The sequence below is a fragment of the Rhinatrema bivittatum genome, chromosome 14 (assembly GCF_901001135.1).
Source record: "Rhinatrema bivittatum chromosome 14, aRhiBiv1.1, whole genome shotgun sequence".
Taxonomy (NCBI): Eukaryota; Metazoa; Chordata; class Amphibia; order Gymnophiona; family Rhinatrematidae; genus Rhinatrema; species Rhinatrema bivittatum.
In genome coordinates, this window is record NC_042628.1 from 48,345,436 (window position 1) to 48,587,169 (window position 241,734).

At 44.5% G+C, this 241,734-nt stretch overlaps 3 protein-coding genes across 4 annotated transcripts; 2 read left to right on the top strand and 1 right to left on the bottom strand.

Annotated features, from left to right (window-relative positions):
• Nucleotides 1-732: 732 nt before the first annotated feature.
• ARHGDIG (Rho GDP dissociation inhibitor gamma) lies at nucleotides 733-78,403 on the top strand. 2 transcript variants are annotated; one of them, XM_029576177.1, is made up of 6 exons: nucleotides 733-1,029; nucleotides 54,296-54,475; nucleotides 54,799-54,882; nucleotides 70,815-70,891; nucleotides 72,166-72,229; nucleotides 75,929-78,403. In XM_029576177.1, the coding sequence occupies exons 2-6, from the start codon at nucleotides 54,301-54,303 to the stop codon at nucleotides 76,126-76,128; spliced, it is 600 nt and encodes a 199-aa protein (XP_029432037.1). In that variant the 5' UTR covers nucleotides 733-1,029; nucleotides 54,296-54,300; the 3' UTR covers nucleotides 76,129-78,403. The 2 variants fall into 2 exon arrangements, with proteins under 2 accessions (XP_029432037.1, XP_029432036.1); XM_029576176.1 differs by lacking the exon at nucleotides 733-1,029 and adding an exon at nucleotides 32,715-32,929.
• A 1,040-nt stretch (nucleotides 78,404-79,443) lies between these two features.
• Nucleotides 79,444-123,428, top strand: PDIA2 (protein disulfide isomerase family A member 2). The gene is made up of 11 exons (XM_029577237.1): nucleotides 79,444-79,876; nucleotides 90,510-90,716; nucleotides 94,279-94,412; nucleotides 103,638-103,775; nucleotides 105,106-105,222; nucleotides 108,440-108,565; nucleotides 111,788-111,982; nucleotides 116,442-116,562; nucleotides 120,154-120,335; nucleotides 121,506-121,598; nucleotides 122,322-123,428. Exons 1-11 carry the CDS (start codon nucleotides 79,618-79,620, stop codon nucleotides 122,367-122,369), a joined length of 1,620 nt encoding a protein of 539 aa, XP_029433097.1. The 5' UTR covers nucleotides 79,444-79,617; the 3' UTR covers nucleotides 122,370-123,428.
• A 23,354-nt stretch (nucleotides 123,429-146,782) lies between these two features.
• Nucleotides 146,783-235,844, bottom strand: AXIN1 (axin 1). The gene is given in 12 exon segments (XM_029576653.1): nucleotides 146,783-147,234; nucleotides 149,112-149,282; nucleotides 149,790-149,811; nucleotides 149,814-150,034; nucleotides 150,915-151,090; nucleotide 170,422; nucleotides 174,256-174,809; nucleotides 187,640-187,777; nucleotides 212,279-212,375; nucleotides 212,746-212,886; nucleotides 230,780-231,736; nucleotides 235,595-235,844. Coding segments are annotated over 11 exon segments (2,514 nt in total). The 5' UTR covers nucleotides 231,646-231,736; nucleotides 235,595-235,844; the 3' UTR covers nucleotides 146,783-147,107.
• Nucleotides 235,845-241,734: the final 5,890 nt, after the last annotated feature.

Below are 241,734 nucleotides of genomic sequence, written 5' to 3' on the forward strand. Positions count from 1 at the left end.
GGATATGATAGAGGTCTTTAAGATCATGAGAGGTCTTGATTGAGTAGATGTGAATCGGTTATTTACACTTTCGAATAATAGAAGGACTAGGGGGCATTCGATGAAGTTAGCAAGTAGCACATTTAAGACTAATCAGAGAATTTGTTGCCAGAGGTTGTGGTTAGTGCAGTTAGTGTAGCTGGGTTCAAAAAAGCTTTGGATAAGTTCTTGTAGAAGTCCATTAACTGCTATTAATCAAGTTTACTTAGGGAATAGCCACTGCTATTAATTGCATCAGTAGCATGGGATGTTCTTAGTGTTTGGGTACTTGCCAGGTTCTTGTGGCCTGGTGTGGCCTTTGTTGGGAACAGGATGCTGGGCTTGATGGACCCTTGGTCTGACCCAGCATGGCAATTCCTTATGTTCTTATGGAAGTGGCTGATAAACATTTGCTTCTCAGCAGCACAGGCTACACCCACATAATGGGTTTATTTGTAAATTTCACTGAATCCTGTCTTCACTCGAAAGGAGATCGTTATTTTCTCGCCTGCCATGTCCTTGCACTAGTCAGCTGTGTGCAGGGCTGGAGGGAGAGAAGGATCAGTATTTACAAGCACACTACGACTCCTGCGCCTAATAAAGTCACCCAGCACGAAGCTAAGAGTAGCAGCACTGAAAAAGAGCCCCGGCGTCCCCCTCCCTCGAGCCTAATAGCCGAGTGGTACTCGCGCCGCGCGCCTCCTCCAGACTCTTTTGAACGAGCCAATGAGCGCCGTCCTGGCTCGGAGCAGGGCAAAGCTGCGTTTGAGGAAGCGAGGAGACGCTCCGGCGGCGCTTTACTCTCTGCAGTTCCCGCTGGCCGGGCGAGCGCGCGCGCTTCCTCCTGCACGCAGAGGACCGAGCCGCCGGCTTTCTCCAGGCAGGGCAGGAGCGAGGAGACACAACCCCCCCCCCCCCCGCGCCGGGGCCGCGCACGGAAAGCGAAAGCGCAGAGCCGAAGTCGTAGTTTGGGCCGGCCGAGAAGTTGACTGCGTCCGCCTTGGGAGACAGGTAACGCGCGAGCCGGCCTCCCACGCCCTGGGAGGACTGCACGGTCCACCCCTGCCAGAGCAGAACCGAGTGTGAAAGGGCGCGCCCTCGGCACCCGTGCCCCGCGCACGTCCTTCCTACTTGCGGGAAGGCGTGAGGTGCTGGCGACCCTTCCTAGCATTTCCTGCTCCTGAAACTTCCCAAAGCAGCCGTCGCTCTGCTGCTTACACCTCCGCAAGGAGCAGAACTTGTATCCTTGCACGGTACTCATTGCTGGCCCGTGCTGCTTCCGTTGCACCAGGTATCCCCCTAAGAGGAAGAGAGGGAACACTTGCAAAAGCCGAGGGAAGTTAATCAGGATAGCCGAGGCGTAAACAGAGCAACAATAATAGCTAATGCTGTAAAAGCAGGGGATAAGGCGTTTGCAGGTACGTCAGGGAAAGGAGGAAGTACAAAAGTGGGACAGTATGACTAGAGGCGAAATGGAGGAATGTAAGGAGGGTGCCGAGCAGAGAGCAGGCATACTGAACAAGTACTTTTTGTTCAGTGTTTACCAAAGAAGGGATTGGAGAAGGACCACCAATAGATGGCAGGGCTCAGAGCTGAGCAGAGTAGAATATGAAGGCTTGGGGAGGAGGAGGGAATATCTCTTCCACTCCTATTAGCTTGAGTCTCTTCCTGCCCTCTCCCTCATTTCCCAGCTCTCCAGCAACATTCTTGAAATCCATTTTCTCCTCTTTCCCCTTACCCCCTGTGTGATGTCTTGTTAAGCATGCCTCCAATCTTCTGGCACTATCCCCTCTCAAATCCATCTCTTAAGTTTTGGGAAACATGCCTCGCCCCCATTAACACCCTACTCTCTAACCTCCACCTTGCTTTAAACTCCTCCAAAACTGAACTCCTCATCATTTCAAGTCACCCTGACCGGACGCCACCCTCTGCTTGTGACCTCACCCTCCCCTCAAATGCTCTTTCCTTCTTCGTGCGAGATCTGTCTCTCCCTAGACCACCAACTAAACTTCAAAAAATACATTAACACAATCATAAAGGGAGGATTTTTCAAGCTCCACATCCTCAAAAAACTTAAACCCCTGCTCCACTCGCAAGACTTCTGCACAGTCCTACAAGCGACAATGCTATAAAAAATGGATTACTGCAATTCCTTACTTCTAGGCCTCCCCTACTCTACTGTTAGACCCCCCTGCAAATGTTACAGAATGCTATGGCAAGAATCCTTATAAATACACGTAAAGCCGACTACATCACCCCTATTCTTAAGGAACTCCATTGGCTTCCCATCTCCTCCCGTATCAGATACAAAACCCTCACCATTTACAACTCCCTGCACAACCACAATCACTCCTGGCTTGAGGATGTTCTTCGATTCTGCTCCTCCAATCGTCCTACTAGAACCGTGCTCTCAGGGACCCTCTACACCCCTTCCCTTAAATGTGCTCACCACACCTCCACCAGAGAAAGAGCCCTATCCATTGCAGGCTCCTCCCTCTGGAACACTATGCCACTTGAGCTCTGACCGGAACCATGCATTCGGAAATTCAAAACAGGGGTTAAAACATGGCTCTTTAAAATGGCCTACTCTGATCCTACATAGTCCCCCTGCTCCCTCTACTCCTTCAGAGAAAGAGCCCTGTCATTACTGTACTTTTTGCCTTCCCCTTTATTCCTTTAATTGTACTCAGATTTGTCTCTCATATCTCTGCACCTCCTTATATACCCCCTTTATATACCCCTTTCCCCTGTCCTTTAATCCTTCCTTCCCATTAGCAACCCCTGCTAGACTATATATAGTTGCCTTTCTGAACGTATAATTTATGTCATTATATAGTGTCTTCTGTATGTACTAGTTAACAATAATGTATATTGTTGTATATAGTGCTTTTTGGAGGGTATAATCTATCATATAAATGGGCTTGGACCGAAGTGCCGCAAATGCGCAGTAGAGAGCACGTCGGTCAGAGGGGAGCCCAGCGGACGGCTGTCTTGGAAACGGCGAGGAGGAGCAGCAGCGGCAGCACAGGAGGTCTGCGGGGAGAAGCAGCGGCACAGACACAGAAATGGGAGGTCGCCGGGAGTCTCTCTCTCGCGCGCGCCTCATCACCGAGCGTCGGGCGGGCCAGCAACAAGCCCCGTGGAGAGGCGCGCGCGAGAGAGACACCTCCCATGGAGCAGCGGCGGCAGTATCTAAGTGTCAGGCGGGCCAGAGAGAAGAAGAGGGAGTGGAGGAGGGCTGAGGAGGTGGGAGGGGAAGGAAAGGGAAGATGAGAAGGGATGGAAGGAAGAGGATGTAAGTGGGAAGGGTAAAGTGGAGTAGAGAAAAAGAGGGCGTGGAGGAGGGCTGAGGGAGAGGGGAGAAGGGGGGAAGGTAAGGGAAGGTGAGAGGGGAAGGGAAAAGGGAAGAGGATATGACTGAACAAGTGGGAAGGGTAAGAAGTTCTGGAGAAGAGAAAAAAGAGTGGAGGAGGGCTGGGAGAGGGAAGGGTTTGTAGATGAGGTGAGAGAGGATGGAAGGAAAAGGGAAGTTGTGGAGAACAGAGCGGCTCTAACCGTGCCGGTCTGACCGATGGAATCTCACCCGTTTTAACGGGCTTAACTGCTAGTTTATATATAGTGTATAAGGTTATCCACATTGTATAAGGTTATATACAGTCCCTTTTTGAGAGTATAATTTGCAGTGTTACATATTATGATGTTCTTTGGTTGTTTTTCCATCAGGTACTGTTCCTATTCTCCTCTTCCTCTTCTCTCGCCCCTTCTCTCTTCCTAGCTGCTCCCCTCCCCCCACCCTGGTTTTTTGTATTTTCCTCCTTCAGTTATATTGTAAACCGGCATGATGTACCCACGAATGTCGATATGTAAAAGCTAATAAATAAATACATCTCTGCAGGATCAGGACCTTCCCCCCCCCCGTCAGACAGGAGAGCTGCAGTTTGTGCCATGTCTGCCTCCTGCGCCGACCATCTTCAATTTGAGGTTTGAGCTTGCAGGACCTTCAGGGTGATTCCCGCGATTCTGTGAGGCCCTCATGCGTTCAGATCTCCGCATGGAGCCATCCAGCGAAAGGAGGCAGATGTGAGGTGGAGCGCCATTCAGGCTCTCCTTCAGCCTGCTAGAGGGAAGGGGGAGGAGAGAATCACATTGGGGCTGTGTGTGACAGGACTGGGGATCACATAGGGAGAGAGGGCAGAATTGGGAGGGCAGGAGGCAATGCCCCCATGATGCTGAGGCTGACAGGTGCATATGGTAGAGAGAGAGAGATTGCTCCGTTTTACCGAAGAGAGGGTTAGCGTGGAAGTAGCAGAGCTGAAAGTACAGAAGGCAGTGGAGCCAGATGGTACACCCCAGGATATTAAGGGAGCTCAGAGGATCTGTCTGTTCCACTGACAGCGCTGTTCGATCACTCTTTGACGGGCGTGGAGAAGGGCTTTCCCTCCGCATTGGGAATGGTCCTGGAGAGCTTTAGACCAATTGGGTTTTCAGGATATCTCTAATGAATATGCACGAGAGAGATTTGCATACATTGCCTCCAATATATTCAGATCCCTCTTACCTGTTCATTGGCGATAGCTGAAGAGCCCGACTGGTGTGTGGCCCTCTAAGACGAGAGGTTCCCCATCCCTGCGCTCCATAAAAGTGGAAATAGAGATGAGATTAGAAACTACAGGCCAGTTAGTGTGGGGAAATTATGGGAGACCTTACTAAAAGTTAGTGGTGTGTCTTGAACCTAGTGGTTTAAAATATCCAAGTTACCTTGGTTTTGCTAGAGAGAGGTGACAAACAAATTTGATCAATTTCTATGATTGGGAACAAGCACTGAATGTGGTTTACTTGTATTCTAGCAATGCTTTTGACAGTGTCCCACATGAAAAGTTTATAAGTAAATGGAGTGTCCTGTGGATAGGCCCTAAGGTGCTTGACGGGGTTAGAAAATACTTGAGTGATGGACACCCTGGGACAATGGCAACCATTATTCTTGCTAACCTATCCAGGGCCCTATGCTCCAACCACTTTCTAACCGCCCAGTGTGGCTCTAGCTGTCTCATGCTTTGAATCACAAGGAGACCCATATTCTCTTAGGACCTGTGCGTGCAAAACCATACGATGGCTAGAGTTCCAGGCAGCCAGAAGAGGAACCCTGATGGTGACTGGAGTTCAAGCAGAGAGGTTATCGGTGAAGGGCCTCAGAGCCAGTTCTATTCAGTATTTTATCAAGCGATACGGAGGGGTTACTGGAAATCTTTTATCTTTTTGCAATTAAGATCAGGAATGGACATTTCCCATGGAGTATACAAAATGAATGATCTGAGAGAGTCTGAGGAGTGGTGAGTGCTTGGTAATTAAGGTTCACTGAAAGAAAATGTATAGAGTTCACTACTTTGGATGAGATACAGATGTGCATCAAATAAGGGAGATCTCAAGGTGGTTATATCTGATCATTGCAAGGGGTAGCAAAACAGTACAACATGGCATGGCCATAGCCAGAGAAGTCCTGGTTACGTTGGGAGAGGCATAACCCTAGAAAAAAGGTGATAATGCCCCCTAAGAGAAGGCAGATGTAGAATTCCAATATCTTTAAAAGGTATAAAAATTGCACAAGAAGCAAACACTTAGTAGAAATGAAGTACTAGGATGAGGTAATGAGATGAAGCTCAAAGAGAGAGGTTTACAGATGCATGGAATGCCATCCCAGTGAAGAGGGTAGAGGCAGAAACAGTAACAGAATTCAAGAGAGCCTGGGATAAGCACAAACGATCTTGGAGGGATGTAAAGGGAAGCTGGAGATAAATTGGGGGTCTATGGCACGATAACAGGAAGTGAATCGTGCTCGTGTAATGGGCCATGCAGCCCTTATCTGTCCTCATATTAGGATAGATAAGAGCAGAATAGATATCTGTCCTCATATTAGGACAGATATCTGCAGAATAGATAGAATGTAGGCAGCCGTGCAAGCTTCTTACTACAGAAACGGGTACAGGATGGGCAGCAGCAGTGCAAGCTTCCCTCATAAACCCTGCTCCTCCACAGGCAGTATCAGCATTCCTCACGTACACACCTCTGCTGTGTTTGTGCTCCTGCATCTGATCCACAGTTCTTCACCATCCTTTTGGCAGTACTGCACAAACATGTTTGTTTAGTATTTCTGCTTTTTCCTGGTTCACAGAAACACATTCTTCCTCTTTCTCTCGCTTAGGCCTTACCCCTGCACTTCCTCTTGTCACTCATTTAACCAAAGAATTTGCATTTCTTTGCTGTACTGCTTTTTTTCTTCTATATTGGCTTTCTTTTTCTCTGTCTGGCTTCCTTCTGAATTCTCTGGTATCTTTCCCTGCCCTCCCCTCCTCTGGGATCCATAATACCCAGAGGCCCCGGCATGGCCCACAAAATCCTGGAAATCAACAGGTCCACTAGCTGATGCCTCTTCTGCCCTCCTTGCTAGTCATGCAGCTGAAAGAACTGGGAATATCGTGGAATACTTTTTCTGTTTTAGTTCTTCATCCTTCCTCTCTTTATCTTCACTTTTAATAAATTTCCCTACTCTTTTTTTTCTTCTCTCCTGTTAACTTTCTTACCCTGCTCTTTTATGCAGCCTATAGCCCACGTGACTCTTCCTTTCACTGATCTCTCATAGTCTCGTTCTTCTCTCCCAATTCCTCTTCTTCCCTCCCTTCCATCAAGGAGTTCCCCCCCCCCCCCCCCCAGCCTCTTGTGAATATGTCTGCACTCAGTGTCTCTGCGTTTTCTGTCTGAACAGCATAGTGCCTGCCACAGCTCATCTTCTCGCAGCTCACTAGAAGGACATGGACTTATAGCTGAGATTTATTTCTTTAAATACATAGCAAATGCTGGAGATATGCTTATCTTTATATCTATAGCTGTATGTCTTTATCTGTTTACACACACACTTACCTACCTCCAACACTTGCATACCAGGCTTACGTTTATATAAAAGTGTTTGCAAAATGTTCGTTGAAACATCGACTTTGTTTTTTATTTGCTTTTTCACAATATCAAGACGGTAAAACGCTTGCCACGGAATCTGGCTACAATACAGAAAAAGGTATAAAAAAAAAAAAAAAAGAAAATTATCAAACAGAAAAGGTCCTTGACCCTAAGTACACAGAACTATGGGAGAATCAAGCAAAGTTATAGAGCACAATATACAACTAGGCAATGAAAAGAAGAAGAAAAAGGAAAGGGAGGATCGATTGTAATCTATTTAATTGTAACTACTTTAGCTAGCATTAACAGGAGAGGCGTGTGAGAATCCAAAAGAAGCAGCAATTGAGACGGTTCAAAGAAAACATAACGAACATTATTAAGATTCAAAACACATTTTCAGGGATATCTAATAATAACCTGGGCTCCTAGCTGTCGAGCCTGTTGACTCATAACCAGAAATTTCTTTCTATGTTGAGTTGCTCTAGATATGTCTGGGTAAATCCAAATCCTTTGACCATAATATAATTTGTTCTCTATTACGTAGAAAAAGTCTCAGTACTGAATCACGATCAGAATGAAAAACAAAACTGACAAGGAGAGTCCCCCAATATTCAACTTGACCCTCTACAGATGACTCCAAAAAGGCAGAAAGATTAGTAACTGGAGCATTCTCTAGTAATGTTCTAGAAGAGATGATATCTTTCTTTTCAGTAGACAAAAATAAATCGTGGAGACAGGTGGAATGGCATCAACTGGAAAATGTAGAACTTCTTGCAAATATTTCTTAAATTGGTCTCTTGGCGATTATTAATTTTAAACTAGGAAAGTTCAAAACTCTCAAATTTAAGTATCTACGAGAATTTTCCAGGTTCTCCAACCTCGTAGCATTAAGATTCACCAGTACCAATCCATTTTGAATAGATCAGAACTGTTCACCTTTTGATCCAATTCTTCAATCTTGGTAGTGTGAGCTGAAATAAATGGATCTATAGAATGAACATGTTGCTGGGTGTCAATCATTACTGAGGTTAAAGATGAAATAGAACACTCCAAGGATAAGGCATTCCAAACTGAGTCTAGGGTTATAACAGCCGGCTTGAACAGAGCACTTACCGCAGCATCTCTGCAAGTGTTGGAATCAGCCGCCTGAGACGCTGCCAAGCCACCTCTCCAAATAGGGGTGGAAGCTAAGGCACCAAGGGCACGATGTTCCAAAAACGATGATGCACAAATTGCAGCGCCGCTTGCTTCAGAGAACACAGGTCGGGCTAAGAAATCCACCCCAGCGGGTACAAACTCGACGGACGCCTTCCGTCCAGGCAGCAAACCCGGTACCAAAACCATGAGATGTGTAGGCGGAGAGGGAGTTGCGGGAACTCCGGGACTCAGATGTTTGCATATCCAGGAGTGTTGGTGTGCGCTCGTTACCGGCACTCACAACAGACCCAACGCACAGAGCAACTGAATTGATAAGTGAAGAAGCCCCCGATACTCAGCTGGATTAAGGAAGATAAGGGGGGAGCTGAGGAAACCTCCCTCACCCATCCTTCCCTCTTGGTATGCAGCATTAGACAAAGAGGCAAATGAAAAGATAGAAGAGGGATACAGAGCTTCAAACAGTGTCCTCCCCTAACAACGCCATCTTGATTCTGAAACATTGACTTTTGTGCATATCCTATACAATAATATGCAGTGTCATTTCGGAAAGCGCGAATATGCACATAATGTCAGACTTTTGCGCCTGTGTGTACTGCCAGCCAGCAGGGTTGTAGCATGGGAGTGGATAGGGTGAGTGTCTAATATGCAGATGGACTGATCCGGGGCCAGCAGCAGAGCTGAGCATAAGGAGCTTTAAGATTACATGGCAGTGGCAAGAAATGGGTGCTATGCCATCAGAAGCAGTGGTGAAGGCAAATGTACCTCTGTACACAGTCTGCCTGTGGTCCATGCACAGTAGGTTGGCCTGCGTGATTGTAATGACGTATTTGGTATTAAGACTGACTGAAGCCTGCATGGCCAACATTGGGAGCTACAGCAGAAAGTGAACCTCCTCCAGAGCTCTGACAGTCTTTATCGGCAGTGGGGCTTGATGCCCTGCTAATATTGCCAGCAGGGAAGGCTGTGATATTGGACACAGTTGGCTCCTTTGGCTAGAGATCCAGTGGGAAGATAGTAGGCATGCCGAAAAATGCACAGCTGCAAGGGTATATCTAATTGCTGCCAAATAGTTCATTATGAAAGAGGTGTACCTAAAGAGGCTGGATGAAGGTTGTGGATTGAGCAGGAAGTTGCCCAGGCGATGAGAGAGTCCAATGGTGACTCTAGCGGAACAGCCAAGGCTGGCAAAACCAGGCCTAGCTCAGAAGGCCTCTAGGCAAGCAACCGAGCCACCGAAGCAGGCTCAGAAAAAGGCTTAGAGCAGGAACATTGGTGCAAGGAACAAGCCTAGATAAACAGAGGTTTTGGAGGATGCATTCCAGAAGACATTTATTTTATTTAGATTTTATATTCCACTTTTTGGCACTTCAAAGTGGATTTACATTCAGGTACTGTAGGTATTTCCTTTTCACCAGAGGGCTTACAATCTTACCAGCAGAGATGTTTCTGTTGCTCCCCTTGTGCTCTGATTGGCATCAGTGTACGCCCTGTGCTGAACTAATGGGATGTTCTGAGGGCGTGTGTGTCTACCTAGCAACTGGAGGGTAAATATCCCATGACTTTTTGTTTTTTTTTGCCTCTTTATCTCTGCTAGCTCTTCTGCAGCTTCCCATTATCTGCTTTTAGGGTTCAAGCCCTATCACTGCCCCACCTCCTGCCCTGCCCCCTCCAAATGAGTGCCCTCTGCCACAGTACCACCAGAATTTAGGGCTAACGAACATAAATCACTGTCCATTACAGTCGTCAACATTTGTATCCCGTGATGGTGAATGCACTGCAATACCAAAAGATACATGATGGAAGACCAGATGCAGATGAGCACCTCTTAGGGCAATGTTTCCCATCCGTCTCCTGGAGGCACATCTGACCAGTTGGGTTTTCAGTGTTGCCACAATTTATATGCATGAGAGAGGTTTGCATGCCCTGGGTCTCTAATATATGCAACTCTGTCTCATGCATATTCATTCAGGATATCCTGAAAACACCACTGATTATGTGCGCCTCCAGGAGAGGGTTGGGAAGCACTGACTTAGGGCAGTGATCTTCACTATTTTTCAAGCAGGGGCTACTTTGGCCAAAAAAAAAAACAAAAAACCTTCAGTGTGAGTGCCAGGCCTGGCACGGAACAAATTGTCCCGAGCTTTGGACAGTATGGTTTCTCTCGTCATTGAGATGGCCAGCCCAGAGAAGGTGCCCCCTTCAATGATGTTGCCATCAAGCACACTCACTGTGACTTGTGTAACTAAAAGCAAAGTCTGTTTCCCCCCCCCCCCCCCACACACACACTCTCTCCTCTTCCTCAGTCCATTTCCCCCCCCCCCCCTCCCCATATTTCTTTTCCTTCAACATTCTTCCACTCCCAATGTGAGCTGTTTGATTATTTATTTCTAAGAGTATTGGGGGTTTAACATGTTAAACAAGTTACAGATTTTGAGAGACAATCTTTTGTAGGCAGCATTGGCAAAAGATGCCCAGGTGGAAAGTACATGGTAAGATTGTGGCCGAAGTAAGACATTTTTCTTGCATCATGCACAAACTGACTCTTGCACAGCCAGTCTCAACTCCACCTCTCCCACCAGTCAGACTGGCCCGACACTTAGCTCCTCCAAGCTGGCTTTCCCCTAGTTTGTTAATCCCCGTTCACCTTCTTTGGAGGCTTGCTGCTGGTGCTGCCTCCAGAATAGCTCTTCTGTTTTTGTGTGGCTTTGCGTGAGTTGAAGCTGCGCAGTGCCTGAACTCTTGTGCTCTTCTTACAGTCTTGTGAGAATAGCATGGGAGTTTGGGTACCACGTGACACAAACTCAGTGAGAGCCACATGATGCTGGAAGAAAACAAAACAGCTATTCTGGAGGCAGTGCAGGCAGCAAGTCTTTGGAGAACACACACAGGGTGGAGCCTGTTGGGGGGGGGGACCTGTGTGTGGAAGGGGAGGGGAGCCTATATTTGTGTGTGGGGAGGGAGCGCCTTTATGTATGTAGGAGGGAGTCTGTGGGTGGGTGTGACCGCATGGGGAGGGAGGTTGTATGTATGGGTGTGTATGCGGGTGGGAGCCTGTATGTGCAGGTGAGCTTGGGTGTGACTGTGTTAGGGAGCCTTTGTGTGTGTGTGTGTGCACACACATGGAGCCTGTGTGGGGGGGGGGGCGATCCTGTGTATATGGGGGGAGAATAGTCTGTGTGCTGAGTTCCAGGATTCCCTGTTAGTGTAGCAGGGAAGAAACGTTTCTCTTGAGTTTGGTTAAAACAGTCTTTTGAATACAGCAGTAATATTCAGTCTGGAAGCTGATAGTGGTTTCTACTTGTACTGACTGATGGTGAAATTGGCTATTTCCAAATCCTCATGCAGTCCAATCTGTTTACATGTTTGGTCTTCAATAAGTCTGTGACTTTTGTAATGTGAATACATTTGTTTGGGTATTCCTGATCTTTTCCAATGGTATTTATAGTTTTATAAGATCCTTCCCAAATTTTTGGATTCAGGTGAATGTAGCTCAGCTATGATGACATACTTGAAAGTCCCATGTCTCATACCTTTTATCCAAATGTTCAATATTTACTTCTTGGGTCTTATCCATTGTTCTCAGTCTCTCAATATCCAGATGCTATATAAGTGGTGCCACCGGATGTATGAGCTAATCTTGTTTAAAATCCAAATTCTCCTCCCAGGAATGAATGGAGATTTATTCCTTCAGTGACCTTTCAGAGGTCCATGGATCTCTCTGACTCTGAGACTCCAAACGTCTTCATGATGATAAACATAGAGTCCCTGGATCATGGGAACTCGGGAAGATGGTAAAAATAAAAAAAAAACAAACAATGAGGAGGAAGAGTGGATAAAACTTAATTTATCCAAACTGGAGACAAAACCTAGTATCATAAAATTTGGGGGGGAAGGCAACCTTACTCCTTGTCCATTTCTGTTTCCTTCCATGAGGCCTAAGAGTCCTTTCCCAAGAAATAAAAACACAACAAAACCAGGAGTAGGAACAGGAACTCCTAACTCCTAGATGGGCTAACCATCAATCCACATTGCACAATGGTGGCACTAGTTTTTATAGAATCAGGACTCTACCATTGCAGTCTCCCATGTGGAGGAGCTAAATCCACCCCAAAACTACTACTGTTCCCCCCCCCCTACAATTATGGTATATCCTTTTTTTTTTAAGTAGATACCCAGTGAGGCTAGCTACACTTACATCTGTTAAATAACCTGTTTTCAAAATGTTCTAGGGATCCAGTGCAAGAAAAACCATGACCTGACTCGAACTTTCATAAAATAAAGGAGGAAATTATTGCCAGCTTTTAGTTTGTTATTGATCAGGCATTTTTTTTCCCTTCTCCATCTGGGCTTCCAGCTCAATAGAAACCAAGGAATCTGGTGCCATACTCTTCCTCCTCTCCTGATTTAGCCAGTCTCTCTTCATACGTATTCTCCTGCTTATGTTCTGATACATTTGTAGGTTTCTCACTTTCAGCAAAATTTTTTTTTTTTGCTTGTTTCAAAGATTGTATTAAAATAAATCAGGATTCAGTAAATTCTACTACAAAATTGAAAGCATCAGTGATATACAACTTTACTTTCAAATAAAACGGTTATATTCAGTGCCTCTATCTGCCTTTGGTGATTTCTTCATTCACTGGTGGTTCGCCTGCTTCCATCCACCAAGCCTCTTTAGGAAGCTTGCATTCCTGCCAGCGTTAAATTTAAACTGTTTGCAGAGAACCTCTGATAAGTAAAGGCCATCTCTCCTGCATAGGCCTTACAGGCAGTCCTCGACTTACGGTGCTTTAGTGTTACAATGATTTGAAGTTACTTTTCTAAATTAATGGCCATTATCCAACTTCCAGTGTTTATTTTGACTTGAAGATGCCTGAACATCTACCGGCAGGAGTGAGTTGGTGCACTGACTGTGAAGCCTGGCAGGGTCTTACTCGCTTCGGAACAATGTTGGTGCAACATCCTATAAGCATATCTTGGCCCTTTCCTCTTCGGACTTAAAAACATTTAAAATGTCGGGGTGTGTTTTTTTACAGTGCTATATATTACTAAATACCGGATTATTTTAGTGAGCATAAGGTATCTGGCCTTGGTGCTGGAAACAATCCCCCATTTAAAGAATTGTTCTTAGGAGGCAATTGGTTTTGGCTTGCAGTGTTTAAAATGCAGTTTTCAGGAATCAATTTTGACTTCCTGAGGAGCCCACAGTCCCAGTGTTGAAAAGAACCAAATCTCAATTCCTTATGCTAATTCATAACCATGCCTTGAAGGTCCCCCTCTTTATTAATAATAAAAAAAAAAAAAAAGATTTAAATTTTGCATTTGAAGCTAAACAATAAAAGCTAAAATAAATACAAAACTACTCTAGCGCAAAGGTTTCCGGTTTTGTCCTGGAGGACCCCCAGCTAGTTGGATTTTCAGGATATCAACAATGAATATGCATGGAGTGTGCATACTGCTTTCAAAACCCAACCCTCTGTAAGTCACAGAATGGAGCCCACGTTGACTCATAGAAATCAGATTGTTCTTTAAGTGAGTAATTTTCAAATTCATTTATGTGCATAAAACTCAAATTCCATGCCCATAAATGGCTATACTGAAACAGCCAAAGCGAGCAGAGGTGTTCCAGGAAGGTGGATTCGGCCCTTACGCACATACTTCTTGAATTTAAAAGGTATGCAAAGAGGAATAGACGTATAAAGATTAGTTATGTACAGAACAATGTCATCTGCATATAAAGAAATTTCGTGAGATAAGAACTTCTGATGACGTGCTGGAGGTTCAATAGCAATGTCAAACTGGGAACATGGTAGACCTCCGCCACCTCCCCAAGTGGACATCACATGAGTGTCTAGTATAGAGTGCCTGGATCAAGTCACTAAAGTGAGCTGAAAAGTCCCTTTATCCAAAGAACCAAAAAGCTAATTATAAAAAGTTCTATCAAATGATTTGTCTGCGTTGATTGAAATAGCCCCCAGAATTCTGCACTTATTGGCTAAATATAGGATGTTGAAAAACCTCCTTATATTGTAGAAAGTTTTCTCTTTAATAAAGCCACTTTGATTAGGATAAATCAGTAATGGAATTAGATTTTCTATTGGAAAGTGCAGTTAGTACCTTTGCTGTCATGTTCACATCTGTCTTTAACTGTGATATAGGCCTGGATGAGGCAAAGCCAAGGCATCCTTAAATGTTTTATAAATTATAGTAATAGCTTCAGTTAAATTACCTGTAGTGGATTCAGGCTACCTGTTAGCCAGATCACAAAATATTGAAGCTATTGCACCTGAGAGAGATTCATAGAAATCAAGATGAAACCCATCCAATCCTGCACTCTTCCAAAGCAAAGGCCTTGGGAGCTGAAGGAAACATCTACCATTATAGGAGCCTCCAGTGATGATCAGCTTTTGTAGGGAAGTGTTGCCTAATTTAAAAAGGCCTCAGAATGCACAGGCAGAGAATAAGAAACAGAATAAAGCAACGAAAAGTAATCAAATAAAGCTAGATAATATCAGATGGCAAGTACTGGACCACTCCGCTGTAGTCACAGATCCTGCAGATCACAAGTCCTCACAAACCTGCCTTTGATAGCTCAAGCCAGAAAAGGCCCTAACTTTACCCCCAAGATCATAATGTTTGCTTGGTAAATTTCATAGGTTTCTCAGTTTTCGATTTCTGGAACATGTGTAGCTCATCCCATGCCCATTTCCAAGCTCTTAAGGTGACCATGTAACAGTCTTGTTTATGCTGCTTTTGGGATCAACCTCTGTAGCCAGCTTGGCTCTGTTAAAACGACTTGCAGAGAATATAATTCTGTCTCTCAGTGCTGCCTTTAATGCCTCCATCTAAACATAGGGTTATAACCGGAGGAGGCATTATGTGCGTTATTATTGGTAATGGGCTGCTTAATCAGTACAGTATATGGAAATCATTGTTCCCCGTTCAATTTGTTTGACCAAGCTAAACTCAAAGGAAATAGAAATGGGATAGTGATCCAAAATATGGCAAGAAAAAATGTCGAAGGAACTTGCCTCTGTAATCATGTGAGAGTTAAACAGAAAAATGTATTCTACTATAAGATCCATGCCTAGCAAGGGTGGAAATTCTAGAAAAGGGAGGGCCATGACCTTCGGGAGCTGAGGTCGGCCATCTGAGGATCTTCATTACATCGTCCTATGGGATTGGGGGTGGGGGGGGGGAATCATGGCTCGGGGTAAATATTGAGGTGCAGGAGATAGGGCATTGTGGTTTAGAGGAGGGGCGATTACTGGCTTAGGGCAAATTCTGGGCTGAGTCCTTCTGGAAATGCATGTGATATGATACAGCGTGATCAGTCTCTGTGCAATTTATACCTTTCACTAATAGGTTGTTACAGCAAATACACAGATACCTTATTTGTGTTATTGGTATACTCTAATATGCTTTATTTTATGAATTTTCATTGTACGTTTGTAACTTTAAAAAGCTTGGTGACTAGATCTTTTGAGTATCTCTTTATGGGGTGCCAAGCTGATGGTACAGAGGGGTTTCTGGGTAGGAGGGCTGCACAGTGGCTGGTTACCAGGAATAAGGAGATGAGAAGTTTGGGCTTGGTCGGAGAGGTAAGGCTTGCACGTCTGTGGCAGACTTGAGGATATCAGAAACGCATCACAGGAGTATGGCACGCTGGAGCTCTGCTAACACCAGCAAACTATTTTCAGCTTTTGCTGCCTGGACTTGCACAGAAGCCTCGCATGTAAGAACACAAAGAACAGAATTCCAAGAATTTCTGAAAGCTGCCTGGCGGCTTTCAGGTGCATACAAAAAGAGACAATGGATTACTTGCACCATTCAGGTACGCGCACAGCATTTGTATGTTAGTCAGTGGAACATGCGAAAACTAATACGGATGCACACCCCACGGTGCTTGTGTGTTTACAGGTGCTGGAACGTGTATGTGCACATAGTGTAATACATGCACACTGATTCAAGTACACCGACCGCCCCTGTGTCTCTCCAGAGGTGACCGAACTCTTCGGTTGACCATCCCGTATGATGCAGACTGTGTATGAGAGCAATAAGCATCCATTAGCTTGGCAATGAAAAGCAAGTCCAGCATTTCAAATTAAGCCTTTGCGATATTTTTGGCAAAAGAAACTACAGGACTGCTTGAAACTGTGCTGCTGATACACTGCCTCCCTATACGCAGGAAGTACCTGAATAAACTCTCCATTTTCATTTCCTTTTTATCTGTCACCACCTTCCCAGTTCTCTCTGCTATTAGCTTTCTTCAGATTTCTTTTCAAAGTGCACTTATAATGACATCTTTTGACCTTTATCATGTTTCCTTTCCTTAAGTTCCTCCTAAAGGAGAATCATTGCAAACCGATGCTCAGGAATTTGGGTAACAAGGCCTTTCCATCTTGACTGCACAGCTGTTAAAAGTCCTCAACACTGTTACCTCTTCTCAATACCTCTGTTCCAGGCCTGTAAGCTTTGTAATGAGCTGCCTGTATAAAGGTTCATGTTTTATTGAAATGCAGAAATGCACTCAGTGCTACAACCCAACAGAAGTTCATCAAATGCTGTGCTGATACCAAAGCAGTTTCTCAATGCTTCAGATGATGACTAAATGTGATATGCAACCTCTACAGTAGGATATTTATTAGAAACTGTGCATCCCAAAAATATAAATATATGTGGTATACATGTGGTACCCAAACTCCCATGCTATACATATACACAAACACACCACCTTGTGTGGACTGAATTTTGTTTTAAGTTTGATCCCCTGGCCTTACAGGTGAATCTTGTCCCCCAGAGGACAATTCCATGCATTTTACAGAGGCTGCACCAAGTGACAAAACAGCTCAGCAGTCTCTGAAGGTGACTCCCTTGTAACCCCGTCCTCTGTTTACATTGCTGGAATATTCTTCTGTGAAACATATAATGCAGCCCAGTCTAACCTACCTATATAAAAATATTGATACACTGGACGTGCGCTCCATCGGTGAAAACTTCAGGTACTGCATCACTGCCTGCACTTTGCCTGTTAAATGATTGCTAGAGAAGTTTAGTTTTACTACGGTAGTATTTTATCTTTAATCCAACTTGTTAACCTCTTGACAGTAGTAAAGCTAGTGCTGAATTATTTGCAAAACAAAGTTCTCCGATGCATTCTTCACGCAACTTAGAACTGGTGCATAATCTAGTCAAGTTAAATAACTTTACATTCTTTCTGGTACGAATGTAAACTCTTTTTAAATTTTTTGACATCACAGTAAAAACAAGCTAATAAAAGTGTAGGTACAAGCACAAAGCCTTGTCTTACTAAATGACATATCTTAAACAAGTTGGTTACATTTCTTTCCACAGATAGTTTACTAGTCATCCTATCATGTCTTACTTTGACAAATTGCTCTGGCAAACCTAAAGTTTAAACAGTCTCCATAATATTCCTCTATCTGCTGTATCTGTAAGAATCCTTGCTGGCTGCTCCTTTGGCCTACGGTTGGCTTGGACTGTCTGTCTAGTCTTCCCAGCTCTGTGCTTCACTTCCCCCTGGTGGCCATCTTGTTTCCTGTAAAGACTTGTATTCATACTGAGGCAGTCTCAGCAGTTAGTTGCCAGAGCTTGGTCCTACATTCTGATCCTTGTATTCTGGCTCCGCTCCTGTTTCCAGAAGACTGCATTATCTTCAGCTTCTACATTCAGTGCTCCTGTTTATTCTCCTTTCCAGTTTGTTCCTGCTCCTTACCTTGTTCCAGGCCTCTAGTTCTTTGTCCATGTTGGGGGCTACCTCCCATTCCTCATTGCTCGGCAGCCACCAGCACCAGAGGGCTCAACCCAAAGGCAAGGTGGCTGGCCTAGGCGGAAGTCCATCTATCGTCAGTGGCCTGGATTTGACTTTCCTGGGGTTAGGATAATTATTTCTGGGGCAACCCCAGACTACAACCATCACATTAAGCTCTACCTATTATGGACCCCACTGAGATTGCCATGCATTTTGCAGCCCAGGATAAGCTCCTGGAGATGGTGAACCAACACCTGCAGGAACAAGTTGTAGGCCTGCACAAACAATTTCATGCCCTAGCTCGAAATGTTCTCTTCAGATCACTGTTGCAGCAAGTACCAACCTCTGCTCCTATACATGCTGCAGCTATGGCGCGTACGCACAAGGAGCCTCGGTTGGGAATTTCTCCATGAGTTAGAGCGTGTGTGTAAGAGAGAGAGCACGTGTGTACGAGGGAGAGCATGTGTGATTGACAGCATCGTAAGAGAGAGAGAGAGAGCATATGTGTGAATAAAATCCCCTCCTTCTGCTAATTCATGACAATCTCGGGGTATCTGGAAATCCATTGGTGTCTCGATATTTTATGTGTTTTTTTAAATTTGTTGATGTTCTGTTCATCAACTGTTTGGGAATAATTTGTTCTTTTTATTAGTATGGTTTTACTACTCTGATTTTTATAGTCTTCTTTTTTTTTTTTTTTTTTAGGACTGGTGTTTCTGTTTTTCCATTATTTCACTGCATACAGCGTCTGGCTTGTTGTGGTTTCCAGTTCAATTTTTCTTTGCATGATTCTATTTATACTTTGATCTCTCTATTCTGTTTTAGTTGAGGGCCTGCCTGTGTTCTGAACTTATGACATAGGTGAGGTATTCTGCTAGAATGTAATTTTTGTGTGGGGATCTCTGGCAGCCTGGCCTGTTCTGTTTTCTTAATAGGAGATATATTGCTGTTTTAGGGCCTGGTATAATTGCAGTGTTGCCTTTTTGTAGGTATGGTTGTTTTGGGTGCAGGCAGTTAATGCTGTTCTGGTATGGGAATGTGAAGGGGTATACACAAAACCCCAGAATACCTTAAAGTACCAAATCCAGAGATCTAGCCCGGTCCACCTTAAGCCTCAAACAGAGAATCCTGGTCTGGGGCGGAGGGCATAGGGAAGGTGTATATCTAGCCAGACCCAGGCAGGGAAAGGCAGGACCATAGGAAAAGCCCAGACCGAGAGACTAAAATGTTATACTGCTTCTTTGTTTATAAGCTGCAAAGGTATGCAGAGCTGTTTTTCTGTTGTGTATTAATAAAAGTTCATAAATATCCAGACAGAGTCTGACCATTCTGACCATATACGGTGCCTCAGGGAGGTTTTTTGTGATTTTATTAGATTTATGTTCTGCCTAATTTCTGTTCAGAGAGAGTACTCTTAGCTTTGCCTTGTGTAATTCTTAATAAGTAATACTTGGGCTTTTTTTTTTTTATTTCCACTCTGGATTATGATGAGTAGTGCATCACACATGTGAGCATTGTCTGTCAGATGTGTCACATTTTAGTAGCCACCCTCTGGACCGACTCCATCCTGTTTATATCCTTTTGAAGTTGCGGTCTCCAGAATTGTACACAGTATTCCAAGTGAGGTCTCGCCAGGGATCTTATACAGGGGCAATATCACCTCCCTTTTTCTGCTGACCATTACTCCCTCTATGCAGTCAAGCATCTTTCTGGCTTTTACTATTGCTTGATCACCTTAAGATCATCAGATACAATTGCCCCCAGATCCCACTCTTCCTTAGTGCTTAGAAGAATTTCACCCCCATACTCCTCTTCTCCTTTGGGTTTTTACAGCCTAAATGTGTAACTCTGCATTTTTTTTTTTCAATAGCAAATTTTAGCTGCCATACCTAGACCAGTGGTTCTCAACCTTATTTTCTGTCATGACACACCTGATAGATGATGCTCATGCGTGTGACACATTGCACACTACATTTAACAGCTATACTAAAAAAAAAAAAGAAATCCTAGATATTTTATTGTTGAAAATGATGCAGGAGAAAGATAACATTCTTTAATTTCAATAACTGCTTATAAAATATTAAATATTTTTTCACAAAAACTTTAATCTTTGCTTACTGCATCAGTGAGAAATCTGGGACTGATATTCATATGCAGCATGCATTTTTTCGATACAGACAAACTCTCATGCATTTCACTGTAAACCTCAAAGTTTTGACCTCTTCTGGAGTTTATACAGAGCAGGGTTTGGAAATTTCCCCTTTCAACTCACCATACAAAAAAATTACTCAAATTCTGGTATCCCCTCAGTAATAGTACTTCAAAATCCCTTCCCTGCTAGCCACTATGTGAAAAAACATGTAAACCTGTAAAAAGACATTTAGAAATTATATAGCATACCAACCATACCATAAGAGTACTAACACCCAGGACTTGAAAGGCAGCAACCTTACCTATGAAAAAGCAAGACTGCAAATATAGAGCCCAGTACTCTTACTATTGGAAAAACAAAGCAAGCCAGACTGCGCTAGATTCCTACACAGAATCTACATCCTAGTTAGCCGAATCCCTCACCTCTGACAAACATGCAGAATGCAGACTGACCTTTATCTACTACAGAATAAGACCATAAATTATAAAAAGCATACAGAGAAAAATTGAAACTCCACGAAGTTGGGGGAGGGATGGCAGGCAGGATACAGCATACCTGCACCATTTCTGGCTTGGATTGGTGGTGGCAGTGATTGCCAGGCTTGAGGGAAATACAGCAGTAGGGAGCGGTGATGGGGGATTTTACGTACCAGCTCCTTACTCTGCACTCTCCTCAAGTAGCAAGCACGTGGTTGTTATAGAAAGCATAGACTTGCTATGTCAAAGTTTTGGTGATGCACCTTCCGCCCCTTGGTGACACACCAGTGTGTCCTGACACGCTGGTTGAGAACTACTGCCCTAGACCATTACTTAAGCTTCGCTAGATCCTCATGTTTTCACACATTTCTGTCTACTCCTGTTGCATATTTTGGTATCATCGTCAAAAAGACAAACCTTTCCCGACAATCCTTTTCACAAAAATGTTGAAAAGAACCAGTCCGAGGACCGATCTGAGGCATACTGCTAGTAAGGCCCCCTTCCTTGAAGTGAACTCCATTTACCACTACTCTTTATCACCTCCCATTCAACCAGTTTCTAACCCAGTCAGTCACTTTAGGTCCCATGCCAAGGGCGCTCAATTTATTTGTCACCTATGTGGAACCATGTCAAATGCCTTACTGTAGTGCTCTTCCCAGGACATGGAGAAAGCTCCTCAGGAGGGTACAGTCCCTAACTTTTCCACCCAAGAAGAACATGAACAGCTAGGTGGCCCTCCATTAGGTGCAGCTTTGGTAATAACCTTGGGGGAAGATTCCTGACTCAGAAGGGAGTCTCTCAAACAGGAGCCCCGCATGGGCTCCTGTTTGAGGGACTCCCTTCTGAGTCTTCCTCATTGAGGAAGCAGGATGTGAAAGCTCAGCCTGGCAGAGATGTTGGTCCTGCAGGACCCATAGGAGGCGTGCACCTCAGGGACTTTAGGAGCCTTTTCTCCAGAATTTATGCTCCTTATATATCAGGCCTTTCCCTACCCTACCTGGACCCTCTCATACTCCTGATGACAGAGGTCTACTCTTAAAGCGAGCAAGGTCAGCTGTCAGGAACTCAGATTGTTCCATCCAGATTTTTCGCAGAAGTCTAAGAAAGGGTCCATCAGAGAGGTAGACACCGACCGCTCTAGATCTTTAGATTCTCTTTAAGAAGGGGAATGTTCCTCCAAGGAAGAACAATCCTCAATGGTTTGATTTGTTTCATAAAGAATTATCTGACTTGTTTACTGATATAATGGCCGTTCTCAAGAGTTTGGACAAGGGAGATGATCCTGCAAGGCCATTCCCTTGAACCCTGCCTTATGGACTTGTGCTAACAGAATGGGATTCCCCTCAGGGGAGTAAAATCTTTCCCCTACCACTCGAAGATCAGGATGCTCATTTAAGGGTCCCTAGGGTAGATATCCTAGTTTCAGCAGTCATCTGCAAAACTACTATCTCAGTTGAAGGTGGGACTGCTTAATTCAAGTAGCACTATAGGAATATTAAGAAGTAATAGTAGTAACTTTAAGATATCTCCAGATAGGAAGATTGAGGCATTCTTAAACTAAGCTTTTCCACTAATGACATGGCCTTAGAAGTCACTATTTGCAGGGCTTCATAGTGCGGGCACTAGTACGTTGGGTTCAGCATCTTCTGAAAACAGAAGAGATGGCAAGGACAAAGCCTGGCATGGTCAACCAAGTTATATACCGTTCCCATTTCTTATTAAATTTTTCCAACTTATCATGTCTCAATGCTGTAAGATGACCTAGAAAATATACACCATGCAGTCTCTTACTAACTACCTCCAACAATGGACAAAAAGTTTGCTTCCAAAAAACTGCTAGAGAAGTTCTAGCTGCAAACACTATTTGAAGTATTAAACTTTGAAGTGAACTAGACACATCAGGAACTGAAATGCTCAACAAAAGATATCTGGGATTTTTGGGAATCTCTTGAGTAGTTGTCCTTCTGATAAAGCTTATTAATTTGTCCCAAATTGTTGCTACCTTGGAGCATTCCCACCAAATATGAAACATAGACACCTTAGTATATTTTTTATGAGGTTTCTCAGGGGTCAAATACCAACGTTATAAAACTTTATATCCATTTTCCACAAGAAGTGAAGAAATGGAAGTTTTACCTACTGATATAAAACAAAAATCCACAATTTCCTTTTCCAAAGTTACTCCTAGGCCAGTTTCCCAAGAAATCAGATGCTTCAGCTTATTCAGTATCTTTTCTATTAAGTTTTTATATATTTTAGACATAATCCCCTTAATTTTACCATTGCTATTACATAGCCCTTCTAATAGAGATTTGCCTTTGAAGTTAGCTGTTCAAACTTGCTTAGATTTCATATAATGACATACCTGTAAGTAAGGGTGTACGTCCCTATGATCAAGATTATATTTGTCCCTAAGAGCTTCAAAGCTGACAAGGGAATTATTAGCCCAGAAGTGTTCTGAGACTTCAAGCCTAAGGTATTCCATCTTTGAAAAACTTTTGAATTAAATCCAGCAGTAAAGTCTCTATTAAAACACAGAGGGGTCTCCATCTATCCCATATTTTCATTGTGAGCTGAGTATATGAGGAAATAAGTACCAGCGAGACCTTACATTTTCTGAGCAACCAAAACTGTGTTTTTTTAAATGGAATATCTCCCATGATTGCCTGCTCCAAATCCATCCAAGGTTTGAAAAGATTTTTTCAAGCGCCAATCCACTAAGGTCCTAATTTTGAACTGCCACATAAAATTTTTTTAAATTTGGGCACCCCGAGACTTCCTGCAACTTTTGGTAAATGTAAGAGCCTTTGTGCTGCTATTGTGCTGCTATTGGGGGTCGTCTTCTCCAAATGAAGCTAAAGACGTGTTTTTTGCAATTTTTTAAGAACACAGGCCGATACAGTACAGTGCGCTCCGGAGCGCACTGTTAACCCGCCACTGGACACACGTTTTCCCTTACCCCTTATTCGGTAAGGGGCCGAAAATGCGCGTCCAGTCCGCCAAACCTAATAGCACCCGCAACATGCAAATGCATGTTGATGGCCCTATTAGGTATTCCCGCGCGATAGAGAAAGTAAAATGTGCAGCCAAGCCGCACATTTTACTTTCAGAAATTAGCACCTACCCAAAGGTAGGCGCTAATTTCTTCGGGCACCGGGAAAGTGCACAGAAAAGCAGTAAAAACTGCTTTTCTGTGCACCCTCCGACTTAATATCATGGCGATATTAAGTCGGAGGTCCCGAAACTTTCCAAAAGTAAAAAACAAAATTAAAAAAAAATTTGAAGTCGGCCGGCGGCTGTCGGGTCAAAAACCGGACGCTCAATTTTGCCGGCGTTCGGTTTCCGAGCCCGTGGCTGTCAGCGGGCTCGAAAACAGACACCAGCAAAATTGAGCGTCGGCTGTCAAACCTGCTGACAGCCGCCACTCTGGTCCAAAAGGAGGCGCTAGGGACATGCTAGTGTCCCTAGCGCCTCCTTTTGCCCGTTTTTACCGCCGGCCTCATTTAAATACAGAATCGCGCGCACAGGAGAGTGGGCGTTCGCCCGCTCTCCCGCAGACTTTACTGAATCGGCCCGTTAGCGAGGGACCCAGTGGGTACCAAATATCATTCTAAGGGGAAGCGCACTGAATTTAATGGCCCCAGTCCCGCAGGCCATTATGGCCTCACCTTTTGCTTCTATGAGCAAAAAAGAGGCAGTAAAGGCCACTGTGGCAAGACTACAGGCACTTCAAGGTATCATCCTAATTCCAGTGGCAGAATGAGGAAAGGGGACATATTCAATTTATTTCATAGTTCCAAAGAAGAATGGCTTCTTCTGTCCTATTTTAGATCTCAGAGGGATCAACAGGTGTCTTCGGGTCCAGCGCTTCTAGATGGAGATATTCTGTCCATTGTCGTGTCAGTAAATAGGGGAGAATTCTTGGCCTCCCTCAATCTGGCAGAAGCATATTTTCATATCCCAGTATGAGACTCCCATCAAAATCTGCTTTGCTTCTGCATCCAGGTCAAGCATTTTCAGTTTTGGGCTTACCCTTTGGACTGGCGACCGCACCAATGACCTTCACCAAAAGTAATGGTGGTGGTAGTGGTAGCCACAGCATTCCGCAAGCATGTCATACCTCTACTAGACAACTGTCTTATCAGGGCCATGCCTTTTCAGGAGAACTAACTAGCCTCGAGCAGAGGTAGAGCTCTTGGACCAGCTAGGATGAGCAGCCTAGACCCTACTCAATCCCTAGTGTTCCCCAGAGTACACTTCAGTAGTGTAGAGGGCTGGTTACCCTTACTCCAAAGAAGATTAAAAATTGGTAATGCAAGTGCGGAGTTTCTAGGACCAGTTGTCCCTAGGATCTAGGACAGGGATGGCGAACTCCAGTCCTCTAGTACTACAAATAGGCTGGCTGTTACAGATCTGATAGTGGGACCAAGTTAGAGAACCGCCTTACCTTATTCTGTGAGATGATCAGGGTTGTCCAAGAGGCAGTCCGGTCTGGGCAGACAGCTGATAAGAGTACCAAGGCAAACAGATCCGCAGGCAGCAAGGCAAAGCAGGTCCAAGAGCAATCCGGGTGAAAACAGACAAGAATGCAAGCAGGAACCACTGAAGCTTCAGCACAAGCAAGCCTGTAGCTGAGGCGATGCTGTGCTGGAAAGCTCCCTTTAAATACAGTATTTTTCCCACGCTACCGCGGGAACTTCCAGCCGGGCTGCTGATGACAAGGGGGCAGAGTCACACCGCGAGGCATGCGGTGCTGTGCCGAGCCAAACGATGCCGTCGAACTGCATACTGCAGGAGCCTGCTGGAGCCTTGCTGAAGGGTAACAGTACCTCCCCCACAAGGCTCCCTTCTTTTCTTTTTAGGTCTGGGCTTAAGGAGAGAAGCGTTGATGGAATTCTTTGAGCAGACGGGGAGCCTGTATATTGCGGGCTGGCTCCCACGTGTTTTCCTCTGGCCCGTAGTCTTTCCAGGGGACCAGATATTGTAGAGTTCCTTTATTTTTTCTAGAATCCAAAATTTTCTCGACCTCGAATTGTATATCGCTTTCAACAATCGAGGTATTAGGTTTTTTCTTTCTAGAGGACCATAACAGAATTGCTGGTTTGAGAAGTGAAATGTGGAAAATGTCATGGATACGTAGAAATGATGTTAATTAAGTTTAAATGTGACTTTGTTGATTTGCTTGTCAATAGGAAAAGGACCAACAAATCTGGGTGCAAATTTCAAAGATGTATGCGCAAACGAAAATGTCGAGTGCTTAACCAAACCAGATCTCCAGATTGAAGTTGAGGAGTCTGTCTCCTCTTTTTATAGGCTTGAGTCTTCATTTTCAAAACAGTCTTTTGTAAGAGGCATCTTGTCTCCTCCCAAAGCTTAGCCATAGAATGGATGGTTTGATTAACTGCAGGACATGCTGATGGTGTAGTGATGGGTAGTGGAACTTGGGGGTGTCTGCCAAATACGACAAAAACGGGTGTCTTTCCAGTGGCCTTAGCCACATAATTGTTGTGACACATCTCTGCCCACATATACATAGTAATGAGGATGCTCAATTGTCTTGACGTTGATTAACATATGATCGAAGGAAGGTCTTAAGGGATTGAGTCGTCCTTTCGGTAAGACCATTGGATTGGGGGTGGTAAGCTGAAGAAAAGTCAAGTTCAATTTTTAATTTCTTAGTTTTCTCCAGAATCAGGCCGTGAATTGAACACCTCTATCAGAAACGATGCTTACCGGCAGTCCATGACAATGAAAGATATGTTGTAGGAATAGCTGGGCTAGTTCTGTGGCGGAAGGTAGTCCAGGGAGGGGAATAAAGTGGGCCACTCTGGAGAAATGGTCTACTACAACCCAAATGACCGTGTTCTTTTCTGAAGGCGGGAGATCAGTGATAAAATCAGTGGCTATGTGAGTCCATGGTTTTTTGGGAATAGGCAGAGGCTGTAATAACCCCGAAATCTGCTGACGGGGAGTTTTCAGAGCGGCACAGATGTGACGTGACTCCACGTATCTCTTAACATCCATTCTCCATTGGGGCCACCAATAATGTCATGAGACAAGATCTCTGGTTCGTGGTACTCCAGGGTGTCCAGCTAGATGGGAATCATGGGCCCAATGGAGAATCTTCTGCCTCAGACGTTTGGGTACCACCGTCTTACCTATGGGCATCGTGAAGGTGGCAGCAAGCATTATTTGAGCTGGGTCGATAATGTGTCGAGGTGGATCAGGAACATCAGGACTAAAGCTTCTAGAGAACATCTGCTCACAGATTTTTTGTGCGGGTCGGAAGTGGAGGTTGAAATTAAACCTGCTGAAAAACAGTGCCCAGCGAGCCTGCCGAGGGTTTAAATGTTGAGCCTGTGACAGGTAAGCTAAATTTTTATGGTCGGTGTAAATAGTAATCATGTCTGGCTCCTTCTAAAAGGTGTTGCCATTCTTCAAGAGCGGACTTTATTGCCAGGAGCTCCTGATCTCCAATAGTGTAGTTTTTTTCCCCTTGGGAAACTTTTTAGAAAAGAATGCACATGAGTAATTTTCCAAAATCCGATGGTTGTAGTAGAATGGCTCCTACTCCACAGCTGAAGCATCAACTTCCAGAATGAAGGGTTTGGTTTGGTTTGGTCGGGGTGTCATAAACAGGGTCTTTTATAAATTCCTCCTTTAGATGTTAGAAGGCATGGATGTTCTCGGATGGCCAATTGTGAATAGGAGCTCCCTTCTTGGTCAAGGCGGTTTGTGGAGTCACTAGGGTGGAAAATGCTGGAATGAATTGTCGATAATAATTGGAGAAGCCTAAAAATTGTTGTAAAGCGTTGAGGCCGTCCTAGGATAGCTCTGAGTTTCTCTGGGTCCATAGATAAGCCTCTTCTGGAGACAATGTATCCTAAGAATGGTAACTGTTCTTTATGGAATAAACATTTCTCTAGTTTGGCATATAATCTATTCTCTCGGAGATGTTGGAGTACTTGTCGTACATGATCCTGGTGGTGTTCCTCTGATCTTGAAAAAAATTAGTATATCCAGATAAACAAGTACATGGGAGTACAGGAGATCTCTGAAGATTTCGTTAATCATAGCTTGAAATACAGCTGGAGCGTTGCAAAGCCCGAATGGCATTACCCTATACTCATAATGTCCATCATGTATATTAAAAGCAGTTTTCCATTCATCATCTTCTTGTATTCGGATTAAGTTGTAGGCCTCTCTTAGATCAAGTTTAGTAAAAATCTGAGCCCCTTTGATTCGATCAAATAGTTCGGAAATAAGTGGAATCAGATATCTGTTCTTCTTGGTAATGTTATTCAACCCTCTGTAATCAATGCATGGGCGCAGAGATCTATCTTTTTTTTTTTTTTTTTTGACGAAAAAGAACCCGGCTCCAGCTGGAGAGGAGGATGGTCTGATGAATCCCAAGCCAGATTCTCCTGGATATACTGTCATTGCTTCAGACTCAGGCTCGGAGAGAGTGTAAACACTCCCTCTCGGGGGAGACTGACCGGGAAGTAAATCTATACCACAATCATAAGGCCGGTGCGGTGGTAATGTTTCTTCTTGTTTCTGCTTGCTTCTGACTAAAGATGTCCGCGAACTCCATGTACTGAGGTGGTATGCCTGAGCACTTGGTCATAGAACTGACTTGACAAGGTTTGACGTGAATTAAACAAATCTTATAACAATATAGACTCCAACTAGCTAACTGTAGGGATGCCCAAAGCAGATGGGATTGATGTATCCTTAGCCAAGGTAGGCCTAGGATCACTTGATTAACAGAGGAAGGAAGTACATAGAACTGAATGGACTCCTGGTGTAACACTCCAGAATTCATTTTAACTGGTTTAGTGATGTGGGAGATTCGAACTCCAAGGGTTGACCTGAAACTGAAGAAATAGAGAGTGGAGTCTTTAAAGGTTTGGTGGGAATGTGTTGAAGCTGGACTAGATTTTCCTCAATGAAATTGCCGGCCGCCCCTGAATCTATGAAGGCTTGGAGATGAACAAACTATTTTTCCAGGGAAATGGAAACAGGATTTAATATTTGTGGAGAGGGAATGATGGGATCCGGGGAACCTCTCCTACCCGGCCTAGGTCCGAGAGTTTCCCGACTTGTTAGGGCATTTGTTCACAAAATGTCCTGTTCCAGCGCAATATAGGCAGAGATTATTTAATCTTCTATGTCGTTGTTCCTCAAGGAACAGTCGACACCGGTCAATTTACATGGGTTCCTCAAGTGTGGGTTGAGGTTCCGCAGACCTGGGTATCTCAAGTGGTCGTTGAAACGTGGGTGCTAACTGAAAATGTCGTCAAGCAGATGCACGTTCTCGCACTCTTTCCTGGAATCGTAAATCCAAACAAATTGCCAGACGTATCAGCTTCTCCAGTGATTCAGGTGGCTCCCGGGCTGCTAACTCGTCCTTTATGGGTTCTGATAATCCCTGACGAAAGATAGTAGTAAGACTATCCTCTCCCCAGCAAAGTTCAGCCGCCATAGTCCGGAATTGTATGGCACAATCCCCCACAGAATGAGAACCCTGCCGGATCTAAAGGAGGTCGGTAGCTGCTGAAGTCAAGCGTCCCGGCTCATCAAAGATAAGGCGAAATTCTTTCAAAAATTGGTCCATGTTATTCAAAATGGAATCGTCTCTCTCCCATAATAGTGATGCCCAGGCTAAGGCTGGACCCTCCAATAAAGCCAAAATAAAGGTGACTTTAGTCTTGTCTGAGGGAAATAGGCTTGGAGTGAAAAGTGCATGCGACACTGGTTTATGAAGCCCCGAAACTGCAGAGGGGCTCCATTAAAACGAGGTGGAAGGTGTAAGGTGGCAGGTGAAGTCCCAGATGGAGCCAGTGCCAAGGCATCCATATGAGCAGCTAGCTGTTCCAGAACTCCTTTTACCTGATCAAGTACTCCTTGTTGCTGGATTCGGGAGGCTAATCCAGGTATGGCTTGTAAGACGGTCAGATCTATGGGTTCCATGGCCTCTGCTAACTGTTAAGGATTTGATAGTGGAACCAAGGGAGAGAACCGCCTTACCTTATTCTGTGAGATCAGGGTTGTTAGAGAGGTGGTCCGGTCGGACAGGCAGCTGACAAGAGTACCAAGATAAACAGATCCAAAGGCAGGCAGCAAGGCAAGGCAGGTCCAAGAGGCATTCCGGGTCAAAACAAACAGCAGACAAGAATGCAGGCAGGAACCACTGAAGCTTCAGCACAAGCAAGCCTGTAGCCAAGGCGACGCTGTGCTGGAAAGCTCCCTTTAAATACAGTATTTTTCCTGCGCTACCGCAGGAACTTCCGGCTGGGCTGCTGATGACAAAAAGGGGCGGAGTCTTGGTGCGCGGTGCTGCGCTGAGCCAAACAATGCCATCGAGCTGCATCCCGCAGGAGCCTGCTGGAGCCTTGCTGAACGGTAACACTGGCTTTTCAGGATATTTACAATGAATATGCATGAGAGAGATTTGCATGCACTGCCTCCATTGTATGCAAATCTATCTCGTGCATATTCATTGTGGATATCCTGAAAACCTGGCCTTTTTGTGGTACTCGAAGACTGGAGTTCACCATCCTTAATCTAGGACTACCTTTATCTCTTGGAGCTGATAATAGCCACACTAGACTTGTTCCCATGGGCCAGAGCTCACATACGCCTACTGCAGCACTCCCTCCTGTCCCGGTTATTTCCAGAATCAAGAGACTAGAAGGTATGACACCCCTGCCCTTAACAATAAGGGAGAGCCTGGGATGGTGGATGGATCCTGCCAGTTTGCTGAAGAGAGTGGACCTAAATCTCTGTCTTGGATCACCATAATTAAAATAGCAAAAAATCGATTAAAAAAATAAAGGCATATTAAAGCAAATAATAGCCAGATGGATTAAAGTGACAATTGTATCAGTCTACTTTCTCAAGAAGAAACAGGCACCAGCTCTTCTCCGGGCCCATTCCACTAGAGTACAAGCAGCATCATGGGTGGAGGGTATCCTCTGTGTCACCAGAGGACATCTGTAGGGAGGCCACTTGGTCTTCCCTGCATTCCTTTACTAAGCATTACAGACTGGACGTATGGGCTAAGATGGATGCAGTCTTCAGGCAGCACTCTTGTCTTCTGTCCAAAGGATTAGTAGCTTTGGTATTTCCCATGAGTAAGGACTGGTCTAGCAGGAAGATAAGGAAGGTGAAATTTTAATCTTTCCTGATAATTTCCTTTCCTTGAGTCCTGCTAGACCAGTTTGAGGCCCAACCAGAATTAGGTGCTGCCAGGTTCTAGCGCAGAAGCTGCACTCTGTCCCTTCTGCCTCAATCTGTTCATATTCTGCCCCTTCCCTTGGGAGGGGATTGAATGGGAAAAAACTGATCAAGCAAACAAGGACAGCAAATCAGAGGATCTCTCTCCATTGCAATTCTTGTTTCTTTTTTTGTTACTGTTGTCACTTATTTTGTTAGAGTAGGATAGTTTGTTCCTTTCTGGCTTTGATAGAATGTTACTGGCAACTGCCTAAGGCCACACTTCCCTTCTAGCTGGATGTGACATCTCACAAGGGAAGTAAAAGAAGGTGTGTCCTGTCTCGCAAAGCTGTGGCAAGGGAAATCCCATGAGTAAGATCAGGTCTAGCAGGACTCAAGGAAAAGAAATTATCAGGTAAGATTAAATTTCACCTTAGAAAACTGATCACTGAGAGGTGTGTAAAATTACAGTGTATATTTTTTATGCATAGGGGAGAGGTGTTCCGGGGGTGGATTCAGAGCAGACTTGGGATTTGCACACACACATTCTGTTTTTGGAAAGTATGCGTTTAATTCTCTTGGTAAAACTATGCTCACCGCATGAGTATAATTGTGTACGCATGGTTTGTACTGGGATAATTTTTCAAAGCAAATTTTACACACAAGTTTGCTTTTAAAATTGGTATAACTTGAGCGCATAACAGCCCACAAATTTATGGGGCCTGTTATTAAATTGCCCCCTTAGGGGATAATTTTCAAAAGGGTTTTACAGAGATGAACGTTTGTTTACCCACATATAAAGCTTGTCTGAAAATACACCCCTCTCCTCCCATTCGGCGGAGGTCAAAGAATGCACCCAGTTCGTACTATGTGTACTTTTAGCTGTAGGGTGGGTTAGGTCAGGGAGGGAAAATACATGCCAGAAATGTTTTTGAAAATTAGCCTGCAGGTCTGTGGATATAATGTACCCAAAGGTAGTCTAGAAATTACCCTAACTGTAAATCTGCTGAAGAGGAACACAAGAGTCTGGTTTATAGCCGGGTCCCTGGGGGCAGTAGGTTGCATGGAACATATTGAAACAACGGAACAATTAAATCATAAGGTCGGATTCATCAAGGTCTTTCCCCATAGGTACAGAATAGAAGAAAAATCCTTACGGAAATAGGCCCATCATTCCATAGTCGGCTAATCGCAGCATTTACTAATATGTGTAGTTCAGATCTGCTGCAGATGAATATGTAAAGTGCCATAAACAGAGCAATTCTGCAGGTGAAGAGGTTGTTCCCTCCAGGCTATTGGGCCAGCAGAAAGGCATTTTCCCTAATTGTGTTTCTCCAGGGATAGCTTACTTTTATTTCCATCAGCTGACCTCTGTTAGTAAACGCCCTGAGAAAATAGGGTATGTCTCTCTCTTTTTCCACACCCACCCACCCCATATCTTCCCCTGTATTTGTATCTAACGTGCAGAGCTACAGCTGTAATGCCTCACTGTCTCTCAGGCACACACACAGAGCTCCCACCTATCTCTTACCACACACAAAGCTCCGCCCTATCTTTCTCTCGCATTCTCGCAACCACACACAAACTCTGCTGCATTTCTTTTGCACCCACACGACACAGTTTGCCTGGTTTTTTGTTTTTTTTTTTCTCTCTCTCGCGCGCACACACAAGCTCCACTACATCTTTCTCGCAACACACACACAAGCTCTCCTATATTTCTCTTACACCCACACACACACAGAGGGCTCCATGCTCTGGGAGCGCTCTGGTGTTTGTATTCCGCTGTGTGCTGCAGGCACAAGCGATGAGCTCATTGCAGTCTGGCACATAATGAGTGATGGGGTTGGAGCTGCACTGCCCAGGGAGGGGAGGGGGGAGCACAGCCAGCAAATCGATCGCGTCTGCTGCTCCCAGAAGCTCCCTGTGATTACATCTTCTGGAGCAGGAGCAGCCCTTCCAGGGAGGGATGCAGAGAGCTGTCTTTTGAGGAGAGCTTCCCTCACATGGCACTGCAACAAAAAAGACCATTTCATTAGCAGTCCTCTGGCAGCAAAGGCTCCTGCCCTTGCCTAGGTTTGTGATTTTAGTTCCTGGACTGGTTCCGGAGGCAGCTTGCCATGTTGGGCTTGGATATCTGTGAGCTTGGTGGCCAGATGTTGGAACTCATGTGGCTGACAGTATGTTACAGAGGTGAGCTGTCAGCTTTAAATTCATTCTTTCATTTCTGAGCAGGGCACGGAGTCTGTGTCCAGTCCCTGTAGGACCCTGGCTCTTGTGCCTGTGGCAGGGGAGACAGGAGAGAGAATGCAAGGGGCCTGGAGCAGGGAGGGCAAGAGAAATCGTGGGGCCTGGGGCAAGAGGAATGGGTAGAGAATCCAGGGTCCCAGGGCAGAGGGGAACAGAACAGAGAATGCAGGGGGAGTGGGGCAGAGGGGAACAAGACAAGAGAATTCAGCGGGGTCTGTGGCTGCATAGCATCTCGCAGATCAGAAGAATTTACCCAGCAGGGTAGACAGTCATATTTTTTTCACTGTTTTGTGTTGTCGGCTCTGGAAAATGTGTGTGTTCTGATTGATTGTAAGAAAATTACAATCCTCACCCTCTCCCTCTTCTCTCTAATCTAGCCGGTAGAATTCCTGGATTTTGTAACTTGCACTTGTATGCATGCATTATGGGGACCCTAGGATCTTGATTTGAAAACTGATAGCCATTCTTTGCAATCTAATATAGTCTTAATAAAGTAATGCGGTTGCTGTATTAGTCCACTTAGATTATATAAAATACCATTTAGTCTGCTAGTATTCCTGCAATTTATCTTCTAGTCACAGAGAAACTGTGCCCTTGTTCTGTTTAATATCTTCAAAATCACGTGACTTGTAATTTCAGGCCCAATCCAAAATGATGAGATTTTCTTGGAGGGGGCTACTAATTCTTTGCTGTCCCTCTTTGACCCACTGTCCTCTTATATCAGTCCTGCTCCGAACCCTTCAACAGCTACATGAACTATTAATTCAAATACCTGTTCCCATCCTACCTGCCTGCTGATTGCTAGGACCTCAGTGTCTGTCTTAACTCTGAGCACAATCTCAGGCCTGGAACAAGTGCCCCATTTCCTTAATTGTTGGATATTAATTAGATGCCTGGTTCCATTGGGTCTTGGGTATAGAATGGGTGTTTGATTTCTTTCACTCTTGGGTATGGAACAGGTGGTTGGCTTCTTTTGGCCTTGAGCACCCTGTTTCCTTGCATATCGAGTATTGATTAGGTTCTGGTATAGAATGGCCGCATGGTTTTCTTTGTTTTCATGCATAGAATGGGCTCCTGCTTTGCTGTGTCTTGGGAATGGAATGGACGCCCGGTTTTCTTGAGTCTCGGGTGTGGAATGGGCGCCCGGTTTCCTCAAGTGGATAATTATCTAAGAACAATGTACAGCAGCAGTTTTAAATGTTCATAGAATGTTAGGAATTATTAAAAGACCTCCAAAGCAAAAACTATCATTAGGCCGTGATACAAATCTATAGTGCCACCCACACCTTGAGTACTGTGTGCATTTCTGGTTACCTCATCTCCAAAAAGATACAGTTCACCTAGAGAAGGTACAAAGAACAAGGATGATTTAGGGATATGGAAACATTTCATATGAAGACAGCCTCAAATAACTTTATTCTTCAGTGAGGAATAGAGGTGACTGAGGGGAAGTATGACGGACATATATAAAACCATTAAAGTTGTGAAGAAGGTAAATAAGGAGCTGCTGGCAAATAGCTATTGGGCAATGTTGGCTGAGTATCAAAAATGCTATCCTGAGTTTGGAAGGAAGCTCCTTGGAAGCCAAAATTCTGGTGAAAAATGTAAATGTGTTGTTGGTTTTTTTTTATTGATATGTTAGTCACCTAATTTTCATAAGAGCTGTAGGTGACATGCAAATGAAACATAATACAAACAAAACATTAAACTTAGAATGAAAGCATAAAAAACATAAATCTGCAGTAATAACAAATACAATCAAAAGGCCATTGTATAATGAAGTGTTTGGGGCAGAGCTTGGTCAGAGCTGCAGAATGCATTCTCAGCCTCCTCATTCCTGTTCAGACTTGCAAATTGTTCCAGTAATGTTGATCTCCTGTAGGGAAAGGCAATAATAATGCATTGGGCATGCTCAAGCCACACACTTCCTACAACTCTTACCTCATTTAAATATCCTCTCAAACATTTCCTTAGAGGAAATGATGGGGGACTACGCCAGCAACAAGACACCCATACAAGGCACCTTGTGCAAGGATTAATAAGGTTCAAATCAGTTTTGGATTTGTTGGAATACAACCTTTTCCAGGACTGTACCCTACTTTCTGCTTAATTGTTTAATTGCTTTTCTGTCCATAAAGCTGAAATATTGACTTCTCAGATGGCATCCTTCTCGTTCTCCAAAGGAGATGAACTCCAGCTTCCCAGTGCTAGATAGCTGGATAGGGCAGTACTTATCTGCACGTTTTAACTTGCGGAGGGAGGCCTTATCGCTGAAACAGACCAGGAGAAGCAAGTACTTATCCGGCAAGTGGCAGCGGCTTCCCATGGCCAGATAGCCGGATAAATCAGTACTTATCTGGCTGAGTGGGGGTGACTGCCACATAACCGGATAAGTATTTGCTCCTTCTGGTGTGTTTCAGAAATAACAACTCCCCCAAGTTAAAATGTCCGTTTGGCCTTTGCTAAATTCACATTTTACAGTCAACGCACTTTTTAAAACTCCCAATGCATTAATATAACATTAGCTTATTACATTGGGAAGTTAAAAGAAATAAATAAAATTTGTAAACTGTGTGCTGAAATCCCGCACGCAGATTACTGCATCTGCCTGAAAGATGTGAGAAATCTTTGTAGATTCTAGAGAAGCGGTAAGGAGTAAGGCACTACCTGTAAATTATCTTTTTAAGGTCTAATTTTGCAGTCGTCCACGCTAGTGCAAAGTCTTACCTATGGACTTTAATTTTCAAAGTGAAATTTTGCATGTCCTGTCACTTTGAAAATATCCTCACAAAAGTACCCACACATATACACACTTGCATCTGCTAATTTGCTTAGATGGCTTTTCCAGGAAAACGTAGGTGCGATTGCAAGCCCCGCCACCGCCTCCCTGAGAAACCTCCCCCTGCTGCAGTAGTGTCACTGCGTGCACAAGTTTACCCTCACATGGAGAAAATAATTTTCTGAAGGCTCATTTCTGTCGATAAAGCACTATTGTACCCATGGAAATGACTTTTAAAATGACCCTCTTTACCCTGCGTTACTGAAGATATGATGTCAGTATAATTTGATCTCAGGATACCAATTATATAATTTCTGATATAGAATAACTTATGTGGGTGTAGAAATTTCCAAACCTCAGTGCATGGGTAGATTTAGAGTGGGGAAGGTTGAATTCTAGTATCTAGAAATCCAAATCAGAAGGGATTGTGCCAGCTTATTTGAACATAATTGTATTCCCACTGTTTAAAACTAATTTAAACAAATGTGACGAGAGCTACTTTTTTCCGTTAACAAGTAGGGCTGAATTAGCCATGATATGTGGGTGGCATCATCCAGTGGTGATGAATAGACCCTTTTCTCCACTGCTCACGTATCAAGTCCTAGATGATGCTTTCAACTTGATATGTGAGCAGAAACGCTGCTATTTTTTTTTTTTAACATACTTCCTGATCTCTGAAGAAGGCGCACGAAATGCGAGTCATGTCGGGCTGTATTGTTCGTTTAATTGTGATGATCAGTGTTATTCAAACGAATTCCCAAGTCAAGATAAGTTATTTTGTATTTATCACATTGGATGTTCTGATTTACACTTGCATAAAAATAATTCTAAAACATTGAGGAGTGATTAGTTTGAGACCCATGATTAAACTTCCATAGCTGGTGAGCCCCAACAATGAATTTTCAAGCAAAAGATACAATGCCATTTTGGGTTGCTCAGCTGTGTCTATGAAGGTCTCGCAAACTTTCCCACTGTACTAGCAGTTGGTGATTATCTCTTGGGCTTTCTTCCCAAACACTACTACAGTGGAATCAATCAACAGATCAGCTGATGGAGTTGCTCAAGGCCTTCTTTACATTGCTAGCAACCAGTGACAAAGAACCCTACATCCAGTCTTGTTCCAGATAAACGGGTGCCTTCCCTCAAGGGGAGTGCCAGCTGCTTCCATCCCAGTATAATAGTTGCCAATTCTGGGGGTTAATACTCCAAAGGTCAGCTCTGTCAATAGCTTCGGAAGAAATTCACCAGCTATCGGAGGAGGAAGACAGAAGGTCTGGCTCCCAGATTCCATGGGAGCTCACAACCCCAGGAGCATCAAGATCCCTGCCTTGCTCGCCCTGATCTTCATCGGGATCTTGTGTGAGTGTCCCTTCCTTGAAAGATTTCAGAGGATTTGACAGGCATACCTTTTGATCTGACACCAGATCCACCAAACACTCCTCCCCACTAGACAATCTATCATATTTATCTATCCTATCATATCATATAGTTTCAAGTTATTTCTAAACCGATACGATGTGCAAACGGTTGTCTATATATAAAAAATTCTAAATATAAATAAATATAAATATATATTCTTTCGATAAGCTGAGAAGGACCATCAGTGTTCACATGTGGAAAGATAATCCTTGCAAGAACATGTTTGACATCCTCCACATGCTGGAGATTCTGTCTGAATCAGCTGCCTTGCTAGTTGATAACATTTTTCAAGACCTCCAGACCAAAATGTAGGAAAGTCCAGCTTCTTGTCCTCCAGTGGCAAGAAAACTGGATCTAAAGTACAGAAATCTTCTGTATTTGGGGTGGTCCAGCCTCCTTCACAATCAGTGGTAACAGAGTCTGCATTATAGATAGCAAAGAAAACAAAAATGTACTCCAATCTCCCACCAGGAAAGAAACCTGACATTGCTCAATTCATTTGGAAAGAAGTTCTTACAAAGTTCAATGCTCAGATAGCCATCACCAGCCTTTTATGATACAATATGAAGCTTGTCTGGCATTCCTGGATGCAGAGGAATGCGAGTGCTACCTCATTCTTTCAGTTTGAGGCCTTTGATTCAGCAGCTAGGTGTTCAGCCATTGCCATTTGAGCCTGAAGAATAGCATGACTATGGGCTAGCAAACTACAAGAGGATGTCCATGAAACCTCTTTGGAAACAAGGTCAAGAGACTGTCACAAACTAAAGAACAGCATGTAGTCATCCAGTCTTTTTCGACCACCATCGATCAACCATCTGCCCAAAGTCACCCATATTTTTCTTCCAAGAGTGTTTTTCCAGCATCATCTTTTTCACTTATGTTAGTGTTACCAGGCCCCTCAAGTGCAACCATAGCAACAGCTTCTGCCTAGAGGTCAGCTGTCTGAATGGCACCAGCCAAAGCGATCGCCTTGTCTCCTCTAGTGAGAGGGAAGATTCAGCTGTTCTCTAGGAGTGGAAGAAGATCACCAAGGACCACTATATACTCAAGATTGTAGAGTATAGTTACTGTTTGTTTTTCTTCCACATGCCAGTACAGCACTGATGTTTGACCTTTAATTCGGATCTGTCTCGCTCAGTCCAACTTCGTTCTGAGGTGGGCATACTGCTTCACCAATGGGCAATAGAGCTGGTTCCCCTTGAGGAGCATGACACAGGAATTTATACCAGATACTTCCATATCCCCAAGAAATCCTAGATTTACAACAGTTGAACATACACCTGAAAAGGAGACATTTCAAAATTAGCTCCCTCCACGCCATCCTTCCCTTCGTTCAAATAGATACCTGGATATGTGCTCTGGACCTGAAGGAGACTTATGCCCACATCTCTATTCACCTATATCATTGGCAATATCTGATTCCTTGGCCTGTTAGCAGCACCAATACTGGCAGTGATAACTGCCCATCTTTGTTGTCGAGGCATATCAGTTTTTCCTTATCTGGATGACTGTTTAGTGATAGGTCCCTCTAGGCAGGTGTCTTGGCATCACTAGGTCAAATGATATTGCTACTACAGTTTCTGGGGTTTATCATCAACTTCAGCAAGTTAAACATGGACCCAGCTCAGAGGATCCAGTTTATATAAAAGGAGTTCCTTCCAGAGTACAGGGCAGCCCGTCTCTATACCCTGGTGCAAAACTTAATATACCAGAATCAATCCACAGCTTGTTCAGTGCTTGCAATTCTCTGTCACATAGCAGCTATGGCCCTTGTAGTATGGTTTGCTCATCTTTACATGAGACCTCTCCAGTGGGTTCTTCGATCACAGTAGGACCAACTATGACAGCCCCTTATTGCATCCTATCAAAGTAATAGAATAGACATCTCTCTGATGGTTTGAGAACAGAGGCTGTCAGAATAGTCCTCCCCCACACCCCCCTGAGAATCCTCTTGCACCACCTTGGACTGAGAAGCCCACACATGTCCTTTCTGAACTCAAGGTACATGGCCTTTGACAGAGTGCCACTGTCGGATAATCTTCTTGGAACTCCAAGCAATTTGTTGCACACTGCGAATGTTTGCTCACCTTCTGCAAGGCAAACAAATCAAGTAGAAATATTTTATGCAAACTAGGAAGGTGAAACAGGTTCCTGAATTATCTGTCAGGAGGCCCAAAGAATTTGGGCATGGGCTTTCAGTCATGGGGGCCTACCTTTTAGGCAATGTATGTCCCAGGGATGTCCAACATTGCCTCAGCCGGATTTTCCAACCAAATGAGTAAGTTATTAGACCAGGGAATGGCAAACAGCCTGATCTCCCTTTGGGGTCAACTGACCATGGATCTGTTTGTGTCAGAGATAAATTGGAAAGTAGAGAGTTTCTGCTCCACTCTTCCAGGTGAGTTCAGATTCATGCTGGATGCTTTTCTGCTCAAATGAATGTCAGTCTTTCATACATTTTTCTGACACTTTTTAGTAGCCAGGACAATTTAGAACAGTGGTCCCCAACCCTGTCCTGGGGGCCCACCAGCCAGTCGGGTTTTCAGGATATCCACAATGAATATGTATGATAGAAAATTTGCATGTTGCATGCAAATTTTCTCTCATACAGAACAGGGTTGGGGACCACTGATTTAGAAGGTGATAGAAATTCAAGCAGGAATGGTTCTCTTTGCTATAGCCTGGCCCAGACAAGTGGTTTTCCACTCTTGGTGCATCCTCCAGTTTGGGACCTTGCCATCATTCCTCACCTAGGAGAGAAGGGCTGTTTACATTACCCAAACCTACCTCATCTCAGTCTGATGGCATGGAGCTTGAGTGCTCATTGATTTTCTTCATGGGCCATTACCCAAGGAAGTGGAGGATATCTTGGTCTCAGCAAGAATGCCATCACCTGATGCCAATCTTCTTTAGGAGCTTCTTAGATATCTGTTCTCACTACCTTCCATAGGTCTCTGTATGTCTTCTATGAAGGTGCACCCATGGGCTATTGCAGCTTATCATCCCTACGTAGACAGCCAATTTGTGTACTTGTTGGTCTGAAAAATTTATAAAAGGATTATATATACAGAATTCCCAGTCTCCAAGTCAGCAGTTCCATGAGACCTTAACGTTACATAAGAACATAACCATAAGGTATGCCATACTGGGTCAGACAAAGGATCCATCAAGCTCAGTATCCTGTTTCCAACAGTGGCCAATCCAAGTCTCAAGTACCTGGCAAGTACCTAAACATTAAACATTTTAGACCTATCACATCCCCCCTCAGTCATCTCTTCTCCAAACTTGAACAGTCCTAACTTCCTTAGCCTTTCCTCATAGGGCAGCTGTTCCATGCCCCTTATCATTTTTGGTCGCCCTTCTCTGCACTTTCTCTAGTGCAACTATATCTCTTTTGAGATGCGGTAACCAGAATTGCATATAATATTCAAGATGCAGTCTCACTATGGTATGATACAGAGGCATTATGACAGCCACCGTTTTATTTGCCATTCCCTTGCTAATAATTCCTAACATTCTGTTTGCTTTTTTGATCACCACAGAACACTGAGCCGACTATTTCAATGTATTATCCACTATGATGCCCAGATCTCTTTCCTGGGTGGTAACTCCTAATATGGAACCTAACATTGTGTAACTGCAGCATGGGTTATCTTTCCCTATATGCATCACCTTGCACTTGTCCACATTAAATTTCATCTGCCATTTGAATGCCCAATCTTCCAGCCTTGCAAGGTCCTCCAGCAATTTATCACAATCCACTGCATATGTAACTACTTTGAATAATTGTCATCCACAAATTTGATCACCTCACTCGTAGCCCTTTCCGGTAGGGATGTGAATCATTTTTTAACGATTTAAATTATCGTCCGATAATTTTAAAATCGTCATTAATCGGTAAGGGACTCGATACAATAGGAATTCCCTCGATTTATCGTGAAAAATCGTTAAATCGAGTACGGGAATTATTTGGGGGGAGGGCGGGAAAACCGGCACACCAAAACAACCCCTAAACCCACCCCAACCCTTTAAAACCAATCCTTTACCTTCCCCCACCCTCCCGAACCCCCCCAAAATGTTAAATTACCTGGTGGTCCAGTGGGGGGGGTCCCGGTGCGATCTCCCGCTCTCGGGCCATCGGCGCCATTTTGGCTACCACTGATAAAAATGGCGCCGATGGCCCGATAAAAAAAAAAAAAACCCACCCCGACCCTTTACAAATTACCCCTTTGCTTCTCCCACCCTCTTGACCCCCCCCCAAAAACCTTTTACATGTACCTGGTGGTCTAGCGGGGGGTCCGGGAGCCATCCCTTCAATCATACCCTTGGTGCCGGTGCTGGACTGGTTTCAAAATGGCGCCGATCGCCTTTGCCTTCACTGTCACAGGGAGCGGCGCCATTTTTATCAGTGGTAGCCAAAATGGCGCCGATGGACCGAGAGCGGGCGATCGCGCCCCCCCCACTGGACCACCAGGTAATTTAACATTTTGGGGGGGTTCTGGAGGGTGGGAGAGCAAAGGGGTCATTTGTAAAGGGTCGGGGTGGGGTTTTTTTTATCTGCTCAGGCCTCACTAAAAAATGAACGATGTGAATTGGAATCAGAACAGATTCCAATTCACATCTATGATCCGATTTTTTTTTCTCCCTCCATCCGAACCTGATCATTAAAACGATCGGGCACACGATTCACATCTCTACTTTCCGGTTCATTTATAAATATATTAAAAAGCACCAGTCCAAGCATAGATCCCTGTTTACCTTTTTCCACTGTGAAAACAGACCATTTAATCCTACTCTCTGTTTCCTGTCTTTTAACCAGTTTGTAATCCACGAAAGGACATCGCCTCCTGTCCCTTCTGCAGTTGATGAAACATCCATTTGAACTGCTGGAATCTGTTCTGCTAAGATTTCTCACTTTTGGAAAGTGGTATTTTTAGTGGTAGTCACTTCAGTGAGGAGAATGTAAATTTATTATTTACTTTATATTCTGCCTTTCAGTCACTTCAGAGCAGGTTACATTCAGGTAGAGCAGTGCTACGCACACATCCAAAGCTCTTCCTAAATGTTGTGTCCACTTTTCACATCAAGCAAGCCTTTGTCACGCCATAACCACGTACGCACAGGCGTGAGAAAGCCCTTCATGCATTGGACTGTAAGAGGACCTTAGAGCTTATTACCTACAAAGAACTCTGCTGTATCAGGGAGTCTTCCAACTTTTTATCTCCTAGAATGGGAAAGGCATTAGCTAAACATACTCTGTCTAATTGGCTGATGGACTGCATTGCACAGTGTTATGCCCTGTCTGGTCTATGCATGATATTTTCCATGAAAAAGCAGGAGCAAATGTCAGCAGACGTTGAAAATTGCCCCCATAAAGTTAAATATAGTACTTTATAGATCCCGTAACTTATTTTCTGGAATTCCTAGAAAGCGTTTGAAATGGGGAAAACAGACTAGGCAAAAAATGAATCATTTTATTTTATTTATTTATTTAAGGTTTTTATATACCGGCAATCATGAAAACATATCTTGCTGGTTTACATGGAACGGGAGTGCATTAAATACATCAATTCGAACTGTGGTGACCGAAGAAACAGTTACAAATAACAAGGGTAGCAGAACTTGGAGAAGAAGGAAGAGATAGGAAAGAATAAACGGTTAAACGGTATAAATAAATTAAATGCTATGTACAAAAGGCATGATTAGTGGTTGAGAGTTTTGTGGAGTCATAACAGTAACCACCCTTCTTAATCATAGAAACAGAACATGATGATTAGATAAAACCAAATGATCCATCCAGTCTGCTCACCCACATCTTTCTGCCTAGTTTTATAGTTCTTGCCTATCATTCGGAGATCCTCTGTGCTTGTCCCATGGTTTCTTGAATTCTGATGATGATCTCGTCTCCACAGGGGAGACTGTCCTGTGTAGCCACCTCTCTTTATGAAAAGAAATATTTCCTTAGACTACTGCTTAGTCTACCCCATTTCACCCTCCTCCCATGGAATCCTTGTTCCAGAGCCTCTCTGCATTTATTCCTTAGAGGTTTTCAAATCTCACCTTTCCTATAGGGTGGTCATGTTTAGATCTTTGTCCTAGATGCTTTATGATAGTCAGTTGACCATTTTAGTAGCTGCCATCTGGACTAACTCTATTTGGTTTATATCCTTTTTAAGGTGTGGCCTCCAGAGTTGAGGACTCACAAAAGATTTATACAGAGGCAGTATGACCACCTTTTTCCTGCTGGCTATTCCTCTCCCTATGCACCCAAGCATCCTTCTGGCTTTTGCTGTCTTCTTGTCTACCTGTTTGGCTACCTTAAGATTATCAGATAAGATAATCCCCCAATCCCGCTCTTGTTTTGTGCACAGAAGAACTTTACCCCTATGTTTTTGCAACTCAAATGCATAACCCTGTTTTTTGTGGGTTTGGTTTTTTTTGTTAGCAGTAAATTTTAGTTGCCGAGATTACTGCTATGGAGAAACTCACTTTAGAGCTTAAAGGTAAATCAGTTAATATCTACCGGATTTAGGGGCCCTATTGGAGCTGATGTAAAGACCAAGTAGGGCGCTAGGTAGTAGCATGGAGACTGTAACGATACTGGCTGCTAGATGACTTCTCTGCAACCAGGGGCCCTTAGTGGGCCGCATTCAATCTACTCTAGCCTCCCACCTTGAAGGTTGCATGACACAGCAAGGCCAGCCCTATAAAATCCTCCCTTTTAGCTCCTGGCCTTCTCATTGAGTCACCTTGGCTCTTTGCCTTGGCCTTGCTCTGGGTCTCCCAGCAGCCCTCGTCTCTGTATTCCTTTCTTTGCCTTTCTCCTGCCTAGGTCTCCTGGTTGCCTGGCCTGCTTTGTCCTTGCTCTGTTTGGGTCTCCTGGTGTCCTGTGTGTGTCGTGCCTTGTTCTCTGTTCTATCTAAGCATCCCAGTGGCCCTTTGGCCCTTCTTGTCTCTGCATTCCTTCTCTTGCTTTTCTCCTGACTAGATATACTGGTAGCCTAGTTTGCCTGTGTATCCCTTGTCTTATCTAGGCCTCCTAGTGGCCTGTCCTGCTAGGAATCCAGGTGACCTATCCCATCCACGTGCGCCCTGCATATTGTATCCCTGTCCTAGTTTTGCCCTTGTTTTATCTAGACTCGCTGATGGCCTTCCTGCCAGTGGGTTCCTAGCCTTGCTCATACTGCTTTTGCCTGCCTTGCCCTTCCTCTACTTTTGGTATGACTTTCTCCTGCCATAGACCCTTGCCTATTCTACGACTTTCAGCCCTGACCCCTGCCTGTTCTACAACTCTGCCTGAACCCTGCCTTGTCCCTACCAGAGAAGTCCTGCCAGCCACCAGAACCTGCTGGCCCAACCCAAGGGGGGGGGGGGGGGAGGTGGCTACACAGGCAGAAGATCCTCGACACCTATACCATTCGTGTTTGAGGATTACATATAACCAGCCTGCCCAGCCCTGACAGAGACCTGTATGTTGTATGTGTAATTTGCATTTCTATACATAATTAAAGTTCTTTATTTTATACTATGTGCCTTTTTCATATAAAATGTTTAAAAACCACATTTTTGTTGCCAAATTCTAGACTATTCCTCAAGCTTAATGATATCCCTCCTCATGTTTTCCACACCTTCCAAGGTGTCTGCTTGCAGATTTTGGTATAATCTGCAAAAAGGCAAACCTTTCTGATGACACTTCTGCACCATCATAGATGAAAATGTTGAAGACAATCAGATTGAGGGCGAATCCCTGTGGCACACCACTGGTAAAACTCCCTTTACTTGGCATGAACTGAACTTACCACTACCCTTTGTTGCTTCCCATTCAACCAGTTTCTAATCCAATCAGTCATTTTACAGTGCTCAGTTTGTTTCTAATTCTCCTATGCAGAACTATGTCAAAAGCCTTATTGAAATCCAAATATAATATAGATTCATCTGACAACACCTGCCTCTGGTGAAACCATGCTGTCTGGGATCATGCAATCCATCGGATTTATTTATTTATTTTTAACTTTTTTATGCCGACGTTCATGTAAAAACTACAAATCACACCGGTTTACAATGAAACTGAATGTCGCACGGGAGCGTTACAAGGAACAGAGGATACAAATAACTGGGGTACAGGAAACTAGATATCTTCAAATTAAATACAACCTGGGAGAATATATAGTTCTTCGATAACTACGTAAGACACAATATATAACTATCAGTACGAAAGAAGTAAAATGGGAGAGAGTTAACATCAAGTTACTATTGTACCTTAAACTAATGCCCAGAACAGAAAGAACTGAAAATAGTTGTGGGCAAGTGATCTTGAAGAATGGGTTCAGCTAAGCATTTAACTCTAGGTAGGATCAAGGATAAGATAAAAAACCCGGACATAATTATAGGAATGGACCTGAAATTCGTAACATGAGCGAGTGTCATATTTCGGGAAATGCTTGGCTGAAAAGCCATGTTTTGAGTTTTTGTTTAAATGACAATGGGCATGGTTCTTGGCGGAGGTCCAGGGGGAGTGCGTTCCATTGTGGGGGACCTGCTATAGATAAGGCACGATTCCTTAAAGATGTTTTAGCTGGAGGGGCGTACAATGTGCCTTTATACGCTCTTCTAACAGGTCTGGAGGATGTATGAGGACGCAGTTGGATGCTTAGATCTATGAGGGTGAGGTTATGTATGGCTTTGTGAATTATCCTGAGGACTTTAAAGAGGATGCTGAATTTGATGGGCAGCCAATGGAGGTTCTGAAGGATGGGAGTGATGTGATCTCTTTTGTTAGTGTTGGTTAGAATCCTAGCGGCGGAGTTCTGCAACTTCTGTAGAGGTTTGATGGTGTTAGCAGGGAGACCGAGAAGAAGAGAGTTACAATAGTCGATTTTTGAAAGGATGATGGATTGAAGCACCATGCGGAAGTCATGGAAGTGTAGGAGTGGTTTCAGCTTTTTTAGAACTTGCAATTTGAAAAAGCATCCTTTGTGGTGGTGTTTACAAATTTTTTTAGATTTAGCTGGTTGTCAAGAAGAACGCCTAGATCTCTCACATAAGGGGAGTGATTTAAATTAAAATTAGCGAATTGAGAAGAGATTGGTGAGTTGAGAAGAAAGTTGTCATCCTGGGAAATAAGAATCTCCATCTTGTTGGTGTTGAGGACTAGGTTGAAGCTGGTGAGAAGGAGGTTAATTAATTGAAGGCAGCTGTTCCAGAAACCACACTGTTCTCTGTTTGTTTTAGCAGAGATTCCATTAATTCACTCACCACGGAGGTCAGACGGACTGGCCTGTAATTCTCAGCCTCTTACACCGCAGCTGCTTTGCCTCCAGTCCTCCGAAACTACTCCATACTCTAAAGAAGCATTGAAAAGGTCAGACAGCAGAGCTGCCATAACTTCTCTAAGTTCTCTTAATACCCTTGAATACATCCAAACTGGCCCCATTGCTTTATCTACTTTTAGATTTGCTAGCTCCTCATTAACAGTCTTCTGAAAACTGAGAATCCATCTCCCTTCCATTCCCATTTGTAACTGTTTGCTGTCCTATTCTTTGCCCTTTTTCACTGAACAGAGATTTGTTAAGCAATTCCATGTTCTTCCCGTCAGTGTTTACATATTCTCTCCCTTCACCTTTGACTCCTAGAATCCCACTTTTGCACTTTCTCTCATCACTAATATATTTAAAAAGAGTCTTGTTGCCTTCTTTTACTGTATTGGCTACTTGTTTGCTTCCATTTGTGCCTTTGCTTTACTTTCCTAGCTTCTCTTAGTCTTGCCAGATATTTTTGCCTGTCTTCCTCCTGTGATCTTATAGTTTATGAATACCGCCGCCAGAATTATCACCAATCACAGAAAATCCTCCCACATCACACCCACTCTCAAAGACCTCCACTGGCTGCCCATCACACAAAGAATCCAGTATAAAACCCTCACCCTTCTTCACAAAAAAATAAACAACAACAGAATGGTCTGGCTAAACAACAACATCCAACCATATTTCACACAAAGAAATCTCAGATCCACCAACTCAGGTCTCCTCTCCATCCCAACTCTTAAAAATGCTCACCTCAATACAACACGCAAACGAGCCATTACAATAGCTGGCCCTACCCTCTGGAACTCCCTCCCCCCACAGCTCAGAAACGAACCCTCACCGCAAGTCTTTAAAAAACAGCTCAAAACATGGCTGTTCTTGAAAGCATTCCCTCCTGAACCCCAACATCCTATAATAAACGCTCTTGAAAGCCTTACCGCATAACTTCTACTCTGCATGAACGCATAACCCCTCCCCCCTTCTCTATCCTCCCTTTTCCCTGTCCCCCACCCTTCTCGTAACCTCCCTTTTCCCTGTCCCCCACCCTACTCATAACCAAGTCATATTGTACATATTGTATATAGGCTATATGCCATTTCTATATACCCACATCTAATATTTAATTTTAATTTTATTCATATGTTACAATGTTCCTTATATTTATTGTTTAATCAACTGTTCTCTTGTTACAATGTAAAATAGGGCAGTTCCGGCTCTATTCAACCTGTTTTCTGGAAACCGATGTGATATCTCGATCGAATGTCGGTATACAAAAGAAATAAATAAAATAAATAAATAAATGAATACCAACCTTTTCTCTCTTAGCTTTTCAGCCACTTCTTTAGAAAACGACAGTGACCTTTGTTTCCACTCACCTTTATTTACTTCCCTAATAAAAAGGCTTGCTGCCCTTACAATATCTCCTTTCAGTGTTGCCCAATGCTCTCCTATATAATATATTGTATTTTATCCAAAGAATTCAATCTTTTTATATTTAAATTTTTATTGGAATTTGTTGCCAGAGGATGTGGTTAGTGCAGTTAGTATAGCTGTGTTTAAAAAAGGATTGGATAAGTTCTTGGAGGAGAAGTCCATTACCTGCTATTAAGTTCACTTAGAGAATAGCCACTGCCATTAGCAATGGTTACATGGAATAGACTTAGTTTTTGGGTACTTGCCAGGTTCTTATGGCCTGGATTGGCCACTGTTGGAAACAGGATGCTGGGCTTGATGGACCCTTGGTCTGACCCAGTATGGCATTTTCTTATGTTCTTAATGTTCACAAACTGCATAGCACATAATTGTTCCTGTTACATGCCATGCCTAAAACAAGTTTTCGACGTACAATCTTTTATTTACATCTTTCTTTTCAATTTTTTCCATCGATAAGCAGGGCTGAATTAGCTATGATCTGTGGATGTCATCATCCAGCGGTACTGAACAGACCTGTCTCTCCAAGCTAATAGAGCTTTGATCTCTACTGAGCATGTGTGGGAGTTTCACCCGGGCATTGCCTCAGAGCCTCCTCACTCTTTTTGTCCATGCTTTGCATGGATGGTCTTTCTGTCTCTCTCCTCAGAATTTGTTTTCAAAATTTTCAAATTCTCTCTGTTTTCAGTGACCCACAACAGCATTTTTCAGTACTACGTGGCCATTTGGCTTAAAAAAAAAATTTATTTTTTTTGTTGAAGCTGCCTCGAGCCTTCTCAGACTTGGCTGCTAGGAAAGCCATTAGTGGCTTCAAATTTTGTGCCTGTGGACAAATCACATCCTTAACAGATGGTCATGACCCATCTCCAATCTCCAGATTCAATGTGTTCCATTCTTCCTCTGGCTTCAAATCCGCTACCAGTAGGAAAACAGGAACCAGTGCAGGTCATGGAAGAGGATGCACCTCTATTGATACCAGGCCAGAGATTGCAGCAGGCAATGGAACAGATCATTGACATTGTTTTCAATTTCCTCTCCTCCTTTGTTCTAGAACTGGTGAAGTCTCTCCAACCATCTATAAGAATTTACCCACCGGCTTATTCCATCTTGCTTTTCTCACCACAGAGAGTGATGCCTTGGTGCTCGATCACTTCATCTTTGGGCCGTGCACGGTCATCCTTCAATGAGCAACCTCCACCCATTTCGGCCCCTTCCAAATTGCAGAGCCCTCCAGTCTCGCCTTGTTCCTCTTAGTCAAGGGTCCCTTCTCCAGGGGAATCTCCAGGCAAGCTCCCCTGGTATTCCTTCTGACCTTGCTCCAGGCCCACTGGATCATGCTTTGCCACTGGAAGACCTAGCGGAGTAAGTTAGGTCTATATTAAACACCATGCCTATCTTCTCCACAAACTTGGAGTATGGACTTGGTGCATAAAGATCCAGATCCCAGAGTGGAAGAAATGGGCCTCCTAAAGATTTTGGACCTCCTGGCTATCAGCATTACCTACCCATGCGGTCTTGGACATGGTGTTGTTGAAAATATGAGAAACGCCATACTCTGGCATCACTGCTACCTGAAAGTTGGATTTTAAATTTTGTATGTAGAAGTCACCCGGTTGAGTGGTGCAAATTTCACACAACTCCGTGGCAAGAAATCCACTCTGTGAAATCAACATTTTGAACAAAGACACAGTTGGGGGGGGGGGGGGTGTCATCAAAAGAGGTACCATGGATAAAGAAACCTATTTTTTATTTGTATTTTTCTCATTTATGATTTTTGGAATCTTAGCCTGGATATTATTTTTTTAAGCTATAGTACACTTTTATGATTTGAACACCAGTCTTAGACTCTGAACCTTCATTTAGGTGTGCTCTTTTGAATCAACCAAACCCCCTTACTGTGAGTATAGAGCAAAGAGTGAGGGTGATTGTGCTTATCTGATTACCCCACTACAGCACCTAGGGTCCTGGAGACTCGAGCCTCCTCCCCGCCAGAGAACCCTGGCTCCCCTAGGGCTGAAGTTTAGTACATGAGTGTGTTAGAGGTCCGAGAGAGTAAAGACAGCCCTGAGACTTTGCTGTAGCCTGTACATCAGGGACCCTCCACCGGAGAGGGGGTTACACACCCGGAACTAAGCATGCTCAGTTCTCTGGCTTCCAAGAGGCCTGGCACATAGCAGTTGCTTGTTAGTGCGGTGGGAAGAAGTGGTAAACCATCTGCACTGCAGGTTAGGATGCCAAAGGAGAGCAGAGCGTTCCTAAAGAGTTAAAACTAGCCTAACACGCACACCTAGATAATCTGCCAAGGATGTAGAGGAGGAGGAAAGTGCAGCCTGCCAAACAGACCCGACTGCTTATTCTTTTGCTATCATGTCACTTTTTTTGCAGCCAAGGATTGTCTGTGTTTATCCCAAGTGTCAAAGAGGACATGGGATAAACACAGAGAATCCTCCTTAACTGAAAAAGTGGAGCGAGCGCAGAAGAACTAGCAGCTGGATCTGTCTGGCTATAGCTGCGCTTTCCTCTTACTCAGCTAGCATGACAGCCTATTTTGTGAGGGGCCTAGTCGCAAACCAGGGGGCCTGTCCTTCAAGAGGACCTACCCTCTGGGCTGGTGATTAGCCAGTGGGCCCTCTAGTCCTTCCCTCTATCTTCCCATTCAAAGTGAAAAGAGAGTATTCACAGGATACCAGCAACGCAGGGCAGACACAGAGGAGAATGATGGAGAAGTAAGTGACAGAGGGGAAACACATGCGCATTTAGAAAACGCATCTGCCTTTCTTTACACAGGGCAAATGTACTTGCAAGCAACAGGTTTCCAGAAGACAGGGTAATAGCCAAAGAGGTGTGCTAGTGGGCACTTAATATTAATTTATTCACTCCACTGTCGCGATTCGATGAAAAGACCAATCCCTTTCAGAAGGCTGGCCTTTCCCGATTGGCAGGGCTGTTCCCAGGTTGTGGGGGTGGGATTTGGAGGGATGATGTTCCAAGCCCCCAATTTGATTTTTTTAAGGGGAGAGGAAGGGGAGGGGGGGTGCTGGGATCTATCCAGAGCTGAACTGCCTGGATGGACCCAGACCCCTGGACCTGCCGGTGACTTCATTTTAAGGTGAAGCAGGGAAGAGGTGCACATGGTGGTTACTGTTTTGTAAGATGTACATGTATACTTTATTGCACTTATTCGGACACTTTTACACCTGCTAATTGATTCAGGCAAGTGAAATCGGACTTGTCTGCATGCAGGTTTGGGTGGGAGGTTTGGGTGAACTAGAGGGGGTTCAGAGTGAAGTGCTAGAGGGTCTAGGTGAACTGGCGGAAGTATCAGCAAATTGATCATTTCAAGTACACGTGCAAGTAAGAATTTTCTAAACAGTATATGGGAATATTATTGGCATCTGTAGCATGGGATCTATTTAATGTTTGGTACTTGCCAGGTACTTGTAAGTTGGATTGTCCATTATTGGAAACAGGATGCTGGTCTTGATGGACCCTCTTTCTGACCCAGTATGGCAACTTCTTATCTACTAGATAAGGGAGCCCTGACCGACGTGCCGCAAATGCGCAGTAGAGAGCAACTCTACCGCGCATGCGCGGGCAGCACGTCGGCCAGAGCGAAGCGTGCCCGAAAAAAAAATGGCACCTGCTTCTTAGGGGCAGGAGCGGCGGTGAGGAGCGGGAGGAGCAGTAGCCGCGGCGGCGACAACAACAAGCAGGAGCGGGAGGAGCAGCAGCGGCGATGCACGTGAGGGAGGGAGGAACAGTAGCGACGGCCGCGCGCAAGGGAGGGACACCCCCCTGTCTGCCGGGTGTGGATGAGCTGAAAGGGGAAGGGGATTGAGAGAGGGAGAGGGAGGAGAGAGTGAGGTGGGGGAGGGAGGAGAGAGGGAGGTGGGAGGGAGGGGAGGGGGAGGGAGACTAGAGGGGGGAGGAAGTGGGAAGGAAATGGACCGAAAAAAAAAATTTAAATGTAGCTCGTTGTTACGGGCTTAACGGCTAGTATTTTATAAACTACCTAGCTACATGTATAAATTGGGGTTATTAGACATGCATGTTATATTATTTTACGTGTCTAAAATGTATTCACACGTTTATAAAATAGGAAAAATATGTGGTTTCTTGCATTGGGAATATTCCCACATAAAACATATATACTTATACTTTTGGAGCAGAAATATGAGTATTTTATAATTGCATCTCCTGTCGCACAATTTATAAAATACGAGGATTAATCTCTGCGCTTCTACATAGGATCGTAAATGCTGCACCATAGATAGGTCTGAAAGTTAGTTTCTGTTTGCACCTGAGGCAATGGAGGGTGAAGTGACTTTGCCCAAGGTCACAAGAAAGCATCAGTGGGTGGAGTGGGATTTGAACTCTGGCTTCCCTGGTTTGCAGCCCCCTGTTACTGCTACTGTTGCATGCCACCTTGAAATGGTCCCTTTTTTTGAAATCTTTTTCATGTTCCATATGCAAGGAATATAATAGGGTAAAAAAGACAGGTGGTGGCAGGCCCCGGTTCCGGTGTTCCTCTATGAGAGGAAGAGAAGATAACGTTCACATTTTTTCCTCTCATTGCAAATAATGGCAGCTGTGCAGCAAGAAAGGGAGTCAGCAGGGCCAACACAGCGGCTGTGCTGCGCACCTGGGTTTGATTCCCAGCTCGGTCTTCCGTTTCCCCACGTTAGCCAGGGCTGGGTGAGTAGCCAAGCCAGCGTTCACAGCTCCCGCTGTGGCTGCATTTAGGGCCCATGATTTCCTGGAGGATGGGGCTAAACCAGTTGGGAGGCGATAAAAAATGGGGAAAAAAATCCCAAAGTAACTGTGACTAAAGGCTTTGAGGTTAGTTGTGAGGAGGAATTGCTGTGCCAAAAACATAGGGCGTCAACTTGGACCTATTCTTGTCCAAGACAGGAAGTAAATATTTTTGGGGTAGAAGCCACCTAAGTATGAGGTGAATAACCCCTTCTAGTCTGGTATGTGGGCAGAGCAGAGGGCTAGTAGACCACATACAGTGGCTCTGCCGCCTCCATACCCAGAATGTCTTTGTCTAATGTGCCAAATAGATGTTTCTGAATAAGCCTTGCTGTGACACCTGAATATCCGGGCATTATTTGCCAAAGGGAGGCAAATGGTGTTTGGGTACTTGCCAGGTACTTGTGGCCTGGTTTGGCCACTGTTGGAAACAGGATGCTGGGCTTGATGGATCCTTGGTCTGACCCAGTATGGCATGTTCTTATGGGTACAAAAAGATAAGCTCATGGAAAAGAAGTGAATCGCAGGGTATTTATTATAGTAGACAGGCTTGTCACCCCACGTTCAATGCAGTCCTAAACCATGACTGCTAGAAACTGGAAGGGTATGGCAAGGGATGGACCGCTCTGAACATGCCCTGTTTCTTACATGCTTCCTTTAATCACCTGCTGCTTTTCACTATTCAAGAGACCATACTAGGAAAGATGAACTTTTAGTCTAATCCAGTATTGCAATTATTTACTTAGGTTCTGGTTATTGAATAGATGACTGGGATGTTTTTGGGGGGGGAGGAGTTTCAGGGGGGGGGGGGTATCTATTTGGTGCCCTATTGCCTTAGCTGCCGATATTCAGAGATTCTTCTAGAGTGTATCTCAGGGTAAAGTCACATGCATAACTTTGCCCGGATATTCAACTGGACGTGGACACATAACTTTATCCAGGTATATTCAGTAGCAAATTTATGTGCAAAAACTTTGCCGAGATAACTTTTTAAGACTTTTTTTTTTTACTGACCAGATTTATGCTTGCAACTTCAGCCGGACAGTCCTTGATGAAGGACTGTCCGGCTGAAGTCAGCCCACGTGTACTTTACTTCTAATTTTCAAAGCAGACTTAAAGTGCGTAAGCCTGCTTTGAAACTTAGTGGGACTGCACGTGCTTTACACTGCCCTGGTGCACACATTTATGCCCGCTAGAGAGCAGATGTAAACGTCTAGGCAGGCATTTGCACGGATGCTTTTGAAAATCAAAACTCCATGCATGAATGATTTCACTGGCCCCGACTCTGCCCCCGGGTTTGCTACTGTGCTTCCTTCTATGCATACAAACCTGCCGTAATGTTTCAAAAAACCCATTTACTTGCATGTAAATGCTTTTAAAAATGACCTTTAATATGTGCACTTGCTGACTGAAGTTTAGCCCTGCTCCTTTTTATCTGAATAAATTGTGTTTGCATAGTAAATTGTGCGCACAAAATGTATTCGCTCGGGAGAGGAAATCTTGAAATCTTTGCTTTTGTCTTCAAATGTTGGCCAGACAAAGCCTACCTCTTAGATGTTAGGTATAGGTAACTGGTTTTCTTGTCTTTAGAGTGTCGATTACATTCCCTTTTGCTTTGGTTCTTAGGTATCATGGCTGATAAGGAAGGAATCAAGCAGAGTTGTGAGGAGGACCAAGATGAAGTGGACCTGAACTACAAAGCACCAGAGAAGAAGACACTGCAGGAAATTCAAGAACTGGATAAGGAAGATGAGAGCTTAAACAAATATAAAGAGGCACTCTTAGGCTCTGCAACACCAACTAAAGGTAAGAGGGAAGAAAAAAGCTGAGAAATATCAGCAGCGCAATGCCTTGAGGATTGTCAGGCATCAGCCAAGATGGACAAATGAGAGATGCCAGCTAGGCACTAGTGTGGTGTTCTGGAGAAACATCAGATTTCATCTGGGGGAGGGGAGTGATGTGTTTCATATCCTTAGCACCGATCTCTGAGCCATACTTGTGGCCTCTGACAATGAATATAGGCACGTTTGAGTGATGGTTTCTGAGATACACTCTAGGAGGTGTGCAATTCTTTGAACGTATTTGGTGTTGTGTTGCTTTACATACTCTTTCCTGCGTTTCTCTCTCAGATCCCAACGCCCCCAACGTTATGGTCACAAGACTTACCTTAGTGTGCAGCGAAGCCCCTGAACCCATCACAATGGACCTGAAAGGTAAGGTGACCATGATTGTAAGAGAGCCTCAGCCTTCTATCTGGAGCAGACAGAAGCCCATAGACAGTCCACCCAACTTGTCATTTTCTTTGACAAGAATAGATTGGGAGTTGCCCTTGCCAAACAGACACTATCCAATTGGCTAGCAGACTGCATCTCCTTCTGTCCAGGTGGGACTGCATCTTGGCGGGGGGGGGGTCAGTAAAAGGCTCATTCTGTCAGACATGGCAACGTTGGTGGCTCACTTGCAAGCAGTTCCTGTGGAGGAGATCTGCAGGGCTGCAACTTGGAGTTCTTTCTACACATTCGCATCTCACTACAGTCTGAAAAGGGATGGCCAACGTGACAGTATGTTTTGTCAGTCTGTCCTCCAGAATCTCCTTGAGGCGTATAACCCAGCTCTCTCTACCTAGGGCCCGTTGTTTGGGTGCAGGCTGTCTCTCCCTCTGTGTTGTAATATCCAGTTTGGATGCTTCTATTGGAGAGAGAACTTGCATATCGTCCTTAGCAGGAGGGCTTCTCTTGAAAGGTGGTGTATAGTATACCCTTGAAGTTAAGGGAAGAATCTGTTCGGGAACCTTAAGTATTTTCATTAGGTACCTTTTCCACGTCTTTGGGAAGGACATGTGGTAATTTAGGAAAATTAATACACTGAAGATTTCTTCCCCTTATTTGATTTTCCATATTTTCTAGTTTAGATTGAAGAACCTGGTTTTCCTTACTTAATGCTTGTTGTAAAGCTGAAGAGCTTTCAGGTCTAACTTTAAGAGATTCCAAGAGTTTCTTGTTCCCCCTGGATTCTTTCTCCACATTATTTAATCGATAGTCCAAATCCTCGAAGAGAGGATTCGTTTGAGCTATATTGTTTGAATTGCTTCCCAAATCACCTCCAGATTAAACACAACAGGCTGAAACTGTGGGACTTCAGTCCGGCTTCCTCGAGCCTGTTGCAGGGCAGCACAGCCGGCAGCCTCCCCATATTCATCGAAAATCTTCTGCGAGGCTGAGGCGCGCTTTCCTTTTTAAACGATGGTGCCGGCAGCTGCATCCCACCTTGGTTAAAGCGGCGTCCATCTTTTTAGAATAGCCTTCTCCTGCTCTGAAGTGTTGCCCGGTTCCTTACAAAACTGAATCCCTCTTCCCTGCACCATCGTCTCATCCATGCCTTGAGACTCCGGAGCTCTGCCTGCCTCTGGGGACCTGCGCGTGGAACAGGGAGCATTTCAGAGAATCCTGCTCTGGAGGTTCTGGATTTCAGCTTTCTACCTAACAGCCTAAATTTGGCTTCCAGAACCTCCCGCCCGTGTTTTCCTATGTGGTTGGTGTCCATGACAGCCGACTCCTCCCCAGCCCTGTCTAAAATCTCATCTAGGTGATGCGTGAGGTCCGCCACCAGGCAGGCAAATTACCAAGCAATCCTCATGCCCCTCAGCCACCCAGCTATCAATTTCCCTAATGATTGAATTGCCAACTACACTTAAACTGTCCCTACTCAGTAGAGCACACATTGTAACCAAGACAAAGATGCAAAAGAGACTTTGCAAATTTAGTTAAATTTATTAATAAAATGGCTAAAGCCAAGAAGGCTGCAAGTATGAAAAATCGGGGGTTAAGATTTAAAAGCAGCCTCAAAAGGGTGGGTTCCTGCTAGAAATGTGCGTTGGAATTCACTGTATGTGTTTGTGTTGGAATTTGCTGGCAGTGGTTGTGTGTGCGTCTGTTGGAGCTTGCTAGTACTAGATGTGTGCATATGTTTTAGAGCATACTGGCACTGTTTGCTCCTGTTGGATGTCTCTGGCACTGAATATGTGTGTTTGTGTTTGAAGCTATCTGGCACTGAATATGTCTTCACATGATCAAATTTGCTATATTGGGTGCATTTGTGGTTCAGAGCTTTGTATGTATGTTTTGTACCTTACTGGCAGTGGATGTGTGTATTTTTGCTTGGATTTGTTAGTAGTAAATGTATGCATATATGTTTGTATATTGAGCTCCCTGGTACGAGATGTGTGCGCTGTTTCAGCTCCTGCCGGCTCCTGTAACAGTGATGGCCCTTGGCCCCGCCCCCGATGACTCACCTGCTCGAGGGGGGGGGTGGTGGGGTGGGGGTGAAGAGGCAGCATGCGACACCTGACATGGACTTCCTGATCTCTCTCAAGCTGGCCGCCCCCCCCCGGCACATCGAGCCATTTACCACCCATGGGCTCCACCAGGAGAACAAGCCGTGCGCCCTTTCAGCTCCCTCCACCTCCTGCAACAACGATGGCCCTTGACCCTGCCCCCTAATAACGTCTCCTGCTCGGGAGAGGGGTAAAGAGCTGGCGTGTAATGCCAGAGGCCGCACGACAAAGGAGCTCCTTCGTGCACGCCAAGTGCTGCTGAGTGTCCTGTAACTGTGAGATATGGGGAACTGTCTTCATTACAAATTCATAAAAATTCTTCTTGCTTGTCCTGTTAGTTCAAGACCCCATTACAAAGCTGCTTTCTGTTAATGTTTCCCTTTGCCTAATTAATGTTCAATCCATTAAGAGCAAATGCCACGTTTTGACTTCATTCTTAGAGAACACCTTGCTTTTTACTGCTTCACTGAATTCTGGCTACTAAACTCTGACCATCTTGTTCTGCTCTCCTGGTTATTCTGTTATTTCACAACCCCGCCCCAAGAGACGTTTGGTTGGTGGGGGGGGGGGGTGTTACTCATTATTTTCAAAAGTAGTTGGTGTGTTAAATCTGAGCATCTTAATGGTAATTCAGGCCTGGACATGTTAATCATCTTGTCTAATCAGTTTTCTCTGTTTAGTTTATGCCCCTCCCAAACTTCTACTTTTGGATCTCTCTCCATTTTTTTGAGTAATTATTACTCTCAAAATTTGATTTAAACAGGATGGTCATTCTAGGAGATTTTAATTTTCATATTGATGCATCTCCTCTTTCGACTCAATGAACCCTTTTTTTTTTTAAAACACATTTTGCAGTCTCTTGGATGGTCTCAAATGATTCATGTTCCCACCCATAAACTAGGCCACACCCTAGATCTCATTTTTGTCAATGAGTCTTCTATTTCTCATTTGTCCAAGTTAAGTATTTCACCTGTCCCTTGGTCTGACCATTTCTGTATTAAACCTTTCTTGCACATCTCTAATTCCAATCAGGTCTAGTAGATCTCTACTTTTTGTTCTCGTGGTCTTGTTGACACCACCCAATTACATACTACTATTGCTCCCTTTCTCTCAAATTTGTCTTACAGCAGTTTTTCTGATGCTCTACATCAATGGAACTCGCTTTTACTTTCTGTGCTTGATCAAATAGCAACTTTCAAGCTTCATAAATCCAAATCCCACCCCCCCCCCCCCTCTTGGTTAAAGACTGCTTTTGTTAAAAATGCAAGACAATCTCTTAGGAGAGCTTGAGCGCCTTTGAAGGAAAGCACCCTCCTCTCAACGTTCTCAAACCTTTCGTACACTACTTAGAGTATCAAGCCCTCACCAGTCTTGCTATAAAGGAACATTTCTCTAAAAATATACCTGAAGTAGGTCATAATCCCAAAGTGTTGTTCCACATAGCCAAAAGGCTCACCAAGTCTGCTTCTTCTCAAAATTCACTTATCAACCCTCCTTCTGCAGAATCTTTTTCAGTTTAAAAGTTGAAAAAATGTGTGCATCTTTCTCTGCAGTACCAAACTGGCATACTCACCCATCTTCTTTAATTTAATCTCTCTGGGAAAGTTTTGAGTTCATTTCCTCTATAGATGTCAAATTTCATAGCCAAGTCCAATGACACTTTGTGCCCTCAATTTTTTTTCTCTTCTTTTTAAATCCTCTAGAAACATCTTAGCCCCAATTTTCTCCAAATGTATTAATCTCTCTCTCTCAGTGATCTATACCTTCTTCCCTGAAAAAGGCCATAGTATATATGCCCATTGTTTAAAAAAAAAAAAAATCTTGATCCCTCCTATCCAGGCAATTATAGACCGCTTTCTGCCTTGCCATTTTTCACTAAAATTCTGAAATCTGCTGTGCTAAGTCAACTGAACGATCATCTAGAAAAATTTGAGCTATTAGATCCCCATCTATTTGACACTTTAAGAAGAGATCTTGACTCTGGTCAACCGTTTCTTCCCATTTCATTAGTAATCTCTGCAGCCTTTGACACCATCGATCACAACATTCTTCTTTTTCGCTTTCAGGAATGCGGTCTCTCTGGCACTGTTCTCAATTGGTTTAACTCCTAACTCTCTGACCAAACCCAATCCATCAAATTAAAAAATGAATTCTCCGCTCTCTCTTCCATCAAGACCGGCATTCCCCAAGGATCTGCTTTTTCTTCCACATTGTTCAACATTTACCTTGCTCCTATCTGTAAAATTCTCTCCATGTTGACAGATTGACATCCAGTTTGTTCTCCATATTCGCCCTTCTTGGTATGACACACTTGAGCATCTCAATATGTTTCTCAGCTATTCAAAAGTGGTTAAAGTACCACAAACTTTCTTTAGAATATTTCCAATACAGAGTTTCTAGCTATACATAGTCCATACTGTTTTTTCAATTATGACACCATCACTCTTGAGAATCTTTCCTTTCCTATTCCGAATCACATCAGAAAGCTTGGATTTATGCTAGACAGTACCCTTTCTTTTTGCCCTCAAATAAAACACATTGGGCCAGATTTTATAACACGCGCGCAGGCGTAGATTTGTGCGTGCAACCCGGCGCGCACAAATCTGGGGTCGACGCGTGCAAGGGGGTGCACACTTGTGCACCTTGCGCACACTTGTGCACACTTAAGCCCTAGGGGAGCCCCGATGGCTTCCCCCATTTCCCCCCCCTACCTTTATTGTCCTTTTTACGCCTGCTGGCTAGCTGCCAGCACATGACCCCCCGGCTTGGCCCCTTCCCGCCCCTTTTTCAAAGCCCCGGGACATGCGTGGTCGTCGAGCCTATGCAAAATAGGCTCAGGGCGTGCACGGGCACTTTCTTGAAAATTTGCCCCATTATTTCTCAAGGATTCTACAGGCTTCGTGTCCTTGCTGGTCTCAAAAAGCTTCTTCACCTCCCTGAATTCCGTACAGTTCTACAAGCTTCGATTTTTTTTCCTGTTGTAGACTATTATAACAGTTTATACTTGGATTTATCAAATACTTCCTTACGACCATTACAGTTATTAAACATCGCATCCACGTTAATTGAACTATGCTGGCTTCTGATTCATGAAAGAATCAAATACGAGGTTGGCATGATCATTTTTAAATTGTTAAATGACCAATCATGTCACTGGGCCAATGCTATTCTGAAATTCTATCAACCTACAAGATCTTTGCGATTCTCCCAACATGGTCTCCTTGAGGTTCTGTCTCAGAGTCGCTCGACTTCATATTACTCGAGAGTGTGCATTTTCCATTGCTGGGCCCTCCCTCTGGAACTCTTTTCCTATTGACAACAGGCAATGTAACTCTATTAAGAGTTTCAGGAAGCAAGTCAAAACTTTTTTCTTTTTAACCTAGCCTATTTTTAGGTTTTTATTTCGTTTTTATTTTAGCTGCTGTTGACGTTTATTATATGTTTTTGTTTTATTGAGATTTGTTTATTATCTTTGTGTTTTATTTTACTGTATTATTTGTCTTTTGATTTTAATATTATGATTGTATTCATGTTCATCGCCTAGTCCTTTTAGTGTCTGCCAAAGTCACTTTCCAGAATTCCAGAAGAGGTGTAGATTTCCTATAATAAGCCATCATCAACCAACCCTCTGGGCTGATCCCATCTATTCAGTAAACACAAATCCATATTTTATAAAAGTGAAAAATACACGTGTATTGTCACTTTCATGCACATGTGTAAGTGTAAAAAAAAAAAAAAATGGCGGTCTAGGAGCATTCCCAGGCAGGGCAACACTGACATACATGCTATTTTAAGACAAACATGTACATTTACTAACTTATATATTTTCACACTTGCTAATTATCTGGGAAAAGTGATTTTAAACAGGTTTATGTAGTACTGACTGGGTGGGAAGTCTGAATGAACTGGAAGGAGTTCAGGCTGAAGTACCAGGAAGGTCTCGATGACCTGGAGAAGGATAAACTGGTTCATTTCATTTACACATGCATGTATTAAAATTGGCTGACTTTTAAATAGTATAAAATGTGCGTTTAATGCATTTACATACATGGCTTGAATGAATTGCATGTATTCCTTCATAAGCATAATACACACCTAATTTGTGGGGCAGAGAAATGAATAGGTATTTTATATCCTAAGCGCATGTTATGTGTTGACACTGACTTTCCCAGATCTTCCATGTTCTTCCCCTGCGAATCTAAAAGAGACCTAGTTTCAGAGAGAAGTAAACCATGCTGCTGAATTCTTTGAGACACGTTTTTGTTAAACTTAGCTATTAACCTCCACAAATCTGCGAGTGTTACATTAACAGATTCTGGAAATTCTTCATCTGCCATAATGGATTGATCAATCAATAACTGACTACTCACTGATTCAGATGTTAACATCACAGGTGCTGAAGAAGCTCTACAGCTTATCTCAGGGATCTTTACTTCACTAGGAGACATCTGCAATCCAGATGAGGTCTGGTCGAGGGGCACTGCACCAAGTGGTTGTGGAGGTGGTCTGCTTATGCATGGACTCAAACTCCAGAGGCGTTCACTGTGCATTCGTTCAATGGCATCTTGTCAGGTATTAATATATGGTCATCCATGGGACCATGAGTTGTATGGAGAGCAGGAGATGTTACAGACTTGGAGGTTTCTTTTCTTCCACATAAATTCAAACAAATCAAGAAAACAAAAACAAAGCCGTGCATCCCGCTAGCAGCGGCTGTGCACCGGTCTGCCTTGGATTTTGAAGGGGCAGCCGGGCCCTCAATGATGACATCAGCGCTGGGGTTGGGGGAGGGCAGCCCACTTCGACGTCCCAGTTGGCCTGGATCTCTCATTGCTGCTCTCCTCCACCAAGTTTCTCTCCAATTCACGCTGGTCTGCCTTGGGTTTTGAAGGCTATCAATACTAGAGATCAATTACCCAGATCTTAAATGTGCTCAACCCCAATTTCTTCCTGCTGCATATACCCTTTTATTCAAATGTTATTGCCATACTTTAAACTTCATTACACATTAATAAATTTGTTATGAGGTAGGGTGATGGTTTCATATATTTGTCTTTAGGCACTCTCCATGTTGCCTCACCTATTTAATCATTAACTCACCTCCCAACCTCTGTTTATTAATCAAAATGTTTCTTTCTTTTAAAAGTTTGGCAATAAGACTTGCTACATGTATCTTTCTTTCTTTTATGTGTATTTTTTTTTAAAAATGTTTTTTTAATATGTGCACATGCCTCCTAAAAATTATCTCAGTCAGTATAGCCTGTAAATAGCTGTTAGTTAATTTTGTTACTTAGCTTTTGCATTCAGGATGTTCAAAGCTCCTTTTAAAGGCAGTGACCATGTCCTCCTTGTGACATATTTCATTCTTTGATGTTCCTAATATTCCGACTTGTACAAGTTTCGGCAACCATGCCTTCTTCAGGAATTCTCTCTCTAATTCGTTCCTCCTCTCAAAGGGCTCAACGTGACCAAAAGCCGCTGCTGTTTTTTCAAAATTAATGCTTTTCCTTCGGTGTCCAAACACCTCCGCTCAACTCTGTGCTGACTGTTCACTGATGTTGACTCTGCCCAACAGGTTGGGTTTTGAAGGGGCAGCCGGGCCCTCAGTAATGACATCAGTGCCGGTGTCTGGGGTGGAGATCCATCTGGCTTGGATCTTTCGTTGCCGCTCTGCACCGGCACTCCTCCACCAAGGTACTCCCCCAGCTTCAACTTTTAATGTAATGATCTGCCCCCAAAGTTCCCCAGAAAGCTGGTGATTTTCTTACAGAAAGTTTGTATGACTGGACAAGTCCAAAAAACAAGAGTGTGCCTTGAGTGCCAGTACATTTAGAACACATGTCTGATGCAGTGAGCTTAGCCTTATAAGCTCTCACGGAGCAAAAAAGGCTCTACAAAGAAATTTATATTGGAGCTCTCTGAGTTGTATATTGCTCTTCAGTTACTTGAGTCTCTTAAAAATATCTGTATCTCTTGAGATGAAAGAGCACAGCCAAGCTCAGTTTGCTAGGAGCGACCCAGCTTAACGCATGTGTCGGACCTTCATACTTTCAGGAGTCTTTTATACAGTTTAGAAATAGTCGCCTTTTCCACCTCCACCACCAGAAAGAATTCTTCCTATTGAGATCAATTTTTGAGAAACGCAAAGGAGGGATCTAGGGAACAAATAAAGTATCTCAGCTGTATATATGTTATGTATTTGATCTCTCGTCTGGAGATCTTTGAAAAGAATGCAGGTGCCCATCCTCCACCACCACACGACAAATCTGTGCTGTCCCTTTATTGGCCCATGAGTGGATACTCTGTGACTGGTCTCCTACCCTAAAATCTGGGTTTCCTTGTAGATGGAGGAAAAGCAAGACCATAGCTTTACCCTTAAAAATCCCTGAGATTTGCCTCCATGCTTCCCCCCCCCCCCCCACCCGCTCCTGAAAGTCAGAGGACTGTAAACCTATCGTCCATTTCAAAATCGGACCCTGAAAAGGAACATTGTCATGTGAGCAGTGGGTCATCTATTTATTTTCACTCACATTTAGAAGACTGTGTCATCCCCGTCCCCCCCCAACAACAAGGGCTGTAAGCAAACACATGAGGTACATCGTTATTTATTTATTTTACTTATTTAGGTTCTTTTAATATACCGATGCTCAAGACCAAGTCTTATTGTACTGGTTTACAATGGAACAAGGGGAAACCATTTAACAACTGTATAGAAGATAAAGTTACATTAAACAGGGAGCAAAAAGCATGGGCTTGGAAGACAGGAAAGATATTAAGATATTATAACTGTAGAGTACTGAAAGTAGTCATCAATAAAAACAGTTCCCTGTACGTACCAGGATCAGTCCAGGACACCTGGGTTGTGACTCCGCACCAGTAGATGGAGACAGACTAAACTTGTGGGCAGAGCCATATATGCCCCTGTGCCAGTCACAGCCCCTCAGTCTTACTCTGTCTCCAGTAGATGGTGCAGGTGCGGTCACAGCTCCTGCCTGCCCTGGTTCTGGTACTCCGTCAGGGTTGGTTCTTTTTCTTGGTTTTAGGCCAGTTTTAGGCCATTTTTAGGCTACAGGTGTTTTCTTTTGGGAATTTGAGTTTTGCGTTCTAAATTGTCACTGACGTCCCGTCCGCCCTGCCTCCCAGGGGGGTTGAGAGGTCCTGAGGGGACTACCCTCCCCCGGTTGAGGCCGCTGCTAGGGTCGAGGACCCGGCTTTACCAGTAGCAGCGTCAGGGGTGACACCGGGGAGCCCGGTTCACTCACCCCTGCTGGATTAGGGCTCCAGGACGGTGGACAGTGACAGGGTTTTTTGTTTAAAAAAAAAAAAAAAAAAATTGAAAGTTGTTGATTTTGTTTCCGGCTCTGTTCCTTCGCGTTGCCGCTCCGGGGGGGGGGGCGCTGCTGGCAGGGGGGAGGTCGATCGCCTTAATTTTACCTTTGTTACTCGGCTCTCCGGTTCGCCGCATTTCGCCGGCATGCCTCGTGGCTTCTTCGGTCGGCCCGGCGGCTCGGTCGTTTGCTCCCAAGGGGTTACCAGGTCCTGAGGGGACCATCCCCCCTGTTAGAGCACTTGCTGGGCTACGGGTCGCGGATCCGGGGTTAGTTCCTGCCCAGCCGGGGTGATACCGGGGAGCCCGGTTCCCTCGCCCCGGCCAGACCGCCGGACCGCTGCGAGGGACAGCTCCAGGTAATTAAAAAAAAAACAAAAAACCGAGCAGTTTTCTTTTCAGTGCGCCTGTTTCTCTTCGGCAGCGGTCGCTTTCGGCGTTTCCTCTCTCCTCCTCCCCTTCTCTCTTTTTCATTTTGCGTTTTTTTCGTCCCTCTTCCGAGCAGGCCGCATGGGTCGGCCTGCTCGACTTGCGGCTCCGGCACCGCGCGCCTCTGGCGAGCTCGGCTCTCCTCAGGCGGCGAAACGCGGGGCACAGTATCGTTGGCCTTGCTTCGGGGGTGCTTGTTCGGCGGCGGCATTTCTCTCTGGCAGCGTCCTTGGTCGGTCGGGGTCCGTCCGGCGGCCTTCCCCGAGCAGTTTTCTGCCTGCCGCAGGCAAAGATTTAAAAAAAAAAAAAAAAAAATCTACACAGACCTCTCGCGCGAAATTGGCGGGGAAAGTCGGCCATCTTGGTGCGGCGTCGAGCGCGACACCAAGCGCGGCAGGCCCCAGGGGTTTTGCCCTCATTTCCGTTCCCCCCCCCCCCCCCCAGTCGCCGGCTCCGCGGTCTGTTTGCCATCGGAGGCGGTGGGGGGGGGGGAGGGCCGGGGGAGACACGCCACAAACTCTGAGGGACTCTTTGTACCTGGTTTTCTTTGGCCAGGCATAGGGCCTTTAAGGCTGCAGAGCCCACAAGCGACCTTCTGGCCAGGCGGGGAGCCTGAGAGGCCAATCATGTTAGGACCGGACGCGTACTCGGCCGCAGATCGCGGTGGGGCGATTCATAGCCAAACGCCCGTTGCGGGTCATACCGCCTGGTTTGCGCACGGTCCCTACCTCTGACTCATCGGATCCGGTAATTTCCTAGGTGTCCTCCCCTCCTCTGAGGGGGGCTGAGGGAGATGTCGACGTTTGAATCGTCTGGTCCGGAGATTTCCAAGGCGCCCTCCCCGCCTCCGAGGGGGGCTGAGGGGGATGGCACGCTGCCGCTGGGGGCGGCGGGCCAGACGAAGCCTTCGGAAGGGGATTACTCGAGCTTGGTCCGCCTCTTCATCAGGAAGGAGCTGGCCCCTGATTCCCGCCATCCTGGAGGGGTTGAGCATCGCCACCCTGCTGGGGGTAGTCTCGGCTGGGCTTCATTCCTTTTCACCTTTCTGTGTCAGCCCTGCTTTATCGAGAATAGGATACTCCGGCTTTGCACCTCTAGGTCACGAACGCTATGGGTAAGCTCTCTCCCTTGCCGGAGATCGAATGATTCCCGAGGCCCGAGGATAACTTCAAGGCGCGGTTTTCATTTTCGGCCAGGGCCCGCTTTCGTGCTCCAGGACGTCGCGTCCTCCAAAGTCTCCTGGTCAGTCGTATAGGGCTTCTTCCTCCCGGACCCCGCCATGGCAGCAGCAGCAGTCCTTTCGGGGGAAACAAGGGAGCCCTAGCGAGCGCAGGGGTCCTAAGCTTCGCAATGAAAGGTGGTCGGCCTCTCGCTCTCTCACCGCAGCCACAGCACGCCGTTCCCAACGTCGGGGCGCGGTTGATTTCAGTTGTAGATAGATGGGCCGGTGTAACGTCAGACCAGTGGGTCCTCCGCGTGCTCAGACTCGGCTGCCTCCTCTGTGCTGGTCAACCGCACAGCAGGGGCCGTTACTCCATTTACTTCGTTGTCCCCGAGACAGGCGGCACGGACAGATCTATTCTGGATCTTGGTGGGGTGAACCGATGCCTTCGTGTTTCTCACTTCAAAATGGAGTCGATTCGGTCGGTAATTGCTGTGGGGCGGCCCGGCGAATTTTCTGTCCTCCCTGGATTTCGCGGAGGCGTATCATCGCATAGGCATTCAGCCGTCGTTCCTGCACTTCTTCAGGTTCTGCGTTCTAGGACGGCACTGCCAGTTTCAAGCGCTCCCGGTTGGTCTCGCAACGGCCCCCGCACGTTCACGTAGGTGATGGTCGCGGTGGCGGCGCGGCTGCGCCAGTATGATCTCCTGGTCCATCCGTCCCTGGACGATTGATCCTCGGGCTTTGCCCGAGTCCACCAATGTCGGTTGTCAGTTGACCAGGGTCCTATACCTTGGCAGTCCCTAGGATGGATGGTCAACTTCAACAAGAGTCATCGGACACCCTCGTGGACCTTGGAATATCTGGGAGCCGTTCTCGACACGTCGTGAACGGTGATATGAGCTGCCAGCTCAAGTAAGGCGCTTCTTGTCTCTCCGCCGGCCGCGGGTCTGCGACTGCCTTACGGTCCTGGGCTCTATGGCTTCCACGCTTGCACTGGTTTCCTGGGCGTTCGCTCATCTGCGGTTTTTACCATCGTCCTTACTATCTTGCTGGGCGCCGGTTTCCGAGGAGTTCCACTTACCGCTTCCACTAGGGGGTCTCGCGAGGTCCAGCCTGTTCTGGTGCCTGGATTCCAGTCATCTGTCCTCTGGAGTGTCTCTTCTGGTGCCCAATTGGACGGTGGTGACCGCGGATGCCAGCCTCTCCGGTCCGGGAGCGGTCTGCCTAGGGAGCTCGGTCCAAGGCCTATGGTAAGTGTCGCTAGCCCAGTGGTCTATCAACAGACTAGAGACCAGAGCGGTCCGTCAGGCTCTGCAAGCCTTCCTACCGGTAGTGCGGGGAAAGGAGGTCCGAGTGTTGTCGGACGACGCGACCACCGTGGCCTACATCAACCGCCAAGGCGGGACAAGGAGCCCACAGGTGGCGGAGGAGGCTCAGCGCTTAATGATCTGGTCAGGGATACATCTCAGCAACATAGCAGCCTCTCACAGTGCAGGAGTCGACAACGTTCAGGCGGATATTCTCAGCCGGCATCGCCTGGCTCCCGGTGAGTGGGAGCTGGCGGACGAAGCGTTTCTTCTCATTTGCGAAACGTGGGGAGTGCCCCACGTGGGTCTGATGGACACCTGGCACGACGCGAAGGCTCCGCGATGTTTTCAGTCGAAGTCGGGAAAGGGAGGCAGAAGGCGTCGAGGCGTTGGCGCTTCCCGGGCCGACGGATGTTCTGATGTACGTGGTTTCCCCCGTGGCCGATCAGCAAGATTCTGCGGCGCATAGAGTTGCACCCAGCCAACGTGCTCCTGGTGGCACCGGAGTGGCCGCGCCGGCCGTGGTTCGCAGACCTTGTTCAGTTCACAGTGGCGGCACCCCTTCAGCTCCAGGGAATGGCGGGTCTTCTCCATCAGGGCCCCGTCTGTTTGGAGAATGCGGATCACTTCTGCCTCGCGGCATGGTTTTTGAGAGGAATCGGCTGAAGAGAAAAGGTTTCACAGATGCGGTGGTAGCCACGTTGCTACGTTCCAGGAAACAGGCGACGTCCCTGGCGTATGTCCGTGTCTGGGTGGATTTTGAGGAATGGTGCATGCAGCGTGGGGTGGTCCCTACTGCGGCTTCTATCTCCGACATTCTGGTGTTCCTCCAGGCAGGTCTTGCCAAAGGTCTGGCTTGCAGTTCCCTACGGGTCCAAGTGGCGGCGATTGGTTGTTTGCGAGGTAAGGTCCGTGGTATTTTTCCTGGCTCTTCACCCGGATATCTCCCGTTTCCTTCGGGGAGCTCAACACCTTCGTCCTCCATTGCGTCTCCCCTGTCCGGCTTGGAACCTCCATTCGGTTCTCTCCGCTTTATGCGCGGCGCTGTTTGAACCCTTGAAACGCTTATCTCTTCAGGATCTCACGTTGAAGACGGTGTTCTTGGTGGCGATTGCTTCGGCACGGCGTGTTTCTGAGTTACAGGCTTTGTCCTGTAGGGAACCCTTCTGGTGTATTTCTGATTCCGGAGTTTATTTGCGGACGGTTCCTTCCTTCCTGCCGAAAGGGGTGTCAGCCTTCCATGTTTTTTTTCTATCGGTTGAGCTGTCCGCTTTCGCGGTCCGGGAGCCCTCTGATCCAGAAGCGAGGGAATTCCGGAAGCTTGACGTGCGGCGATCTCTCCTTCGCTGTCTGGAGGTCACTTATCCATGTCGGGTCACAGCTCAGCTGTTTGTTTTGTTCTCTGGTCCAAAGTAAGGACTTGCAGCGTCCCGCACGACGATCGCCCGTTGACTCAAGGAGGCCATTGGTTCGGCGTACTTGGTGCGGGGAGTAAACCACTTCCTGTGGGTCTTCGGGCTCCCTCGACTCGCTCTCCAGCTGCGTCTTGGGCGGAAGCTTCTCAGGTGTAGCCTCAAGAGATTTGTAGGGCGGCCACCTGGAAGTCGTTGCATTCTTTTATCCGGCATTACCGGTTGGATGTCCGGGCTACCGATTCCGTGGGATTTGGAGAGAGGGTACTCCGAGCGGGACTCTCTGCTTCCCACCCTCGGTAAGTTGGCTCTGGTACATCCCAGGTGTCCTGGACTGATCCTGGTACGTACAGGGAAAGGAAAATTAGTTTCTTACCTGATAATTTTCGTTCCTGTAGTACCAAGGATCAGTCCAGGATCCCGCCCGCAGTGCTACGCTGAAGTAACGGAGAGTCCGCTCACGGTTCTGGGTTAATCTTGTCCGCTTGTTTAGCTCTCTCGGTGGAGAGCACGTTTCCAGAAGGGGTGTTTCTTTCCCCGTTCTATTGGCGGTTTATAGCTAGTTTTGGTTTTAGTTCTCTGGTTGTGTTTTCTACTTTGACATTACGTATGACTGAGGGGCTGTGACTGGCACAGGGGCATATATGGCTCCGCCCACAAGTTTTAGTCTGTCTCCATCTACTGGTGCGGAGTCACAACCCAGGTGTCCTGGACTGATCCTTGGTACTACAGGAACGAAAATTATCAGGTAAGAAACTAATTTTCCTTTAAGTAGCGAGGCAGATAAGTTAACAAGGGTTAAATAATTTGGCTGGTGATTTATCATAGGTACTTATTAGGAAAAATTTCCTGTGGAGGGGGGAACAGGGGAGGTAAGCGGGGGGGGGGGGGGGGAGGAGATAGGGAAATGGGTAGGAAGGTGAAAGAGACAATATTGGTTGATGGAGGCTCTATCAACCGTAAGCTTGGACGAACAGCCAGGTTTTCAGTTTCTTTCTGAAAGATAGATGGCATTGTTCCTGACGTATGTCTGGGGGGAGAGAATTCCAATGGAGCGGACCCGCTGTCGAAAGTGCTCGTTTATGGATGGAGTTGTGGACCAAGAGTTTGCTTGGGGGAGCCTGGAGAGAGCCTTTGTATGCGGATCTGATTGGCCTTGTGGAAGCATGAAGTTCGAGGGGGATGGAGAGTTGGAGCGAGGATTGCTGGTAGACAGATTTGTGAATGATAGTGAGAGTCTTGAAGAGTATTCTATAGTGGATAGGTAGCCAGTGTAGGATTTTTAGAATTGGTGTGATGTGGTCTTTACGGCGCGAGTTAGTAAGAATCCTGGCTGCTGCGTTTTGCAGCATCTGTAGAGGTTTAGTAGAAGAGGCGGGTAGACCGAGTAGTAGTGCGTTGCAGTAGTCTATCTTTGAAAACAGTATGGCTTGAAGAACTGAACGGAAATCATGGAAGTGAAGGAGTGGTCTTAGCTGTTTTAGGACCTGTAGTTTAAAGAAACATTCTTTTGTTATGACAAAAAGCTGGAAGAAGGGAGGTGAGGAAACAAGTCTCGTTAAGGGCAAGACAGGAAGATGGCTGGAGATTGCATAGGGTCTGTACGGAGAGTGGGCAAGGTAAAGTGGGTAGCATGGCTGCGAGGTCTTATCTTACTGCTTATACATTTGAGTTGGCACTTGCTGGCACAATGTATTTGTGTCTGTCTGTGCTGGAGTTTGCTGGCACCGGACACGTTTGTAGTTTAGAGCTTACTGAGGCTTCCGGTATGTGTCGTACTGGATATATGTGAATGGATATGCATTTGAGTGGAGAAGAGGGGAAGACATTTCTGGTGCTGGATGTGTGTGTGTGGAGAGGGGACCTCACCAGTACTGGATATGTGACAGTATATTTGTGGGGGCATGTGGGGAGGGAACATCACTGTTGTTGGATGTATGCAAATGTGGACAAGGGGGACTTCACTGGTACTGGATATGTTCGTGTGTGTTGGGGAGGGGGGGAACTCACTGGTATGGGATGTGTGTTTGTGTTGGGGGGGTAACCTCACTGGTATGGGATGTGTGTACTGGAAATCTGTTACCTGTATATGTCTTTACACATTAGAGTTCACTGCTACTAGACATTTTGTTTGTGTGTGTGATGTTTGATTCCTGTTTATTGGTTCTACAGGTGACCTGTTGGCTTTAAAGAATCAGAAGTTTGTGGTGAAGGAAGGAGTCGATTACAAAATCAAAATTAATTTCACGGTAAATTTAAATATAATGATGAGTGACTTTTTATTTATTTTTTTTTATCTGGTACAATTGGGAAGTTGTTTTGTGTCCAGGAAGATCCCCTCTTTTCGTGCCTGGTGATGTCAATGACACCCTGTGGCTGAATGACACTTTGGAGGCTGGATTACGATTATGCTGGTTCTCTGTGACTGGCTGCACTGGGAGGGTTTGTATTCCCTGCTGTCCCCAGAAATAGAAGCTCCTTGATGTCATTTGGATGCAGATCTACTCTGCCTCTGGTTTTTTTTTTCCCCTCCCCTACCAGTTGGTATAGTACTGAGATGATATGTATCAATCCTTCATTTACCAAAGTAATTTATTGTTGGAATGTAATCTTTAAAATTAGAGGTCCATATTCCTAATGTAACTCAAGTTATTTGGCTAAGTTAGCTAGATAAGTCTAAATATGGCTGCTTATCTGGCTAAGTAGCTCCTCCCAGTTACACACTAGCTATGTAACTGGATAAGTAGTAATCCTGCTAAGTGGCAGCCGCTGAACGTGGCCGGATAAGTCGTAGCTATTAGGCTCATGGTATTCAAGTGGCATTAACTGACCTATATCTCTATTCCTCATCCCAGAGAAAGAGACATCAGGAAAGAGAGACACCCTGCTTTCTGGCATGCCTAGAAAGCACTTTCATGCCTGGGGTAGGGAGAGAGATGAGGTGCTGGAGCTGCCCCACATTTTCAGGACACCTAGACCCAGTGCTCATTTTACCCGGTTGCATTTAGGGACTTGTGGCTCTGACTTCCTGAAGAAAAACAAAACCCCGCAAGTCTGTACGCTGTAAGTTGAAACCCGGATTGGATCGGCCTGCCCTGAAAAAGATGGAGCCAGCTGGGACGGTCTCAGGGACGCTCAAACTCGGGCCTGGAGGGCCACAAACGGGTCTGGTTGTCAGGATTTTCACAATGAGGTATATTTGGATGACTTGCTTCCATTGTATGCAGATACATCTCATGCATATTCATTGTGGAAATCCTGACCAGCAGTCTGGTATGTGGCCCTCAGGGGCAGGATTTGGGGACCTCTGTCTTATGAGGTACAGCGAGAGCATGACCAGTACACGCAGTCTGTTCCATACGGCACCTGGGTGATGGGGGCAATTCTGTCGTATGAGTTAATAAAAAATTTCCGTCGTGGGCTTCTGGTGATCAGATTGCTCATGTACAGAGCAAAGTAGGAGTTAATTGAAAAATAGATTTTGTTTTTACTTATTAAAAATAATTTTCTCTAAATCTTCCAGGTGTGCAGGGAAATTGTGTCTGGTCTGAAGTACTTGCACAGTACCTACAGGAAAGGCATAAAAGGTGAGTGTCCTGAAATACGAAAAATCAGTCAGTAAGAGAGAGAAGGCATCTCGGTAGTAAAGTTGGAGAATGATGCCAGCTGCGTGCAAAAAATCCAAAAGATCCCTCGGGAACAGAAAGCCTACCAAGATCAGCCACTGGCCAGAACAGAGATCAGATTCTTAGCATTCTAGGTGAAGAAGAAAAAAACTGAGTGTGTCATACTGCACTTTTTGGCACCGTTGACCGGCAAGAAGCAGAGGTTTAGGCACGGAACAGAGAGTCCATGGCATTCTCTGAGGTACCCACGCCTTCATGGTGAGGGGAGGAAGGGCTATGTCTTAAAAGAAGAGGAATTTAGGAATATTGGGGGCTGAGGCCATATCTGGAGCAATAGAGGGCCATATGGAGGTGGCCTATATTTGTCTGTGGGAAGGAAAAGGATACGGGGGGGGGGGGGGGGGGGGGGAAGAGAAATTCACTTGAAGGGGTGAGAGGTGGGAGTTAACTGATCAGGGCTGTCACCCCCTGAGGAACAAATAGAAGTAGTACAGAAAAACACAAAAACAAGGAAATGAGTGTACACTGTATCTTGCTATCTGTGCATTGCACAGATAGCATTGTTCAATTCCCAGTTTATATGTTCCACATGTTTATATGTTCCACATGTTTATATGTTCCACATGTTTATATGTTCCACATGTCTCCTTCAATTCCCAGTTTATATGTTCCACATGTCTCCTTCCCCCTTTGCTCCGACATACGTTACCGCAGTTCTCATCATTTTTTATAATCTGCCATCTTCGCTGGTGTGGTCCACAGGTGGAAGAATGAGTCAATGCATCTGAAAGCTGGGTATGGTGGTGGTGGGAGATTTTAACCTAGGGGGTGCGACTTGGGAGTATCTCATCTGTAGAACTGGTCAGAAGTGGAGAAATTCTGTCTTCAAACACATGGTAATGGAGCCCATGAGAAAAGGGGTGATTAGAAACGCTTTCCCCATTCGTAATGTCCAGCTAGGCTGAAGAGAGGCGTCCATACTGGCTTTGGTGAAACGGGGAATTGTTTTGAATGTGCTGGCAGGGTGAGAAGAGATAGATGAAGTAGAGCAGTGGGCTAAAATAAAAGGAGCTTATAGAAAAACCAGAGCAATGTTGGATGCCAAACTGGGAACAGATAAGCCTGCGTCATCTTTGCTCAGCAGAGAAAGTTTTCAACAGGCTTCTGGTGGGTGGGGATGATGAGGTGGAATTTTTATTTTATTTTTTTTCATAAATCGAGTGAATGGGGGAAGAGGGATTGATGGGGCTTGTTGGCCTTGCACTGTTTTTCTATCCAGGCAAGTAGAGGGAGAAGATTGATGGCCAGCCAGAATTAGGGCTGCTATTGCAGTGCATAGATGTGGCCAACCAAGTTGTGACTAGCACCGAAGGTCGGCACTAGCCACCTACATTCTTCTCTCGATCTAACTTTTATACCTAGGCCCATCTAGAATTTACCTGGTTAAAGTTTGCTGCCTAATGAAACTTCGGAGGCTAAATTTAGCTATTCAGCCCAGTAAATCTTTAAAGGTGTTCTAGCCATTTAAATTCTTATTTAGCTGGCTAGTTCCTTTTGAAATTGACCCCCTTACCTGCAGGATATAGATAGAATTCAGCCAGACCAGAGAAGGGCTACTAAAGGGAAAGGTCATCAGAAGCCCTCCGAGATGACTTAAAAATCTAAATGTGTATACCCTAGAGCGGTGCTTCCCAGTCCCTCTCCTGGAGGCACACCCAGCCAGTCAGTTTTTCAGGTTATCTCTTCAGTAAAGTCAGCAAAACTAACCCAAGTGAGAGAAAGGGCTTTATCATTGGCTGGGCCCATACTATGGAACACGATGCCCCCTGAACTCAGATTACAGAATAATCTTAAAACTTTTAAGAAAAATTTAAAAACATGGCTCTTTAAAAAAGCCTTCACTAAAGAGTGTGGAGGGTAGAGAATGAAAATACAGGGTAATGCAGATGAGAATGAATTTACTCAATCCTACATTTAAGAAGTAATATCTCAAAGCGATAGTAACTCAATAATATACCTGGACTTGACCAACATTACTCAAATAATGATTTTATTTATGAAATTGTAACCGAACTTTATTGGCACCTGTTAGAATGTACGATAACCTACATTACATACCTTAGTCTATGTGCCTATTTGTTAACTGTTGCGATGGTATATAACTTAGCAACGGTATAGAAATAAATAATGCGTGAGAGAGTTGCATGCATTGGAGCCCAGGCTATGCAAATCTGTCTCATGCTTATTCTCTGTGGCAATCCTGAAAACCCGATTGCTTAGGCGTGCCTTCAGGAGAGGGTGGAGAAACACTGCCCTAGAGGAGAGGCACGACAGGGGAAATATTATAGAGACCTTTGGGAAAATTCTGTTTATTCACTCACTGGGCATGCAGCGTCCAGACACTGTGACAGACACTGTGACAGATTTAACAGCGTACAAAGGCATATATTGTACCTCACAAACTGTCAAAGCTAAACGTCAAGTGTCTCGGGTATTATTAGTGCACAGGAAGCAAATCTGTTTCAAGGGAAAGCAAGTTCTAGAATAAGGGCAAACACTTTTTTCTCAGAAAGTGTGGTGGATACGTAGCACCTCCTCCCGAGATGGGTGGTAGTACTAAAACAGTAACTGAGTTTAAAAGGACATTGGATAAGCAGAAAGCATGACCTAGCAGCATGTGTTTAAGCCTTTAAAGCTCTGTAGTTGACTGATTCAACAGTGAGTTTTGGGGCCGCCAGAATGAATGTCAGCGTGGTTAATATGAAATGTTGGAAGTCCTGGCAGAAATGCAGGCAGTTATGTGGCTGGGTTTATCTGGCAGGCTACCATGGTAGAATCGACTAGCAGCAGTGTCTATCTGGCAAACTGCAACTGCTCTAATAAGTAAAAGCAATAAGTAGAAATGCATGCTCTCACTTAGCTGGGTTTGGTGGGCTATGCAGGGGACCTAGGAGACTCTGTTTGGGCAACAGTCTCACTAGTATTACTGGGTCTCTAGATTATTATGGAGCTGTGCAATTAGACATGGGAAAAATAACTGTGCTTGCGAGAACAAAGTTGGGATCTTCTACAAATGAGGAAGCCAAAAAGGGAGAGAGCTTGCAGGTGGTCACACTCTGTGACTGATGGGTTGCTTGCATCCTTGGCAGAGTGAACAGAATGTTTGGGCAAACTGGATGGGCCAGTTGACCTTTTTCTGCTGTCATCTACTGTGTTATTGTGCAACATGCTAAAGAGTGCATCCCCTAGATGAATAAAAAGATTACTCCTGGGCAGTGTTTATGGGAGATCTAGATGTCTCTCGTTGGCTGGGATGTTGAGCAGGCTATGTCAATAGCCCCTGCAGGGAGGGTCTTGGCCATCACACTACAGTGACACTTAGTGGCCAGACTCAGAGTGTACCTATAGTAGATCTGTGACCGAGGGCTGTCTCTGTGAAGGGGGAAGAGGATTAGGAATGAAGAAAAGTCCTGCAGAGGCTGGATCCAGTTGAGCTGGAAGCCCAAAAGAGCAAGATAAAACTGCTGGGTCAAAATTAAAAAAACAAAACAAAAAACCCCACTCCAGTTAATTTATTGACTATGCAGGGTTGGCGGTGGCCCTGTTCATAAGTTATGACCTAGTTTGACTGTTCTTTTCCTCTCTCTCTCCTGTCTACAGTCGATCGAGCCATGTACATGGTGGGGAGCTATGGCCCACGGGCTGAAGAGTACGAGTTCCTCACCCCCGTGGAGGAAGCTCCCAAGGGGTTGACGGCGAGAGGAAACTACCATATCAAATCCAAATTTACCGATGACGATAAGACCGACCATCTGTCCTGGGGGTGGAACCTCGTTATAAAGAAAGACTGGAAGGACTAGGGGGAAGGTCCAAACAAATCTCAGTAATTGAAATCTAGACCCTTTTAATCTCGATCTGAAATAGAGGTAAAATGTTAATAAAACTTCCCCTGGCATAATATGGCATAGGCATTGTTTTTGATCTTTTTTTTGTTGTTGTTGTTGTTGTTCCCTATCAGCTTTCAGTGATTTCTTAATTTATGAAATGAGAAATGTGTTGAGCCCATTCTGTTTCATGTGCCCCCTCCCCCCCCCCCCCCCAGGATTAGGGGCAAAGTTACAGAGAGACTTTCACTTTTCTGCACCCCTTCCTCCCGCCCTAGGCTCATCAGCTGGCTCTAGACTCTCCTCCCTCGTGTAATCCCCTGAGCTTTCTGGTTAGAGGGGCCAAAATCAACTTCCAAGTGTGTATTCTAGAATGGGTGTAAAAATTATTATTATTTTTTTTTTTTTAATTCATCATCTTCAAGAACTGGGCAGTTTTGACCTTCGTTTACTAGCCCTTTGTGTGAAAATGCAGAAAATAATTTACTGAATAGGAAAAAAAAACAACATAAAATCTACAACGGCAGCACCATTTTCCCTAAGAGAAAATACTGTGCTTACTTAATTTAAATAGGTCAGGACTTCCCTCTATTTGCTGCTGGCTTTCCTCTCTTCAGGGAGCAGCTGCTCCTGCACACAGTGGGCTCCATCCCAGCTTTGATGGATGGCAGAGTGATAGGTGCAGTACTGAGACTGGCCACCAGAGGTCCGTGAACATGTTTACCCCACTCTGCTAACCTTATCCTCCAACCCACTCTCCTCCTTCCTGTGGGATCCTGATGCTCAAAATAATAGCCAGCCATCTCCCATGGAGGCAGTGACCTCCAGCTGCAGTGACTAGAGCACATTTGCTAGTTTTCCCCTTGCCATTTTTGCTAAAAATCCCCAATTCATTTCTCTAGAAAATCTGTCCTCGAATCGCTTATTCTAATTCCTCTCTGCTTTCAAGCTTCAGAAAAATTGCTTGAATAGGGTTTGAGAGAGAACAGGGCAAAAAAATGAAAGGATCCCCCCCCCCCCAAAAACATCAAGAATTTTTCAGCGTTGTTTTACACTTGTTTACTTCAGCGCTGGTCATCAATTCAGAACCCACATTTGGCGCCCTGCTCAGTGTCGTCCCAGAACAGGCGCCTTTAGCTTTTTTTTTTTAAGTTTTATAAATGTTGCAGGTCTGTGAGAAAGTGAGGTGTAATATTCATGAGCTGTTCATGTGCAGTAGTAAAAATGTAAAAATAATCCGTGGTGCTCTGTCCTGTTAAAACGTTCTGCCCTAAACTCCCCAGCGGATTGGTATGGTGTCAGTATGGGGATATCTTGTACAGTAGGGATGTAGAGACACATGCTCTTATTTTGTCCCAACAGGGATCAGTACGGGATGGCACGGTATCAGTACAGCATTTGGCATACATTGATATAAACCTGTTCACATCAAGGGTGACTGATCGCTGTGGATATAGCCATTGATTCTTAGTGCTGACGTGCACAGTGCTGCAGCCTTCCCATCTTCCTCTTAGGCTCCAGTGGACTCGAGAGCAGGGCTGTGCACCTGGTACAGCCTTACAGGGTGCCATGGCTCTTTGGGGAGTTTGGTGGTGGGGACACCCTCCCTGCCCACACAGTGTACCACTGGGGATAAGGCTAGCCCTGCTCGAGAGATCACGAATAGTCACCCTTTGTGTGTGTTCTTCTCAGCCTGTGGTAGGTAGTGCCTTCTCTGGCTATAAAGAAGAGCCACATGCAAATGACAGCCACGCAGTGGACACAGATGGGGAAAGATGCTGATATTTTAGATGATATGATATTGGTGTAGAGATAAACAGTGGTGATGGTTATCCCCTTAGCCACGGAGCACTACAGCACGAGATGAAGGGTGGAAATGCGAGCCTTGGGTCTTCCAGCCAAAGTAGCAGAGAGTTGCTCTTTTTCCACCAACAGAAAATAGGGCTGCAGTGATACAACAGCACATTCACAGTCCCCTCCAGAATCAAGTATAAACTCTCAGAAACTGTGTTAGAACATTGTTATGGTTATACAAATGCACAAAAATGGCAGGAAATGGTAAATTATGGGCAGCCATTGGAGCTCTGCAATCCTTTGTACTGTCAGGCATCGCCAGTCTCTGTTGTGATATCCTGTAAGCTCTTATGTAAAGCAGGCGATTCTCTGTACTGTTAGCTCTGAGGAAGGAGGGTTTCTCTGAAACATCTGCTGGTTTCTTTTTCTCCAATAAATGTTGCAATTATTAAGAATATTGGTGTGTGCGGTCCAATTTATTTTGGCATCACTTGTGATATTTTTATGGCATTACAAATGAGAATTGTATGTAAAAGCAGAGGGAGCAAGGTATATGGAAGGAAAATTCATAAAATCTGATTTTTGATGAGGAGTGATATCCTACAAGTAGGGTGGCCAGCTAGCTTCAGATTTTTAGGACAGGCTGATCAGGGCCTAGTTTTACTCCACTGCATGCAGGGACTTGTGGTCTTGCTTTTCTAGGGAAGTCAGAAGTACAAGTCCCAGCATGCAGTGGGGATAAATCCAGGACTGAATCCAACCTGTCCTGAAAATCTTGAGCCAGTGGGCAGCCCTACTTTCAAGTGGTCAGGTTTCTACAACTGGCAGCTGGGCTATATCTTTAGCAGTGCGAAAGACTCTCCTTGGGCTAGTTGGCTTTTTGGACAAAAGACCCTCAGGTTTTGCATCTTTTTTTCCTCTGCTGGCCGTAATTCTTTTTCATTATGTGCTGGAAAACACAGATATGAAAATCCAGTCTACATATGTTATTTTCCCGCCTCGCCCAAAACACCCCCCAGATATGCCCCCTTCCCTCAAACTGGGTAAAAGGTTGGGTGCAGTAGAAGGCCCTGTATGCTTTTAGCTGGATTGAGTGTGGCCAATGTGCAGATAGGCCAGATTACCAGGATAAATCTGTGTTTACCCGGGTGCAAGGCTTTGAAACTGGCTTCCCCAAACTTAATAGCTGAAATGTATTCACTGAAAAAGGAGTGTTTAAACATTGTCTTCATAAGTACACCCAGATTAATACAAAATTCTAGACTCTTGTTTGCAATAAGTAGACATGAAAAATTGGTCCAATTTAGCTGGAACGCTAAATTTTTTCAAAAGAAAACTGCACAGGCATTTGGAAGTTTTTCCTTGGACTGAAACTCCTCATTGCAAAAAGTGCCGGTCACCATTCGCTGTGAATGAGGAGGCGGGTCTGGATATCTACACGAGGGTTAAACAAACTGATTATTTTCTCCGGCAGGGTTGTTATCGTGGTCAGAAACCAGTAGCAAAGCAACACGCTCTCCTAGGTGGCAGGGGAAGTCAGTTGGTTGGGGCTTTATCTTCTGCCCTAGGATTTCCCTCGCGTACCCCTCCCACTACAGGGTCAGTTGCTGCCTCCGCTGCCTGTCCCCGTGGCTTCTGCGAGAGCAGGCTTTCCATCTGAGGTCACTGGCCATGAGGGCCCTCCTGCTCTCCCTGGCACTGCTCCTGAGCACCGGGGCACAGGACCTCAGGCAGGGAGCAGGCGAAGCCTCCCCAGGAGTGCAGCAGGCAGCAGAGGAGATGCCCGCAGGAGGAGCGCAAGACAAGGAATCCGAGGGGCAGGAGAAGAGCATTTCAGATGAGCTTCTGGAAGAAGAAGGCGTCTTGGTTCTGAACCAGGACAACTTGGCCCGAGCTCTGCGTGAAACCAAGTTTCTGCTGGTGGAGTTCTGTAAGTAGAAGTAATGACCTTCTCCGTCCCGCAAGAGCATATCCGCAAATCCTTCAGGTCATGACTGGGCTCGGTGGGAAGGAATACCGTATGTATTAACCATTTGCTAGTTGGGGGCATTGGAACAGCTCAGAGGCTGCAGCAGGCTCTATACCCAGGTTCTTTTCGTGCCTTCAGCTGCTTCTGCTGCCGCAGAACTTGGGGGGGGGGGCCCATGTCAGATGAGCGTTGCTGATGTAGTGAGCCCCCCCCCCCATAGCTGCTGTGGGGAGAGAATAGCCTGCATCATAGTCACAGGAAGGTGCTGCAGTACAACACCAGTGTATAGGAGAGGGGACCCCCCACTGCCAGCTGGGTTTTCATTATATACACAATGCTTATGCAGCAGAGAAATTTCCACGTACTTGGTGTCCAATATCCATATAATTATCTCATGCATATTCATTCTGAGTGTCCTGAAAACCTGCGGGGTCACCAGGACAGGTCTGGGAAGTGCTGCTTCTATCTAAAGAATACAAAACGGCCAGTCTGAAGAAAGAGAGGGCATGCATGTTAATTCCCTGAAAGTCAAATTGGGAAAGAAGAGAGGCAGGAGAGGTTCTGCTTGATGGCTCCCTGCTGAGAGCTGGATGGGATGAGAAGGCAGAAAGTGCATGGTGACTTCCTGATGAGGGATAAAATACAAGCTGTTGATGGCTCCTTGATGAGAAGTGAAGGGGATGGTGCAACAAAGTATAGAGAGCCTAAAGAAAAACCTCCGGAGCATGTTTCATCCCTGCTATAGCGGGGGGGGGGGGCAACTCCGGTCTTTTGAGCGCCACAAACAGGGTCTGATTGTCAGGATGTCCACAATGAATATGCATGATGTATATTTGCATCCCCTGCCTCCATTGTATGCAAATCTGTCTCATACATATTCATTGTGGATGTTCTGAAAACCAGACCTGGTTGTGGCACTCCAGAATTGGAGTTGCCTACTCCTGGGCTATAGCTTAGTAACATTGAGCCAAATATATACAGCTGCCCCCACCACCACCATGGACTGAAAATGGGGAAAAATCTGTTGGCATATCTGGCCGTTATTAAGAATGGTAGGGTGAGCAACAGGCTCCATTTTTTTTTTTTTTAAGGACAGGTAAATTCAGTTCTGGTTTTACTCCATTACGGGCAGGGATGTCCCTTAGGAAAGCAAGACTACAAATCCCTGCATGCAGTGGAGTAAAATCTGGACTGGATCAGGCTCAACCCTAAGGAGAGTGGGGTTAGCACTTTTCTTTGTAGGGAAAGAAAGCTGGACTAGGGTGCAGTATGGTGGCCCTTTCTCAGCTGGGTGGAGAGGGGGATTCAGAGGCATGGAAAGTGCAAAGCTTGTCCTTGTGTATGTATCAGTTGCTGACCACTGCAATATCTGGGAACTTTCAAGCACATACTGTCTGGTATGTATAGTATACGTGTATATATGTGTGTGTGTATATATATATATATATAACATTTAACCAGTTAAATGTTAAGGTTTCAGGGCAAGACCAGATCGTGCTTTTAGATAATTAAAAAAAAACGAAGATTCATATAAAAAAATTTTCACAAAACAATATTTAGTACAAAAAATGTTTTGATGTATTTAATATTCTTCTCTAAGTGGAGTTTCCTATGCCAGTGGTGATTATAAGAGCTTGTGTACCCGATGGGCACATTAAGTGACAGCCTAACAAGCTGACTTGCTACTTTGGTGGTAAATTATGAACTAATGTTTTCCTACTGTAGTACTACTTTCTGGTTAGGATTACAGTTTTCTTATCACAAATCTATTTAAGTTTTTCTAGTAAGCTACTTTCTGTTAAAATAATTTTGCCATTTAATTTTTTGGCGATTCACAGCAATTTTTATTTTTTGGTATTTTACACATTACACTAGTCACATTTTTTAATTTGGTCGTTCTGCACCACTGGCATTCAGGCACTGGGCTGGCCCCTCTTTTATAAAAGATAAGAACATAAGAAATTGCCATGCTGGGTCAGACCAAGGGTCAATCAAGCCCAGCATCCTGTTTCCAACAGAGGCCAAACCAGGTCACAAGAACCTGGTAATTACCCAATCACCAAGAAGATCCCATGCTATTGATGCAATTAATAGCAGTGGCTATTCCCTAACTAAACTTGATTAATAGCCGTTAATGCACTTCTCCTCCAAAAACTTAGCCAAACCTTTTTTTGAACCCAGCTACACTAACTGCACTAACCACATCCTCTGGCAACAAATTCCAGAGCTTTATTGTGCATTGAGTGAAAAAGAATTTTCTCCGATTAGTCTTAAATGTGCTACTTGCTAACTTCATGGAATGCCCCCTAGTAAATAAACTTGTTGAGCACCCCCCCCCCCCCCCCCCCCAAAATCCCAATCTACCTCCAGCATCACTGTTTCAACCTCCTGTACCTGTGGTAGCTAAGCAGGCATGCGGGGGATAGATCTAATCTTAGGGTGCCAAGCATGCATTACACCCTGGCACCTATGGCTGGGATGGAGAAACAGGAAGGTGCACCCAAATCTAAATAAATGTTACTTTCCAGGCTTTGTACATCCGCAGTCTGTATGCGTGTGTGGACTCAAAAACAAAATCTTCCCTGCCCGAGTCCTCATATTTGATTCTGATGATGTACTCAGGGGGGAGTAACTGGGCAGGGCTGAAGGGATATTCTTTGTTTGTAGTGGATAAATTATTGTCATTCAGGTATCAGTGAGGAAGTGGTTTGTGTTTAATGTTTTATGACACAAGAAAAGGGGTTGAGTTAGCACATTGAAGCTTGTTTTTAAGGAGTGTGATCTGTTGATTATAGGTATTGTAATTAATGCTGCTAGTTCATAACTCGGTTTGAGCATTTTGTTTTGAAAAAATAAATGCCCCCACCCTGATCTGTCCTGAAAATTCTAGTGTAGATAGGACATACAGTACACACATACATTAAGGGGCGGATTTTAAGAGCCCTGCTCGCGTAAATCCGCCCGGATGTATGCGAGCAGGGCCTTGCGCGCCGGTGCGCCTATTTTACATAGGCCTGCCGGCCCCGGGACTCGCGTAAGTCCCGGGGTTTTCCGAGGGGGGCGTGTCGGGGGCGGGGCCGATTGGCGCGGCATTTTCAGGGCGGGACGTGGCATTTTGGGGGCAGGCCTGGAGGCGTGGTTTTGGCCAGGGGCGGTCCGGGGGCGTGGCCGCGCCCTCCGGAACCGCCCCCGGGTTGCGTCTAGGCGCGCCAGCGGCCCGCTGGCGTGTGGGGATTTACTTCTCCCTCCGGGAGGCGTAAATCCCCCAACAAAGGTAGGGGGGGGTTTAGACAGGGCGGGGGGGTGGGTTAGGTAGAGGAAGGGAGGGGAAGGTGAGGGGAGGGCGATAACGAATTCTCTCCAAGGCCGCTCCGATTTCGGAGCGGCCTCGGAGGGAACGGAGGTAGGCTGTGCGGCTCGGCGCGCGCCGGCTACACAAAATCGGTAGCCTTGCGCGCGCCGATCCAGGATTTTAGCAGATACTCGCGTATCTACTAAAATCCAGCGTACTTTTGTTTGCACCTGATGCGCCAACAAAAGTACGCGAAGGCGCGCTTTTTGAAAATCTACCCCTAAATGAGCAGTGGAACAGAGGGCTAAAGACATGAGCCCTTTGCAATAGTGAGGTAATTTTTAATTTCACGAATGAGTCCTATTAATATTGCATGCTGTATGGAGTAAGAACGAGGCAAGGTGCAGTAATGACCTTGCGTGAAGGGCAGCTGCTGTTTTTCCCAACATGCACCTCCCTCCCTGATAAGGGTTTATACAAGCAAACATCTTTATCACATCCTCTGTTAAATATCAACGCTATTACAATTTTTGTTCCTTTGCTTGTAAGCGCCTCTTTCTGATAAACGTGACAGGCCTGTGCTGGCCCTGTGGCTGCAGGCTTGAATTTGGCTTGCTTGGCCAGCAGCTGCCACTAGTGTGGGTAACCCCTGCTGGGTAAAGAAGCAGCACTGAGGGGTAAATCTCGAAGGAAGCTTCCTTTTCAGTTCTTTTCAGAGGTGGCACTGTTCAGTAACAGCTGGGCCTCCCTCTCTCCCAGGAGCTGTGAATGCTGCCTCCACGATGTTCCCAGTGTAGACTGGCCTGGGCATTGACCCAGACCCCTAGCCAACGACAGTTGCTGAAAAGTGAGGTGGGAGGCGATAGAACAACCTGGGGATTTTTTTTTCCTCTGTTTTAAGAATAAAGGCTTGTGGCGCCGGACCCCAGCACTGGTTTCAATTCAGCAGGAACCAGTTCCTCAGAGAATGAGTCCGGTCTTGGGAGGCTAGAGTGGCTGACCTAGAGGAGCTAAGGGAGACAGAGAGGTATAGAGAGGAGACCTTCAGGGACAGAGTGCAGCAGTCCCACCTCCAAGCCATTGTGCTGCCTTGAAGGAGAAAGGTCACCTTGGTGAGGCAGGAAGCAATTCTGTAGCTAGGACCTGCCCTCAAGATGATGTAATATTCTCTCGCACCAAGGATATGTCTTCAAGGGTACATGCCCAGGAGGGAAGGGTTAGGATGGCCGTTGGTGTGGGTGATTTGATTATTAGGATTGTAGATAGCTGGGAGACCAGTGGATGTGAGGATCGCTTGGTAACTTGCACATTGATAGGATTTTAGATAGTGCTGAGGAGGAGCCGGCTGTCTTGGTACAGGTGGGTACAAATAACATAGGAAAGCGCAGGAGGGAGGTTCTGGAAGCCAAATTTAGGTTGTTAGTAGAAAGTTGAAATCCAGAACCTCCAGGGTAGCATTAGAAATTATCCCCATTCTATGTGTAGGAGCTCAGAGGCAGACAGAGCTCCAGAGTCTCAACGCATGGGTAAGAGAGGGTTCAGGGAAGAGGATTTTAGGTTTTTTTAGGAACTGGGCATCATTTTGAGGAAGGGGGAGGGACTTTTCCAAAAGGATAGATTTCTCCTTAACCAGAGTGGAACCAGGCTGTTGGCACTAACCTTTAAAAAGGAGAAAGTGCAGCTTTTAAACTAAATGATAACCAAAAGCTCACAGTCTGTTAACATTTCACTATCTTTCACTTCATCCTGGGCAGGCAGAGAGCAGTATGCCCCCACCATTATACTCTTCCCATCATATATGGAATTTCTATCCGTACAGACTCCACAGTGCATTTTATCTTCTGCGAGGGGAATTGCTAGATATTTCAAAGATTTGGGGCACAGGCCCACAGGTCCTCCCCTCCACCCAGAGATACCAATTTTTCCACAGACTCATGAGGACCAGGAAAGGGGGGGGTGCCCCTGACCTCTCCTCATTTGCATACATTTGCCACCACTACCCTTAACCCTGCCTCCCGTTTCTCATCCCTCTGTTCTTTCTATTCTAGCTTCCCCAGAACAGTGGTAATGAACAGTCTACCAATGAATCAACAGGTCAGAGCCATCAATGATGAGTGATACACTCCTGAATCAGCTTGAAACACCATGGCACATAATCTGCATAGATACATGCATTCTATTAATTGTGGGTGCACATTGCTCATTTTTTCCAAATGTTATGGAAATAATATGAGTGCATCAATCATCTATAACCTTCATTGATCTCTTCTTAATGTGCTCTCACAGTTGGCTGAGAGACCCAGACATGGCACAGCACATAGCCACTTACATACAGCTTTTCAATCACAGTATTGTAGATATTTTAAAATAGTGTTGTTTTTAATTTGATAATGAAAACAAAATTAATCCTCTGAAAAAAAGTGAATTACAATTGCAATATAGTAAATCTCCCATACCAAAACAGCACTAACTGCCAGCATCAAACAGTAACAACCTACCTATGAAAAGGCAAAACTGCAAATATTACACCAAGCCCTAGATGCACCAAGCTACAATAGATCTTTACACAGAAACTACATGCTAATAGAATATCTCACCTCAAACAAACCCTTACCAAACACAGAATAAAGAGACCATAAGGCATAAACAGAAATGTACAGCCAAAACTGAATTGGAACAATGGAAGAACAAAAACATTGCCATTCCATATAAAATATCAAATCAAGAAATATAAAACATCATATTCATAAAACCATACTCTTATTTCAAAATATATGATAACAAGAATATCCAATAATTAAAATTTCATATAAAAACTTTTTTAAAAAAAACTAAATAGGTTTTTAAAAAATCCCTCGCTCTCCATACCTGTGAACTATTGATTTCCAATCACCCTGAGATTGTTGTGTTGGGGACAGGATGGTACAACCTTTCTTTTCTCTCTCTCATATGCATGCTCTTCTACATACACACACCCTTGCTTACTCACACATCATACACATGCTCTCTTCCTTTCTCTCACATACATACACACATGCTCTCTCTTTCACATACACATGCACGCACGCACGCACATGCTCTCTCACAAGCACACACTATTTCTCTCACACATATTCTCTTTCTCCAGAACATACAAATTACAACAGCCTCCTCCTTGGGCCTACACAGCATCTCTCACACACATATGAACATACATACTATTTGCTCCCATATACACTTGCTCTCATACATGCTTTCTTACATGCTCTCACACACACATGCTCTCTCACACAAATGCTCTCACATGCTGTCTCACACACATCAAACATATGCTCTCTCTCACATGTTCTCTCACTGATGCTCTCTCATGCACACATGCTTTTTCTCACATGCTCTCGCTCACACAAATACACATCCTCTCATGTACACACACACTTTCTCACACACGCTATCTCTCTCTTACACATACACATGCTCTCTCTCTCCCCCAAACATACAAACAGTAGACTTTTCCTTGGGCTCACCCACACACGCAGGCTCTCTTACAAGCTATTTTCTCACACACACATACATGCTCTCTCACATGGCTATGTGCTCTCAAACACACACATGATCACTCTCAAATGCATTCACACAACACACTCTCCACAATACATACAGGATGCAGACATCATCAGCCCTCCTATTTCAGCCACATGACTCCACCAATGCAACAGCCTCCTTGCTGCACAGCTCAGCGATACAACAGCCTGTTTCAGTCATGAAGCCTTACAGACACAAGAGTCTCCTGCGGGAGTGCAGCCCTACCAACAGCATCAACCTCTTGGGGTTTTTTGTTTTTTTTAGATGCTCAGCCTGGCTAACAGCAGCCTTCTATTTTTATCTACGCAGACCCGGGCAATTTAGCAACCTTTTCTCTTCAGCCACGCAGCCCGGTCAACAGCAGCAGCCTCCAGCGGCCCAGCTGACAACAGCCTTCTCTTTTCAGCCGCGCAGGCCCTGGCAATTCAGCAGCCTCTTTTCTTCTGCTGTACAGCTCGGCAGACATAGCAGCAACTTCTCTTTGGGGGAGGGACCCTGTGGAGAATAAGGCCTTGCTTGACTCCCCCAGGCCATCTCTAATCCAGAGTAATGCAGCAACAGTGAATGGTGCAGTTGCCTGCAGGTAGAAAAAAACTGGGAGATAAAAAAATTAGCGGGAGCTGCAGCTGAGACTCGGGCACCTGGCCCCGTGTGCCTGATGCTAATGATGCCCCTGACTCCTGCAGGACATTTTATCCTGTTTGATTTTATTCCATCCTTAACATAAAGTACCACTCCTCCACCAATCTGACCCAATGCATCACAGTGTCCCATTTGTTATCAGCCTTCCACCGGGTCTCTGAGATGTCAATTACGTCTATGTCTTCGTTCAGTGTCATACATTCCAATCTTATTTTTTAGACTTATTGCATTTGCATACAGATTATTCAAAGTGTGTTTTTAATTGCATTTAGAACCTGCCAGCACTTGAAATGGCCAGTTTAGACTTATTTATCTCTGTCTGCTCTTTATTTAAAAGCACCTGGGCTACTTCTGCCTCTAATACAACCTCTTTATTCAGATATTCTGGCTTCCTGTTATGCCAGTATTCTTTGAAGATACCTCGCTCCAAACCATGCACTTCTGAGCAACTGTCGGCTTTCCTTGTGATGAATTAATTTAAAAGCTGTGCTATCTCCTTTCTAAAGATTAGTGCCAGCAGCCTAATTCCATCCTGTTTAAGGTGGAGCCATCCTTTTGGAATTGGCTGCTCCTTCCCCAAAATGTTACTCAGTTCCGAACAAATCTAAAACCCTCTTCCTTGCACCATTTCCTCATCTATGCATTGAAGCTCCGGAGCTTTGCCTGCCTCTGGATCCTGTGCTTGGAACAAGGAACATTTCAGAGAACGCAATCCTGGAGATTCTGGATTTCAACTTTTCTACCTAAAATCTGGCTTCCAGAACCTCACTTTCGCAACTTCCTATTTCAGTGGTGGCCACATGTACCACAACCACTGACTCCTTCCCAGCACTGTCTAACATATTATCTAGGTAGTGATACGTGAGGTATCTTGCTCCAGGCAGGCAAGATGGGACACCTACCTGCAAACGCTTAACCTTCACCTTACAGGCGTTAACTTGGTGCTCAATACATCCAAGACGGAACTCCTTCTTATCACCCCAGAAGGCGGTGACCACCGACAACAATGGCATGCTAACATCCAAATCACTCAAGCAAGAAACCTAGGAGCCATTATCGATAGACACCTGAATTTAAAGAAGTTCATAAACCATACTACCAAAGACTGCTTCTATAAACTACAGGTGCTCAAACGACTTAAGCCTCTACTATATTATCATGATTTCAGGACTGTTTTTCAGGCTATCTTATTTTCCAAGGAGATTATTGTAACTCTATTCTTTTAGGTCTCCCAGCATCTACCTTAAAACCTCTCCAGATGCTCCAAAATGCGGCGGCGAGAATCCTGATGAACACTAATCGGAGAGATCACATCACGCCTATACTCAAGGACCTGCACTGGCTCCCAATTAACTTCAGAATCCTTCACAAATCTCTCACCATTATTCACAAAAGCATCCACCACCAGGCCCCCCTTGACCTGCAATTTCTGCTCAAACTACACATCACGGCTAGACCTATGAGGGAAGCTTATAAGGGATCCCTACACGTCCCCCCAACCAAAGTCGTGCACCGATCAACCATCAGAGAACGGGTATTCTCAACAGCTGGCCCTTCCATCTGGAATGCCATACCCCCCGACCTCCGACAGGAATCTTGTCTTCTGACTTTAAAAAAAAAACTCAAGACATGGTTGTTCGGTCAAGCCTTCCCCTGTTCCTAGACCAGCATTACTATAGCATAGCCATGACATAGTTCAGACGTAGGCCTCCCAAGCTCTCCCCACATACATAACTGTTTTTAGTTATAACTGTTTTAGTTACCGAACATAGCCCCCTCGACATTTCCAACTCCCAGTTGCTTTCCCTTGTTTTATTGTAACTTTTTACTTCCTCTAATTTTGGTTTAATATTTTTACTGTTATCGTTAAAGTCTTTGTTCCCTGTAAACAGAGTTGATTTGATTTGTATCAAGAAAGTCGGTATAAAAAAGCTTTAAATAAATAAGATACCAAGTGACCCTCGCCCAACCAGCTGTCTACTTTCCTAATATTTGAATCACCAACAAGAGCTGCTATCCTATTCCTTCCCTCCCTCCTGGCCACAAAAGATGCATTGTTTCAAAATTGTATAAGTGAAAGTCAGGCTTCAGCACTTTTTGCCTGAACCTTAAATCGATCCTCAGTATTGCCCTAGGCAATGGCTGTTTCCTGATCTTAGTATTCAGGACTGTAAGAAATTGCAAGAGGACCTTGCAAGCTTGGGAGACTGGACATCCAAATGGTAGATGGCATTTAAGGTGGACAAGTGCAAAGGGATGCACATAGGGAAGAGGAACCCAAATTAAAGCTACATGATGCAAGGTTTCACGTTGGCAGTCATCACCCAAGAAAAAGACCTAGACATCATAGAGGATTTCAACATATTATCCACAATCTAGTGTGCAGCAGTTGCCAAGAAAGCAAACAGAATTCTAGTAATTATTGGGAAAGTAATGGAGAATAAAACAGAGAATGTCATTAATGACTCTATTGTTCTATGGTGTGACCTCATCTTGAGTATTATGTGCAGTTCTGGTCACCACATCTCAAAAAAGATATAGTAGGATTAGAAAAGGTACAGAGAAGGATGACCAAAATGATAAAAGGGTTGGAACAATTCCCCTATGAAGAAAAGCTAAAGAGGTTAGGACTCTTCATCTTGGAGAAGAGAAGGCTGATTGAGGCCTATAAAATAATGGAGTGGAACAAGTAAACATTAATTGGTTGTTTACTCTTTCAAAACGTACAAAGATTAGGGGACACACAATGAACTTATTAGGTGATACATTTAAAACAAATAGGAGAAAGTACTTGGAATTCATTGCCAGAGGATGTGATAAAATCTGTTTGTGTAGCTAGGTTTAACAAAGGTTTGGACAAGTTCCTGGAAGAAAAGTCTATAAACCATTATTAAGGTGGACTTGGGGAAATCCATTGCTTCTCTCTGGGATAAGCAGCATGGAATCTCTCTACCTCTTGGGATCCTGCCAGGTACTTGTGACCTGGATTGGCTGGCCACTGTTGGAAACAAGATGCTGGGCTTGATGGACCTTTTGTCTGACCCAGTATGGCAAAACTTATATTCTTATGTGGTAAACCTTTAATTTTCTCTTTGGCAGATGCTCCCTGGTGCAGTCACTGCCAGGCTCTGGCACCAGAGTACGCTAAGGCTGCCCAGGTCTTAAGGGAGGAATCCACAGAGCTGCGACTCGCCAAAGTGAATGGGCAAGAGGAAAGAGACCTGCTGGAGGAGTTTGACATTAATGGCTATCCCACCCTAAAGTTTTTCAGAGATGGGAACAGAACAAACCCCATGGCTTACACAGGTACACATAGTCCTGCCTCTAATCATTTCCTAGCACAAGTATGGGTGAAGATTGTATGTAGATTTTCTGGGGAAAACCTCATATAGTGCCTTCATGGGGCTACATAAGCCTATCGGGCTACTTATGTTCCATCCTTACCATCATAAGTATTGGATGTATTATAATCATTGGTTACCCCAGAATTGTTGGTCAGGTGTGTGCTAATACACACTGCACTTGTTTTACCAAACTGAGCAGGTATGTGCTGGTATACAAAACTTGTTTTACCAGATTTGTTGAATAATGCTCACTGTTGTAACGCCAAGACCGTAGTTAGTAGAAACTTCGCACTGTTAGTGTGACCATCCCGACACTGCAATGTTTCGAAAATGAATTCTTCGTCGGGGAATCACTTCTTAGCACGTGACACTGCGATGTTTCGAAAATTAATTCTTCGTCAGGGAATCACTTCTTAGCATGTACTTCTCGGCACAATGGCAAAGTCATAAATACTCGATTTATGGTGGTCAATGGTACATCTGTGGTAAAGACTCTTTGTGCGGTGTACGATCTGGCTGATAAGACAGCCGGAGGTGCAGATCCAGATCGTACATTGCAGTGTCGGGATGGTCACACTAACAGTGCGAAGTTTCTACTAACTATGGTCTTGGCGTTACAACAGTGAGCATTATTCAACAAATCTGGTAAAACAAGTTTTGTATACCAGCACATACCTGCTCAGTTTGGTAAAACAAGTGCAGTGTGTATTAGCACACACCTGACCAACAATTCTGGGGTAACCAATGATTATAATACATCCAATACCTATGATGGTAAGGATGGAACATAAGTAGCCCCATGAAGGCACGATATGAGGTTTTCCCCAGAAAATCTACACACAATCTTCACCCATACTTGTGCTAGATTTTTTCATACACATTGATATTTTTTAAGTATCTAGCAATTTTGGACCATGTGTTGTGAGTATTTATAATCATTTCCTATCACTATGCTTTCCTCTGACTCCTGTACACCTCATTCTCTGCTATGCTGCCTGCCCCCCTACTTTTCTAACTAACTGAGCCCCTGATGCAGTTGCTATCTCCCCACAGGTCAACTGGACAGGCTAGTTCAGTCTTGGTTTTGCCCCATTGCATACATGGATTTATGGTTGTGATTTTCTTAGGAACAATTAAAATGTTATATTCTGCACATTCCCTCGATAGTTCATGGCGTATTAGATCATTGTAATGAGTTGAAGAGCACGCACACGCAGTGGAGGAGTTAGAGCAGAAGGCTACACACCAGGCAAACTAGGGTTCAGATTCCCACTGCCACTCTTTGTGACTGGCGGTAAATCCCTTTACTCTCGATTACTTCATGTATAAAACTTAGATTGTAAGCTCTCTTTGGAAAGAGAAAATCTCTAGTACCTGAATATAATCTGCTTTGAAGGGGTGGAAAATAAACAGATGCATACTTATCAGCTCATTACTAGTCAAAAAGATGTAAATCAGATGATGTGCCTTGAGAGCTTAAAGGAACATGACTTAAAAGGGCCAATCAACCAAATAATCCTCCACTGCAAGAGTGGTCTTTTTCAAAATCCCCCAACCTTACTGCAGTAGGCCTGGTAGTCTAATGGAGGACAAATATTGGCTGGTCAGCACCATTTTGGAATCGAATGCATGATGTCTGGGAGCCATAAAGGGTACTCTGAGCCTCCATTAGATTGCTAGGGATATTGAGTAAGGGGTGGGAGGGATTCGGGGGGGGGGGTGGAGTTTGGAAAAAGAGGAGAGGGACCTTCACCATTAAATATGTTCACTTTGGCTGCCTGAAGGGGTAGTGAGGGGGTGGCATGGGATGTCTTGAGAGACTCCCAGAGGTTTGGACACTCTTGGGAGGGTGGGTTATTCGGGCTGATCGGCCCTAAGTCATGGCAACTTAACAGACTGGGGCTGCCATCACGTGATATTTTAGGGGCTCCGCTAAGTGCAGTATTTTACCCAGTACCAAAGCTTAGTGACTACCACAGTATTATCCCCTATGGGAAGAGAACTGCTGCTTAGTATAGAGGCCCCTTAGATTGTACGCTCTCTTGGGACAGGGGAAATGCTTTCTCTGCCTGAATGTAACTCCCCTTGATCTACCAATTAAAAGAGTGAGCTAAATAATAAAGAAATAACATCTGTCTGCCTCCCTTTCTCTCTCCCTCCCATCCTGCCCTTCCTCTCATACCTTCTGCACCCCCGAATGATATTCCTTCATTCTTTTTCCCTCTTTGCTTTGACCCTGGCTCTCTTCCTTTCACACTCACCTTTCAGGCCAGTCCTAGCCAGCCTGCCCCCAGTACTATTTATGACCGAAGCTAATCACCTATAGGCCATGGGTCTTCCTTACACTCCTCCCTCTATAACCCAGCCCAGCCATCACAATGAAAGGTCTTTGGTGGCTGGAGGGAGGCCATGGCCCATGACTCCCTTCAGAAGCCAGTGCATGTGCGTCCTGATTTCCACCCCTCGGGTGACTCTGTTGCACAATGGTTGGGATTCCCCTCTCTCTGGGAATGTTACCTCTATAGCATTCCCAGAACTTGCCAAAATCTACTATTTTGTTGGGCTTTATCTATTTAAATGCGCTTTATCTATTCAAATATGTTGCCCAGGCAGCAGTAATATTTAATAACATTTCGATATAGTTCCCTACCCCTTAGTAGGGGTATCTTACTAACACCCTAGGGTCGGGTAATGCATTTTAAAATCCCAGTGCCATAAGATTTTAAACAGACCGACTTCTGTATAGCTCTCCTGCCTTGAAGCTCCTCTGCGCTGCTTCCCACACGCTGTGTGTGTGTATATAAGAACATAAGGACCATGCTGGGTCAGACTAAGGTCCTGCAAACTCAGCATCCTGTCTCAGGCAGTGGTGAGTTTGGGTCACAAGTACTTGGAAGATCCTAAAAAGTAGATCTATTTCTTGTTGCTCGTGCCCAGGGGTAGCGATGGCTTTCCAAAGTCTGCCTGGCTAATAATAGTCTATGGATTTTTCCTCCAGGAACTTGTCCAAACCTCTTTTAAACCCAACTATGCTTAGTTGCCTTGACTACGTCTTAAGGCAACAGATTCCTCCACGGCTTGATCGGGCACTGAGTAAAAGAGTACTGCCTACGATTTGTTTTAAATCTGCTGGTTGCTAGTTTCATGGCATGTCCCCCTTGTTCTAGTATTATTTGAAAGGGTAAATAACCATCTTTTACTCACCCATTCCACCCGACTCATGATTTTATAAACTTCTATCGTGTGTCTTCTCAATCTTCTTTTTTCCAAGCTGAAGCGTACTAACCTGTTCAGCCTTTCTTCATAAGGGAGCCATTCCATCCCCTTTATGTTTCCTTTCTCTGCACCTTTTCTGGTTCCGCTATGTCTTTTTTTCTGAATGCAGGTCTTTCCCAGTTTGCATTCTCTTCCTGCTTACCCTGCACAAGGATGCAGCTTCTCCTTATAAAGAGGCAGCACTCATACATTTCCTAAACAGGTAGAGGAATGATCTGGGCTCTGATTGTACCTAATCATTTCCATAGGACGGAGTGACGCAGGAGGAATTGTGAAGTGGATGCACAGACAGACAGGCCCGAGTGCAATTGTGCTTGAAGAGGAAGTGGGTGCTGAGAAGCTTATTAACTCTCAGGAACTAGTTGCCATCGGTTTCTTTAAGGTAGGTGGTTATGCAATCGCTGCAAAATCAATCAAGGGATGTTGGCATACGAGGTGCTTTTGTAAATACAGGTGATGTCCAAGAAGGTTAACAGTCATTTACATGCAAAGGCTCCTTGCTGGACATCTGGCTATACGAGGTGTTACTCCCAACTATGGGAGGGCCACATAAAGAACTCCACCATTTAGCTGTGTGATTTAGAATGGGCATGTATAACACACCCGCACAACTAAACATTATCCCAGGGATGCAGAAAAATAAAATAAAATTTAAAAACACAAATTATTATTTGTATAACACACCCGCACAACTAAACATTATCCCAGGGATGCTGGAGCAGAAAAATAAAATAAAATTTAAAAACACAAATTATTATTTGTTATAAATAATCTAAGTAAAACCAGTGCATGCGCATGTACATAATTCTTTTAGATTCTTATACTTTATAGGAGACAGAAGCACATGGCATTATAGTAAAAGAATAATTTATTAGCATTGTACAATTTAGAAAATTAGCCATCTGTAGTTTATAACAGAAAATTGCCAACTCCACCCTAAATCTCAGTTTTGAGTTCAAACAAATAAAAAAATTAATTCTCATCTAAATTCTGGCCATAATTTTAGCATTTTATTTCAATTCAACCTCATGTGATTGCTGAATAGTTTACATGAACTTCGCTACAGCTGCAGATTCTTGAGGAATCCATTATGATTTCCAGCGCTCTGCATGGATCTGTGATCAACTTGCCACACAGAAATCACAGCAAAACCTCATCAAAATAAAACACCTCTCTATTCTGAATAAAATTGTGACAAATCATCCAAAAATAGCCTCAAATCTAAAATTTCCTAACCCTAAATAGATGTAAGAACTTTGCTAATACTGTTAAGGTATCTTAAAAATAAATAGACCAAAGTTTATCTACAAACAAATCACCTTAATTTCTCTTGCTAGGAAAACATCAAAAGGCTATGCTGGTTTCAGCTGACTGAATGAGAGAGAGCCAAAAAGCAAATTCCCTCAAGCAAAAACAAAAATGCCTTTCTGTTTTGTTTTTTCACTCAGCCAAAAGGCTGAAATACAGGACTTTCTTCATTTTTCCCCTTTCGTTTCTCTTTATCTCTCTGTCTGCCTCTGCCACTCTTAACTCTTTTTTCAAAGAAGAAACAGTGATTGGGAATCAGTCTCATCAGCATTTCATCCCCCTGCCTCTCATTGGCTCCAGACAGATATTTCCCACCCAAACTCTGATGCAAAACTTTACAATTTATTTAAAATAATTAATCACTTGACTGATACAGTCTCACTAAGCAATGCAATTGATCAGTTTAGAATTAAAGCAGTGTCCCATAGGCTGACCAAGAAAAGTTACTTATAATAAATTCTAATATCCCCCTTTCTAGTAATGTCCACATGGTGTTGCTGTTGACCAGTGAATGGCTTCCAGTGCTCTAGTCTCCCCTACTTATTAGCTCCTCAAAGAGAATTACAACTCTCAAGTGCCAATGATAAACCAGAATTAATTATACTCTCTTTGTCTTTTAAAGGGATATCTGTACTGAGCTTCCTGACTTTAAAAGGATAGGCACAAACTGTTTTATGTTTTAATTTGTTACTGAATTACAACTTAGATGACCAATAATTTTGAATTAATAAATGCTTTTTAAAAGTAACTTTCTTACACAGGGTATCAGTTTGTAGATCACTGATAGAGATTTGGGTTTACAGGGTACCAGTAAGTAGACTTATTGCTGAAGGACTAGGTATAAAAAGTATCTTATCTCAAACTCACTGCTGGAGGTATGGATATGCAGAATATCTAGTACCACTGGATGTCTTGGTGTATAGGGTATCGGTTCGCAAAATCACTGTTGGAGGTCTAGGTATGCAATGTATCAGTATTTAGACTTACTGCTGGAAGTCTGGTTATACAGTGTATTAATACTTAGATTTACTGCTGGAGGTTCTGGCTTACAATGTATCAATACTTATATTAATTACTGGAGATTTGAAAATACAGTGTGTCAGTACTCAGGCTTTCTGCTGGAGCTCTAGGTATAAGGGTTATCTAGTATTTAGATTTGCTGCTCACTGATTTTTTTTCCATTTTTCCTCCTTTAGAATAAGATGACAGACTAAGATGTTGATGGTCTGAAGCATTCAATTTATTGCAGTAGAATCAAGCACTGATTGTTTTCTGATATTTTTTTTTACCATTAACTTGCAAATATTTTTGCTGAGCATTTCACAATTTATCTAATTATTTGACAATTACCTTTTACTTTCAGTCTGAGAAAAGTGCATACACATGCATTGGACATGGTAACACACATAGAAAAATAGTTAAATTAGTACAAGATTGAAACTGGTGAACAATAGTGATAATTGTCAAGGTTTCATCCTTAGCTGCTGTACCATTCATTTCTCTATCAGAAACATTCATAATTCATCCACTCGTCAGAAACATTTGTAGTCTCCATCCCATTCTGGTTCTGGGCTTGAGGGCACCCAGGAAGGGCCACGGATCTCGCAAGGCCCCCATGATCCCCTAGGGATCCTACATGGGGTAAGGGGAGGATTTCACTTTTCAAGGCCCTTAGGGCAGGGATAGCCAACTCCAGTCCTCAAGAGCCAGAAACAGGCCAGGTTTTCAAGATAACCACAATGAATATGCACGAGATAGATTTGCATGAACTGCCTCCAAAAATATGTAAATCTATCTCGTGCATATTCATTGTGGATATCCTGAAAACTTGGCCAGTTTTTTGTGGCTCTTGAAGACCAGAGTTGGCCACCCCTGCCTTAGGGTTTTGTATTCACAGAGGCTCTTCCTGCACATTAGTCAAGCACTCCATAAAGACCACATCCATGCCATCTCTGTTCAAAATAAAAATCTTTACTGACTGATGGCAGGGAAAATCAGTCATAAGAACATAAGAACATGCCATACTGGGTCAGACCAAAGGTCCATCAAGCCCAGAATCCTGTTTCCAACAGTGGCCAATCCAGGTCACAAGTACCTGGCAGGATTCCAAGGGGTAGAAAGATTCAGTGCTGTTTATCCCAGGAATAAGCAATGGATTTCTGCAACTCCACCACTTTTCCTATGAGAACTTGTCCAAACCTTTTTTTTAATGCAGTTACACTAACAGCTTTCACCACATCCTTTGGCTACTAATTCCAGAACTTAAATTATGTGTTGAGTAAAAAAAATATTTACTCTTATTAGTTTTAAAAGCATTGCCTAGTAGCTTCATTACATTTCTCCTAGTCCTTCATTTTTTTTAAAGAATAAACAACCGATTCACGTTTACTCCTTCTACTCCACTCATTATTTTATAGACCTTTATCGTTTTGGTTGCCCTTCTCTGTACCTTTTCTAATCCTGCTCTATCTTTCTTGAGATGTGGTGACCAGAATGGAATACAATACTTAAGATGCAGTCGCGCCATGGAGGGATACAGAGGCATTATGATATTCTCTGCTTTATTCTCCATTCCTTTCCTGTCAATCCCTAGCATTCTATTTGCTTCCTTGGCTGCTGCTGCTGCACACTGAGGTGAAGATTTCAATGGATTAACAACGATGATGCCTAGATCCTTTTCCTGAATGGTGATTCCTAATTTGGACCTTGCATTGTGTAGCTAAAATTTGGGTTACTCTTCCCTAAGTGCATCAATTTGCACTTGTCCACATTAAACTTCAGTTGCATTTGCATGTGGACAAATGCAATGTAGAGAGAGTCCTTGCTCCATGAGGCTTACAGTCTAGACCAGTATTTCCCAACCAGACCTGATCAGGTGTGACATGGAAAAGTCACCACTGCCTGATACTCGGATCCAGGCCAGCACATGGGCTCAGCTCTGAGCACCTTGCAGCATCAAGATACCAGCAATTGCTCTTAAATGTACAGAAGCTCCTTTCTGAGGACATGTGTAATCATGCAGGCCTCCTCTTCCTAGCTATAGCATGAACCCCCAAGTTTGGTAATTGAATGAGCAGCATACAGGGCTCTCCTTTGTGCATCAAAACATTGCGCATAGCACCTCCTCAGCTTCCCCATCCTGCACCTCCTCCTTTGAGTCCTTCCAGCCTCCGTCCTATCCCTGGCTAAGTGAGACGGGGAGAGTGTGCACCGAGCACTGGGTGTGACTTTTCTGAGTATTGGAAGCAGCAGCAGTGAAGAGGCTCTGGCAGCCACATGCGCAGCCAAGGTAACTATCTGAGCCGGCTGCTCACACCACCGCAATTTCTCCCTTCTCCTGCACTTGTACATAGAGGGAGCAGGTTCATCATGGCAGGTTCATGCGTGTCTCCATCCCTTCATTACCTTGATTTTAAAATTTGGAAGAAAGGCTGGTAGGGCTTTTAGTGCTTCACATCTCTTCCTTTCACCATGTGAGTCCTCTCCATGTCTGCACTGCCTTCTCCATGGAGGTTGATGTGCCACACAACATTTTTTCTTAATATAGGTGTGCCTTGGGCTTGAAAAGATACGGAAATGCTGCTCTGGTCAAGATATACAGCTAAGACAAGAAGTTTCAGGAAATAGATTTATTACAGCAAAATGATTAAAATTGAGACGAGGACAATCAAGGTTTTTAGGTGGGATTTGAGAAAGGGAGCACGGTGTTACCACCTCAGTGAAGCTGAGCTGTGCAGCAGGGAGTAATGCACAGACTTGGGAGATGGTGGTGGAGGAGAAAGGCACAGATAAGAGCAGCTTGCCCAATGAAGGTTGGAGGGGGAGTTTAAAAGAGGAGAGGTAATATGAGGCGTGAAGGCACTTGTAGGTTAAGTTGGAGAAACTGAAATATGAAACAGAAACGTGACAGCAGAAAAAGACCAAATGGCTGATCTAGTCTGCCCATCTTCCCAATTTATTTAGCTTTACAATTCCCATCACTCCCTCAGAGATCCTCTGTAATTATCCCATGCATTTTTTGAATTCAGATACTGTTTTTCCCATCTCCACTGGGAAGCTGTTCCATGCATCCTCTGTGTAAAAAAAAAAAAAAAAGTTTACTAAGATTACTCCTGAATCTACCCCCTTTCACACTCATTGCATGACCCCTCATTCTAGAGACTCCTTTCTGTTGAAAGAGGCTCATCTCCTGTGCATACCTTTGAGGTATTTAAATGGCTCTTTCATATCTCTCCAGTCTCGCCTTTCCTCTTGGGTATACAAGTTTAGATCTTTAAGTCTATCCCCATATGCTTTAGAATGAAGACCACTGACCATTTTAGTAGCCACCCTCTGGACCGACGCCATCCTGTTTATATCTTTTGAAGGTGTGGTTTCCAGAAATGTATACAGTATTCCAAGCGAGGTCTCACCAGGGATTTATACAAGGACAATATTACCTCCCTTTTACTGCTGACCATTCCTCTTTATGTAGCCAAGCATATTTCTTGCTTTTCCTGTCACTTTATCCACCTGTTTGGTCACCTTAAGATGATCAGATATAATCACCCCCAGATCTTTTGTGTTTAGAAGAATTTCAACCCCAGTCAGGTCTTAACTTGTGGGGCACAGCCTAGATCACAGTTCTGCCACTTCTTTTCAGACTTCAGAGGCAGAGCAGTTAGGGGTGTTCTGCCCTACCCCCCTCCCCTCGGCAAACCTAGAGGGAAGAAGAGCCTGGAACAGACCAAACAGAAAACAACCTATCTGCTATCTAATCCAGTCCTTCCCCTCCTATTCTACAGGGAAGAGTAGGATAGGTGGTGGTATCCTGAAGCAGAGAAAAGCTATTCTTCACCCAAATCCAGTCCTGTCCTGCCCTCCTTTGTGCAGGAACAGGAAGTGAGAGGAGGGTGTGATTCTGAAGCAGAGAACAACCACTCTATTCCCAAATCCAGCCCTGTCCTGCCCTCCTATTCTGCAGGAACAGGAAGTAAGAGGAAGGTGTGATCCTGAAACAGAGAACAGCCACCCTGCACCCAAATCCAGCTCTGATCTGCTCTCCTATTGTGCAGGAATAGGAAGTGACAGGAGGGTGTGATCCTGAAGCAGAGAGCAACCACTCTGTTCCCAAATCCAGTTCTGTCCTGCCCTCCTATTCTGCAGGAACAGGAACAAGAGGAGGGTGTGATCCTGAAACAGAGAACAGCCACCCTGCACCCAAATCCAGCTCTGATCTGCTCTCCTATTGTGCAGGAATAGGAAGTGAGAGGAGGGTGTGATCCTGAAGCAGACACCGCAGAGCAAAGCACAGACACAAAAAGGAGTCTGTTTGTGAAACTTGTGGGCAGCAGTGCCAATAATTAACAGGCTCATTTTAAGACGAGCATGTGGGTGCCCATACGCTGGAATTTTAAACCGTGCACGAATCGCATGCATATGATTTAAATTAAGAGGTGCTCTCCAATTTTAACAAAATTAGTTTTCCTGAAGTCTAGGACCCTCGCCTTTGAATGATCCTTCATCTCCTGCACTCTAACACTGAACCATACCATCCGGTAATCATTGGATTCCAGATAATTGTCCACTACAACATCAGAAATACTTGTCTCTGCTCGTAAGCACCAGGTCCAGTATCGCCCTCTCCTGTGTGGGTTCTATTAACAGTTGGCAGAACAGTTCTCCCTGCAGAAACTCCAGCATCTTCCTGCTTCTAGAAGACACCACAGCTGAATGTCCCAATCCCATCCAGTAGACTGAAATCCCCTAGCAATAGTACCACCCTTTTCATAGCAATTTTGTGAATATCCTGCATTAAATCCTTTCCTGCTCTGTGAGGTCTGTATACTACACCAATATAAATAAATGTTCCATTCCCTCTTTCCAGATTAACCCACAGTGCCTACTCCTTACTTTGTAAACACTGCAAATCTGTTGCTTTATTATTATTTTCTTATATATAGTGCCTTGCCTCCTCCCTGTCTTCCTACCTGGTCCTGCCTGAATAAAACTGTAGTCCAGTATAACTATATCCCAGTCATAGTTTTCCATGTATCAGGTCTCTGTGACAGCACTACATCCAAGTCGGCTTATTCCAAGACTGCCTCTAGATCTGGGACTTTATTTCCCATACTATGAGCATTAGTGTTCAGAGCTTTCCAGATATTACCCTTCCCCCCTTTCTATACAATGTTTTGCACTGAGGGTTTTGTTCACCCATACCAGACGATCCTAGTTTAAAGCCCTCCTCAGTAAGTTTTGCCAGTCTGTACAAGAAGAAGCTGTGCCCCTTCGTTGGCTGGTGGACCCCATCTCTGCTCAGCAGTCCTTGAAACGTCATCCCATGTTTAAAGGAATCCAAAATGCTCCCATCAACGCCATCTATGCATCCATTCATTCATCTCCAGAATACAAGCTGCCCGGCCTGGGCCTTTCTCCTTGCCTGGGAGGATGGAAGAGAATGCCACCTGTGCCCCTCTCTCCCAGAGCCATTAAGTCATTTTTTATATGATCGGTGTGGGTACCTTGCAGGATCAATCGTGCCAACGTGGATGAGCGCTATCGGATAGTGGTCAGTAGACTTGAGGAGGTTTGGCAATCTCTCTGTAATGTCTTGGATTTTGGCAGGACAACATGTCTGATTGGCCGATGGATGCCTCCATGCCCTTCAGAAGTGAATCGCCCTCCTCATCCTAGGTGCAGAATCAGAGGGGGAGAAAATATAATGACTTGAGGTTATGTGGTTGTGTAACGGAACTGGAGAAAGATAAGCTGTGTAATTGAATTTTTAATAGATTGTAGCAGGGATAGATTTATTTATTTACTAGCTTTTATATATCGACATTCGTGGGTACATCATGCCGGTTTACAACATAACTGAAGGAGGAAAATACAAAAAACCAGGGTGGGGGGAAGGGGAGCAGCTAGGAAGAGAGAAGGGGCAAGAGAAGAGGGGGAAAAAGAGGAAGAGGAGAAAAGGAAAAGTACCTGATGGAAAAACAACCAAAGAACATAATATGTAACACTGCAAATTATACACTCAAAAAGGGACTGTGGATAACCTTATACACTGTGGATAACCTTATACAATATATATATATAAATTATACATTCCAAAAATTATTATATACAATATCTTTAACTAGTACATACAGAAGACACTATATATGACATTACAAATTATACGTTCAGAAAGGTAACTATATATAGTCTAGCAGCGTTGCTATAGGGAAAGGTAGGGTTTAAGGACAGGGGAAGGGGGTATATAAAGGGGTATAAAAAAGGTTGCTAAAGGGAAGATAGGGTTTAAGGACAGGGGAAGGAAGACCTGGTTGCAGTAATCTAAGCAGGAAGTGCTGAGAGAGTGGATAATAAGAGTTTTAATGATATTCTCAGTCACGTGACAAGACCTAGCATGATTGCTATTGTGTGACTCTGAAATGTAGGAAGGGTCTTTTCCTTTATACCTATATACAACATCGTTATCTATGCAGGGACTTATACTTCTGATTGTCCCCTTGATTAACCTATGAAAATCAGAACTATGAATCCCTGCATGCAATAGGGTAAAATCAGGATCGGATTAGCCTGTTCCTTACGACATGAAGCCAGGTGGCAACCCTAAGCATCATGTATGCAAAATAATTGCAGTCTGAATTATATCTAAATGCTTTAAATTACTTTAAAACAATGTTTTTTTTTGACCAAGTTGGTGCTTATTTGAAGCATGAATGATCAGTAGTCATCTTGGATCTACTCAATTCTGTCTTTGCCCTGCCTTCTTCTATGAATGAAGAAATTACAACGTAAGTAACTCAGTTGCTCCATAAAGGCTCTTCCTCAATGCTGAGTGCTAGGCCTGTCTTAGGCTGGAGTGGGGCCTGGTGTGGCTGTTCCGAAGCCCTGTGCTCACTGACAACCTGTCAGCCCCATGCCCACTGCCCCAGCAGCTTTCCTCGCTTTAGGAGAGAGCTGGTGTAGGGAGGAGGTGGGGGTTAGCACATCCACCCCAGCTTCCCCTGATGCCAGCCTACACTACAGGGTCACCTTTAGGCCTGTACGGCACAATCGGCGCAGGGCCTGGTGCAGTTACATCATTCACACCTGGCCAAGGACAGCGCTCATCACCAAGGAACAGTATTGCAGATTAAAAAAACAACAACATGTAAGCAAAGCGTCTATTATGATATATCACATAGCAGTGGGGAAAATCTCTATCAGACGGATCAGGGAGGGACAGGTCAGGCTAAATCTGAAGCTTACCTCAGCTAGAGATGCCAATATCCCTCTAATGTGCAGTTATTCTTTTCCTTCTCTGCAGGATCTAACCGATCCAGATGTGAAGATATTTCATAAAATAGCGAGAAACACTGTGGACATCACCTTTGGTATCACAGACCAGGTGGCGCTCTTCCAGAAATATGGAGTCACCAAGGACACCATCGTGCTCTTCAAAAAGGTGCATTAGAGGATGAAGGGACCAGATGTAGGCTGTGAGTGTCCCAGACACACAACGACACAAGCAGCTTCTGCTCATGTGACCCAAAAATTATAGACCAAGGCAATATTAACTGGAAGGAGGCTCAGCAGCAATAATGCCTCTCAGCCATTGTAATCCAGTGTCCCACTTGTTGGTTGGAGTTTGTCAATCTTCCTCCTCCAAATTTATGGGCATGTATTTTTATTCTTAACTAAAGCTTTTCAAGTATGGTCTATGCGTTGTGACATGAGGGCTGCCTGGTGGTCATAATTCTGGTATAATTGTATGATTCTGGTATTCACTATTAATTATTGCGCCAAAGTTCAGACCCCAAGTAAAACAGAAAGCTAACTGTATCTTCACAGATCACACATTGCTACTATTCAACATATTGGACCTAGGAAGCTTGGGGAGCCAGGCAAGATGTAGGATGATGGTAGGGGGAGCACAGGTGAGAGTGTGAACAGGTGGATGGGTCAGGCATAGGGAGACAAAGCATTATGGGAGAGCACAGTGGAGATAGTGTGACAGTAAATAAATACACAGGGGAGACAGAGCATGAACATGGGGGGAGGCAATGTGTGATGGGGGAGCCTGGACAGAGCGTAGCATCTCTACAAAGTGCGCTAAGGCACCTGGTGGTGTGACAAAGGAAAGCTGAAAGCATGATCTGGGGTTACTGGGCTGCCTTGCACACTTTTAATTAAATTAAGTAAAACTGGTTATTTACTTTAATTGATCCAGTGGTTTCACTGATCGTTAAATGGACCCCAAATAAAAATTAAATGGTAACAAACCTTAGCAGTCACTTTTGTCCCATTCGTTGGTGGGTGCTGTCCCACCTATGGAGCCCTATTAAAAGACCCATCTGAGAAAACCCTCCTATACTGCCCTGATGCACTCCTTGTCTTCAGAACATAAGCTTGTCATACTGGGTCAGACTAAGGATCCATGAAGCCCAGTATCCTGGTTCCATCAATCCAGGTCATATGCACCTGGCAGGCAGGATCCCATTAGCTAGTAATTGGTCTGACATTCTCCTGTAAAGTCATTTTTGTACTTATTATGGATTATATCTAGTGACTCTCGTGCTAACATCATAACCCATAACTTCTTAAAAATAGAATAAAAGCAATATTGATTAAGTAGACATGTTTAATAGTCACAGGGTGAGTATCTCTGCTGATCTGGTGCAGCTTTATTCTAAGCCTCAGCTGGTGGAGTATATGGGCACCCCCTCCCCCCCACCCTTTGCTGACCAGGAACTCATGCAAAGCTTTACTTTTCATCTGCTCTCTGCTTTTTGCAGTTTGATGAGAAACGTGTGGACTTCCCTGTGGATGAAGACCTCGGACTGGATAACGTGGAACTGTCACAGTTTCTAATACTGAACAGTCTAGAACTAGTTACAGAATATAACCAACAGGTAACAGAGCAGTCTCTATAAAGCTTCAGTAACAGATGAGCCTTGCAACCTCTTAAACCTCTGTATGAGATTCAGGTAACAGTTGAGCCCCTCTAGCTCACTTCTCCACAACCAGGCTCTACATAAGGCTCCGTTCCGTTATCAGATCGTTCCTTTCAAATCCCTCCCTTTGTAGTGATACTAGCCCCATAGAATTGGTACAATGCCCCTCAGCAGTTGTCTGAGCAATTAAGACATTATTTCTGGTAACAGGCCTAAGCTCTATTGATCTGCAATATTGGTAACAGCAAGAAAGAGTAAAATAAGAGTGTGAGAGGGGCAAGAGAGTAAAATGATCCATTAATATTCCATCCTTTGTTCTTCCCATTCTGTTAGAAGTCTATCCCCTTTTCCTTCTCATCACATCAGGATTCCATTTGTGATGGGTCTTCCAAGAAGGAGCCCTTTTTCATCACTGAGAGGATTCCGGTTGGGAGAGACTAAACCTCTGCTTGGGTGCTAATGCTAAATTTGTGGTATGAAGGAGGTGTGGGTATTCTGTAGGAGAGCATTGACTGCTATTATGGGAAGTGTGGTATTCTGAAGAGCCATTAGATGGCATCATGTATGGTAAAAGTACGAGTCATAGGTGCTGAGGAAAATAGGAAAAAGCTGTTATTTGGATGCTTTTGGGGAGTATTCTTTTTAAGATGTGATGGGAGAGAGATCCTGTAGGAGGCAAGGTATTGAGACTATAAAAATCGGCCGTAGAGTTTGGTGGGAGGAGCCGGAGAGAGTGGGGTGGCCCAGGTTGCCTCTCCAAATGAAAGGGCTTTCTCCTTCAAGAGAAACAGCTTTTGAGGCCACACGGTGTTACCTCTCATGGGGAAATTCTGGTCACCGCATCGCAAAAAAAGATATAATTGTGATGGAGAAGGGCGACCAAAATGATAAGGGGAATGGAACAGCTCCCCTATGAGGAAAGACTAAAGAGGTTAGGACTTTTCAGCTTGGAGAAGAGACGGCTGAGGGGGGATATGATAGAGGTGTTTAAAATCATGAGAGGTCTAGAACGGGTAGATGTGATTCGGTTATTTACTCTTTCGGATAATAGAAAGACTAGGGGGCACTCCATGAAGTTAGCATGAGGCACATTTAAAACTAATCGGAGAAAGTTCTTTTTTACTCAGTGCACAATTAAACTCTGGAATTTGTTGCCAGAGGATGTGGTTAGTGCAGTTAGTGTAGCTGTGTTTAAAAAAGGATTGGATAAGTTCTTGGAGGAGAAGTCCATTACCTGCTATTAATTAAGTTGACTTAGAAAATAGCCACTGCTATTACTAGTAATGGTTACATGGAATAGACTTAGTTTTTGGGTACTTGCCAGGTTCTTATGGCCTGGATTGGCCACTGTTGGAAACAGGATGCTGGGCTTGATGGACCCTTGGTCTGACCCAGTATGGCATGTTCTTAAATAACCTAAGAGACTCATCCATAGTCCCAGCACAGGAGGAGTAGTCAAGGGTCTCATCAGTTATGAAAGACCTGGAGAGAAAGTGTTCCAGATGAGGTTTGGATTTGGGGGATCCAGGGAAACCCCTGCTGAGGCTATAAGGCAATACTTTTGGAGCTGACCTGAGAAGAAAAGAGACTCCAGGGTGGTATGAGGAGATTATCTGTGTGTTGGAAAAGTACTAAGGTACATCAACAATGGAAATTGTGATGTGGTTGTTGCTAAGAGATGGCCTAGAGTAATGGGAGAAGAGGTGCTGGTAATATCGTATGTAGAACTGGAAGGAAAAATTATATCATGCTATTGCATTTGAAGCTAATGCTGTTAAAACCTGGCTGTAGAAACCTGTGGGCCTTTGAGACCCCGTTGGATCTTCTAAGTTCATGTGTAACATCTAACAGCTGGTAACCCCAGAAAATAAAAGCTGTTTGGTTGACTCTCTTTGGAGTGAGTCCCTACTTTATCTGAGGGAACAGAAGGGGTTCGCCTGTCCAGCCAAGGCAAAAGGAAAGTCCTACCCATGCTTCTGGATCCAGGTAACTACACCATCTGCTTGAGCAAAATTGTGATTCAATCCTTCTGAAAAACTGGCACTTGGCTCACTCAGTTGTCAGACCCCCTACATTTTAAGTGCCCTTCCAGGGAGGGCTACACATTCATTTCCTCCCCATTCTGTTAACAGTAGAAGTACTAGGAAACCTTTTTTTTAAAATAATTCAGTCAGTTAAAACAAAATCATTAAAATCCTAGTGGTTCAGAGGCAGTACTGCACCCATCCGGAGGCCAGACCAGAGTTCAATTCCTGGCTCCGGTCTTCCATTTCCCTGTCCAGCAAGGGCTAGGCATGCTGCGGAGGCAGCGTTCACAGCCCCTGGAGGGGAGGGAGGCAGGCAGTCTTTATACAATGGTGACACCAGGTGGGCAGAGTTAGGGAGCAGGATGATAGGGCTCTGGCAGAAGCCCTGCTACATGACCCTTGGCTGAGGTCTGTCACTGCAAGGACGGAGCAATGTTAGTTGGCAGGAAATATGAACTAGGGGAAAAATTCCCAGGTAGTTGCAAATGAAGGCTCATCATGGTGCCAGATCCCAGCCCTGGTTCTGACTGAGCTGGAAGTACAAAGGAGCAGGAGGAAAAAAAATCCCTCTCTTAAAATTCTAACTTTCTTTAATTCCTGAGGAGATTAGCATTTAAAGCTTGGGCAGATTGCTTCCCTATTGCCACCAGCACCATTGTAAATCAGCGTTGCTTCACTGATCATTCCCAGAATCTTATGTAGGGTCACACTGACACATATAAAGCATGAATACAGCATGGCCAGCTAAAGGGAGCAGGGTGAGGGAAGACAACTTTATAAACAGGACATTATGGCTATAATAATTGTACAAGGAAAAATGCCAAGAGAAATAATGAGAGAAAGTATACATAGGAGTAAGACCAAAAGAGGAAATGACAGATCAAACAGGCAATCTAAGCAGTGCTGCAGCTTTAATATTGCAGCCTGGCTTCCTGTGCCTAGATAAGTTAACCCTTGGCCTTTTCATGTCTTTAGCATCTTAACCCTTGGCCTTTTCAGAAGCTAACCTATGACCCGCAAGCCTTTAGCATGTTAACCTTTGGCCTTTCCTTGTTTTTAGAAAGCTAATTTTGGCCTTCCCGTGTCTTTACTATGTTAACCTTTGATCTTACCATGCTACTAATATTCCATTATTGTTCCTTCTATAGAATGGTGACAGGATATTTGCGGCAAAAGTTGCCAACCACATCTTGCTCTTTATTAATAAGACTGTGGAAGCACATCTCTCATTACTGCACAACTTTAGGGAAGCAGCATCCAGCTTCAAAGGGAAGGTAATTATGAGATTAAAATTGTTTTATAATTATGCTTTTGAAGTTTCAAGCTTTATACATCGTGTAGTTTGTCACATTTCACAAATGATGGTATCCCTGAAGATCTGCTTGAGTGCAAACAAACGTCTTCCAGGACCTAGATTCTGATCCCAAAGATCATCCCAGCAGAACCATTATCCCAGCAATCACCAAGCACATACGGCCAGATTCTGAAGATCATCTGACCAATATGTACCTATTGGTATATAGTGAAAGGGAAGGGCAGTGGAAATACATTATTTGTAAGTAGAGTGCCTGCCATGCAACCGTCAGTCTCCATCACTGTGTTAAACAGCATTAAAGAGCCAGAGATAAGGACGCTCTTTCAACTCTTGGATTAAAACAAATCATTACTGGCCCAACCCACAAAGCTGGTCACACCCTAGACCTCATCTTTATTAATATAGCATCTGGTCGACATACCACACAAATATAACTAAAATCCCCTGGTCAGATCACTCTCTAATTCAAGCATACCTGACTTACAACTCCAAACTCACAACCAAAAAAAACTTACCTAAGGAGATTACATACCACCCCCCATTCAATATTGAGAAGCTCCAGGAAACTCTAAAATTGGAACTAACAAACATTGACCTATCTTACGCTAAAAAGGCCACAACCTCTTGGATCAACATTACTACAGCAATCGTGGATAAAATAAACCCCACCATCAAAAAAACCATAAAAAAACCAAAACATTGGAATCAATGGTACAATGAGAGTATCAGAACAGCAAAACGTGAACTCCAAAGAAAGGAAAAAGCCTGGCGTAACAAATCAACCACACTACTCACCGCCTACAGATCACACCTAGCATACTACAAAAAACATATTCTCAACGCAAAGAAAGAATTCTACTCAAACAAAATAAACAAATTCCAACATAACCCCAGAATGCTATTCAAAATCGTCCAAAACCTCAAACGACCAGAAAACACCACAGTCCAAGAAAAGACATGACGAACTTGCAGAATTCTTCAATGAGAAAATTAACAATCTCATCAAGAACAACCTCAATGATAACACACAAATCATCAAAATGCAAACTAAACAAACACAAAGCTGGTCAAACTTTAACACTGCCTCATCACTGGAAATCCAATCAATCATCAAAAAAATGAATCCAGCAATGCACCCCATCGACAGCATACCCATAACAACAATCAAAGCTATTGAACCAACATTAACAAAAATGATAACCGACATAGTCAACTTATCCGTCACAGAAGGAAATTACCCAGACGGCCTAAAATCAGCAATCATCAAACCCATCTTAAAAAACGAACAACCTAGACCCGGACAATCCACTAAACTACCGCCCTATATCTAACCTACCATTCATTGCCAAAATCATTGAAAAGATCATACACTCCCAACTCACCGACCACCTAGAAACGAACAACCTCCTTTCCCCCGCACAATTCGGCTTCAGGAAACACCTTAGCACAGAAACATTACTCCTCTCATTAAATGACACCGTGCTCAGAGGCTTTGACAATGGCCAAAGCTACCTATTAATCCTCCTAGACCTATCCGCTGCATTTGACATGGTCAATCACTCAATCCTTATTGACCATCTGACTGAAATAGGAGCAACCGGAAAAATACTACAATGGTTTTCGTCATATCTATTAAACTGAACCTACCAGGTCTCATTCAACAATACCCTCTCAAAGAAAATAAACCTAAACACCAGAGTTCCCCAAGGCTCAGCACTATCCTCGACACTCTTTAACATCTACCTTCTTCCGATATGTCACTTCCTTGATGACCTTGGGCTCACCCATTTCCTATATGCGGACAATATCCAAATTCTAATCCCAATGAATAACACAATAGAGGAAACCTACAAAAAAACAGTCACCTACATCACCGAAATAAAGAAAATACTAACAGACATGAAATTCATAATAAATATAGAAAAGACAGAAATAATCATCCTGGATAGAAAAAAGAAGCCATCACCCCCCTCCTCCTTTAAAAATGGAGAACCAAAAAACAGCAATTGCACCAGTCACTTATGCTCGCAACTTAGAAATCATCGTCGACAGTGAACTATCATTCAAGAATCACATCACTACTAAAATCAAGGAGGGATACCACAAACTACTAACACTAAGATGACTAAAACCGTTCCTAACCCCAGATGACTTCAGAACAGTCCTACAACTACTCATTTTCTCCAACCTGGACTACTGCAATTCATTATTATTCGGTCTACCACTCTCCACCATCCGCCCCACTACAAATCTTACAAAACTCAGCCGCAAGAATCCTCACTGGAACAAAAAAACATGAACATATTACCCCAATTCTGATATCACTACATTGGCACCCAATAAAATTCCGAAGAGAGTATAAAATACTGACCCTAATACACAAACTAATACATGAAGGGCAAACTGACTGGTTAAAAACAAAGATAAGACTCCACACACCGCAACAAAACCTCCGCTCAACCAATAAAGGCCTCCTGAAAATTCCACCTGTACACCCTAAACAACTAACCTCAACCCACGATAGAGCCATAACTCTCGGAAGCCCCAAACTCTGGAACACACTCCCAACAGAACTAAGAACATAACCGAACTTAAAAACCTTCAAGAACTAAAAACCTGGTTATTCACCAAAGCAACAAATGAAATCCCTCCTAAACCTTATGATCCGGTAAAACTCCTGCAACCACGTGAAAATATATAACCAACATTGTTTATGCATACCTCGAATAAGTACTATAATGCCTCTACATGCCCACTAACTCATTATACTACCACGCTTATGGACATTAATACCTACAACATGGAGATGTACCTTTAAGGCTTATATGCACTTATAATACCTATACATGCTCACAAATCTTGTATGTATTTTGTAACATCTATATGCACTATCTCTTAGATAGCAAATTAACTCTGTATAGCTTTACCAGTTGAACCATGTACACCGTTGTGATGGCGAAACCGAACAATGGTATATAAAATTCAACAACTAAATAAATAAATAAATAAATAGATACAAATAAATAAAAGGAGTAGGCCCATATGGGTGATGGTGGGGGCCTGTAGGGGATCAGGACCACTCACAGGAGGAGCAGAAACTCTCACCGGGGGTAGCCATCCTATCGGAGCAAAACTTTGCTATTCCTCACCCTATTGTTTTTGCACATTTGCTGTTTTTCAGATTCTCTTTGTTTTCATTGATGTAAATGGAGAGTCTGCCAATGTCATGGACTATTTCGGTTTGTCGAGTAAAGACGTTCCTACCATCCACTTTATCAATGTAGAAACATCGCAGAGATTCTTGTTCAGTGCTGGAGAGATTACAACAAACACAGTGACAACATTTTGCCAAGATGTTCTTAACAAGAAAATTAAGGTATAATAGTTTTGTGTTTTAAATCTCCAGAAGGGTTCTTGTGGGCTGCAGGATGTGGGAAGATCAGATTGAACTGGTACTATGCATATGTGATATCTTCTACAGGGACTCATGTGTAAATATTATTTGTAAAGCAGACACATATAGTCTGAGGACTGTCGATATGGTAGCAAGCAGGCAGCGAGCCACACCAAGGAAGAATTAGCATGAGGAAAGATATTCCTTATAACAAATATTCATAGAGCATTTTCAACAATTTTTTATTTTTATAAAGTTAGTAACTAAAATTGATATCAGTAAAATAACAAGGTGAGCTGCAAAAGTTAAGAGGCTATTAGGCCCCAGGGACAAAGATCAGCTGTTAGGTTAGGGTTGGGTGGATAGAGAATATGTGGGGCCAGGAAGTCGGTGAATGAAAACAGAGTGACGGGAGTACACACACACATACATATCAGACAGCAGAGACACATAAATAGAGAGAGAGAGAGACAATGAATGGGATATAAAGACAATATAGAGTCCTCTTAGGGACTGAAACTTGTGTAGGAAGAGTTAGAGAAAGAAGATGTGATTGAGCAGGACAAGGGGCAGATGGGCAACTAGTTTCAGATGAGACAGAGAGGTCAGAGAAAAGTGAGAGAACCCACAGTGACAGATGCTAACTATGCAGACCAGGAGTTCAGCAGTAGAGAATGGGGATACATTGTAGCAGCATGGAGTAATGGTAATGATGGGATGTAGTAGTCACATGGTAGGAGGTACATAAATATGGGTAGATGTTTACCAGTGTACATAGATAAGGGGGATCAGAGAAAGCAGGGACAATAGAATAGTTACCTGGTCTGACAGTAACGAAGTGTGGAAGAGAACAAGAAAGACCAGAACATATAGAACTTCAGTCTTATGGAAACCAAGCTAAAGTGTGGAGATGGCCAAGAAAAAGATGGAAATCCCACCCAGGATTACAGGGTGAAAACAGGATCCAAATACATCACCTCTTTACAGAAGGCACTCAAAATTGATAGCTGGAAATAAGAACGTTCAGGGTCATGATCTAGAAGACAGAGACAAAAGGGAACACAGCGCCGATTGTGGGAGCGCACAAAGGAGTGACCAGCATAGAAAGAACGGTTCAGAGCAACTGGGTGAGAGTTTAGCAAGAAACGAGGCATCAATGCTAAGAGAAACGAGGAAGATGAGATGGAAAAGAGCGAGAATCCAGGAGAGGCAGGTGTGCCTGAAAGAGGACAGATCGCCATGCCTGAGGATGGATGTAAGAGCTGAAAGATCACCCTATTCGAGGAGAAATGAAAAAGAATGAGACTGAGTGGCCTCACTTGAGTATCCAGAAAGCGAGCCTGAGAAGAGGTCATGCACTAGAGAGAGAAGGAAGGCGGTCATTCAATAAGCAGATGAGCAGACCATGCAGGAGCCTTAGCTAGAAAGCCCATGTGAGGGAGATGATACTGCTGAAGGTTAGGAAGACAAATTCTGCTTTACTCAATTTGGGAAAATCATTGTTTGTTTGAAGGAAGAGGGAAGGAAGCATAAATGGCTAACAACTTTTTAAAAGTAATTTGATCTCCCTTGAACTGAAGGGGATTCAATTGTAAATAGTTTGAAAATGACTGGGAAGGGGCAGAGCACTAATGACAAAGCACTAGTGCAGGGCAGCTCACACTCCCAGACTACTGAAGAAGGACCATGAGACTGAGATTTCCTGTGGTATTTAGGCCTCCTGGGTCGCGATCCACTCTCTCTGTTATTTCAGAGCAGTACAGGGGAGGGAAATAGGGTTTCAGGCTCTCAGAGCAAGAATGAGTTTGGGGGACTTGGAGGGAGACTGACAGATTTACAGTCTGTATCCTGAATTAGAGGGATGGCTCAATTAATCCAAAACAAATCCAAGATCATTTCTCTGGAGCTTTATGGATCACAGGTTTTGTATTGCACCATCTCTCTTAATAAGGAGGAGAGGATGGATGAGGGGGATTAGCAAATTCATATAGTGGATCATGAGAAAAAGATGAGCTTAGAAAGAGAATCTCAGCTGCAGAGTAGAAATGCAGAAACAGAGTGAGGTGGAAGAGGATTAGAAGCATAAGTGAAGAGGAGGAAACCACATTGATAATTAATCTTCAGTGTGAAAAGAAACCCGAGGAGTGAGTAGACCAGGAAGGAGAGGAGCAGGGGAGAGAAACATTCCTGAAGTAATTATGGGGAAACAAGCAGATTACTTATACAGACTGCTATCTGTGCTTCAAGGCAGCAAAGAACTGGAGAAGAGATTTAAAGGTTTGGAAATTGGCCAAGATGTCAGTTTCTTCCACTTGTTATTGAGGCTGCAAGGAGTGAAGCAGAGGTGGAGAGGATGCTGACACATGCCTCTGAGTAAGGAGGAGGAGCAGCGACTTGGGGCAGGGGACAGCCACAACCCGAGGCTAGAGAGGTCAACAGATGGGGATGTGGAAAGCAATGGCTCACACCCCGGGGGATGACAATCTCAAGTAAGCAAAGGTGTTAGCTCCGGGTAGGAGAGGGCAATGCTTTAGGGAAGAAGAGAGAAAAGACTTTGGGAAGGAGAGTGCAAGCAGAGTAAAAGAAGATAGAAATAGTAGAGAACAGAGTTTAGATCTGAGGATCCAAGTGATCAAGAGAATTAGACACTATGACAGCAAATACGAAGCATTAGGCCCATCTAGTCTGCCTAGTTTCTTTCATAGCGCACGCCATAGATCTCTGGATTTTCTTCACAACTAAGGCTCCTCTGTGCTTATCCCAGGCTTTACTGAATTCTGTTACTATTTTTGACTCCAGTGGAGCTGCCATCCTTTCCATGAAGAAATATTTTCTGATTTTGCTCCCTGGAGCTTCTATAAAAAAAACAAAACATTATAATAAGTGAAAAACCAAAAAGTAGAAACCTTATTAATATATTTTGTGCAAAAACTGAGGAAGGAGGATGATATGAAAGAGAATACAGACAGTGACTGATTGAATAAAGAAAGATGGAGGATGAACAGTTTCCGAGAGTGACTGGCATCTTGTGATAATATTGAAGAAAAATAGATTAGTAAAAAAGGGAGGAAGGATGAATTTCTTCAGGCATCTACAGTCAGCATAAATGGAATGGAACATCCAAGAGGAGCCAGATATATTGTAAGAAGGGGTGCTGAGGGTGCAGGCTCCTATTACACGTGGGTCACAAGCAGTGCTTCCAAATCCCCTGAGAAGAAGGTATTGCTCTCGCAGCAGTACGAAAGAAGTGAAACACAGGGGTTACAAAGCAATACCCCCACCGTACAAGAAAGCAGGATGGCCAGGGGAGCAGGGAGAATGAGAGAAGGTAAAGGCTGGGGGAAGAGCAGCCAGAGTGACTCCAAATTCTGCTTGAACTAGGTCTCACTACGCAGAGACAGAAAGTGGGTAGAAAATGGCACAGTCCAATGTAAAAGAAGTGTTACTGAGAAGGGCATGAGCTGGCATTTGTGCCAGTGGTCTCTTGGTCTTATTGCTATCATCCTGTATCTCTCCTTTACTGGTCCTCTGGGCTCAACATGCATAACTTTCTTTACCTCTCTTTCACTTCTCATGTCTCTCGGCTCTACGTACGGCTTAAAATGCAAGCCATGCACCATTTTGGAGGTCCCCTTTTGAACTGCTGCTACCTTATCAATGTCCTCTTGTAGAACTGGTCACCAGAACTGCACCCAGAACTCAAGCTGGGCTCTCAGCAGAGACTTGTCAAGGAATCTCTAAAATGTCTCCCTGCATGGAATGTGGTCCTTGCCCTGGCTCATACTGAGTTAGTTTGTCCTGTAAGTAACAACAAGGGCCATTTTCCCTCAAAACTCTACAAACCAAAGTAAACATTTTTTAAATGTTTTTTAAATGTTTCATCTTCCGTTAAACTAATATAGTCATTAACAACCTCCGCAAAGTTCTACCTCTCGTTAAACTTCTATCTTCCTCTTCTTTTACTCCCAGTTAGAATCATCCCTGTTTTATTGTAACTTCTTCTTCTGAGCACTTGTTATAATTTATTATAAGTTGTAATGTATACATTCAAGTTATAGTTTTGTATTGCTCACCCCTTGTTTTATGTAAACCGACATGATACGAACTCCGTGAATGCCGGTATAGAAAAATCACAAATAAATAAATAAATTAATTAATCTTACACTCTACTGGAAGCCACTGTAACTTAGAAAAAATTGGAGACATAAGACAATGTGCAGAGATTCCTAAAACCAACCTTGCTGCTACATTTTGCACCACTTATAGCCTATGTGCGAGTCTCATCGGGAAACCCAAAAATAGGCTATTACAATAGTCCAATTGCGGGTTCACCATCGCCTGCACCATCACCTTACTTAAATGCAAGACCTAAAAATGGATGCAATTTTCTAAACATTCTTAGCTCTTATACCTATGGTGATTTATTTTTCCTTATAAATAGCACATTATGATGAGTGAAGAGCTGCCTGAAGACTGGGACAAGCATCCTGTGAAAGTCCTTGTGGGCAAAAACTTTGAAGAGATTGCTTTGGATGAAACCAAGAATGTTTTTGTTCAATTCTGTAAGTACTCTCCCAATAAACTCAGGAGAACGAAGGTGAGGTGGGTGGTATTGGTCCGCAGGAATGCAATTGGCTGTTTTAGAGGGTATGACATAGGAGATTCTGAAGAAATAATAGGATAATGGTCATCCTCTCCTGGGTGTGACTTCTGTGGTACTAGAAACCTAAGTCATCCTGTAGGATGGGGCAGGTATCTCTGATCTTCAAAAGCCACAAGTAGGTTTGGTTTCCTTATCACTCAATAATGACCATTAATTGATTGTTCTTGCTGAAATTCAATCCAAGAACTCCGATAATTTGCATGTTTTGTTAAGTGCCATCAAATCAGTGACTGCTGGTGAACCAATGGACTAGCTATCTCCATGATGCAACTGCTCCTAGAGCTTGTTGCAGAGATATATTGACTTCCTTGATACCATCCACCTTATTTTCTGTAACTGTTTCATTCCATTTTACCAAACATGATTGCCTTCTCTATTCAGTTGTTTGCTCCATGTTTTAATGTAACCCCTGGGGTGAAGTTCTCTTTAAGAGTCCAAAGACCCACAGAAAACAGTGGAGCTTAAGCTATCTTTTCCCCTCACGGTTTATTAGCCCCAGATGGTCCAGGATTCCCTGTAGAGAAGGGCATTCTCCTAGACCCTAGGTGTTATTCTTGCACAGTCTCTATGGTAAAGAGTAATAATCATCCTAGACTCTGATCATAAGGTTCCAACATAATTTTATTACCAGGTGATTTTAAGGTTGAATATAGTTCTCTTTACAAATCCATTCGTCATACAGTGCATAAGGCAAACATTACTGGGGGTAAATCTGTGCCTCTGCAGTCTCTTACTCAATGCACATTCCCAGCCAGATTCCCTCCCAGGTTAGGGTAGTTTGAAGTTTCTTTCTTGGGGTGGCTACTCTAGCGGTGTGATGGATCAATTTCAATTTCCCATTTACAATATTTCTGATGAGACTTGAATATGCAGACATCTAATGTGGCTCTGGTTTCTTATTCCTTGTTGTACGTGGGGGGGGTACTCCTCTGTCTGCTATCTATTCCTCCTTTGATGCTGACTGTTTCCATGATTGACACTGTTTTACCCATGCGACTGCTATAACATCTTATTACATTTCTCTAATCATTTTCTGTACCTGTCAAAAGGAAAGGACTTCCTTCCTGCACCTTCAAATATTTTGTAAACCGATGTGATATGTAAATCGAACACCGGTATATAAAAACAAATAAATAAATAAAATAAACTCCTCCTCCAGATTATCTGGTGGATATTTGTAATGGATCTACACATGAGGGGTGCATTCTTCTCCTTTACACCTCAAGTCTTCTCTGTCTCCCAGGCCAGCTGGCTGGTTGTCCTATTATCCTCCAGAACCCTCAGAAAAAGCCGTGAAAGAAGGAAGAAGGTTGAAACTGTCTTCAAACAAACATTTAGAAAATAGGAAATAATATTCTTTAACAAAAGGAAGGAACAGCTTTTCCACTCCTCCTCAATCCAGACCTTTAGTCATAAGGTTTTCTTTCCCAAAATTAATGAAAAAAGGAAAAGAAACTGAAACTGAAACAAATGCACTCCTCCTTCTTCAAAAGCAAAACTAAAAATCCATGCACCCTAAGGGGGTGAATCTGAAAAGTCCAGTGCGCAGCCAAACCAGGAGATACGTGTGTCTGGCGTGTGCCAAGCGAATGTAAAAAGCTGCCCGCGTGTGATGGTATCTCCTGGTACACGCACAGATAAGAAGTTGAAAAAAAGGGGTGGGGCATGGGTGTGGTCTTGGCAGGATGTGGGCGTTGTAGCCCCGCCTTTATGCTTTTGCATGCTTCTCAGGTTTGCTGCTATATGTCTCAGCCATTTTTCAATCGCTCTTGCCTTTGAGCCATCTTCTATACTTTGTGCTTACAAGACTCTTTGATCAGGTTCATACTTTGCAATTTTTCAAGTTTATTTTGGATATTTTTACATTATTATCCCTCCCTAAATATCACATTGCTTTATTTTATCACTGATGTGTGTAATTTAAGCTTTTTGTTCATATGACTGTCCAATGAGGTATGTATATTTGTGTTTCACTTGTGCTATAGTCACTTTGCTGGTCTGTATATATATTCTTTGAGATTTTTCTTTTGATTTTCACGAAATTGTTCCTCCCGATGCAGCTTCGGTGAAACATAGTCCCGTGTTGGGAGGACAGAATCCCATTGTAAAATTTGATTTTGCCACTATTGGATTTATTGCACCATTATCGATTTGGAATTAAACTGTTTGCGTTTACACTAAGAACTGTGAACTTTTGGTCTTTAAGTTAGCAGACCACAAGATTATCACTTGCAACATACTTCTTTGGCTCCTTGATATTATGTGGTATGTTTTTGCGCTATTTCCACATCCCTGGTGGAAGGAATGAAATAATTCATAATAATAATAAGACATGTATTTCTTAATAACAAAATCATGTTTACCAAAGAATTTTCCTAGGAGTTTATTTTAATTTTTGAACAAATTAAAAAACAAAAATCAGAGTATCACAACACAGGTTTACATGAGGTTTTTTTTTCATTAAATACTGTATCCCAGACCCTAAGTGACCTCCAAACACACCTACTCATATACGTGCTTATAGTACTGGACCATGTAAAGATGAATGAAGCATCAGAGCTACATAAAGTTCATCCAGCAGTATTCTGTGGAATGAGAGGCTTGGTTGCATACCCTACAGTCCTTTTAGTATTTCAGGAATCAAAAAGAGTAGGTTCCTCTAGGCTGGTAAAGTGCATGTACGGAGGGTAGTTTTATAAAGCTGCATGGAGCTGTTCAGAGACTTTACTGGTAATTTTCAATGCAATCTTATGGCTTTGAAAACGCTGAGGTCAAATCCTCTCGTAGACACACAAGTCACACCTCCTTCTAGCAGTGCCTAAGTCCGGCGTGTACACTTATACAGAGACTTTTGAAAATGCTAAGGTTTACATGCAGGTCCCTCCCCCATCCCAAATCTGCCCCCCCCCCGAAACCCCTACTGCGAGTGCACATAAAAGTACGCATGCAGTCTGCTTACGTGCATATGTGTGCACACACATGCCCGCCGGGGCTGTTTGCAAAGAGCTTCCATGCATAAAGCTGGATTTTATATACGTTAAGTGGCTTTGAGAATTACTTTTGCATTGCCCACCTAATAAAGTCAGCACAAATGCACACAGATTATTATGATTTTCAAAACAGACACCCACACCAATCCACTTTGAAATGTATCCCAATTTGTCTGCACACAATTACACCTGCTATCATGTGTGGACATTTTTTGGAGAAAATGCCGAAGTATGAGGGTAAGTTCAAATCCCTTCCAGTCTCCAGCCCTGGGAGTGCCTCTGTTCAGTCCATGTAAACTTACCATGCAAACAGGACCTGCGTGTGCAAGTTTATCTACACAGGAGGCAGGTAAAACATTTTACCAGCGGACATGCTTTTGAAAATGAACTGCAACGTTATGTATCTGCTGTTCCCCTCACTGTTCTTTATAGCTGGTGGCTGCTGCTGTTCTCAGGGCTCTTGGGGTATGTTACTGACCTAGGTCCTTCTATCATGGCAGATGCCCCCTGGTGCACACATTGCAAGGAATTGGAGCCCATCTGGGAACAGCTTGGAGAGAAGTACAAGGATCATGAGAACATCATCATTGCCAAAATTGATGCAACAGCCAATGAAATTGATGGTCTACGTGTTCGTGGCTTTCCAAATCTGAAGTATTTCCCAGCGGGAGCAGACAGAAAGGTACTGGAGTACAGAGGGAGAGCACACGCTGTCTTGCATGCAGTGGTTGTGAGATTTTCAGGTTTCTTGCCTTGGAAATCTAACACAATTTTATGGATCATGGGAGACAAATTATTATTTCTTTGGTCACATACATGATGTGGGATGATGCTAAATATAGTAACTCATTAAATAACGGCAGATAAAGACCAACATGGTCGTGCCAGTCTCCCAGAAAAGATTCATCCAATTTAGCTATATGTACACGCAAACACTCCTATGTAACCCAAGAGTGGAGCCCTTCGGTATCTGGAGGGCTGAAGATTTCCCACTGGACAGCAACTGGAGGAAAAACACTTGCTGATAAATAATGCTCCACTCTAGGGTTTAGCATGCAGTCCATTCCTGGCCCCTTCCTGATTCCAACTATACAGTTGTTTCAGATACAATTGTCTGACTTAAATTGCTATAATCCGCCTTGAGGCCATTATTGATAAAAGGCAGCATATCAAATATCTATAAATAAATAGTGCAGCAGCCTCACTCCCTTGGCCAAGCACAGAGGAACACTTCTCTGTCTAGGATACAGTGAGGCATCTGTTTTTTAACCATGTCAGCGACCTGATTAGCTGAATGCACCCTGAAGCTTTAGTAAGTCCAACAAGCGCTGAGTGTTGATAATGATCTCGCAGTATTAACTGCTAACTGCGGTGCATGTCTTAGTGGGTTTGGAATAATAGTGCAGCACACTAATATTTGGCATTCCAGCAAGCAATGGTAAGCAGCCCGTGCCGGCTTGCACTATGCTAGGAAGGGCCTGGAACATCGGTGCAATAGCATTCTGTTCCTGTCAGCATGACTTCGGGCCTTCATTGCCCTCCCGGTGCCCCCAGTACTCTCTTGCAGACTCTGAAGCCGCTGGTCGGTGGAGCTTTGCAGTCAGACCCGCTTCCCTTTTCACGAGACAGGGAAACATCGCCTCTGCACAGAATTCCTTGGCCCCCCCCCCTGCTGGATCCCATTCTGTGGCGGGTGCTGAGCTGCTGAAAAAAGATGTCATTGGGGGCAATGGCTGGCTTGACTTTCTAGGTCATCTCTCTTTTCGGTTTTGTTCTCTGCCCGGTGGGAACATGGAATCTGCATTTTCTATACTTGAAGGTGGTCATGGACTTTTCACCTTTCCCCCTGCAGATGGTGGATTACACCCGGAACAGAACTCTGGAACTCTTCTCCCAGTTCCTCGACAGTGGCGGTGTGTTACCAGGGGAAGAGACAGAAATACAGGTTAGTTAGTGAAGCAGGCAGAGAACAATACAATGGGGTCCCAGCGGTGTGAAAGACAGAAGGTGGCAGGCCTTAGGCCCATCTGCTCGATCCACTGCAACAACTCATCTCCAGCTTCTGTCTCGCTTCCTACCGCTGATTCTCAGGGGTTTGTGTGTGTACTCATGTATGTTTAATGAATTTACAAGAAAATATTTTTATAACTTCCATCTATGTCCCATACTTTGACGTTTTTGCCTCCTCCTCCTTTTGTGGCATTCGATATGTTACGTTAGCCAAAACAGTTCACCTCACATTTAACCAAAATGAAGGGAATAGCAAACTTTGCCACAAGAGGTGGACAGGGCCTCATGTCCTCTCCTTGGTGCTGTGCCATGTTTCAGACCTGGAGGAAACCAATGTTCCAGAATTAAAATCCTAACAGTGGAAGAGGTAACTCTTTATAGCCCTCTCCCCCTTTCCTCGGGTCCATCAAGCCCAGCATCCTGTTTCTAACAGTGGCCAGTCCAGGTTACAAGTACCTGGCACGTACCCCGTGGCTTGGCTCTTACCAGCCACAGCTTCTGGACCGCCACCTCTGAAATGCCTTTTGAATAAATGTTATTAAAGAGAGAGAAGTATTTAACAAACCATAGTGTGGCCCTGCAGGCTGCCGCGCTCGGTCACACTATTCTGCTGGAGACAGCACGTTCTTGCTTACATTTTCATCTCTTTATTTCTCAGGATCCTGGGGCCCCAGAGGGTCAGAAGACAAGGAAAACTGAACTCTGAACACGCCAACACCCACAACAGACAGCAAGAGCCTGTGAGCCAGTCTTACTCTCTACTGCCCAGGCAGTCGCTCTGCAGGAAAATAAAACCATATACCAGCAGCTTTCAGGACTTCAAAGTTTCCTTCTGCGAGAAAACAAACACATTATTTCTTTCCTCCCCCAGCAGAAAGGAAAGGGATACATCAGTAAATGCCTCTTTACTTCAAACATCTTGGCATTAAAATTCTACACAAGAGGATAAATAGAGTGACGGTTATCATACGATAAGAGTTACAGAATTACACTCACAGGCATTTGTTAATCACACATTAAATTACAGAATCGGTTACTCAGTTGCACTAACAGTCGCAAAGCACAGAGCAACGCAGACAGGAAATCATCATTACTGCTACTCTGCATCAGCAATGAACTCAGCCACAAATTCTACTCCTGGGGCAATTCTGCGTGCCAACATTTAAAATTCTGCATACTTTATAATGGTTAAAATAACCATATACATTACAGTCTTTGTGTAATTAATTTAAAATGTAATACAGAAAAGTTATTACTCAAAGATGCAGTTTTAAATATTTTGAGCAGAAGTTCCCTAGAAGTAACACTGTAAGAGTGTCCCTTCCACCCTCTCTTCCTCCTGCCTGGCCAGACCTCTTTCATACTGCCCTCTCAGACCCCCAACTCCTCTGCTCTCCACTATCTCTCCCCTCCCCCTCCCCCTCCAGACTCCACCTCCCAGCCCTCCATTCCCAGTTTGTCCTCTCTCATATACAGCCCCTCACACAGGCTCCCTCTGTCCCTCTCATACAAACACCCACCCTCACACATACATACACCCCTCTTGCAGTCTCCCTCTCTCACTCACATACACAAAGACCCCATCACACAGGATCCTTCTTTTTCCTGCACATACATACCCCTCACTCAGGCTGCCTCTGCCATACACACACCCTCACACAGGCTCCCTCTCACATACAGACTTTCTGTCTTGCACACATATACACTCCCCCTCAAACAGGCTTCCTCTCTCTAGCACACAGACTCTCTCTCACACCACACACATACACCCATCCACTTGCACATAGGCTCCCTCTCTCACACATATAGGATCCCAGTCTCTCACTCACATACGCTCTCCCTCATCTCTAACACTCACACACATACACAGCACCCCACAGCACACTTCCTCTCTCTCACGCTGGGCCTGCCTATCTTCGTCGCGAGTGGGATGGGCTCTGCATGCAGCCCGCCAGCCATCCTGCTCTTAAGCCACAAGTGGGATGGACTCTGCGCGTGGCCCACTGGGCCTTCCCTCCAAATTTGGCATGGAAAATACAAATTCTGTACGGGAGGGGAATTATGTGCAAAATCCCCCCCCTGGAATAAAATTCCCTTAGTCCCAGAGCTCCAAACGTTCCTCCAAAACGTATCCCTAACAACTTTACAAACTTTCCCAAAAATGTTATCCTAAAGTGGGTTACACATCTTTCCTGAGCTGATGAAAGGAGTTTAATAGAACTTGTTTGTAGACCTTTATTTCCACAAAAAATAATGGAAAATTCAATTAAATGAATTCTGCTTGTATGCGGTAATAAAGGAAACGGATAGAGAGATGAGCTTAGTAAGGTGATAAAACTGACTTAAATCTACTAACATTAAATAAGTACTTTGAGTTGGTCATTAGAAAATAATGGAGATGACCTAAAAATGAACAATAAAAGCAAATTCAATAAGTCATAAACTAGTGATATCACCAGAGATACAGTAAGGAATCTTAATGAACTGACAATTTCTGCCCAAGTGTATTAAAGGCATGAAAGATGCACGACCCCTCGTTGGGACTTCCCGTAATCTTTCCGTTGGAGGTGCAGCGCCAGCCTTGCATCAGCTCTTTTACCGGGCCCTGCAGCAGGCTACTGGAGAGATAAAACAGGTCCCCATCTTACGGAACAGTTCAGTTCCCTTGATCTATTCTGCCTCGGAGAGGCTGGAGGAGGAGACTTACCTCTTATCCACTGCTGCTTGAGGACGCCTTCCAGACGAAGCATATCCCATAGCCATTGCTTCAAAGAGACTGGAGAACGAGACTTACGCCTTAGTCCTCTGCATCAGAAAGAGAAAAAGGAAGGAAGGATCAGGGCCTCAGCAGCACTGCTACTCTTTCTCTTTGACCTGCAGTACAGAGAGAGAGAGAGACATTGAAGAAGACTCTGCTCAGCTTGGCAACACAATGACAGCACTTCTCTGTCCATCAGCCCGAGTCCCTATACGGGGAACCAAACAGCATCCAGACAAAGGAGGAACTGAAGAGCATACAAACCAAACACAGACACCCAGAATAAGATGGCACATAAGGATCGTAAGGCTAATCTGCCCAATTTCCATCCGGTTCCAATACAAAAGGCCCCAGTTGATCTCCAGATTTATCTTCAAACTTTGTTAGTGTAGGCCAGGTTTTCTGAACTCAGTTCTCAATTGAGAAGCAGGGCTGAATTAGCCATGACATCATCTGGCAGCGCCGAACAGACCCCCACCCCCCTGTGAGCTCAGCAGGTCTTTGCTCCACTGAGCATATGCAGGAGGTCTGGCATGAGCACTGCCTTGTGAGCTCTTCAGTCATTTTCTGTCTGCACTACTATTTGGACATTCACTCTGTCTGAATATTGTTTTTCCTCAATCCTTTGGGGGTTTCCCCCCTTAGTTACAGCCCCTCAATTATACTTTTCAGTGCTACAAAAAAAAAAAAAAAGTATAATAGAAACAAAAAAAAGATGCCAGATTCCAAGAAGCCTAAGAACATAAGAAATTGCCATGCTGGGTCAGACCAAGGGTCCATCAAGCCCAGCATCCTGTTTCCAACAGAGGCCAAACCAGGCCACAAGAACCTGGCAAGTACCCAAACACCAAGAAGATCCCATGCTACTGATGCAATTAATAGCAGTGGCTATTCCCTAAGTAAACTTGATTAATAGCAGTTAATGGACTTCTCTTCCAAGAACTTATCCAAATCTTTTCTGAACCCAGCTACACTAACTGCACTAACCACATCCTCTGGCAACAAATTCCAGAGCTTAATTGTGTGTTGAGTGAAAAAGAATTTTCTCTGATTAGTCTTAAATGTGCTACTTGCTAACTTCATGGAATGCCCCCTACTCCTTATATTATTTGAAAGTATAAATAACCGATTCACATCTAGACCTCTCATGATCTTAAAGACCTCTCCAAGCTGAACAGCTCTAACTTCTTCAGTCTTTCCTCGTAGGGGAGCTGTTCCATTCCCCTTATCATTTTGGTCGCCCATCTCTGTATCTTCTCCATCGCAACTATATCTTTTTTGAGATGCGGCGACCAGAATTGTACACAGAATTCAAGGAGCAGTCTCACCATGGAGCGATACAGAGGCATTATGACATTTTCTGTTTTATTAACCATTCCCTTCCTAATAATTCTTAACATTGTTTTTTTGACTGCTGCAGCACACTAAGCTGACGATTTCAAAGTATTATCCACTATGATGCCTAGATCTTTTTCCTGGGTGGTAGCTCCTAATATGGAACCTAACATCGTGTAACTACAGCAAGGGTTATTTTTCCCTATATGCATCACCTTACACTTGTCCACATTAAATTTCATCTGCCATTTGGATGCCCAATCTTCCAGTCTTGCAAGGTCCTCCTGTAATGTATCACAGTCCGCTTGTGATTTAACTACTCTGAATAATTTGGTATCATCCGCAAATTTGATAACCTCACTCGTCTTATTCCTGTCCAGATCATTTATATATATATATATATATATATATATATATATATATATATATATATATATATATATCTATATTGAAAAGCACCGGTCCAAGTACAGATCCCTGAGGCACTCCACTGTTTACCCTTATCCACTGAGAAAATTGACCATTTAATCCTACTCTCTTTTTCCTGTCTTTTAACCCATTTGTAGTCCCTGAAAGGACATCGCCTCCTATCCCATGACTTTGTCAAATGCCTTCTGAAAATCCAAATACACCACATCTACCGGTTCACCTTTATCCACATGTTTATTAACCCCTTCAAAAAAATGAAGCAGATTTGTTAGGCGAGACTTCCTTTGGGTAAATCCATGTTGAGTGGGTTCCATTAAACCATGTCTTTTTATATGCCTACCATCTGCAGCTTCAAGAACTGCATTGTGGGCAAAAGATGCCCATTACAGATGGTCACAAACAAGTGCCTGAGGCCCTATTATGATTCTTCCAGTTATTATAATTGTGATCAGATATCCCCTAGGATGTAGAATAATTGGGCCTACGAGATGGCTGATATCCAGGGCTGCCAGAGCTCCTTATTTTCCATGAAATCCATGAGTGGTGAGTCAAGCAGGAGCACCTTACTTGAGGGCTCCCTGATTGCAGAAGCAATGTCAGGGCTGAGCAGCTCAAAGAAACATCTGGCTGTGGACTTCTTGGTTCCAAAGTGCCATTGAAGTCTAAGAACCCAGCATGGTCAGCACCTTGAACGCATCAGGGCTTGGCACAGTTGAAGTATGAGGATTCTGTGCAGTCGGCACAATAAATGCATAGTTCAGCATAATTGATGTGCTCAGCACCATCAGTGCTGTCAAGGCATCTGACTCCTGTGGAGCCATCGACAAACACCTGGCACTAGAGGAAAAGATTCTCTCAGCACAATCTGTTCAGGGGCCATCTGAGTCAATGCATGGATGAATCCATGATGATTCCCAAGAGTTGTCAACTTGGAGTGGACTGGGCAGAAATTCTTTATAACTTCCTTTTTGCCTAAGAAAATTCCCATGCCTCCTTCCCATCTTTTCTATCCCAATCCCAAGCCTACAGGAACTTCTTTGGTGGCATCAGGGAATGTCTCATAGCTCAGAATACTATTTATTTATTTATTTTATTTATTTTATTTTGTTTTATATACCGGCAACCGTTTGCACATCGTGCCGGTTTACAGATAACTTACAACCGAAAATATGTAGGCAAAGCCTTTACAAGGAACATTGTGTAACAAACAAAGTAACATAGTAAGTAACTAGAAAGGTAAAATAAATAACTAAGGGGAGAGAGGGGAGGGGGAGGGGAGGGGAGGGGGTAGACGAGACTAAGTAAGGGGAAGGGGGATGGAGTGGATACAAAAGGAGAAGCTATGTACAGGGGTACAAGGGACAATTGATGTGTACACAGGTTATATACAAAAAGGAGAAGCTATGTACAGGGGTACAAGGGACAATTGATGTGTACACAGGTTATATACAAGATTGTGTAGGCGCAGAACAACAATAATTGAGGTAAGAAAGTGTATGCGGTTGTGCTGAGTAACATTTTTAGGTTTGTAGTTCCTTAGAGGGGGTGGGTGTGGGTGTTGGGTGTAGGTCCTGTGGGGGAGTGTAGGTGAGAGAAGGATTTCGGGTAAGGGTGTTAGTAGGAGATGATGATGATTGGGGGTATGCTTGGAGGAAGAGCCAGGTTTTGAGTTTCTTTTTGAAAGTGGGTGTGGAGGTTTCTGTGCGTAGGTCAAGGGGCATGGAGTTCCAAAGGGAAGGGCCTGCGAGAGAGAGGGCCCTATTAGTGGTGGAGATGAGTCTTGTGGATTTTATGGAGGGGGGAATAAGGGTTGCACGGAGAGAGGAGCGGGTGGGTCTTGTGGAGGTACGAGGGAGGAAAGGTGGGTTTAGCCAGTTGTAATGTTCGTTAGTAATACTTTTGTGGATGAGGGTAAGGGTTTTGTAAATAATTCGTGAGTGGATAGGAAGCCAGTGGAGGTTGATGAGGGTGGGAGTGATGTGGTCTTTTTTATTGGCATTAGTAAGGATGCGTGCAGTAGCGTTTTGAAGGAGTTGTAGAGGTTTGATGTGGGTAGCAGGGAGACCAAGTAGGAGTGCATTACAGTAATCAATCTTTGAGAAAATTATAGATTGAAGTACTGTGCGGAAATCAGAGAAGTAGAGAAGGGGTTTGAGTTTTTTGAGAGTTTGTAGTTTGAAGTAGCAGCTGCTAAGGATAGATTTGATATATGGTTTGAGGGTTAGTTGGTTATCTAGAATAACCCCTAGGTTTCTTTTGTCAGAGAGAAAGTTAGGGGGGTGGAGGGTAGAGGGAAAGGGTATGGATGCATGTTTGGAGGAGATGAGGAGGAGTTCAGTTTTTTGCGGGTTAAGGGCAAGGTGCATGTCAGTGAGGAGTTGGTTTATGGAGGCGAGGATGGTGTTCCATTTTTGGAGAGCAGTGAGTAGAGAGTTAGTGAAGGGTATGAGGATTTGCACGTCATCTGCATAGATGAAGTGTGTAATACCAAGGTTGGAGAGGAGGTTTGTGAGGGGGAGCATATAAATGTTAAATAGGGTGGATGAAAGGGAGGATCCTTGGGGGACGCCACAGTCGAGATGAACAGGGGGGGATGTGAAGTTGTCGGTGAGAACTGTGTAAGTACGGTTTTGGAGAAAGGACTTTATCCAAGAAAGGGCGGTACCTGTGATCCCTATGCTAATGAGAGTGTTGATGAGGATGTTATGATTTACTGTATCGAATGCGGCGGAGATATCAAGCATGGCGATGAGGTAGGAGTTACCGGCATCCATGCCTTTGATGATAGTGTCTGTAAGGGAGAGGAGTAGGGATTCCGTACTGAGGTGTTTTCGGAAACCGTATTGTGTTGGTAGGAGTATGTTGGATTGTTCTAGGTGGTCAGAGAGGCGGGAGTTAACTAGTTTTTCAATGATTTTGGAGAGGAAAGGGAGATTGGAAATGGGGCGGAGGTTAGATAGGTTGGAGGGATCGAGGGAGGGTTTTTTTAGGATGGGTTTAACCACGGCTTGTTTCAGGGAAATAGGAACCAGGCCGTGTTCTAGGGAACAATTCACGATTTTGGAGAGTGAGGTGGCTATTGTTTTTGGAATAGCGAGTAGGAGTTTAGTAGGGATAGTTTCTGAGGGGTGGGACGAGGGTCTCATCTTTTTTAATATGTTTTCTATTTCTAGGGTAGAGGAGGGATCGAAAGAAGAGAGAAAGGTGGGAATGTGTGGGGTGGGAGGGGTTATACTATTGGAGTTGGGGGTATTATTAGAGTTAGTGTGAAACTTGGCAGTGATGTTGGATATTTTGTTCTTGAAGAAGAGGGCAATTTCATTGCATCGTGTTTGTGAGGAGGGGATTTGGAGTGGGGGTACATTGGGTTTGGTGAGATTAGAGACTAGGGTAAATAATGCCTTTGGATTGAATTGGAGGTGGTGAATTTTTTTGGCATAGTATTCTTTTTTAGTTTTTTGAATGGCGTTTCTATATGCATGCATGAGTTGGTAATAGATGGTTTTTGAGGCAGGAGTGGGATGTTTGCGCCAGTGTCTTTCTGCAGCTCTGAGCTGGGTTTTTTGGGTTTTCAGTGTCTGGGTGTACCATGGTTTTTTGGATGCTTTGGTTTGTGTGATAGTTTTTTGAATGACTGGGCATAACTTGTTAGTGATTTTTTGGGTAGTTTCTGTCCAAGAGGATATAGCACTATCAGCTGTCTCCAGGTCAATGTGATTTGGTATGTTGGAGCAAGCCGTAGCAAGTGTGTCTATGGGGCAGGCTTTACGAAATTGGAAGGATTTAGGCTGAGAGGGAGAGGATGTTCCATCTGCTTCATCTGCTTCATCCTACCATTGGTTGCCGCAGTAGGACAGGAGTTCCAGTCAGAGTGATGATTCTGTTCTCATTTTGGAAAATGATATATCTTCCCCCAACACCATCTGTGGAATCAGTCAGTGGACCAGATGATACCTTCTTCAAATCTTTAGCAGCCAGTGACAAATGGGGGATCTTACGGCCTGTCCCATCCCAAATGATGGGTGCCTTACTTCAAGGGGGTGTCCCAGCCACTTCTACCCTAGTGCAACGGCTACCAGTTTGTGGCGTTAGCCCTCAAATCTAGACTCCATTGGTAGTATCATAGGACATTTACTAGATATCAGAGGAAGAGGGCCAAAGAAGGTTCAGTTCCCATCATCCATGGAAGGTCCCTGCCCCAGTTGCCTTGATCTTCATCATGTTTTTGTGTGAGCATCCCACCTTTATCAGATTCAGAAAAGGGAGTTCACTGGCACCCCTTCTGACCTTTACCAGATCTACTGCAGCAGTTCCCTCCACCGGAAGTCCTGTCATATTCTACATTTCTGGATAATTTGGGAAAGGCTATCAATATCCATGTATGGAAATATAAAGACCCTCACAAAGATGTGTTTGACATTCTCTATATTCTGGACACTCTGTCTGAACCTGCAGTCCTTCCAGTTCACAAAATTCTCCAAGTCCTTCAAACCAGAATGTGGGAAAGTCCGACTTCTTGTCTATCAATTGTGTGAAAACTGGATTTTAATATAGAGTCCAGCAGTCTCCAGGTTTGTGGTGATCTAACTTCCCACATCAGTTGGTAGTAGTGGAGTCTGCTCTGAAGAAGGCGAAGAAAATGAAATGTACTCTAATGCCCTGTCCTGGAAAGACCAAAGGCTACTTTGATTTGTTCAGAAAGAACTATTTTCAAAGTATGATGTTTAACACTCTAATAGCCAATCATCAGCTTTACATCATGCAATATTTGCACAATTGTATAAACAAAATGAGAAGCACAAAGCCTATCATCAGGCATTTCTGGACACTGAGGAATGCAAGCACACCTTGTTTGCTAGGGTTTCAGCTGCCATCAAAGCCCATACAATGGCATGGTTTCAGGCTAGTGGCCAACGAGGGGATGTCCACAATAAGCTGGTACATATCCTGTATTTGGGGGACAATATCTTTGGAGATAAAGACAGAGAGACTGTGTCAAAGATTAAGGAATGACATGTAGACGCCAATCCTTATCGACTCTCTCTGATCAACCATCTACTCAGCCATATCCATATTTCTCATACAAACGAGCTTACTTCCAACATCACCCCTTCCATGTATATCAGTGCTACCAGGCTCTTCAAATGCACCACAACAGAAATAACTTCTGTCCAAAGGATGGCTGCGTGAATAGTGCCAGCAGAAAATGGCTCAATAATCTCAGGCAAAGGTGGAATCTGGTTTTTGATGGAATAGAACCTCGCTCAGTCTCTTCTGGTTGGGGTTGGGGAGGGGTGGAGGATTCAGCTGCCTCCCAGAATGGAAGAATACCATCAGGGACTGCTGGGTACTCAAATCATGGTGTGGGTACCACTTGCATTTTTCCCATCTGCCAGCACACCACCACTGTTTGGTCTTCAATTTAGACCATCTTGCTCGACCCCAACTCCATTCTGAAGTGGGTATTCTACTTCAACAAAGGGTAATAGAGCTAGTCCCTCCCTCGGAGCATAGCAATGGCTTTTACTTATGATATTTCCTTATCCTCAAATGAACGGGAGGGTATAAGATCCATTCTGGATTCACAGCATTTGAACATACAACTGAAGAAGGAAAAATTCAAGATGAGCTTGCGCCACATCATCCTTCCCTTCATCCAAGCAAATACCTAGCTGTGAGCTCTTATCCTGAAGGTTCACTCCTCAGATTCACACAAGAGAGACAGCACTATCAATATAAAGCTCTACCCTTCAGCCTGTGCTTGGCAGTGGTGGCAGCACACCTTTGTCATCAGAGCATATCTGTTTTTCCCTATCTGGACTGGTTAGTGACAGGGTCCCTTCTGTTCAGGAGTCTTGACCTCGCTAGGTCAAACGATACAGCTACTGCAGTCTCTGAAGTTTATTATCAATTTCTGAAAATTCAACTTAGTCCTAGTTCAGAAAATCCAGTTCACTGGAGTCTGGATAGATATGGTCAGGGAAAGGACATTCCTTCCAGAGGACAGGGCAGCCTGTCTTTGTGCCCTGGTGCAAAGGAATCGATCCTCTGCTCACTCAGCACTAGTCATCCTTGGTCACATGGCAAGCATGGTCCATGTGGCACAATTTTCTCATTTTCATATGAGACTTCCAGTGGGCCCTTCAGCAGCAATGGCATGAACTCCAGGAGCCCTTTTTGCATCATGTTGAGGTAAAAACGAGAATGAAAATGTCACTCTCATGGTAGTTAAAGCCCAGGGGCTCTCAAAATCGGCTCCCCTCTGCAAATCCTTCTGTATCTGGTGACACTGGTGACAGACACCTCCCACCAGGGGGTGGAGAGCACAAAAGGTGTCTATTGAATTCAAGGGATGTGGTCTCTAGCATAATGCCACAATCAGACAATCATCTTAGAACTCTGAGGAATTTGCTACACTTTACTGGCAATCACTCAACATCTGCAAGGAAAAGAATTCTAATTCAAAAATTTCAATTAAGTAGGACAGGTTCCAGGATTCTCTACCAGGAGGCCCAAAGAATTTGGGCCTCCTGGTAGAGATATTCTACCAGGAGAATATTGGATATTCCTGGTAGAGAATCCAAGCAACATCTCTCCAGGAATATCCAACACACTGCCGGATCGTCTCAGCAGAGCTTTTCAACCACATGAGTAGTCACTTGACCAGAGGGTGGAGAACAATCTGCTCTCTCTATGTGGTCAGTCATCCATGCATCTGTTTGCATCAGAAAACAATCAGGAATTGTGTTTCTGCTCTATTCTTCCGAGCGAGTCCAGATTTGTGCCAGATGCTTTTCTGCTCAAGTGTGATACAGAAATTGAGTAGAAATTATTCTCATTGCTCCAGCCTGGCACAGACAAGTGTGATTCAACTCTCAGTACATCCTCCAATTCAGTTGGGGACCTCGCTGACGCTTCAAGTGGTGGGGATGGCCACATCATCCCAGTCTTCCTCATCTTAACCTGACGGCATGGGGACTGAATATTCAGTCTCTCCATGGGCCACACCCGAGAAGGTGGAAGATTATAATTTCCAAAAGGAAGCCACCAAGCCAAAATTCACATGCTTTTAAGTGGAAGAGATTTCTCACCTGGTGCCAGTCAACATCTCTAAATCTATCTGCTTGCTACCTGTTTCAGGGTCAGACTGAGAGACTAGGATCCCCTGTTACTAGTAACTGGGCTCAGTACCTTCCAGTAACTCACTGGGCTCAGTACTACTTTCCAGTATCTCTAGCAGCTCACTGAAATTCACACCCACTGCAGCTATGGTGGCTCTAACACACACTCACACCCCACTGAGACACAATCCGGTTCCAGGCGATTGATGATAATAGGTTTATTATGCGTATTTACTGATTAGATAAAATACATGGCAAATAAGGAAATAATCACTGACTGGTTGATTGCACATATAAGAAATAATGATAATACAATATAATAGGCAAAATATACATTCCTTACTGAGCCCAAGGAATCGATTGCTCTGTACTTATGGAAGCACGTTGCTTGAAGAGTTCTGATCTCTTACAGCTTGCCTTACTTTTTATACTAATAAAACTAGCAACTGGATGAGGCTGGAATGTGCAGCTGCTCCAGGCAGGAGTGATGTCCCCTCCCTCCCAGAATTATCATCAATTCAGCCTTCTTGGCCTAGTACATCTATGGATCCTCCCTTGTACTCAGGCCCTTAAGCATAATAATAAACATCTACATGTTTTCTCAGAAGCAGCTGAAGCCAGAAGCAGAGAAATGATAAGAAGGTCTTATGATTTATGACTGCGGGGTCAGGGTCATGCCTCTACATATTGTCTGTGTGTGGCTCTGAGTTCATCAGTAGTCTGACTCAGGCTAAATAATCCCATCACACCACAATAAGGATCTTCTTTGATGCCTGTTCTCCCTGTCTTCTTTCAGGTCTTTGTACATCTTCTGTAAAGGTGCACTAAGTACTATTACTGCTCACCAACCCTACATAGACAGGAAATTGATTTCCATTCCTCTCAAAGTTCATGAGAGGATTACGTTTTATTTATTTACAGAAACTTACAGCTCCCCAATCATACATCATGCAAATCCCCAGTCTTGAAGCCTGTAATTCCATGGGACCTTAATAATGCCTTTGCACAGCTAATGAAACACCCTTCTGAACCAGCGGATCTATTTCCTTGAAGTTCCTCACTTGGAGAGTGGTATTTTTAGTGGCAATCACTTGAGCTACAACCCTTGGTCTCTTATTTGCCTTACCTGCAGTTTTTTCATAATAGAGTTTCTGCTGAAAGTTGTCTTTGCATTCCATATCAGTAAAGCTATCATCTTGCCACATCTGCACAGAGGTGAAAAAGCCTTTCATTCATTGGGCTGTAAAAGGACTATAGCCTACTAACGGCATCAGCAAACGTCCCAATTTATCTCCTATGATTCAAATGTCAAATTGGCTGGAGGACTGCTTTGCACATTGCTATACACTGGTTGGCCTCCAGATCACAGATTCAGTCAAAACCCATCAAGTGAGGGCCTTGGCAACTTCAGTTTCTGGCGTTTGAGCCATCTCTATTGAAGACATCTGTACAACCACAACTTGGTTATCTATACACACCTTGAAGTCCCTTTAGAGTCTGTATAGCGACTTAGGGCAGGCACTATTGCATAATATGTTCACCCATTAGTCTACTCTCCACAGTGGAGTAGAGTTCCTTTTTCAGTAAGTGCTCTCCTATGCAACTGTCAGCTTGGGAATCCACGTGTCTTGGCTAATTTAGTCTTGCCTGTCGACGGAGAAAACAAGTTTGCTTATCATAAATAAGGTTCTCTGTAGCCAGCAAGATGAATTAGCTATGCTTAATCTTAATCACCCACCTGCCTCCCTGAGGAATTGACTACTGAGCTAAAGCTAAGCTCTACAATTTACTGAGGGGCTCACAAGGCAGCACTCAGAGGGGAACTCCTGCACATGCTCCAGAGTGTTCAGTTTGGCGCTGTCAGATGACATCATCCCACGTGTCATGGTTATTTCATCCTGTTCTCTACAGAAAGTCCGGTTTACAATACACAAACTTGCTTTACACTGTTTTAGTCTCCATCACCTCCACTGGGAGGCTGTCCCACGTCTCCATAATCCTTTCTGTGGAGAAATGTCATAATTTTATTCCTATTTTGAGCCTAATATTTTGGTCTCCTGTGCTAGAACTTAATATGAACATGTATAAAGTGATGCATATGGAGAAGATTCTAACTATATGTACATAATGCTGGGTTCCATACGGGGAGTTACAACTCAGGAAAAGGGCCTCAGTTACTGTGAACAATGCACAGACATCCTCAGTTCACTGTGTGGCAGTGGCAATAAAGCAAACAAAATGTTAGGAATTACTGGAAAAGGAAAGAGAATAAAAGTGAAAATATCATAATGTGTTTGGGTACATATAAGAACATAAGTAGTTGCCATACTGGGTCAGAAATAGGATGCTGGGCTTGATGGACCCTTGGTCTGACCCAGTATGGCATGTTCTTGTGTTATGTTCTTATCAAGACCAGCATCCTGTTTCTAACAGTGGCCAATCCAGATTACAAGTACCTGGCAAGTACCCAAATATTAAGTAGATCCCATGCTACTGATGCTAGTAACAGCAGTGACTATTCCCTAAGTCAGCTTGATTAATGGCAGTTAATGGACTTCTCCAGGAACTTATCCAAATCTTTTTTTAAACACAGCTACACTAACTGCCCTAACTACATTCTTTGGCAACAAATTCCAGAGCTTAATTGGGTGTTGAACGAAAAAAAGAATTCTGATTTGTTTTAAATGTGCTACTTGCTAACTTCATAGGAGTGCCCCCTAGTCCTTCTATTATCCGAAAGAATAAATGACCGATTCACATTTACCCGTTCTAGTCCTCTCATGATTTTATAGACCTATCTTATCCCCCCCTCAGCCGTCTCTTCTCCAAGCTGAACAGCCCTAACCTCTTTGGCCTTTCTTCATAGGGTAGCCGTTCCATCCCCTTTATCATTTTGGTCACCCTTCTCTGTACCTTTTCTAGTGCACTATATCTTTTTTGAGATGCAGTGACCAGAACTACATATAGTACCCAAGATGCGGTCTCACCTTGGAGCGATAGAGGCATTATGACATTTTCTGTTTTATTCACTATTCCCTTCCTAATAATTCCTAACATTCTGTTTGGTTTTTTGATCGCCGCAGTACACTGAGCCGATGATTTCAATGTATTCTCTACTATGACTCCTAGATCTTATTCCTGGCTGGTAACTCCTAAAATGGAACATAACAGTGTGTAAATATAGATTGGGTTATTTTTCCTTATATGCATCAGCTTGCACTTGTCCACATTAAATTTAATCTGCTATTTGGATGCCCAATCTTCCAGTCTCACAAGGTCTTCCTGCAATGTATCACAATCCACTTGTGATTTAACTACTCTGAATAATTTTGTATCATCTGCAAATTTGATCTCCTTACTTGTCATATCTCTTTCCAGATCATTTATAAATATATTGAAAAGCACCGATCCAAGTACAGATCCCTGAGGCACTCCACTGTTTACCTTTTTACACTAAGAAAACTGACTATTTAATCCTACTCTGTTTTCCTGCCTTTTAACCACTTTGCAATTCACAAAAGAACATCGCCTCCTATCCCGTGTGACTATACCTTGTGACAATACTACTTAAAAATTATCACCACACAAAGTGAAAGCACGACTAAATCAAACAAAATCATGTTGTTAAACTAATGCCTGCAAAATAAATAATAAAGAAGTGGAATTATTCATAGCTAGCTATCATGGATATCAAACTATTGTAACCTTCAAGCTCTATTATAATTATCGTATTCCATTTTGATAATAAAGGAGTTATTACTTAGACTTTTGTTTGAAAAATTTAGATTGCACAGAAAACTTACCTGTCCACATAGGCGTATCTGTGTTGAAAACTTAACTTGCAGCTCACGGTAATAATCGATCCGATGTAGGCCATGTTTCGAAAATATTTTCTTTGGCAGGGAATGCTGTGCTGCTCAGATTGCCTCACACACAAGGATTTTCATTTTACAAGTCTCATCAAAGCAGACATCCATTTTAAAGCTTCCTCATCCTGCAAGAATAGCCAATGAAATCATCAGATGCTGACAACACCAATCACAGAGCTTACCTGACAACCAATAAAAGTATGGCATTCTGATGGCTGAGGCAAGGTGCAGCACAAATCTAGATGAGGGAATACTAATCCATGTCTTCATTTAAACCCTGGGGGGGGGGGGGTTTACCGTATTAAGACTGAATACCCAGGCAGGCAAAGGGGCCCGGAGTGGAGGAGGCCATGCCAAAACCCTGTACGTCTGAATGCCTGACTTTTGCTGTAGTACTGATGAGCTAAGCAGGCTTTTGCTGCTTTTTTCTGTTATTGCAATTAATAAAAGCATTTTATGTTGAACAGCTGGAGTTCAGGCCATTTTCTGTCCTCGGGCACCCCCCTCCCTGAAGCCAAGTGCCGTCCCCACGCTATCACAACTGAAATCATCGTGAAATCCTGTCAGGCGTGACAATTTTAGCTCTGTCTCCAGCTTCTTTAGTTCTTGTGATAGGTCAACACCTTACCTTTTGAACAATGGCTCTGTATCATAATGAAGTCACAGATTACATCAAAGAGCAAATAGGCCAAGTGACTACTGATCTTTGTGCTCTCATTTTTAATGCCCTCAACTAATGTGGCTGCTCTCCCTCCCCGGAAAATGTTCAGACGGGTACTGATATTGAAAATTAAGTTAAGCTGGTTAGTTACAGGTGTCTGCAAACTCTGCTGTTCCCTTCCTTGTCACTCAGTCTCTGGAGCAGGGCAGCTGCAGTTCCAAGCATGTGGCCTGCATCATGGGAAAAAACAGAATCTGTGAGAGCTGGTAGGTTTGCAAAACATTATCACCGCTACCATTATTCAAACTGATATAAAAACGCAAGAGAAAAGAAAATAGTTTCTGCAGTCAGAGTGCAACTCTTCTGAGCTGTCAGCAGATGGCAGCACTGAGAATAAGGCTTTGCGGAGCAGATCCTACTAAAAGGAGACATATTTGAATAATAAACTTCCATCTGCTTATTTTAATACTCTAGTTCCATCTGTCAGGCTTGGTCCCAAAAATCTCTAGATGGCACAGAGGGGCCATCCTTTGGTTGCTCGTCTCCCTGCAGGCCTTCACTGGTGGGGAGCTAGCGTTCTGCAGTTGGCCTGTGAACTTACTCCATAGATGTGCCGAAAGGGTGCTGGCAGTGATGACCAGGGAAGCTGCAGTTTGCACCCCTCAGCCATACCTGGGGGGTGAGGGGGAACTGTCTCAGTCCAGCTTGGAAATAGGAAAAGTAAACACACTGCACTAAGTGATGATGAATATTACAAAAGATTAGATTAGGCAGTAGCAGTACTTTACAATTTCATATTGTATTTAATATTATATATTAATGTTTGATGTTAGCTTGATTTATTTAAACAAGGAACAGACTCTGTTAGACCCATGCAAGAATCTTTAATGAAAAAGAATCAACTACGCTCTAAGAGTTTAAAATTTGGAGAATCTATTCATTAATTTTCCTAACATTCCTCTCACTTCTGCTAAGGATATGTTCAAAAGATACTTGTTAGAGATTTTGAAAATTCTGGAAGAAGCCATCCCTCCTGTTTCCAAAGCTTATTATTTAGCTCCCCTTTAAGAAAGGACGTGGCATAGGATAAGAGGTTCAGCCTTGGACTCCATGACATCCCGGCAACCTGGATATATCTCTGCTGCCCTTCAGTCCTCAGTCAGTGCATTGGCCAAACCTGCAACCATGCTGGGGTTTTTTGTTTTGGAGCTGGACAGAGACTGGAGACTCAAAATGTTCTTTAGGCATCAATTTGAGACTTTTCTTCAATTAAAAGGGTAGGGTTTCCCCAGACGTGGCGAGGCAAACTCAGAACTTCTAAGAGGAAAAGGTTTTTATTCGTGAGGCCTAGACTCTTGCAGTTGGGTGCATTTTTCCTATTGAAATATCCATGTAAGTTCTATATAAAGTGTAGAGATGAATCATATATATTTTTTCAAACCCTCTCAGTTGTCTCATTTTCTTAGGGACAAGACTCCTGTTAACGGCATCTCTCAGTTAGGCATAAAGTTTTCTATTAGCTAGGTATGGCCTTTCAAATGTGCTTTGTTTTCTTCTTTTAATTTAATTTGGTTCTTGAATTGTGACTTGGATCTCCGTGATTTGAGGACTTGGAATTTTGACATGTTGATTTTCTTTTTCTCCTGCTATGCTATATTATTACATGTCTACTGGTTTTCCTTTCAAGTGGATTCTTGAAATTATCATGTAAAATGCATTAAAATATATATATATATATATTATATGGAGACAATTTGTTTTGTTTGTTTTAATGACTTTGGCTTTGTTTCACCTAAAGGATTACTATCATGCAACAGGGGAAAAAAAAAAGGTTTGTTGACCAGCGAGAAAAAAGTATCAGCCTGGCACCACAATAAGCTTTAGACCGAAAATGAGAGATGCTGACTGGCTCCTTTTCTACTGATCAGGCTGATTCTGTGTTGACTTTATCCCATTCCACGCATAGTCTTGCAGTTCTGCTTTTAATGCCCACCCTTGACTTTACCTCTACCATAGAAATCCAAACCATTTTCAAAAAGCTCAAACCCTCTTACCACCCTGAAGACCTCATACCCTCCAAAGCACTTCTAACCATACCCAATGCAATAGCTAAAGCCGTAGCAGATATTATCAACTGCTCGATTGCACACGGATCTGTCCCAGATGCACTCAAACACGCAGTGGTCAAACCCCTCCTTAAGAAACCCTCGCTTGACCCCAAAGACCCTGCTAACTTCCGCCCAATATCCAACCTCCCTTTCATTGCCAAGCTATTGGAAAGAGTGGTTAACTTCCAACTCATGAACTATCTAGAACAGTGGTTCTCAACCTTTTTTCGGCTGGGACACAGCTGACAGGTGGTTCTCAAGTGCGTGACACACTGAACATGTGACCGTCACGGGACAAAATGTAAATATACATTCTGCATCCTCAGGATCCACATCGACCCCCAAAAATGGGTGCAGAGCAGAACTAGGGCATTACCCATACAGCTCACCATACAAAAAAAAATATTCTGGATCTGATGACATCTCAGTAAAAGCAAAACAAACTCTCTTTACTGCCAGGCACAATACCCCTCCTTATGAAAAGACAGTAATTTACCACTACAAATATTTAACCAGGCCCTAAAGACTAATACACCTCCTATTGGGAAAACAGAGCAAGCCAAGCTGCTATAGATAGATCCCCACTCAGAAATAATTGTAAAACTTTTCTAATAAATGTTACAAAACAGCTAATGAACAGAATAACATCCAACAATTAAAAACTCATAAAAATTAATAAAAATTGTCTAAATATCAAAATATTTCAAAACAGCAGACATCACATAATACCCAATAATTAAAATGGCAGTCAATCAAGAAAAATAAACTTAAAAAGCTGCCTTTACTTACCCTCTCCAGCAACTCTCCTACTCCTTTCCCTTGAAGATCAATAGCACTCACTAGAAGCAGCAGTGGCTGCTGAAGCTATGTCCTCACAGTCCTCTTCCTTAAGGCCCACAACCAGACTCTGTCTCACACAGACTAGTAACTTCTCTAACTAGTATCTCTTCCTCACACACACACACCAGTCACCTCCCTGACCAGTCTTTGTCTCACACACACACCAGTCACCTCCCTGACTAGTCTTTCTCAATCACACACATGCTCTGTCACTTACATACAATCTCACACATACTCTGTCACTTACAACCGCACACACTGCCACTCATGCACCCATTGTATCACACACACACACACACAAGCTATCACTCATGCACCCAGGCACCCATTCTACCACAGGCACACAAGCTCTCACTCATGCAACCAGGCATGCATTCCAACACACACACACACCCCCAACACACACAAAGCTGCCACTCACGCACCCAGGCATCCATTCTAACACACACACACACAACACACACACACACACACACACAAAGCTGCCACTCACGCACCCAGGCACCCATTCTAACACACACACACAGCTGCCAATTACGCACCCATTCTAACACACACAAAACTGCCACTCAAGCACCCATTCTAACACACACACACACACACCCAAAGCTGCCACTCATGCACCCAGGCACCCATTCTACCACAGGCACACAAGCTCTCACTCAGGCACCCATTCCACCACACACGCACACAAGCTCTCACTCACTCACTCATGCACCCATTCTACAACAGGCACACAAGCTCACATAGAGGCTCTTCTCATTGTTTGGCCCAATAAGCCTGGCCTCCACTTCTCAACCACCTCTGGCCTGACCTCCCGCCACCTCCCACGGTGCGTCTTCAGCCGCCGGCGTCGGCGCACAGGTCTCTCCGTTCTTCAGCCGCCGCCGTCGGTGGCGCGCAGATCTCTTCATTCTTCGGCCCCGCTGGCCTCGGTGCGCAGCTCTCTCCGCTCTTCAGCCGCCACCGGCGGCGCACAGGTCTCTCCGCTCTTCGGCCCCGCTGGCGTCGGCGCGCGCAGGTCTCTTCACTCTTCAGCCACCGCCGGCAGCGTGCAGCTCTCTTCATTCTTCAGCCCCGCTGGCCTCGGTGCGTAGCTCTCTTCGTTCTTCAGCCCCACTGGCCTCGGCGAGCAGCATCTCTTCATTTTCTGGCCCTGCTGGCGTCGGGGCGCAGGTCTCTCCGCTCTTCAGCCGCCGCTGGCGGCGCGCAGGTCTCTTCATTTTTCGGCCCCGCTGGCGTCGGGGCGCAGGTCTCTCCGCTCTTCAGCTGCCGGTAGCGGCACGCAGCATCTCTTCTTTCTTCGGCCCTGCCGGGCTGGGCTCCAGCGGTGGCATGCAGTGTTTCTCCATTCTTCAGCCCCGCCCCTGGGGAGAAGGGAAGCACAAGCGGGGCAGTGGAACACCGGGAGCCGCGACACACCTGCTGGTGCTTGGCGACACACTGGTGTGTCGCGACACACCGGTTGAGAACCACTGATCTAGAAGACCACCAGATCCTCCACCCAGCACAATTTGGTTTCAGGAAACACTTCAACACTGAATCCCTCCTGCTCTCCCTTTCAGACCACCTCCTCAGAGGCATGGGTCAAGGCCATAGCTACCTCCTTGCCCTCCTCGACATCTCATCAGCCTTCGACACTATCAGCCACCACCATCTAATAACTCGCCTGGAACTCATTGGCATCTCAGACCTAGCCCTCTCCTGGTTTAAATCCTTCCTCTCAAACAGAAAGTTCTCAGTTAAAATTGGGAACTCCACATCCACACCACAACCCCTCCAGCAGGGAGTCCCCCAAGGCTCATCTCTCTCGTCCACCCTCTTCAATATTTACATCACCCCCCTCTGCCAACTCCTCTCTGATCTCAATCTCAAGTTTTACCTCTACGCTGATGATGTTCAGATCATCATCCCCATCCAGAACTCCATCTCTGACGCACTAGAACATTGGGAGAAATGCCTTACAGCCATCAACTCCCTGCTCACTAACCTACACCTCGCCCTCAACACGAACAAAACTGAACTTCTACTCATCTCACCTCACTCTGCCCCCGCACCTCAGCCATCTGATAGTTCCAAACTCCACCTCCTCTCAACACAACCAGCTGTGAGGGACCTTGGAGTTCTCCTTGACCACCAACTAAGCATGAAGAACTACATAAATTCCATTCTCAAAGCCTGTTTTTTCAAACTTAACGTACTTAAAAAACTCAGACCCCTTCTTCACACCCAAGACTTCCGTACAGTCATACAGGCCACCATATCATCATCTAGACTCCCTTACTCTTCCATCAAACCACTACAAATGTTACAACATGCCACAGCGAGACTCATTGCAAACTCTCGTAAATATGACCACATCACCCCTATCCTTAGAGACCTACACTGGCTCCCCATAGCCTCCCGTATTATCTACAAAACACTCATCATAATGCATAAAGCAATTTACACCCACAACTCCAACTGGCTAGACCTCCCCTTCACAACCACCCAATCCAATCGTCCGACTAGAACGACCAATAAAGGCACCTTAGTTGTGCCCTCCCTTAAAACAGCCCATCTCACCTCTACACGTGACCGTGCTTTTTCCATAGCAGGTCCCACTCATTGGAACACACTGCCGCCTGATCTACGCCTTGAACCATGTATGAACAATTTCAAAAAGAAATTGAAAACATGGTTGTTCAAACATGCTTACCTAAAATAAAAAACTTACACCGCCACCAACAAAAATAGACCACATTGTGTCTACTCCATCTTCCTCATACTGAGGAACCACATGTTGTTATCCTCTCTCCTCGCTCACACCGAGGAACCATGTTAATGTTACTGTTATTTCTCGTCTATCCTTTTTTCTTGTTACCCTCCTCCCAGTTTCTAATTCCCTGTTAAAATGTAATTTCCAAACTTTACCAGTTTTTGATGTAAACCGGCATGATGTCCACAACTAATGCCGGTATATAAAAATGTTTAAATAAAAAAATAATAATTTTAAGGAAAGCATGCATGCAATAGAGGGAGGCATAAAACCAGGACGGGCTCAGACTGAGCAGGAGAAATGGAGTCACTTGGTAACCCTATTTAAACTTACATGGTTCTCCAGCAGCCATGTAAATTTAAACAGACTCCTGCTGCTGGCTTGTCACCTCCTCTCTTCCAACCCGTAGTGGGAAGAAGAAGTCAACACAATGGTTTGCAAAAGGTTAAGAGAAAAAAAACAGACCAAAATGGTTCTCCAAGCACTTGCGATACAGTATAGGGGGTGAAATTCTTCTAAGCACATAATGAGAGCTGGAGCTGGATATGGGGGGTGATACGGTGATGGCATCAACCAGAAAGATTCTTGGCTGCATAAGGAGAGGAATGATCTGCAGAAAAAGGGAATTGATACTGTCCCTGTACAAGTTGCTGGTGAGACCTCACTGTATACATTTTTGGAGCCTGCACCTTCAAAAGGATATAAACAGGATGGAGTTGATCCAGAAGGTGGCTACTAAAATGGTCCCTGTTCTTCATTCTAAAGCATATGGGGATAGACTTAAAGATCTAAACATGTGCACCCTAGAGGAAAAGTGAGATATGATAGAGACATTCAAATATCTCAAAGGTTTCCATGCACAGGAGGTGAGCCTTTTTCAATGGAAAGGAGGCTCTAGAACGAGGGGTCATGAAATGAGGTTGAAAGGGGGTAATCATAGGAATTTTTTTTTTTTTTTTTTACAGAGGGTGGTGGATGCATGGAACAGCCTCACCATGAAGGTAGTGGAGACAAAAACAGTATCTGAATTCAAGAAAACATGGGATAAACACAAACAAAGGATCTCTGAGGGAGTGGTAGGGATTGTAAAGCTGAATAATTGGTGTGGATGGGCAGACTAAATAAGGCTGTATGGTCTTTTTTCTGCCATCATGTTTTTAAGGATATGGCAGAAATTGATCAGAGAAAATACAAAAACAGGCAGGAAGAAAGTAGGCAGGCAAAATTATCAAAAATAAAACACAAACAAAAGTCATGGAATGCAGTCATAAAAACATCCTAATAAAAGTAGAAATAGCAGGATTTGATGAAGGATCCAAGGGTAGCATGTATGACATAAAAATAAGTTCACAGACAAGGGGGGTGACAATATGAAGCTGAAAGGAGGGAGCCTGAGAGGAAACGGGAGAAATACTTTGAGGGTAACAGATGCCTGAAATAGCCACTAGCAGATGACAGTAAACCAAAACCAGAACAGAATTCCAGCGAGCCTGGGATAGAGACAGACCGCAGTGGTGAGGGGGCAAGGGAGGAAAATGACTGAATATCGAAAAAGGTCTATGGTTAAAAAAAAAATAGGGCACGTCAATAAGTCCTTATTTGCCAATAAATGCTGTCAGAGTCAAAAAGAGCTTTCTCCTGGTGGGAGAGGATGGTTTCCCAAATACTGGCATTAAAATTGTTCTTTAAAGGGCATTTTCAGCCCTGGCATGATAGTAAAGAAATTCTAATGATATCTTTAGACTATCTGAATGACTACTTACATTCTTTTTTTGCTTTTCACCATTTTTCTTTTCCATTTTTATTATGGATGTAACCTTGAAGAAGGCAAGGCCACGCTGCAACAACTAACATCCACCACTCAGAGCTAGCGGAGCTCATTCAGACCAACCAGTCCTACTGATTTCATTTTCTCCAATACTACGAAGGCTGGTTCATGTAATAAGATGAGCCATTTTACAGTAAAAAGATGAAAAACAAACCCTTTGGATTAAACAATACAAATTCTATATCTGCACAAATTAAATTGCATTTCTATGCAAATCCCGTGAAAAAAGCAAAGAAGTTTTCACTCCTGCGCCCTCCAGGGTGAAGCTGCAAAGGCCTGCAGGGGACAACTGCAACTACTACAGCTAGAAACAAATGGAAATCAACCCCAATCCAGGCATCCTGGCAATCTTGACACGATCCTCTTAAAATGAGATGCTTGGAGTGGGGGAGGAATTACAGACCAAAATGGGTAGTCATATATAATGTCTGTACATTGGCACAGTCAGTTTTCAGAAATATGGGACTACAGTAAATGATTGCATGGGAAAAAAATTGTGCCTTCAAATGATAAAATCATGAGATATATGAATTCAGGAAAGCCTGGGATAGGCAGAGGATCCCGAGAAGTGAAGGGGAACACCAGGCTTGTCACCTGGTGACAAGATTAACTGGGGTCTGTAGCATAGGGGGCCTTATAAGAACATAAGAAAATGCCATACTGGGTCAGACCAAGGGTCCATCAAGCCCAGCATCCTGTTTCCAACAGTGGCCAATCCAGGCCATAAGAACCTGGCAAAATATCTGCCATCAGATTCTGTTTCAGTATTACCCACCCACATGGGTTGCATCTAAATATCTGTAGGCAAGGTTAATCTCTCAGATCACAAGGGCAGGTGTCTCAGATTGAATCCTAAATTTTCTTTTACTTGGCGCTACACATTCATACACCAAACTGCGCTAAAGACAGAAGTGGCCTGTATTTGAGGGTTTATCCTGCACCTGTATCTTGGGGGGTGGGCAGGGCCTATTATATCTTCAGCCTACATTTGAGGGAGATGAAGGATTATATTTTTCACCTATATTTTATGGGGGTTATGTCCTTGGTCTGTATTTTGAGGGGGAAGGCACTTTGTCATATTTTTAGGCAGGTTATATATCCTTGGCCTGATTTAGAAGAAGGAGGTTATATCTACAGTTTAATTAGAGGGGATATAACCTGGATCAGTAATTAGGGAGACATACATCCTAGGTCAGTAACTGGGGATGAGGGGTATATTCTGTCTGTAATTGCAGGTAGGGGAGCAGGCAGGCATACACTCATTCTGAAGTTGAAGGGTACAGTGTAAAACCTCAGCCAGTATTTAGATGTTTATATCTTCAACATGTGCTATTTTGGGGAAGGGGAGGAGCATTTTCATTTAGTACCTGAAGCCTTTTTGAAATGTATATAACATCACTATTACACAGGAAATATTTTTATTTTTTATTACAATATATCAAAAATATGCAGCTTTAATAAACAAGGTCATATTACAATATCTAACACAATTGTACACTGCTACATTCCGGGTACTCTGGAGATGGGGGTCCTTGCTGGCAGGTCCTTCCGTCCGTAAGGCTGTGTCAGGATGGGAGAAACACAACCCGCAGTCAGCAGAGAGAACCTCGCAGGCACCAGTGCAACCAGCAGTCACACCCAGAATCAACCCGTCCTCCCTTCTCCTCGCTCTTCTTTGCTTCCTTCCTTGATTTCACCAGGATCCTTACTCCAAACTCCTCATACTTCTAAACCAGCTTAATCAATTTTTTCTACTTTCCCAATGATCTTCTCTTCAAAAACAGGTAGGATGGTGTCATTGTCCCGCACCTCCTCAAACACCACTCCACAGTCAAACTCATCGCTCACCTTCTTGAAGTAATACCTGCAGAAGAAGGAAGGGGGGGGTAAGCCAGCTGCCACAAAAACCTGATCCCTGCCGCAAATCTGCTGAAGTGCTGAGCAGTAGTCAGGAACTTATAACTGCATCTGAAAACAGAGGGCAAGACATCCACCCCCCCCCCCCCCCCAGCAGCTTCAGCACAAGCTCTAGCCAAGAGCACATTATAAAGAGTCCATGTCTTCTACACAGATTGTAATTCTAGAGATGTTTGTAGGGAAGGTCTTTTCTCTATAAACTATATCCTACAGAGCGTTAAAAAGAGCAGGACCATTCACATAAACCATATCCAAGAGCATTTTATAGAAAGGGAAGCATGGGAGCAACCGATCTACACAGAATTAGTGGATCATACAATAGAAAACGCCCAGGCCAGGATTAGGAATATCACACGCCTCTAGAAATCCCCGCAGAGAGCCAGAGTGAGATGCATGTCAGGTCATTCACCCGAGTTGAATGTTCTATGCTGTCTATGAACACCTATGCCTCTTCATATAAGAGCAATTACAGTGCCAGCCCAATAGCTCACTGCAGTTTTGGGCATTGCCACATGGAAGGTCCCCAGTTCAATCCCCACATCAAGCCTTTCGCTCCCCCCCAGGTCCAGCTGGGGATGCTGCAGAGGGCAACCCTCACAGTCCCAGGCAGGGAGGGAGTCATGGTCATTATTCAAGGGTGACGCCGAGTGGCTGGATTCAGGGCCCATGACTGCAGGGTTCTGGATGGAGTCCTGGTGCATAGGCCCCGGCCCAGAAACTGTCACTGCAATGACCAGACCCAGGCATGCTGACGGTAAAAACTCGCCGGGAGGCTGTGGATGAGGGACCGGAATACAATAAATCGCTTTGAAAGGATTACATTCCGTCCTACCAGTTCTGTTCCAGGGAGCAAAGCGAACTCTGTATCCTGGAGAAATCACAGTCTCGTTTTCAGTGGTGGGGCCCTGATCTTTGGAAGTAATTGCCTCAGGTCCTTCATCAAGAGAAGGGATATCGTTATCCACCTCCAGACCAATTTTGGGAAAAGGCGGAATATGAAATGCTCATAAGTTACAAATATTTACCTCTTAGGAAAAGTATTAATGCTGCCTCTTTCCAGCAGGCATGAGAGTAAAGGTTGGTTTTTAGTTACGGATTCTGCCGGTTTTGTTGTTTCTATGCTATGTTTGTTTTTTGTGTCCCTAGATTTTGATTTTGCTGTTTTTACTGATGTTATTCTGTAACTCACCAGAGCAAGTACTTCAGATTGATGAGTCATAAACGTGTGTAATTAAATAAAAATAAGGCACAAGGCTCCAGATCCCTGCCCCACGTTCAAATGAGCTGGAGGCAGAGACAAAAAACAATTATAGCACAGCACCTTTTATTTGGAATGACTGGGATCCGGCTCATTCCGAATAATGACATTTTCTGGAAAATGGGAATCTTCTGATAAAAGAATTTCAGATAACGGGAGGTTTTCCGGATAACAGAACACAGGAAGGGAACTGATTTTGGAATAAAGGCCAGAGCCTTTGATTTCTTTGGCCAAAGGCACTTGGTATATCTCCTGCCTTTGCAGTCGTACAGGCTGTATCTGTCATTGTGGGGAAGCAGGGGTGCCCTGCACTTCACTGCTTTCATGCTTGCCAAGGCACAGGCTTCCTGTGGCTCGGCACGGACAGCAACCATCACAGAGTGCTTTATAAACTGCAGAGAGAATCACGGATTCTCACAGAAGTGTCTTCCAAAGCCCTTTATAGAAGCAGGACACTGCAACTTTCATACAAACTGCAATCCAACGAAGCTTCCTAGGACGAGAAAATGCATTGGAAACACATGACTTTTACATCACTGCCCTGGACTTCCATTCCTGTCTCGTACCTGTAATTGCCTTTCTTGGTCAGCAGTTCTTTAAACTGCCCTAGTGTGACCACTCGCCCCTTGACCAGCGTTCTGTAAGGGATGGGCTCCCCGCAGAAGTAATACGCTACTACAATGTTGTCACATGGCACTGATGCACTGCTGACCGGCGTCTTCTTTTGCGGCTTGAACCTGGAACAGAAAAAAAAACACATTTTCCGGGATCTGATGGACAAAGAATTCAGGAAGCTACAGAAAAAGAGAGGTTATAAAAAGGGGTTATAAATCAGCGGAGCCCATTTAGTGTAATTCTGCACTGGTGTCATTCCATCAGTAAGATTCTCAAGCAAAACTCAGATGCGGAATTACAGTGTCTGATCTTGAGGAATGCGCTTCCTAACAGTTACACTGACTAACATCTATTTATTTCGAGCTATACTAATAGGTTGTGAACAGAAACCAGCACCCTATTCACATTTTAACCCTGTGTATCTCCGATAAGGAAATTCTCTTCCCCATTCTCCCTGCAGTCTGTGCGTCATGGGTAAGGGAGCTCTCTCCCTCCTCTCTTTGCTGGTCTTCCCTAGTGGCTCTGTGTTACTGATAAGGAAGCCCTTCCCCCCCCCCCCCCTCTAGTCTTCACTGGTAACTTTGAGTTACTGATAAGGAAGATCCACCTTCTTTCCTTATGCAGGTTACCTCTGTTTGGGTGGCAGTTTGTAGCTTTCTTCTCCTCTTCCTCCAAGCGCCGCCGGGCCTCTTCCAGCTGGGTGAGAGGATTGGGTGCTGGGTTGGGTGGCATTGTGGGGTCTTGAATGAAGGGATGCGATGGCTGTGCTGTGTTACGAAGCTGCGCACTAACCCACGGGTGCACGGCACCAGGTCGCTCGATGGACAGAGGTCTGGACACATCATGTACCATCTGCTTCTTAACACCTGAGGAGCTATCAAGCGCAAGACAAGAAAGAAATACTAAATACAGAAGTGCAGTTCCACCAGATAAAATGAAGTTTCTTTCCAGACTGAGGCAGAGCTGGAAAAGGACATGCAATTATATGCACCATGCCAAAGCCTTAATTACGTTAACATTGGTTGGATGATCTTCCTTACAGGGTACTTCAATGGAGGGCATTTGGCTTTCTATGGCAGTTGACAGGCACTATAGCAGAGTGCCAATATCATCACAGAGTTATTATGGCTCTAGTTGATGAACTAGTGAATGCCGTACCCAGCTAGCTGAAGAAATTGAAGCTGTGCTCGTGTTTTGGAACATTATGTCTTCGATTCTTATGTCTGGTGATCTGCCTGGGGCATCACACAGTTCAGACTTCCTAAGGCGTGCTTTGAAGTGTCAGAGGCCAGCACAGATATGTTTTGGACACTGAACAGTCTTGAAAGGACCAGCTTTCCTGATATGTCATGGTCTGATATTACAAGAAGAGCTGATTTCACGCCATAAATATTTAACTAACCAACAGCAGTTGCTAAGAAAATGCCTTTGGACTTTTTGTCCCCATGGGAATGTGGCCTGCAACAAAATTTCATAAATCTTTGGCTTCCAACGCACAAAATAGCTGGCATGAAAGGAGGCAACGTGCTGCAGTGAGAAGGCTTGCGGCAGATGGGGAGAGAAATGCGCAGCAGGAAAGCAGCATTTAATAACGCCATCCCTGTGCGTGCTGCTGGCTCGCCACCTCTTGTCAGCCAGTGCCCCCTCGCACACTGCCCCTGGCCTGGCAATCACCCAATCAGTCATCAGTCTAAGTCTGCAAGGCCCCTCAGAGGCCACCGGCTGCCAGTGCCGGTGCTGCGCAGGCTCCTTACCCGTGGCTCGCTTTCTTGTGCCTGCTGATCTCTTTTTCTCCCTCCGTTATCCACTGTAGGGATTTTCTGGTTACGGTCTGAATCCTCGGAGGCACCGGCGTTTCGTGGCTGGTGCTTTCACTTTTGCCCAAATCCATCTTCTTTGCATTGCGCTTTGAGAGCAGACTGTTTTTCCACTGAAAGAAGCAAGCAGCATTGGGGTTATAAATCAGCAAACCCACGACCAGCACCAGGGCCATTAACACCTCTCCTCTGGCTACAAAACTACCCCAGTGCCTCTGCAGCCTAGCCAATGACGCTTCATGCAGAATGCCTCAAGAGCCTGCCATCGGATCACCCCAACGTTGCACAGCTCTTCCTGTGACTTACACATTAGCAAATGTAAACATCCTGTCTGTCTGACTCACACATTAACTTCCAAATATTGATATACATCTACCAAATCACCTCTCTGCCTCCTCCTTCCCAAAGTAAAGCTCACTTATCTGTCTTTTGATAAAAGCTAGTCTTCAAACTTGAGTACTCTAGTTTGCAGCGTTAATGTAGGGAGCCCCAACGTGTACCCATACTCCTGATGTGAACTCCCTGCACCTATATACATTAGTAAAATAACGGCCACATTTTTATGTAACCGAGTACACCGGATAACCAATGCACTAGGACATTGTTCTGGCATTTGTAACTAGTCTACAGTGTCATTCAGCAATCTGTCATGTCACAACGCTAATTTGCTTAAACAGCTGCCTTATGCACAGTGCATCTGCTCCCACTGCCAATGAGCGTTCACCAGTTTCTTTTTTTGCCCATCCGAGTCCACTTTACTCTACATCCATTCCACATCCTCACTTGTCACTTATTGCACGCCTTATTGTGTTTGAAAATGTAGCAAGATTTTCACTCTGCAGTCCTTCTTCACTTTCAAATATGGCAAGCGGCAAACGGAGCTAACACGGGCTCCTATGCCACATTACTTGTTTCACCTGACCCATTCACAGCTAAGGACCATCTGATCTATCTTCAGTCCACTTTTCTGTCTTTACATGTTTTCTCACATATGCCTGAGTATCTGATCTTTCTCAACAAACTGTATCAGCCTACAGTGCCTTGTAAACATTTTCATGCCTCCATACATTTCTTTACATTTTGCTGTCTAAAAAATACAAATCAAATGCATTAAAATAGGCTCCGCCCCCCGCTGATCGCCACAACGTATTCTACACTTTTAGTATGAAAAAACAATCAGAGACGTTATTTCGAAAGTAATTCAGAATATAAACACAAAAACCTTGACTGCACAAGTCTTCGCATTCCTAGACTCAGTACTTGACGGAAGCCCCTTTCGTGGCAGGAAAAGCCAGGAGTCATTGAGGGTAAGGGCCTACAGACTTTTAGGTGAATTTTATAAGCTCGCACGGGCCGGCGCGCGCCAAGAGGATTTTATAGCGGCCCGTGTGCGCACGTGTCTCCCGCTGTGCGCGCAAAATAAAAAACTTAACAAGAAGGGGAGGGGCGTGGGCACGTCAGGGCCTGGCCAGTGTAAATACTTAGACGCACTGGCGCGCGCCGGTGTCCCCTGCCGCGAAACTTCACTTCTGCTACAAAAAATATTTAGGCAAGTCAGCGGAGTTTTAAGGGACGGGGTTAATGGGTGGGGGTGGAAGAGAGGCTATTAAACTAGGGGGAGGGGTTTTGGAAGTCCCGTCCCTTAACTGGGAGGACGGCGAGCGTCATCCGCGTGCATCCCTTGTAAAGATTCCCCACTTACACAGCAGATACGGGATTTGTCGCACCTGCGCGCGTACTTCATAAGATGGCCGCATCTCTGGGCGCGGGCCGATGAATACTTGCGCCGCCGCGCCTGTTTAAAAAGTTGCCATCCCTGCATAGTGGGACGGTGCGGTTTTTGCCCGTTCATCTTGGCAGAGGTCAAGCTCTTTCCAGTTGGTGTGGGATCCAAGTCTACTGTATTCAGCTTTGGGCTTTTAACTGGTCCACGTGAGGACATTTACTTTCATCGTGCTTAGCCACTCCGTTGTTGCTTTTAGTCCCAGGTCTAGGGCAGACTGGGACAGGTTTTCCTCCAGGGTTTGCCTGTCCTTGCAGCACCCCATCTTTCCCTCACGCTTCACAGGCCTCCCTGCTGCTGCAAAGCATCCCCATGACATCAGGCGGCTTCCACCATGTAAGGATGACATCACGCGGCTTCACTGTAAGGATGGCGTTAGCATAAAAAACACAGCACATCCCTTAGTAGGGAGAACCAAGAAGTTCCACTTTGGTTTCATCAGAGGACAAAATCTTCTCTCATGCCTGCAGTATTCCCCCGAGTTTTGTTTTTTTTTGCAAACGCTATGCTGCACATTATATTGCTTTCTTCATCTTTTTCTAGCATCCTTTCTGCCACTCTCTGAAACAGGCCGTGTTTGTAGGAGTAACTGTGAAATTGTTAAACAATCAACATTTTCCCCGGTCTGAGACCTCTCTGGTTCTTTAAAGTAATCTTTGGCCTCACAGGTGACCTTCCGCAGCCCGTTTCCTTAACCCACAGCTACAGACTTTGGAAGGATGGCTGATCGGGGCAGTGTCTTGTTGGGGGTGCCCAAACTGTTTCCACTTTACAGTGATGGACGTGACAGTGCCCCCACGGGCGATTCAAACATTTTATACAGCTTCCCCTAATCTGTACCTTGAATAAGGTTATCCCTGAGTTCTTTCGGCAGCTCCTTGGTTGCCATGTTGTGACCTTTGCTTCAAATTCACTTCGTATAACAGGAACCGCTTGATTCAAATCAGGTCAACTACTGGGACTGGACACAGTTGGGCTCTATTTCACTTATTATCGGCCTTGTTAAGGCAATTTTTAATCAAAGCTACTTTGGGTTTGCTATAATAAAGGGTGTGAAGAATTATGCAATCAAGACAATTTTTTAAATTCATAATTACTTTTGGAATATTTCTAAAATTACTCTTTTACGGTGAATGTGTATAGTATGTTATGTTGATCAGGTGAAACAAGCTCTTATTTTAAAGCATTTGCATTCTTTAGACAGCAGAATGTGAAAAATGTACAGAGGGGTGAAGATTTTGCAAGGCATATCTTTGGCAAAGTCTAAGTATGCAAAGGCTTTCCTTGTCTAAGCCCTTTGTAGCTTTCCAAAAAAGTTCATACACATATTGAACGCTGGTAAGACAAAAGATAAAATAGGTGAATTTAGTGTTACTGCTCCCAAGAATCAAACATGCTAAGTCAACCATTTTTCTTCAGCATCTGCAAAGCAACTAGTTTGACAGGACTAATTTACTCTGGAAGCCATGCAGAATATGTGCAATTGTTTCTTTATACAACACTTCTTTCATTTATTAATGCTACAAAAGATTTTTCCTGAACCAGATAGTGGGGCTATGTAACAGTGTACCAGATACAAAATTAATGCCACTTTTAGAAGTATCTTCCAGCCTTGCCTGAAGAGGGGCATTTGCAGCTTAAAAGCATCTGTAAGGCCTACAAAGCTATCATCCTTGTTTGGATTTCTTTTAACTAATTTCAACAATTTCCTTGTTATAGGTGTCGAGCAGACAGCCCAAAAATTACCTGGCTCAGTCCTTTCAATCTTGTGAAAGAGAAGTGTGCCAGTCAGCAAAAAGAATTGGAGAAATTTACTTACCTGTAATTTTGTTTTCCTTAGTGTAGACAGATGGATACAGGACCAATGGGTATAGTGTACTCCTGATAGCAGTTGGAGACGGATCAGATTTCAATCTGACGTCAGCCCTAGTACATATACCCCTGCAGGAAGTGCAGCTCTTCAGTATTCTTCTCGAAAAGCAATTGTGGATATATGTATGACTGAATAATTTGAATAACTTGATTAACTTTATAACTTGGTTAATTTGCTTAATTTGAACTGCTTGAATTGGCTATAGCTGGAGACCGCCAGTGCCCTCAACCGAGAAACGTCGACACCCAGTAGGATGGATGTCCTAGTTGGAGGAAAGCATGGCTTACCCTTGAATCACTCGCTCCCGGGGATGTCCCCCGAGAATTCCATGAGTAACGGCAGCCGTGGGTGGGATGCTGAGTCCATCTGTCTACACTAAGAAAAAACGAAATTATCAGGTAAGTAATTTCTCCATTTCCTAGCGTGTGGCAGATGGACTCGGGAGCAATGGGATGTAAAAAAGCTACTCCCGAACCGGGTGGGAGGCTGCCCGTCACCCACTTAGTGCTGCCCTTGCAAATGCTGTGTCCTCTCGAGCCTGAACATCCAGGCGGTAAAATCTGGAGAAGGTGTGGATGGAGGACCATGTCGCCGCCCAACAGATCTCGGCGGGTGACAGCATCTTGGTTTCCGCCCAGGACACTGCCTGGGCTCTAGTGGAATGGGCCTTGACTTGTAAAGGCGGTGGCTTGCCTGCTTCTACGTAGGCCGCCTTGATGACTTCTTTGATCCAGCGGGCTATGGTTGCTCGTGAGGCCGCTTCCCCTTGCTTCTTCCTGCTGTGAATGACAAATAAATGGTCCATCTTTCGTATGGATTCCGACCTTTCCAGGTATCAGACTAGGAGTCTGCCGACGTTGAGATGGTGCAGACTGCGAGCCTCTTCCGAATTCTTATGCTCATCAGGTGATGGTAGCGAGATGGTTTGGTTGAGATGGAAGTGAGACAGCACTTTGGGGAGGAATGACGGAACTGTGTGTAACTGGATGGTTCCCAGGGTGAGTCTGAGTAGGCTGTTAATTACTGCCCCCGAGTATCCACTCTTCCTCAGGTGAGTCCTCTCAATGGCCAGCCCGTGAGAGAGAATCGAGCTGGATCCTCGTGGAGGATCGGTCTCTGTTGGAGCAGATCTCTGTGTGGAGGTAGCGGGAGGGGCTCCCTGTCAGCAGTCTTCGCATGTCTGCGTACCACGGTTTTTCTTGGCCAGTCCGGGGCCACTAGAAGTACTGGTCCCCTGTGGTGTTCTATCTTATGAATGATTGTGTCCAATAGGGGCCACGGCGGGAAGGCGTATAACAGAGTCTCCTGTGGCCAGGTCTGTACCAGGGTATCGATTCCCTAGGACTAGGGTTCCCGCCTGCGGCTGAAGAAGCTGGGCACTTGGGTGTTGGACCGGTTTCCCCACGAGGTCCATGGTTGGTGTTCCCCAACGGTTTACTATCAATTGGAATGCTGTGGTCGACAGCCTCCATTCTCCTGGGTCTAGACTTTCTCTGCTGAGGTAACCCGCAGTGACGTTGTCTTTCCCCATGATGTGGACGGCTGAGATTTCTTGAAGATTCGCTTCTGCCCATGACATTAAGGGGTCTTTTTTCAGAGACACCTGTTGGCTTCTGGTTCCTCCCTGACCATTGATGCAGGCCAATGTTGTGACGTTGTCCGCGATTACTCTGACCACTTTGTAGTTCTGGGACAGTGGATTCCATCATGATAGTAGTGAGCATTGTAGGGGTCTCATGTGAGCTCTTGCCCATGGCACTACTTCCAGTGTGGATGCCATGAGGCCGAGGACTTGGAGGTAGTCCCATGCCGTGGGGCGAAGTTCACTCAACAGGGTTCGTAACTGGGTCATCAGTTTTGATCTCCTTGTCGGTGTCAGGATGACCTTGTCTTGTTTGGTGTCGAACCGGACTCCCAAGTATTCTAGAGATTGGGAGGGCTACAGACAGCTCGTTTGTGCTGACCACCCACCCGAGGCTCTCCAGTAGAGTTTTGACTCTGTTGGTTGCCTGGTGGCTTTCCTCTGGGGATTTTGCCCTGATCAGCCAATTGACTAGATAAGGGTGTACGCGGATTCCTTCCTTCCTCAGTGTTGCTGCCACCACCACTATGATCTTGGTGAACGTCCGGGGTGCAGTGGCTAACCCAAATGGTAGTGCCCGGAATTGGTGGTGACGGTCCAGGACCGTGATGCGTCGAAAACGCTGATGCTCTTGTAGGTAGGCTTCAGACAGATGCAGGGATGTAAGGAACTCTCCCGGTTGTATCGTCCTTATTACTGAGCATAGGGTTTCCATGCGGAAGCGAGGAATCTTCAGGTGACGGTTGACCGCCTTGAGGTCCCAGGATGGGCCTGAACATTCCTTCTTCTTCTTGGAACGATAAAATAGATGGAATAATGTCCAGTATTTATTTGTTGTGGAGGCACCGGTGTTATAGCCTCTAAGGCTAGCAATCTGGTCAGTGTAGTTTCCACTGCCATCCTCTTGGAAGGGTCGTGGCAGGGAGATTCCACAAACTTGTCTGGAGGGAGTGGTGGAAATCCAGGTAATATCCCTCTCGAATGATGGATAGGACCCACTTGTCCGAAGTTATCTCAATCCATCTTTGGTAGAATAGGACAAGTCTGCCCCCTATGGCTTCTTCCTTTGGTTGTGCTTGTTCCGAAAGGACTGGCTTCGGCCTGTGGGGTGGACCGCTTGATATGTGCTTCTATATGGGTTGAAGCACTGTGATCCTCTGCCCCTGGAAGTTCGGGGGAAGGGTCGCTGGTTTCTCTTATTCCTGTCCTCCGGTAGCCGCAGCAGTGGGGACTCACCCCATTTGTTGGCTATTTTCTCTAGTTCGCTTCCGAACAGGAGGGTTCCCTTGAAGGGCATCCTTGTGAGTCTCGTTTTGGAAGATGCGTCGGCCGACCAGTTTCAGAGCCAGAGTTGTCTTCTGGCTGCCATGGCGGATGACACTCCTCTAGCTGCGGTGCGCATCAGATCAGAAGCGGCATCTGCGAGGAATGATACTGCTGGTTCCAGGGCCTCCCCAGGAATGTTGTTCCTGGTCTGTGATAAGCAGACGCGTGTCACCACGGCACAGCAGGCCGCGATCTGTAAAGACATAGCGGAGACGTCAAAGGACTGTTTGAGGATAGATTCCAGACTTCTGTCTTGAGCGTCCTTGAGTGCTGCTCCTCCCTCCACTAGGATAGTAGTACGCTTCGGGACCGCGCAGACCATGGCATCCATGGACATGCCAGGAGATTTTTGGCGACTGGGTCCAGAGGGTACATGGCTGCCAGAGCACGCCCCCCTTTGAACGTAGTTTCCGGGGCATCTGATTCCAGGTCAATTAGTTGCTGGATGGCTTATAATAGTGGGAAATGACGGGAGGTCTGATGGAGTCCCTCTAGTAGGGGGTTCGTCTTAGGTTCCCCTGAGACACTTGTTCCCGGGATAGCAAGTTCTTTTAAGCTGTGTGTGACCAGGTCTGGAAGGTCGTCCGTGGTGAAGAAGCGCCTCATGGTTCGATGGGGTTCTGTCCCCGGAGGGAGTTCCTCTTCCTCCAGGGGTTCTGACTCCTCATCTGAGATGACCGTATCCATGAAGGTGGGGCTTCTGGGCAGTGGGATCACTTCCCTGGGCATAGAGGGTCCCGGGACGTTGAGGTCTTCTGGTGGTGCTTGTGGCCATATTATAGGATGCCCCGGTTGCATGTGGACTAAGGTATGCAGACCTTTGAAGAATTCTACCCAGGAGATAGATGCTGGGTCTAGACTAAGGGGCGTCGTGTCCCTGGGGAGCCCCGTTTGAGGGGGGGTCCCGCTGTGCAATGCTAGGTCCAGCATACTGTTTGAGAGGCTGGAACCCGTTACCGGCTGGGGAGGGCCATGAGTTGGGTCCCCTAGGGCCTCTTCACACTGCATACACAGGGCCGTGGCCTCCTCATGCTGTGCAGCTCTAATGTGGCATGCTGGGCAAAGGCCCTGAGCCTTGAGTTTCTTTTCCGGTGGTGCCATGGCTTCTGCGCGTAAATACAGTTGTGCGCTCCGGTGTGTCGGAGTTGTGCGTGTAGATTTGTTGCGCGCTCAGGGAGATGTGCGTGCTGTTGTGCGCACACATTGAGTTGTGCGCCCGGCATAGTAAGCGCGTGGCTATGCACGTCGTCTGTGCGCATGGTACTTGTGCGCACGACGTTGTGTGCACAAGGTATCTGTGAGCACGGATCTGGGCGGCGAACAGATCAAAATGGTGACGGCGACCTCGCGGACAATATGGCGACCACCTTGGAGGGTCTCCATGTGGAAGGACCCTCGGATCTAACTGGGGTCTAGACCTGCTAGGGCAGATCAACCCGGTGGCACTGGTCCCGGCTGGTGACCTGTGCGACTCCCCGAGCTTCGGGGACCGTAGACTTTTAATTAGATTTCTAACTTACCTTGTCTCGGCGCTTCCCGGTCTCGTTCCGGGCGGTCTCTGGCTGCGGGGGGAGAGGGAAAATACCTTCACCGCCGCACTTGAGGTTGCACCCGCTGCCTCTCAGCCTCACCCGATGTCGGGGGCTAGGTCCCCGCCGAGGGTCGGCCGCCGGACCGAGGCTTACCTCCGAGGGATCGCGGAAATCACCTCGGAAATTCTCAACTGGGGGAGGGACCCAATGGGTGTCACCGCAGGAGAGCGGGGCTCATCTGTAGAGGTAAGATTTCAACTTATTCTTTTGGTTTTCTTTGGTGAAATTACTCTAACGCTGTGCGAGCGTGCATAGAGTCCCTAACTGCTATGGAGACGGAAAAACTTGGAGAGCTGCACTTCCTGCAGGGGTATACATACTAGGGCTGACGTCAGATTGAAATCTGATCCATCTCCAACTGCTATCAGGAGTACACTATACCCATTGGTCCTGAGTCTATCTGCTACATGCTAGGAAATTCAGTGTTTCAGAAGTATTTTCAGGGGATAAAAAGCAAGAGGATCTCAGCCTGCCTATCCTCCTCTGCCTAACCCCAACCCCACCCCCTTCCCGTTCCAAGACCCTTCTTCTGCAGTTCTCACACACACTCCTCTATTCCCAGACCTTTCTCCACAAATGCACCCTTACTCTCCATTCCTGTCCTCCCCACCTTCCATTTCCAGATCTTCCCCACAAGGCCTGACATTCTTAGCTCCTCCTCTCAAGTTCCAACACCATAACCCCCCCCCCCACACACACACACACACAGCTTTTCCAGCCCCTTACCGAGTCCTTTATTACCAGACTCTATCCCCAGTTCAATCCTCTGCTCGCTGTTTTTATGGTTACACTGTCATATCATAAGCCAGCCAGAGGATCCTGCTTCCTCAGAAACTTCTATAGCACAAGAGCAATCACATCTGTATTCAAGATGGATGTTTGGGGGTTTGTTTTTTTAATTTTCTCCAAGTTTCCTACCACATACATCCTTCCAAGGTTGCAGAGAAACATGGAAAGTTTCATCAAGCTGATGCATTTTTCCTATCTATTGAAATACTGTAGAGCCTTCTGCATCTCTGACTCCACCTGCCCTTGCTTCTTGCACCATTAAGGATCCTCAGTTGTTGTCTCAGACTTTCTTGAATTGTATTACTGTTTTGCATCCCTCTACCAGCCTCACCCTCTGCTTTTCCACTAGAGGGCTGTTACCTTTTCTCTGGAGGCCAGTTATCCCCCTCCCCACCACAGATCTAAGGGAAATATGAGGTCATAAAACGTACCCTAGCAGGGTCAACAAAAGGCAAAGCAACTCTCCATCCCTCCAGCATGACAGAAAGATCAGGCAATGCTCTCTCGTCAGGATAACCAATAAGTGAAGAACCACTGCAGATCAAGCACTCTAACCCTCCAGCATGACAGAAAGATCAGGCAATGCTCTCTCATCAGGATAACCAATAAGTGAAGAACCACTGCAGATCAAGCACTCTAACCCTCCAGCATGACAGAAAGATCAGGCAATGCTCTCTCATCAGGATAACCAATAAGTGAAGAACCACTGCAGATCAAGCACTCTAACCCTCCAGCATGACAGAAAGATCAGGCAATGCTCTCTCGTCAGGATAACCAATAAGTAAAGTGCCACTGCATATCAAGCACTATAACCCTCCAAGTACCAAGAGATCAGGCATATCCAATTCTTCCATGGTCGCCCTGAGGTCAGGCTTTCATGGCTCACAAAGAGATTGATTTTATGGACTTGGATACGTAGATAAATCATTAATTCATTATGTAAATTGACATTCTAGTTCACTTGATCCACTATATTTGCGCTCACGAGTTGCAATGCCTCCCTTTATCTATGCTGACAAACCGCCATACTTGTTGTTTCTGTACAACACATTTCAACAGCATCTAGTCCTTACTGTTATCCTAGAGTAGGCCTAGGATTTCCTCACTGTCAATGTCTATTAACTCTGACAACAGTCAGGAGCAAGGTGCTCTGCTTCTGAAACGAACCACATCAAGTCCATTAACAGGGCTCTCCTCCAAGATTTTCTCTCTCAGCCCTACTCCCTCCCCTTTCACAGGTCTTTTCTGCCACTACCAACAGGAGCAGCCCCTCAATTATCGAATGAAACCCATCTGGGCAGGGCACAACAGAGATTATCCACATTTTTATATTCTTTCCAATACTTAAAGGAAACATATTTACTTTCTTTCTTTTAGCTAAATAAACATTAAGTTGTAAAACCCTTTAGGTGAGGTATTGCAAGATTCATACGGAAACCAAAATTTTACAAAAATCAAAAATGCAAATGCATAACTTTTAAAACTGAAATAAAAATAGAGAAGGATGATATAGACTATCAGGTTTACTGTAAAATAAACTGACAGCAAGGAAAATTCCTATACCTTTGCACTCAACAACCAGTACCATAGGGACATTCTTCAGCCGTATCACAAAAGTAGGGTCTTCCATTTTTGGTTTAAACTGATTTTCACCCATAAATTCCTGGATTTTTTCCAAAGGTGCAATTTGGCATAAACGATTTTCACCCTAAATTTATGCCGATGCAGTGCTGCCAGAAGCCAGTGCAGGCAAAAGTTCGTGCTGCACTTCAGGTCTCTCGCTGGTGAAAGTGGTTGCCCTCCAGCCAAAATCAAATGCCTCTAAATCCAGCCCCCTCCCCTCCAGCCAAAGCGCCAGCTGTCCTGTCCAGTTCCACCGCTGCAATGAGGCAGAAGTGACCCTCCCTCCACCATGGAAGCACTTTCCGGCAGGCTCTCTGGTTCCACGCAGACGCAGGAGGGGGGCAGTGCTGCACTGCAGAGAGTGGGAGCCCCAACGTTAGCATTTCTACCGAGGGAAGAGGAGCCTGGAGCCACCACTGCAGGTAAATGCTGTCTGAGTGGGAAGGGGGGGAGGAAAGATGGAGAGGGGATAGGGTGATTCTTGAAGCGGAAAAAGAGGGAGGATTCTTGAGGGGAGAGCGGGGTAAGGAGAGATTTGGACATTGTAAAAGCAGGAGGAGACCCTAGACCCCTTAGGTTGGGTATGTGTTATTAAAATTTCGGTGAGGGAAACCAAGATGGCCACTGCCTAGCAGATGTGTTTCGGTGCACCTCCTGAAGCTTTCCTGCGGTTTCCTTTTAACTTTGCCTGTTTCTTCTGTCATTATGGGGAAACAGAAAGGACTTATTCAACAGTCTAAGGCGGTTGGATTGCCGGCTTCCCTGCATCAAACAGTGCCAGAACTCTTACCAGCCCATAATTTGGCGTCCTGTGCCAGCATGGCTGGACTTGGGGATGCCAGCCCGTCGGCAGCTGAAGTTTCTCTTAGCCCAGATAGCCGCTCCACTCCGTGCCCTTCTGTCGGAGCCGCCACTTCAGTTGATTTTTTTCTCCGAAGCAGTTAAATTTGTAAATAGCTCCCTTTCTTCGCAGAACTCTGCTTCTTCCATCTTATGGAAGCAGGATCGGCGTCAGTTGTCAAAGGGTGAGTCCAGGAGTCTCGGGACGCACAGAATGCTGTTATGGGAACTGTTACACAACTCTCATTGCCAGCTGACATACCTGTTGAGAATCGAGGGGACTCAATTTTGTCTACTATGACTCCTGTATTGGATCTGGACATTCCTGCTAAACCTCCAGTTATTACTTTGGATTCTCTTTGGATGGTAATGATGTCCATTAATAAATCTGTCACATCTTTAGTCTCGCTGACTATTGACGTGTAATAATTTTCAATCTCAAGAGTCTCGCCTCAGTTCTCTGAAGAAGAAGGTGCTTGAGGAAGAAGTGTCTATTGCTAAGGTTCAAGAAGTTCAGGTTAATATTATTAAAGACCTATCGTCTACTTCTCGTAGAACTGAAAACATCAATTCTCTTAGATCTCATGATTTGAGAATTGTGAACTTTCCACAGATTTCTCTTAATACACCTCCTGAGTTATTTTTAGCTTACTTAAAAGAAGTCTTAAAGATCCCAGAGACTGCATTGTCTCCTATGGAAAAAATCTTTTTTTCTTTCAGCTCCTAAAAGATCAATGGATAATGCTGTGATGGATGTACCTGTTAACACAATTCCTTGAAAATTCTGATGAAGGAAATGTGATTGGCCATGCTACCCTATTGGTGACTTTTTTTTTGCAAGATCGTGATAATGTTTTTCGTCTTTATTTTTGTAATAAGGATGTTTTGTTTAAAGGTCAGAAGATATGGATGTCTCGGGACATATCAAAAGCAACACAGGAACAAAGGAAGAAATTTTTAGCCATGAAAGACTGTTCTTTCCTTAGGAGCCACTTGCATTATTCACTATCCTTGTAAATGTATGATTCTTCCAAATTCATGTTTTTTGATCCTAGTCAGCTTAAAGAATTTTTAGATGCAAGATAGGGGGTTGTGATTTCTTCTTCCTCTCTTTAAGTGGAATTTTTTATGAATGGGCGGTTTTCTGCTATGTAGCTTCCATCCTTATTTGGTCCTATTTTGGTTTATATTATAGCCTTTCCCTATGGCTTTTTCCTACTCCCCCCCCCCCCCCCCATATTATTGGGGTCTAATTACATAGCTGTAATTTCCTATATTTTTTTTCTTTTGTTGTTTCATTACTATGTAAATTGTCTTTTTTTTCCTTTGTCAAATATTTTATATATTTGATTTAAAATCTAATAGAGTTAAAATAAAATTCGGCTGGAATGGATGTTTTCACATTAGTGTCCATTTACGTTCCCAATCAAGATCAAGAAGCATTTTTCTTTCTATTAAACATCTATTGGATTCTCATGGGGAAGGACTTTTAATAATGGGTGGGAATTTTAATTTTACTCTTCACCCTAGACTGGATAACTCATGCCCTCTAGCACCTCACTGAAAGGGCTGAGGAAAATAATGTCATCTCTCCTGAGTGACTGCTTGATGATGTCTGGAGGCACAGAAATCAGACCTCTCACACATACACTTTTTATTCTGCATTACATACTACTTATTCCCGTATAGATTATTTTCTAGTTGATGAAATCTTACTCGGGTATCTAATGTGGGGATTGGTCCTATCACTTGGTTGGATCATGCCCCAGTATGGTTAGACCTGTTTTTTCGGGATGCAGGTGGGGGGCGGCAGCATTTCTGGCACCTGAATGAATACTTATTTAAAGACAATCTATTTGTACAAACTTTGGGGGGTCATTTACCGGAATATTTTCAATCCAATTGTCATTCCTCTGTCTCTCCAGATATGGTGTGGGAATGTTCTAAGGCTGTGGTGAGATATCTAGAGCAGTTGCCTGCAAGAAGGCAAAGGAGAGGAGGAGGTTGCTTTTAATATCTAAACTAGAGCACCTTACTCATCAATATATGCAAAAGCAGTCTAAGCTTGTTTATCATCAGCTACTTGGTGTTAAAACTGAATTACAGCGGCTTGACGATGATCAGCTTGCGTACCGCCTAGATATAATTAAGCAGGCTTATTTTGAAGAAGATAATAAAGCTGGTAAGCTATTGGCTCGCCAATTAAAAGCAAAAGAGCCCAGAGGTCAATTACTAAAATTAAAGATGCACAGGGACGTATCTGTACTATGTCCTCTGAGATTCGGGACTGTTTAATGGAGGTTTACTCTTCCTTATATAGTAGAAATGCCACAATTAATGATTTAGATATTGATCACTATCTTCAGACTTTTTCCCTAACTTCTCGTTCCCAAGAACAGCAGCAATTTTTAAATAGACCTATTACGATGGTAGAAGTCCTTCAGGTTATAAAGCAACTTAAGGCTGGTAAATCTCCTGGATTAGATGGCTTTTCTAGTGGATATTATCGTTGTCTCTCTCACATTATACTAGCTCCCTTAACAGACATGTTTAATTTATAAGAGAAGATGGCTCCTTCCCACCACACTCTAATGTAGCAGAGATTTCTGTTCTAGCCAAGCCAGGGAGGGACCCTTCACTTTGTGGGTCCTATAGACCTATATTGTTGATTAACTTAAATCTGAAAATTTTGGCTAGAGTACTGGCTCTTCAGTTGAATACCTTCTTGCCAACACTTGTCCATTCGGACCAGGTAGGAATTATCCTGCAGTGAATAGCTGCAGATAACGTTCAAAAGATTAAGATCTAATGTGGTGGGTTGATCAGGAACATATTCTATCTGTTTTGTTATCCACTGATGCTGAAAAAGTATTTGATCTTTGAATTTTGGGTTCTTTTTTTCTTCAATGGATAACGAAATTAAATGAGGCATCTGCGGCAAGAGTAAACGTAAATGGAGGTTATGAGTGTAGCTTTAATATTGGCCGGGGCACTAGACAGGGCTGCCCGTTTTCTCCACTGTTATTCGCGTTATTTCTAGAACCCTTTGCTAATAGAGTTCAGGCATCTTCTGCCATTGAGGGGGGGGGTGTGTGTCAGTTTGGGTTTCTTCTTTTAAGTTATCTTTATTTGCTGACGATATTATGTTCACTCTGACTGATCCCTGTTTATCCTTGAAGGGCACAGAGTGTGAATTGGATTTGTTCAGTAAGGTTTCAGGCTTTAAAGTAAATTTCAATAAGTCCGAGCTTCTAAATATTAATTTAGCAGAAACTGATATGTTTACTATAAAGCAGTTATTCCCGTTTTGATAGGCTAAATCTTCACTTAAGTATTTGGATGTGCCTCTTGGTGCTCGGGTCTCGGAGCTATTTAAATTTAATTATACTCCTCTGCTAGGGCCATAGATAGAGATCTGGAGATGTGGAAGAGGGGTAGCTTCTCCTGGCTTAAGCGTATTGCTATAGTTAAAATGAACACCTTACCAAGAATATTATATTTGTTTATTACTCTTCCCATTTTCCTCTCCTACGCTCTTCTCCGCTCTTGGCAGAAGAAAATCTTTGTCTTTAATTGATGGCAGCAGCCCCCGAGGATATCCCGCCTAGTTCTTTCCAGAGAGGGGATCTTGGGGGTTCCCAACCTGTCGTGGTATCCCACCTAGTTCTTTTCCAGAGAGGGGATCTTGGGGTTCCCCAACCTGTCGTGGTACTACGCCACATCACAGGTTAGAGCACTTATTGATCTGCAGGTTTAAACATATAAAACAATGGGTAGTTACTGAGCAGATGATGTTGGGAGTGTTGCCCATTAAGGCTTTAACATGGCAGCCTCATTCCTCATGGCATCCACTGCAATGTTTCCCCTAACTCTTCGTACCACTCTGAGGGTTTGGCTGCAGTGGAAAACTAAATTGGTGGCTTCCTTTTCTTATTTTTTCCAGTCATTGCTTTTTCATAATATACATTTTCCAGCCGATTTCCAATCAGCTCTTTTTAATGCCTGGAAGGAGACAGGGATATTAATATAGGCATCTATTTGCCCAAATAGATGCTCTTAGGCAGATGCTCTTAGGCAGATGTATCATCTGGGCCTGTGGATTTCTCTGACATATGCTCAGGTCAAACACTTTCTTGAATGTCAACAAAAGCATAATGCAGTTGATAAGAGATATTCAGGTGGTGGATATGAAACAGTTCTTGTAATTTGAATGTTTTCTATGTAATTTTTGTTGTGAACCATTCTTTTGATATTCTGTGAATAAACAGTTAATTACAAAACAGAAGCATAATGTCCTGCGAGGGCGTAGATCCATGTTTGAAATGTTTGTGTTCAAACAGATACTATACATGGATTCGTGTCTAAAATATATATGCTTCTTAATGGCCTGTGCTAGACCCCGACTTGGGGGTCACCCCTTAGTAAAGATGATTGGGATATGGTTAACTCTAATGTTAGTAAATGTTCCATTTCGGCCCAATTGCAGGAGAACTGCTTTAAACTTGTGATCTGGTTGCGGTTTCGGAGGGCTTGTGGCTTTCAGTCACTGAGACCTCAAGGTCTACTGGACTCTCCTCATGTGGAAACATGCTATGGGAGTGACATGTACAGTTGACACCATGAGGCCAAACAGCCTCAACATGTCCCAAGCTGTCTGCTGATTCTTTTGTATCTCTTCTGTTGCAGATAGCCCTTTGTTGCAGAAAGAAGGCTTTTGCCCGAGTCGTGTCTAGCAAAGCTCTGACAAATTCCAATTGAGATGATGGGCTCAAATGAGACCTGGGGTAATTGACAATGAATCCTAGTAGCCTCCACCACCCAGAAAGTCATAAATATTCCTTGGCTCCTCCCTGAGATGTGCTCTTGACCATCCAGTCGTCCAAACAGGGATATAAGCGCACATCAGGCATTTTTGGGGCAGACACTAGCCAAAAACCAGAACTCGATACTGGAGGAGACTGTCTCTCACTACAAATCTGAGATCTTTCCTGTGACTGGGTAAAATCTCTATGTAAGTGTAAACATTCTTTAAATCGAGAAAGAGCAGCCAGACCTCTTTTTGAAGAAAGGGGATTAAGGTGCCTAGGAAACCCATCTTGAACTTTTCTCTTGTATTTTCCGCACGCTAACCCTTTGTCCACCAGTGACTGAAGGGCGTGTGCTGCTTTGATGGAAGCTGCTCGGCCAACCCCTGCACTTGTTTCAGAACATACCACATATACTGGCCCATGAAGAGCTGGTAGGAAGCTATATAAGAACTGAACATAGCACTCTGATAAGCATTCCTGCCAAGTGTGTCAAAAGTTCTAGATTCCTTCCCTGGGGGCACAAAGGAATAAGTAACATAATTAAGACTAATCGAAGAAAATTCTTTTCACTCAACGCACAATTAAGCTCTGGAATTTTTTGCCAGAGGATGTGGTTAGTGCAGTTATTGTAGCTGGGTCAAAAAAGGTTTGGATAAGTTCTTGGAGGAGAAGTCCATTAACAGCTATTAATCAAGTTTACTTAGGGAATAGCTGCTGCCATTAATCGCATGGGATCTTCTTCGTGTTTGGATAATTGCCAGGTTCTTGTGGCCTGGTTTGGCCTCTGTTGGAAACAGGATACAGGGCTTGATGGCTTGGTCTGACCCAGCATGGCAATTTCTTATGTTCTTATGTACTGGACCTCTTGGCCTTTTTGAAAGCAGATTCAACTATCACAGACTGCTGTGGCAACTGTTTCTTCTTGAATCCGGGAGCCTTTTGGACGAGATAGATCGTATCTGCTTTCTTGTTGACAGGAGCCCACATCTGTATCTCCTGAAGGACTTCTTGAACTGGAACTGCTTTGATTTCCTTAGGGGACTTCACAAACTGGAGGATGCTTCAGCCATTTTCCTAGCAAAACCTGTAAGGGAGAGGTCCTTCTCTCTGGAAGAGGAGAGGGATTGGAAGGAGCCTTGTCAACACCTCCTATCCAGAGGTATCCAGAGTCATAGCCATTTCTCCAAGAATACTCTGAATTCAACTTACACTGGTCTGCTGGTGGTGAGGACTCCCTTGGTGCTCAATCCTCAGCCAAAGTCTCAAGGACCGGAACAATTAACTGTTTTGGCTTGAATCCTGAAGAGCTTTAACAGTGCAGGGAAATGTCCTCTCCCAATGAGCTGGAGAAAAGCAATGTCGTGGTCATCAACCCCAATGCCTAACCAGGGCACTGTTATCAGATATGTCATCAGCACTGGTGCCTCACCACTGAGCATCCAAAGAGAATCAAGCAGAGCTCAAGGAATCAATGATGCCTGCCTCAGTGCCTTCAATGCCACGGCACCAAAGCCCTACTGGATCTTTTTATCCAACTCCTCCTCAAAGATTGCCATGCCAAACACAGACTGGCAAGTCAGCCCTGCAGGCCCTCTAGGTACTGCACAATTCTGTGGTGAGACTCATCTCTAGTCTGCCGAGAACTGCCCAATTACCTCTGTTCTTCAAGAGCTTCGTTGGCTGCCAATTCAAGAGCGAATTATATCAAGGCAGCCTTGTTGATCCATAAATTACAAAGGATTGATTCCCTGCCCTGGATCAACCAACAACTACACATTTACAATCCTACATAGGCACTCACTCACTCTTCCCAGAAAGACTTACTTGAGATATCTTACTTCTGGCAAGAGAGGCTTGTTGATATTTGAAAGACTGTTTTTTGTTGCTAAACCTACGTTGTGGAATTCATTGCCAATGGAGCTCCATTTGACTGAATGCACTGCAACGTTCAAGAAGATGCTCAAGGCATACCTTTTCTGACAGACCTATGATCTATAAACACTCTTTCAGGGAACAATGTATGACAACAGTGTACAGGAATCTAGGTACAGTCTTTTCACGACCTCATAGTAGAGGAGTTTTATATATGGCACATATCTTTGCTCTGTTTTAAGGTTTGTTTTATATTTTTAATCAATGTTTTTAAAGTGTGTTTTTATATTTTTATGAATGTAAACCTTTTTAAAAACAGCTTAGAGCCGTGAATAGGCAGTATATAAGTTGTCTAAATAAAAATTGGAGTTGCTAGTACAGGGAGAGGAAGAGTACTGAGAATCCATACTAGAATGTTTTCTTTTATGGTCTCCTGGCAGATTTACAGTAGTAACAAACTGCATAAATAGGAAGAGGTCCTCCTTAAGCCTTTGATTAAGACACATGAGCATGGCAGAATTAAGGGATAGAATCAGTGGAATTGAAGAGGGTGCAGAAACATCATTAAAAGCAATGCTTCACAGGGAAGTCCTGTCACAACAAGTAGATAGATGCCGTCCGTTTAGCCTTTCCCTCTTTAGGAGAGCCTGCGCCTGCCTATCAAGTCCAGCAAGCATTAACTGTGGAGGGCCCGGGAAATAAACATTGTAAGTAAATAAATAAAAGATGCAAGGGCAACATACCTAAAGCAGTCTTACACTGAGAAACGTAGTGAGCTGACCTGTCTTACAACCTGCAGGTTCTGACATCCTGAGTTTGAGCAGGAAGTGTTTCTCTGGAATTCTACCAAGGAGACTGGACTTGGAGCTCCTGACAGGAAAACTCAAAATGCTATCTATAGGGCCTCATCCTTCTGTGAACTGCCAGCAATATATAAAGCAAAAAAAAAAACCAAACCAACTAAACAAACCAGTAAATAGTTCCCCATTTTGGCCGTGCTAAGTTCAGAGAGGGTGCTAAAAACATTTTTTTTTAAATAGGACAGAACTGGAGGACAGCAATCCTTAATTCATCTTCATGCTGGTCCAGATGCAGGGGTGGGGCCCTGCACTCCTCTGGCTGTTTCTTTGTTTCCCAAAGAAAACTGGTTGTATGAGGGAGAAAGACTTAGAGTAGAGTGGCCTGACAGCGGCTGATCTATTACACTCCCTGAGCAGTTGTCCATCCACTATTCAATAACCATAACTGGGATAAAATGTTCCACAATTCTGAAGAACAAAGTGAATATACTTTTCAAGTTTCCAATGTACATGAACAAGCAGAACGGAATTATCAAAAAGGCTGGAATCACAACACACTCTGTTACCCTATCACCTCCACCCCAGACTAACAAAAACTGAATCTCACTACCACCAGAAATCAATAGACTGCAGCCAGTTCAGCCCACCATCCCTACACCCCAGGGAAACAAGTGCTTCCAATCCAGCCTATCACCCCTATCTCAGTGGTATCAGAGTGCAGCCACTCCAGCCTATCACCCCTATCCCAATGGTAACAGAGAGCTTCCAATCCAGTCTATCACCCCTATCCCAATGGTAACAGAGTGCCGCCACTCCAGCCTATCACCCCTACCTCAGATTAACAGAGTGCTTCCAATCCAGTCTATCACCCCTATCCCAATGGTAACACAGTGCTTCCAATCCAGCCTATCACCCCTATCCCAATGGTAACAGAGTGCAGCCACTCCAGCCTATCACCCCTATCCCAATGGTAACAGAGTGCCGCCAATCCAGCCGGTAACAGCCACTCCAGCCTATCCCCCATACCTCACATTAACAGTGTGCTTCCAATCCAGTCTATCACCCCTATCCCAATGGTAACAGAGTGCATCCACTCCAGCCTATCACCCCTTTCCCAATGGTAACAGAGTGCATCCACTCCAGCCTATCACCCCTATCCCAATGGTAACAGAGTGCATCCACTCCAGCCTATCACCCCTATCCCAATGGTAACAGAGTGCATCCACTCCAGCCTATCACCCCTATCCTAATGGTAACAGTGTTTCCAATCCAGTCTTTCACATCTATCCCAATGGTAACAGAGTGCAGCCAATCCAGCCTATCACCCCTACCTCAGATTAACAGAATGCTTCCACTTCAGCCTATCACCCCTACCTCAGATTAACAGAGTGCTTCCAATCCAGTCTATCACCCCTATCCCAATGGTAACAGAGTACCACCACTCCAGCCTATCACCCTACCTCAGATTAACAGAATGCTTCCACTCCAGCCTATCACCCCTATCCCAATGGTAACAGGGTGTTTCCAATCCAGTCTTTCACCCCTATCCCAATGGTAACAGAGTGCTGCCACTCCAGCCTATCACCCCTACCTCAGATTAACAGAATGCTTCCACTCCATCCTATCACCCCTAACTCAGATTAACAGAGTGCTTCCAATGCAGTCTATCACCCCTATCCCAATAGTATCAGAGTGCAGCCACTCCAGCCTATCACCCCTATCCCAATGGTAACAGCCACTCCAGCCTATCACCCCTACCTGACATTAAAGTGTGCTTCCAATCCAGTCTATCACCCCTATCCCAACAGTAACAGAGTGCAGCCACTCCAGCCTATCACCCCTACCTCAGATTAACAGAGTGCTTCCAATCCAGTCTATCACCCCTATCCCAATGGTAACAGAGTACAGCCACTCCAGCCTATCACCCCTATCCCAATGCTAACAGAGTGCTTCCAATCCAGTCTATCACCCCTATCCCAATGGTAACAGAGTGCAACCACTCCAGCCTATCACCCCTATCCCAATGGTAACAGAGTGCTTCCAATCCAGTCTATCACCCCTATCCCAATGGTAACAGAGTGCTTCCAATCCAGTCTATCACCCCTATCCCAATGGTAACAGAATGCTTCCACTCCAGCCTATCACCCCTATCCCAATGCTAACAGAGTGCTTCCAATCCAGTCTATCACCCCTATCCCAATGGTAACAGAGTGCAACCACTCCAGCCTATCACCCCTATCCCAATGGTAACAGAGTGCTTCCAATCCAGTCTATCACCCCTATCCCAATGGTAACAGAGTGCAACCACTCCAGCCTATCACCCCTATCCCAATGGTAACAGAGTGCTTCCAATCCAGTCTATCAGCCCTATCCCAATGATAACAGAGTGCCGCCACTCCAGCCTATCACCCCTACCTCAGATTAACAGAATGCTTCCACTCCAGCCTATCACCCCTATCCCAATGGTAACAGTGTTTCCAATCCAGTCTTTCACCCCTATCCCAATGGTAACAGAGTGCCGCCACTCCAGCCTATCACCCCTATCCCAATGGTAACAGAGTGCTTCCAATGCAGTCTATCACCCCTATCCCAATGGTATCAGAGTGCCGCCACTCCAGCCTATCACCCCTACCTCAGATTAACAGAATGCTTCCACTTCAGCCTATCACCCCTACCTCAGATTAACAGAGTGCAACCACTCAAACCTATCACCCCTATCCCAATGGTAACAGAGTGCCGCCACTCCAGCTATCACCCCTACCTCAAATTAACAGAGTGCTTCCAATCCAGTCTATCACCCCTACCTCAGATTAACAGAATGCTTCCACTCCAGCCTATCACCCCTACCTCAGATTGCATCCACTCCAGCCTATCACCCCTATCCCAATAGTAACAGAGTGCAGCCACTCCAGCCTATCACCCCTACCTCAGATTGCATCCACTCCAGCCTATCACCCCTATCCCAATAGTAACAGAGTGCAGCCACTCCAGCCTATCACCCCTACCTCAGATTGCATCCACTCCAGCCTATCACCCCTATCCCAATAGTAACAGAGTGCAGCCACTCCAGCCTATCACCCCTACCTCAGATTAACAGAGTGCTTCCACTCCAGCCTATCACCCCTATCCCAATGGTAACAGAGTGTTTCCAATCCAGTCTTTCACCCCTATCCCAATGGTAACAGAGTGCCGCCACCCCAGCCTATCACCCCTACCTCAGATTAACAGAATGCTTCCACTCCAGCCTATCACCCATACCTCAGATTGCTTCCAATCCAGCCTATCACCCTTATCCCAATGGTAACAGGGTGCTTCCAATCCAGTCTATCACCCCTATCCCAATGGTAACCGAGGGCTTCCAATCCAGTCTATCACCCCTATCCCAATGGTTACAGAGTGCTTCCAATCCAGTCTATCACCCCTATCCCAATGGTAACAGAGTGCAGTCACTCCAGCCTATCACCCCTACCTCAGATTAACAGAGTGCAGCCACTCCAGCCTATCACCCCTACCTCAGATTAACAGAATGCTTCCAATCCAGTCTATCACCCCTATCCCAATGGTAACAGAGTGCAGCCACTCCAGCCTATCACCCCTACCTCAGATTAACAGAGTGCTTCCAATCTGGTCTATCACCCCTATCCCAATGGTAACAGAGTGCTTCCAATCCAGTCTATCACCCCTATCCCAATGGTTACAGAGTGCTTCCAATCCAGTCTATCATCCCTATCCCAATGGTAACAGAGTGCAGCCACTCCAGCCTATCACCCCTACCTCAGATTGCTTCCACTCCAGCCTATCACCCCTATCCCAATGGTAACAGAGTGCAGTCTCTCCAGCGTATCACCCCTACCTCAGGTTAACAGAGTGCTTCCACTCCAGCCTATCACCCCTATCCCAATCTATCACCCCTACCCCAGTGGTAACAGAGTGCAGCCACTCCAGCCTATCACCCCTACCTCAGATTAACAGAGTGCTTCCAATCCAGTCTATCATCCCTATCCCAATGGTAACAGAGTGCTTCCAATCCAGTCTATCATCCCTATCCCAATGGTAACAGTGCAGCCGCTCCAGCCTATCACCACTACCTCAGATTAACAGAGTGCCTCCAATCCAGTCTATCACTTCCACCCCAAGATAGAGTGCAACCAATCCAGCCCATCACCCCCACACCAGGGAAACAGTGCTGCCAATGCAGTCTATCACTGTCACCCCAGGATATCAGACTGAAGCCAGTCCAGCCCATCACCTCCACTCCAGAGAGTAGCACAGCACAAAACTATTCCTGACTGACTCCTGCATTCAATGTGCTTTCTCAGCCCTGAACGCAGAGTGATTCTAACCTTTCCAGCTCTAATGCCAGGCCTGAAAACATAAATTTCACACTTACCTGTAGCCAAGAGACTCTATGGGATTTGGTGCCATACCCATGCTTTCTGCATAATTGCGTGACTTTGTTGCATAGTTATGCGAATCTACATTCCAAGGTGAGTTGGTCTGCACTCTCTGAGTGGCTTCTGCCTCTATTTGCTCCTTTGGCTTCAAGCCGCCACCATGGTGATGCACATGGTGGTAGACATGCTTATGGTGGTGTAAGTTCACTGGGTCCAGTTTCATTCCGGACTTGGAACTATGCTTGCCATGTCCTAGTGGGATGGTTCCCATGGTCCCTGGTAGTACCTTCCCCAGAGGCCCACTGTCCGGTGACCGTGGCTTTGGGGAATGTCGGCCAGGGCCCGGAGATTGACAGCCGGGAGTTTTCATGACCCGCTGCACATGCTCATCCAGGATAGTTTCTGGATTTTCCTCATGTGCGTCACGAAGTTGCATTCCCATGCAGCCCATTTCTGAGTAACGAGGGTTAAAGTGATGAAGAGCCTGCGATGAAGACAGTTTGTGGCTGACAGCACCAGAAGAGATATCGGCATCCTCACCTTCTTCCTCCTGTAGCAAACAACAAAATGAGAATAATTTTAAAATATGGCTACCAAATGCATCCTACTCATCAACTGCAAGTCAAGTAGAACACATATTGACAGGAAACCTACTGTTTCCATAATATAACTGATGGTACAGCAGTGTGGGAATAAGAACATATGAACATAAGATTTGGGTCAGACCAAAGGTCCATCAAGCCCAGTATCCTGTTTTCAACAATGGCCAATCCAGGTCACAAGTACCTGGCAGGACCCCAAAAGGTCAACAGATTCCATGCTGCTTATCCCAGAGACAAGCAGTGGATTTCACCAAGTCCACCTTAATAATAGTTTATGGACTTTACTTCCAGGATCTTGTCCAAGCCATTTTTAAACCCAGCTAACCTAACAGCTTTCACCACATCCTCCAGTAACAAATCCCAGAGTTTAATATGCATAGAGTAAAAATATATTTTCTATTTATCTTAAATATATCACCTAGTAATTTCATTGAATGTCCCCAGTCTTTGTACTTTTTGAAGGCGTAAACAACTGATTTGCGTTTATCCATTTCATTCCACTCCATTTATTTATTTATTTTTATAGGTCTCTATCATATCTCCACTCAGCCGGCTCTTCTCCAAACTGAAGAGCCCCAACTTCTTAAGCCTTTCCTCATAAAAGAATTGCTCCATCCCCTTTATCATTTTGGTCGCCCTTTTCTGTACCTTTTCTTATTCTGCTATGTCTTTTAAGAGATGCAGTGGCCAGAACTGCACACAAGACTCAAGATGAGGTCACACCATGGAGGGATACAGAGGCATTATGATATTCTCTGTTTTATTCTCAATTCCTTTCCTAATAATCCCTAGCATTCTATTTGCTTTCTTGGCCGCCACCGCACGCTGAGCAGAGGATTTCAACATATCCACAATTTCACCCATCCTTTTCCTGGGTGGTGACTCCCAATGTGGAACTTTGCATTGTGTGGCTATAATTTGGGTTGCTCTTCCCTAAGTACATCACTTGGCACTTGTCCATATTAAATTTCATCTGCCATTTGCATGCAGAATCTCCCAGTCTTGCAAGGTCCTCTTGCAATTTCTCACAATCCTGTGATTAACAACACTGAATAATTTTGTATCAGCAAATTTGATAATCTCACTTGTTCCGATAGATGCCTGGCATGCCCTTCCGAAGGAAGTGGTGAAGACTAAAACTGTGAAGGATTTCAAAGGGGCATGGGATAAACACTGTGGATCCCTAAAAGGCTAGAGCATGGGAATAAATAAAAAAGCTTGGGGGTAACCTGCACGGAGCGGCAGTTACTACCTTGGGAAGCTTGCTGGGCAGACTGGATGGACCATTTTGGTCTTTTTCTGCCGTCATTAGTATGTTACTATGTTCCCATCTCTATGTCATTTATGAATACAATAAAAAGCAGCTGTCCTAGTACAGATCATAACAACACAGAAATGATGGCAGAAAAGAACCAAATGATCCATCCAGTCTGCCTAGCAAGCTTCTCATGGCATACATGTCATTACAAACTCATGTACAGACCATCTGTCCTGTCCCCTCTCACAAAGCTCTACTGCAGTCTCCTCTACCTCCCTTCTCACAGAATTTTGCATTTCTACCTCATTCTTTTCCTCCCGGAGCTCTGCACTCATCTTCATGGAATTTTGTTCCTATCTTCCAATGCTTCTTCCTCACAGAGCTCTGTCCCATTGACCCCTCCTCACAGACCATCTCTTCTTCACAGGGCTCTGCACCCATCCACTCATTTCCTCCTCACAGTTATACCATCTTCCTCCTTAGATTATAAGCTCTACGAAGCAGAGACTTGTCTCTTATGTGTTCTTTTAACATCTGCTTGGTATTCATAGTTGGGTCTCTGCTTTGGAATGAACTACCCAACAGAGAGAACCAACAGGAACTGCTGAATTTATCTTGTTAGGTGAATCAGTACAATTTAAAACAAATGGGACCAAGTCACTTGGTGTATGTTTTTGAAGGTGACTAGTTACATCAGAGCTTTAAATATTTAGAATTGCTCAGGGGCGGATTCCCGCTGACGACCGGCCCGGGGATTCGCCAACCAGGCTGGCCCAGGAGATACCACGTGGTCTGCCGAGCTCGGCTCTGTCACAGCCGCGCTCAGCAGACCACGTGACTAAAGCAACCGGCCCACCGGGGGATGCCCAATCCGCCCCTGGAATTGCTTCAGATGTAAAAAGGGGATGGGAGTGGATTTTCATCCAAAAAAGCTATTCCATGTTTTTATTTCTACTTCATTTTCTAAGGAATTCTGGAACAGATTTTTCACTTAGCAGCTATTAGTAGGAAATGTGGATACATAGAACAATATTTTAATGAATTTTACTTCAAAACAAACAAGGCTTCAAGGCAAACAAAGGTGAACCTTTTGGAAGGCATTATAGACTTTTCTAAAACCACTGGATAGCACTACAGTGATGTAGGTACAGGAGTCTCAGTCCTGCAACAACATTAAAAGCACCACTACATTAAAAATATACAAAAGAATTTAAAATAGACTCCCTTCCCAAAATCACAGCTTTATATCTTGCAATGAGGGTATTCATTTGGTCTTAAAAAAATGATTTACTCAGCTGATGAAAGACTGCCAATAATCATCTACTGTTACAAGGTGCCCAGGTTGTTAACCATGTGAAGATCAGCTTCTAGCAGGACAAGAGGATTACTACAGATTCTGCTGCTTCTGCTGAGGTGAGGCATAGAGCCTGTCCTGTCCTCATTGAGCACCAGCCAGTGTGCAACTAATACCAAAGGAGCTCATATCTTGCATCAAGCATAATCCATTACCTAGAAGTAATGCACTCCTGATACACAGCATAACCAGTAATACCAGAATAACTCACCCTGGCGCATGCTGTGTCAAGAAATGAGAAAGTACTACTTACCTGATCATTTTCTTTTGTTTAAGGAGTGTCAGATGAATCCAGAACAAGTTGAGTTTTGCACCTCTACCAGCAGATGGAGACGGAACAAACTGACGCCACAGTACATACACCCCTGCAGTAGCATCAGCCTGCCAGTATTTTCTTCAAAAGTAAATTGTGGACAGACTAGCAAAAAACCTGATTAAAAACAGATAACTGTGTCAATAGCCAACTGGAAGCATTGAGCTCAGACAAGAAACGTATTAACACTAGTTTAGGGGCTGGACTAACACCAGTAATCCCTGTAACACATAGTCACACAATCGTACAATCATTCGGCAGCCAAGGGAGGGAAGATGGATTCATCTGCCTGTCCTAAAGAAAAGGAAATTATCAGGTAAGTAGTAATTTCTCATTTCTTAGCATCCAGTCAGCTGAATCCAGAACAAATGGGATATACCCAAGCTACTCCCAAATAGGGCAGGAGGATGCCCGCGGTCCAGTCAAAACCGCACATCAAAGGTTGCATCCTCCCGGGCCTGCATATCCTGACTTTAATACCTGGAAAGTGTAAGGAAGACCACGTCGGCAGCTTGGCAAATGTCGACGGGAGACAACGATTTCACTTACACCCATGGCACTGCCTGAGTCCTAGTGGAATGATCCTTGACCTGGCTAGGTAATGGCTTCCCAGCATCAATGTGTGCAGCCATGACTACCTCCTTAATCCAGCTAACTATAGGAGCCTGCGAGGCCGGTTCTCCCTGCCTAGTACCATTGTGAAGGACAAGCAGGTGGATCAGTCTTCATAAAGGCTTAGTAACCTCCAGATTCCTGACAATATGTCTCTTGAAAGCCAAGGGTTGCAACAGTTGATACTCCTCTACATCTCTTTCTCTGTCCAGAGATGGACTGATTCAAGTGAAACTCAGTGACCACCTTTGGAAAAAAGGAAGGAACAGTATGCAGCTGTCTCACCCCTGGAGTCACCCGGAGGAAGGGCTCCTGACAAGACAAGGCCTGCAGATCGGAAACTCTTCTCACAGAACAAATTGCCACAAGAAACACTGTTTTCAAGGTCAGCAACCGCAAGGACAGGTTACACATCGGTCTAAACATAGGAACCGCTAAGAAATCCAAGACCAAATTAAGACTCCATAAAGTTACTGGAAACCGCAAGGAAGGGCAGAGAAACATATAGAAACATAGAAATGAATGCAGAAAAGGACCAAATGCTCCATCTAGTCTGCCCATCAACCTTATGGTAGCACCAACCGTGCCATACAGGTCTCCCCATAAAGGTATCATCAGAGGGTGGCATCTGCCTTGCAAGTTACCCCCTTACTTATTTTCCCAAACTGTTAAAGGCAGGGCCCTTGTTGGTTTCTAAGTCCAATTCTCCTTTATCTCTTACTGCTGAAGCAGAGAGCAATGTTGGAGTTATACTTGTGATGTAAGACTTATTGGTTAAGGGTACTAACAGCTGCATCAGCAAGTCACCTCCATGCTTGTTTTCCCAGACCATAAAAGTCAGGGCCCTTGTTGATTGCTGTCTGAATCCAATTCCCCATTACTTCTTGCCCTTGAAGCAGACAGCAATGTTAGAGTTGCATCAAAAGTATCAGGCTTATTGGTTAAGGTTAGTAACAGCCACATCAGCAAGTTACCCCTATGCTTATTTGTTCTCCAAACCATAAGTCAGGGTCCTTGTTGGTTGCTATCTGAATCCAGTTCCCCTTTTCCTCTTTTCCCCCTGCCATTGAAGCAGAGAGCAATGATGGTTGCATCAACAGTAAGAAGGCTTATTGGTTAAGGATAGTAACCGCTACACCAGCCAAGTTACCACCATGCACTCTTTTCTTCATTTCCATCCTGCAGCCTTTAAGGATGCACAGTGTTTATCCCATGTCCCTTTGAAATCTTTCAACGTTTTTGTCTTCACCACCTCCTCCAGAAGGGGATTCCAGGCATCCACCACCCTCTATATAAAGAAATATTTCCTGACATTGGTTCCGAGTCTTCCTCCCTGGAGTTTCATTTCGTGACCCCTAGTTTTACTGATTTCTTTCCAATGGAGAAGGTTTGTCGAATGTGCATCATTAAAACCTTTCAGGTATCTGAAGGTCTGTATCATTTCTCCTCTGCATCTCCTCTCCTCCAGGGTATACATATTTAGGTTCTTCAACTTCTTCTCATAAGTCATTTGATGGAGACCTTCCATCATTTTTGAAACCCTTCTCTGGAGCGCCTTCATCCTCTGTCCCTTTTGAGATACACCCAGGAAACACAACGTAAGCCGATCCAATATTGCAGAGTAGCAACCAAAGAGAGTAGATCGGTAACAGGGATTTTTTATTAGTAGATATTACACAATTGCAGATAAAAAGCCCAGTGTAGCTAAAAGCCTGACTCTGGCCAAGTTTCGCTCATACAAGCTGCTTCAGGGGCTATAACAAATATAAACATGCATATGAAACATCTATATAAAACATTTAAATACATATATAGCAGCCACATATAAATAATTAAATTATAAAATCAAACACATATATAAAAAACAAAACTTAATTAAAATAAGACATGTATAATACAGACAAAGCACACATAAAAAAGGGGTTAGTTTTAAAACATTACCTGCAGCAGTATGACAACCTCATGCATAGATGTATATAGTATCACACACTGTGTCAATATTTCTTCTATTGTCTGATACAATCTTGCATTTAAGTATACAATGTTATTATGGTGAGAGCAAAAAGCAATATGACAGTCATTGTATGGACAAACATTAAATAAAAATCTAAACATTAAAAACTTTAATATTAGGAAAAGGGCAGCATTATACATTTTTAAAAAACTATATGTAATGGGTGTATCATGGAATAATTATGTCACGTGAATGTGTTTATTAAAAAAGCAACGGTGTGTTCAGGGATTCTAAAGGGCACTCAAAGAGTTTAAAAAGTGTTTGTAGAATTTTCTTTGACTTTCCCAACGCAGCGTTAGTGTGGGTGCTATTAATAACACCATGTCAAACACATTCTCACTACACTTACCAAAGCTCACTGATAATAATTTTATGCATATATGTTGGCTATATTAATAGTGTAATTCTTATGAGATACAGTCTCCAGAACTGAACACAATACTCCAAGTGAGGCCTCAGTGAAGACGAAGATGTTTCATGCCTTTCAGGAAACGGGCCACATAAGGATGAGCCAACAAGGAACCACCATTCACCTGGTCCCTGAAACAGGCAAGAGCTGCTACTTGCAGGATGGCTTGAATAAGGGCCAAACCCTTATTCAAGCCATCCTGCAAAAAATCCAAAATGAGTGGGATCTTAGCCTAATGAGGACGAATATCTCGATCCTCACACCAGGCCTCAAACACTCACCAAACTCGCACATAGGCCAACGAAATGGAGAATTTTCTAGCTCTAAGCAAAGTGTAAATCACTGCCACTGAGTATCCATGTTTCAGCAATCGAGCCCTCTCAAGAGCCATACTGTAAGACAAAACCAAGTCAGATCTTCGTAAAGAACTAGACCCTGACTTAGCAGGTTCCTGTGAGCCAGAAGTAGAAGGGGTGAGTCCCCTAAAAGCCACCGCAAATCCGCATACCACAGCCTCCTGGGCCAATCTGGAGCAACCAAGAGCACCATCACTAAGAGCACCATCACTCTGTGGTGCTTGATCCTTCGGATCAATCTGCTTAACATGGACCATAGAGAAAAGTCATACAGCAACTTGTCTTCCAGCCAATACTGCACTAGGGCATCGATCCCCAATGACTTCGGATCTCTCCTGCAACTGAAGAATCATGGAACTGCAAGAAGTTACCAGGAGGTTTATGAACAGGGTACCCCAGCGATCCAGAATCAGCTGAAACACCTTGTCTGACAAAGCCCATTCTCCTGGTCCAGATTCTCCCTGCTGAGAAAGTCTGCTCTTACTTTGTCTTTTCCTGCTATGTGTGAGGCGGAGATCATCTGGAGATGCACCTCTGCCTATTCCATAATCTATTTCCTGCGACAGTTGCTGGCTCTTGGTTCCTCCCTGCTGATTGATGTAAGCCACAGTCGTTGCATTGTCCGACATTATCTGGCTTGATCAACCTTGTAGCCTGTCGCTGAACTGTAAACATGCCAACCGGACCACCCTGGCTTCCAGTTGATTGATGTTCCAGAGAGACTCTTCTGCATTACAGCACCCCTGTGCTGTCAGCTCCTGACAGTGAGCTCCCCAGCCAAGGAGACTTGCATCTGTTGTCACTACTAGCCAGTCCAGTGGTTCCAGGGAAACTCCCTTCCTTAGATGATCCACCTGCAGCCACGACTGCAGTTGGGAGGAGACTTCCATCAGCAGGAGGAACCGAATCAATTAGTCCTGAGATTGTGTGTTCCACTGAGATAGCAGGGAGCACTGAAGAAGACACATATGCACCCTTGCCCACAGGACCATTTCCAAGGTTCCCGCCATTAAGTCAAGTACATGCAGGTAGGCACAGAGTGTTCAATAACATATGGAGCTGTGTCGTCAACTTCTGAATGCGAACTTCCAGCAGGAATACTTTGCACTACTTCATATCAAACTAAACCTAGAGGTTTTCCCAACAACTAAGCAGGCTGAAGACTGATCTTGGCCAGGCTCACCACCCAGCCGAACTCCTGCAACAGGGAGATCACCTTGCGGGTCACTCTGCCGCTCTCTTCCAGCAACTTGTTTCGAATCAGCCAGTTATCCAAATTTGGATGTACAAGGATCCCATCTTTTCTCAATTCTGTCACCACTACCACCATTACCTTTGAAAAGGTCCTTGGGCGGTGGCCAGACCAAAGAGCAGGGCCAGAAACTGATAATGGCATCCCAGAACTGCAAACCACAGAAAATGTTCATGCTCTAGTCAGATGGGAATATGAAGGTATGCCTTGGACAGATCCAAAAAGGTCAGAAATTCCCCCAACTGAAAAGCCATTATTACCAAGCACAATGTTTCCATGCAAAAATGCGTCACCCACAGATGATGGTTGACACCTTTGTAATCCAGGATGAGACGAAAGGAGCCCTCCTTCTTGGGCACAATGAAACAAGTGGAATTTTGATCCATATTTTCTTGAGACATGGGCACTGGAACCACAGCCCTCACACTGAAGGAGCCTTGCCAATGTAGTTTCCACTGCCTGCTTCTTCTGTGGTGAGTGGCAGGGAGACAACATGAACACGTCCCGAGGAACACTGAGAAACTCCAGCGCATATCCTTCTTGTATCACCTCCAGCACACATTGATCCAATGTGATCTCGACCCACCTCTGATAGAAGAGAGAGACGTCCCTTTATCTTGTGTTCCCGGGAATGGGTTGGCAAACCTTCATTGGGAAGGTTGGGAGGTTCAACTACCCGAACCCATGCCCTTTCTTGGCTGTCAGAGACAAAAGGACTGAGACCCACCAAAAGGTTGAGTTTTCTGAAGGGTTATTCCTCTACAGGGACGAAAACACCTGGATCCTCTAGTACAACCTTTCATGTTAAAAAGAGCATGGCGTCTTCTTTTTATCCTCTAGCAAATGAGGAACTGGAGATTCACCCCACTTGCTGGCCAGTTTTTCCAACTTGCTGCCAAATAATAGGAGCCTAAAGGGCAATTTGATAAGGTTAGCCTTGGAGGTCACATAGGCCGACCAATTTCTCAACCATAACTGATGCCTGGATGCTACTATGGAAGCCACTCCTCTGGCTGAAGAGCAGACCAAATCACAGCCCACATCTGCCAAAAAGGCAGCAGCTGGCTCCATAACTGCCCTGGAGTTCACCTCAGAGTCATCGACTTCCTAGGAAAGAAGCAAACAAGATCGAGCCACCAAGAAGTGATCTGCAAGGTCATTGCCACTGCATCAAATGCTTGCTTAAGGATAGTCTCAATCCTTCTATCATGAGCAAGGGCCCTTCTCATTCCAAGGGAATAGTGGTCTACTTGGAGACTGCATTCACAAGTGCATCTACCTTTGAAAATGTAAATGCTCTCTTGCCACTGGATCCAGAGGGTACAGGCCTTCCAAAACCTGACGCCCTTTGAAACAAGCCTCTGGGGCGCCCCACTCAAATTCAATTAATTCTTGAATGGCTTTCACATGGGGGAAAAAACATAAGGCCTTATACAAGGAAACCAAAATGGGATTTTTCTTCAACTCAGTCACAGCGTCTGCCCAGGAACTCCGAGCATTTTCAAAGTTTGGGAAATCAGAGCTAGCAGTTCAATCTTTATGAAGAACTATACAGTTCTAATCCTGGAGGGATTTCACCATCCTCAAGGGAGTTAGGATCGATATCATCATTTGAGCCATCTGGATATCCATTAGGAAGTCCTGCTGCTGTTCTAACAGTACGTCCCGGCAAGTTGCAACTCTGCTCTGGGAATATTAGAGAGGGCTGAAGATTGCACCTGGAGAAAGGATTGCAATCCCTGGAAAAACTCTACCCACAAATAAAAGTAGAAGCATCCAAATCCAGGATATACCCAAGGCATCTCACTGAGCTACCGTCCCCTGCTGAGGAACCAGTTTCATAACATAAGAATATAAGAATTGCCATACTGGGTCAGACCTAGGGTCCATCAAGCCCAGCATCCTATTTCCAACAGTGGCCAATCCAAGTCACAAGTACCTGGCAAGTACCCAAACATTAAATTCATTTTAAATTACTATTAATTAGTAGTAGTTCATGGATTTTTCCTCTAGGAACTTATCCAAACCTTTTTTAAACCCAGTTACACTAACTGCTGTAACCACATCCTCTAGCAATGAATTCCAGAGCTTAACTATGCGCTGAGTGAAAAAGAATTTTCTTCAGTTTGTTTTAATGAGCTACTTGCTAACTTCATGGAGGGCCCCCTAGTCCTTCTATTATTTGAGAGAATAAATGACCAATTTACATTAATTTTTTCAAGTCCTTTAATGATTTGGAGACCTCTTCATATCCCTCCTCAGTCATCTTCTTCAAACTGAAGAGCCCTAACTTCCTTAGCCTTACCTCATAGGGCAGCCATTCCATGCCACTTAATTTGGTCGCCCTTCTCTGCACTTTCTCCAGTACAACTATATCTTTTTTTTTGAGCTGCAGCGACCAGAATTGCACACAGTATTCAAGATGTGGTCTCTCTATCCAGCGATACAGAGGCATTATGACATCCATCATTTTATTTCTTAATAATTCCTAACATTCCAGCACCCCACCTGAGCCATCTGCACCCAGGCCTGTATCCGGCTGGGAAGAGCCAGGCTTACTGAAATCAGAGGAAGGCAATTTTCCCTGAGCCTCCAAACAGTGCTGACACAAGTTAGAGGGCACTCCTGGCTCAGATGCCCCAATATGAAAGGCAGTGCAAAGAGAATGGCGCTTAGGTTTCTTAGGCATGGCTGACAGTGCGCTTGAGCGATGGCTAGAAATGTGCGACTAGCCTTTATTTTGGTATGTCCAAAAATACTAGGCTTCCAACTTAGGCATCTAAAAATTAGGCGTCCCAAAAATAAGTGCTGTAAAACAATTCAAGTGCACAATAAAACTTGTGTGCACAGGTAAGCGTGCAGTCACTTAAGGCACTGCTTAACTTAGATGCACATAATACAAAGCCCAACTAGGTATCCAAAAACTGGACACAACCTGGACGCACAGCTACACGCACTCTCCGACCCAACAATCCTGTAGAGGGCAGCCTCAGAAAGTGCGCAAAATGCTGTTGCGGCCTACCGCGCAGCAAAAAATCCTCAGAGAGGGCCTAGCCTACAGAGGCTGCTCAACCCACCAGGCTGCCCATGTCTCTTGACATCCCACGGAGCGGGATGAATGTCGGAACGGCGCCTCAAGAACAGAGACCGGGAAATAGGAGGAATCCCTAGGCTACAAAAGCCTCTTTTTATGTCTCTATAAATATATATATATAATATATCTATATATCTATATATGTATATATTTGTTTTTTGTTTTGTTTTTTTTAAACTTACCTGAGCTCAGCCTTACCCGACTGAATACAGAGAAGATCTCCAGCTGCGGAGGGAGAGGGCATATGCCATCACCGCCGCGCTCAGCTTCCTGCACCTGCTGCCTTTCAGCTGCTTAAGTAGCTAAGCCCATGCTGGCTAAAAAACCAGCTACAGCTACTGGACTAAGGCACTCATCTGAGGGACTGAAGGAGTTCAATTTCGTGAACCTCTGAAGACTGAGCAACTGAAAAGCCTCTCGTCTAACCATGCCAGCAGTGAAACGCACAGCCATTTTTACTGTACTAATATTTGCAACGCAAACGGCACATAATGCGTAGTGACGCAGTTACGCACTAACATTTAGTGTAACGTGACTCCATTTTGGAATAATAATTTGTATTGTATTAATACGATTGCCGCTATAAAATGTCTAACACGTCAATTAAATGACGAAACAATAGTCTGATCATAAGCTACACCTACTAGAGGACCACGCTAGCTAATGCTTGTTCAGCAGTTTGCAAATTGTTTATTCAGCAAAACCAGAACGCATGTGTGAAAGATAAGAGTTGTAAAGTGCATAAAAGTTTGCTCCTGAGGGGGCGTGGTATGCAGTTGTACTGAGCCTTTGTCTTAGCTGCATCTTGCTGGCAATAAAAGTCTATCTTTACGGATCAGTTGTCTGGACCTCCTTACTGACTTTTAGAGACGGTTACAGGACCATGGAAATCACCTCAGGAATTCTCAACTGTGGGAGGGACTTTTTGGTATCACCACAGGAGAGCAGGGCGAATGAAATATCCTTAATTTTCCTTTTTCAAAATGAAGCAATCCCCAGTAGAGAGATGCGCATCCACCATCTGCTGGAACCGGAGAATACTGGCAGGCTATCACTACAGGAGTAAATATACTGTGACGTCAGTTTACTCCGTCTTCATCTGCCTGTAGAAGTGCGTAACCCACTCGTTCTGGATTCATCTGACTGGTCAGTAAGAAAGAGCAAATTAACTGTTCACGTATTCTGCAAAGAGTAATGCCAGAGTAGCACTCCTCTCCTACATCTTGTACTCAGTAATACCAGAGCAATACACCACTCGCCGGTGCACGCGATTCAGTATGCAAATTAGGTGGTGCGGTAGAAGCATGCAAAAGGAGGCGCTAGGGACACTAGCGCGTCCCTAGCGCCTCCTTTTAGCCCGGAGCGGCGGCTGTCAGCGGGTTTGACAGCCGATGCTCAATTTTGCCGGCATCGGTTCTCGAACCCGCTGACAGCCACAGGCTCGGAAACCGGACACCAGCAAAATTGAGCGCCTGGTTTTCAGCCCGACAACCGCCGGCCCATCTTAAATTTTTTTTTTTTTAAACTTTTTTTTACAATTCGGGACCTTCAACTTAATATCGCCATGATATTAAGTCGGAGGGTGCACAGAAAAGCAGTTTTTACTGCTTTTCTGTGCACTTTCCCAGTGCCGGCAAAAACTAGCACCTACCTTTGGGTAGGCGCTAATTTCTTAAAGTAAAATATGCGGCTTGGCTGCACATTTTACTTACTGTATCGCGCGGGCATACCTAATAAGGTCATCAACATGCATTTGCATGTTGAGGGCACTATTAGGTGCCGCGGGTTGGATGCACGTTTTCCTCCCCTTACTGAATAAGGGGTAAGGGAAAACGCGCGTCCAAGGGCAGGTTAACAGTGCGCTCCGTTGGAGCGCACTGTACTGTATCGGTCTGTGTGTGTGCAGCCAGTGATTCAGGAGAGGAATTCACCATTGACAATACTACTGGAATATCTTACTGATCACAGACACTACTAACAGATAATGGCCAAGTAACTCAACATCTTGCACGTGCTACAAGCAGCAGTGATGCAGCGTCACACTGCTTACATAAGGTACCACAAATAATGGGGAAATACCTTGCATATGAAACATGCTATTACCAAAGGAACTCACCATTCGCACACGCCTGAGACGCTCTTCTAGTTTCTCCTCCGCCTCCCGCTCCCTCAATACTCCTTCCAACCGACTGATGAGTTCCGCAGCAAACTTCTCAGGATCCACGTGGATGTCCTTTGGCACCCTGTCTGTACGCTACAGAAAACATGCCTGCTATTAGAACAGCAACAAAGCACTTAAACACTGCGTACAGGTGCAGAATGGGAACACGAAGATGAGTCAGTGAGAGCAAGGGAGAAGGGCATGGAGAACTATGAGGGAGAGACCAGAGGGGAAGAGGTTGGGAACAGAGAGCGTAGCTGTTCACACACATTAGGAAAGTGCTCCCTCTTGGGATGTGTATAAAAGCTGCTGCTCAGCAGAACAAGTTATCTAATTTGCCTCCGATTAACAGGAACTGTGCTCAGACTGAGGGAGGGACCCTTGGTAGCCATGTGAATTTTCTTGCACACTGCTGCCTACACCAACGGGTGCCTGTAATTCAATATTACTCTGGTTTCCAGCTGACACCAACTGTTTCACTAACAGCCTACTGGGCTCAACACGTAGATGCTGATAAAAAGATCCTTCATCTGAAGGAATAAAGTGGCAGGATTATTTCTGTGGTTTTCGACATCAAAAACAGGTAACTCTGCTGAAATGAATGGAGCTGCGCTGGACTGCAGTGCCATCGCTCCATCTCTCAGCAGCTTTTCCATACATATGAACCTGCCACAAATAAAAAGAATTGATTGGTTGTGAAAGCAGATAGCGAGGATTGAGTTGACAAAAGTTACAGGATGGCATTATGGCGGACTGGGCAATACAGATCCAGTGGCTTGGACATTTCTTTCAACATATCTACTCGTTGGTTGGTTGGTTAAATAAATAAATAAATAAATAAATAAATAAATAAATAAATGGGATTACAAAATGATAAAACCAAAATGTTTCTGCACATTCACGAGGGCATCACATTTATATGAAATCTTTCAACCGTTTTCAGCCAAGGTGACAAATTCTCACTAGCAGCTGGAAGTCTAGAACAAGCAGTAAAGACTGGATGTAATCATTAACCAAGGCCACTAAATGTCAGAACCCAGCCATTCTGTATCTGCCAAATGGCTCATCAGAAGGGAAGCAGTCACGATCAATGATCAAAATAAATGGTGACACAAGATATCAGGTTTTGGAGAACTGCTGGCCAATGGCTTCCCCTCCTGCAGGCGTCACCCCTGTGAATATGATTTGGTGATGATGATAGCTCAGTGAGCTTTCCTATCTGTCACACCCACACAGCTCAGCTGGACTGCAGCAGTGAAGCACCATGGAGCTGGACAAGAGAGAGGAGAGGAGAGGCTTAGGGTAATGAACCGAAAAGCACAGTAGAGAAGGAGGAAGCGAAGAAACACTAGATGAATGAAAGGGAAAAAAAAAAAGGTCAACGGGGAAGGGAGAGCAAGAAGGACAATGGGGGACAGGCAGGAAGAGGGACCATGGTCAGGGGAAAGACACAGGAGAGAACATAAGAATTGTTAAACTGGATCGGACCAAAATTCCATGTAGGCCAGCATCCTGCCTCTTGCAAGCAGCCGGTGCTTAGAGGAAATGTATAAGACACTGAGAATGTGTACAGTTGCCCTAACATTCATGGTTTAGGGATGCACTGAATTCAGGTGATATCCTGGTTATGATAAACAGCCTTTCAATGATAACTGTGTTTCCTAAATTTGTCTAGTTAACCCCAGATGTAGCATTTGTCTCCATAGTGTTCTGTGGCAGTGAGTTTTACAGGTTCATTCTGGATTTGTAAAGATGTGTTTGAAACCTGTCGGCCGATAGATTCATCAGGCGTCGCCTTGTTCTCTTATTATGAGACATAATAAATAGCTCTCGATTTATTTCCTCCAGACCTTTCATGATTTGATAGCACTCTGTCAGATTTCCCTCTGTCATTTCCTTCCCAAGTGAGCCGCATCTTCCTCTCATCTGGAAGTTGTTGCACACCCCTCAATCTCTCTGCTGCACTTCCCTGTATTTTCTCACTAGGTGTACCGTGACCTTTTTGAGCCAGCACCCAGTATACATGATGTGGACACAACATGGCTGTGAATGATGGCATCATGTGATTTGTGAGTGGCAAATTTTTCAAAATGTGAAGCTGACCCTCTTTTGCTCAAATTGCAACAGCAATGGTGGCTGCTGTTCGAGTGAAGCAAAGTGAATTACAGACGGTGATGGTAGCCCTTGAAGTAGGCTTCTCCAAGGTCATTTCCCTGCAATGTTTGATAGCTTTTGTTCTGACTAATTTGACTGGTTGTTTTAGATCATGTGCTAAAGGATAAAAAGTATCCTTTGGCAGGGAAGACCAGTTTGATCTTGCACATATATACCTAATGCTCCAGTAAGAGCTCTTATTTCTGAATTGTCTTTGTGTCCACAGGTATGTACCTTTAAGTCCTGCTGTTATCCCGGTCTTTTATCCTTACATAAAACTGATTTGTATTTGTTTCTTTTGTAGTTTTGAGCTATTACCTCTTTAGACCTTCGTCTAAAGAGCCTTCGGGTGAAACACAGGACCGTGTCAGGGGACTTACTGCTGATTAAAAATTTCACTGATCAAGTGTTGGATTAAGAGCTTTCCAGAATAAAAAAACTTCACACTGATTTATTTTGCATCTATTTCCCTTTATTGGAGGATAAAAACATAAGAAATTGCCATACTGGGTCAGACCAAGGGTTCATCAAGCCAAGCATCCTGTTTCCAACAGCGGCCAATCCAGGCCACAAGAACCTGGCAATTACTCAAACACTAAGAAGATCCCATGCTACTGATGCAATTAATAGCAGTGGCTATTCCCTAAGGGGTAGATTTTATAATTTGACGCGGGCACGTACTTTTGTTCGCGCACCAGGCGCGAACAAAAGTACGCTGGATTTTATACGCTACGCGCGTATCTTATAAAATCTGGGGTCGGCGCGCGCAAGGGGGTGCACATTTGTGCAACCTGCGTGCGCCGAGCTCGGAGGGAACTTTCTTTCCACCCCCCCCCCCCCACACCTTCCCCTCCCTAACCCACCCCCCCAGCCCTATCTAAACCCCCCCCTACCTTTTGTTGGCAGATTTACGCCTGCTGAAAGCAGACGTAAATCTGCGCGCGCCAGCGGGCTGCTGGCGTGCCATCACCCGACCCGGGGCTGGTCCGGAGGCCTCGACCAGCCCCCGGGCCGGCGCCACACCCCTGGACACGCCCCGCCCCTTTTATGAAGCCCTGGGACTTGCGCGCGCCGGCGGCCTATGCAAAATAGGTGCGCCGGCGCGCGAGGGCCCTGCGCGCGTAAATCCAGCCGGATTTACGCGCGCAGGGCATTTAAAATCTGGCCCACAGTGAACTTGATTAATAGCAGTTAATGGCCTTCTCCAAGAACTTCTCCAAACCTTCAGCTACACTCAACTGCACTAACCATATCCTCTGGCAACAAATTCCAGAGCTTAACTGTGCGTTGAGTGAAAAAGAATTTTCTCCGATTAGTTTTAAATGTGCTACTTGCTAACTTCATGGAGTCCCCCTAGTCCTATTATCCGAAAGAGTAAATAACTGATTCACATTTACCCGTTCTAGACCTCTCATGATTTTAAACACTTCTATTATATCCCCTCTCTCAGCCATCTCTTCGCCAAGCTGAACAGCCCTAACCTCTTTAGCCTTTCCTCATAGGGGAACTGTTCCATCCCCTTTATCATTTTGGTTGCCCTTCTCTGTACCTTCTCCAGTGCAACTATATCTTTTTTGAGATGTGGTGACCAGAATTGTACACAGTACTCGAGGTGCGGTCTCACCATGGAGCGATATAGAGGCATTATGACATTTTCTGTTTTATTCACTATTCCCTTCCTAATAATTCCTAGCATTGTTTGCTTTCTTGACTGCCGCAGCACACTGAGCCAACAATTTCAAAGTATTATCCACTATGATGCCTAGATCTTTTTCCTGGGTGGTAACTCCTAATATGGAACCTAACATTGTGTAACTACAGCAAGGGTTATTTTTCCCTATATGCAACACCTAGCACTTATCCACATTAAATTTCATCTGCCATTTGGATGCCCAATCTTCCAGTCTCACAAAGTCCTCCTGCAATTTATGACAATCTGCTTGTGATTTAACTACTCTGAATAATTTTATATCATCCGCAAATCTGATTACCTCACTTGTTGTATTCCTTTCCAGATCATTTATAAATATATTGAAAAGTACCAGTCCAAGTACAGATCCCTGAGGCACTCCACTGTTTACCCTTTTCCACTGAGAAAATTGACCATTTAATCCTACTCTGTTTCCTCTTTTAACCAATCTGTAATCCACGAAAGAACATTGCCTCCTATCCCATGACTTTATCAGGCTTCCCTTTCCTACCAAGCTGTAACGTGCACGTGTTGGGTTGTTCTGCTGGAGCTCCGGGGTTCTATAACCTGCACTAATGCCTTGGCTTTTTGATGCTTCCACTTTCCTTTTATTTATTTCTGCAACAGGGTATTTTATTAAACATTGCATACAGATACGAGTCAAGAGCTCACAATTTAAGGCAATGAGAGATAAAGTGAGTTTCCTTGGGTCACAAGGCATGACGGGGGAGAAGCAGGATCTGAACCCAGGTCTCCTGCTTTACAGCCCATTATTTTAACCATAAGGCCACTCCTGCCCTTCACAGACTAAGGTCAATAATTTCATTCTGAAGTGTTTGGGGGGTGTGTACATATACCTCTTGCCTCAGCTATACGAAGATCCTTTGTGTCTTTTCACTAAGCACTAGTTTAACACTTTTTAAAGTTTTTGTGAAATGACTTGCATTTTTTGCTGAAGGATTCTGCTTTTTTTTTTTTGCCATTAGTTTTTTCTGCTTCAGGTCTGTTCTCCTCTATTTTTTAAATGAAGTGTGAATTCATCAAGATATGTAGAAATAAAAAAGTCAACAAACAAAATGTAGGCAAGGCCTTTTTCCTGGACTTAGTACATTTTTGACCAGCTTTTGAGAGTTATGCATCCTTCATCAGGTCAGTGCAAAAACTTTTTTTTTTTTTTAATTGACACAAAGGACCTCCAGAGAGATCGGCAGATCAGCTGACAGTGAACTACAGAGAAATAAAACTGTTAAAGCAGAAGTAACAAAAAAAAATTTAACTAGTTATAAAAGTAACAACTAGAGAAGATGAAGAAAAAAAAAAAGGAATTAACAGGATAGATAAAATCTTCCCCTAGAGAATTAGTTCCCAATCTGGATTCCATGAAACCATGCCAGGGGGTCCGCCAGAAGGGATGCAAGAAAGTTAAGCTGGGCGAGTGAGAGATGGGGCCTTCTTTTGCCCTGGAAACTTCACCCCCACATTTACTGCAGGTCAGGAGGAGAAAGGATATAGAGTAGGGCCATTTCTATCCAGTAGGAGCCTTAAAGGAAAATTAGTATCCTTAACCTGATAATTTTCGTTCCTGTAGTACCACGGATCAGTCCAGACTCCTGGGTTTTGCCCCCACCCCCCCCCCCCCACCCCCACCCCTCTAGAAGATGGAGACAGAAGTTTAGCAACAAACTCCGCCTTATCTGGGCTGGTGCCACCTACAGTCTGGCAGTATTACTTAATGTCAAAGCAGAATGGATTATAAAAAACCCCAAACTATATACAATAACCGAATAACTGGAAAAAATTGGCTCATGTAACCCCCAAATGGGATCAGCACCCAAGAGCTGCAGCACAACGCAACCGGTCTGCAAAAGCAAGAACTAGACATGAATACAATAGCGTGGACTCTCCAAACTGGTAAGACCCTAAATAGGGCGGGGCTCTGGACTGATCCGTGCTACTACAGGAACGAAAATTATCAGGTAAGGATACTAATTTTCCTTTCCCTGTACGTACCCGGATCAGCCCAGACTCCTGGGATGTACCAGAGCTTCATTTACTTGGGATGGGATCCGGAGAGGCCCGCACGCAGTACCCCTGCTCCGAATGTCCCTGTCCCTGACGCCTGAACATCCAAACAGTAATGTCTAGCAAAGGTGAAGAGCGATTTCCACGTAGCTGCTCTACATATTTCCTCGGGTGACACTTGACGACTTTCCGCCCAGGAAGCCGCTTGAGATCGAGTAGAGTGAGCCCGAAGGCCCACAGGCAATGGCCGCCCGCTTAGCAAATAAGCAGAATTTATGGCCTCCTTTAACCAACAAGCTATCGTGGTTTTAGAAGCTATATTACCCCAACGAGGTCCACTCCAGAGCACAAAGAGATGATCTGACACCCTGAACTCAATGGTAAGTTCCAGGTAGCGGAGCAAAGCTCGGCAAATATCCAACATCCTCAATTCTTTATAATCAGGGTCCGACCAGTCTTGATCAGAGAAAGCTGGAAGCTCCACTAACTGATTCAAATGGAAAGAAGACACCACCTTGGGAAGGAAAGATGAAACCGTATGCAGGGAAATGCCCGAATCAGAAATCCTCAAAAAGGGTTCCCTACATGACAACGCTTGAAGCTCCGACAGTCGGCGAGCTGAGGCAATCGCCACCAAAAAGACTACCTTCAAGGTGAGATCTTTCAAAGTGGCCCTACACAAAGGTTCAAAGGGTGCCGAACACAAGGTTTTAAGAACCAAATTCAAATTCCAAGACGGACACTGTTCCCGTACAGGCGGTCTCAAATGCTTCACGCCTCGTAAAAACCAGGAGACATCCGGATGCGCTGCTAGGCTCAGCCCATGTATGGTACCATGCAAGGAACAGATCGCGGCCACCTGTACTCGTAAGGAACTCCAGGACAAGCCCTTTGATAAACCATCCTGAAGGAACTCAAGATGTCCAAGACTCCCGCACGGGTAGACACAACACCTGTGGCGAAATACCAAGCATCAGAAACCTTCCAGACCCTGACATAAGACAAGGAAGTGGAGACCTTACGGGACTGCAACATTGTAGATACCACCGCATCCGAATACCTCGGGACTTCAGATGTTTCCTCTCAAAAGCCATGCCGCTAGACACAAGCATTCGACCTGATCGAAATAAACTGGACCCTGATGGAGAAGGACCGGCAGATCCAGAAATCTCAGGGGACCGTCAATGGCCAGATTGGTCAGATCCGCGAACCATGGAGACCTCGGCCACTCGGGAGCGACGAGAATTACTTCCAACGGATGCACTTCTATTCTGCAAAGAGTTTGGCCAAGGAGGAAACACATACAGTAGGACATCCACCGGCCAGGGGAGAACCAGAGTGTCCACGCCCTCCACACACGGTTCCCTGCGGCGGACAAAGAAGCGTGGCGCCTTGGTGTTCCTGAACGTCGCATTAAATCTACTCAGGGTGTTCCCCAATGAGCACAAATGCGATGAAAGGCTTCGTCCATGAGCTCCCATTCTCCGGGTTCTATGCAATATCAACTGAGGAAGTCCTCTCAAACGTTGTCGACCCCAGCAATGTGGGAGGCCGCTATGCTGAACAAGTTCCGTTCCACCCAAGAGATCAGCAACCGAGCTTCCAACACTACTGGTTGACTCCTTGTTCCTCCCTGCTGGTTGATATAAGCCACTGTGGTCGCATTGTCGGAGAGGATGCGTACCGACTTGTCTCGGAGAATCGGAAGAAATGCCTGCAGAGCCAACCTCACCGCTCTGGTTTCTAGGTGACTGGTGGACCACCAAGCTTCCTGCGAGGACCACCTGCTCTGCACTGACATCCGCTGACAAACCGCTCCCCAGCCATAAAGACTGGCATCTGTGGTGACCATCGTCCAATCCTGAATTACCAAAGGCACTCCCCGCCTTAAGTTGTCCAGGTTGAGCCACCAGGCCAGACTGGAGCGAGCGTATCCCGTCAGGGGCAACGGAAGATGAAACTGTTCTGAAACTGGGTTCCAGCGGGACAGTAACGCGGATTGAACAGGCCTCGTGTGAGTGAAAGACCAAGGAACTAATTCCAAAGTCAATGTCATGGAACCCAGCACCTGTAAATAATCCCAAACTATTGGAGGAGACCTTGGCTAGCAAGGCCCGAACCTGACCTTGAAGTTTGATCACACGCTCTTCCGTGAGGGATACCGTGCCCTGACGAGTGTCGAACAAAGCTCCCAAAAACTCCAGGGACTGTGAGGGAGTCAGTCGACTTTTGGACAGGTTGACTACCCAACCAAGGTTTCGTAGCAACTGCAGCACCCGCTGGACAGCTTCCTGACAATGCACCTCCAACTTTGCTCGAATCAGCCAATCGTCCAAGTATGGGTGGTCCAGATATCCTTCCTTGCGGAGCTGTGCTGCCACCACTACCATAATCTTGGTGAAGATTCTGGGTGCCGTGGCCGGACCGAACGGAAGTGCCTGGAACTGATAGTGATGCCCCAGAATGGAGAAATTTAGAAAACGCTGATGATCTGCTCAGATGCCAATATGTAGATAGGCTTTGGTGAGATCCAGAGATGCCAGAAATTCCCCTCGTCTCACCGACGCAATGATGGATCTTAGCGTTTCCATCCAGAATCGAGGAATCCGCAACATCTGTTGACCCGCTTGAGATCTAGAATGGGTCGAAAAGTTGCTTCTTTCTTGGGGACCACGAAATAAATGGAGTACCGGCCCTTTCGAAGCTCCTCTGACAGCACTGGAATGATGGCTCCAAGTTCGCTGCAGAGTTTCTTAAACCACTCCGCACTTTGTGCCTGGGCGCAGGGAGAGACCAGGAACCGCTGGCGGGGCATATGTGCAAAATCTAACGCATAACCGTGTCTTATCACAGAGAGGACCCACTGATCCGACGTTATTTTGGCCCACTCCTCGTAGAACAGCGTTAGTCTGCTGCCCACTTCTGGGACCGAGAAATGAGCCGGCTGCCCATCATTGTGAGGTCTTTCCAACCGGCGCACCCTGGCCAGAGCCAGGTGTATCGAAACGCCGCCCCCGAAAGGACGGAGTGTAGGACTGCTGTCTACTGGCATTGTGACGAAAGGAAGAAACTGATCCTCTGGAAGTCCGGGTCCGTCGACCTCCGCGAAAACTGGAGAGAAAAGCTCCTCTCGACTTCGGCTTATCCTCCAGTAGGTGATGCCCCTTATTCTCACCTAAGGACTGGACTAGGTCCTCCAGCTCCTTGCCGAAAAGGAGCTTACCTTTAAATGGCAAGGAACCTAGCTGAGCCTTCGAAGACACGCCCGCAGTCCAGTTCCGGAGCCACAAAAGACGCCGAGCGGACACCGACAACACCATGGTCCTGGCAGATGTGCGAAGCAAATCATAAAAGGCATCCGCACTGTAGGCAATGGCAGCCTTCAGACGCCCTGCCTGTAGGGTTTCTTCCTGGGATAAGGATTCGCTGGCAAGGAGCTGCTGGACCCAACGGAGACCTGCTCACAACGAAAAATTACTACATATCGCTGCCCGAATCCCCAGGGCGGAGACTTCAAATATCTTTTTAAGCTGGACTTCCAGCTTACGATCCTGTAGGTCCTTCAGGGCTGTGCCCCCTGTAACCAGAATGGTGGTCTTCTTTGTGACTGCCGTCACAGCTGAATCTACCTTAGGAACCCTCAAATGTTCCAAGGCCTCCTCAGGTAAGGGATAAATCTTATCCATGGCCTTAGCCACCTTCAGTCCCAAGTCCGGAGTGTCCCACTCCTTAAAAAGTAAGTAGGGGGAACTGCAACAGAGAGGAGTGGGAAACCATTGCCCTACCGGGAGAGACTCTCGTTTGACACCGTTACCCTTGGAACAGCTGCAGGTCTCGGCGGCTGCCCCGACCCGGAAGGAGGTCCCTCGGTCACGTGAGCAGTTCGTGTCTGCTGCTATAAAATCAAGCGGCAGACACTGGAAGTTGGGAACTGCAACAGAGAGGAGTGGGAAACCATTGCCCTACCGGGAGAGACTCTCGTTTGACACCGTTACCCTTGGAACAGCTGCAGGTCTCGGCGGCTGCCCCGACCCGGAAGGAGGTCCCTCGGTCACGTGAGCAGTTCGTGTCTGCTGCTATAAAATCAAGCGGCAGACACTGGAAGTTGGGAACTGCAACAGAGAGGAGTGGGAAACCATTGCCCTACCGGGAGAGACTCTCGTTTGACACCGTTACCCTTGGAACAGCTGCAGGTCTCGGCGGCTGCCCCGACCCGGAAGGAGGTCCCTCGGTCACGTGAGCAGTTCGTGTCTGCTGCTATAAAATCAAGCGGCAGACACTGGAAGTTGGGAACTGCAACAGAGAGGAGTGGGAAACCATTGCCCTACCGGGAGAGACTCTCGTTTGACACCGTTACCCTTGGAACAGCTGCAGGTCTCGGCGGCTGCCCCGACCCGGAAGGAGGTCCCTCGGTCACGTGAGCAGTTCGTGTCTGCTGCTATAAAATCAAGCAGCAGACGGCGCACTGCCGCCGTCGGCGCACGCTGCCTAAGCCGCGCGCTCCGTAAGGGGCGCGCGGCTTGGTCCGGCTTAGGCCGGCGAAGGCGAAGAAGGCGCCAAGAACGTTACACCAGTGCAGTGGTTACCAGTCCTTACATCTGATTCCGATACTTGAGGATTAACAGAACTGTGAGTAGATCCCTAGCTCATTGAAAATATTACTTGAATACGATGCCTCATACGAAACGTAAGGGAAAGGTCAGGCAGGAGTCCTCAGTACCTGCCAGACCGAACCCCATACAAGCAATGATTACAGGGTTCTACTCACCGTCGGGAGTTATAACCCCGGAGAGGCCTATTATGGAGGTAGAAAAAGAGCTAATTTCTCCTTCATCGGGCGAAGTGACTCTTAGTCCCGGGGCACCAACAGTACCGATTCCCCCTCGGTCTACTGGCTATGCCACTGAACCAGACTTTTCAGACATACGGAAGTCGATGTTACTGGAAAGTCCTATTGAGGAGGCACAGGGTATAAAGCCAGTATGTGCGAGTGTGCTCGAAGGAGCAGCGGGTCCATCATCAGAGGGAGAATATATTGTCGGGGGAAATAAGAAACCCGACGGGAGAACAAAAATTGCCGGAGAACTTATTTCCTCTCCCGATAATGGGATCTTTGACAGACAAGGAACTATTGTTCAAAATGTTATTTCCTCAACCCCTACTTATGTTGTGTCTCCTCCCAAACAGGTTTCCCTAGAAATGCTATGGCAAGCAATAACGGCTTTACAGTCTAATATTACAAATTTAAATGTAAATATTAAGGAGATGCAAAATGTGATATTAAATATAAACCCACTGGTTACTAGTAACAGCTCAACATTAATAAGAGTAGAAGAAGAATTAAATTCGGTAAAAAATGTGCAGGCCAGTATTATCAAAGGCGAAAACATCATAGCTAAAAAAGTGGAGTCTTTGGAAAATGAAATTCGATATTTAAATCTTAGGATAATTAATTTCCCTAAGTGTAAATTAATTTCAGCAAGAGAACAACTAAAAAATTATTTTGTGAATATCCTCTCATTTTCATCTGAAGACTTACCTTCTATAGCTAAGGTTTATTTTATTGCACAGAATAGCCAAAATGCAAATATAAATCAGGACCAACAGGAGTTAACTTTAAATGTCACAGAATTAATTGAGACATCTCTTAGTGCCCAAGTGGAGAATAGGGGTACCCTTGTGGTAAAATTTTCTCGGTCCGAGGACAGAGATAAAATTCTTAAGGTTTATATGTCTAATAGGACCTCGCTCTACTTGGGCCAGAGAATCTGGATTTATCCAGACATAGCAAGGGACACCCAAGTCAGGCGGAAAAAATTCATTACCTTAGCAAATATAGCTAAAACTTATGGGATACGAACTGTAATAAGATTTCCCTGTAAATGTCTGATGTGGGTGAGGGGGAAAAAATATATATACTATGAACCTTCTGATTTGGAAAAATTTCTAGAAGGCCAAAGGGCCCGAGGTGATGAGGAAAGTAATGTTAGCCAGCAATAACTGTTTGGTTTAGTAAATTGGCCTGACCAGTTTCTGTTACTATATGTTTGTAATTATATCTTCTTTTTCTTTTAGAATTATGCTCATTAGCAATTCCCCTATATTGTTTGGTAAATGGGAAGAGGAGATTTGTTTTATGTAATGCTAATTTGAACTGTTTGGAAGTAATTAGAAATATGTTAATCCCCTTCCCTTGAAAATAATTTCATTGTATGGAATTATAATAGATGTTTTGATTTTTGTTTTATGAATTGAAATCAGAAATAAAGATTTAAAAAAAAAAAAAAAAAAAAAAAGTAAGTAGGTGGCTGAAAAATGGAAAGGAAAGGATGTAGGAGGCCCCCTGAGCCCTAACACCTCAGAGTCTGTAGCGCCAAGCCAAGACTCCTCTTGAGGAAGCTGAATGCCTAGCTCCCCCAGAATAGCAGGTATTAGAGATCCTAGCTCATCCCTGCAATAAAGCCACACCACCTATGGATCATCGTCGTCTGGACCATGGGCTCCATCTTCGTCTTCGGAATCGTCCTTATCCTCCGATTCCGAAGACGAATCGGAATCAGTCACCGGGGGTCTTAAGGGCTTCGGCCGCTGCTCTAGCAAGGAATTCGCTTCCTGCGGAGCCCGAGCCCGCTTAGGAGGCCGGGGCTGGGAGTCCGGAATGAGAGGCCTCTTTTTTCCCCATCTTGCGGGCCTTAAAGGCCTTATCCATGAGAAGAACAAATTCTGAGGAGAATAACGAATCCGAAGAAGTGTCCTCCGCCTCCCCTACAGCAGTATCTGCAGGCTGAAATCTGCTCTCTTCCGTAACCCTGTCCCCCCTCAGGGACTCTGTGCTGCGGGGACAAACTGGGAGGAAGATCCTCCTCTCCATGCGTAGCCTGTGCTGCTGAACCCATGGGTGCGAAGGAGGCAAAATGGCGCCCAACGACGGAGCCGCCGACCTCGGGGGACCCAAAATGGCATCCGGACCCGCGCTGCCGGGAAATGGAGGAGGAATTGTCCCCGGCAGCTCTCCAAATGCGCCCATCACCGTCTGGATCCGAAGCACTACCCCCTTCGGGGCTGCAGAGGCTCCCTTGTCCCCGGAGACACACACAGTGCTCAGGCTCTCTCTGGACAGCCGCGTGCCGCAGGCCCGACACACGGCCCGACGCGGCATGGAGACCAAATAAAAAGACTTCTCGCGCCCTGAAAACATGGCGAAATGGCGGATAACCACTCCCCCGCGATCAGGATAACCCCGGAGAACAGCCGTGCCAAAAACAACAAAGGACGGTAAAAAGTTGTTTTGTTTTTTTTTTCAAGTACCTGTCCGGCGCCTCTGGGTACTGAACCAACTGGGGGGAGTGAGCCAGGCTCACCCCCAGTAGTATGAGTGTTGTTTGAAGGGTCCTCAACCCACAACAGCTACAGCCTCTGGAACCAGGGGGGATGGTCCCCTCAGGACCTCACAACGCCCTGGGAGGCAGGAGACCTCGACCTGCAGGAACACACTGCGGTCTGTCTCCTTTCAAAGAAAAATCTGTCCCTGTTTTGTTTTGTTTTTTAAAGATTACTTTTGTCTAACCCTATCTAAACAGCTAAGCCCTAACTCAGACTGTAGGTTTGGCACCTCCTCCACCTGCTGGAGACAGAAGAATACTGCCAGACTGTAGGTGGCACCAGCTCAAATAAGGCGGAGTTTGTTGCTAAACTTCTGTCTCCATCTGCTAGAGGGGGGGGCAAAACCCAGGAGTCTGGACTGATCCGGGTGCGTACAGGGAAACCTCAGTGTCACATCTCCAGCAGATGTAGGGAAGAGAGAGACCGGATTGTAACTGTCGAGAGTCATAAACCTCACCGTCGCACTGTGAGGATGTAGGGAAGAGAGGAGGCAGAGTGAGGCTCTCAGAACCTTCGGCAGCCACTGTTGCACCCTGAGGAAAGCAGGAGAAAGCAGGGCGATAACAGCGATGAGGAGCATTTCCTGCTACTGACACATTCTCAACCACTGGCCCTTCAGAGAGAGAGAGAGAGAAAGGGGAGAGGAAAGTTGCACCAAAAAGGGAGTAGAATGAGTTCTAAAATGGAGTCATTTTTCAGGGAGGGGACGTTTCAAAACGTTTTATGTGGGTAAATACCTGTTTACCAATGTAAAAAGCCCTTTGGAAATTGCTATTTCCCCACCATTAAGGGTAAATGAGCCTGTGCTGCAAACACCACGTATATTTTTTACCTGCAGAGAAGAAAGTAGCCAGAGTGAGGGTGCGGGACAGAAAGTACGTGTAGTGGTTTCATTGTAAAATCCTCGTGCATATTTTCACCCATTTGCTTTGTACCTGCTTCAAAGCAGATGCAGAATACACGGCTGCAAAATTCTGGCTTCCCCCCACCGGCCTGAGTTTTCTGTGGGCAGTTTCCCTTTGAAGATCAGATTCTAGTGCTGATTTTCTGTCAACCGGGAACTTTTTTTTTGGAGCTTGCTTTTCCCCATTTGCAGCTGCAGTGGGAGGTGGAGGCCACTGCTGGCTTCGACCTTCAATTATGAGGGCAATTTTTATTTACTTATTTATTTGCTGATTTTATATACCGTCATTCGGTGAAGCCATCATAATGGTTTACAACAATTAAAACAAAATACGGAGAATGTGATAAATAAGAACATTATTACAATCCAAGATAAAATAATAACAAAAGAACATATGTAAAAAACAATTAGTAAAATAACTAGTAAAATAAAATAAACGAATAATAAAAAGATAATAATTCTTAAGAGAGCATTATAACAACAAAAGGTAGAGTAGTATAAAGTAAGAGGATGCGAAGGGAGAGTGCCTTATTTGGAATCGTTGTAAGCCTTCATAAATAGCCAGGGTCTTAACCTCCTTTTTAAATATTTTTAGATTCAATTGTAAACGTATTTCTGTGGGGAATGAATTCCATATCTTTCGGCTTGCAAATGAGATCGCACTTGTGAGAGCTGTGCAGATCGTACCGATGGAATAGATAAAAATCCTTTGTTAGCTGATCGCAAGTTTCATTGGGGTGTGTGAATTTAATTGCTGTATTAAGCCAGTCAGTCTGATCTTCATAAGAACATAAGAAATTGCCATGCTGGGTCAGACCAAGGGTCCATCAAGCCCAGCATCCTGTTTCCAACAGAGGCCAAAACCAGGCCACAAGAACCTTGCAATTGCCCAAACACTAAGAAGAACCCATGCTACTGATGAAATTAATAGCAGTGGCTATTCAAATATTTTATAAAGAATCGATAAAACCTTGTATTCTATTCTGAATTTTTTGGGCAGACAGTGAAGGATATTAAAACTGGAGTAATGTGATCATGTTTCTTGATATCAGTTAAAATGCTGGCTGCTGAATTCTGCAGAATTTGTAGTGGGCGAATTGTGGATAAAGGCAGTCCTAGTAAGAATGAATTACAACAGTCTATATTAGCAAAAATAAGAAGTTGCATTACTGCTCTGAATTCAGAGGGGTTTAGGAAAGGCTTTAGTTGCCTCAGGGTTAATAATTTATGACATCCCTCTTTAATTTTGGCAGAAATATGCAACTTAAGATTTAATTCGCTGTCTATGATAACTCCCAAATCACGTGCATGTGGTACTGGATGAATTTTGGATTGTTGATCTTCAGATTTCAGTGGTGGGAGGGGATTAAGGGTCATTTTTCTACCTAGCATTATAATTTCGGTTTTGGAAATGTTTAATATGAATCTCAGGTGAGTTAAAAGTTGCTTGATGATAGATAAATACATGGCTTTTTTTTATAGGTTGCATCGAGAGAGTTGTGTATTGGAATGAGTATCTGTCAATCATTGGCATATATGTAGTGTGTGAGACCGAGACCAACATGTAGATGACAAAGGGGAAGCATGTAGATGTTAAATAATGTAGTGGAAAGTGAAGAGCCTTGTGGAACACCAGTTTTAAGATGAATTTTTTCTGAGAGGGTGTTATTGATTTTCACTTGAAAATTACGATTAGAGTTAGGAGGAGAACCAATGAAGTGTGTTATTTGCAAGTCCAATTTCTGTTAGGCAGTCAAGAAGAATGGAATGATTTACTGTATCGAAGGCGGCAGAAAGATCTATTAAGACCAATAGATAGTTTTGCCCTTTGTCAAAACCTCTAAGGTTAGTGTCAGTTAATGAAAGAAGAAGGGTTTCAGTGCTGAAGTGTTTTCTGAAACCTAACTGAGAAGGGTATAGTATATTGTTTTTATCAAGGTGTTCTGTCAGTTGTTTTTGTATAACTTTCTCAAGATGTTTTGCTAGGAATGAAAGATTCGAGATAGGACGATAATTATTAAGAATGTTGGGGTCAAGGTTGTCTTTTTTTAAGATGCAGATTTTTTTAATCACTGCAGATTTCAAAATTTCAGAGAAATAGCCTTCAGATAAGTTAATTATTTGCACAATCGGGGTAATAATTCTTTAATTGATTTCAGCATCCGATTTCAGTTTAGATTAGTAAGCATTATTTAATGGTAAGTTTCGTATATTATGAATGAGGCGAATCTATTTCTTTTGTTATGGCAAACAAAAATTAAAGAGAAGCGCATGAGGGTCCACAAAAATATCTGAGGATGAAAAGGGGGTCCAACATTCCCTGAAAGGTTAGGAACCCCTGCCCTATAGTATTCTCTGACCAAAATGTACCACGAAGCAGTAGCTCATATAATGAAGCTGGAATCATTTTTATCCCAAACGACACAGCCAATGATGCCCACTGATGAAATCTGTAACATTTTGTGAATGTACGAAAATATTTATTAAGTATCTGCTTCACTGATTTCTCAACCTTTTCTGCAAACAAACCTACTTTTCTGGTGGAAAGTCTGAAACCTCTTTTTTTGTAACACAGCTCTTTATCCATCTCAAAAATAAAAGCATTGAAGCCAACAGCCCTTCTTATTTGTTCCAAATAAAACGAAGAGTCGGTTTGGTCTAAAGAAGTGCTCGTTTCTTTCCAAATAAAATGTTAATGTTCTCTTCACATCCATAGCGTGCAGCTTTTTTTTTTTCTTTCTTTTGATTTGTTGGCTTCACACATAAATTGAGGCGCCCACTCTTTTTGTCGGATGTGAAAACTGGAACATCCTTCGTGTGAAAAAAATGTTATGTATGGAAAAACTGAAAACACCACTTGTAATTCACTATTATTCTGTATTTATGATTATGAATGCTTTTAATTTTTGTACACTGCTTAGGCCTTATTTGTGTTAAATGATTAATAAATTTGACAAGTGAAATGAAAATGAGCATAATACTATGAGGAAAACTACTTTGATTAAAAAATTATGAAATCATGGCCACTGGCTTATAAGGTGGTTCCATAAGAATGCTTAATACCAAATTTAGACTCCGTCGTTCCATGTAAAGATCACAACAGTTTACAAAAGTAACGTTCCTAGCTATAAATCAACAAATAATGACGGGTTTGAGCGGCAGTATTCATAAACAGGCATTAACATCTATCAAATGAAATGTTCCAAAACATACTAACTAAAGAACTAGGACATTAAAATAATATAACAGATTTCACATATTAGTCAGTACGTGAGGTTGAGATTCTTACATTCTCTCAATGAATTGATTCCTCATGCTTCAATTAGTATCTTTTGTCCTTCTTGTTATTGTAGCTCTCTACATTCTGATGTTTTTAAGTTAGGTTACATGCCATATTTTCAGCTCACATATATTCTAACCAACATTTAAGCTTCTCATCCTACTTTCAAGTGCATCCATGGCCTTTTCAACCTGCTCATCTGTTCCTTCTCAACAGCTTGCTCTCTCCGCTCTCAGTCCTGCACTGATGATACTTGTTTCCCCACACAGGTCACCTCTTTGTGAGTATCCTTTCATTGGAATAAACTTCCTTTTAGTGTCCAAGGGGATGCCTCCTTTGATAATCTTTTACTCAAATCTTCTAAGTAGGTAAATCTTAGAATCTGATTTCCTCAGATTTTTGTCCTGGCTCCACTACTGTTTGCCCTCTAATGTATAGCTTTCATTTATTGTAGGTCACCATATAAAAATAAATAAACAAATTTCTTCCATACACAGAACGTTTTAATGACTTTAATGACCTCTCTTTTTCTTTCCTTTTCAAACTCTTAAGTTGGCAGATCTAGACCATTGGACATTTCTACTCAATTGTTCTTTTTTACTCAATTAAACTCTGGAATTTGTTGCCAGAGAATGTGGTTCGTGCAGTTAGTATAGCTGTGTTTAAAAAAGGATTGGATAAGTTCTTGGAGGAGAAGTCCATTACCTGCTATTAAGTTCACTTAGAGAATAGCCACTGCCATTAGCAATGGTTACATGGAATAGACTTAGTTTTTGGGTACTTGCCAGGTTCTTATGGCCTGGATTGGTCACTGTTGGAAACAGGATGCTGGGCTTGATGGACCCTTGGTCTGACCCAGTATGGCATTTTCTTATGTTCTTATGTTCTTATGTTCATCTTCCATGAGACATGAATGGTTAAACTGGCTAGAAACCATTCTGTCCAACATCAAACCTTGAAAGCTTCCAATAGTATATTCCGATTTTCATACTCCCGGCTTTAGGAAATTACTGTGACGAAACCGCTAATGTCATTCTGCCAGACATTCTTGTTTATGATCTTTCCTTTGAATACACGGCGGAGAAGCTGATGTGCAGAAGCTTCTCTAATTAGGGACCACCCATCTTGGGCTCAATCTGTTCAAAAGATTTGCATCTGTAGTCAAGTAGGTTCAATTTAAGAAAACTTTAGAGATTTTATTTTATTTAAGTTCTTTCTCTGAATCTATCAGAATACTGAATCCCTAGCTGGGGAAATGAGTTTGAGAGAAAGATCTATTTTTGGAACCGGCCAGCTCTAAATTAGAACATTTTGTACTATCATCATGTGTAACTTGGTCCATGGCACCATCCCTATCATGAATGCAATAATCCCTACTAGGTAAAGACACTTTTCTGAATACCAGCTATTGCTTCACTAAGATTATCGTTTCCTCCACACTAATACAATATATAATGGCAGATAACGACCAACTGGCCCACTTAATCTGCCCAGATATTCTGGTATACATCAATAAGGATACAATCCAGCTAGCTGCCATAGAAACTTGGTCATTTGTATCCTTACCCACATCAATTTTTGTTGGTCTCTTATTTGGTTCTCCACAAGTTCCACACCCAATACAACACCCAGCATGCCTCCTTCCTCCAAATGTCTTACCACCAAGCTTTGTAATAATCTAAACAGCTAGCAAAACTAGTGAAGCTGTTGTCCAAACCTCTGGCTACCTTGGTCCCATGACCTTTCTGGACAGTATTAGGCCACCCCCAAACTCTTGGCATTCAGCAAGTAGGTTTCAATTTGGCTATCCTTATTCCTCCTGCCTGTTTCCAAGCCGCTACCACACTGGGAAGCCCACAGTTTGAGGACTGCTTAGGGTGAAGACATTTTTATGGTAGCACCGCCTGAGGAAACCTACCCCGATTCTTGAGTCATATGGCAGCATACAGCAGAAAGGACAGAAATATACTTCTGTAGACTGTAATCTGGTTTCCACGAGCAGGACAGCGTTATCTCTGCCAGGAAGCTTTGCCCTTGTCATAAGTTTTGTTGTTCTTCCAGGAAGAAAAAGAAAGATATGCATATTTCCCCAACATCATGATGGACTTCCCAGCTAAATCCTTAGCAGATGAGTTGCATCATGATTTGACTGAGACAAGATTCTTACCCATAGGGGTGCCACAAAAGAGGAGACTCTTGGACTCCCTCAGAAGCATTTCACAAGAAGAACAGAAGCCGCCTGCCCTTGTAACTTGGATTCAGTCATCACGTTTAAGGCAAAATCCTTCTTAGAGGCTTCTGCCATAACAATCAAAAGACTCAAATGGCATTCATATGAGTGCAAGGAACTGATGGAATTAGAGGGACCTACTGAGAGGTTTGACCAGAAGGAAAGGGCTGACCTCACAGAGATGGGCAGATAAGAGATTTACTATCTCTGAGAAGAGGCTTTCCAATTCAAAAGGCAGCATCACGCATGGAGAATAGAAAGATCTTGCTTCTGTAGCTTGGAACGTTTCTCATTCACAGCAGCAATTTATTCTTAGATTATCCTGCTTGCTTCCTGCCATTTGTGTCCCAGGACACAAAAGCAATTCAGATGGCACAACAGGCTCTGAGAAGAGACTCTCTCTAGCTGAGGGGAATATCTGATAGGAGGGACAGAGTCTACCTGCTTCAGCAGACTGCAGCCTGTGGCCATGCTGCTTCCTGCCTAATAGGAATCCTCCTTGTGTACTTCTACTATCACATACAGAGACCTAAAAGAAGGAACAGTCTTACATGAATCCGGGAGAACGGGGGGAACGTGGGTGCTAGATCTACTCAGTGGCATCGCTGGATATTGGAAAGCTGCGCTTCCACAGAAGGAAGCCTTGGGCTCTGTCAAGTGATTGTATCATGAACCTCAAATATTAAAGCTGAGTCTCTGTGTGACAAGGTACAGTACTAAAGGGATCGATATGAAAAACAATCCTGAAACAGATTTCTCCTATTAACGCAGCCAGGGTACCTGCTACCGGTTTAAAGTTAGAAGGCTGCAGATTCAAATCCTGAGATTCCCTATTGGGGGGGGAAAACCCCAAAAACAAACAGATTGATACTGAGCCTTCATGCTCTGCAACTGCTATACGGAACTACAAATATTATTTAAGTCCAGTACAGGTACAAAACCTCATGACCTCCTTGTAACATGAACTAGTTTGACAAGGACAGAAGAAATTTTTTAATTGAAAACCTGAAAAACTGCCTCTGAAGTTGTTGCTGCACTATCCAAATCATGGCTGCAGTTCTTTCTGAGAGCCGTGTAGTATCCTCGAAATTAGAAAATATGGGAGGGCCTTGGAATCCTAGATATCCCAAACAAGTAATGCCCACAACCCATCCATCTTGAATTGTTTGAGTCTACGAAGTCAGAAAACACTGCAACCAGGTGACAAGGCTTAACCGGGACTGTGAAACCGTCACAGTTACTGCTGGTTTGTGGCTTTCCCGGACATGGGAGGTTTTGCTCTGCCATTTCTGTGTGTTAAGAGCTGTTAGGAAAAATGGAAATAAGGTCAGCTCTATTATCCTTCTAAACACTCTTTGGCAATGCCTGCCTGGCACTAGGTTTGCTTCTGCTTGCTCTTGAAGCAACAGAGCTTTTCTGCTCTCAGACAAATCTTTCACCTATTTTGTCAAATCTGTAACCAGAAATATGGGTCCTTCAAAAAGAAATAGCCTTCGGCGGATCTTGGGAAGAAAAGTCAGCCGATCACAAATTTAACCACAGACCCCGCCGTACTGCGTCACCTGTTGCCATCCATCTGGCTGCCAAGAAAACAGGATCATATTCTGCAATCACTATGAACCTTGAGCTACTCACAGACTGGAGCAGAGTGGGAATTCTTCTCCAATCCCTTCCCTTCTTAGATCTTTTACATTTACTTTCCAGTTGCTGCAGACACCATACCATGGTTGTGGTATAACACAGCAATAAGGCAAGCTGAACAAGAACACTGTTCTACTCATTTTTTTATTTTATTTTTTTTAAGGAATATGAATTGCTTTGACCTGATTTCTGAGGCAGCTAATCAGTGATTCAGATTTCTAGTGGTAAGCTACCGAACATGATTCTGTCTGCCTCAGCCGATTAGTCAGCTTTTTTCCCCTCCCACAGAGAGCGTGCCACCCTCCCACTGACCTAGTAATGCAATAGATGGGGTAAGCTCAAAATCACTCTGTTTTCTTCATACATTTGACTGCCACAATCATATACTTGGCTGCATTACTTTGAGAGTAGATGAGCCCTCAACAGAAACAGCAATATGTCTGATCAGCTTGCTGCCATGGAGTTTATATCGAGGCCTAATTTCAGATCGTCACCTTCTCTTTCGACAGCCGCATTAACTTGTAAATAATTTAATTGGTGTTAGGGTTCTATCAGCAGGTACTCTGCACGGGTTGCCCCACCCTTCATGTAAATCTTACTACTACACTTGGCCCAATGGCTCGGATATTCCCCTCTTTTGCCCAAATACTCATGGCTCCTCCCTTCTAGTTGTTACCCTCCCGCTTGCCCTTGCGTAGCAACACTACATCCGCGCTAATCCCTTGGAACTTCCTCCAGCTGAAGAAAGCGGCAACGGGCATGGCCAACATATTCTCGAGCTCTTTTAATATCTGGCAATGCATCCACCATGTCCCACACTGCCTTACCCAGTATAAGAACTTCAGGCACCTCCTCTTCTGCAATTTGGTTTACAGTCGTTTTCTATCCATCACTGCCATTTCCTGCCGTAAGGCCGCTGCCTTCCCTCTTTAGGAGCACCATCCTAGGTCAGATTAATGGCCCCACTGAGCCCAGCCATCCCGTTTCTGACAGGGGCTAATCCAAGTCGCTTGGGACATGGGCGTGTCCCGCTGATCCAGAGAGACCGATTACCTGCTGTTCACTACCAGAAGTAAGAGGAGGCTGTGCCTAAATCTACCTGGCTAATAACTGTTCATGGATCTACCCTCCGGAAACTTCTTTAAACCTTTTTTTTTTAAACTCAGCTTGTGGAATACCAGCCTTGACCATATTCTCTGGCACCAACGTATACATAGAAATGAAATGAAACAGAAATGATGGACAATCGGCCCATCTAGTCTGCCCAGCACGCTCCCACACTTATTTTCCCATACTTATCTGTTTCACCAACCACCAACTTCAGGGCTCTTGGTAACTGATTCAAATTTCCTGCCATCTCCTGTCATTGATGCAGAGAGTAATGTTGGAGTTGCATCAAAGATGAGCATAAGGCTTAATGGTTAAGAGTAGTAACCACCGCATCAAGCAAGCTACCCCAATGCTTGTTCACCCAGATTGCACAGATCGATGCCTTGTTGGATGATGTCTGAATGTAAATCCTGTTTTCCTCACTTCCCCCTACCGCTGAAGCAGACAGCAACGCTGTATATGCTTTCAAAGTGATGTATCAGGCTTAATTGGTTTAGGGTAGTAACCGCAGTAATAAGCAAGCTACCCCCAGCTTACTTGTGCACCGACTGAAAATATACTCTCCTAAATTTCTATTCTGCCAATACTGGCCCTTTTCACAAGTTCTACTCTCGCCCTTGGTCCTACCTATTTCCCCTTTGGTTTTTCACCTCTCCCTTATATATCTAAGGAAGGCTTTGCCTTCTCTATTTATAGATTGCATAAAAAATGTCTCCTCTGCTTGGGCTTTTGTTCTGACGACGACGTTCCTTGCCTCCCAGAATATTCTGCCTCTTCTTCCCTGTACTATTTGAATGCTGACTTATTAGTTCTCTTTCTGCTGCATCCTTAGTCTCTTTTTCCTTCTCCCTTTGTTAACCAGCCTTACACAGAGACTTCCATTTTCATTGTTCCCTTTTGCTGCCGAACCCAAAGTTTTTCTGTATGCTTCAGCTCTCCGATTTCTATTACTATCACCGAATCTATTTTCTTTTAATTTGCTTGTTGTATCATTATCCACTGATTATTTTGTTACTATTGTTATTTTTTTCCCTTGTCCAATTGTATTATTTCCTCTTGGTTTGTATTAGTTGTGTTATCATGTATTTATGCTTTAACCTTGTACCTCATTTTGAGCATAATCATAGGAGAGATAAAAAAAAAAAAGAATTAAAATAACTACTCATTTTCAAGACAGCCCTCTTGCAGTCTAAACACTTGTCTTAGTGTGATTCGATTCAGTTCATAGACTGATACATAGGTGATATGGTATAGTTACCCTAAATTTTCTCTTGCTATGAGATTAGTGGAATTGTCTCCATTTGTCAGTAGCAGATCCAGCATGGCCTCCCTTCCACTAGTTTCCTGAGGAATGCCCTGTGTAGGGTATTCAGGACTTCTCCACTCACTGAAATTCACCAAGCTCTACCACAATAGCGTGAGGATCCAGAGGAGCCTTCTCCTTGTTAGTAACCCACACCCAAGGGATGCACAGGACCTTATTATCAGCGTGCAATGGTGGTTCTTCACCCTTTATCATCCCAGCAGTGTGAGGTGCCCTGAAAGGCCTTACCACAACAGACAGTCACCCAGGCGCACCAAGAATCTCCTTGTTCACTGGCTCCTCTGTTACACAGAAGTTGCTTATGGAAAAGCATGCAAGCTGCCTGCCCATTCAGCAGCAATACACTGAGAGGGTCCATCAGTAGTGCAGAGGACCACAGTATACATTCACTTTCCAAATGCCACAGAGACGGTCTTCTTTGTGACTGAAAATGATCTGAAAAACACCTCAGGGAACCCTGGTGTGGCAAAAACGTGCATCACAACAGCTTGCAAAGGTGCATCCCAATGCTATTCACACCAATAATCTAAAGGAGAAAAATATCACATAATTCTGTAATTTCATTGTTGGTCTTGAATCCTGCAGCAAAAGATATTCTTATAAGATAGACTTGTGGGAGAATACAGAATTTCATTTACACTTTTACATTGTCACACCCGTTGTGCAGGCTGGCATAATTCACTGACCCCCCAATGTCCAGGAAAGAATATGGCACAAATTCAAACCCCTCTGAGCTTCTCAATATCATTAGAATGAAACATTGACAACACAGTGCAGGTAACCAGCACAAAGCAGGGTGACAGCCACAGAGGCTGCAGCTACTGACAGCACAAAACAAGAACTGGCTCCTACTTACAGGAATGTGAGGTAGTGGCACGTGTCCATTTGCTTTGGCACTTTCCTGCATCTCTCGGCGATGCTGCTTTCGAAGACGGTATGGAGGGATCCCATCCCTAATAAAAGCACAGCAAATGTGATTTCTCGGTAAAACAAGCAGACAGCTCTAGCCATAAAGTCACTATTAAAAGCATCCGATCCTGGCCCCAAGGTCAGAAATACAGATATGGAAACACTGGCCCTCTGGTCAGCACTATATTTGACATCCGTTCCAGCGGTGACTATGCATATGGGGAATCGTGGACAGAGAAGGTATACCCCCATAAGTGACTGTGGAATAGGGGAACCAGGGACAGAGGCAGCACATCCCACAAGTGATTATACATAAGAGGATCCAGGGACAGAGGCGGTATTTCATACGAGTGGCTGTATGTAACAGAAAGGTTACTGTCCTATCATTTCTTTTACATATAGAAAGTTCCTTACAAGCTGCTGTCTGTTAGTGACATGGTGTCTGCGTCGCTTGACATGCTCTGCTGCTCGCTGTCATTAGCACTGGTTGCTGGTGCGAGAGCATACCCCGTGTTAACGTAATAAGGGTTAGCAGGCTCCCTCCACGTTCCGTGCCTAGAGAAATAAGAGAAAAACAGATTAAACAATCATTTGTAGCCTTGTCCTATGACCAGGTGTGAAAGGTCACCTTCACTAAACCTGGTGATGGGGGCTCCTTTCCTCCTCCAAGTCAGAAGGTCGTGGTGGGCCCCTTGCTGAGCTCGGAGAAAATATGGCACTTTGTGGGCTATTTATAATGGGAGAATGCTCAGCAGTATTACAGTTGTTCAGGCAGCCGGTGTGAACCCCCATCTAGCAGCTCAGGATCAGGAGGAACACAGCTGTTCACAAGCAGCTTTCCATCGCTTGGATCACACCTCTGCGGCATCCCTTTATCTGGTGCCCTGCGATGGACTCGGCAGTGATATTTCATAGAATAACTGGCAGCTCGTTTAAAAGACATCTGTACACTTTTATGTGCTTTACAGCATATTTCAGAGGTACACCGGGCACACAGTAAGGGCAGCCCTATAGTGTTTTCATAATTTAGAGGGCTGTTATGACTGACATTCTTGAAACTCGTCCCCTGTGATCTCCCCCAACCTCTGGGAGCAGGTCACAGATTCCATCCCACTCACTGTATCCGATTGCTTCAAACTGGCCCAAATCACATTTATTAAAAATTGTTTATATTTCACTCTAATGAATATAATCATTCTTTGCAGATTAACAAGTCAAACATCTAACCATACTACTACAAGTTACAAAATTCATTCTGAACTACCCTATGTCCATAAAAGGCAAAAGGAACAAAACAGAAATCTTAGCTAAAGTTGTGAGCAAAATAAAATGCTTTGGTCTGTTTATGAACATCTTTAAAATCAGAAATGTCTCTGACTGACTGAGGGAGGTTACGCCATAAAGCAGGGCCACTCAGGCCCAGCGCAACCGGGTGTGCATACCGTGCATTTGCAAGGGGTGGCACAACCGGGGGGGGGGCAGCAGGCCGGAGGTAGCAGGAGAGGCCGCAGGGCCACCGGCAGAGCTCAACCTGCCGGTGGCTGAAGGAGAGGCCTGTGTTTTTATTTGTGTGCGCAAACACCTGCGCACAACTTCTGCTCCACCCCCCACCCCCCCAAGCAGGAAGGCCGTTGGCCCATGGTGTAGCTCATCCCACCATGGCCAAATGACAACAGGAGGCCCTGTATGTATATGTGTGAACTTGTGTTTGTGTCTGAGTGAGAGCCTATGTATGCTTGTGTCTGTGCGAGAGCCTATGTGCCTGTGACTGTGTCTGTGAGAGCCTGTGTGCTTGCCTGTGTGCACATACAGGCTCTCATGGGCACAAACACACACACATACATAATGTATCTGTAAGGCAGAAAGTCTGTGTATGTGTGTGAGAGAATGAATGTGTTATTGTGCATGTGTGTGTGAGAGGGAAGATTACATTTGTACGGCCCTATCTCTCTCAATCCACGATGATCTCAGGATGACTGGAAATCAAAACTTCCCAGGTATGGACAGCAGACTTTTAAATCCTTATTAGTTTTATTTATTGAGTGTAATTTCATATTTCTTTTCTTTTGAAATATTTAATTTTTTTTGGGGGGGGGAATAGAACATTTTTTAATTATTGGATTTTTTTATTCATCAGATGTTTTGAAATATTTTATTGGTGTCTGGGAAATTTTGGATTATTTATTTTATTTTATTTCGGATTTTTATATACCGGCATTCGAGACCGCAGTCACATCATGCTGGTTCACATAAAACAGGGGTGCATAGTAAAACATTAACTATAACAATGGTGCGGAAAAAGGCAGTTACATTTAACAGGGTGACTAGAACTTGGCGAAGAAGGAAGAGAAGAGACAGGTTATTAATTCAAAAAAGGCTAACGATAGTAGATGGAGTTGAGGGATTACGTTGAGGTGTTAAATCATTTGGAGTCCGGGAATGCTTGTAAGAATATCCAGGTCTTTAGTCTTTTTTTGAAGGTTGAGATGCATGGTTCCAGTCTGAGATTAGGGGGGATGGAGTTCCATAACGTTGGACTGGCTGTAGAGAACGCCCGATCTCTTAGCGTGCTGTGTCTGGTAGATTTGGACGGCGGTACCTGTAGCGATCCCTTGTATGCATCTCTTGTCGGTCTTGATGATTTATGTAGTCGGAGAGGGATCTGTAGGTCAATGGGAGCCAGTAGGTGGATGTTGGATACTCATATTCATTAACTGGTTTGAAATATTTATTCTTTTTACAAATATGATTTTACTATAATGATTGATCTTTTATCTTTCTTGATTGTATTATTTAATGTTTTATGAAGAGTGGAAATGTTCCTGTTTTTCCATTGTTCTGCTGGCTTGTTGTGGGTTCCAGTTCAGTTCTTCTCAGCACGTTTCTGTTGATACTTCCTGATCTCTTCATTCTGTATTTGGTGAGGGTCTATCTGTGTTCTGCATATGTGACAGAGGTGAGGGGGGAGGAGAGGCGTGTCGGTTCTTAAAAATATAGATTGAAGGAGGGAGCTGGACTTTATTTGATGGGCCCGGAACAAAGACTGAATGAATCGGTGGAGAGGGGAAGGGTGTTCACACAAGGCAGGAAAAAAACTAGCACCAGCCCTGGGGCCACTGATGGAAAAGATTTGCCTATGGGTCTCCTGTAGCCGAGCTAATCTGAAAGTGGGTATAACCAATACTGGGAGGCTGAATGCAGCAGACATGATGGTACTTATTTGTGTATCAGGTCATTCAAGTAACTCAGGGTTTCACCATTTAAAACTTTAAACTCCAGCATAGTGACCCTAAAACGTAATCTCTGTTCCACAAGAAGTGCACAGAGATGCCTTTTGTATGACCATATTTCTCCGCAACTCGTGACAAGGTATGCAGCCACATTCTGCAACAGCGCAATGCATGAATTGTTAAAGGGGAGCCCAAAACACAAGATATTACAGTAGTCAAGGGCCCTCAAAACCCAAGATTGGACTACCATATGAAAATCTTTCACATGATGACACAATTAGGGATATGCATTCAGGTGATGTAAATGGGAAATATGATTCAAATAAGTTGATTTTTGGTTCAAGTTTGAGTCTTCTGAAGCAAAAGGTCACAATCCCCTGAAAAATCCTTTTAGTCTCATTGAAGTCTATGGGGGAGGCAAAGCCAGACAGAGCAGACACAGCTGGGGATGGCACAAGGAAGGAGCAGGACCAATCATGTTTTAACACTTTTTCAACCAGCCAATCCCAGCTGGCAGCTGTATTGATTGACTTCTTCATTCTTTTTAAGATGAGAGTGAAACTATGAGCACCAGTGACCATTTTGCTCTCAGATATCCAGCTGTTGGATCTCAGAGAGAGAAAGCAAAACTTTTTAAGACTCCTTGCTTCAAATATCCAGAGTTAAAGAAAAGATTAGGAAAAAAGATTTAGAGGAGAAAACAAGGTATGCTCTTACAGTCACTGTTACAGAGTCCTAGGCTGTGCTGCTAGCAGAAGGAGAAACTATAATCTCTCAGTCAGAGAGTTAGGGCGGAACCGTATACCATCATCAGGATAAGACTGCACTTCTCTTTCACAGGAGGCAGGCAGCATGTACCAGTGTCTGTAAGGAACATACACGAGAAGGAGTGGCAGCTTGCCTTCTCTGCATAAAAAAAGAGTCAGTGTCACAATCAGGCCCATGCAATACTGGAGCGCGAAAAACAGGCACTCATGATTGAGCGCCCGCTTTCCTAACGCGCGCCCATCCACCTCACCCGGGCATGCAACGCCCGGGAGAGCCGCCGCGTTAACAAGGAGTCACTAGGGATGCTGTGCGTCCCTAGCGCCTCCTCGGCATCGTGCGCCCAGTAGATGTGGCTGTCAGTGAGGGTCAGAAAAAAAGGACGCTCAATATGAGTTTCCGTTTTCTCCCACTCCCAGCACAATATATTCACAGCCTAGACCGTGTATATTGTGCGTGTATATTGGGCTCCCAGAATTTCTTCCTCCCCGCCCCCCCCCCCCCCGCCCAAGACTTTTTATTTTTTTGCACAATGCCTCTTTCTGTGATTCTTCCTACTTTGTATTGCGACCATACCAATAGGAGGAACCACAGAAAGCAAGTTTTTTGTTTTTTTGGTTGAGCCCTTGAGCACGGCATGCCTTAACGCCAGCTCCCGGGCCGTCGTCAAATTTGCCGCATTACAATGGGCGCATTGGCCGCACAGGAAGTCTTGGAATTGCGGGGTAACAGCTCATAGCCTCGTCTACGTGGAATTTCCATGTGATGAGCGCTATTAGATACGTTCTGATTTGGATGCGCCAGCCCCAGTGTTGCATCGGATGTCTAGCATGTCCAAAACACGTGTCCAACCACGCATTTAGCTGTGCGCTGACCTGAGCGCCCGATATTGCATCGGCCCATGTATTCATTCTTCTGTGTATGACTCTTGCATGCCTTGGGGTGCTGATGCCACTGGACCTGCTGCCATACACTTGGTCCCCTGTGCTTTCTGCATTATACCTCACTCAGGCCCCGATATAACAAGGTGCACTCAAGCTGTATGCACGTTAGCATGCAGTGGTGCACACATTTTTCTGCATAAAATTTTACTCCCAATTCACTGGGCCTGGGACAACATTAGGTTAGCAGATCTCAAATTGTAGGCACCCATGCCACAGCAGCTTCCTTCAGGCGTGGGCCAGACATGAAGGTTCCTTCTTGACCTGGGCCTGCTACAGCACCTCCAGTACCTTTGGACCCAAGCCTTCCACAGTGGCTCCAGCCCCCTTGAGTCCCAGTCCAGCCACAGAAACGTCTTCTTTGCCCAGACCGGCTAAAGAGGCGGCAGGCTCCAAATTTTAGGTGGCCGAGTGCCCTGGCTCTTGGGAATGTTCCATCTCTGTTTATGGAACTAATAAAAGAACATGTGACAGGACATGAGCTTTCAGGAATATTATACAGGTCCCTTTCTTCCTCCCTGTGATCTCAAAAGATGGGGACACAGGATAATGCTAGAAATCAGTTATAATCTAATCCTCCTTACTTGCAGTTAAATGACACTTAAGAGGAGGGTGCCTTCTGGTTTCTTCATTTTTTCTTTTGGGTGATGCCTGCATGAACGGCACGTTTATGTCTGTATGGCAGTTTGCGGTACTATCATGTGTATCTGAATATCAATGTAAGCAAATCTTAAGAAATGGCCCAATACTTCCTGGGAATTTCCCAATTTTACATTTAGTAGTCTAGCAAGTGCTCATTTTTTTTTTTTTGCTGGATCAGCTGGAGCGGAAAGATCATGCCCTGCTCTGTACTTTTGTATCTAATGCATGAGGTGATGTCTTTCTTGCCAGTGACTTTGATAATAATGAAGGTTTCTAGAGGACAACAGGTCCAGCGTGTACAGCAGGAGTACAAGATTCCCTCCCACACCCTACCCCGACCCAGGAACAGGCAACAGCAGTGCAAGCTTCCCTCCAGTCCTCCAAACACATATACACACAGCCCCTGCACAGGCTCTAAATACAACCCTCTACCCCCACCCCCACCCATTCCGCTGCAATCCTGGGGTTCTGCAGAGGAGCCACCTCCAGACAGAATGGTGACGTCTGTCTGCTTGCTCCTTTCCTGTGGAGCTTACAAGCCAATGGCACCATTTTTTTTACATGTGCCCATTTAGGGACGGATCACAGCCACTGCAGCAACTGGCGCCCTGCATAAAAAGGAAAATCCTGGTGTACTGCTGCCCTTCTGCACACATCAAAGCTCCAGGTGTAATCAGCAACTTGGAATTTACTGCAGGACAAGTAAAGGCACCTGGGAGAGGTTTTATGAGAGATCAATAAAACTTAATTGCACGTATGTACTCAGCTCAGAAGGGTCCAATATCCCAGGGGAAGATCCGAGTAAAGAATATGCAGCATGTGAGCACTCTGCTACAGTTCTGCAGCTACTAAAACATGCACGCCATGTTTCCATGATAGTACCAGTACAACCTCTAAATCAAGGGTGCACAGAGTGAAACATAGCTGGACCCCATCCCACTGTGGGCCACGGTGGAAAATCTTACACGAGACTCTTATTAAAAAAAAAAAAAGTTTTTACAAATAAAACTAGTCTGCAAAACTCTTACAAATATGAAAATCGCACACAACTTATAACAAGTTAATGCATGCTACTGGTAACGTCTTATACAGAAGCAAAAGGGCTCACAGGTTTGCCTGCCTGAACTGCTCACCCTGTGCTGATTGTGCATACAAGGTCGCTCACATAATTACAGATGTTGCCAACATGCCAAGGACTGCACCTCCCTGCTTATAACAGGCTTCACCCGGGGAGGCGGGGGATCATAAACACTGACAAACCAAAACTGAATTTTGATCAGATAACCAAGGTCAATGCTGCACAAAGAGATAAGAAAAACTATAGCCAAGAGACAGGCCAGAGGGCTGTGGATCTGTGGACCTTTTCTTTTTCTGTTTAGCTGTTGTACTTTTGGCCCAATATTTTCTCCTGGTTCTTTTGGCTTCTAGCCCAATAGGAACTGGTCATTATTTGGAAACAGTGCTCCAACCCATCAATCACAACTAACTGCGATTTTTCCCCCTTGTGACAACGTGAATGGTCTTGGGGCAGACAGAGAACAGACTCAGGCTGGACTCTGGCAAAACTTTTTATTAATGGCAAGAAACAAAACAAAAAGCAGTTCTGCTATCCTTCGTAGTTCTCTAGGCTTCCTCCTCTTCCCTGGGGTCTCCTGTTCTCTCCTGGATCTAGCTAGTTATATACCTTCCCCTTGGACCTCTGCCCAGGACCAGGATTCCCTGCTGTATTGGGTTTAAGGCGGACCAGGCCAGATCTCTGGAACTGGTCTTTTAAGGCATTCTGGGGTTTTCTCCTGTATACCCCTTCACATATCCTCCCCCCTCCACTCAAACCTCTCAGGTTGAGCACTTGCTCTTACTAGGTGTATACTTTGGGGAAAACAGACAATTGCTATTTTCCTTCCCTGTCCTATGCTGGAGATTTCTAGCCTTCTTGGGTTTCCCCTTCCTGACCCAACCTGGGGTGTCAGTTCACGCGTTGTCCACTATTCCACCTTTGTATGCCCCCCCCCCCCCCCCGTTTCACTTCCTTCAACACTGGAGAATCCAGCCATAGGTCAGGTCCAAAGAGTCTTAAAGTGGGGATAATTGCATCCTAGAACCCCTGGGAAGCACTCCCACCTCTACCCTGGCTTGCCTTGCCATAGTCAGTACCACCTGGCAGGTGGGGCATTTTTGCTGATCCCCATATAGAAACACAGAAGTGACGGCAGAAAAGGACCAACAGTCCATCCAGACTGCCCAGCAATCTTATGGTAGTTTCTGCTGCGCCATGTAAGTCACCCCCATACTTATCCATTTCCCAGACTGTCAACGTCAGGGCCCTTGTTGGTTGCTGTTTTAGTCCAATTCCCCTTTAACCTCCTGCCATTGAAACAGAGAGCAATGTTGGAGTTGCATCAAGAGTTCCTGGCTTATTGGTTAAGGGTAGTAACAGCCGCATCAGCAAGTTACCCCTATGCTTATTCGTTTTCCCTGACCGCAAAATTCAATGTCCTTTTTGTTTACTGTCTGAATCTAATTCCTACCACTTCCTTCTCAAAGTTGACATGCAGTCTCCGAGCTAACTCCTCTTTAATGAGTGTCTTGCCGCACCCTGAATCTATCAAGGCTTGCGTGGGACACTAGTCCACGTCAACTGGGATCACAAAGTTCAAAAGTCTTGCACGTAGAGCATTCTCCAAGTTAAAGCTTTGCAATTTTACAAAAGTACGCTCCCACGATTCATTCTCACGTTGGGGACAGTCCTTGATAACGTGCTATTTCGCTCCACAATGTGAGCATGCCTACAGTACTTGCCTCGCTTTGATTTCAACCATTCTTACAAAGAGCTCGTTGTTCCCTTCCTTCGTTTGACTGTGCTGTTCCTTGCGCTGCTTCACCAGCTTGCTCTCCCATTCTAGAACCTCAAGCTATAGGCAGTCCTCGTCAGTATGGTCTGTCTTACAGTAGAAGCTTGCCTGGAAGCCCTGCCTCCTTTTACTTCCATGCTTCGTACAAAGGATCCCTCATTCTCTTCCTTATCATATGGACAATGTTCCTCCTTATGCTACGCAGCACAATGCAAGCAAAAGGGGAAAACATTGATTTTGTTACTTGTTTGGGCAGGTAACTTCCAAACTGGTGAACACCCTCCCTTGGGAGGTTGTCCTTTGCTAGTGGGCACTTTAACCTTCGGTGCTGGTTGGGTCACTGACCACCATAGGCTGGATCCTTTCATAGCGTCAAGTGGCCTCTCTTTCCACAATTAAAACAAGTTGGAGAAACCGGGGGCTGTGGCCATGAGACCACAGCTGTCCTGTTGTTGGGGGACCTGAATTCTCACTGCCATGATCAGAAGCCTGGCAAGTTGTCTTACTAGCCTCCGCACTAATTCTGGCATCAGTTAAGCCTGATGGAAGGTGTCCACCACTGGCAATGCTTTCTCCGGGGAGAAAACCAATTCCACATGCGCCGGTTCCACCTGTCCAGGAACTGTTTCAGAAGGACTTGATTGGCTACCTTGAGGCCTGTCTTCACCTCTGGCTGCACCATTTCTAGTGTAGGCAAGTGAATGCAAAAGTGAACCCACCAATCAAAAAAAATATATTCTTTTATTGGTTATTTTTTATATATCTTAAACACACCCATGCAACTGAATTATGTTTCAAAACAAGGAAAAGACCTCAGAACCTTGCATGAACTGTTTTTTTTGTAAACATATAAACATGCTTTGGCTAGTTCAATCTTGGGTCAAAAACCTCCATACCTCCCAAAACTTTATTATTTGAAAAAATCTTTATATTGATTTTTTTTTTTTTTTGTTTGAATCCAATTTAAATATTAAAGACTTTTGATGTGTGCTCAGAATTTTTAAATACTTGTGCTTAGCTGCCTGGCCAGCATTTCACCATTATAGCTGCTTCAGGGCGGATTATATGGATGCCTCAAGGCTCGTCATATCTTGGAGCTGTTCACTCTCATTCTTGCTTGTTTTTGAAAACAGCTTCCTTGTTTGCTGCTGAAGCTTGTCTGCTCTTTCTTTTGTCAAATACAGCCTTCCCGTCTTCGCATTGAACTGTGCCCCAAAATACACTAGTGTCTGGGAGGGATGCCCCTGGCTTTTGGCTCTGTTCACTATCCTACCCAGCCTTTCTAGTACCTGGATTACCCTCTCCATTGACTGGTAACCTTCCTGTAATGAATTGGCCATTATTAGCCAGATACGGATGCATCTTGATACCCTCCTTGCAAAGGAAGACTGCCACCACTACCATTACCTTTATAAATGTCCTCGGTGCTGTCGCAGACCAAAGGGCAGCACCTTGAACTGATAATGCTGACCTATCTCAAAGAGCAGAAAGCATTGAAAATCTTCCCTGATGGGGATGTAGAAATAAGCTTTGGAAAGACCTAAAGAGGATAAGAATTTGCCTCTTCTTATTGCCAACCTGACCGTTGCCAACGATTCCATGCAAAAGTGTGGTATTCTCAGCGCCTGGTTCACCGTCTTCAAGTCCAACACTGGTCGGAAGGTTTCTTCTTTCTTGGGAACTATGAAATAGGCTGAGTATACTCCTCTTCCTCTTTCTTCCCATGGTACAGGAATAATTAATTACACCTGGATCAACCTGTCTAATGTCTCTTGGGACTGCCTTCCTTTTGCCTGCCTTGCAAGGTGACGACAGAAAGACCTCCCTTATTGGGAATTTCTTCGTATGACATTGAGAACCCACTGGTTCCCTGTGATACTGGCCCACTCCCCGTAGTATTTTTGTAATCTGCCTCCTGCTGGCACCGCTAAGGATAGGGCATGCAAACCATCATTGTGGGTCTTTATTGGCAAGAGGGACCTTGGTGTTCCCCTCTCAGGCCCGGCTTAGTCTAACAAAATGGCTTTCTTTGACCTGGGGGCTTAATTGTTTGTGAACTTTGACTCCTGCCTAACTTGCATGGCCTACCATCCCTCAGCCAGTCTCATAGGCCCCCATCGTGTGTACCTCCGCTTTTTATTTTCCGATAGTCTTTGTGGCTTTGTGCCCCCCAGGTCCTTCACCAATCTAATTCTTCTCTGAATAACAGCCTCCCTTTAAATGGGGCTGAGTCAGCCACCCAGTTCTTTAGCCATAGCATGCACCCGGCCATAACCTCTGTGACAGCCTGCTATCCTAATTAGATTATGCAATGTATCTGCAATGAAGGTTGCTGCTGACTCCAAAGGGGCTGAATCCAGACTCTTCCCTTGCAACACCACTTTGTCTTGACTCCAGAAAACTTTGCTGTGTCCATCTTACCAATGCCCTGGCTACATAGCCCCCACATATCACTGCCCATAGGGCTAATGTAGACAACTGAAAGGTTATTTAAAAATGTTTCCACCTTCCTGTCCTGGAGGTCCTTTAATGCCACCTCTCTCCTCTCTACTGGGATCTTTTTTTTTTTGCTACTGTCAATACCGCGGCATCCACTTTAGGTAGCTGCAGCAACTATCCTTATCCTGCCGTTCCACCTCATACAGTTTCTGCATCATCCTCCTGTTTCTCAACTTTGACTGCAGAATTCCCATTTCTCTGTCATTTCCTATATCGCCAAGTGGATCGGAAAGGCTCACACGGGTTTCCTGATACCTGTGAAAATAGGTTTTCCTTTACACTTGACCAGCCTAAGGGGGCCCTTCATTTGGATTCAGAACCCGAGAGCCCTCCATTATTAGTGCCACGAGCTTCTCTGCTCTAAATAGCCTCACTGCGGGATTCTCCTGCTGGCCCTTAGTGTCGCCCTCACCTTCCACCAATGAGGATTCTTTTCCTCCTCTGAGGATTCTTCCCCTCTGCCTTCCTGCAGGGCCCCCAGGAAAAAAGCTCTGGTAGGCCTCTTATCTGATGAGACTCCTACACTCCCTGCTGGCGCCCTGCTCCAGGCCAGCTGGGCCTCTCCATCTGGCAACCTCTGAGGAGAATTCTTCTCCTTCCTGAGGGTCTTGCGCCGACTGAAGTACCATAACTCCTGCTTTTCCATGAGTGCCTAGAGCGCTTCTCTGCCGTGTTTCCCTGCTGATCCATGGGGCCGGGCCCACCTCCCCCCCTCCATGCTGTTGTAGTTCTTTCAGAAAGAACCTGCAACGCTCGGCACGTGCCGAGCCCCACTCAAGCCGCACTGCCTCCCCTCTCCATATCTCGTCTGATGCGATGGTCCTGGGGTGGTTCAGGCCAGGACCATGGATTTAACACCTTTTCTCTCCTGGACCTCCGCTAACGTAGCTGTAGCTTTTCCTCCTTTCTTTAAAAAATAAAATAAAATGCTGCTCCTTTCTGGCAGGGAATCCAGGCAGACCCAGTTCCTGATTGCCTTGGGAGAGGACTGTTGTCCTGAAGATCTCCAACTCGGCCCTGGCTTTCCTAGGGGAAATCAACCTTAACGAAGGTTTTTCCCCGAAGCCATTCTTCCTTGTCTCCAGCTGACCAGCCTCCTCCTACCATCTACTAGAGGCAGAGATTATTGACTCCTTCTGTGCTCTACCAGCCTACATAGGAAGTTTCGTCAGAGAGGAGACTTGCACTCTGCCTCCATCTGCTGGTAGGTGGGGCAAATCCTATTAATGGAGACTGGTTAAGCAGGACAAGAGGACGTATTTATTTCTATATTCTATCCAACTGTTAAAGCAGCATACTTAATGTTCAGCGATAGTGAAATACTAGGATGAGTTTGGATTTATACATGAAATCATATTTGATTTTTCATCTACCACTGAAAGTTTAAGTACGCCGCTTTAGTTCACTAACTTGTGTGTTTTCTAAATCACAATCTGATATATCCTGCTTTTCCATTCTCCCTCTAAGTCCAACACATAGGCAGCTGCTGGAAGCTAAACCCAGTTTAGCCCGTATTCCTCATGTATACACTCTCTAGAGAGGTAACTGTATTTAAAGGAGGCCGAGAAAGAAACATCAAATTGACTGTGTAGATGTAGAATGGACCAGGAGGCAGCAGGAATGGAAATAGGATTTAGAAAAAAACATGTAGGCACCAAACATTTTTAGGAGCCAAGGAAAATATTTTCCTGACTTTTTTCTCACTTTTTTGCATTGTTTAGTTGTTGTTGCTATTTTGCTTGGCTTTTTTTTTTTATTATTATTATTATGATCTTGATTTTTATTTAATGTTTTTGCTTCTTTCCCTTTATTTTTATTTTTTGCTTTTTTGAATTTTAAGTACCAAGCGCCAAACTTTAGGCACCCAGGTGACCTGGCTCCTGGGATTTTTTTCCAGGCCTGGGTGTGGGGTTGCATTTAAAAGGGTTACATAATCAAAAGAACTTGTGTTGTCCTGTTCCTAACTGATCCAGACATAACATATAGGAGTATGGCAAGCACATGCTGAATTTATTATCCAGACACAAACAAAAGGAATCACACGCTATAGTCCTCCAGGCACAGGTACAGTGTGTGATCAACAAGAGGAGAATACATTCTCCTATTAATGCAGAAGTTCAGAGGATGCAGTCTCCGAGGAGGAAACCTTTAGCAACTTGCGTATCCTTCATAGTAGAAAATGGAAAATATTCAGGCAGTGATCAAGTACTCCCAGCTGGACCTGGCTTAGGATCTTTAGAATGTACATCATGGTACAAACAGGAACAAGTCCACCCCAGGCTTTCAAAATTAATTTATGCCGGGACAACAGCCAGATAGGTGGCGTCAGCATTACTTTACCCCTTTTGATGCCACCGTTCATCTCTGTGAACACAGGCAGAACTTGGCTTAAGAAGGCCAAGGCCACAGCAAGAATAGGTGGGCTTCATTCAAAGGAGCAAACCCCACTTAAATGGTGGCAGAGGGGAAACTGTGCAATCTACTACTGCAACCAGGACTGTTCAAGAGAGGAACAGGCCACTCACAGTCCAAATATAGGGTGACAAGGTAAAACCATATTGCATTCACACAGGGGGGGGGGGGGGGTAATCTTATATTATTAAAACAAATGATGTCTGGATATATCATCACTAAATAATTACCCTTATCTACCTCAGGGATGACTTTGGGTCGCCAGTACGGCTTAGGCCACTAAGAGCCACTAATCTTTTCAGAAGGACACTGTGCGGTGGAGGTTGGAAGGGTTTGGCTTACTTGACATGACTGAATAATTCACCCCAGGTCAGACTTTATACAGAGCACAGAATGGCCTCTGTATGACACTCCACGTCTACCTCCTATTACTTGAATCCATTAAAATATTCAACTTGAAAAACTGCAATTTTTAATGGTCTCATTCAAGAAATCTAATTACCACGTGTGCCTATTTTTAATTGGAATTATAAGGTTGTGGTATTTATCAAAGATGACAGTCAATAAACCAGAAACCTCCCAATGAATTTAAACAGACGCTTTTATGAAATAAGTTTGACCTTCATAATAGGCATCCTCGTACGGTTCTTTGACCTTATTACACTGCCTTATATTTAATCATCAGTCAATGATGATAATAATATCTTTTTTATTTTTATATATGCTTTTTATCCAAATACCAAATTTCCAGTGTGATCAAAAGTTAAAACTTAGCTTAAGATTTGACGCCATTAGTTCTCTTTAAATTTTATATGATGCCAAAAGAGCCTGACATGGGTCCACGTTTCTAATGAAATTCATTCTTTTTCAAGGGCGTAGTCAGCGTCTACGAAACATGATAACAAAATACGATATCATACAAAAGTTCTTTGGCAAACTTACTTCTCCAAATTTGTTCCACGTTTAAAAATATTTTGTTATATCTCTCAAAGAGGTACTCACTGTTGGCATGTTCATCTCACATTTACCTTGGCGTTATAGTAAACATTTTTCCGGTCAACTTACCAGAAGTCTTAATCAGATGTTTTAAAGGCATAGTCATGTCAATCATTATGACGTCATTGGATTAATCCCATTTCCAAAAACTCAGTTATTAAACATTCTTAAAGTAACGAATACCACTCTACAGCAACATTCAGTCCTGCAGGGTGAACTGTGTTTAACCTATGTATCCACTGTTGCTCTTTATAATTTAAATGGGTTTGGGGATTCCTGCCTCGCAGATTTTGCTGTACTAGTTCTATGACTCTCCATTTCAGTTCTCGAAACTCATGGGATTGCTCAATACAATGGGAGACCATTGGTGCTTGTAATTTTTGCATCATTATGCAGCTGCGATGCTCTGTCAGTTGTGTTCTTATTTATTTATTTATTTATTGTTTTTTATATACTGACATTCATCAGTGATATCACATCGGTTAACAGTAAAACATTAAACTACGCAGAGGATGCGTTTGAGATAAAACAGGCGAGGAGCAAAAACAAACAATAAAACTACATTTAAGTTGTGTTGAGAACTATATACATTGTACTATGAGATTATATGCATTGCAGATAGTATATAGAAAGCATTACAAGGACAAAAAAAAAAAGTTTCAAAAATGTACATTGTATGCGTTGAAGATCTTGCCAAAAGATAATACGCATCGTGCGTTCAATCATACAGACTGTCTCTCTTCGAATGTGATATATTTGATTCAATGTCCCTGTCCATTATTATACATTGGGAGAACCAAAAGAACAATTAGAACACGACTGACAGAGCATCGCAGCTGCTTAATGACGAAAAAATTACAAGCACCAATGGTCTCCCATTGTATCGAGCAATCCCATGAGTTTCGAGAACTGAAATGGAGAGTCATAGAACTAGTACAACAAAATCCGCGAGGCGGGAATCCCCAAACCCATTTAAATTATAAAGAGCAACAGTGGATACATAAGTTAAACACAGTTCACCCTGCAGGACTGAATGTTGCTATAGAGTGGTATTCGTTACTTTAAGAATGTTTAATAACTGAGTTTTTGGAAATGGGATTGATCCAATGATGTCATAATGATTGACATGACTATGCCTTTAAAACATCTAATTAAGACTTCCGGTAAGTTGACCGGAAAAATGTTTACTATAACGCCAAGGTAAATGTGAGACGAACATGCCAACAGTGAGCACCTCTTTGAGAGATATAACTAAATATTTTTAAACGTGGAACAAATTTGGAGAAGTAAGTTTGCCAAAGAACTTTTGTATGATATCATATTTTGTTATCATGTTTTGTAGACACTGACTACACCCTTGAAAAAGAATGAATTTCGTTCGAAAGATGGACCCATGTTAGGCTCTTTTGGCATCATATAAAATTTAAAGAGAACTCACGGCGTCAAATCTTAAGCTAAGTTTTAACTTTTGATCACACTGGGAGTTTGGTATTTGGATAAAAAGCATATACAAAAATAACAAAAGAGATATTATTACCATCATTGACCGATGATTAAATATAAGGCAGTGTAATGAGGTCAAAGAACCGTACGAGGATGCCTATTATGAAGATCAAACTTATTTCATAGAAACGTTTGTTTAAATTCATTGGAAGGTTTCTGGTTTATTGACTGTCATCTCACTCAAGAAATGCCATACAATTCATTCACAAATTTTGTACCTTCCTAGAGGTCACCCACAACTTTGGTACTTCTGAAATTCTGAACTAGTGGGATTTGAGAGAACAGTTTCAAAAGTGCCAGCATACACAGATGCCTGCAAGTACAAGTGGCGTGGGCACAGGCCATACCATTGCTGGGGCAACTCAGGACACAGGGTTTTCGTATCAATTCAGGAGACAGATTTGCATCCAATGGAGGCAGGGCATGAAAATATACATTATACATATTCACTGTGGATATCCTGAACACCTGGCCTGTTTGCTGCACTCCAGGAATTCACTTTTTCTCTGTGGAAAAAAAGGTTAGCGATTCAGGCTCTATATCATCAATCACACTTGTCAGTCTACTGTAGAAGTTTCTATATAAGAACATAAGTGCCATGATGGGCCAGGCCAATTGTCCATAGAGCCCAGCATCCTGCCTCCAACAGTGGCCAAAATAGTCTCACTTGGAAGTCCATAACTTGGTGCTCATTCCCAGAAGTAAGAGAAAGAGATTCCCCGAGTCTATCTGGCTAATACTTTTTAATGCAGGGTAAGCAACTCCAGTCCTTGAGAACAGTAAACAGCTCTGGTTTCCAGGATATCCACAAGATACATCTGCATGCACTGTCTCCACTGTATGCAAAATAACGTATGCATGTTCACAGTGGATGTCCCGAAAATCTGGTTAGTTGTGTCCCGAGGACTGAATTGAGAACCCCTGCTCCAGAATATTGGGCAACCCTTTTTTAAATTCAACTATATTACTAACCTTGATCACACTTTCTGGCAACAAACTCTACAGCTTACTTGGGTGCTGACCGAAAAAAAAAATGCTTTCTTAAATTTATTTTAAATCTGCGGGTTTAGATAACTTAACTACCAGTCAAAGATTTTTAAGAAGCAGGGACATTTCTTCTTACATTTTTGCTCTGTTGTTGTTCCTAGTTTCCTTATATATATTTTTTTTTTTGCTCATCTTTATTTTGTCTACTTTGCTAAGTTTTTTTTTTATATTTTGCTTCTTTTCTTTTCTTTATGTATTATTTTATTTTAGGTGCCCAGCTGACTTAGCTCCTGGGATTTTTCCAGTCCTGAAATCTGTACCCAGTTAGTTTCATGGAATGGGCCCTAGTGCCAGTACTATTTGACAGAATAAATAACTGTTCCCAACTTTCTTGGTTCCACACCACACATCTGAACCCAAAGGAACAGAAGGAAGGGAAGGTGCAAAGGACTTTAATAGGTATGTAAACTTGTTTTGCTACCTAAATTATGTATGTTTTTAATCATATATTGTAAATCGCTGTGATCTTAGGAGCATGCGATATAGAAGTGTGTTTAAATGAATTAATTACGTAGACATAAGAGCCATCAAGAACTACCTATGTTTCAGGAAACACTGTAAAGCCTGGCTATCCTGAGCCAACGTCCCAATCACTGTTCCGAAAACATCCCATAACCTCCTCACCCTGAGTAAAAAATCCCTTCCTCCGAAGGTGGCGAAATCTATTGCTCCTCAGCTTTAGAGGGTGCCCCTTGGTATAAATGTTTGGCTTCCTTGCTTCACATTTTATTCACCTGTTTACTGATGAAGCCATTTCAGACGAAGGTGAACTTTTATAAAAGGACAATACTGAAATAATGGTTCCCGCTGAAGCTTGTGAGATTACTTTAATCCAGACAAAGTCTCTCCTTCCTCCTGCCCCTAACCTGAGGGTTATGCTTACTCACCACCTTCTAATTGCCAAGACTAGCCATCAAAAGGAAGTGGAAGATTCTCAGCCCTCTGCTAGTTTTTGACTGGTTCAGGATCTGTTGACATTTGATGGGCATGGAAAAGCTCAGAAAGACATTTACAAGGTCCAAGCCATTTTCAGTTATTTGGAATCCTTTCGGATTTTTTTTTGGGGGGGGGGGGGGGGGGTTTAGCACCTAAGCATCTGAGCATTCTGTAACACCTTCAATCACTACTGGTTCAGGATCTGTTGACATTTGATGGGCATGGAAAAGCTCAGAAAGACATTTACAAGGTCCAAGCCATTTTCAGTTATTTGGAATCCTTTCGGATTTTTTGGGGGGGGGGGGGTTTTAGCACCTAAGCATTCTGTAACACCTTCAATCACTATGTCGACTTGATTACTACCTGCCTCAATTTGCAGCTTAGTTCTCTGCTCCACTGATGTAGCTGCTATGTGTATAAAACTATGCAAAAACTGTAACAGATAAACCCATCATGCGGTAAGGACTTCCTATCCATGAAACAGATTCACCCCCTTCTGAGCATCTGGGTTCCCACTGCTGCTGGGTCCTGTTAGGATGCTCTTGGTCAAAGAGCGCATAACCATGGTAACCTTGATCACAGGCATTTCCAGCCCTAACCATAGGCGACTGCTGCAAGATCTTACCTGAACTCTCTGCCCTCACTATACCGCCTGTTGCTAGTGGCACGCTGATTTGCAGTTTCTAGAAGCAGCTTCTGCGTCAGCTTGTTGGCGGGGACAGACTCTATATCCTTCTCCATATCTCGCTCGCATCTCCACTCCTCGTCCTCGTTGACAGTGGGTAAATAGAGCCCTTTCCCTGTCTCAGAGCTTGAGCTCTGATCGCTGGAGACCTTGGGACTCTCCCCACCCGTTCTTGTATATTCCAAATAAATATCTGACTTGAGGAACACAGGGTAGGTGTTCTCCTCCATCATGGACTGGATTTCAGTTTGGGCCTGGTCAAACATGGCGGGATCGATCTGTTGTTTCATGACACAATCCCTTATGAAGCATTTTGTGGCTGCTTTGATTTGCCGGGACACAATCCCATTATTGTCGAGGATATACTTTTTGAAGATGGCTTTTGCCAGCTTGAGCCTCTTTTCCTCATTCGCATCACAAGGTTCCAGTTTCCTGAAACCACTGCAGGCAAACCAGAAGTCCAGCAGATCCGCACATTCTTCCTGCTTCAGGAAAGCCCTGAACAGGTTAATCCCGTCCTGGTCATCCAACAAGGAGTGCAACGACTCTGCCCACTTCAAATAGGGGGGGGTTGGTGAAGCACTTCCCTCAGGCTCATACCCCAAATCCAGGTCTGGCCTTCTGGGAGTCGCCGTGGAAGGTTCATTTTTGATCACCTCACTTTTCCCAGAGTAGTAACTGTAGAAAACTGGCCTCTGATCCGTTGAAACGAGGTCGCCTTCCTCACCAGGGACCGGAGGCCTCGGAGCATCCTCTGTGAAACTTCCTCCCAGGTCCAAGGGGAAACCCGAGCCCTGGACGCTCATTTCTGCAATGTGCTCTTGCCCAACCACAAGACAGACACAGCCCCACGATCCGTACAGCAGGGCCCGCACCACCACCGAGAACCGGCTCCTCCTGCGGAAACAGAAAAAAAAAAAAAACAGTTCCATCAGGGAGACGGGAGTATGAATGGCTCTGCATCTCAAAGTTAAAAGCATGAACACTGTTTACCTCATGGGAAGAACATCCAAGACTCAAAGCAAAAATGCACAGTGCCTTGGCATTTCAGATCACACCATAAATTCCAGAACGAATTAAATTTCTACAGGCATGACAAGCAATCTGCCAACACTCTGACTTCATTTTTCAGAACCCTTTTATCTGTGGTCTTTTGAGCAGGGCACCGATCCCATTTCTCCCATCCCCACCATTCTGACGGTACACGCAAGCCACTCAATGTGCCTGAATATTTTCTACATGCTGGAACTGTACAGAAAGACTTCACATGCACAAAGGATGTTTATTCATGGCAGGTAGACAGTATAACCTAAATACCAAATTAACTTGCAAGCAATTATTGCAACAAAAGAGAAAGAATGAAATGTCACGCTTTACTTTCAAATTCCTAATCCGCAAATGTTTTAAATATACAAATGCTGAATTTGGGAAAAACCCATATGTGTTTAAGATCTGGCCTCAAATAATGTGTATATTAAAATGTGTTGCTGGGCAGAAGCACCTAGAGAGGAGCTCCTATAGCCCGCTGGCCAGTAGTTACGGTGTAAGGCAAATATGTGAGAGGTTATATAAAGTATGTGCAGGGTCTGTGGAAATCCAAAGATTAACTTCATAAACATCAATACAGGTTCCTGTAGAAATCAACACTAAACACAGAAACATAGACAAGACGGCGGAAAAGGACCAAATGGTCCATCCAGTCTGCCCAGAAAGCTTATGGTAGTATCTGCCGTGCAGGTTATCCCCATACTTATCAGTTTCCCAAACCGTAAACGTTAGGACCCTCGTTGGTTACCGTCTGAATCCAATTCCCTGTTACCCCTGCTGCTGAAGCAGAGAGCAACGATGGAGTTGCTTTAACAGCATGTAGGTTTATTGGAGATGGGTAGTAACCACTGCACCAGTAAGTTACCCCCATGCTTATTTGTTTCCCCAAACCGTTATAAATGGGGCCTTCATTGGTTGCTGTCTGAATCCCATTCCCCTTTCCCCCTTCCGCTGAAGCAGAGAGCAATGATGGAGGTACATTAACAGTATCAAGGCTTTTTGGCTAAGGGTAGTAACCCCCGCAACAGCAAGTTCCCCCATGCCCCAAAGCCCTCATCTATTACAGATGAGGGCTTTGCTTGCTGGCCAGAATATTAAGCTGAAAATCTGGACACATAACACAAATGCCTGCACCAGCCCGGTGGCTCTGTAGCAGTGCTGTGCATTGCTAGGCAGAGGACCTGGTTTCAACTCCCAGGCCAGGATTCTGCACCCCGGGCCAGCTCGGGTTAGGGATACTGCAGAAGTAGTACTCACAGCCCCGGGAGAAAGGGGACAGGGAATCCTAGTCACTGTGCAATGGTAAAACCCAGGAAGCTGTGAATGAAGGTTCATGGTACCAGATCTCAACTGCAGTTCCAGCTGAGCCGGAAGCCCAAAAGATCAGCAGGAAATTTTTGAGACATAAAAACTCTCATCCCCGATACTGAGAAAGTTGTTGCATGTTTCACAAAGGCTAATCAGAGATTAGCAAAATATGGAAAAAAAACATTTCTTAAAAAAAAAAAAAAAAAATCGACATACATCTGTTTTGAAAATCTAAATCCCTTCCCTTAGGGGAATTAAATTCAAGGACCCAAGAACCTGAAAAAAAGGCAGGGTTCTGGGCACCTCGCTTGTGAAATCAGTTTCCAGCAGAAGATGAACTGGCAGGTACCACCTGCCACAGAGGCAGCAATAGTTACAACAGTTAGAAACCAGCACACGGAGTAATCAAGCATTCAGGTTGCCAATTCTCTTTGTAGCTGAAAACTGAAATATGAGCAAACAAAATTGCTCCTTGTATTATCCAAGGTGCTTTCCATGATACCCGACACCGGTGTTGTTTTGCGAATGGAACCAAAAGGGAGTAACAAATCTCATGCACGCTTTCTACCTGTTTCCACCCGACTGTGTTGATGAAATGCTAATGCGGAGACTATAAAGGCCTTCATAAGTACCAAAGAATGTGCTGACAAAGCAGAACACAAATGAAATCGTGTAGGCAATCTGACGTAACACGTTTCACCTGTGGAGTCCTGTAATTGTATGTACTGCAACAGTACTAAGATGGGATCACCTATTGAAAACAACTGAGAATGCCAGCTTGAAGAGTTACTTTCAGGGGGGGGGGAAAGCAGTTTGTGGGCCTTATCTAATTAGACACTGTGCATATTTTCACTTAGGGAAATGGAATCATTAGCACATAGGCTTGCCATGTAACACTTCCAAACACTTAAACTGAGCTGGCTCTTCTGATCTGCTGCTGTAAGACACCGAAAGCTTCCAAACCCATGAAAAGCCTTCCACTTCAATCACCTTCAGCTGCTATGTGAATATTTGCTTTCAAGAATAGAGAATTTTGTTTTTAATTTTGCACAAGTGACTGGAATTTCTTTGCCACAGGAACGGTCAGGGGATATTTAGGGTTACAGGTTCCAAGCAATGTGATTCAGCTACTGTTTAACCATTTAATAAATCCAATATCCATAATATTCTATGGTACATTTTCAAAGACAAATAAGGAATTTTATGATACATAGCACAGAAAGAAATCTACAGTCACACTACTTCTTAAATTCTTTGTACAGTTATTTAACGTGTTCAAAGGAAATATTAAAAGCAGTTGTGGAAATAAATTAATGTACAGTATATTCAATATGCATGGAAATCAGACTCAGTGAAGCAACTGTTGAAAGTGTTTTCTCACCATTGAATTTCAGGCCATGACAATATATTGGAACTAAACAGGTCCGCTGTGGTATACTTTCAAGGGAATGGCGCAATCAGTGCTAAGACCTTGTGATGATTCTTTATGTTGTGTTTTGTATTGCTGGTTCTGCGTTATTGCTCAGATGGCCCAATACGTTTGTTAATTGCTTTGAATGTTCTTTTTGAATAGGAAGGAAGTATTTAGAACATTTTAAATAATTAAATTCCGCATGTTTACAACACAAGACACTAGAGCTCGCCCCTATTTTAAAATACAGACTTGCAGGGTCAAACAGTCCTATAAAAACTACAGTTTGCAAAATTCGCTGGAAAGCCCAGTCAAACCAGTCTGAATGCAGGGCCTGACTACGCACCATCTCTCTCATGTGCACTCTGAGCACAGCACTGACCTATATGCCCCAGAGTACTCTGAGTCTGTTCCGTGACTCCCCTCCTGAGACATCCTGTGCCCAACACCGTGTGCATCAGACAAACCCCCCTCCCCAGAGACCGGTACCCCATACCTAACACGAAGCTCTCTCGTTCCTCCCACCCTAGGATATCTTGTGCTTGGCAGGGGACAACCCCCTTCCAGGATACCTCATACCTGACACCAGACACCAGACACCCCCCCCCCCCTTTTTTTTTCTGGAACCCCCATATCTGACAATAGGTTTCTCTCCCCAAAACCCCCCACATTCAATGACACCATCCCTCCCCCCAGAGCACATCATGCCCAACCCTGGCCCCTCAGCCTCGCACCTTCCCCCCTCCTAGCATCCCGTGCGTTCCTATGACCGCATACACTAAGCCTCATCCCAGTGACGGGCAAGCACGGGGCTGTCAGAACTGCTCTTGCAGCCCCAGGCCCTCTCCCCAGCCTGAGTCTGGCGCCCAATCCCAGCCTCCCTCTCGCAGCCGGCTCCGGGCCCTGCCTTCCCCCTTTCCTCGCTTCCCCTGCAGAGTCCGCCGCCGCCGCCGCTCTCCCCTGGCGCCTCCCGCGCCCCGGCCTCTTACCTGCTCCGGATCGTTCACCGCGCGCCTGCCCGGCCCGACCCATGCAGCTCAGCCGGAGGGGGAAGGCCGCAGACTCTCGCAATAACAAAGGCCGCGCGGCTCTGCCCCCATGACGGCGGCGGTGGTGGCGGCTGCTGCTGCTTGCTCCTCTGTACGGGCGCACACATGCACCGTACGTGAGCGCGCCTCACTGCCGCCTACGGCCGGGAAACAGGAAGGGGAGCCGGGCACAGGCAGCGGTGCCCCCTGCGGCACGGTGTGGTAGTGCCGGGCTCAGAGACCCCCCTCACAGCCAGGGAGAGGGGAAGACCTGCAACCCTTCCCCAAGCGGCACAGTGTGGTAGTGCCGGGCTCTCCCCCTCTCTCGATGTTGTGCTATGTCATATTTTCATACCACCTCCCATAACCCAAAGCAGCTTACAAAACACAATAAGTAGCAATATATATCAGAAAATACATCAGAAACCTGATACATCACACATTATAACAACGATACAACAAAAATACAAATATATGCAAATATTATAAGCATTAATAGCTAGGGGCAGAGCTCTGAACTACCTCACTCTCAAAAATGAATTTAAAAATAATCCACTTAATTTACATTTATATTTATTAAATACCACAAACCCATCCTGCATCCCCAAATTATATAAATCGTTCCCAAATAAGCCTATCTTTAGTTGGATTCTGTTCATACACCAAGAGGGGAAATCTGTGATATAACATGGTATGATGCTGAGGGACTCTGAAACTGCCAAAACATACTATGCACAGAGACAGGGGAGACCTGCACGCTTCTGTGGTACAGCATGTGAATGTGCTGCAGGTACACATAAACTATACACAAAGGATACTTGCATCCCTCCTCACCATCTATCGCACAGCATGACTCTGACACTGTATACAGATGAATATAAGAACGGGCATACTGGGTCAGACCAAGGTCCATCAAGCCCGCATCCTTTCTCCAACTGCAGTCAATCCACTGTCACAAGTATATGGAAGATTGGTAGATCCAGGAGAAGTAATGTGGTGTCAGGTGCACACTGTGCAGGCCATCCCGGGGGGGGCATCTTGCATCAGGATTCTGTGCCCGTGAGTTAGCAGGGGGAGGGGGAGGGAGTCCGAGCTCGGCGGTTTCCTAGTTAGTTATGTTTTTTAAATTTAGATGATGTGAGTCTATTGGCTCTCAGGGCGCTAGGGAGTAGGAGTCGTCTAGGGTTTTTCGTCAGCAGCAATGGCGCTGAACTTACCATTTGCGCCCGATTGCTGCCACGCCGCTTCCCTCCCACCCGCCCTTACTTTGTTGATTGTATATTGGGGATGTTCTAGTCACAGCAGGGGGGGGGGGTCTGAGTGGGTTACCCGAGCCTTTGGGAGTTCAACATCACTATTTCTGCAGACTTGACTTCGGTCAAGGTGCAGTTGTGAATTTTCGACTCCTTGCTGGGAGGTGGCGGGGGCTGCCATGATCAATTTAAGGCTGTTAGGAACTCGCAGGCTGGGGGCTAGCAATGAGCATCTTGCTGGGAGGTGGCGGATGGTCATTTTGCGGTTCCAGAATGTTGATTTTGGGGCTCAGGTACCTATTGTTATAATAAAGCTGCGGCCTTTTGATTCCAGTTATGTTGTTATGTGTTTATTGGGGAAAAGGGGTAAATGTTGTAAAAGGGCAGTTGCGGTGAAAGTTCAAATCCTGACTACCCACATTACCCATAATTTATTTATTTTTATATACCGACATTCGATCTGACATATCACATCAGTTTACAGGAAATGAGTGGAGCTAGTAAAAACATTGTTTTCTTATTATTTGTTACAGTATAACTTAGAATCAACATTGACTGACTTAACATTAACATTAGTTGCTACTATGAACATAATTAAAGAGTATCAAAGGAGTTAGGGTAATGTGGCTCTAATTCTTATTACTTATTTTAGTCTACGTGCCTAGTAAAATATTACGGACTTTTCCTCCAGGAACTTGTCCAAACCTTTTGATCACATCCTCTGGCAACAGATTCCACAGTTTGATAGTGAACTGAGTGAAATAGTACATTCTACCATTTGTTTTAAATCTGCAGTTAGTTTCATAGTCTCCCCTTGTTTTAGTATTATTTGAAAAGGTAAATAATCATCCTTTATTTACCTTTTCTACCCCACTCATGATTTTATAAACTTGTATCAAGTCCCCTCTCAGATATCCGGGGCCGGTGCAAGGACTGTAGCACCCTAGGCAGACCAATCTAATACCGCCCCCTCCCAAACCCCACCCCGAGTTGAATGTGCCCCTCTGACCGTGGTAGATACATAGAGTTATGGTCTCTCTCTCACGAGTGCTCCGCAACTACTGTCGCTCCTTTCACATTTTGGAAATAAATGGTGCCCTTGAGCGCCCCGCCAGGGCCCCGCCCCACTGACGCTGCCCCAGGTGACTGCCTAGTCCCCAGCTGTCTCTTTTCCAAGCTGAAAAGCCTTCACCTGTGTAGCCTCTCATCATAGGAGAACCATTCCATCCCGTTTATCATTTTTGTCTCCTTCCCCTGCACTTTTTCTAGGTCCACTATGACTTTCTTAGCCAGGGAGACCAGAACTGCACAGAATACTCATGGTGCAGTCACACCAGGGCTCAATATAGAGGCAATACAATATTTTCCATTCCTTTTCAGATCATTCATCTATTTGCTTTTTTGATTGCCACTCAGGGCCAGTGGAAGCAATAGGCAGATTTGGCAAGTGCCAAAGATTTGGGGGCAGCTGCCTACTGCTTCCACTGGCCCTGCTTAGGCAGAACAACAACACGTCCAACTATTGCTCATGGCAGCACTCTAGTGTCTGGTCATCTGAAGGCATGAAGCAATGTGACAAGGTCATAGCTAGAGCCAGAAGAATGCTGGACTGCATAGCGAGAGGAATAAGCAGTAAGAAAAAAAAGAGGTGATAATGCCCTTGCCCGTATCTCAAAAAGGATAGAGACAGATTAGAGGGGGCCCATTGACCACATTAGATCCATAGGGCACTACCTAGGTAAATATATTGGGGCAATTGGCTCCAGATTTTCAGGACAGGTTGATCCAGTCCTAGTTTTACTCCCCATGCATGCGGTGCTTATAGTCTTGCTTTCTTGGGAATGCAATAGAGAAATCAGAATAAGTCCCAGCATGCAATGGGATAAAACCAGGACTGGATCAACCTGTCCTGGAAATCTGGAGCCAGTTGGCAACCCTAGTGCCACCCCACCCACATGAATACAAAACTTTGGTTCTTTCAGATATTCCACACATCAATAGTATAATCTCTAACCCTGTGGTTCCCAACCCTGTCCTGGGGACCCTCCAACCAGTTGGGTTTTCAGGATATCCACAATGAATATGCATGAGAGGAAATTTGCATGTTATGGAGGTGCACATTTTCTCTCATGCATATTCATTGTGGATATCCTGAAAACCCGCCTGGCTGGGGGGTCTCTAGGACAGGGTTGGAAACCACTGCTCTAACCCATTCTACCACTCTTCAATTCCAAAAGCTATCATATCCTACAAAATGTCCCTTCATATCCCTTTAACATGAGCATAGAGACACAATCAACATCACCCACTCTAACCAGCAGTGAGAAAAAAAGAAAAAGAAGGCATTCCTTCTCCCTTAAGCATAGTACTTAAATGTTAGAGAAGGTTATTAATGTTTAGAGTCATCCCCTAGAAGGAGAGGCCCAGACAATCAACAAGAATCATGCCCCTCCAAAAAGTCAGGAGCAGTGCCAATTACATTAAAAATGAAGTCATGCTCTGGTACCAGCACCCTCTGCATCAGGATTTGAAAATATTACATTCCAGAGAAAAGTCTTCTCGCCATAGTCACATTAAGACACCAGGAAGGCAAATAGCTGTCCATCAATGGCTGAAATAATAATTACAGTCAAGAAAACAAAGATAAATAGCCCTTCCTCAAACAGAACAAAGATAAAATGAGCAAAGCCCTCCGCGGTTTCTAAGAAGAGCTCCACCTCACTGCTCCGTGCAATACACCATCTGACATAGACCCGATTACGTTAGGACTGCATCCCAATGGCCTTCCCTTCCAGGGTTTATAATAAAGGCCCGGGCTTCTTTCGGACAGGTGAAGCCTCTCCTTGTGAAGAACTCTCACCTTAGCAGGGTAAAGCATAGGCCAGCGAGCATTTAAGGCATACTGTCGGGAACACCAGGGAGCAAATTCATAACGCAGTGCTGCTACTTTCAAAGAATAGTCCTGAAAACAGGCCTGTGCCACTACTGTAGCACAGCTCTTCCTCGCAGCCTGCAACTTTATGCGCAAAATTGAGGAGCTTGGCAATTACCTGTGGCCTGCATTCCTCCCCAATTATATTTACCCAAGCAGTGCGCTCTTTCAGTTCTCAGTGTACCCTGCTCTTCATTCAAGCCCAATTCAGCAGGAAGCCATGTTTCTAGGAAACCCCGTAATTCTCTTTCCCTCAGCATCATGGGAAAACCAACGAATCGCAGACTATTTCTTTGTAAACAGTTCTCTAAATCCTCCATCTGTCCTTCAGACTTACTGATTTATGCCTTTAATGAGACAACCTCCATGTTCTGCGACTGTAGGCCATGCTGAAAAATCAGAAAATCCCCTGCTCAGCCTCCATCCCCCGATACCCAATAACCGTCAACGTCGAGGTAACGCCTTCCATGTTATCATATATTTTGTCACTCTTTTCCAACCTTGCCTCTAGTGCCTTCACAGCTGCTGAAATAGGATCAGAGGCTGCCGTGTCAGGCCTCAGCCTCCCTTCCGGTTCAGAGGTGCCGCCCACTATTTTAGATTCAGGGGCCTTTCCTTTTCCTTTATCACCGCTCTGGTAGCCATAAAGGAGCAACAAAGAAAGGGTGCAGGGGTCGAAGATACTGAGTATAATAAGTACCAACAAAAGTAGATATGGGTGGATCACGCAAGGAAAAACCTGTCTCTTTCCACTCACTGCATCACAGGATCCCCTTCCACTTTTTTTTTTTTTTTACTTTATATTTATTTCAACATTATCAACAATGTATAGAAACATGATAGAAATGTTCATACAAAATTATAAAATATGCAAAGAAACCATTTCTATCTCATTAGTCCATAAAAAAGGCAGGAGAGATGGAAACAAAGGAGATAAAAAAAATAAAATGTAATAAAGAAAAAAAGCAATTGCATGAAAGGAAGTAGAATAATCCTGCATTCTCCTTATCGTCTACCTAGCTAGATGCCACATTAGAGGAACCAGATGATATCAATAATTTCTTTGAAATGATGAAAGTTTTTCAGTGTTCTGGCACAACAAAAAACAAAGCTTAGTGATACATTTACATGGGTATCTCAAAAACAAAGAAGCTCCCAGAGCACAGATTTCCTGGCACAAGGCCCAGAAAGCCTTTCCAACTTTCTTGTGCAGCTCTAGATAAGTCAGGAAAAATCCTGACATTCTGACCCTTGAATTGCTTTTTCATATTTCTAAATTAATTCTTCATTATAAAGCTTAGATCGCTTTCAGAGAAAAAGAGACTAGCAGTGTTGCTCTATCTAATACTTCGTATACAGAGGAATCCAAAAAAGCTGTTGATTCCAGATAAGCCTTGATTGACTTGAGCAGATGGCAGAAAATAAAGCTCATTAAAAGAGAGAAGAGAATCTGAAGAAATAGACAAAACTTCCATAAGGTATCTACGTAAGGTAACTCATGGTATTTCACCCACCACTCTAGGAAAATTAAGAAAACGAAGGTTTAAATGTCTCAACCTATTTTCAACAAACTCAATCTCTTCTGGAAATGGCTTCTCACTCCTGAATAAGAGAAGCATGCACAGTTTTTAAAGATTTAACGTCACTTTCCGAAGACAAAATCCTTCCTGATAGTTCCTGTTGGTATAAGGTGTGCTTGATCAGTAGCCAAAGACTCCAACCTGATAGAAATAGAACTAACTTTCATACTACATTCAGAGAAAGCAAAAGCAAATTGAGTCTTGAGGTCCCAAAGGAAATCCAATGCTACCACTGCTGGTTTCCTGGGAACCAGACTGGGTAACGGAGCAGATGAATCCACAGAAAGAGAGATACCTCCCAAATTCAGGAAGGTATCCCACATAGTGGGACAACTG

Bases quoted from the DNA above. Each gene is read 5' to 3' on its own strand.
- ARHGDIG (XM_029576176.1), top strand. From the start codon at position 32,857: ATGTTGGGCTTGGATATCTGTGAGCTTGGTGGCCAGATGTTGGAACTC. The intron at 54,476-54,798 runs GTAAGAGGGAAG...TTTCTCTCTCAG, and splicing joins CTCTGCAACACCAACTAAAG to ATCCCAACGCCCCCAACGTT. The intron at 72,230-75,928 runs GTGAGTGTCCTG...TCCTGTCTACAG, and splicing joins CTACAGGAAAGGCATAAAAG to TCGATCGAGCCATGTACATG.
- PDIA2 (XM_029577237.1), top strand. From the start codon at position 79,618: ATGAGGGCCCTCCTGCTCTCCCTGGCACTGCTCCTGAGCACCGGGGCA. The intron at 79,877-90,509 runs GTAAGTAGAAGT...TCTCTTTGGCAG, and splicing joins GTTTCTGCTGGTGGAGTTCT to ATGCTCCCTGGTGCAGTCAC. The intron at 105,223-108,439 runs GTAACAGAGCAG...TTCCTTCTATAG, and splicing joins TTACAGAATATAACCAACAG to AATGGTGACAGGATATTTGC.